At 43.7% G+C, this 247,299-nt stretch overlaps 1 protein-coding gene across 1 annotated transcript; it reads right to left on the minus strand.

The window, feature by feature from the left end:
- Positions 1-684: 684 nt before the first annotated feature.
- Positions 685-139,099, minus strand: lrp1bb (low density lipoprotein receptor-related protein 1Bb). Its single transcript, XM_078091226.1, has 91 exons — positions 138,983-139,099; positions 126,271-126,408; positions 113,337-113,456; positions 112,179-112,307; positions 108,805-109,062; positions 108,158-108,320; positions 104,519-104,741; positions 103,224-103,416; positions 102,946-103,089; positions 101,502-101,738; positions 101,058-101,238; positions 97,227-97,446; positions 96,751-96,940; positions 95,612-95,734; positions 95,149-95,292; positions 93,806-93,931; positions 92,929-93,042; positions 89,565-89,645; positions 89,302-89,472; positions 87,532-87,714; positions 84,050-84,250; positions 82,169-82,414; positions 80,024-80,221; positions 79,194-79,398; positions 76,404-76,568; positions 70,582-70,826; positions 67,234-67,365; positions 66,812-67,039; positions 66,386-66,560; positions 66,028-66,122; positions 63,136-63,285; positions 58,929-59,069; positions 58,706-58,831; positions 58,260-58,391; positions 56,698-56,832; positions 56,279-56,408; positions 55,561-55,687; positions 55,287-55,438; positions 54,552-54,676; positions 54,089-54,460; positions 52,247-52,436; positions 50,263-50,467; positions 48,300-48,492; positions 46,217-46,342; positions 45,241-45,369; positions 44,963-45,082; positions 44,204-44,317; positions 43,935-44,084; positions 43,592-43,714; positions 40,714-40,833; positions 39,711-39,839; positions 39,386-39,508; positions 38,607-38,747; positions 38,234-38,421; positions 36,917-37,100; positions 36,735-36,820; positions 34,795-34,917; positions 32,573-32,754; positions 32,171-32,370; positions 31,882-32,070; positions 31,617-31,765; positions 31,391-31,484; positions 31,028-31,144; positions 30,433-30,552; positions 29,579-29,698; positions 27,437-27,553; positions 26,156-26,262; positions 24,450-24,582; positions 23,971-24,077; positions 23,698-23,830; positions 23,289-23,411; positions 23,010-23,132; positions 21,371-21,511; positions 20,956-21,090; positions 20,327-20,446; positions 19,914-20,155; positions 19,493-19,716; positions 18,873-18,979; positions 16,524-16,640; positions 16,220-16,393; positions 14,361-14,486; positions 13,988-14,152; positions 9,934-10,095; positions 9,191-9,365; positions 8,719-8,823; positions 6,545-6,658; positions 4,759-4,835; positions 4,086-4,176; positions 3,638-3,788; positions 2,552-2,626; positions 685-1,816 (listed from the first exon to the last, which is right to left on the minus strand). Exons 3-91 carry the CDS (start codon positions 113,407-113,409, stop codon positions 1,676-1,678), a joined length of 13,533 nt encoding a protein of 4,510 aa, XP_077947352.1. The 5' UTR covers positions 113,410-113,456; positions 126,271-126,408; positions 138,983-139,099; the 3' UTR covers positions 685-1,675.
- Positions 139,100-247,299: the final 108,200 nt, after the last annotated feature.

Raw genomic sequence — 247,299 nt, forward strand, 5'->3', positions numbered from 1 at the left:
TGTTTATGCAGGAGAATGGTGATGCTTGCTAAGTGGAAAAGAGACAATAAATCAATAGGCGAGGGGAGGGGAGGGGAGGGGAGAGCAAGGCATCGTGTAGAGCAGGACCAGTTTTTAAATTTCAGTTTTGTCTCCTTTTAAATACACCTTTAGGGGCTGAGTGAGAGGACAGCAGCCCGAGTTCTATCACTGCTGAGCTGCTTGTTAGTAGAAGAATGTGGCCCGGGATGAAATATAACGACACTAAGTGATGTCACGTCTCATCACAGTGGACATCGCTGGCGTGGCCTTGAATGTTTACTGGTGGGAGGACAGGTAGGGAAACAGTTGCATCTATTTCGACACGCGCTTTGCTGCCTCCTCTGGTTGCCATGGTGACGTGTGTGCGCAGAGACGGACATTGTAAGTGGAGTGAAAGGAGACGGAATTATCATTCAGCGGGAGGCCGTGACGCCGTGTCACCACCGCCAGGTAATGAATTGCGTTGGCCTTCTTGCTCACGCAGGGGGGGCAATAATGTCCCATCAGCCACCTTCCTCTGCGCATCAAGTGAAAGACTTCACACTGTTGGTCAGTGGCCACGTGTGCCACACAAATACAACAACCGGCAGCTTGATCGCGGGTTGAATAGGCGGATACTGGCATCTGGCCTCAGCAAGGGACACAGCATGTAAATAAGCCCCCTTTATTCAATATCGATTTACATTTTATTATATAAAAATTACTTACATTTAATACATTTCTTCAAAATACAAGCAGCCAAACAACATACAAATCAAATACAAAATTATAAAATTTCTTATATTCATCATCTTCCTTCTCTGTAGTATCAGATGCGTTGATAATGACTCTTAATAACCTTTCGTAGACGCGTTAAATCTCTTCCTTGTCTAAATCTGTTGATATATGTGAGACCTAGAAAAATATGGTATTCAGTATCTGTCTTTTCATTGTACAGTACAGGATCTGGGAATCTGATTCGAGAACATTCAAGGGCGGCTTCAATCTCTTTCACCAAAAGATAAGTTCATGTGGCGCAGTATGTTAGAAACAGGGCAGATGGAGCTGGGAATCCACAGAAATGGACAAGACGGGATAACATAGCGTGTGAGAAGAGGATGCTGATAGTACGGCCCTTTCAGTAAATCCAGTAAGAAGATCCATCAGGTACCGAGGACGGACACAAAAGCTCCAAAGTATCGAGTTCCGGCGTTTGGTGGAGAAGCTTTGCGGTCTAAACGTCATATGACATGTAAAGAAGGAAAATCATATCGCCGTGGAAACATCCCACTTAACTCTCCTCGACGCTTACTTACCTTTGTTCAGAAAAATTGAGCCAACCTGCTTTCTTTGCCTTAAACTAGAAACAGTCATGGATACAAACTTATAGCACTGAGTTTTTTAAGGTTTTTAACTGTGCACAAGTGTGGCTTATGGTGTTAATAACGTTTTTTGCAAATCAGCAGCTTAACTTCAGTGTCATAATTTATGTTTGACAAACATTAGGACATTAAATGGAAAATAAATCTCTTCAGCACACCAACAAGGACACTCTGCTGATGCTAAACCAGAAAACCTAAGAGCCTCGTAGGAAAGAGAGAAATCCTTGTTTCCTCCTTTTATATTACACATTGTACAATGTGGTAAAAAAAGAAGTACAAAGTGTAAAGTTAGGCTATGCGGCGGTTTCGTGAATTGTCCCCTCTAGTTTCTTTGGGAGTAGCTCTCTCCTCTCATCAATGCTGATGACTGGTTTCCGGCAGTTTTGCCCGTCGATGTAGATCTTTGCGTACACCGGGTTGGAGTAGTTTATGGGCTGTAGACGAAGGAAAGAAAATGGAGAAAAAAATGTAGTTATGGAAATCCCTTTAGAACAGCGAGATTCTTTAAGCTGCATTAATACATTTTGTTTGTTTGTTTTGTCTTGGAACAAGCTGACGGCACAGCATCTGACGGATCCTCTTATCGTCAACTTGTTGCAAGAAAAACATCAGCAAACATCGTAATTAAAGCCAGTTGGTGTGAAACCGTGTCAACAGTCTCTTTTAGCTCCGTTTTGCTTTGAACCGGCGGGTGAGAAAGACATCGGGTTCACTACGTTGGCGAGTTGCTAACTCGTCAGTGTGAGGGTTTGTGCTCGAGCACGTCTAATAAATGCGAGTTGATACGAAAAAAAAAATATAGCAAAGACTCAATGCAGCTAATTGCGTGCGGCTCCATCACAAACAACTGTGTTGTTCACAGTGCGATCATCGAGGTTAAAAAGTAAGCAAAGCAAAAGGAAAAGGACAAGACGGGACTCATAGAAGCCATTAGCGGATTGTCCTTTAGCATGCAATAGTACAGCAACAGACAGAAACATGCAGGAGGAAGCCCACTGTCTACTTTGGGATGTTGGGAAATGAAATGCAGATCTCACAAATGATGAAGGGAAACAGATACAAGGGACTGTGGGTGTCACCGGGTAACACTGCACACTGCTCGCCGACAATGAGGGTGAAACTTGTTTCCTGGAGGGGCAAAAACAAAAAGTAAAGCTAGGAAAATTCACCTGTCCGGGGATTACCTCCTTGGGCACAGAATTGATGCCCAAGGTGTGAGAGTCACTGGATTTTACACACCAGCCCTGCAACACAACAGGCACCACCGCTGTTTACAGTGCAGAGCGGAATTCACTGAAACTTTTCATGAAGAGTAAAACTGAGTCAAAGACGTAGGGATTCGTCGGGGGGTAAAGTGAGATCCAGAGTCAGGTTCAGAGTCGAATTCGTCGAGCAGACAGGACTGAGAATGGCAGAAGTCAAGAGTCGGCAGGGCGAGAGGCAATAGGCATTAGGCTTGAAGCTCTAGCAGGTATAAGCTAGGTGACGGCATCAGCGAAGGGGATTCATTTGACATGCTGAGTATCAGTGTGGGGTTGAGAGAGGCAGCGTGTTCAGATGAAATGCCCTCCCCCCCCTTTCTTCACGGCACCTGGGACCTCGCTGCACATTACAGTGTCTGCAGAAAACCTCATGAGTGCAACGTGGGCCGCAATGAGTGGAAGCCAGGAACGACGTACGCTGTGGATCGGTATCAATCAAAGCAGCTCATCTCATCTCCCCTTTCAAGTGCTGAGCTAGTTATCTACCATGTGGAAGAAGACATGGCTGAAAGTGGCTCACCAAGATGAACAGCGCTATTCCTGAATGAATATGCTGATGTGTGGAATTCCTGTAACACTGAGTGCTGAGAATTCTGTCTAAAGTAAACGGCTATATTTGTCTAGTAAATTTGTAATGTTCTCGAGCAACATGTTGTATCATAGGAACCCAAAAAAAGGTTTTCCCACTAGAACGGGAACATTTCTTGTTTTAGATCTGGTGAAAAAGTAACCGTGATATGGCATAATTTAAGTATCCAATAGTGTGAATCAAGTAATGATAGAAGGAAAAGGATTCAATGTCAGAGAAGTAGTCCGAGCTACACAATATAACACCATCAAATAACATGTTTTCTCTCGTCATTAGTGATAATTAAAAAAAACATTGAAAATATAATCTGAATTTCCCCTTTTTTTTTGTTTTTAGCTCAAATGACCAACGGAGCACGTTTATTCTTTGTGTAGTTAGTTTGGTATCGAGCTCATGAATCCAACCTTGTGAGGGTCCAGCGTGAAGTTGGGTCGCAGCAGGCTGCCAGCATCCGCGTGGTTGTCATGGTCCACTTCATACATGTTGTACGACGGGTTCCCGATCTCCACATTTATGCCCCCGTTTGTCATCGGCTGCCTCTGGACGCGTTTCCCCCTGAAGTGTGTCGCAGCCAGGGATCGTTAACAGGATACGCAACGTGCAGGTCGACATGCCGTTCGGCTTCGCACAACGAATCACACCACGCTACTTGGCACGCTTAACTACTGCACAACTTTTCTGGGCAGACCTAAAAGCTGATTGTAATCAGAAGCAGGTGTTCTACTGAACATCTTGAAACAAACCACAAATGTTTCATTTATGAAAGCAAAGGTGTCCATTCATCTACAAAAAGTGTCCAATCGCTCATCATCTGTTGTTGCTCAGAAGTCGTTCACTTATTCATTCACTTACCTTTGCCTCCGTCTGCAGATGAAAACACCTGCTACCACCATCACGATCAAGATTACCAGCAGGACCAGAGGCACAATGATAGCTATGCTCCCTAAGAGACGGACAGAGGAGAGACGGCGTGGACGGATTGAAAGGAGCTCAGATGGGCTCAGATAGTGACACGTTGTGCCTGACCGCGGCGTAGAAAAAGCCCCCCTTCTTCCCCTTCGTCTCGGTAGACGGCACATTTTACTCCATTTCCCGACACAGCCGTGCAGTAAATACGGGCGGTGCAGCAATATTTATGTAAATCAATAGATTATATTGAAATGAAAATAGGGGAACGAGGACTAGCAGAAGCCCCCGAAGGAGGCATGCTATGTCAAACTTTTCCTGAAGCGCTTTAAATGTTTGACTTAAGAACATTCACATAACTCAACTCTGATCTCCAATTCATTCAGGGTAAACCTGCTCAGTGAAAGCTTTTCTTTTCACATACGGCAAACGGGAGAAAGGTGGAGCGGATTTGAGGAATTATTTAGTTAGGTCAGGAGATCAAGTCCAATTGTGTGGTAGGGGTTGGGTGAGTATTAACCTCCCTCTACAAATGTGATGATGCCTTAAAAAAAATAATTAAGCTGAATTCAGATGTACAAAAATAGAATAGGAGGATCGTTTCAATTTCTTTTCTCACCTCCTCTGGCATTGTCCGACCTGCTGCTTTTAGGGGCGGGTCTCTCACACTGCGTTCCTGCCCAATTGGCTGAACATCTGAAGGAGGTGAAAAGAGAAAAAAATCATTAGAATATGGTTTCCTAGCAGACTGCTGCTGTGAAATAAAACGAACAACAATATGACGTGACTGTGGTTTACAAACACATTATGATTCAGTGCATTGAGCCAAAACAAACACAAACACCACCTGGAGAGAGAGAGAGAGAGAGAGCGCGCTGTGCGTATACATGTTGTGTCCATAAACAGTGTATGTGTGTGTTGAACATGTTGAATATTCAGTGTGGAAAATATCAAAGGATGACAGTGGGACAACAAGTCGTCATCTCATTTGTGTTCCAATGGGATCCGATGGGCGTGATGTATGACCCTTGTTAGAGGAGGTGAGATCTAATTTCACACAGCGGACGCAGATGGGTCTGTAAAGCATGAGTGATCCGGCTGGATGATGGCAGAAAGAAATTACTCTGAATTACATGCACTCCCAGAATCAGACCATCAGGCGATCATGAACGCAGCCCCCGTACGTACGTCGGGGGGGGGGGGGAATGGATCACAGCCTCGTTGAAGGAAATGTCCCGGCGTGAGAAGTCATTCTTTAAGACATTCTGAAATGATCTTAAAAGACAACCGCTGATCTCTGATTGAGATGTTATGCATTTGGCAGTTCATAACTGCTCAACGGCGTCTTTAAACCGGCCACCATGCAACCCGGCTGCAGACGGCACACAGCGATGGACCACAGCACACGGACGAGTGGCGGGTTTTGGTTCAATCGCTCCCGATTCCTGAGTGCTGGGAGACGACTGCATGAGATGGGTGGAAGTGAGGGGCGGCAAAGGCACGGAGTCGTGCAGCAACCGATAATGTTACAAGTGCCACATCAGGTAAAATACGTACTGAAAAGGGAATACGTTTAGTTTATTTTGAGAGGAAAACTGCTGGGGTTAGTATTGATGTAATGGTAATAAAAGAAAAAATCCTAATGATATCGACAAAAGACTGATACATAATATGAACAGTTTCACATTTTGGGACGTGTGCTTAAATGGATAAAAGGTTTGACACAATTCTTTATAGTTCTTACCATGAACATTAAACTATTAAATATATTTAACCTAAAACAATGATAATAACTATGTAAGTAAAAATTGGGTTAATAAAAAAATATATATATACATATATGCTACTAAATGTGAGTTAATAAAGTTATCGTAGGTCAATGAGTAATTTAAAATAAGGAAGTGGGAAATATTTTCATTGCTGTTCAATTGGAAAGCTGTGAGTGCCGATAAAAGGGGCAAACAGTGTTTGACAACAACTTTACAAAGGTTCTGGTTACAGTTAATTAGATAACGTGTCTTACTTTGAACCTGGGCAGTGTGACAAAACGCATTTTAATCCAAATAGAAAGTCACAGAGTCATAATCTACAAAGAAAAACTCCACATCACACACAAGGGCTGTGAGTTCAGTGAAGACAAAGAGCTTTCCAAAACAAACTAAATCTTATCATATGCAAGTAAAATAATAATATCATATTTCCAGGCCCATTTTAGCTTGCTTTTTGAAAGCCTGTTACCTTATTACACTTATTACATGATAAATTGCTACAAGACGGTCCTTTGACAACGAGCCCGAATACGGGATTGAGGCTGAAATGAAGCCGGATGGAGTTGAGGTGTGGGTGTGGACGGGAAAGGGGGTGAGTGGGCTCTGAATACGGCTGGAGAGGTGAGAAGGACCTACTTGCAGCGTGGTTTGTTAAGAGCTGTTAATGTGCACATCCCCTCATTCTGACAGAAGTAATCGCAGGGGTTGGCCAGCTCATCACAACGTTGGTTCTTGAACCCTGACGTGCAGCTGCAAAACATTGTGTTGGTGATAAAAGGGCCCAGAGAATGCATATCGCTGCCTGATGAATGGAGACTGCCGCTGTATTCCCTATCAGCAGCTTCAGTCGTTAAAAAGGGTCAATGTGGTGTCTGCATCAAGGAAAACTAGCCAAGTAAACAATAACGAACACAAGTCAACTTTACTCCTCACCAAGTTAAGGGAACATCTGCAAGAGAAGTGTTTATTACATTGGTTTAGACTAAAACATGTGGCTACACCCAAAAAAAAATTTGTTTTTAAATAATCATTTAAAAAAATGGAACAATGCATTAACAGAACGTTATTTTCACAAAATTTCAGCCGAGGAAGAAAAAGAAAATGTAAGAAGTGGAATATACACAATATACTATATTGTGAGTATCAAATCCTACCAGATGCACTCGACGTTGAGTCAACTTTCTATTTCTATGTACACACAATAATCTTTTATCATAACGGAGGACACGTTGAATGAGCCAATGCACTCAAGGGAGGAGTGAACCAGAGGACACGATTTCAGCTCTCTATAACTTTTCATATTTCAGGAACAATTGAAAGTTGCTGAATAAATTTGACCCTTTGTAAACATTTCTATGAAATGTTGGGAGAAAAGAAAGTGCGACCGGAATTGTTCAAAGACCCTTTTAAACTGCGCTCTCCTTAAACATCCTTAACAAGTTCTTTCATCGAAGGTCTGGAAAGACTTATGCAGAAATAGAATGAGAAGTCAAAGTGACACATTGTGCCACATCAAGTTCATCTCGGTATCGTAAAGAAAGAATATTGCCCACACAAATTCCAAAGGGAGCTTCTGAACTACATCCTCGGAGATGAGTTATAACTCAGAGGAAAATACTGTTGTGGTTCTCTTCTGACTGACAACACCATTGTTAAAGTAAGTGGGATTTTCTGCATGTTGGGATAAAAAAAGCTTTTGTATACAGCTGAAATGCTTGGCAAGAAAAATGTAGGAATACATCCTAGTAAATAACCATTTCCCAGAGCTTTGATGTTTACCAACGGCTGTATTGAACCATACATTCTGAACTCTATTCAATATTTTTTCAGTCTTTAATGCCAGAATCATCTTTGCAAATGATGCGGTTCGGCCCTGCAAGGTTTCTTGCTTTGGAAAGGCTCGTTCAAATATGCATTTAATCAGAGTATTAAGGGCAAATATTATGACACAGACATATCCATCATCTCACATAATCCCTGTTCTGTGCAGCAAATAATAAACCGCATTATCAAGATCGATTAACCTCCTCGAATAAGATCATTTGCATAGAAATTGATTCTATCTCCCGGAATTCGTGAGTGATGACCGCAAATTTCAATTTAACTACGGTGGACAATGGGCAGTTAAATAGAAAGAGTTTGGCTTTTGAAAAGGATTTCCAATTTCCTCCTTGGAGAGATTTTTAACCCAGCACTGCATTCCATTATAGTTGAGGTGCAGTTAATCTACGGGCAGCGCTTTGAGTAGTCTTTCACAATAATTCCCTCGTGTCTGCCAGTCAAGCTTGCGTCTGTTATTAGTTTTTGCCATTGGATTTCATGGCGTGTCCCGACCGCCAACACATACCTCAGCTTCTTTTTTTAGAACTTCTAAACCCGACTACTGAAGAGAGTCACCGAGGCCTGACATCAGCTCTTAACGGCAAGCAGGAACAGTGTGATATGTTTAGAACGGCGAGCTTTGGAGGGGCTTTGAAAACCTTTTTTTTTTTTTTCTTTTTTTATCTGCCTAAAAACCTTAAGCTCCAGTGAGGTGTCACATGGCATAAGATCCCCACCACCCCCACCCCGCTGTGCCGTGGCCTCCACATAGTGACATCAAACCTTCCCTCAACTTAAGGATTTCTTTCCGGAGGAAGACATCTATCTTGTTCTCCGAGCAGGGAAACGGCACCCCTCGGTGATTTTCAGTGTCGCTTCTAAGGCCGGTGCTTTCTGCGGCACAGAGCCAGCATTTGAATGGAAACAGACAGGGTTTGAATAATAGCGGAGAACATTCACTTTCCTTCACCCATTAAGCAGCGACTTACTGACAGAAAGGCAGGTTGGTGTCGGGGTCCAGGTGACAGGTGCCTCCATTGTAGCAATATCCGTCACACAGCTGACAGCTCGGCGCTATTCTGCCATTTGTGCAACTGGGGGGAGGGGGATGAAGAAATAATGGATGCTAGCAACAAGCAGAAAACTAGACTTTTACCAGAAAGAAAATGAGTCAGTGGAGGGTTTTGTCAAAGAAATATCAATTATTCATATGAAGCGGGAGAGTTCACCTCGCTTCTAATTCATCGATGACACCGCAGCCTTAATTGCTGTAGGCTGTTCGGCCATCTGCATGTTTTTTTTTTTTTCTCAGATTTAATCAAATCAATTAATTCACCCTGCGGATGCAGCAACTGGACCCTGCAGATCGGGATGCGGCATAGAACTGATGCGTCGCCATAAACGGAGGGCACCGTGCCGCATTTATAGCAAAAGGAGGACGAGGAGAGGCCGAGCACTCACTTGCAAACCACATCTCCCGTCTCGTCGTTAATGAGGCAGGGAGCTCCGTGGCATCGGAGACACTTGTCCACCTCGCACTTGTTTCCCTCGAACCTCGCCGGACACACACACTCCACATAGCCGCTGCTGGATAGCGTGCAGGCCTTGGAGTTCACGCAGTAGTGATGACAGATGTCTGTCGGACAGACAGAGATAAAAACAAAAGAGCGGGAGGGTGGTGTGTAATGACAATCTTGGAACATAGTTTAGGCTGGACAGATTGGAATGGTACAGGGTTTTAATGGGACTCAATTACCCACATCAAATTACATCTTAGCAACAGATGAAAACATATCACCCCCTGGGCAGCCGACGTCGGGCAAATACTAATGACGTGCGGTTGAAATAGTTTTCCCGCAACCCATCATGACAAAGCAATGAAAAGTACATCAATTATCACATCAGCACAGAAACACCCGCAGGTTTTTTTTCCCTTCGATGGTTTTGATTTTGTTTATGTGCAGATAGAGGCAAATGTGGCGTTTGTGGGAAGCAAAATGCTGAAGGGGGGTTGCTTTTATTCCTGGCTATGTGTGTGAACTTTGGAGCCGTTCTATAGATTTTACGCAGCATAACTGAATTCTAATCAATGCTTTGTTGTGGCGTCTCCTGCGGTTAGACCAGGACGGCTGGTGTCAATCATTTGAGGAGAAGTTCATGACCTGCATAATCTGGCTCCACCGTGCAGTAGGTGCGGGACTCACGGTAAAGACAGCGCTCCCCGGTGTATTCTGCCATGCAGCGGCACACCGGCTGGTTCCCCTGAGTGATGTCACATGTTCCCCCATTTAAACAGTAGTTGTCACAAATCCTCCTCTCACAGAAAGGTCCTGAGAAACCAACAGGACAGCGGCATGTAGGCTTACCTGGACGAGGAAGGAAAGGAAGATTAGGAGACATGTTAAGAAACCAACCATGACTCAAGAATTGCATCTTAATCCTGCTACAACCACCAATGCTGTCGCACTGGATAACGGGATCTATTTTTCTATCCCACATACACTGTCCTGCTGCTGTAAGTACGATCCAGTTCCTTCTGTGTGAAAATAGTTTCCCAACAAATGCTTTTGAAATAAATCAACCTCGACGGTCAATCTGTCAATAAAAGTTACATGTTGTATGATGACACTCCCAAGGTCACCGTGCCAGGTGTTAAATAGAAGCAGTACAACGCATACTTTGCTGAGAGAAAAGGCGAAGATACATCCTTCCATCCATCATTTTTAGACACGTAGTCATTTCTGGGTCAAGGTGAGCACAAGTTGGCACCTATGGAAAGAAGCAAGGGTGCCCTTTCTCTCAGGCGTGTCCTCCGGGTCTAACTAGGGGATCCCAAATCACCCAAAGGCCAGACATAATACGCATTTAATTCCTCCAGTCGGTTCTGGCTCTGCACGGTTTTCCTCCTTGTCAAACACGTCTGGAATATCTCTAGCAGGGACGCAGGGAGCATCTTAATCAGATGTCCAAAGGCCCTCAAGTGGCGTCAACATGAGGGACCGCTGTTCTACTTGGAGTTTTAAAAAAAATATTTATTTAACACCTAAATTTTAAAAGCCTTTTTTGATCCCACATAGTTTTCTCCTCCACACCTAAAATATGGAAAGCCATCGCTTTACCACTTTTGGAAACTACCTCCCCATAAATAAGGCTTGTGGATCAGACATCCAAACCAGTAACACCCTTCAAGCGATTACTGGAAAATTGATTTGTTTAAAACCACTTGGTTTTTTGATGCAATAATAAGAGTGTTTGACGTAGGATTGACAGCTGTGGACACCCTACCGTCCACAGCGCACACTGCGGCTGCAGTGGCTAGGCTCGTAGTGGCCTGGGGGATTTATCGGAATCTCTTTTACTGAAAACAGCTGCGCGCTGCAGCTGGAAATGGTGCTTGACGGACGCAGGGATTCTGAACCAGAACAATGAGAAGAAAGATGCTGGAAAGACGGGAAAGGAAAGGAACATCAGAATCCGATGAAAATAGTGTTTATTATTGTGTCGCGTAACCAGAAGTTTTAATGTACTAGAGCTCATATATACTCTATGAAAGCATATCCACTACAATGGCTCTCTCCTTCTTCTTCTTCTGCTCCATTTTGTTTCGAACATGCCTTTTGAGATGTTAGTAAAAATATACACCCCAGGTTCATGCCAGAGGCACAAGTGCCTCCCCTTTTTGTTGGCAGTTTGGATGACTCCAGTAATGGGCACCAAAACAAAACCGGTTCCATATATGCTTCATGCTGCACCCCGCTGCACTGCTAAAGTGGAATGAGTGCGATGTATTTTTACTAGGAGCAACACATTATCCGCAGGTGGAAATGTTCCAGTAACGTCAGTTCTTCATATTCCCTCCAAAAACAGAGCACTCACCACCATTTACACACACTTTCATAATGGAAAGGGCAGAAGTATCGAGGCTGTTTTTTCACACTGCGCTACTTGGTAATTTCACACTCCACAACTCTCTAGCTGGGATAATCTGGGTTAGAAATGTCAAAGTGACTATCATTCTGCCTCCAGTGACGTCCCTCAATGGCTGTTGGGGTCTAAGCTCCCTAACCAGGCCCTACTTTTAAGCTAAAAAGAAATGAAGCTGTAGGAACAGATGACGATTCATGCACCTGATTCGGATAATGTTTCATCACTGCTTTTCTTCACTGGGTCATTTTTAGATTTCATTCATACTAAAAGTCCCACCCGATTAGCCGGGATCGCTCGTAATGATAAGCAGCCAATACGGCCTCTACTGCATCGTCAATGAAATGGTGGTAACATGTTTTGATCCTTTGAGAGATTTTGCATTGAGTTAACACACATCAACCACTGAAAATCAACCATTTGGAACATGCATTTATTATCTTTGAAAAAGTAAATCAAACAGTGTCTCAAAAGGTGGGAATCATTATTTGGGCTGTAGGATTAATACATTTATGTCTCAGTTGGTTATTTGGGTTTCTAAAGGATTCTGCCTGTTTTACAAAACTAAAGGTTTTATAGGCAGCAATCAACAGCAACGAGTGATGTTGTGTCACAAACACTGTTGCTTTTCATAATCCTCTGAATACATAGTAGAAAGACATTTATTTTCACCTAATAATAAAAGTCATCAAATAAAAATAAAAATGAGAACAGTTTGTGTGTCCTGAGTTGAAATGTGTGTTGTGTTGCCAAAAGTTCCATTAGCTTGTAGGTAAACCAGTTAAATGAATCGCAGGAATCCAATAACACCTGTTTTTATGGACACAACTGGAAGCGGTCCAGCTCCTAATTGATTGTTCCCTTCAGTACCTTGTTTTATCACCAAAGCAGGGACTTTAGGAGAGGATTTGACTCCATTTGTTCAGTCAGTCATCTTCTACACCACTTATCCTTGCAGTCGATCCCAGCCGGGGCGGGCGGGCGACACTCTGGACTGGTCACCAGTCAGTCGAAGGGCCGACACACAGAAACAACCGTTCACTCTCACGTTCGCACACCTGCGAGTGCAGTTTAGACCAACCAACCCAAAACCCAGAGCCCGCCTTTGGACTGCGGGAGGGAACCATCGCAGACACGGGGGAGAACATGGCTGACCACCACTCGCCGCCCTGATATCATTCACTTCCTTGTGAATCTCCACACAGATAATGGTTTGCCTCCAAGACACGTGGCAGCAAAACGCGTGCCTCCTAGAGCACAAAACATTCGGTATCAAAGCGCTTTCATTTCCCTCCGAGTCGTCCGCCATCATACATATGAATGAAATTCATCATTGAGTGTAGTAAGCCAGAGTTTACCTACTTAGTTTGTGACTGAAGAACATAAAAGGAGTAATTGTGGCCAATAGGTGGTGGTCTGGTGGTCAACTCCACGTGATAGAATTGAATCTTATGCTGCTGATAGATCATTAAAAACAAACGGTTTACTTCCTGTTTGGTGGTAAACGGATTTAATTCTTTCTTCAACGAGGCCTGTAGAAATTGAAACATACTAACATAACGAACATGAATGTTTATTAAAAATGGATCCAATCAATTGCCTGGTTTCTCATTCTATTTACTGGATGCTGCGTTCAATGAAAACATCTTTCATAATTTCAAACCAATTGGACAAGGCTCTGCAGTTATAAAACATTCATGTTCCAAACACAAACCACGCGTTCGGTTTCAGAGCCAATGCTCTGCTCTTTTTTTAATGACAAATGAGAATTGGAGATGTTGTGGGATGATTGGATGATGATGTACAGGCTTGTAAATCAGTGATAGCATTTTTATTAGGGCTGTACATCATGATTCAATTCCACCGCTGACGTCTCAGCATATTTATATACATTCGCTAAATTGTGGGGTAGAACTGGAAACCAGGGAAGCATAAAGAAGACCTTGACGTGGGAGAAGGAAGATATTTGAGGCTCATTCGACAGTCGCATCAATGAACAGAAGAAAAAAACTGCTCAACCGGCAGATGTAATGTGTAAAATGTGAACTGAAGTGAGGAAGAGCGTAGAAGTTTAAAAGAAGACAAATGCGGTGGAATCTCTGGGTCAAGCCGCTCCGAATTGAAAAGGCCTGTCCGTGACAGCAACAGGTTTTCTGAATATAAAAGGCGACACATAAACCCTCAACTCACTGACGCTGGATGCTTAGATTGTAGTGAGGATAATAACACAAATGATATATATACAATATATAAACATAGGAATCAAGCCCCATGAGGTGGACACACACACACACACAGCGAAATGTAATGTTGCATTTGCCGAAGTAGACTCACCCAGGGGCGAGCCCCCGCAGGTGCCTCCATTGAGGCAGTAGTCCGTGCAGTGGTTGACCTCACAGCGCTCCCCTGAAAAGTCAGGCCAGCAGTAGCACCTCCAGTCTCCCTTCTCGTTGGCTAAGCATCGGCCTCCATTCTCGCAGGGCGGGCGGCACAGTTCACCTTCACAACGGCAAAAAAAAACAACACCGTAATAACAGTGTGCTGCAGTGCGACGCGGCCATCACATCACACCAGCGCTATCGTGCTATAACGTCAGTCAGGCACGACCACGGCGGTGAGGAGGTTTTTTTTAACCACGACGGGTGTCTGTCTGTACTGTGTTTTGATTCTTGATTTCTACGGCGTAAAGATGCAAGCGCGCGCCTACCTGAGATCACGGCATCACTACAGGTGCCGTTGACCAGTACCTTCCCCTCCGGACAGGTACATCTGGCGCCAGATGGGTTGAGCAGACACATGAAATCACACGACATTCTCAGGCACGGATTTGATCCTGTGGAGAAAAATAATAAAAAAGAGCTAAAAGGATAATCTCTCCGTCTGGCCTGAGGTTGGGGGGGGGGGGAAGAGGCTTGTTTGTGAGAAGTGTGTTTGTTCTGTCTCAGAGTAAAGCTATTTATTTCAAGTGTTTTAATTCCACAGTTATTTTTCTTGAAGCCCAGAGAGGCATGCAGGCTAGCGCATATGAATACAATCACGCAGGCCTCTTCACCAGATTGAATAATCAACGATTGCCAAACGTGTCAAGAATTTTCCATTGTCTAATTGATTGTCGGCACTCTGAAGGGCTCCTCCCGCTGCCACTTACAACTGAAAACAACGCAAACACGTCGGCAAAAAGTCATTTGAATTGATCATAATTACACACACTGCAACAAAGGTGGGGTGGGTTAGATTAAATGCTAATACCCACCAGGTGTAAACTGTGAAAGATCCCGACTTTACAATTAATGTTTGTGTCTAAAACAAACGCGAGACATCTGTCCCGACTGCAGGTGCGACTTCAAAAAAACGGAATTGTGAAAAATCCGCATTGCCAAAACAGATTTAACACGTCATTTAGTCACGTGATTAGATTGTATGATTATATCCTCCTCACTTAATGTCTCCTGACTATTCGTTAACGGCGGCACAGCGCGCCGTGTAGACTAAAAGATAGTCGGCGGTCAGATTTCAAGGATGAAAGCTCGGAACAAATGGTTAGAGCTCAGCTGAAGATATCGGTCCTCCGTGTCATTTCTTTTTCCGCAGACTTCGCACAACACGGCCGGCCTAATGAGTCCATGGAGGGCGGAACAGCTGCCCTTTGAGTGAAAAACCAAACAAGACGGAGCTGTCTGATGTTCCATGACCATTAACACCAGAGATGTAACAAATAACTCAAGTGGGTCTGGTACATGAAGGAAGTGAGAGGATGTGGTTGTATTGATTAACCGAGTCTCGGGTAACAGATGGTTTCTTTTTAGGTCGCACACCTGAAACAGTGGCACAGCTCAAAGACAGCTTTGATCAACCGCAAGAGTTTGTTAATGTAATTAGGTATCATGTATCATTTAATTATGATACATTTGTATTCATTTAATGCCTTTAAGTAATTAAGTTTACAATTTTTACCATCTACTTATTAATTTTTTCTGAAAATGCATCCATACTAAACGGGAAGCCATTTCATAATGAATCATGAAGATAATGAAGCTTAACTGTGCCTTTGCGAGCTATACTTGGCATGTACGCAGCTCCAGTTCCCCTCGTGTGTTTTTTATCTGGATGAACTTGTTCTTTCTCACATCATGTCCTTCCCCACATCCCCAACCACATGTTTGAACAACAAAATAAGACTTAAAAGACTTTTTATATAATTGGACGTAAGTGTTGGTTGACATTTACATTTTTCCTGTGTACTATATTTTCTATTTTGCGTTGTTAATATTTCACTCAGGTCGAGACATCCACAATCAATCACTTACATCCACACACAAACAAGCCAATTGGTCGTCTCTCAGTCCATAAATCGTGTACAAAATGTAAAAGAAAAGTCACGTAAATAAACCCGGAGCCCAGTAATTAATTACGACGGCCTTCTACAAACCCTCTCCACCTGTATCTTGTAGAAGTGCACCTTCATTAGAAGGTACTGAGGTGAACGGCCGTTAATACGATTACTTACCAGGGAGCTTTATGAAATATAGAATAATCATTTGTGAGCTGATTGTCAGAACAACCTACCATCCGGTTGTTTGTAGCGATGGGAGACCAAAGCATTGGTTGGCTTCTCCATCCCTAAATGGAGAAACTCCACCGACTCTTTGCCGTACTTGTGAATCTTGAAGACCTCGTGTTTTAGTCCAGTTCCGTAAATGTAGTCTTCAAATATATCAATTCTGTATGGTTGGGAAATCCCTGTAAATGCAGCGGACGAACGCAGTTAAATCAACAAACGCCTCCAGAATGAAAAGTCAATGAAAGTGCAGCACAGAATAGCGCGTGTTGAAAAGGAGAAGTTGTGCTCTGTTTGGGCGGTTGTGTTTACCTTGTCTGTCACTGATTGTCACCAAAGGATCCGAGCCGTCCAATCTCATGCTCCCTATCTGTGAGAGCTCGGGGTCGGCCCAGTATAATCGCTGGTTGAAATAATCGATGGCCAGTCCTGCGGGAGGATGGAGAGAAGGAGACGTATTTACCTGGTTATTACACAGGCCTCATCATGGAGTCCCTCCCAGCAGGAGACCTTCAGGTCAAGATATATGTATGCAGCAGATGAACAGGACGCGGAGACAGAATGTCTCCTGTCTCCATCTCCCTGTGGCTGTTTGCATTCAACGCTCGTTTTGCCGGTGTCAAAACAGCATCTCGGAATGATCACGTTCAAATATCAAATCAGCGACTCTCTCTCTCTCTCTCTCTCTCTCTCTGTCTCTCTCTCTCTCTCTCTCTGTCTGACTCTATAATGCAGCGCCTGGCTGAAGCGTTTAAACAGGTCTGCGTTTTTCTCCAGATGATGAATTCCTCTTCCTGTGAAGACAGAGCATTGGGTCCCTCGAATTAAAGGAGGCCAAAGCGGCCCTTCAAAACTAGATCAGGCCTAAGTGTCTCCCTGTAGACAAAGCAACACACTCTGACTTAGAGTAGTCCTTCCTTATACAATTTAAAGCTTTGACAAAGCTTTTGACTTTAGCCTCGCTAAAAAATATATATTTATAATGAACTGCGCTCATGTGGTGGATCTAATCATGTGGATATTGTTTAACGGGGGTCGGCAGTCCGCGGCTGCCGAGCCGCATTCGGCTCTCCCGCCCATCTGTTGCAGTTTTTTGAGAAGTCAAAAAGGAAAATCAGTGCGTTCTGCATGGAGGTGTCAAGTCAGAACCTCCCACTCAGGCATAGGAAGCTGGGATGATTGACAGGATTATCCGATTCACGACACAAGACCTTCACTGACCTCCTAAAGCCAGTAAATGCAGTAACAGTGATTCTTTTCTCCAACAATTTATTACAGACTGACATACTACGTCACTCGGTCCATTACAATACTTTCACAAAGTGCATCAAGTTTACTGCCGCTGGTTTTATGGCAGCTCGTGAGATTGAACGGCGTGGAAAGCTGCTCACAGATGGAGAAAACATTAAAGAATTGTTCATTACAATATCTCAGCATCTGTCCTCAGACTTGTATATTATGTTTACTATTTTCAAGATATTAGGCTGCAGCTACATGTTATTTTTATTTCAGTTGTTTTATTTATTTTCACCAGATATAAGTCCTGCATATGTTTGAATGAACTCGATGCATGTACAAATGTCATTGTATTATTTTCTCTTTTTTAGTGTTTAATATTGTATTGTTATCCTGAATCATTTATGTATTTAAATATATACAACATATAAGCTGTGATATCTTAGCTTTAGGGGCTACAGACAAATTACATTTGGTGGAAAATAGGCAAATTGGCTCTTTGGATAACAAAAGGTTGCCGACCCCCCCGTTCTATACAGTTACACAACAGCATAAAGGTCCTAACCTTCTCCAAACTGCTGGACTTGACAACCCTTGTTCCAATGCTTAGTCATCCAGCACTACGACCAAAGCATCTACAGTAATGTCACTTAGTGAGACATCCAATTACAAAGCAGGTTACATCCTTCTGTTGCATTTCTCTGGTTGAAAGTGTGAATTTGCTCTTGAGCTAATGAGCTTGTCGGCCGAGTCCATATCTTACAGTGTATTATACGTATTATATTCACTGGCTGGTTATGGACTACGGAGACATGCAGTGCTTTAAACCTTGGTTGTGTGATGTGCTTGTGATGGAATAATGTCCGTATGTGTACATTTACAAGTAATTATCCTTTTTTTTCCTTCATGTCTTTCTCCATCAACTGTATATTTAAGAATGATGTCTTATCTTTTCTTACTCGCAAACTCTTGCTATTCCTAATGTTGAGACGATCTTTAGCTCAATGATTGCATGTAGGATCCTGTACAATAACTTAACTGACCTCAAATTGTCCCCTGAAAGCAGAAATATTCCTTCAAATGCACAAGGGTCTCATCTCAGTGTTTATCTTGATATTTAATGGACAGGTGATTAAACGTATGTGTGAATACATAGAGTTGAATGCGTGTCAAAGGAGCACATTCAACTGCAACAACTTATTAATACTTAAAATGAATTGAAGACCAGCAGTACTATCTAACAGTGGTTAAGTGTGCGTCTCCCTGTGCTAGTATTAAAGCATTATTTCATGAGTATTCTGCCTTAAGCAGCAATGAACTGAACGTGAATATGAAACTGTTTTCACGAAAGACAATTCCATAGTTATTAGTTAGAGAAATGAGATATATAAATAACTGACAGACAATAGATAAAAAAAGACCTACCTGTGGGTCTCCTGAGATTTTTCTCCAAGAGCACTCTGCGTAAGGAGCCATCCATGGCTGATTCCTCTATATGAGAGTGATCCCCTATTACACTCCAGTACATCATACTGTAACAGACACAAGAGAAACCCGTTTCCTCCCATTTTTACCATCTTCTTTTAAAATAGTGCAGACATTGGTCTAAAATAACTCGTAGCCCGATGACGCGTCCCTGCTATCTGTTGTTTCTCAGCACAGATTGTTAGGAATCTTTCTATCCATCTTTATTTACCAGCTAATTAAGTATCATACAGAGATGTGACAGATGAGAACATCTGGAGAGCCTCAGGATTTACTGTGGGAGTGATGTACCACAACCAAAAGTGGGTGTGGTAGCATTGTAAATGTTGGATGGCACCTTTGATGGAACGGCTGTGAACACATAACAGATATCTGGTCGTGCTACTTCCACCGTAGCTGAGTAACTAACAGGATGTTTACATTTCCAAGAAAAAGTGAATGCATGATATTTTCCAAGTACCTCTCACGCTACGTGGACGGGGAGTGTTGGCCACGACAAGTTGCCTAATTGTTGAATGGGGTGATAAACCCAGCCCCTCCCACCCAGGTGCACAACTCACCCTCTGGCGGGGTTCACAGCGATGGCGTACGGCTCTCCCGCGATGTCCGTAATCAAGCGGGTGCAGTTTGGTCCCTTAAGTTGCCCCACGTTTATGGAATATCGTAACTTGGTCCAGTGGGCTGTGTAATAGCTGAACCAGTGCATCCGAGAGTGATCGGTCCAGTAGACGTTGCCTGTTATCCAGTCGGCCGAGATGTCTCTGGGTCGACGGAAGTCTGGACACTGCAACCAATAATGTTAGCGCTGAGTCGGGTGCTCTATTCGACACGCTGTGCACATTCATCAACAAAGACACAGTAGTGACACATTTTGTGTGGTGCAGTGTCTACTTAATGAAACGACTTGTTTCACTCCACCCAGACTTTCCCAGGTGAGAAAATGTGCTACAGGCAAAGAATGAAGGTTGACAAAAAACGTACCATGTTTCCAACATTTGTTTTGGTTTGACTTCTCTCTAGATTTTCTTTGTAAAAAATTCCACCAGGGTTAAATTGGGTGGCCCAGATAAAGTTTTGGTGGTGAAACAGAACGTCCATCCCTATAATGCGGGCATTGTCCTCAATGTGAGTGAGCAGTTTGTGTCCGTGGCTCTGGTTAAATGGATACACAAAACTTCGGATTTCAGTGTCGTTAGCAATGTAGAGCACCCGATCCTCTGGTCCTATATATGTGAAAAGAGAAAAGAAAGGAAAATTGGCTAAATCTTGTCTTTGGAATTAGACAACAGTGAAAACATTGCTTATGCATATCGTATTCAACTTTACTCATCAGCACAATAGTAGGTATGCAGAGTACACCAAAGATAATTAGATATTCGACTTTAAGATCATACCTTTTGCTATGCAATTCCCATTGATATCCTTATAGTTGCGGTCACATGTGCACTTAAATGATCCTTTAGTGTTTGTGCAGTAATGGGGACACGCGTCAAACTGCAGGCATTCATTTATCTCTGTAAAAAAAGACGCATTTAATTGGGAATCGGTTCATTATTGATTAGACACATATTCAGTGATGATGGGGAATAAATGACAAATACTTTCCAGCACAGAAGAGTCATAATATGTAGCAACGTACATTCTTTTGTAGATTATTTAAAATGGAATGATATTTTTGATTGTAGCTTAATGCTAATGGTACTGTCGGTTTTTGTAACACATAATGTCCGTCGTGTTAAGTTTGATTTTCTGTTACAGGAGTTCCTCTCAAATCACGACATCAACCGAGTCCATTTTTATCGTTTTCATTGTTAGAACTAGAATGTCTTGCTCTCTGCAGACGCATTTTATTTTTGTAGTATTTGCTTATAGCAAGAAAAACCCTCAACAAATACATTTCCATCGGTGACAGCTGACAATACATTTTTTTAAGCCAAATGTTCAGTGGAAAAAGTTGACAACTGCTGAACCATTAAATGTTACAACGGAGGAAAATAGATAAATAAAAAGGATCAAACATTACCTTCACATTGGCCTGTCTGTTGGTTCCTTTTAAAGCCGAGCTTGCACTGGCATACGGCATTAGCATTTGTTTGGTTGCAAATCGCATCCTCTCCACATGGATTTGTTTTCTTTTCACATACGTCACCACTGGAAGCTACAAATGAAGGCAGGACTTTGATTACACCCGTCCTCTGCTTCCGAGATACCTGCTGTGCGCGCTCCGTTTGATGTGCAGAGGCAGAAAGGGCAGCGGCGTCTCTCACATTAAACACGGCACGCGTCAAACACGGGCACCATGCAGCGCATTAACATAAATAACCAAACATCACATTTCCCGATAAAGTCAGTAAAGTGGTTGAAGATCGGAGCAATTATCTCATATAAACTCCCCCGTTGATGTGTTCGTCCTCGAGTCGGCGCGCGGCCGTACTCACAGGCCTTGCAGTCTCGCTCGTCCGATCCGCCGTCGCCGCAGTCGCTGAAGAGGTCGCACTGGAGCTGCGCCGGGATGCAGCGTTGGTTACTGCAGGTGAACTCGGTCTTCCCACAAGGCCGAGGTCTTCCGGCCGCCACCTCTGCTTTGGCACACAGGGTTTTGGGTCGATTAGACTGCTTTCAGTTTTCGAAAATTCAGAAATGTGCACCAATGGGGACTGAGCTTACTGATAATTCTTTTCCTATATTGCCGTCCCTTTTACTTAACTGCATATGGAAAATGAATATGATCATTCATGCAAAAACCTGTGTTGTATAAGGGTCAGTTTTGTTTCAGTTTTCAAAATAAAGGTTGAACACTATCATAGATAAAGCTGTTAGCAGCTCATTTTTAATTAATGAGTTACCTTGCACATTTAGTTTTTGATCAATGTTTCCTTGAATTAACTGTTGAGATTTTCTCCATCCTAACAAACATATACCAAAAAAGAATGAGAGTTGGTAGGAAGTGAAAGAACAAAATACTGTGCCACAGAGGTGGAAGGAGGGAACGGTGGGATTAAGGTGGGATTGAAAGGATGGATGGAGGGAAGAAGCACACAATGGTGTGAGGTAATGGAGTGAGGTAAGAGATGGATGGACGTATCAACGGAATCAGAGAGGAAGATGAATTGAGGAGAGGAGGAAGGAAAGAGTGAAGGATGAGGGAAGTGATTTGTCCCTTCCCTTCCCCGTCTGCTCGGCGTGATCGTCACACCGGGCTCGTGTTGGGGAAACATGTCAGGGGACTAAAAGAAGGTCGGCAGCTGCTATGCCGTTGGGCATACTAGAGAAGATGAAAGCCATTTTCAACATCAGAAAACTAACAACAATGTTAAGTACACCAAATATTTCACAATGCGCCTGTGAGATGACAAATTAGGGTTCAAAATATTGGAATAAAATTAAATGTTAAATCTTTTGCATTATGTAAAACTGTGCCGGAGTGTATAATTGCATGAATTTCTAATAGATAGTAAACAAAGTTCATTTAGAAGTCAGTTCAGAGCCAAAAACCCTCTTATGCCTTTTAAATTAACGTTTGACCCCATTTAATAAGTCATCAGTAAGAACGCTCGGCATGCTCACATTTATCGACCTGGTCAGTGTTTTTATTGCAGTAAGAAGTGAGTGATAAGTAAATCAGAAAAGAATAATGTATTTCATGTAAGTTGAACAAGTTGAGATAGAATAATCGCTCTCTTGCTCTAAATTTCAGTTCATGGGGGATGTGATGAGGCGTCGCCAGCGAGCACAGATTCTTCTCAGGGTTCATAAGCTAACAACACAAGCCGCGGATTTGGAAGACAGTTCGGAGTTCACTATCAAGATTTGTATTTAATTCCCTTTCTCCATTAAAAACCAACAGTGGTCACGGGTTGCCAAGTTCCCACCCAGACCTAATTAATATTTTGAGTTGGACTCTTTGCACCTCTGTGGGTCAAGGAGAAGTGCAACAGGGGAGCAAGACTATCAGATAATGGAAGCAGACTTCTACCCCCTTTCAAAAGTGACAATTCAAAAGTGACAATAACTTGAACAGTATTTCTGCATAAAGCTCGCTCGGTGCAGATTTATAAATCCGATCTCTTTGCTCACCACACTTGTCTTCATCCGAGTTGTCACCACAGTCGTCCACTTTGTTGCAGACTTGGTCCGTGCGCAGACACACGTGATCATTCCTGCAACGGAAAGGCCTTGTGGGAGGGCAGGGAAGCTTCGCTGGAGATGAAACGAACAACAATAGATGTGCCTTTCAACACTGCGTTCGCTCTTGTACGAAAATGACATTTTCCCTCTCGGAGAATAGTAGTGGTTTATAAAACATGCATCAACTGTCTTCAAAGGAAAGGCTTGTGAGCGACACTTTCAACCCACCACACATGTCTAAGTCCTCGTCAGAGTTGTCTCCGCAATCGTCCTTGCCGTCACACACCCACGTGTGGAGTTTGCATAAGGTGTTGTTGCAAATGAACTCATCAGCCCGGCAGAAGAAAGCACCTGAAATGACACAAATTAGCCTTTCAACACTCAGTGAATTCAGGGTTGTGAAACAATAGGCCTGAAAAACGCTGCATGACAGAAGCGAAACGACTTGTCATTTAACATAAATGATCCACAGAGCCCTGAAATAAAAATGGATTTATCTCATCTCAAAATCTTGCCTTTGCCTCTGTTAATACGAGCAATATAAATACACTTGCCTTGCCTATATGCAGTATTAAGATTTGAGCTTTTTCCTTCCTTAATGATGAAAAATACGTGCACAGGTCCCACTCATACCGACCCTGGCTGCAGTTCTCCTCGTCGCTGTGGTCCATGCAGTCCAACACGTCATCGCAGCGCCAGCGCCGAGGGATGCAGTGGGCCCGGTTCAGGCAGAGAAACTCGTCTTCCCTGCACTCCTTTACACAGCCGGTCTGTCAGCAAAGAAACACAGCGAATCATGGCAGACGTCCGTCCTTGGGGGGTTTGTCAGCCGCGGTCGGAGGAAAAACAAAACAAAACGCGGCATCTTTCGGTTGCCTTTTTGAAAAATTTCTCGTGAAGCTGCGCTGACCTCATCTGAGCCATCCAGACAGTTGTCGTGCCCATCGCACCTCAGGCTGGCCGACACGCACCCTCCGCTGGCGCACACGTACTCGTTCACGGAGCACGAAGGGGCTGCTGGAGAAGGACAACGTACAGCAGTCAACACCGCTGAAGGATCCGTCAGCGCGAGACCTTTCAGTTTACTGTCGTATGGACAAGTGGAAAACTCCACATGAAAGTAAGGCTGAATTACTGCGACGTGTCCCACTGTGATGATGTCCAAAAGAAGCCTAAAAGTCTTCTGTATCCGGGAGGGACGGGACGTGGAAATCTCTTCGGGCCGTCCAAGTTTTGGTACGATAATAAGGCCAACGTTTTTAACATTATGGATTCAAGCCAGCACAATAATTTTCTGATTAACATTTTTGTCACCAAGTGGTACGTAAAAGAACATTTCTTGAAACTAAATGCAATTCCTTTTAAAAGCTGCAGACAATCAGAGTTCACCTGTTTCTTGGCAGTTTTTCTCATCTTCCCCCATCTTGCAGTCTTCTTGACCGTCACACAGCCACTTGAGAGAGATGCAGAGGTTGTTGTGGCATTGAAACTGGTCCTCCTCACAGCGCTCCTCACAGCCTTTCTGTAAACGCGCACAAACAGGGAGAGACGTGACCACGTGAGGTTATTACACCGCGCTACATTTAATGAAAGGAAAACCTTTCTATGTGGAAAACATCCCTGAAAGCACCACTGACAAGGTAATTGTTCTGTCCTCAAGGCGGGGTTTGCTGTTCGCTGCCTTCGGACTCCGAGCCTCGAAAAAAGGTTGAGTGTGCGAACGGGCCCCTGTGCTCTCAGTCAGGTACTCTAATCCTATTTTTAAAGTTGAATTGCTTGAGGACCTGGCAGGCACTTTCTCACAGAACATTTAATTCATTATTCCCTTTCCTATTCACTCGCAAAATACCAAGGACACATCATGTTGGATTCAGACTAAATACCAACAGCGTATGTGACGTTTGGCTTCCTACAATGGAAATGAATGAAAATAGAGAAAATGGTTGGTTTTGGTATTAAAATTATTATTGGGATTTTTGGTAAATGAACCAAACATGTTCCGAATATATAAACTTGAGAGTATCTTTAAAAGCTGAGGGAACAATATGGACTGTTTTCTAATAATGTCTGTTTGTGATGACAGAATAGAGGTCAAGATGATTCTGCTTCAGTACAGGACAAAACAATCATGTATTTCAGTAATATTCCATCCTCAGTAAATATGAGCAGTTCAAACTATAAAAAAAGTATACAAACTACCTAATCATGGCCAATATGAATAACTACATTTAATAATCACTGGGTGTTATAATGCTTATTTATTTCCTTGAACAGGGGAAGACAAATAATAAAAGCTTAATAAGGGCTTAACACAGCTTTGAATTGAGTACGTGTAATAAAGCTTTTGTCCTTGAATTGTACATTGCACAGAATCATTTTTCGAGGAATCCTGCAAAAACGTTTTACAGCATGCAATCCTTTGATAAAGGCCCATTCAAGTCAATTTCTTCACATATTACTAGAGCGTTAAGTTACAATGGCAATTGACAGGTAAGTAAATTAAGACATTCAAGCCTATTATCAACAAACAAGTGCTCTTTGTTTTGCTGAGACTTGGGGGATTTTCAGAGGCAAAGAAACAAGGTATTTTACGTACTGGATGATACAATAAATTCCCATACAATCACAGTGATATTTTCCATCCTGCATTGTTGGAATATAGAGACCTTAATGAGTGGATTTGGAGCAACACAATGATGGAGAATAATCCAGTACTCCAATGCTCCCTTTCCGATTGGGATATTTAGTCTGTGCTCGAGTTGCTAGCTCTCATACTGCCACACGAGATCAATTAAAGATTGATCTCTTGAAAACACAAGGATTAATAGATTGATGTTGCAGTTATTTTGAGATGTATACTGTAGAATGATTCGCACATCTTTTTAATGAACGCTTTAAATGAGCTTGGAATTATTCCTTCTTGCATTGTTTAAAAGAAAAGAGCTCATTTTTTCCCGAGCTATTTTCAAGTGCACAGTAACTCGTTCTTAATATGGCGTCTTGATTATAACTGTGGCTCATTAGCAGCACTCGTGTTGGTTTACCTTTCTCTTTGATTTATAAGAAAGTGGTACACATGTCTCTGAAACACTCGCCTCATCGGAATTGTCCAGGCAGTCATAGTCTCCATCACAGCGGAATCGGGAGGAGATACAGTCTCCGTTAGCGCAGGCAAAGTCCTTGTGGTTGCAGGTGACTGGCTCTGAAAAACAGATAGAAAATCCTGCCAGACTGCATCTTTTTCCAACTCTATACGTAACAAACGTACACCCCCCTGATGCAGTAGTCGGCCAAATGTTCGAGCTAATTAGAGTCATTTTGTTTTAGAAGTGGGGAAACTGGCAAAGCTCATATGTGTCAAGATTGTGAAAATGCATCCATTGCAGCTCTTGCAACGGAGGGGCGACATACTTCCTGGAGCCAAAGCGCTCGTATCTGCCATTTAGTGCCAGTGTGTCCCCAAGGACAATATTAGGACGCAGCTAAACAGCTGCATCAGATCCAATGTCTGGGCCCTCCCCTTGTTATCAGGGACGGTTCGTTAAGGCGTTGTGTGCGTGTGTGTGTGTGTGTGTGTGTGTGTGTGTGTGTGTGTGGGGGGGTGTGGGTGTGTGTGTGTGTGTGTGTGTTACGAGGTGTGCTGCATCAGAATCCCATGAGGCATTGCAGCAAAATCGGATTTGCAGCCTCTCCACTGTCTGCTGGTCCACCTGCTTAATTCTTTGCCATCCAACACTTGACTGGCTTTTTATTTGCATTTTAAGTGACATTAATTGGTATGGCTAATAAGGATCTTACAAACCATGTCAATTATGCATACTCAGCAAAAACACACAAAAAGCCTGCACGTAGTCACGTACCGTACAGGCAAACAAATTCTCTCTCCCACACACATATACACACACACACACACACACACACACACACCAATGCAACATGGACTCCGATGTGTGGGTCACCACTGTCACTGCCTGAATAAATCAAAGTTTTGTTGGAGAAGAGATGATGAATTACCCAACAAAGGGAAATATCCGCTCGGAACATTACAGACAAAAGATAATATTAAGAACCCGGGAGCCCGAGCCTCACATTATTCCCTGAGAAACAGCACGGATAATAAAAGACTGCTTTAAAAGAAAAGCGTCGAGCCGGGCCGAGTCGATAGTGGGAAGAATCACCCGTGGTGTACAGCTACAAGGGCGTGCGTGTGTGTGTGTCAGAGAGAGAGAGGTGGAGCGAGGGAGGGAGGGAGGGAGGGACACTCGGGTGTCTTCAGAGAAGTCCATTTCTTCACTGCCTAAGTGCGTGTAAAAACATCAACGGTGTCTATAAACGAAGCCGCTGAGCTGCCAGAGAGTGAGGAGTCAGGTACTCACTGCAGTTCCCCTCGTCTGAGTTGTCTCCGCAGTCATTCTGGCTGTCACACCTCCAGTGGTCCGGGATGCAGTTGTTATTCTCGCAGCGGAATTCATGAGGTCCACAGGTCTTTTCATCTTTTTCATCAGGAGCAAACAAACATGAAGATGAAAAAACGGCTTCAAAGGGCATGAATATTAATAGTGTGCTAGCTATCACATTTTCTACGTGTAGTAATCATCGTTTCCTCAGGGTTCGCCTAAGCAAGTCTGACACCGAGTTCAAAACACAGTATGCCCCCCCCGGAGGCTATCGCACCGCAAGATGGAATACCTGACTCTGCTACCAATCGTCCTCCACAGAATTGGAGACAGGAAGTCGGCAAAATTGAACTTTCTTCAAGAAAATATCCGAGAAAATCAGAGAAAACAACAGATGCTGAAGCGTTTGATTCTGATTTTGATGTCCTCACGCAAACTGTGGTTCTGGTTCAGTGTCCTGTGAGAGGCAACAAGTAGGTAGTAAGGAGCCTTAAATGTGATTGATGTTAGTAATAAGTATTATTTAAAATGGACACTGAACAGCTCATGAAACTTTTTAATAAACAAAACGGGTAAACATTTAACATTTAAGCTTAAAAGTAAGTTGGTCACTTGAGTTGAAGATAATGTTTCACCCGATAATCATCCTGGATGATTTTGGACAAGGTCTGAATTCAGGCTGCAACGACTCGCATGATTCAACAAACGGCACTTCGGAATCACTACTGCTTCTGAGTTCTGGAGTTCCCAGTTTTAAATGTTGATCACCGAGATTCTCCGTCCTATTTGCATTCGCAGAAAAACAGACGCTTTGATATTTGCTCCAGCAACACTTCCTCAGAAAGTCAAACGGAGAGCCTCCTTTAGAAAAAGTCATTTTAGCGCAGACACCATCGGGGATAATGGCCAAGGTAACGCTGTTATCAGGAGGGTAAGAGCTGCTTCAAAAGAGGAGGGTGGAAGATTCCGCCTGGATCTCTTTCCAAAGTGACAGCAGGAGGAGAGAATCCGGAGGGAAAGCGTCAGCGAGCAGCAGCGGAAAACACAAGGCAGCGATTCATTAGGCAGCAGCTCAGTCAGTCACTAACAGCTTATAAAAGATGTGAGGACGGGAAGAAAAAAAAACCCCACAATACTTCACTTCTAAGTCAGAACTCATTACGGTGCTAACAAGGAAAACTTCCTTTACCAGTCTGAGCTAATACAAAGTAAAAAAAAAAGAAGACAGCTACAGAGCGGCAGCATCTCCTTTGAGATTAAGTGGTGAGAACTTTGTAGGTGTTGAAAAATCAGATGACGTAAACACTGCTGCTGATTCGGTTTGAAGGGCTGAAGTCAAAAAGTCAGTAAATTACACGATAGCGGCAGCGAAACCTCCGCATGAAGCCACAAAGGAATCTATCGAGAAGAGGTTTGAATCATCAAAGGCTGAAGCATGAATATTCTTTTCAAAGGTGTAGGATGACACACCAACGGCGAAAGAACCCCCCCCAATAAAGGTTATTCTTCTTCAAACTATAAATAGAAAACCCCTGGCCCCCGCCAGCTAGGGGATGATCCGTCCTATGCCTTTGAGATAATGTACCAATAAAATATGATGCTGTACATTCTGAATGAGTCCATGACTGCAGATACTTTATCTTCCATCTATTCGACAGAAACAACCGTACAGATCTTTGCATTACAGTGGAGTCGTCCAGGTCCCAGAACTCACTCAAAGGCCTGTCTAGCAGATGTAATCCTGGTGCACAGGGCTGGAGTTCACCAGGTTCCCTGCCCTACTGATGATGCCCTTTTGTGTTGTTTGTGAGGTCAGCGTTTGAGATTGACTGTTAAAAATGGCAGGCGAGCTGAGATCATAATGCTGAGCTCCTTCTGATGAAAGGGACGGCCGTCCTTCAGGACATCCTCCATCATCCCATCGCCAGATAGACAACAAGAACACACAGAAGTACCAGAGGGAAGCTGAGTGTGAAATTAATTCAGATTAAATCGGATTCTTCTCCTCTTCAAATGAAAAATAAGTGAAGCCGTGTGTGTGTGTGTGTGTGTGTGTGTGTGTGTGTGTGTGTGTGTGTGTGTGTGTGTGATTCATGGCCGAGTGGGGTTTCAACAACTCACCGCAATTAGCCTCGTCAGATCCATCTGCACAGTCCGGGTCCTCATCACAAACCCAGAGTTTGGAGATGCAGTGCATGGAGGCCTTGCACTGGAACTGGTCTGGGGAGCAGGTGCTTTCAGCTGCAGGCAGAGAGACAGCCAGTGTGTTTTGGGATGGTGGAAATGACCCGAGTGGCCCAAGTCCAATTAAAGACCACCGTGACACAAGATATATAAGAAGCGAGAATCGATGCCGCCATTCAGTCCTCAAAAAGCTTTGCAAACCTTCACGGCTATTATAGCAAGGAGCTGATTGTTATAAAAGCTCACATTGTTTCAGATTGCATTTTAATTTCGGTGGTGCAGTGCTCATTAAAAATGTGCATTCAAAATCACGTCCAATCACTGTGGAAGCCTGAGAAGGAGTGAAGTGATTAGCTTCACTTTAATTAAAGCCTTTTTTCTGAGTCTCTTTCTCCCCCTTAGTTTCTCGCATTGTCTGCCGCCGCTCTGATCCCTCTTGCAATTACATGCAAGACAAATGCAGTAGTAAAAAAGACCGGGAGTGATACGGGGAATGATATTCTGGTCATTTACATCGCGGCAAAGAGAATATGTGTGATTAATATTGGATCGCTTTTCACAGGAACAGCCAATAACAAGGACTACTTTTGGGACTTACTAACTTCTTAGTATTTGTCAGTATATAGTCAGTCCTACAGATGACATGTCAAAACAAAACAATTCAACTCATTTCAAAAGATTGCATCTTTTAGACAACACTATCGAAATAAAAACACAAATGTTGTCTTTTATCGACTGATCAAGACCCCAGTGAAGACAACGATCGTTAAAATGATAACACAGTGCCTTACGGCAGTCCGTCTCATCCTCTCCGTCTCCACAGTCATCCTGACCGTTGCAGCGTAGGATAACAGGGATGCATTTCTGTTTCCTGGTGCACTTGAACTGGCCTGACAGACAGATGTATGTCTCTGGAAAACAACACAAGGGAATAAGAAGCGGGAGGGGGCATCAATAAGCGATGTTAGGAGTCTAGACAAAGCCAAGCGTTTACACACACACAGCGTTTATGAACACTCCTCCATCTACTGGTTAACGTTTTGTAAAAACATGCAGTCTGCTAATCAAGCATTTTAGCTGTTTTTATTGAGAAAAACAAGTGAATGCAAATAAAAAATATTTGTAATAATTGAAATGAAATGTTTTTCTTTTTAATGGTAAAAATGTGATATTCATACTGTAGCAATATGTGATGACATTTAAAAATTGCCAGGTTGAATTCACGTGATTTGCATGATGCTTTTTTGCATCAGGTTGATTGAAAATGAATTACTAAAAATGATTTTGATTCATTTTCTGCTGACGAACATGATGAATTTACTGATTGTTTTAGCACTAAATAGTAGCTACCAACGACGCACGATTATCAGCATCCAGTATCCTCACCACAGTTCGCTTCATCGGAGTTGTCGCCACAGTCGTTCTCGCCATCACAGATGAATGGAGGAAGAGCACAAAGGCCGGTTCCACACTGAAAACGTCCGGGTTGACATTTGAATTCAGCTGTTGGGGGAAAAAACAAATCATAACTACATCTCGGGGTTTGTGCTCTGAAGATCTGAGCAGAAAGAAGATATAAATCTCTGCCGAGCTTTGTGTGGATGCTGTTAAATGCTAAACATACAAAACAAGAAGCAAGCAGACATCCAATTGAAAGTAGACATGACTCAAATCAAATGTAATGTTCCCCAATGCTCAGCGAAAAAGGGAGTTGGTTTTAAAGCCAGCCCTAAATAATATGGCACTCACGGCAGTCAGTGGGCTCATCCGATCCGTCCCCACAGTCGTCCACCGTGTCACACTTCCACCAGAAAGGGATACACTCATCCGTCCCGCAGCGAAACTATTAGTAACACAGACAAATATACAAATGAAAAATGAAATATCTGACTCGCCTATTAAGATTCAACTTGGCCAAGCATTTGCCAATACCTACAGTACAGGCAAGAATAGGACAGAAGGAGAGATGGCTGACCTGACTAGAAGTGCAGTTAGAGAGGCAGGTCTTATTGTCAGCAGCCAGGTAGAAATTTGTGGGACAGGCACATTTGTGTTCTCCGCCGGGGGACAGAAGACACAAGTGGCTGCATCCCCCGTTTGCGATCTGACACTGGTGCTTGGGTACTGTACAGAAGGACAGAAGTACACGGCCGAGTTCAAACCGTGCAACGGAAATCATTTCCCTCTTAAAACTGTAACGGCAGGATAGAATGAGCACGAGCGCCAGGTGGAGTTCGCACCTTCAGGCTGCCGGAGGGAGTGGTAGACCTTGATGGATTTGATGGCCTGCCAGGAGTTGAGGAGCTCCATCCCTTGAGCGCCAGTAGTCTTATGAGCACGTCGGAGCGACTTGGACTTTCCGTCCGTCCAATAGATAAAGTCCTCAAACAAAGTCAGAGCCATTACCCCTTGGATGTGGTCGTAAGACACTGGAGAGGGTGAAGAGACAGCCACGTTAAGCCTCCAATGAAGTTACTTTCCCCGACATGTTAACGTCTTCTTTGAACCCGGAAGACACTTTCTTCCCACCTTTCCGCCTTTGGGTGCCGTCCATGTTGGCGAGCAGGATGTGGTTGTCGTCCGCCCAGTAGAGCCTCTTGCTGGTGTAATCGATAGTGAGAGCAGTCGGGCTGTAGATCTCCGTGTCAATGATGACCGTCTGCCCTCGGCCATCCATGCCAATGCGCCCAATGTGAGGGGGTTCACAGCAGTCAACCCAGAACACGTACCTGGCCAGAAGTACAGCAACGTTCAGCGCAAGAGTCATATTGTGTGGGGGATAAAGAATCAGTACCGACACAAAAGGAAATGGATCCAACGGTTTCTAAGATAGTAAACTGAAAGGAGCATCTCCATCCCTGATCTCCACCAAGTTGTGAAATCAATCCTTGTGAAGAACAGATTGGTTTACAATAACGGTGACATACTGACCCGGTCTGGGGGTCCAAAGCTAGATCCGTAGGGTTCTTGAGGCTCGAAGTGATCAGGGCGGTAGGGTAGAGGCCGTTGGCTTTGGACACTTCCAACGTTTTCCTTTCCGCATCACACCAGTACAGATTCTTTCCTATCCAATCCACTGCTAAGGCGCTGGGCACTGCGGTTCTGTGGACGATCTAGCGACACAGGGAGAGGAAGAATTGTCTATTGCTCTAAATTCGTCCATGGATGAATGTAAAGCACTATTTAAAAATAAATCTGATATAAATGACTAATATAAATAAATATTGTCAAAATTGTATTTCATTAGTTTACTACTGTTAAAGAAGGTTGCTAGTGGGTTGAAAAAAGGGGAATGCTATCAATCGGATGTGATTAAATATGATTCATTTATATATGTGAAATAGTGTGAGAAAAGGATATCTTTAGCATTCCCATAAAACGCCTACTCTGCGTACTTACCACTTATCATCTTAAGGTATGTTTATTTGTGGACAACATTTCTCAGGCATGTTTTGACACATGTTCTAACATTTTGTTGAATGCAATTACCAACTCCTTGCATGTTGCATTAATTCACAGCTCAAAGTTTTGTTTAATCTGAAATCTGATAAAGAAAGACGTAGGTGTAATATTTTGCCCGATCAACTATCTCCAGACATCACCAATTAATTAAGGGCCCAATGATGCTGGACCTATGCATATTTAAGCTCAACACAATTCAATTAATTTCTGCTGCTGTAGCTATGGTAGTTACGTTATCAAGAATAAAAAAACAATTAACCATGCTCCGTGAAAACCTTTTCTGACCCCAAATCACATAAAAAATATATATTTTCATTTGAATTCAAAGCTCTAGTAGCTGCTGGTACAGATACTGTGAAAACACAACGTCAATGTGCAAAAAGGGTCAGAGTAAGGCATTGCAGAGGAACCTGTACTGGCTAAAGCCTTTTAATAATCTCTTGAATATATAACGTGGTTTGACCTGGTGAATACGAATTAACAAAAACAATACATGGTTTGCTGAAAAGTGTTAACTCGGTAAATGAAAAGTCTGTGGTTAAATCAGGCAGGGTGGAGGGCAGCAGAGGTACATCAATGATCTTGTTCATTTCACTCCACTAATCAATGTGAGCCATTTAGTTAAAATATAAGTGAAGAATTTTATCTGATGAAACAAAATTGGAGAACTATCTAACTCCATCAATATTCCCGAATGAGTCTGACCTTTGAGTAATTAAAAAGCAGTTGTTTAGAATAAACAGTCTATGTGCCAGCTGGCAGATACAGACAATGCCTTTAAAGCCCCCTTTTACAAAAACATAAAATAAAAAGGCCAGCCGTGCAATCTGTCATTAAGGAACACGGAATGCTTTGAGGCATTTTCTGTCACCGATTGCAAGAAAATATATGGCGTTGGCCAAAGACTACAGCCGTCCCCAAAGCAGTAACTTGGACAAAACTGAGCTCAGAACAGTAGTAAAGTCTCACATGTGGCGCAGTACTTTTCATCACAAGTTGATACTCATTACATAAAGTCCTTCTGGCTGACTTCATTCATAATATCTCACTATGGATCAAAAGGATTGTTTCATGTTGCACTGACGGTTAACTGAACCTTTGGATGAGGCTCATGAATCCAGAGAGAAACCAGTCAGTGAATGCTGTGTCACAAACCTACAGTATAAGCCATATAAAGTTAAAGACTCGTCATCAGTCATTTGGTCTATTATTTAATGAGTGAAGATATTTAGAAAAAAGAGCTTTCCAAGCAATGTCTCTTTTAAAAATGACTGCATCTCACTTAATGGTATCACGTATAAAACCAAATATTAAAATGACACTTGTTTCCTTTCCGCTTCAATCATAACTACCTGCTGACACTGTGCTGATGGGACGGAAGAGGAAAAAACAGCAAAATCCTTTTAAAGTTTCAACCCACATGGACAATGTAACGGAAGTGTCCTCTAACAAAATGTGGTGATATGAGAAAAAAAAGAAACGAGGAGCACACGAGCGGCTCCTTTAATCGATGTGAAACATCTGACGGCGCCACTGTGTCCTGAGGCTTGTTACATTCATCTCAAGCCCGCTGACACTATTCCTAATATCACAAGCACACACCAACAGAGCAAATCCATTGCGTGGATGATTTAAAAAAAGGCACAAGGGACCGTGTGGTGGGAAATCACAGCAACTACATCCTGCGGTACCTTGAGGTCACTCCCGTTGAGGCGCATCCTGTTGATCTTTCGACCACTCGGCCTGGTCGAGTCGACCCAATAGATGAATTCCTTCTTGTAGTCAAAGTCTATGTGGATGATGTTGTTGAGGCCCTGAGGATACAGAGGAGAGAGCACAGGGATATAAAAAGGGTCATTTTTTATTTCTGTGGCAATCAAACAACGAGGGATCAGGAACCATTGTGATGGCACGAGACACTTTCATTGTCAACAACATTTAACAGAGTATTCTTTTATGAGGAAATCCGTCACCGTATTAATAATAATGTCATTTTGATACGCAGGTCCATATATTATTCGTTACAGCATGTCTCATGCATTTTAAAAGCAGAAGTTGGTTATTTATATATATGCGTACGTCAAAAACATAACCATATAAATGCAATAAAGAAATATTAAAGCGGCTGTAACATTTAATATTGTAAGTTCGGTCTAAAATTAAAAAACAAATAAATGTTTATGGCAAACAGTATTGTGTTCAGTCCAGAAAAACACCAATGCTCAACATTATAACATTATAAATATACAGATTTTCCTCTGTAAAAAAAGCAAATCCATTCCACACCAGTGGGGTTAACTTTTATTTGTTATTTCAAATACCAACAGGATGAGAAACATAGCAAAGCAAGCCAAACCTTTACAGTATCCGTGTGTGATTTATTATTAACCGTAGAGACAACATTGATTGAGGAGGTTTATCCCTTTGGTCTCAATGCTTGCGGCTGTTTACTCAAATGCTCTGTGAAGTTTGACTCTTGTAAAAAGCGTAAGATTGAGGTAATTCCCGACTCCCGTCACGCTCCCACGACCCCACTGTCAGTCAGACAGAGCCGCTCGCCACACAAGGGCCCCCCACCCTGTTGTCTCACACCGTGGGTGCTGACAAAAGGTGTCAGATAATGTGACAGGAGAAACGAGACATCTTCATCAGATCATCAGCACCCTCACAGACAGGCGCCAACGTTTCCTGGGGGAGCATTTCTCCACTGTAACATCAGTTGTAGAGATAAAACCCGCGTGGCCCTTTCATCATTTTCCCTTTAGGCCGAATATAAAGGCACCAACTGCAGAATTAATCACAAGCTCAGAAAAATAGTTTCTGAAAATAGGTTTGAATTTTCTTTTTATTGTAAAACATGTGAGCAAATGATTTCATGTTTCAAAAATTAAACTGATATTATTTGAAAAACGACTTATCTCAACCGATAACACCTATCAATACTGGACTTCATGTAGAACTCAGTCACTCTGTAATTTCTCAACATTACAGTTGCGTATTTGCAAACAGGAACTTTCCATGAGCAGCTCACGGAACGTCTGACTTACTTAAAACAAAATGTCCTCCCCGGGAATCGCATCCACCGCTGTATGAGAGCCACAGCCGGCCCTAATTACAAATACAGTACAGAGCTACGTAGGAGACCAGGAGGATTGCAGCTCTCAACACATTTAATGGCTTAAACGACGTGTTGCATTGGTACCATTACATTTAGAGGAACCTTACATGTACGTGTAATGATCGGCTCATTGGAAATGTACATAATATCATCAACAGATGATCTGAACAGGGCAAGTAACGGTGTGGTGAAATGATTTCGCGTCGCTCCAGTGTCCACCACCACTTCCATCCGCGGCCTCTGTTAAAGTGAGTTGTGGCTGATGATAAACCGCCGATGCAGAGTCAAAAGGTGATTATGACAATGGGAGGAGGCCCGACGCTTCGCCACAGGTTGATTTGCGGTAATTCACAGCCAACCGCTCGGCAGTCCGATTTTAAGCGTTGCCCCGGAGCAGCTGAGGTGAAAGCTATTTCATTGAAAATATGTTGATGCAGTACAGCATGCCGATCTCATAATTTGACATAAACTTCCCGACCGGCACAGTGGGGGAGACGCATGTGTAACGCTTACCTGTTTCAGGATGGTGTAATTTGAACCATCCACACTCAGCTTCCGGATCTCCCGGTGGTCGGCCATTATGAGAAAAGGCTCCTCGGCTGGAAGAAGGACAATACAGCGTTACCGCACCGGTAGGACCGGCAGTTACTCGCCGATATCCTGCGCGATGAGAGATTAAAAAAATGCGTCCCGACCTGACAGCGCCCTGCACGTGTCGGGGTTGCGCTCCAAGGCTTCGTAGCCGTCCACACACAGGCACTTGTAGGAGCCGTAGGTGTTGATGCAGCGCTGGCTGCAGGGAAGTGTGGTGGAGCATTCGTTGACATCCACGCACGTCTTCCCGTCATCCTTCAGATGGAAACCAGGCCAGCATTTACACTGAAAACGGCAAACAGGAATAGAAAAATGGTTTGGATTAAAGTCTTGCGTTTGCCGCTATACGATTTCAAATTAACTACAAAACAAATCATTCAAATCAATCAATGTTTAGTTCCGATGGAGTTAAGCTTGTCCGAAACAATAACAACTTCATTGTGGTTCTGTTATGGAAAACACTAAAACAGCTTTTGCTTTTAGTACGTAAGCAAGTCAGTAAGTAAGGTGTATTTATATAGCACTTAACAAATGAGAGGATGCAAATAAGAAATGTGGCCATACAGGAGAAAATGGAACAAAACCATGAAATACACAACAAAAAACCGACTAAAGTAGTCTTTTGGATATAAATCACACCTTCTAAAAGCAATTCAGGCACTCAATGAAAATGTATGAAAATGTAGCATCCATTTATATGATATAATCAAAGTTGTGATGTGCAGCATGGCCCCCTTTGAAAGGACTGCAGTGCTTGTATCAGCCGCTGTGGACCCACAGCAAATCCTTCCTCCTCCACAGTTACAACCTCGAGGGCCTGAGTGCTGATTTCCCTGTCCAGGCCACAAATGGATGAGCCGAGGGTCTGCATCGATGTGCTCTTTGTCCAGCTCTGCCCCTGTCATGACAGCTAAGAGAGGTTTTCTGTGCCTCTTATCCGGTTTTCGGATGCAGTTGGCAACATTTCACGGGAGGAGATGAAGAAGGGGGGGCAGGGGGGCAGGGGGGGGATCCTGGGACGAAGGCACGACCTGCAGCAGTCTGACGACAGCGACGACCGCCCGGGTATTCCAGCGGACGTGGCCTTGAACCCTGATATCACACGCCAGCGTTGGAGCGCGGACAGTTCTAGAAGCTCTCCTCACAGCGTCCAAGGCCGTACAGTCTAATTTGTGGTCATTAATCATTAATGGACACATTAATATACAAATGGAGCCGTTGCATTTCTACTGCTGCTAATGATGGTGGAGCTTAGAACTGTAACATCGCGCGCGGTTTTGGAGTAAAATAATGACAAATACTGCAAAAAAATCAGTTTTGAGGTGTTACCGGATGAGATGGGCTTTACGAGCGAACTGTAGCCAGCGGCGGCGCACATGCGAGCTACCGAGCCGTGAGCTTGTCCGCTGTTCACCCACCTTGAAGCCCACAGGAAGATCGCGGCAGTCCTGTGTGCACCCGCTGACTCTGCGGTTCAAGCATTCGTTCACGTTACAGTTCCTCTCGTCCGACTGGTCTCCGCAGTCGTCTCTGCCGTCACACAGGCTCCCCTCGGAGATGCAGCGTCCGTTTGAGCACATGAAGAAGGAGCCGTTGCACAAGCTTCCTGAAAAGGAGGAGGAAGACATGGCGGTCACTGGCACAACGCTCCAATTTGGGGACACGCTTTGACCTAACAATGGATCTAGGAAAAAATTCCTTTCAAGGCATCCCCTCCTCCGGTTTAAAGCTCTTTGCTTGCTGCCATATGTGCCCGCCGGTTCCCTGTGTGAGCCGGGGCAGCGGACTCACCTGCGGCCAGACATTTGAGGTTCAGCGGCAGTTCGTCCGAGTGGTCGGGACAGTCAGCGTAGCCGTCACACTCCCACTGAGAGCTGAGGAGGCAGCGGCCGTCCCCGCAGCGGAATTCCTCTGATCCGCAGGAGGGGTAGGCTGGAGGAAGAGGGACACCTTTTCATGGAGGAATCCTGGGGCTCGGCTGTGACACAGCTTCAGCTTGAGTTCTAACAGAACTATGTGGAAATAGCGAAGAGAGAGCATTCTGCGGACCGTTGTTCGTATTAAAAAGAATCAGCCTCATTGTTAAGAGTTTTTCTGTAATCATTCCTCATTAAAAATCAGGCCATCTGGAGTCTTAATGGCGGGCACAGCTGTATTGGCCAATAATTCAATAATGAATGTGTAATCGGCACCAGGCATCACAAATCAAGGCTTCCTCCATAAAGACACGGAAAATTGGTATGAATCAAATAACAAGCTGTCCTTATGTTTATAGGTATCATAGTCTTGAAAAAGATAACGTGGCGTAATCTGAAGTACTCACCTGCAAAAGACCTAATGATGCAAAGTTCAAAAGCTTAAAGGAACAAGAATTTGTATGAAAAATGGAAAATATTTTAATATATTTAATATATATCTATATTATTTATCTATAAATAAGAGGCTACGGTCCAGTGAAAGTGCGGCTACGTTAAAACACAGAGCGGCTTTCGATACATGCATATCCATACAACAAAACGCAAATACTTCGGTGAACATTGAGGGACAGAGAGCCAAATAAATGGACTTGCCACATTCCACCGACTCATCGGAGCCATCTCCGCAGTCGTCGTCGTGGTCGCAGGCGAATCGCCGGGGGATGCATGCGTCGTTGCGGCAGCGAAACGAGCTGTCGTCACACGAGTTGTTGGGTGCTGATGGGGTGAAATAAACGATCCGTTCAACGGCTAAGCTGTGTTTCCCGTCCATTTTACACTACTTACTTCAGTGGGCTTCACGCTCTACGGCCATCGTTTCGTACAGTTAAAGTGTAAACAAGCAATGATTTCGTTTCATTTCTCGGTGTGAGTTGCGGAAGCCGTCCAATGGGAAAAAGAAAAAAAAAAAGGTGTTTACCACAGCCGGCTGCAGAAAGCTCGTCACTCCCATCCGGGCAGTCCCTCTCGCCGTCGCAGAGCCAGCGCTTGGGAACGCAGGCGTACGACCCCGGGCAGCTGAACAGGCCCGGAGCACATGTCACCGAGCCTGAGAGGAAAACAGGACCACGTGTTCCATTTTCACAAGCCAAAGAACACGCTGCACCGCAGAGGAGAACGAGGGCAAGGGACACTGCACTGAAGCGCTGTGTTTCTTTGGGATCGCACCTTCTGTCCTCAGGGAACAATCGCTAGGAATCCCAATGAATGACAGCGGGTTTTCTCCTCTTTCGGGGAAATATTGGACAGTATAACAGCTCACAGAAGTAGGTTTTTGTTACGGTTTTGATCCGATACCCCTCTGTGCCCTGAACGAGCTCTTAATTCATTTCGGGAAACAGTTCTCCTGTGCAAGCTAATTTAGATGACAGCGGTATTGTGAGAAAACAATTATTTGCTTCTGTGGCTTCTTTAACTCAGCAATACTCTCCTTTATCTACCCTTCAAGACATAAGGCAGGGAGTGAAATACATTCCTCCGATGAGAAACAAAGGTAAATACAAGTATATCTAAAATGCTTATCTTGTTTTCCACGAGCTTCTGCGTCATTGTGACACTTTGTCCTCCGGGCCATTTCATTAATATTTCTTTGACACTCCATTACAATCCAATTACACAACCAAAGTTCAGAAGCCATTCTTGTCTCTTTATTGCATTTGGATTCTTTTAATTTCATTCTACAATGCACTACGCACACTCTGCCCATTGCATAAAGTCGTGCCTCTCGGGCATCAGTGATGAAAACATCTATTCGCCCCACTGGAATCATCAGAAAGGCCCGCGGTCTCATTTGTTGTCTCATTAAGAATGTTCAACTCAGTCCACTGGTTCCCAGCCCTGCTCAGGGGAACACGTAAACACGCAGAGGAATACGGCGGATGTGACCTCGTGCACCAGCGGCAGATTGTGAAAATGGCACTGACCACAGATCTGCGCGCTCTCGTCGAGGCCGTCCTCGCAGTCGTTCTCCCCGTCACACAGCCACTGCTTGGCGATGCACTTGTTCTTGGAGCAGGCGAACTGGTTCCACAAGCACGACGAGTCTGCGGGGAGGGAGTTTCAATGCCATGAATCAAACAAAGTGAGGAGGAGACGACGACAACAACAACAAGAAGAAACGCGGCAGACCCGATAGAATGGGCAGTTTGTTTTGTTGGCTTTTATTCGCCCCACGGTACGTTTGTTTGTCTCTCAAGTTGCGGTACTTAGCAGTAAACACAAGTGCTCTCACTCCACTGTGAATCAATAATTTCCTTTTCTCTCACAGAAAGAAAGATACTTTGATGAACGCGTCTGGTTTCTGTGCAGGGAAATAAAAACACTCAGGAAATCCAACCCAAGTATCTGGAACGGACATCTCATCGAAGCACTTAAGTGTTCATTATTGACCTTCACTTATTAACCGGGCTAGGGTTAGAAGAAAACAGGTGGGTGTCAACTAAGAGAGCACTCCGCTGATCACTACATGAAAGCTATTGTTTGAAATGTGGATCTCCTCATAATCTGTGATGACTGTGCGTCGCTGAGCCACCCGCTCTCCCCGGGGAGCCGGTCTCTTCCCCTCAGATCTCCGCCCCGACAAACTCTGCCGGGGCTTTGATGAGATGATGAGAGAAGAAGGACGAGGGCCGTGCTCCAGGTCGTCCCACGGTACAAGGAATTGGGGTGTGGGGGGGGGGGGGGGGAGGAGGGATTTTCACACTGTCTCTGTCCTTCCTGTCAGACTTTGTAGATCACAGCGGATCCACAATCTGGAAATCACGTTCATCCGGACTTTCTGCAGGTGATTCTGGATCTGCACTTCAAATGCGCCCACAGCTGTTTCATGCGTGTGTAACGCAGTAGCGGGTCTGCGGCAATTTAAATGTATCAAAGAAAGTCTTTAAAGTCTTTCAATAGTGTTGCACACAGCTGGGAGAGCGCATTATGCATTGTGAAGTGACACACGACTATTTCATCTAATCAGCTGTGGAATTTCAAATTTCTCGAACTTAATGACGTTTTCCTCAAACCACTTTGAGTCCGCAGTCAGATTATCAGTGGCTGGAGCTTTTTATATGGTAATTAACTGAGCGGAATGGGAATATTGTCTATTTGTCCCGAAAAGCTATTCAGAACTTCTCAAAGAACCGTGGCATAATTCATGCCAGCTCTGATATCGGCGCATTTGAAAGAATGAGATATTATCCTTTCACACAGGCATTAATACGGAGGAGATTTTATTTGAAGGAATGTAAATACTTTTCACATGTTCTGCATCTCTCTAAGAAAATTCATGGCCGAGTTACAAAATAAACCAGATAACTCAAAAAGCATTAAATATGTAAACTGGATCGCACTGAACTTCCTTTCTCTATCTGCTGCAGTGGAATTGAGCACAATGGTTCTGGTTTATCATCCAGAAAGAACAACGCAGACGAGGAGGAGATCAGCAGCATTCAGTCAAACACTCTTAAAGGCAAAGGAATCAAAGTTATACGATCACATTTTATGTGCGTTGCTCTTCTTGAACCTCGTCCCCGATGGAAAATCCGTCCCAAACAACGCGAGTCTGGATGGTTTTAGGGCCGGATGACGGCACTGCTGAGAGCTTCATGACTTCTTACACTTTATTAGGAAAGGTCGCTAGAGATATTATTAGAGCTGCTCAGATAATTTGTCCTTATATATAATATATGTATATATATATATATATATATATATATATATATATATATATATATATATATATATATATATACATATAGAATAGTCGCAGTCTACTTGTATCACTGAATATGTCAGGCTAGCATATGCTTTATCTCTTTACTGGTGAGAGGAAATGAAAGTGTTTTACAAAAATTGGTAATAACACATACATAACATGACGTTGCGATTCATCAAACATTTGTTAATGGCTGGTTTACCTGCTCAGTATAATTTAAGGTGATGTGGAAATGCACAAATTCGCTCTTCTCCCGACTTATACGCGAGACCCGTTGTGAATTGGGTTGATTTGTTTGTATATTTTTTTTTTTAAATCGTTCCCCCGGAATAACAATGTGCTGTTTATGCACTAGAGAAACATCACAAAAGGCTGACAACTCCAATACAGCCAGCGAGGGCATTGACGTTGTATTTGTGGACTACTCAATCAGATTAAATCACCTTGTGTGACGGTGATGAATCTTAACAGCTACCTATAACCAATAAAGCTCCCAGCGCGTGGTGCAAAAAGTAATAAAATGTGATGGTTTTGTGTGCGAGCTATTGGTTTTGAATGCAAAATATATTAATCCATACCATGACTTAATTATGCTCCCCCGTTTAATTGGACAGATCTTGCCTGTCCCAGTTATCTCTGCATATATTTGCACGGATCAAAGCAAAGGTAAGAAGGCTCCTGCTCCTCCTGGTGAGGGGAAGTGGAGGAGTTGTATTGTAATGTGTATTCCCTTCATGCGTCCCTGTTTTTCCATTGAACCCATCTCCCGTCTTTAGTACAGCAGATTCACTGACTGATGCCGCAATCATTTAACTGAACCGCAGGAAGTGTGCTACATCTTTATTTAAAGAGAGAAGGGGAAACAAAACATTGTGTCCTCAAAAGCCTCTTTCTCAATGTAGGTGGAGAAAGGGAGGGAGGGAGGGAGGGGGGGTGATGCATCGGATCTATTCAAAAGGACAAAGGCAAAACAACAAATAGCCTCTCCTCAATGCAAAATGAATACCCATTCTAACAGCCGACAGCGAGAGAACGGAGCACCGTCAGACCGGGAAGCCGGCGGCTCGCCCGTGAGATGTAAGGCGTGTTGGGTTTACCGCACTGGAATTCATCCGCTCCGTCTTCGCAGTCTTTTTGGCCGTCGCACAGCCACACGCTGGAGATGCAGTTCCCACTCGGACAAGCGAAGTGGCCCTCCTCGCACTTCTGCCCGTGGGAGACTGGGGGACAAACAACGAGACCACGAGTCAGTGCCCGCCGCGTCGCCGACGAGCGAGGCCGTTAACTCTCCCTAAGCTCTCCGGGAATACTTCATACCAGCCGTCACCATCGCCGCTGGAAGTGAGATCCGTCCTAAATCTTTTCTAATTGAAGCTGGCTTCCTTAATCTGACTGTGTGTGTGTGTGTGTGTGTGTGGGAGGGGGTGAGGGGGGCCTCACCCTGGCAGCCGGTCTCGTCGGCGTAGTCTCCGCAGTCGTTGGCCCCGTCGCAGATCCACGTGCGGTGGACGCACAGCGAGGTGGAGTTGCAGCTGATGAAATCCTTCTCCGTCACCCCCAGCTTGTAAAAGTGAGAGCAGTCGCTGTGGTCTGGGGTCAAAACACATACGAAGCAGATGGGGGGAAAGTTACTGGATCCGTCCGGCTCACAGGCAGAGCGGCGTGTTTTTTTTTTTTTTTTCAACATCATCACGGGTTGGAGGACTCACTGCAGCCTTTTTCATCCGAGGCGTCGGCACAGTCGATGACCTGGTTACACCAGGCGGAGCTGGGTACGCAGCTTCCATCCTTGCACGAGGATTCGGAGGAGGCGCACGTGACATCTGGCGGGGGGGAGGAGGGCGTGTGTGTGGAGAATTAGCATTTCAAAAAAGGTAATGGAAACAGCACTCAGAGGCAATTACAGGTAGAGCTGACAACAATACGGGGGGGGGGGAGGGGGTTGAAAAATATCCCAGTTGAAAACTGGATCGGATGATGATACAATAATCACATATTATAATGGCATTGGAGAAGTTTATTCTTGATGTCAAATTCACGAGGCAGTGGAACAAACTCCTTCCTGAAATCTAAGACCGCTAAATTGGAAGGTCCACGTTAATTAAGAGAACACCTTGTGGGCTCAACCCGCCTGCTGCTTCAGTATTGCGAGAGCACACACTGCAGTCATCAGACTTGGGTCCAATTACAGCGAGGGGACGCACACAACTATATTTCGTTTGACCGCACGTATTCCAACCACAAAGGCCGAAAAAACAAAGTCAGCCTGGACCTGTTGACAAGAGAGCGGCGGCTCAGAGCCTCTCGGTAATTCGTGCACTTTTATGATCTCGGGGCTCATTAGACAGTGAAGGCTCAACGCGGCACGAGGACCTCGCGCGGCGTATTAATAAAAGCATTAGCGCGACCGGATCGCGCCCTCGGAGGCACGGGCGGATTGAGCGGGAGATCAAACGGCTGCGACTCACTGCCGCAGAAAGCTTCGTCGGAGTTGTCCCCACAGTCATCGATCCTGTCACAGAAGCGGCTGCTGGCCACGCACCGTTGGTTGTAGCAGGGTCGGAAGCCCTTTCGACAGCTCCTGTTGTCTGGGCAGATTCAGAAAAAATGAGATATGACTAAATGCTCGCCACGCATGTTAATGACATCACATGTCAGCTATTTCTCCCGGGAATACTAAATCAAAGAACACTTTTTTTTTTGATCAAATACTTTGCACTCTTAACCGAATCTTCTGTTTTCTTACCACAGTACTGCATCTTCTCATCCGATTTATCTTTGCAGTGGGCTACTCCATCACATGTTAGCTGGTAGTTTACGCACTCGCCATTGCCACACTCAAATTCAGTGTGAATGTTGCAGGAGGAGTTTTCTGCTGCAGGGGAAGACAATGACGGTGACGCACTGTGACTGCCGACATCTCAACACACATAACTCCCTACTTGTATAGGCTACCTCAGCTTTAGGGAAATATGCCTTTGAAATCCTGGCATGAAGCACATCATCCATCGAATTTAGTAGACTGATTTAATTATGCATGTCAATATTTTACATTCAGTTGTTTCCAACATCGGTTAATTAAGTTTAATTAATTTAAATTGCACCAATAAATACGTCCACATCATTTGATCAATCATTCTTCTCAGCCTCACAAACTAAAAAGGTAACTTTCTTGCTCCAGCAGGGAGCAGAACTGGGGTGTGGAATAAAGAAACACTCGTTACATCCGGGCCACCGTCCCTCTCTGGTGGTCCCTTGCCGTGTTCACTGTGGTCACACCTCCATGGTCTGAACATCTCCCCTCGCCGGCTCCTCTATCCTCACATCACATTTCAAACTAAGCTATTCAAATACAAAACCTTAGAGTTTGCTGCCTGCTATCTGCTGGCACATAACATTATGAGTGTTATTTTCCAGAGCGGTGTTAAGCACGAGTACTGGAACCATTGCAAACGTTGTGCTTTAGCAAAGAGGGAGCGAGAGACGACTTTCTGTTCTTGACAGTTCATGCTTGACTGAACCGATTAAAAAAAAAAACATCAAAGGTTTGTGTAAACGCCACAAACAAGAGCGCAACCCGAGTGGGGAAGCAAGGTTATACAACTACACATGTAAATGCATCCACAAAGATTACCTGTCGATATCTATTCACGGGGATGTTCAAAGAGTTACTATTTGTAGTATTTGTGCCACGATTGAATTTTGAAGCCGTCCCGACTTACACACGCATCTGTTGTCCTCCAGCAGCACACGTTCCCCACGGCACGAGCAGTTGACCCTGCCGTCCGGGGTCAGGAGACAAAGGTCGCCGCAGCCTCCGTTCATGTGCCGGCACTGGGATAGCTCACCTTTAACACAGTCGAAAAGAATCGATGAGCGGTCAGAGGCGATCAAAGGGGAAGACCTCCCCTCGTGCAAAGTCTGTTAGATGTCATCACTTCCTTCATGGAGTTATTGTTTGAGCCGTCCCCGTCGCCTGTGTTATTAATGAGTCATATTTCAAACGAACCTTGAAAATCGTTGGATTGTCTGGACTTCCCATTGGAGAGAAGTACTGCCGAAATGGTTGTTAAAAACTGTGAGGCTCTGACACGAAACATTAAATCATTAATGTTAATGCAGGAGATAATGGATGTTGATTTTTTTTCCTCTAAATTTCCATTGCAGCTGAGAAACGTCCTGACGCGATATGCTCTGGAATGCAGTTGTTTGTAATCGCATATCCCAGTAAAACTCCAAAACCACACCACTAAACCAAAAAGAGGCAGCTGAGTCATTGTTATTCAATAAAAAAAAAATCATCGGCCATGTATTTCTATTTATTTGATTTTCATATCAAGCATTGGTCTGATTTAAGTGTGAAAAGCTGCCCTTATTGTTTGTTGTCATTTAAAGTCTCACAATGGAACAACATATGAATAGAAGGGGCTGTTCTGTTGCTAGAGGCTGCCACTATCCTCAGTGATTGGTGGCAAATGTATTACGATTTTTGGTTCTTCTCTGCCTGCGGCACTTTATGAACAAGCTTTGTGTAGCTCGGTGGGAATCATGTATCGCTTTATATTGCACGAACCAAACTGCAGACATAAAATAAATATTCATTGCTCGACTAGTCCTGAGAAAACAGGCCTAGCAACAAGAGACATAATATCAAGAGCAAGTATTCAGAGACATGGGTGTCCGTTGGAGACCCTGTGTTATTACCTGCCCTCCAGCCACGAGTATTTTATTCATGAGCAAAGAAACCGTTCCCCTCCGCTGCAACTCAAGTAAACCATTTGCATCATTATTTGCATTCAAGATATTCATGGCGAAAGGTTAACGGTAATGTACGGACCGGAAAAGTAGAAACTGATTATCGGATCGACCATTGTTGTTCACAACGTGAAGCTGTGCCCTTGAAGGACTCGGGATTCCATCTCAGGACGAGAAATAAACGAGTAACAGTGCGGCTCCGGGGGTCCGGGTGCAACCAGGGGGACACACTGAAGCCCATTTCCCTCATGTCCCTCTTGGAAACAAATTTATACAACACTTTAGAGACCCCCTTTACAACGCAAGCTACTTTTCCTTTTATTAATTACCTTTAAAACTTAAGTTTACTACCATTCGAATTAGGACATTTGCCACACCTGCTTTACACCATAATGGGAATAATAAAAAAATAGTTCCCAATTGTTGTTTACCTTTACTCATGTTTAACAGGTAATATGTTGTTCAATGTGTAAATGAATATTATATAAATATTCCTGTCAGAAAGATGATGAACGATGAAACTTTTTTTAAAGTTTAAAAACTAAATTCAGCTAAACCTTGTTTTTCTAGATTTCATTATTTGAAGGTATTGTACTATAAATCACACCTTTCTATCTGTAATCCCTGGACTTATTGTAAGTCGCTTTGGATAAAAGCGCCAGCTTATGTAAAACATTACTTAAATAAATTAAAACATTTACTTAACGCTTAGATGTTGAGGTTGGCCACGAGTAACCAGAATCAGTCCGGCTTTCTTACTCTCCCCCCCCAATGAAACAATGTCACACAGGCTAGTGTGGAAGGAAACTGTGTTCATGCATTAAAGTACAGTTTGCTGTAATATTCTCGCGTTGCTTAAGTGAAAAGCACACTCAGCAACGCATTTTGGTCTATTCCTAAACTAAAATAAGCTAATGGATTTACACGTGCTTTCAGTAAACTCCTGCCAATTAAATACACACTATCACCCAGGCACACACACACCTCACGCAAACATTTGCAGACACAACGCTGCATCCGTTTGACATCTTTGGCTGTCCAAGTACTCACAGTTGTTGGTGTCTCTGGCCACGGCTATGATCCCCATTGGTTGATGAGGTATGTCTGCTCGCAGCACCTTGGTGTCACCGCCCGTGTACTTGTTTGAACGCAGCACCGACCGGCGGGCCCAGTCCGACCAGTAGATGAAATCTGCGTAGATGGCGAGCCCGTAGAAGTTCCCGGGTCCCGATTTAACTATGACCTGAACGTTGTAGCGCAAAAGGACTCGTGTTAGAACTGCTTTGCACATTCAACGTTCCTCTTGTCTAAACACATGTGAGTGATTCTATATGCCAGAGGAGATAATAAAGCAATAACCTGAGAATACATATATTTCCCAGAGTCAATATTTGCACTTCAGATCTGACTAGAAAAAAAGCATTGGCTGAATTCTGAGTGAGATTCTAAAAATTGATGCGGGAGACGACATTTTGACTCGTTAGTCAACACATCAGACCCGCTGCCCACCTGACTGCTTAACCCAGATGTTGGGGGGAGCAAATGACAGTGTCATTGGCAGGGAGGCAGGAATCCATCAGAAGCCTCCTGGGGGCCCTCTCCAGGTTGTGTGTGTGTGTGTGTGTGTGTGAGTCTGCGGGGGCGATACGGGTCTGCGGCAGTTCTATGGTCTCAGACATTAGTGGGACAGGCTTGTAAGCAGCATCACATTAGCCCCGTGCCATAGCGGGATTAACAGGACAGGTGTTGATTAAAGAAGCCCAGCGTGTGGAAGCGACAACTGGCCATCGGGGCAAGTGAGAGACAGGAAAAGAGGCAGAGCGAGAAAGAGAGTGGGAGGTGGAACACCAGATGGGATTGGACGGAACATATTGATGGGTAAATGAGATTTGGGAAACGTTAAGTTTACAGCCAGCAGCGTATTATTTTCACGCTGAACCCATGTTTAGGATAAATGGGAACATATTTCATACCTCCTCAGGTCTGTCTCGTGACTCTTCAGCAATTCGGAAAAAACGTATTTCAATTGTGATCTCCAGCAAACTCTTTGTGTCTTGGTTTGACGTGGAGACATTCAAATTTAAAACATAAAAACTGACACTAATCATTCCCAGACAGTTTGAAATTTACTAATAATGTATCCATGGTATGAACATGCTGATATCTAACGATGTTCACAAAAGCAGTTTCAATAAGTGCTGAAGTTGCCAATCAGCTACCTCACGTTTTAATTGGAACGGTGAATTTGCGCCCACAGCGGTCTTACGGGCCAAGCCTTCATTAGCAGAACCGCACTGCAGCGAGGGCAGGAGGGGACTCAAAGGTGGGGACTTTCTGAGCCGTTTGACCCTGCTCAGCAAGCACATGGCTGACTAATTAAGATGGGCCAAAGTGCTGAGGTTACGTAAAGAGAACACTGAAATCCACAGCAATGTATTGGAATCTGTTATATTCTGTCAACTCATTTGTGTTATTATATTCACCCAGCTGTGGTTTTGTCGCATATTCATGCTTCTTTTTTGATGGACAAAAAAACCCCCTCCCTTTGCTCAGCTCCTTTACTTTAGAAGTAAATGGCTTCTTTGATTAAGGAAACCATCTGTCTCCTCAGAGCTGAAATATCAGAGAAAAACATCAAGAGGTTTTTCTGATCCTATCTGCTGTACAAAGGATCAGGCTTTACAACTCTAAAGGATTGGGAGATTAAGTGGAAGGAACCAAAAAAAAAAAAGGCAGATGAAACCGACACCTTTGTTCCTCCTGTGTTGTCTAATGAAACATCTCAATCACTGAGAGTCCGGAAAGCATTATCAAAGTATGAAGCCACCGCTCATTCATCGAGTTCAATTCTGGCCTCGGCACCGTTCTTGTATGGCACGCACCCTCTACGCGTGCACATCGGATTCATGGTATTCCAAATGGGGGCACAGAAAAGGCAGATGTAAATAATGACGGAGATAAACAAATCCACCGCAACCCCGATGAATCTCCTTTACCTCGCTTTCATACTCACGTATCTGCTGGAACCGTCGTAGTCACATCTCTCAATCTTGCCCAGGCTCCCATCGGAAAAGTAGAGCTTCTCTGCTTTGTGGTCGATAGTCAGCCCGTTGGGGGTCAGGATGTCGGAACCAATGATGACCCTCATGTTCTTGCCTGCTAAGGTGGATCTCATGACGCTGGGTCTTTGCTCATTCCAGTTGGTCCAGAACATCAGGCTAACGTGAGGAGGGACAACCAAAGCAACCACGTAGTTACTATTCAGCAGTATTTTCATATGGCAGAAGTCCACAGTCTCTGGTGAAATTGAATGAGGGTCCGAGGCCTTTTCAACACCCCCAGAATTAAATCGATGCAGTCGTGTCAGTCAGTTATCCACATGTTGCCGAGACGTCCGTGGCCCGTCATCGCATTCCCCTTTTTTTGCCCCGAAGGGGCTCATAGCCGATAAAGCAAAGCTTCTATTTGATCAAACGGATTAGCAGCACACATTGGGAGATGGAGGTCATTTATTCATATTCTCCTGGGTGAGGAGTCAGAATAGGGAAAACACAGATGATAACAACCGAGTAAATAAATACAAGATTTATATCTCATGTTATATTGGTCCGCAAAACGGATGGTTTTAAATCCACAGCAATGCAGATAGACCACGAAAGAAAAAAGGGGGATATGTTTGAACATGGACAAACGAAACCTTTTCTGCTCCTGGGGACTCACTTCTATGATGAAGTCGTGGAAGTTCTCTCTAGTGTGATAATATGCGTTCGGGTCAGAAGTCACAACCAGGGAGTGCTAATTAATCACTTGAGTTTGAATTCTAATTATCAGGCGGTTCTTCTGGATTGGGATGGATATAGTGCCAAATTGCCAACCAAGGATATAGTCGGAGGTCAAGAAGTTAATTTAGTGAGTAAGACGAGGGGGAGCAAGGTACTACTCAGTCTTTTAAGACCACTCACAGAAACATTTTTAGATTCATGAATTTGCAAGTGTTAAATGTGAACGAGATGTTACAGGAAGACGGAGGTGTTTTTTTTTTTTTGAACAACAGCCATCACCTTTTTCTATTTTTACTGGCACACTAAATGAACTGTTAAATCTTTTGGTTTTCCAAAAGCTATGAGTACAGCTCAGAACAGATAAAAACACTTACACCTGAAATGTGAAAATGCAAACCTGAACAAATTCTATGGCTCAGACATATTGAAGAGTTGCAATGCTTGGCCCTGATTTAGGTTGCTACATTTTTAAAAGCAAATATGAATCACATTCACAGCAAATACTATGGGAGCTGTGAATGTTAACATGTTATAAAAAGGCATGCCCACAAATATGGTTCATTTTAGTCACATGATTACATATGATTCATGTTAGACATATGGTATATTTTAGTAGGCTGGCAGCAACTTACCGTATCCAGTATAATCCATCAATACTTCATGGAAACCATTACCAGAGCAACATTTAAAAAATAAACATAGATATATTGTCACGTCGGTCATGTGGGTCATGCGAGTCACTGTTAACTTGATTTGTCACTCTCAGCTCACGTCATGAATCAGTGGCCATGGGAGATTTTATTCAAGGTAACATAAACAACGCTCTCTTCCCGTGACCAAGCGCGGCCTCTTGACAAAGGGAGAGGGGGGGTGTTAACATCCATGTCTGTCAAAAACGTCATGAATTCGGAAGTTTATTCTAGTGGACATTTCTGAGAAATTGTCATGATTAGCATGTAAATGTTTGAGGTAACAGTCATTTCCGACCACTAACTTTGAAATTGACCAACCCTGAGCGTGTGTGACCTTGTTGACGTTTATGCAACATTGCAGACACGAGACTGAAAAAGACACAGTGACCTTAACCAGCCACAATCTAGTTCCTCTGAGGCTCTGAGGGATAACAACTCACTTACTTACTGTTAGTGACAGTAAAGGAACTTGGCTTTTGGACCTTTTAGAGAGAGAGTTCATTGACTTAGTACGACTGCTGACCTTTGACACTCATCCAGGGCCAGGGCATGCGGATGGTCGTCCTCCGAGAGAGTGACCACGGCCTGTCGACTCAAGGCCCCGACTTGTTCCTGGTCCACAGTTTGTCTGGTGATGGTGGAGGTGGTGGAGCTCGTCCAGTACAGCGTGTCCCAGGCTTGGTGGTAGGCCAGGCCCTCGACTGAACCCACATCTAAAAAAGGGAGACACGTAAGACCTCTGCTCGAGTCCAAAACAAAGTCAATTAACACACACCGCATCTCATCACTTATCTTTAACTTATCTAGTAGTTATACGGGGCCGTTACACCTTGCAGATTTAGGGATAATATCAAATAAGAGGCTGGTAACAGATGGCAGGTTCCAATTGTGTTAGAATTGGTGTTATGTTTCCTTGATGATTGACGGGGAAATGAATTCCCGTGTTGATGTAACAGTCACTGAGACACTGAATACATTTTCAGTGTGAGCCAATTTCCTAAACAGAGACCGTGATAACGTCCTCCCAGCCTGCCAGGTCGGGTGCAACGATGTGACTGACAGGGAGGAAACCTTCGGAGAGAGACAATCACTGACAGAAAACCCGGCCATATCGTTTCATCATGTAGAGCAGATTCCCTTGTGTGTGCCTATGGGTTCATAAATAACCTATTGAATGTGACCGCTTGCGCGATATGAAAAACAATATTGCACATGCGTCAGTTTATATGTGATATACCATATACCATGAGATCAGAATAACAGCAGTGATACTGTGTCAATGGGTTTTTATGTACTTATGTACATGCAATTGACTGTTGCATTATACTCTGGGAGACTAGCATTACATTAAATGTTTTTTGGGGGAAAAAACTGTAAGGACTACAAATACATATGTATATGTAATGCTGAGTACAATAGAATAAATAGAATAGAATAAATCATTTTTCTAATGCCAATGCCAAAATTTCTGTACGTGTCTCCTTGTCTAAAACCCATAAACTGCACTGAAGAATACTTTTCTATTACCTATCAGTAATTAATGGTTTGCAATAAAAAGCATCTGGCATTTTGGACTTTCTCACAAATCGTTGGCCGTGCAAGGGAGTAATTAATGGGGGACATGGGGTTTAATTAGGGAAATATGGATGATTAACATCTTCACCTTCAAAGACGTGAAGCAGGAAGAATCTTTTAGAGGAAAATAGATGAGATCTTGCTTTTAGATGCAGTGCAGGAGAAGTTGCATAACATCAAAGATTGAGCGTCATATGATATCATAACAGTTTTCTGCAATTTAACTGTTACCACATATGTTTGTTCCACCAAGTCTTTAAATTGCAAAAATGAAAATACTCAAATGAATTAATGCGCCACTTTAATTTAGCATTTTGCAAATGCCAAAGTATGTTATGGTATCTTATGGAAGATAAACATATGAAAAGAAAGCTCCCCTCGGCAGGGGGGTTAGAACACTGGCAGTTTGAGGGGGGCGGGAAGGTGCTGAGCTCTGCTCCCTGTGGAAACTTCACAGAATGGCAGAGAGGACGCCAGCCGAGCAGAACAGAGGGTTTTGCTGTTCATCTGACTCCAGTCAAGCTTATCAACAAAGGCCTGACTGGGATTTAGTGAAAGAATAGAGAAGGATTGGATCCATCATTCAATCTGTGACAGTCAGTAAGCAGAGACCTTTCAAACACAGGTACCATGCACTGCTGATTTAGCATGAAACGCTTTTTTTCAGGGGAGTGCAGGGGGAAAAAGTAGAAGGGAGAAGTGGGCACGTCGAGGTGGAAGCTGCAACGATGATAATGCTGTGCTACTTGTGCGCATGCTACGAATGATTTGTGAATTGGGAACTACTCACTTTCTGCAATAACAGATCTCCCTGTCCAGTCGTCGCTAATCATCTGGATGTTTCCGAAATGGACGTCACTGAAGAAGATGCGGTTGCTGCGAGACGTCTTCTGGCTGTAGTCGAAGGCCAGGGCCACGACGTTCTTGAAGAAGGCCGGGTTCTCAAAAGGCTGGACGGGCGAGTTGAGGTCATTCTCGTCGGAGAGGTGGATGCTCTTCAGGATGGTCCTCTCTGAGAAGAGCAGGTAACCTTCGTAGCGCTCGCAGGCGAAGCCGTCCTCTGCCAAGCGGCCGTGGGCGCAGGAGCACGTCCGGCGACCGCTGCCCAGGTGGAAGCACAGCTGCTGGCAGCCTCCGTTACTCCTGGCACACGGGTTTGTGCCTGCAGGACAGAAAAAAACAAAACCTCAATCATTGATTTGTTCTCACTTTCTGCGCCCTCGCAATCACGTTTGCCGGAGGAGAATCCGTACCTTTTTCTCTGCCTCTATTGAAGATGGTCACATCCTTCAAATTGACTCCGAGACCGCTCCTCAGAGTCACAGCGTCGCTGGTGTCGGCCTTGAAAGCACGCCGGATGGAGCCGTTGGAGTAAGCCCTGTAAGTGCAAGTCGGCGACAAAGTCAGCTAGATAGATAAAGACTGATTGTTTGTTTGACACCATTAAAGCAAAATCAAAGACTGCAGGCACCCAGTAATGACATACAATTAAACTTGTTGATAATCAAAACACATTAAAACTAACAGCTTCTTTCCATTGTGAGTCTGTGGTGGTGGTGCGGGGCGAGAAGGGAGAAAGATAATTGATCTTCAAGTCAGTGCAAGACAGCCTTAAAACACAACAAACAAACAAATAAGCCTTGCAATTAATTATTCAACACTCATTTCTTAACCGACCAATAGCTTACAACGGGTCTCAGTCAGGTCTCCAAAGAACTGCGGGTGTGTGAAAAGGTTTCAAGCGACCAGTTCCATGAAAGGAAACGAGGCTTCATCAAATTTACAAAAGGGAGAGGAAGGATTCACCCTTGAAGAGGACAGTGAATTCTACCTCGAGCATTTAAGAAAATACGCAGCGATCGCCACTGCGAGGAACTGCTGATCTTAATATCTCCTGGAACCTTTGAAGCAAAGGGGTTTTGTCAGGTTCGTATTGTGGGCTTTGCAGGGCACTGCAAGTGTGCGCGTTTATGAAAGTAATAAATTACCTGTCAGACCAGTAGATGTAAGCCCCAAACACTGCGACTGAGAACAGGTCTACGTTGGCCACTGACAGCACAACCTCTCGGCTCTCCCCTGTCTCAAGGTTGATCCTCTCGATCTTATCGGTGCGAGCGTCGCACCAGTATAATGTATTTTCCTGGAAGGTCATTTAAAAATGCATATCACAAAACCGAAACCTCTTAGTCAAAGTCACAGTTTAGCGGCAAAAAGAGATGAGGCAGTACAGCGCGGTGTCTGTGCATCTGCGAACAGTTGTACCTCGTAGTCGATGGAGATTCCGTTGGGCCACATGATGCCCGAGTTAACCAAGGTAACCTGGTCTGAACCGTCCAGGCGGGAGCGGCCTATGCAGGCGTTCTGGCCCCATTCGGTCCAGAAGAGATACCTGGCGAGCAGAGTGGCGTCACACACGGATTCATGGACATTAGAAAGAGGAATGCAGCGTTGAAATATCTGATTCTAAATCAGAAAATTAAGTATCAGAAATTAATTCTGTTGCTCCGTAGCGTGACAAACATTTCTCATGGGGTAGATTATTTAAAACTTTATATGACAGTAGCTGTAAATGCCGTTTATAACAGTAAAAGATGTGCAATTTAAATATGAAAAATAACTAATATGAACCCAAATATGACACAATATGTAAAACATAAGAAAGGCCAAAATTCATTAAATATCATGTCCATTAGGGCCTCTTTAATCAAAACCATTATTGTTAAACGGTCTGTCGAGACATCGGTTTGGACTTTAATCATGAGACAAGAAGTTTGACAGCCGCATCAATTTTCCAGTTATATTTGCCATTAGAGAGCTTCATGACATCAATAACCAGTGTCTGTAGTCATTAACTGGTTTGGTTTCCAAGTCGAGTTTAAGGCAAATAAAAGCATTATCTCTGACTTCAATAAAAGAAAAATGTAAAGCTTGCACCGGTGCTAATAAGGCAAAGGAAATGATGTACAAAGACATGGCCTACCCCTTCTGCGGATGCACAGCGATGGCCCTCGGCTGATCGAGTCCCTCAGATATGACCACTGAGCGGTAGGCACCGTTCAGACGAGAGATTTCTATGAGGTTGAAACCATGGTCCGTCCAGTACAGGTTTCCTGTGTAGAAAAATAGCAGGTGTAATTGTTAATTGATCCTAATGGACACGACGTACATGGGACGGTCCCGTCATGAAATTACTCATTCTATAATAACTACTCCTGCGCCTTATTTGCCTAGTGAATTAAGACCCCAGTGTCACTTAGTGTGTTTTAGCGTTTCGCATCAAAGTGAATGTACTTGACGTGTTAAACATAAAGTACATAAAGCGAGACTCTTCGCCAATCGATACGAGCTTCACGGCCTACAGTGATAAAGTCCTCGTGTCCGGGGGGTGGCGACACTAACCGGCGATCCAGTCAACGGCGATGCCTTCCACCCGGCTGATGCCGGTGGTAATGATGTCTTCCCTCCAGGTCTGATCCCGTTTGGCCCGGGATATCCTGTTGAGGCCCATGTCTGTCCAGTACACAGTGTCATTTCCTGCCAAACACACAACAGAGTTAATGCCGAGAGAAAATGCGATGATGAATGCGCTCGCCAAGAAAGTATTTATGTTCTCAAACAAAGCAGCTCATGAAACAGCATTTTATTGCAGCACGGGCAATTTCACCAAATGCTGTGTGGGACTATAAAGCACCACGGAAAAAGTACCCGCACAGTTCACCCAGAGCTCTTTGTAGACACACACGCTGCCTGAACAGCAATTGCCGGCCAAAACTTTACAGGGCAGTTTATAGCATCATGCAAAACATGGTGATGGTGGAACTCTAATCGACCTTCTCTGATACTACGGCCTCATCGCAGAGGCACATGAAACAGCATGTCATTTACTTATGATGCGCGCTCCCACCATGCGTGTCTGTTGGCTCAGCTCTGCGCAGATTGTTGGGAGGTTTGGTTGTTTAACATGTTTATTTGCACTTTCTTGTTCCCGGTGCGTTGGAACGCTGTTAACACATCACACGCGTGGTGCGGAATACAGCTGTGGGGCTTTCATCTGTTCTGCTCACACAGCCTGGCTGCTGCAATGACAAGTCAGCGATGTACGCCGGCTATCAGCTGCTGCTCTTAGGTGGGGCTTTGTGATCCATGGCAGAGATTACACAAGTTTATATATTTAATGAAGGTGGATATTTATATTTTTTGAGGTTCAGATCCTGAATCAACGTTCGACAGGTCAATTGCATTTATTTTGTGCTCATTGCATTAAAGAAACTTTTGTAGCCAGAGCAATGCATCAAAAACACGTGGAATCACCCGAGCATGCAGTTTTATATCCTGTGTTGATTCACTAAAAATAATTGTTGAACCCTTGTGTTTGTGCAGCCTGTTTATGTTTTTGTTTGTGTCTATGCAATTTCCTTTACACAGTTTTGTTATCATGCTCCAGTGGCAACCAATTATAAATATGGAATTCTACCGGGCTATAGTATATTCATAGCATCTGTTGGTATAATAAATCTATCATATCTATCATATATAAAATGTGAAAGGAAGCAGGTGTAACAAATGAGATTACAAGCTACTGGCTGCATGTTTTTCAAAATGCACGTTATGGAACCTTCATTTGATACAATATCTTGGGAATTGCTTTGTATTAGGATTGTGAGTAAATAGTAATTCACACGTAGGTTCCTAAGTAATGTGTATGTTTTGCTCTTTTATCTACGCTGCACTTTCACGAGCCAGTAGAACATTATTCATAAGGTATACAACAAAATCCTTTTCCTTCCTCCTTATTTTAGGATTAAAAATGAAAGGGTTTTTACCGACAGAAGGGTAGAGCGACAAACACTATAATGTATTTTTGCAAATTCAGTTACTTAAGTCCTGCTATATGTACACATATACATATTTCTGTCATTTCTCTGATACGTCTGCTGCCATGTGTTTGCGTTATACCGTACCTGCATGGAAGTCAACTCCCACAGCAAACAGTGTCCCTGTAATGGGCATGAGAGCTTCGGTGTTGTCGTTTGGGTCCAGAGCGATGCCCCGGATTCCCTCGTGGATGGAATACATCAGAAAAGAGTCAACACCTAAAGAATGACAATTGACCTGTTATACTCCAAAGAATGGTTTTTAAAGCACTGCAAATAATACGCAATTGTAGCAATCCATCACATTCACTGATCTGATATTTATATTCTCCTTTCTTCATTTATTTTTTGTATATTCTCATGTACATACTGTGTAAAGTCAAATATTTGCATAAGGAGACATGGCGGATAAAGCTGATTCTGATTCATCATCATTTGTGTATTCAATGCAAAATGTTCTTGAGGATGTACGGAAAGGAATTGCTGACAGGAGGGTATTGGCGGCTCCTCAGCACATCATCTGGGGAACGTACCCCCGCATGACATGCGGTCGCTGCGCAGGTTGTAGCCAACAGTGCAGGAGCAGCTACGGGTGTTCTCGGAAGTGGGGAAGCAGAGCTGTGAGCACCCTCCGTTGTTTATCTGGCACTGGTTTCTTCCTGAATGTTAAGCACAACCATCACAAGGCCAGAGTGTAGGGCATCATAACTAGGTATTCATGGATAATGTGTGTGTTTTTAACGTGGGTATGCTTACCTTTCTGACCCTCTCTGTCGTACACTTTCATGTGCACCACCCCACTGGTCTTGTTTCTCAGGATCACTGGGTTCTGTCCGTCCCTCTTTGTCACCAGTCCTAGCTGTGCCGATTCCTCATCTGCCCACCAGAGCTTGCTGCCTGAAATCATCAAAGTCATTTGCTGTTATGGATAGCTGTATGTATATATATATACACCGTTAGTAAATCATGTTAAAATTCAAACCAAATATTCAAACACAGCTATTGTATTCAGCTAAATGCACTTTGTCAATTTGGCTTCGTGACCGACATGGCAAAACAGTCATTTCTAAGTGGGACAGATTTACACTTATGTCTATGAAATGCACATCAAGTTCCGCATCAATGCTATTCAGCAGATTCCCCGCAGGTTAACCGCAGTAATAACCTTCAATCTATTCTGGTAATTCTGGTCGCAGAGGGAACATGGCCCCATCTATCTGTTTCACAAGACCACATTCATGAAAAATGAATGGCAACATGTGCTGTAGTTGTTGAGTGTCATGGCGTTTCAGCGTCTACGCCCTGACGGCGCGGCTTGCCGTTCCGCTTCTGTGCGACGGCGAAGCTCCCGGCTGCAGCGATGCTGCCGCCGCGAGCATAAGTGATGAGTGTGTCTTTGTAAAGAGGCACACGCACAATAAGCTCCTGGCACGGCCAGCCACCGGCACACTATCCTCCAACCCCCCCCCATCCCCCCCACAGCCCATTTCTGTCCTCAGTAGAAATCAGCGATGCACAGTCCAGGCACTTTGCCACAGACTCCACGGACGTGACAGGAACTCTCAATTTCTAAAATCTCACTGAAGTGCAAAGAGGAGCAGAGTCAGGTGGCTCTCCTCGCTTCAAACTACACACCGTTTATGGGGTGAGGATGGACTTTGAAAGGGCCACGGATGCAAAAAAAAAAACATTATGTGGCTGTCAAATAGGCAGCGTCTTGGAAGGAAAATTGATATTCATAAAGCAACATAAAGACATCATAATTGAAAAGAATCATCCATCACAAAGATCAACAGCAGTAAATACACAATATCATTCTATTTAGCGGCATATTTGTATCTTCAAAAAATAACCCAAAAGTGTGCCCTTTGGGTTTCAATCTACAAATCCCGTGAAGGTAAATTACATTTTTGTTATCTCACCGTTTTTGATTTATGGAGAGTAAGGAACACAAAGAGAAACCATTCCCACTTGCATTAATAGCTTTGGGCTTATTGTCCTCCCTGAGGCAAACGCAAACTCGTTTTCACAAATCACACAAATTCCCATGAGTGAGAATGACAGTCTACATGCAGTTTACAAAACATTTGACCCCGGAGGGCATGCTAGCCTAGATTAGCTTTGCACTCTGTGTTAATTTGATGCCGCTGGGACCGCTGGCTAGCTGTGATTGCTCGCTTGTGGCGCATCATATTCAATTTCCACCACAACCGCAAGTTTGATTCCAGGCAAGTCAAGGCTGATGGATCACCTGCACCGCCTAAGTAGAAGCCCTCACCTTTCCCGCAAGCCAATCCAATTATTACAGAGCCCTAAGAACCGAGGGGATCGACCTTGTGTCACTAACGGTGCCTTCATTACATCTTTTCACGACCAGCTTGAAGACGCACAGAAGGTAAAAGTCAAGAAGAAACGCCTGCACCACGGCGTGTTTGATTGTCAGCTTGATCAATTGCAGTCATTTCGATCTCTGGATTTAATTTAGCCGCTCGTTACAGATCCTGATGCTCAACTCAAGCTTTCCTCATTCACACACGATGTTGTTGAGTAACCTTAACCACCTTAAAGGCAACTAACGGATCCGTCTCGTTATCACAGACCAGGAGAGACTGGAAACGATTGCTGGATTGGTGCTAATTAATGGCAGTCGACTCAATCAAAACAAAAGCAATTAATCACCCTTAATTACTTATCAATACCTAACATGTTATTTGCACTGGAGTATGTGTGTATGACATTTGTATTCATTAGAATGGGTCTGTTCTATTCCATTAGAAAATCTCCTCAGTTTGCTGAGCAATTAATAGAAAGAAAAAGAGGAGATAAAGGAAACATTGGGGTAAACAAGGTGTACGGTCAGTTAATTCAATTAATTGCATCTTTCACCGTGGAGACCAAAACAACAGCATCTGCAGGCGGGACATTTCTCTGTAATGGGCATCGCCAAAAGACAATTTGCTTGTCAACAAAGGATGCTCAGGATTGGAAAATGATGGTTGCTGTCCTGCTGTCTTCCGCTAGCCTCATTTTCCGCTGACCGAGCACGTTTTACAAGCAGCTCAATGGAGCGAGGCCTCTCGGTTAAGGATGGAGAACTGGATTCGTCACAAACATCGAGGGAACATTATATCAGATGCAAAATGCAAAAAAAACAAATCGCAGGCCAAGAGAACATTCAAACGTGCTCTTTGCTTGGCAGCAGTGTTTCTATTCAACATTAACGTTGCAGTGTTGAGTTGGTAGAGTTAGTTTTAAATGCTTATGGACACATACAAGTGAGCTTTGCGGCACTAAATGAGACATATCTGCCAGATCATTTAAAAAAATCACTGTATCATTGCTGCCGTGTAATCTGGTAACGGTGAAATTAATGAGTTATTTTATGCGTTATTGAACACTAAACTTAACGGTACAAAATGAATATTAATAGCTTCACCTAACAGTGGGATAAGCCAATCAGCTCATGCCTAGATTCTAAACAAAGGATGTCATATCTCATTAAAGGAAGTCTTATGAGTATAAAATATACTTTCATGCTCAAATGAATCCAAATGTAAGTGTTCAAAGCCACTAGATTGCTATGCTCTATATATAGAGATTCATTCCAATCCAACAAATCTGCTGTCAAACCATTGGGAAATTTCTGTTTTTAACAAAGTATAATAGCTATACTATACGGTGGTGTGCATTCTACCATTCAAAACAATTTCCTCAACATAAGAAAATGTCATTAATTGTGATTGATGAAGACTTGCGAACAGCATTTCACTGTTTTGCTGTACCTGCTACTGCGCAGGAACCAAGCCATTAGTCTATGTCACCTCCAGTTTTATCTCGTGCAGTAATGCAGTAATGAAGTCTCCATCTTCCAAATGAGAAACAGTCCTCCGTACTCAGAGTCTCAACTGTGAGAAACGCCTATAAAAATGAAGCAAAAATATGTAGCTTGGGGTTGGAGAATGCTAAAAGCTAGCACAGCGCTCACTGCTGTGTATTTTTTAGTGTGTGTTAAAAAGTGTGTTTATGCCCCAAGCACATAGTGACAGATATCCACCAAGTATAAAACAAAGCGTACATTCCAATTTCTTTGGTAACCTTTGACATCCCGTAAACTGTAAATCTTATGTGACACACACAGATATACAGCCCGCACACAGCAATTGATTTGTTGTAAATGTCATTACGTTGGAGTGTTTCAACTGTTCACTTAACAATGATTAAAAAGTAGGGCTGTTCGTAGATAAAAAATTAACTGGTTAACCAAATTAACTAATAAATCGCACATTTTGAAATTCCGTAATCTCGATTAAGGGTGATTAATAAATGTTGTGGTTGTTTTTACAATGTTGTTTTTAATGAACGTGTTTTAAAAAAATAGTAATCACTTTGGAAACCGTGTATTTTAGATTATGCTGTTATTTTAATTACAAAACTACAAACATTTGATCATGTTGGAGGCAGGACAAGAAACTGCTTATCCTAGCAGCATAGATTAATGCATTTATGTTGACAGCCCTAATACAAAGTTATTCTTCATCCTTTGATAAATGGCTTACATATATTAAATATTGTGTGTCTGATTTCATCTTTGCTTCTACAAAAGTTTCCCCGTGTTTTTTTAGAAGATTGCAGTTAGCTTTCGGCAGATTTCTAAATTAACCTATGAGTTGATGGATTATGTGACACATTGGATTCAACACTGATACCAAAAATCAACACATAATGAACATCCTCCTCCCTTTTCATTACAAAGGGGTTGAGAAAATCCATCATCAATCACTGCTGCAGTGCGTTTTAATTATCCATGCCCCTGCTCCTTTGCACCAAGTGACGCACAACTCTTGCAAAGCTGACTAAATAGCTCCATTCTGCAGCCACTTAACCGGTTAAACATGTAATCCCTCCACACTCTCTGACTAATCCCCGACGGCAATTTGATGCACTCGTGACAAGCTCCACTCACCCATCACCGCCAGAGCCGTGCCTTTGGCTAACTCCCTCTTTAGGGTCTCCAGCACTTCCAGCCCATTGCCATCCAGATTGCACCTGTTGATAGTGCCATTGGTTGAGCTTATCCAGTAAAGCTTGTTGGCCGTGTAGTCGATCGAGAGACCTGAGGATACAAAGTGAAGCGGGGGACACCAGGTGAGCAATCACTTAGTCAGCATTCGCTCAGACACAAGCAGGAAGTTCATCACCAGGCCATCGGAATCAGTAACAAATGCAAAACAGAATCAGAAAATACTTATATAATAATCAGTGGAGTAGACATGCTGCAGGTGACATTTTCTAGATTTTCATTAAATCTGAGCGAGTGCAGCAACAAAGAATCTACTTCTAATACTACAAATGAATTAATATTCCTTTGTGCTGTTGAGTTCAGTTACAGATTGTGACTACTTGCAATTCGCAGCAATTAGAGGTGCAGAAGAGATATACGTTTGTTGGACTATCCTTCAATATTATTACAACAGTACCTGCATTACCTTATCATTTGCATGTATTGTAGCCTCTAAGCATTTTGCCGGGTTAGCACATATGTAAAGGTTTATGGGTTAATTGCCACATATATGTGGGGGAAGTCTTCACGAGATATTCAGCTGGTGAAAACGAGTATGACGGGTGGCTTTTAAGTCCATTCCTTGACGTTTCCAAATGTGTTCTCTCACACCCCGTGTTGGACTATCTGGCAGAGTCGCGGCCATTATGCGTCATTCATTTACGCTTGTCCCCAGGGGTACACCATAATCATAAATGAAGCCAGTGAAATATGGGTGCACCCTGCTATCTGTAATGCTGGCAGGCAGAGGAGAACGGAGAAATAAAGCGAACACAGGAGGCTGCTTGTGTGACAAAGTGGGAGTTTGACTTTGAGCTGTGTGAAAACGGTTACTCAAAAACTTTTTGCAAAATCAAGCTACAATTGCTCACCTAAGCATGCACGTGGGGAGAGTTCATTTAAGTAAGATATTACATTACATTACGGTATGTATTAAATATTAGTCGGATAAATGTAGAACGTTAAATATTGTTCAGCTGTAACTTCATGGTGTGCCCAATGCATCGAAAGGATTATGCTCAGATTGAATCGGCGCTGTGCCTGCTAGGCAAGATGTAAACAAATCCTATCATTGGAAACCAAGGCGCTACATACCTGTAGCTTTAATCTAGGATTATGTACAGTTACTCTATTTACTCTGAATATTGTCCGATATGGATAATGGAGATAATTCAGGTGCCCAAGTTGCAATGATTCCTCAGCAGAAAAATCTTACTTCCTTATCTTACTTTTAGTGCATCACTGCAGAGGTCATCCACAACCATTTTCCAATGATTCCTGCACCTGTCTATATTTCAGGCAGATAGCTAGACACCAAAAAGCTGGTCCTACTCTAGTGCTACGTGGATGAATTTAGGTCTTTAGGACAGTCATTCTCATCAGAGGATTTTACAAAGGCATTTTTTCTTCTTGCTCCATTTGAATTTGTCAACAATTTGATTTCTTATTCCAGCAACAGTTCATTGGAAATGGTGTTTCGAATAAACTCACAATACAACGACGGGATACAGGCACAGGTAATATAGACAACGGATGTAACAAGACTCAAAGTATTGCTAGAACAAAATGGACACTGCAGATCTACATTTGTTCCTTCTCTTGCTCTTCATCTCACCTAACTGTCCTCTTTTAAACAACCACATCTTCATCAAAAAGGTCTCATGTGCATGCAGGGAGTAGGTGTAGTGTCAGAAAGCCTCCCCTTTCATAGGAATGAACCTTCAGTTTCGATTTGCTCATTTATGCCACTGCAAAAAACAAAAGGCCCCTGTTACGGTTGGTTATATGCTGATTAAAACACACTCGTGAATAGTATGCACCCTATGTGCCAATGAACTCCACAACAAAAACATGGTCCCTTTAAAAGATGATCCAACAGCCAGGGAGAGTCAACATTCTAGGAGCCAGGACGGACAAGTCGAGCTTTGCTGTAGATTTGTTCAGCTTTTCAAAACGATGTAGAGTAGGTGAACCAGAACCCAGAAAGAGGAAGGTCGAAGGCCGCCATTGGCAGATTGAAAAGAGGCACCGTGGGATTGAGTAATGCAAACGTTACATAAGTTAACTTAAAAACCTATTTTGGCTTCACGTGGGATGTGAACAGTGGGCTCTTGGTTCACAGTCCTGCGTTTGACCTTTTGGGCCGTTCTCTGGGGGGGGCGAACCAGGTCCATCCATTCACAGCTATCAAGTGGATATTTACTTTCTAGATGGAAGTGTTCACAGGAAGCATTTTTCCACCATTGCCACCTGTTAGTGTTTGTTAAGGGCTCAAAGAAATTGCCACTTCGACAGCTTTGACCAAGAAGTTCTTTGACGTTGTCGGCTGAGATACAGAGGCGGATTCTCGTTGAAATGGAGAAAATCTCAGGTACAAACACCACTGAATCCATTTGTAACCGTCAGGGCACGTAAAAGCATTGAAATAGATTGATGCAAACTTAACTTTTACTATTGCAATAACTTTACAACACATTTACCATGTACTCTTTCTCACATGGAGGTTCAAATACGTCAATACTGACGCAAACTCAATTTCCGTCTTGTTCTGTTGGATGTTAGCAGTGAGCTAACACACATTCTCCCAGAAAGCGCAGTTATCAAACAAATCAAGCGTTTCTGAAGACATGCAATTGTTTGAATCGGGTCATTCATATTCTGATCAAATCAAATACATGCTCAGTTTGTGTATACTGAACAGAATCCTTTGAAAATAAATGTGATTTGATGTGAGTAGGAAATACTCTTTTCTTTTGGTTTGAGCACAGGAGGTCTGACTCGGTCTCTCTTACTGACCTACAGGATCCTTTTGGTTCTGGTGGAGCACCTTGCTGTTACTGCCGTCCATGTTTGCCATGTTGATGGTGTTGCCGTCCGTCCAATAGATTTTTCTGTGTGGGAAGGTGTGAGGTGAGAACTTATTATCCAGTTAGGAGGTTTAAAACAGAGTCAATGCACGTTTTCCTTCCTTTTTTTAAACTGACAATATTGAAAAAGACGTGCGCAAATATTTCAAGCTCATGCAAGGTGTCGTCTTCACAACAACGCGGCGTTGATTGCTCGTGCAGGGGACGTCTGTGGGCACGTCTGCCGGCCCCAATGCGTTGGAGGTGAAGTACTGGTGAGGAGCACACGCTGGCTCTAATCTACTTACCCCTTGGCGGGGTGCACTACAAGGCACCTTGGTTTATCAATGCCGTGGATGATGGAGGTCTTCAGGGAGCCATCAAAGCGAGCCGCATTGATCTGCGACTCGTCATTTTCGGAGCTGAGCCAGTATAAGTTCCTGGAAAGCCAGTCGAGAGCCAGACCGCGGCAGTTCACTACGTCTGTAAAGGAAAGGGGATCACGCCTTTGTAAATAAATAATCTGTGGCTTGAATATACTCTAAATTATATAGTTGCTGTACCATGCAATCCTGTCAAAGAGCAAAAAGCAACAATGACATAATAAAGTTAGTTATTAGTTGATTGAAATGGATTAATGACTAGTATTCCGTGACCAAGGGAACGGCAGTTGGTGCACACATGCATTGTAACCTTTGTATCATATGTCTATGATATGTCTATGATGCACCCACCTGCAGAAATGATGGTCTCCAGCTGGGTTCCATTGATGAAGGCCCGTTTCATGGTCTGGGTTTTGATGTCGGCCCAGTAGATCCTCTCCTCCTTGGCATCGTAGTCCACCACTGTGACATCGTCGATGTCCGGCACCGTTAGCGCCGTCATGACGTTCATGTAAGGGTTGTCAATGTCCACGCCCCGGATTTCAGACCGCCTCACGTACAGGAGGAACCTCTTCAACCCTGGTGAGACGGTTGAGACATCAATCATTCCGTTCTGTCACACCCGGGGGGGGGAGCGCCATGAGAACAGCCTGCTTTGAATGCCGACTCAGAAGAGTCCACGCTAAACAAAACACCTCTTCCTGTAGGTCGTGGCATCCCACAGCTTCACGGCAATATAAGAAAGAGCACGAAAAAAAGGTGGCGTCACTAACCGAAACAGGATTGTTTGTTGGCCGACAGCTTCATAAGGTGTGGACAGGTGCAGGACGAAGTGCGGTTGTAATTGATGAGGCACAGATGTGAGCAGGGACCACGTCCATCATTGTCTCCACACGGGTTGGGGGCTGATGGGAAGGAATAAGAACACATCAGAACACTGGGTATGAGAAGAGAATCAAAGAGATAGGAGACAGGATAAGTACCAGATGTGAAGTTCCTTTGCAGGGGAGACAATTGTCTGATTTGAAACCAACAAGAAAAAAATTGAAAGCTTCGCTGACAAACTTAATTTCTGATTATTTGCTTGGTGCATAATAGCTAGATGAGACACAACTCGAATGCCTGGCAAGGCTGAAAATAAATACAATTTGAAAACCATGACACTCACGAACATCTGAATAAGACTCCACACAAAGACACGTTGAATGTATAAATTTGGAACATTCACGCTGAGTTGAATATGTTTAGGTTGGTCTCTTGTCGTATTTGGACATACGTAAGAGACTGATGGAAATATGTTAGGAAACACAAAGGATTGCTTTGTTTACTCTGTCACTTCTCAGGAACAAAGGGTGACATTATCTCAGCTAACCTGTTACTGCAGCTTAGCAGAATATTCCACCTTAAGACAGTAAGACAGTTCCTGGTAGACAAGCACAGCTGTCTTCTCAGTCTAAATCACGCCAACAGAACAAAGGAAAGAAACCCAGAGTTCAATTACTTTCCATCATAGCGCAATCACATTTGACGCACATCCCCTTTCTCCGCCCACTCGGGGTGATTTGCGTCAAACAAGCTCGATCAAAGTTCATTTCCTGGACTCCTTCGGCAGCACATCGGAGAGACCCATTGTGTTGCAAATGTGGCTTATTTAAGACGAACAAAAACATAATTCAACTATGCGTCTGCGAGCTGGAAACAGCACCCAGCTGACTCGGTGTGCTAATAGGGAGACATCTCAACGCCGCTGCATTCACCTGAATGATGGATAATAGGCAGCGAAAACAGTGCCAAGGTGCTTGTTTGCTCTAAACTGACGGATGTATTTGCAACAAATCAATGGAGAAATGAGCCCACTTGCGATGCCATGGCAGTGAAAATGGTGGTACTCCTTAAAAATATAGAAAAATGAAGGGAAGTCATACTCAAGGATGGGTCCCATGTAGTGATGAGACAATTTAGTATGCTGGTGCTTCTTTGGACTGAGAGGTCCATATTTGTTGTGCTTATTTGTTTCTAAGCCTATCTTATTTGTCATGATAATACCGTTGAAACAATTACAGTCTGCTTTGTCTGCCAGCAAATAATAACAGTGTGTTCTAAATGGTATGAATAATATATTGCTTATGCAAAGCTTTGCGCAAATTGAGAATAGCAACTGTAAGAATATGCAACTGAATTAACCTCAGAGGAGCCTCTCTTCCTGAACTCACTTTAGCGAAAAGGATACCAAGGGAATGATAAAGTGTGCAGAAAGTGCTAGTACTCTGCAATACTACTACTAGTATCCACAGTCGTCATGTGATCTTAGAAGTGTAATACCAATACTAATTGCAGGCGTAATACTAATTACAGGCTACGCAGTGTACACTCTGCATCCAACCCAAAAGCTGGGAAGAGGAGTGGAGCCATTAATGATTATGGGAGCATCTGGGAAAAAAAGCAATTTCCACATTCCGCTGTGTATTGTGTTGCAATGGACATGCGTGTATGTTGTGTATGTGAGTTGAATCCAAAATATAACTCTTATACCTGTGAGGTCTTTGGGACTGCCTCCTAATTAAAAGCAATGCTTGCTACCCACCTCGGTTCAAAAACACAGTCTTGGCTTTTGAATTGACACGTCATGTTTTTTGAAAGGCTGTTCGTGCCTCCGGTGGAGCTGTGGCACCTGCTGAACAGATCTGCATATTGGTGTTCAGTGGTCCCTTCTTCTTCCGTCCCCTCTTTTCTCTCTTCTCTCTGGTCCAGATGTTTGTGGTCTAGTGGAGCATCACATCCCTAGGCCTCGGTTTTGGCTACAGTAGATAATACCCCCCCCACCAACACACACACACTCCTCCCTGTTGAGCTTTTCTGAAATAGGATTAGGCTCGCTTTCTGTCTTCTTTGCAAAAGCAGTCCCATTTGCTCACACTTATCTACGGCGAACAGTCATGAGAATGCAGATGCAGGAAGGAAACAAGCAAATTAACTCGTGACACCTCGGAGAAGCAGAGGAATCACTGAATAGATGCAAACCCGATTACCACAGTAATAATCCCCATTTAAGGACGGTGGCTTATCAAGACAGCTGAGGCAGACACATTTGAAGATTTGCATTGCTGAAGAGGGCCATTGCAATAGCAACGGATGTATCAATGAGGAGGTCTTGGCATACTTGGTCCAACATGTTCCTTAAACCAGGGTTGCGCTATTGGTTCTGCTTTTCAAAATGTATCAACAATCTAATTTAAAATAACCTATCCAGCAAAATATATGCTACTGAATACATACAATTCCGTGAATTGAAAACACAATTTATATGATTGTAGCTTGTGCCACTGTGATACACTATAGATAAAGAAATGCAGGCTATATCAATTTGGTTTCAAAAACCTTTTTTTACATTTCCTGTCTTCACATTGAGTAACTAAATCATTTGATAGTTGGCTGTGTCACAATTATTCACTGGCAGATGTGGCTCCCATTCTGTAGCCCCCCCCCCCTTTATTCACATTCAGCTGAAAAAATAAAAGGTCTTGATAAAGTGGTATGAACCAATTAGAATGGAATCATTTGTATGGTGAGAAAAACCCATTCAAGGGTACTATTAATTCTAGCTAGTTAACACTACGCATGAATAACGTTTTTATTCAGACACATCCTCATTGATTGACGGGATAAATTAATTTCCTCTTTGCAACGAGGGAATAAATAGTTTAAAAGATAATGTGTCCCCTGTCAATGCCCTGTATTACAGGATGATTATAGATTATTTCAATATGGATCTTGATTTTAGAAAGTGAAGGGCTTGTGCTTTAAACCCCTTAACAGGCGCTCCCTTTTTGTCCAGGAGCTTGAATACGACAGCCCAAATGGAGAATTGTGACAGCTCTTAAACCTACTTAACCGTTTTAACGGCAACTATGGTCCGATTTACTCTGAACAGAGAACAGATTTCACCTTTATGGTTTGCTTTGACTGGCTTCAAATGCCGCACAGCGCATAATCCAGCAAAGCAAACTTGATACATTATATATAAAACTGGTTTTAGCCCACACTATAAAATGACCCTGTCCAACAGTAAAGCTGGAATGAAATAAAAAATAAAAAAAACATAAAAATTAAACTCTTCTCACCTTGTGGTTGCCTGCTAGGGTGGAAAATCTGCAAGTCAAAAGGCTGAGCGCTTGTCTTCTGGATGACGGTGACATTTTGTCCGGTCCACTTGTTGGCCCTCGCTAAAGTGTTCGTCCTCCAGTCTGTCCAGTACACATTGCCTCCAAAGAGAGACACCGCAAAAGGATGGGACAGGTATTCGTGGCCCCTGAGGATCTCGATTACCCCACTTCCGTCATAGAGTGCGGAGTAAATGGCGTCAGAGCTGTTTAAGAAAAGAGAGACCGACACAAACAGCAATATTAAAAGGGAGGGGAGGAAAGACGCAGCTGAAGCTCAACTCAAAACTGTAACACCCAGACTGGGGATTTTGGCCACAAAGTGATTCCTGTGTATCTTCTGTCAATCACCCTTCTCTCTCATTTCAGACACCGCCTACCTGTATGCCGCCGCCCCCGTGATTACAAAGCCCCACCCTTATTGATTACACCTGTGTCTCATTCCCCTGTGTATTTAGCCCTTGCCGACACATGGCTCTGTGCCAGTTTGTCTCTTGTCTCCCATGAGCTTACCAGCGATATCCTCCAGTGTGCCTTCCCGTGTTTTGAACCTTTTCTGTCCACCCGTAACCCTTTGCCTGCCGACTTGGATTTATCTGCCTCCTCTGCCTGATTACCCGTGTACCGAACCTCCGCCTGGATTAAAGACAAGAATTGCTTCTAACTACCTCGTGTCAAGTCTGCTTTTGATTCCAGGTCCTTGTGGCCCTAGCCTCCCTGACAGTACAAACTGGCCAACATGGAATCAGCGGACCCAGATTCCCTCCGTCAGGCTGTCGCCTCACAGGGTACCCTCGTGGGGCACCACGACCAACTTCTCCGAGGGATGATGGAGTCTCTTCGAGCTCTTTCTGCGGAGGTGAACCAGCTGGGACAGCAGCTTCGTCAAGCCGCCCCGCAGCCACCCCCCCCAGCCCCAGAGGCGGCTACTCCTCCTTTGCAATCTGCCCGACCCACCTTTTGCTCCCAGGAGCCAAATGTGCCTGCACCGGAGCGCTACGCCGGAGACCTGGGAACATGCAAGTCTTTTTTGATGCAGTGCTCATTAATCTTTGACCAACAGCCTTCGAGATATGTCACTGATAGAGCTAAGGTTGCCTTCATGATGGGCTCCATGACTGGGAGGGCGTTGGCCTGGGCTACCAGCATATGGGAGAGCCAGTCTCCTATACTCTCTTCATATCAGTGCTTCTCAGATGAAATGCGTAGAGTTTTTGATCACCCAGTTAGAGGCAAAGACGTTGCTTCACGCCTACTCACTCTAAGACAGGGGTCCCGCAGCGTGGCAGAGTTCGCAATCGACTTCAGAACCATAGCGCAAGGGTCCGGGTGGTCCGATGCGTCACTCCAGGGGGTTTTTCTCAGAGGACTTAACAACCCAGTGAGGGAGGAGTTAGCATTGAGGGATGATTCCGAGAGTCTTGAGGCCTTAACCGCCCTTGCTGTAAGGTTAGAGAGCCGCCTAGGTGAGTTCAAGAGAGAGAGACCTAGCCGCCTGTTTATCTCGCCAGCCTCCCGCTCACCCCCTCCCCCACCCCCTAGGAGACATGGCACAGGTCTCAACTGGAACTCGCTCCACAGCGATCCCACTACTGACTCACATGCTCGACACCAGACTTCTCCCGATCGCCCCGCACTCCACCACCCAGCCGAGGAACCCATGCAACTCGGGAGGACCAGGTTGACCCCCGAGGAGCGGCAGCGTCGCCTGCGGGACGGTAGATGCATCTACTGTGGCCAGAGGGGCCACCTCATCGCCTCCTGTCCACTAAAAGATCAGGCTCACCAGTGAGGAGGACGTCACTGGTGAGCCGTACCACACTGTCCGTAGGTCCGCCTCGGGTTCTTCCCAGAGTTTCCATCTCCTCTCAAACCGCCTTTCTCAGTCAGAGAGTGCTGGTGGATTCAGGTTCGGACGCCAACCTGATGGACAGCGGATTGGTGCGCAGACTGGGATTAGAGAGGCATCCTCTCCCGAAGCCCCTGGAAGCTAGTGCCCTCGATGGGCGCCTACTCTGTAGAGTCACTCACCACACATCCCCTGTGCAGTTAACCTTCCCGGACCACCACACAGAGACTATTTGCTTCCACGTGTTCCAGTCCTCGCAACACCCCCTCATTCTGGGCTTTCCCTGGCTGTCCCAACACAACCCCCATATGGACTGGTCTTCGGGGACAGTGATTGCATGGAGGAGGGAGTGTTCGACGCGATGCTTTTCCACGACACCGTCTCAAACCACCCCACTATCTGCGCCGCAACAGCTGCCGCCATTGGACTCAGACTACCCGGACCTTTCCAGGGTACCGGCATGTTACCACGACCTTAAGGAGGTATTTAATAAGGCCCGAGCCACTTCTCTGCCTCCACATCGGGAGTATGATTGCGCCATTGATCTGCTCCCAGGATCATCTCCTCCTAGAGGGAGAATTTATTCCCTGTCTGCACCTGAGACACAGGCTATGAAGGATTACGTAACCTCCTCGTTGGCGGCGGGCTTAATCAGACCTTCATCATCCCCAGCGGGTGCAGGGTTTTTTTTTGTCAGCAAGAAGGACAAGACACTGCGCCCCTGTATCGATTACAGGGGATTAAACAACATCACAGTCAAGAACAGGTACCCTCTGCCCCTTATTTCGTCAGCATTCGATTTGCTACAAGGGGCCAAGATCTTTACTAAGCTCGACTTGAGAAATGCCTATCATTTGGTCAGGATTAGGGAGGGAGACGAATGGAAGACTGCTTTCAACACTCCCAGGGGGCATTACGAGTATCTGGTGATGCCTTTCGGACTAACTAATGCTCCAGCTGTTTTTCAGGCTCTGGCGAATGACGTCCTCCGAGACCTGCTCAACATTTCTGTGTTCGTATATCTGGATGACATTCTGATCTTCTCCCCCGACGAAGAGACCCACCGGATGCATGTTAGGCAGGTTCTCCAGCGGCTCCTTGACCATCAGCTATTTGTGAAGGCGGAGAAATGTGAGTTTCACGTATCTACCGTTTCGTTCCTGGGGTTCATTGTGTCGGAGGGCAAAGTGCAGATGGAGCCAGGGAAGGTGGCGGCAGTCACAGGCTGGCCCACTCCCAGCGATCGCAAGGCGGTCCAACGATTTTTGGGTTTCGCCAATTTTTATAGGAGGTTCATTAGGAACTTTAGTTCAGTAGCTGCCCCGCTGCATGCACTAACATCTTCTGTGGTCAAGTTCCAGTGGAACCCTGACGCCGACGCTGCCTTCGAACACCTCAAGAAGGCATTCACCTCGGCCCCGATACTTATCCTCCCCAACCCTAATCAGCAGTTTGTGGTGGAGGTTGACGCCTCAGACGTGGGAGTGGGAGCAATACTTTCCCAAAGATCAGAGAAGGATGACAAGCTGCATCCTTGCGCCTTCCTCTCCCGGAGCCTTTCTCCTGCTGAGAGGAACTACGACATTGGGGACCGGGAACTGCTAGCAGTCAAGGTAGCCCTGGAGGAGTGGCGGCACTGGCTGGAGGGCGCTGAACACCCATTCCTGGTCTGGACCGACCATAAAAACCTGGAGTATCTGAGGACGGCCAAAAGACTAAACCCTCGTCAAGCCAGGTGGGCGCTTTTCTTTAATAGGTTCAACTTTTCCCTGTCTTATCGCCCAGGCTCAAAGAACGCGAAGCCAGACTCTCTTTCCCGGCTTTTTGACCCTGTCTCCCCACCCAACCCACCCTCCTGCATTCTGCCCTCGTCTTGCCTAGTTGGCGCCGTCACCTGGGACATTGAGGAGAAGGTGAGACAGGCTGCCGCAAGCATCTCTGTTCCTAACGGTTGTCCCCCCAGCAGGCTGTTTGTTCCCCCTTCTCTCCGCTCGCAGGTCATCCATTGGGCCCACTGCGCCCGAATCTCCTGCCATCCCGGAGTTCGGAGGACAATGTTTGTTATAAGACAGCGGTTCTGGTGGCCCGCGATGGAGAGGGAGGTAGGAGAGTACGTGTCGGCTTGTCAGGTGTGTGCAAGCTGTAAGGTCCCTCGACGCTCCCCGGTCGGGCTCCTTCGCCCCCTGCCGGTTCCACATCGCCCCTGGTCCAACATCTCGCTGGATTTCGTCACAGGGCTTCCCCGGTCCGAGGGCAACACCACCGTCCTCACGGTGGTCGACCGGTTCTCTAAGATGGTCCATTTCATTCCCCTGCCTAAGCTGCCCTCCGCCAAGGGAACCGCGGAGGCGGTGCTCTCTCACGTTTTTCGTCTCCATGGTTTCCCTGCAGATGTGGTGTCTGATCGGGGCCCCCAGTTCGTGTCCAAGTTTTGGAAAGAGTTCTGCAGCCTCTTAGGAGCAACGGTCAGTCTATCTTCTGGCTATCACCCGGAATCCAATGGGCAGACTGAGCGTCTGAACCAGGAGCTGGAGACGGGCCTTCGCTGTTTGGTTTCCAAAGACCCAACCTCCTGGTGCAAGAACCTCATCTGGATTGAGTATGCGCACAACACACTCCCTTCTTCGTCTTCGGGCCTCTCCCCGTTCCAGTGTGCCTATGGCTATCAGCCACCCCTGTTTCCTGCCCTAGAGAGGGAGTCCAGGGTGCCCTCGGCGCTGGCCATGGTCCGGCGTTGCCGCCGCACCTGGGACCGAGCCCGCCAGGCCCTCCTCAAGAGCGCTGCACGGTCGAAGAGGATGGCGGATCGACGACGGACCCCAGCCCCTAACTATCGGGTCGGCCAGAGAGTGTGGTTATCTACGCGCGACCTGCCCATTCGTGTGGAGTCCCGCAAGTTGGCGCCAAGGTTCGTTGGCCCCTTCCCCATCGCTAAGGTGATCAACCCTGCGGCCATGAGGCTTAAAATCCCTAGACCTATGAGAGTGCATCCCACTTTTCATGTAGCCCGGTTAAAGCCAGCCATGGAGAGCCACTTGGTCCCTGCCACCAAAGCCCCACCACCCCCCAGACTCATTGATGGCGGACCAACCTACACCGTCAAGCGGCTCTTGGCAGTCCGACGCCGCGGTCGGGGCCTCCAGTATCTGGTAGATTGGGAGGGATACGGGCCAGAGGAGAGGTCGTGGGAGCCAGCTCGCAACATCTTGGGGCCTAACCTCGTCAGGGACTTCCACCTCAAGTTCCCTGATGAGCCTGGGCCGTCTGGTGCCGGCCTTAGGAGGGGGGGGTACTGTAACACCCAGACTGGGGATTTTGGCCACAAAGTGATTCCTGTGTATCTTCTGTCAATCACCCTTCTCTCTCATTTCAGACACCGCCTACCTGTATGCCGCCGCCCCCGTGATTACAAAGCCCCACCCTTATTGATTACACCTGTGTCTCATTCCCCTGTGTATTTAGCCCTTGCCGACACATGGCTCTGTGCCAGTTTGTCTCTTGTCTCCCATGAGCTTACCAGCGATATCCTCCAGTGTGCCTTCCCGTGTTTTGAACCTTTTCTGTCCACCCGTAACCCTTTGCCTGCCGACTTGGATTTATCTGCCTCCTCTGCCTGATTACCCGTGTACCGAACCTCCGCCTGGATTAAAGACAAGAATTGCTTCTAACTACCTCGTGTCAAGTCTGCTTTTGATTCCAGGTCCTTGTGGCCCTAGCCTCCCTGACAAAAACTAAATGTGGACATTCTACATTGTAGATCTGTAAAGATTACACATCCTCCATTATCTAATACACACTGGGAGAATGGCGCTTCGAGTTACATCTTTACTCCGGGGGGTTGACACACGTTCCGAGTGTATAATGTTGTGCACTTATCGAAAGGTGAAAAAGGGTTTGAATGCTTCTCCGCAGTGTGTGAACTCTAATGGTATACCGTGCGTCTGTCCAAACAATCCTCTTTTCCAAATGATCCAGAGTCAGCCCATTAGGCCAGGCGCCGATTTCCATATCCTTGAACACGATGTGTCGACCTCCTCCGCTCATTGACGCAGCCTCGATTCGGGGGTAAGTGGCGTCCCAGTCCGTCCAGAAGAGGATCCTTGGAGCAGGAAACCAAAAGCAACACTTACTATTATTTACTGACTGTTTGTTTTTTACTGAGGTAAAGCAACAGTATGCGCAGTGCAAGACGTATATTCTTTCATCCACTAAAAAAGGGACCTTGAAATCATGGAAGAATAATTCCTCAGCCACATTCAGTTCTTAAACTGAGGGAGGAAAAACACAGTCAACGCATATACAAAGCTATTGAAACTGAAATGTGTTATATAGAAAACGGGAGTAAGAGCTGTCATTGATGTGTCCATTGGGTGATACTCCCAACTCAGCAGACAACGCCGATGCCCAGCCCTGTTCGGAAAAAGTCAGCTGGAATGAAGGAGCACACGGGTGCTTCAATTTAAATCGCATACTGACGACAAGGAAACGGTGTTAGGAAGAAATATTCTTGTCCGGATCAATAGGCGCGTTCACTTGATAAGGCCTCCCTGATCGATGGCCCACTCCTTTGAGTGGATTCAAGTAATTAGATTAGAATTATTGCCCTGGAATGGAAATGCGCCTTTAGGCACCAAAAGCACTCATTAATCCTAGTGTGCACAACCATGAAATGTAGTCATCTTCACAAATGTGAAAGAGTGCTACAGGGGAGAGTGCATGGGCAGATTACTCATTTCTTAGTGGTGTTAAATTGATTTTAGGAATGTCCGGATTTCGCTTTAATCCGAAATATACTCGCCAAAGTAAAGGACTGTTGCCGTTTTCTCGGACTGAGTATCAGATTAAATAAAAACGCACCAACAACAGGGGGATATTACATTTCATTACATTCTCATATTATATTTGTTAGACAGGGAAACACACGGGATACAATCTTGACAACTGTGTTAACAGCACTCAGAAATCTGGATGGACCAAAATGTAGCCGCTAAGTGATTTTAATCAACCACTGTAGTCAATTATCATAGTTTTACAAAAGGCCACATATGAGGCAGCACATTTGAGGGTGGGGGGCATCCACAGTGCAGCTGTTGTTGTGAATTAAGTATGGATCATTTTCAACTGCAATGCACAGCTAATGTAATCATTCCCATATTTCTGTATTCTTTGTTATTTAGCAAATAAACCATAAAAAAGGACATGGCTGCAGCAAAAAAAACACAAACATCCCAGGATTTAGTTTAATGGTGGACCTTCTGCCCAGTTATTAAAATCTACTTCTGGAAAGATATAATTAGATTCAAAGAACAATATTTAAATTAGCACGATGCATGGATGTTTTTCTTGTTAGCTGACACATCCATGAGAATGATCGTCTGTAGGTTCAAACCTCCAACAAGCTAAACCCATTGGTGAAAAATAAACACTAAAAACCGCCTGCTAGTAAGAGCAGACTTTGTGACGTTCTATTTATGCTGTTATTGGTGCACTATATTCCAAACATTGTCAGAGCTATCCATCCTGGCCATTGTATCTATCTGCAAATCAGTTAGTGCTTTTACTGCAAATGTGTTTAATCAGTGTCTTGCACAAATGGATAGTGGATCGATGGCTTCTTGTTCTCATATAAAGAATAACGGTTCAGTTGACGAAGTTAACTCAACCAGGATTTCCAAGAAAAAAAGTGTGAGACAGTATAGAGAAAAACGTGATCCGAGAAAATGTCCTAAATGGAGTCATTATGTTTGCTGCTGCAGGTAGTCTGCATGCACTTTTTTCTTTTTTAATTTAATAGATGACTACAACAGAAAATAACAAGCAGCAAAAATTAGGTTTGACCAAATCATGTCATCAGTCATTTCCACAACCCTCAACCCTCTGTCCCAGGGTCTTTGATCCTATCACTGGATAAAAGAACCTTCAGGTCTGATCCATGAACGAAAAAACAAAAAAAGATCTTACATGCTGCTGTGGAAATTACTAATACGCAAATAAAATGATATCCTGACACAACCCACCGTGAAACTTTAACAGACTTAAGACCTTGCCAACAGTGAAACAGTCGGTTTATTATTTTAAAAAAAGCTCAACAATTAAGATGCACTAAAACCTTTTCTTGCTCAGTAGATCTAATTTCCAGATTAAAAGTTTTAAAAAAAGTAGAAAAAAACGTATTTTGAAAATGAAGATGCGAACATGCAGCGCTTGTACTATACAATTGTATTGTAAGGAAACTTGAAACTAATGACATCATGTGTTGTCCCTCCTGATTTTTTTTGTTAAGTCTTTGCTTGCTTGTATAGGAAAGGCCGTCATATCAGAGCCACAGATCAGTCTACACACAATGAGGGGAATAATGTACGAATAAAAAAACATTTTTTGGTATTTTTACATGACGGTCTGGCTTAAATTGTTTGAAGGAAAACCTTTGCTGTGAAACAAAAATTGAAGAGGCGGTGAGGCGAGTGAAGTGGGAGGAACGGTTGGGGCGGTATTAGCTACATCAGTTGTCCTTATTGGATTGAGTGTGCTGCTCTGTTATTGATGTACAATACATCTGCCGCCTTAATGGACCTTAACACAGCACACATCTTCATACATCAAGGCAGATGCGGACGTGAGAAACACAAGGAGGCTTCAATTTTACTTTACTCCAATAATCGCCCTCCCTGATGGGACAGCACAACTAGGAGGGGGGAGGGGTGGGCGGCAGCGCGAAACGTACCCCTGCCCCGGGTCGAGAGCGATGGCCCGCGGGTGCTCCATGCCTCCGGCGATCAGCGTGGTGCGCATGTCTCCGTTGAGCTTGGCCACCTCGATTTGGTCCAGATTGCTGTCGATCCAGTAGAGTTTCCCCGTGATCCAGTCCACGGCCAGGCCCTCGGGGGTGGCCAGGCCGTGCTGCACGACCACCTCGATCCCCGTCACCCCTGAAACCACAATGACAACCACATCACCAGCATGCCCGCGTGGCGCCGACGGGACGGCCCCCCCACGGTGCTCAAGGGAAAGACAATTGGAAGGCTCATGCTGTATGAAGAAGATTAGTTTCTGCCGGGTTACATTGAGAATTGTCAAAGATGTTTCCAAGAATATTTACAATCGAGCTGTTTGCAATGATTCTCAGATGCTGCGGAGTTTGTGCTCCTCACAAGAGGGGATTTCTGCGGCTCCACAGAGTAAACGAAGGCAATCGAACGCGATGAATGTGCCGCCACCGGAAACAGCACACGCCAACGGAGAAGTTCTAATTCATCATTTTATGACACACCGGAGCAGCTCAGGACTTGTCTGGTCGTGTGGTGTTTTTCAACTATGGACTACTAGCCGTGAAAAACTCGCAGGGAGAGACAAACGGACAATATCAACTCACGGCATCCGACCTGAGTGTGCGTAACAGCGGGGGGGGTTGGGGTGGTGTAAACCTGGAGTGTCATCGCCGCCGGTGTCTCAGACCTCCATTACAGCGACTCTCTTTGGTTGGGAAACGCTGGTGTGGGTTTACCTGTCTGTGTGTGTGTGTGTGTGTGTGTGTGTGTGTGTGTGTGTGCGTACCGCCCGACTCGGCGAGCCTTCCTCTGTAGATCTTATCCTCCACCACATCTGTCCAGTAAAGGAGGCTGTGATTAAAGTGGAAGTCTAGCGCGATGGTGTTCCTGAGTCCCGGCACCAGCAGGCTGTAGTCGCGCTTGTGAAGGTCTATCCGTCTTATCTCGTGCCGGATGGAGAAAATGATGAAAGCCTCAAAGGGATCTGGCAAAGAAAGGAGAGAGAACAACCTTTAGGAGGGCCACCGGGGGAGGGGTGGTGTTTTTGGAGTAAACAGTGAATCAACAATGCATGACATCATCTATATTGGACATTGTGGGAGAGTGTTAGCTAATGAGCAGAGAGGGGGCTCTTTTTCTTTTACAAGAGTGCCACCAGAATGCATCCTTTCGAAAGAGAACTGCTTATTTTTCAAGAATATCCTTAATGTGTGTCTTGTCGATGCATTGATTCAAGGCTGGGCTGAAAAGGGAAGGGATCAAAGACAAGCTTGTATTATTAAAATGGATCAGCGTATTAACCTAGCAGCCATCAAAGATCAAGGTTTTGTTTTGTTACATTAGCCGAAGAAATCCAACTTAGCTGTTTTTTGCATTTCTATTGCATTGACCATCAGGTAAAAAGGGACATAATTACATTCATATCTTCTAATAAGAATTAATGTTGACATATAATAAACTGGTGGCTCGGTCCTGGTTTTTGCGGCTTCATTAGACGGAGAGAGGAGAACGCAGCCATCGTTCGTGTTGTCAGTATGAACTTTGCTTCTCCCATTGCGCCAAAAGGAGTAAAAAAAGAAATCCCTTTAGTCTATTTGCATTTGACACTCTATAACTGTGTTGAAACATCCGCTGGTAGACTTGCAACACGACTGATGTTCCACTCGCTACAGCTGTGTTCCACGGAATGGCCGTCACTGCGACGCAATCAATTCCCCATTAACACGTGTTAGACATTTATTGCAACAAATGTTTGAATACAGTAAATTCTGCGAGGCAATTTAAACAATTGACCTCAATTTAGGGATGAGGATATGCAAATTCTCTCTCTCTCTCTCTCATTGGTTTGCAATGTTCATGCATCACTCGCAGCCAAATCAATTTGTTGCCGAACACTCTGGGAATCAACACATTACAGTTTTCCATTTCTTGAAAGTGCTCTCTTTTGAGAAATACATTTCGCAGGGTCTTTTAAGAAGTTGCTAAATCAAGCCGCAAATCCTGAAGCCGGAACAACACAGCTCGTATACTGAACTTCTCCGGCCTCGTCCACTGAGGTTTAGTTCAATCAGTGGAGATTATTTCTGCCTCCGAGAAATGTTTGCACAACTAAAACTCTGCTCAAAACATTCCAGACTAAACCATCCTGTAGGGAACGGAACTGTAAAAATGCAATTAAAATGGTGTCCTTGCCTCAATGACACTTTTCTGTGTTGCCAGCTACGATGTTACTGGAGTGAAGATCTGTACTTGCAAATCTTTTATTCCTGGGATGTGCAAAGAAAGGAGGAGTGTATGTGGGCTTGGGACTTTGCAAATCCAATCTAATAACCCTTCTTTTTTTTTTTTTTTTTTTTCAAATCGGAATGTTTGTGTTTGTGTCCGGAATGTGATTTATGATGAAGCTTTAGAATTCTGATCTGCTCCCCGCAAAGAAATGTGTGCGCTTGTGCTGCGTTAGTGTAACGTTAAAGCTGCAACCGCCATCAATCTTGGAGTGAAATAGAGAAGCAAGCAATCAAAAGGAGGTCCATAAATCTGAATGTGACAACAACAATAAGGGCATGAGCGCGCGTGTGTTTGTGTGTGTAACTATTGGATTTCAACAATGCTCTCATCAAATACATCATTCAATAGCATAAACAAAAAAAGAACATAGCTTGAATTTGAGATGTGAGGCTACATGGCGGAAACTTTTTATCAAGTCTCCTTCCCAGGTTCTTTAACCTATGGTGTGAATCGTGCATTAATAATTGATAATTAAAAGCAATTTTTCATTACCAACCGCCCATAAACACAGTCAAGATTTCAAACTTAAAATCAAAGATGCGAGCGTTAGTGAATCAGTGCCAACACAGACCACCATCACATGTCGCCTTCATGTCGTTTCACTGAAAGCAAACATTACAAAAAAAAGGCCAGGGTCTGTTACCTGTGCTGTGGCAGCTGTCGCCGTCCGGGTCCAGCGTCCACCCGGGATAACAGGAGCACTTCACCGTGGTCTTGTACTGCTCGCACACCTGGCTGCACTTGAGGTGACTGCTGCAGTAGTCCACCGCTTCGCATGTCTTGTTGCTGGAGTCCAGGTGGAGCCCCGGGGGACAAAAACACACGACCCCTTTTCCCGGTGCCACGGTGCACTGGTGGCTGCAGCCGCCTCTGGCTGCCAGGCACATATCTGGGGTGAGGAAAGGCCAAATGTTCTTATGAGTTAGAGGACGGGTTGAGACTTGGAAGAGCACCTACAGAAGACTGTGTGCCAGTCGCTTTGTCACAGGGATTACAGATGTTTGACTCTGAACACGGGTGGTGTGTTCACAGTCTACTGAAGATAAAGGCAGTTTTTAATCCTTCATTAGGCAGATTCTGTAAGGGGGGGGGGGGGGGGGTTGTGCACGGTTCCTTTTAAAAGATGGACCAGATTTAACTCTTTTTTTCTATTATCTTGTTTTTTCTCAGTAGCTGAGAGGTCAATATAGTACGCAAAATTGGTGAGAATGAAAACGGGGGGGGGGGGGATTGAGGACGGTTGTTAAGGGCGGATGTGAGTCCTGTTGAGCTCGTTCAAATCAATGGGACTCTCAAGGTCTCTCTGAACACATAATTGCTCATGAGCAGGCGGAAGCGCTCTTTTCAGTAGCGGTAACACGGACACTCAGAGGTCCCGGCGCGGCCCCCACGAGGCCTGGTTAGTGACGCTCCAGAAAATGGACCTCTGCGTCTCCTCACTGGTCACTTTGAGAGATTAGATCGCCGGGGTTATTTCTTCTCTCTTTATGCCACTTCCACATTTGCCGGCGTAGAGAAGTCAGAGTGTTGGTTCACGTTTTTCCTCTGGGGGGGATGTTCTTCACCGTCTCGTGATATAACATCAGATGAGAAATGAGAGTTAGACTTTAGTTAGCATAGAGTGCTGTGAGGTTCCTCAGCAGGCGACGTGTCCTGAACCTCCACGGCGGAAATTAGAGGCTGAGAAAGCGCTTCAACTCTTCCAATTAATTTTTCGGAAACTCTGCACGGCTGACAAAAAAAGTCAATTGTGAAAAATAAAGAACTATATTTGAAAGGAGAACAAGAATGTGCTGCAGAATGTGATGCAGAATTAATCTACGGAGTAAATGTGATTTGTTGGGGGTCGTCGTGGCGTCGTGGTTAGAGAAGGTGTGCTGGGAAGCACAGGGTTGATGGTTCGAGTCCAGGCTGCCCCATGTTCCATGTCGAAGTGCCCCTGAGCAAGACACCTAATCCCTAATTGCTCCCCAGGCAAAAATGTGAAAAAGCCATGGGTTTAAAGTGTAATGTAAGTCGCTTTGGATAAAAGCGTCTGCTAAATGACCTGTAATTTGTTCATTTTTAATTGTTTTCTTTACTTCATGTAAACACAAATAAATAAATGCCAATAAAAGAGCCACCAAACACAGTGGGAGCATTGCAACATGCAAAGTGTCTGAGACTCATTATGTTTGACTGTGGCTGCTTGTCTTTTCACTTTTAAACTGATTCTTCAGCTGAAATATATCTTTTGAGTATCAAACACTGACCCCCCCGTAGCCTGGAAGCGTGGCTGTAAAAAGCTCCTCGGGAAAAACAGTGACAACTTATGGCCACTTGAAGTGATCAATCAATACAAACTTTGTCAGTCAGTCACCATCCATCAGAGGTTCAGGAAGAATTACGTTATTGGAATCTATTGTGATATATATATATATATATATATATATATATCTTTGGGATGAACTGGATTTTCAGCATCTTGCAAAAAAAACAAATAGAAAAAGCCTAAAATCGACGTGATGAGTCGTAACAAACATACCGCAGATGGGTCCTTCATCCGAGCGGTCGGCACAGTCCACTTTGCCGTTGCAGATCTTATCAGGTGTGAGGCAGGCGGAGGTATCGTTGGCACACGGGTACTTGGGAGGCTTACAGACGGCAGACTCACAGGATTCTTCGTCTGAGCGGTCCTCACAGTCGATGTCCCCGTCACACACCCAGCTCTTTGTGATACACTTGCCTGTGGAGAATGAAGTGTAACAGTCATTGAAGCTAACGGTTTCACAGTCTTTACATCTTAAATGTAACTTGTGCTGCTTTTAGTGTCGGCATTTTCCAATTCTGGAGTAGACAAATGTTTCCTTATTCGTTTTATCAAATATGTGGTTGAAAAATCGTATGAGAATAATTTCATGCTTTTTTTTTTCTATGTCCTGTGCTAAATGTTGATGATGCATAGTGGCTTACACAGGCTCAATATTCCATATGCTAATACATACAGTATCATTTGCAACTCCCGCATTGTGCAGGTGGGAGGAACCACTGAGGGATAATTCATACACCGGCATGTATCACTGTTGCACGCTCCCAGGTAAAGCTCGTATACCAGCATATTCAAGTCAACATGCTCTCCCATCAACCAACACTACAGGTGTTTGGGGTGGTAACCGGTTTGTGCTCGGTGCCGGATCAATGCGAAATGACACGGAAGGCTCAAGCGGCGTCTGTGGGTGTGTGGATTTATTGTGGGATGATGCTCCGGTTGTCCGCCACAAAAACATTCAAATGATACTTTTGATTCAGCGATTCCTTTTCAGAATGCCTAATATGATGCCAGAGCGTGTGAAGAGGCGAGCGTATGTGTTATTCAAGTACACGAGGTTTTCATGCGTGAAATATGGATGACGTTGGGGCACAGAAGTGGTCCGTTTTTAAATGTCATCAAAATGGGAGAGTAATTTACATGGACAATAAAGTTAAGCATTTGTGCAACTGAGTCCCGATTCTGGCGATTTCACCTCAAACGACACAGAAAACCTCACAGGTTCAAGTTGAGCAGTTTAATGAGTGTATGTGTTTATCGAACGCAAAAGTGGGGACAACAATGTGGCTGATTAAACGGGAGGTAGAGAAATATCTCATTTAGAGAGAGAGGGAACCTCTTTGAGCGAGTCTCAAATATAATAGAAATGCAACATATCAACAGAATCCCTGCACATATAATAACCTAATTTATTTATGTTGGTCCCTCCTCTACAGCAGGCTGAAGATTGTTTTTAAATTATGCATAATAATTATGCAATGTATGGTCGTTGTGGAAGATTTTTTGTTTTACTTTGGTCATTATTAGGGTTTCTGATATAAATACTGTATTAACATTCATTTGCTTCACATATTTTGAATGTTTTTGTATTGTGAATAAGACGATTTGGTATTACAGAATATGCTGTGCTTTCACTGTTGTTCATTTTGCGACATTTCAATGTTTATAAAAAACTATTGTGGGAGTAAATTGACCAAATGGGCTGGAGAAACTCACTAGTCAAGTTCTAACATCTTGCATACAGTTCTATTTACCAGAGACAGGTTACACATTGACTGGAGGCCTAATAAATGTGGTACCACTAGTAAATTATCCAATACAAACAGAACATACAGCCACAGTTTCCTTTCATCTTTAGCAAACGACAATATCTCCTGACCCACCACAGAGACGGGTCAAATCCAATATTATTGATACCAGGTACTGCGTTTCATATCCGTGGAACTCATTTGTACGTGAGCAAGAACAAAATATTCTAACGCTTGTGAATGACTCAAACTAATTACCACCCCAATTGACACTTGACATTAACACATCCCTTCTTTAACAAAACATTGTGTACACCGCTGAACTACAAAAATCACCCTAAGTTCCTCATTCGGCCTTTGAGCCCCCAATTTAAAAAAGTAATTAACTATGTTTACAGAAGCCACTTCTCTAATAATCTACTTTTACTACAGACGCTTTCTCAATCGAAATTCATAAGAGGAGAGATTGGTTAGTCCATTTCTATCATTTTTTCAGCTTACTTGCTCAACTATATATTTATGCATTATTTTTTAAATAGACATTTAAACAACTAGTATTTTTGTGGGTGGCTAAGCCGAGTTTATTCAGTTGTGTGGTCGCATTGAGCGGTGCATTCCCACGTCCACATTGAAAAGTCCTATGTGGCTCCCAATGAAAGGCCTCCATCCCAAAGGTAGAATGATCAAGATAAAACACCAATATCCCCGGCATTTAAACTGGGCAGAGGTCTGGAATGAGTCTCACATCTTGGTTTTATCTGAGAAGTTGAGAAAAAGAAAAAAAAAAAAAAAGAAAGAAAGACATACAGCCCATCCTTTCCCTTAATCCATCAGAACTCTTGGCCCCTTCCAGGAAGCCTTTTGAATAATACTGGAGAGGGCACTCTGTTCCTCACAGGAGGACAGAATGAGCCGTACCAGTGCACCGGGGTGTGACACCGCAGAATCACAGCGAATAATAATTGTGTGGTCTAACCAACCTTTCACCACGCAGCAGTGCCTCCGTTCTTGATAATACTGTCAAGGGATGAGCGGAACGCTGCAGAGCTTAAAGGTAAGAGAGCATCTGAATATCTATCTTTTTTTTTTTTGACCTTCTCCTTTCAGCTGCGGAGGAGAAGGTGGATGCTGGGTTTGGGTACATGCCGGGTTTATAAAGGCCAGTTAAATGGTCTGTCCTAATTGGTTAAAGGAGTCCATCCAAACTTCACCGCCCCAATGAGAATGTTTAATGCCGTCGAGGCCGTCAGAGGTGGAAGCTTTTATGGAGAGCAAGAGAGGCATTTGGCAACTTAAATTATGACTGAGAAAAAGTTCATGACTGATATATTTTCTTCCCTTTTTTAAGACCCAAACAAAAGACTGCTGTGAAAATGTTAATAGGATATTGTTCATTACAGTTCGGACTGTGTTCAAACTCCACAACATTGTGCTTCATTTAGAATAGAAAATCACATTGTTTTTGATGATTTTCACTAACAAAAAAATGAAAATAGATCGTAAAATCCACTTCTCTCCATATATTTTTCCGTACCACAATACTGCATAGGGAACAATAAATTTAGCTGATTTGATTTGCTCACTGCTGCTGTTAGCCAAGTCAGTTAAGGCAGACTGCCATGCGGTGCTTAAATCTAAACATCTGTGCCAGGCAAACGATGCAAAATGTACTCACTGAACTCAAACGCACTCATGTTATGCCCCATGATCCGTTTTTTACCGCACAAGAACCAAATGACTGATTAGATAAAGCAGCGTTTGCACCTGTCAGACTTTGTTGAACACTTCTGCAAGCTATTTCAAAGTCTCGCACTACTTCTTAGCCAAAATAAAAAACAATTTCCAGATGCAGTGAAAAGGAAGCACCACCGCCAGCATAGTTTGGGATACAATTGGCTGCTGTTACGTATCTTCCGCTTCTGTAGTTTGACAGAGCGCGGCGTTCTTTACCTGTGTCTTTGCAGGTGAACTTGGCCTTGGGGTCGCACATCCTCTTGGTGCCCTCGCAGCCTTTCTCGTCAGTCCCGTCCTCACAGTCCTTGTCTCCGTCGCACCTCCAGCGTTCTGGGATGCAGGTTCCATCTGTGACGCAGTGAAATTCCTCTCCACTGCACTCGATGACCGACGGCAGCACTGAAAAGGAAGCCGTTCGAGGATTACTGTTCCACAGATCCGCTGCACATTGTTACGGGCAAAGGCGACGCGTTGACCCCTCATTCCACGAGACAGCTTTTGCCTTTTAAAAATATTTATTGTTGTAAGCAAAGTACTTGACAGCATTAGCAGGTCAGTAAGTTCCAAAGAGGGAAGTGATTTTGCGTTCAACCTTCAACATCGGCATTTTTGAGGAGCCATGATGGACTACAACAAAGTCATTTGTGGTGTTACATCGAGGGAACTGATATCTGGTTAAAAATCCTGCTCCGTCGCGAGGAAGCGATGCTAAGATGATTATTCTTAGGGCAGATTTGAGAAACGCTCAATCAAGTACTGAGAACTCAAACTGATCTTAACTTTCTTATAAAAAACTTCCCATTGTGGCCAAACATGTTTGGCCTCCACACCACATCCACGTCGTGTTATGAAACCTCAGGCTTTTATAGCCAGGGGCTTTTCAATTTCTTACCAAAAGCCCAAAGTGATCTGATTAAGATCATAAATTGCGCTGAAACACGTAAGGTAATAGTAATATATAAATATATATCTATATATATAGATATATATTTCCTGTATCTGCGGTAACTTCAATTTGGAGTGAAAGGATGTAATATTGGGACGGCATATGAAGAGGCATCTTAACGCTGATTGGCCAAGGCTAGTTATGTCACATCCCAGATGTTTTATTGCGGAGATCAGCAGATACACTTGGATGACATATTTTTTCGTTTTTAAAAATGTCAGTTATTGGAGTGACTGGACATATGAGAGCTCATTTATCAGAACAATGTCAATCACCGGAAGATGTTCTGCTAAATAACACTGAATAAAAGTACAGTCCAACGCAAAACCAGTTTTGTGATGAATTCTAACATTTTTTTTTAGCAGCAATATGCACGCATTTGAATCAGACAGTGTACACTGAGAATAGATTATTTGGCTGACACTTAAAAGTCAATCCCGAGAACAACATTTCCCTAGCAGCTGAGGCAAAGCTAAAGCGGATTCAATCCCCTGGGGTAAAGGCAGAAGCAGACACGCGGGAGAGGGGGGGGGGGGGGGGGGGGGGGGCGGCAGTTCCCATCAGGAAACGGTTTGATGAATAGTCTACACATGATAGTGACAAGGGAGCTGCGAGCTTCTAGGAGCTCGCAGGAGCTTTCCGTGGTAATTATATTAAATGATTCAACCCCTGATGGTGAAGCTTCCCCAGAACAGAGCCCCGATAACTTTAGGCACATGTGAGTCTGAAAAAAAAAAAAAGTTATTGGACTCAAGTTGATTACCTGCTGAACTTTCTAAATTAAAACATGATTTGGATCGTAAATGCTGTTATTAGAACACTAAAATATAGACTGCTGCCTTCTGCAAGTGGCTACAAGACAACTTTGACACGAGGCTGATCTTTCCTTCTAGTCCAGCTTATCAGTGCATGTATAATGGATTTATTGTAAATAATTGTCTTCCTACTACTTTGATGCAAGACAAAACCAACCGTCCTACTTCTTTTCATCCCACTTGACACTTTCTAAGCACCTAGCAAATACACGCAGGCCTCCTTACGTGCTGATCCACCTCTGCAGGTCACGTTCTCGTCACTGAAGTCTCCGCAGTCGTTGTCGCCATCACAGGCCCAGTGGTCCGGGATACAGCGCCCGCTGGTGCACTGGAACTGGGTGTTGGCGCAGGACCGGCTGCAGCCCACTTCGTCGCTGCCGTCCCCGCAGTCGTCATCTTGACACGCACGAACCAAGACGCTCGGTTAAGAACAACCTTGAAATTCTATGTCGAGTAGCTTCAAGAAAGGCTTTTTTTTTTTCCCTCACCCGAGTCGCAGCGCCACATCGCACTGATGCATCGGCCGTTGGAGCAGCTGAACTGGACGAGAGGCTCGCAGGTGGGGAAGGCTGGAAGGGTTTCAGTGCAGGCACACATTCAGTACGTTGCTAAATTGCATATTAACATAACTAACATGCACTCATGACTCTTGTCTTGTTTTCTTTATAAGGGTCACAAAGCTTTGTCCTGCAGCAATGGGACCAATATGCCCGTGTGAGCTATTAATTAACACGTGAGCAACGGTTATCTCATTTAGCAATGCCTCCACGTTATTTCATGCTTATAAAATGAATTATCAGGAACAGTGGTTAAAATAAGGTGGAGGATGAATTCCTAGATCAAACATGGTGACCTGTAAGCATTTTAATTGGAGAAGAGAACAGGTGCAACTGCTCTTTTGGCCAGAAAACATCTATGCATCATTTCAGGTAACGGTAAATTCAGCTCGTTCTCTCAGTACAAGACTCGCGTTGGATGAATATCGTCTTCAAACGAGCAGCGATGAATAAGAATAAAAGGAGAAGCAGAGTCTACGTCCATGCCGCTGACTCACGCCGGCCTTCGCGTCGGCGCAGCAGTCTGTCTGCACCAAATGCCACGGCGATCCACACAGCAGTTATTGAGACGTTGCACTTAAAAACTAAAGACTACATTCCGCTGTGGGAAAAATGAGAGGATCAGCAAAGTCGTGGAGAATGAATCGCCGGGGAACCATGAATGCCAGTAGCAAACAACGTGCCAAGTAGTTGTTGAGCTATTTCACAGAACACGACTGCGACCTGCTCGTAGCCCTTGTGTAAGTCTTCAGAAAATACTTTTCAGAGTGCGAGTTATCGGTGGCCCTGGGTGGGAGAGGAAATTCAAGTCGAGAACAAATCGGAAAATTCCTCTTTTGATTAATGCTTTTTTTTGCTAAGGGGAGCCTTGCGCAGCCATGTTTTATTTACGACCGGTTTGTTTTCGCTCTCTTGATCATTGCTTCCAAACGCGATCGCTTTGTGAAACATGCCGCGCCCGGACCAAACGAATGCAAACACCATCTCGCTACGTTGGCTTGCACAAACAGCCACAAAAGTGGAGTCGACGTTGTGTATGAGGAGAGGACACCGCCTCTTGAACTGAGGGCTGAGCACACAGTTGGGAAAGGACAGACTTACACTCACCGTGCAGCGGACGGACACATTTTAGTTTTAAATAACTGCTCGCCTATATAAATCAAAAAGTTAGCACCAATTCTGCAGTCAGCTGATCCAAGAGCCAGCGCTGCAGTCAGGGAGATTTATTGAACTAAATTGCTCCACGTTGAGGCATCAATATCCCCCGACAGTGCGGCTGCATGCAAAGTATTTTATATTATAGCTTTTTTAGGGCTGGCGACATTGTCAGGACTGTATTCCCATCATGTTCCATTCTTGTAACTAATTTTGAGATACTGTATATACAGCACATTTCAAGTATCCTTACACGATGGCTCAAAACTTGATTGACTTCAACACGGAACGCGAGACTACATTTAAATTGATTTGATGGCATCGGCTTCTGCTGCCTGGAATACCTGAGGCGCTGTCGAGAAGAGACACTGTATCTTCTTCAGACGAGCGTCTTCTATGTTTCCCACAAATGTGTTGGGTCTCACTGACGCGGCGCATGACTGGTTGGAATTTAACATTCATTAAAAATGAAGCACGAACCTCCATGAATAATGAAGGTTTCACAAGTAAACACCGAGCCCGGCGAAAAGAGAAGAAAAAAAAAATGGCACCGGCATCCATAAATGATGACGGCTTCAAGTGAACAGAGAGCACAATATGAGACACTGTGTGACAACTACTAAACTACTGACAAACAAAATCCAAATTAGCATCAATCTCTAAAGCGGCCACCACTGAGTTTCAGGTGTTCCAAAACCAACAGTGGTTCCACTGGAGCTAAGTGAGCTGCCAGAGCTGCACAGTGGAGCGCCTATAGAGAAGGGACGCCTGGTGGATCTCAGACAACGGCGAGGAAGAGAGCATGTCTCTTTCTGCACAGCTTGATTATGATTGAATGAAGCCAAGCATGAACTTTAATTACTGCTTTACACCCTGGCTGTTTGTGACTGCGTATTGAATCAGCTTAAAACACTCAAAGGGAGGCTGAGGCAATGCATCACAGAGCCATACATTTATAAAGCCAGTTTTAATACAAAGTGATTGAAGAGTGGTGTCTTGGAAGCTTTTAATGTGTGCTGCTAGTTTATCCAGTTCAACTACGCAGCTTTAAACATATTGCACAGCCTAAAGTGCTTTCTCTTACAAAGAGAACGCTTGAATATATCTGAAAAGCTCTGACCATCGCGCTGTGCCATGTATTTTATTCCCAGTTCTGTTTTGCAACATTACTTCAAAACACAGGCCGACACTTTTACAAACTGAAGCTGACATTTTGTGTGGTACCTCTGAGAGACAAAAAAAAGCGAAGTTCTGCACAACAGTGCGCAGTTACACCAGCACCACCCTGCTACGTCGATGCCATCGGTGAGGGCCACAGAACAGAGCATCAATAATTAAAAACCCCAAAACTCGCTCAACTTAATGAAGTAATGCAGGATAAAAAATTAAAAAAAAGATGAGCAGCTGAGAGCAGCATTCAATGTTTGCACCAAGGTGGCACCAACTTGGAGTACCATAGCAATCCCAACCAAAACCATGTGAGATATTTAGTCTGGAAGCGATGGACGGACTGAAGACACAGAAGCTGGCAGACATTTCCATCCCTACAGACCTGCTGCTCGATGGCGTAGACCAACATCCTACATCCTGACTCCACTTAACGTATCAGGACACTTACATGGTTTGGACATACCACTAAAAGGTAGAAAACGGCAATATTCATGTTAAATGAGAGGGAAAAAAGAAGGGATTTCAATTAATCAGTTTAGCCTGAAACCTTTTGGTGTGCTTTTAAGGACATTATGTGAAAAAACGCATAATGCACAAATTACATCAAATCATCCAGTGCGAGTGCTGCTCTGCACATATGTTCTGTAGTCCATTAGAGGTGAAACACTAAATGTTGACAGGTTTCTGGCCGAGTCGCCTACATAAATCATATGGTCACATTTTAAGAGAGTAAGTGTAGAATGGAAATGGAATTTGGCAACATCACTGCCTGGTGATGCAATCATTGAGTCACTAACGTGCATTGACCACCCAATTCCCCTTTAGAGATATCATGTAAGACAGGAGAAAAACGTGGTACTCATTGAAGCTTTAAATATACACTGATTATGCCTTGAATGGTCTGAGCCTGCCGAGCAACGCAAACAGAATGGAGAGAAAGACACGTGGTAAATAACCGCACGTGACTCACTGCATGATATTTCATCAGACTTATCCCCGCAGTCCTCCTCCCGGTCACAGTTCCAGGCTCGAGGTATACATCGTCCGTTCTGGCACGAGAACTGGTCGGCCTGACAGGGCCGGGCTGAGAGCGCGACAGGGAGAGAGAGAGAAGAAAGAAGCCACGTAATTCAATCACACGTGCATAAGTCAATGCGGGATGTGCACAACAACCCTAATGATCACTACATCACCAGGATGTCAATGCCCGCCCAGTGCAAACTTTTTAACACTCAATCACACGGCGGAGCAGCGAGCGTCTGCGAGCCAAAGGGGGGAAATGTGCTGCTGCTTGACAGGCTGTCAAGACACTCGCTGCACGGCCACGGCGAGCGGACCAGGGACGTCTTACCGGTGTGTGGCGCGCATGTCAATCTGACACTGGGGGGAACATTCGTCATCCTCGGGCTAATGTTCCTAGATTGATCCTCCGAGGATAAAAAGATTCTGAGAAGCACTATTGAGGGCGTGGGAGGGATGTGATATACTGTAAGTGGTCCGGACCCACAGTTGCCTCTCGTAGGTGCTTACAACTGTATGATACTCGATAGTGCCCTCGCACGTTGAGATTGATCGCGGCGTACTGAGGCTGCCGGCGAGCCGCAAGGCCCGGAGACCATCGGACCTCGTTGCTCCATCATTGGATGAATACAGCAGGATTTTATTAAAATAGCACACATTATATAATTCTCAATAGATGAAATAACGCGTTTAGATGAGCTTTGTAGAAATATGTTACTGAAAAAGTATCAATGAACTGAGCCAAAGTCGATGCTGGAACGACAATATATTACACGTCAGTGTTTATGAAAGAAAACGGACTCTAAGAGCAGCACATAAGTGCACACCTGAGCACGTAGCGTTGGCCTCATCCTCGTTGTTACCGCAGTCATTTGTTCCATCGCAGAGCCACCGTTTGGGAATACAGCGGTTGTTGCTGCATTTGAACTGATCAACAGGGCAGGTGTGATTGTCTGCAAAGAGTCCAAACAGCAAGATAAGTCACTTTGCAACACTCACACATTCAATACAATATAGCAGGAAAAAAATAATTAAAAAAACAAATAATTAATTTAGAGGTTTTATCCGTTCTGCAGCCGTGATCTCTCTACGTCCTAAAGGGGGAAACACTTCCATGTTCATATCAATTGTATTCGCAGCTTCTTAGTGGGATTTCTTTGTCTTCTGCTGAACTAATCTTGCACGGATAGACGAGCGAGCCGTGTAAGGAACCATAAAAGGGAGGGATGTTGAAGAGGAGAATCTCATTCATGTTCTTCCTTGGAGGTTTGTCCTTTAATTGAGAGCAATGGCTCCATAACTCCATAACATTTTTGCAGTGGTTTGGAGTATATTTGCTATGCTGCTTTGATTTAAGTTCTATTTTAAGCGACGGTCACATGATAACTTCAGTGGAGCTACCAAACAGGCCGTGTTTTTTTTCAATCATGCCACTTGCCTTTAATTACACATCTGAGCATTCAAATGAATTTATCCATTAAACAAACTAAATGTGAGCATCTCTTTCTGTATAGATATTGCAACACTGTTGTGTGTAGATGATAAATTACTATTAATTTTGACACCACTTGGTCGTTGGAAATGCCAGATATGTGTTAGTAATCATAGTTAGTAATCGTGACTCATTACAAGTGAAATCTCCACCGTCTGAATTAAATTTTAGTCATGTCCGAGCATTAAATGAGAAGTTGTGAGTGGCTGGCTCATAAATAAGTGGGATACCGACCAAGATGCCGTCGAGCATTCGCAGCATTCTTTTAGTAAAGGTTTGGCAGCTTTTTAAGGGATCCTCCACACCCACGAAAACAAGCCAAGCCAGTTGTTTATAAAGTACCATACATCCCAGGAAAAACGATAATTGATTTTTCAATTATAATAGTTCTGGTGGCAGATTGGATGATGGTGATTTGCCTCCAGAACAAATTGTCCCATTTTCCGTAGCTTTTAGCATGGTGTTTATCCGACTGATTTTGTTAAAGAGCAACGGGGGAGACGGCAGTGTGGAGAATTAACACCTGTCGGCCTTACTTCCGTGACATTACGAACTTAGAAGTTGCCTGGGAGTCATCCTGTGGCTTTCTTGCTTGGTGCGTGGATGTGCATGTATCAGCAGTATCAATCTGTGATTGCATGTTAGCACGGTGGGACAAAAAGAATGTAAAATCCTCACAGCAGCCGTGGCTCTCCTCATCACTTCCATCCAGACAGTCGTCATCTCCATCACACTTCCACAGGGCCCGTATGCACCGTTGATTGTGGCACAGGAACTCGTCGCTTTTACATCTCTGCGGCTCCGAGGCACCGCTGGAGGCCTCTGGGAGGAACATTGGTGAGGCAAAAAAAATAATAAAAAATCAACCACAGACTTCCTATGAAGTATGTGCTGAGGGGTAATCATTGGCATCGCTATAATCGCACATAAAAGGTGTTAATAATGTCTCGTGACCCCACGAGTATCAACTGGGAGTTGGCTTACATTTACCGAAACCCACTGGGGTAGTTTCCCTGTGCATTTCTGTTTTTTAATTCCTTCATTAGCTGATTCGCATTTACAAAGATACGGTAATTATTGGATATTTGTCCTGCGGCCAGGATTACAGTATACTGATCCAGGATTCATTTTGTCATCCTACCTGCACAGGTGACATTGTTCTTCTGCAGAAGCTGGTTGTCAGCGCAGGCACATACTCTGCCCCCGGGGATGGCGAGGCAGAGGGTACCGCAGCCCCCATAATTCACATTGCAGGCGTTGTCACCTGGAGAAATAGATTGCAAATGAGGTGTCCTTCTCATTTAAAGCTTCGTTTTCTCAAGCGCGTCTCCAGTGGAACATATTTCTGTTGCTGTTTTGCCTTTGTTAACTTTGCACAGTGAACAACAGGGTCAGGGGTCACTTTAAATACTGCAAAAATAAATAATCTCATTGATCAAAAAAAAGTAATATGTTGTCAGAAGGACATGTGTGGTGTTTGAAACGTGTTGCCATGTGACATACTGCCATTAGGGATTTCTATCTTTGTCTGAGGAATAGTGTATCTTTCTGGACGTGAGGGGGAGTTGTGGGGGGGTGGAAAGGCTGTCACATATAAAGTTAAGTCGTAAGACACCTTAGTCACTTTCGTTTAACACGAGGCGCCGCCTGAGCCAATGAGATAAAGCATTTGGTTTTATAAGAGCCAATAACTAATAGTTAGAACACTGGACAGCCAGTTATCTATTCGGTGACATGAACAATGGAGAAATGTCCGGCAAAAGAATATCTGTATAATGTGAGCGGGTCTGTGCATCACAAGCCGACCATTCATGCTCATTATCCACTTGATATTACACTTTCCTACTTCCATCGCTTTACAGCTTTTAAATGAAAATCTGTTCAAAACTAACTCATGCCATTAGTTTAAACCCACTTCCTTTGAAATGATTAAAACTGCATGTGTATTATCATGTCTACAGCAATTGCATCAACCTCTCCTGGTCATAGATGTCCGAGAACTGACTTTACATGCCTACTTTACGACTTTCGTTCAGCTTTCTAACAGCATGAATCCATCATAATTTGCTACGGGATTGAGGAGACCCCTTCAAACCTCGGCCGTAGAGAAGATCCCCAAGTGATTCTAAGACAGTCACTGTTGATGAAAGCAGCACAATGAAATGTGTAGTGTGTGTTTCACTCAACCATGCGCTATGAAACTGCGTGGACAAACAGTACAGAGCAGGAAAACTCTCTCCGTCAGTGGGTCAGCAGGTGAACGAAGGAAAAGCCGCCAACCTTGCTGACTCAGCGCATCGTAGACGCGTAGGCCGAACAGCGGTGGTCTCTCGCTCCGCAGCAGAGTGACATCGCCCGTGGTCAAGTCCAGCTGGAAGACCGAGGCGTTCATGTACTCCGTCCAAAAGATGAAATTACGATAATGAGAGATTCCGAACGGATGGTTGAGCTCTTTTCCATTGTACACCACCTGCAACATGAAGCCAACACGTATGTTAATCAAGAGATTAGGAGGGCTAAGGAAATGTGCCATGAGCACCAAAGGGATCCATTATCTCCAACAAGGTTCCAGCTGCCTGAGAAATGATGTGATCACAGCACACGATTTCATTTCTCAGCACAAATTAATTCAACACACCGCTTTGTACTTAGAGTGACGTTTGCTAGACATTTGGCATGGATTAAATAGAATTTGCTAATAATTAAAATGCGGGATGCAGGGCTTGTCGTTGTGATCTTTACATAATGAAACTCACCATTCGCCCGGTCCCATTGAGTTGAATCTTCTCGATGTGGTCATAGTAGGCGTCACACCAGTACATGGTACCAGTGCTGTGGTCCAGAGTCAGACCATTAGGCCACAGCATGTTGGAGGTGACGAAAATGCGACGGTTGGACCCATCCATCCAGGCTTTCTCTATCCGCCCGATGCTGTCATTGACCTCGTCCTCCTCCCAGTCCGTCCAGTACATCCAGCTATCGTACACACACACACACACACACACACACACACACAATCACCGCACAGTGAATCTGATGAAATAAAGCATTGCTAACGTTCGGGGCATCATGTACAAGTCTGCCTCAGATCCGTCCAAACGCTGATCACATTGCACATTTAATCCAGGGCACTTTATTTCAGCTGTCTCCTCATTCATCCCTGGCCTTGACACATTGATGTTGGATGGTTGCGCTCCACGCTCCGTTCATCAGCTTCCTCCTGCTCTGATTTCTTATCAATCAGCATACACTTGACGGCACGTTTCTGCGGGCTTCTCTGGAAATGATGTATTCGGTATCACAGTTTGAAACGGGTTCGCTTCTGTGCACCCATGGGAAGGTGACTGAGACTGTGCTCCCCAGTGAATATTACAGAGACCGGTACAACACAACCGGTACTACTGAATTACTGTTTTTTTTAGAAAACTAATATCATGACAAGAGTATTCCCACTGAAATTGAAATAAACTGATATCCAGAGTTCCCATGTGTAAAAACCAAATAATCAAAGCTCCCAGACATTTAAAAGAGAGTGCATCGTAGCTGAAGAAGTTATTCAGGCTTATCAAGTTAAAGTGCTGCTTGACTGCACATCAAGGCAAAGTTAGAAGTCTCATATCAGCCCCCCCCCCGCACCCACCCACCACACCAAAAAAAAAAGAGGAAAAGACCATATCAATGTATCCTGTGTACGCAGACACGGCAACCCTCAGTGGGCTCGTGGTATTTGAAACGTGATTGGGTCAACGACTTGACATGATCTGTTCTGTAGTAACCATGCCCAGGGGATGTGCTCTGTTTGACTGTTGCTGACGGCGCCACGTGACTCCCGCCCAACCCCCCCGCCGTTTCTCATCAGTGACGGAGGGCTGGCTAAGGGCAGATGAAACAGAATGGGATATGGAGGTAAATGAAGACTCTCTGTCTTGAAGCCATCTTTACGATTCCATGAATTATTAAGTAATGCTGCTCACTTCCAAGCAGACACACACACACACACACACACACACACACACACACACACACAGACATACGTGCACTGAGACCCGTATCGACACCGGGTGGGATGGACTGATGAAGAGATTGTGTACTTGCATCGTCATGAAAAGGAGAAAGTAGATACATCTTCCATTCTTTTGAATATAACAAACATGTGGATACTATTTATTCCATGTGTGTAGAGCTGCAATAACTACGGTAAATGAATTAACTAAAGTTAACGCCTTAATGCTTGTAGCATTTCAAATGGGGACATTTAGGGGATATTTGTGTTACTTCTCTCTAACAGTAATACAAATATCTTTGGATTTAGGGAAACGTTGTCCTTGAATTGTAGTTACCTGTTTTTTCGCATTTTCATATTCAATGTATTAATACATAAAAACACACTTTTTTCATTAAACGCCATCTGCTATTCTGTGTTTTACGAAACACGCGTGTCGTTTACATGATGTGTGACTACATGTATGACATTCATAATGTGGCAAAGAGAGAGAGAGAGAGTCGTGACACTGCTAAGTTGACACCAGGAGTCCTTATCTTGTCAACACAGACTAGAGGCGACAAACAGAGCAGAAAATAAGGTGGCGAGAACGCAGCCGAGAGATCAGTCGGAGAGGTGCATCTCTTTTACCTGAAGAGACTCTCTCAGCGGAGCAGATAGAGATCAAAGGCCTGTCGGGTTTAGGCTGAACGCTCCCTCGGAGGCCCAAAACTAGCTTCGCTAATCAGTTTTGCCGTCGGCAGGAGGGTCGGAGCAAATGTTATTAATCCTTTTACAACCAAAAAAAAAATGACGTAATATTCTCCACCCAGAACGCCGTCTTCTCAGGGCTGAAATTTTGACACCACACCAGCATGTTGTTTTCTCATTAGTGTCAGTTTATGGTATGTGTGGTGTATGGTTGTTTTCTCCTCAAAGTTGTTTCTATTGGATTCCTCCTTAAAACGAGATCACGGTGTGGATTTCATGTTTCAAAATCAATGTCTTTTATTTCCTTCAATGTGCAGTCTGCAACACTGTGACTTGTATTTGGCTGTTTGAATCAGTGTGGTCGGGGGAGGAGATGAAGGCAAAGAGTGAACAACTTTGTTGTGGACTTGCATAGTTAGGTACGGACAAATGTCAGGGGAACGAGGCGAATATGCAAATCGGGTATGGATCATTTTGGGTTTAGGTTTGGTGTATTTACCTACAGCAGTGAAACAGCTGTGTACGGCGGAATGTTTGGAACAACCCTCTCGAGGCTCTAAAACTAATCTCTGACTGCTATGGATTCGGTTCGTGTTAATACGATTTAAGCCTTAGAGTGTTAATCCTTAAGATCCTTAAGACGCTCAATGAATTTGAGCTTTGCAGCATCTCCTCAATATGTTAAATACCATCTCTGCTGGTTATTTCCTACATATATAAATTCACACAGGAGTGGGGAGGAGATGATCCAGGAAAAAAGGAGGAGAAACAACCATGAAAATGGTTAATTGGTCAACGAGCTGCTAGCTTTGGTTTAAGTTCCAGCGTGTACTATTTTAGAACAGCAGATGTTCTCTAACTTTAACCATGCTGGTTTACATTTACACATGATGAGATCATCAGTGCAAGCAGATGTGTGCTAAAACGATGATCTCCAGGATTAACATTTGAGGCAAAGTGATATTTATATCTTCAAAAAGAGTCAGAAGAGAAAACTGATGTTATGTGTTTGCCACTTCAGAACCCAAAGAAGTTATAAAAAACAGCCTCGAAAAGTGCAGCTGCATATTTGATTTCGGTTGTCAATTATATTTCCCTTTTTGTAAAGCACATAAACACAGACAAATACAGTTTTCCAAACACACGCTACAACCAAAAAAATTCTGCGGGATCACTACTGATTAATTTCTATACCCGATAAACCGTCTTTGAGCTGCTTGCTTGTATTAGCAGTGTAAACATATTCTAACCACTGCAGCAAACGATGCAGCTCGGTCAGTTGTCCTAAAGCTCGAAACTAAGGCGCTTTAGGTCGGTCCTTCTTATCAATTCAATAAAAGCAATTGTCAACCAGTAGCTAGCTGATAGCATTAGCTGACGCTAAGCTGATATGAAGAACAGAGTCGGACTGAGGGGCGGAGCCTTGGCAGGATACTGCTGGGTAAGCGGTGCAAAGCTCTGCCGGAGACTCCACGAAACCTTGCTCCCCCAACTCCCTGGTCTGGACCCTCAGCACTGGGCCCGCTAGAGCCCACTGGGCTCCTACAGGATTCCAGAGACACATTATGCACACACACAAGATTCGTTCCCTTCCCCACAGTGATAAAATAGATGGAAAGATACAGTGCCAGTCAAAGGTTATGAGGCGTGTTCTCATTCAATGAAAGAGTGTGTCCCAACTTTTGTACTGTAAATATTTTACTTCCTCAATCAAGAAGAGACAAGGTAGACAATCAGTGAAAACCAGGATGACGCACTGGGTTGCTTTTCATCCTTCTTGATCATTGAAGCGCGGATCGACCGCTGACCTTTTTTTCTAGCTACTGGCTATTGGATGTTTTGGAAGTGTCGCTTTGATAAAAATCCCCCACTGTGATTTCGGTTTTCTCCTGACCTGTTAAGAGGGTCAACAACGATGGCCCGGGGATGTGACATATTCCCTTCCAGCAGCGTCTTCCTGGTCTGGGAGGCTCTCTCCAATCTGGCAACACTGATAGTCTTCCTGTAGCCGTCGTTGGTCCAATACAAATTATTCCCGATCCAGTCGACTGAGATTCCTTCAACATTATCAAGTTCTACAACAGAAAAGAATTCAACAGAATCACAGAATATACATCACATTCTCTTCATGCGGTACTGACACTTTTATTGAGTACTTGTTGTTTAAAAAAAATGCAGTACAACACAGCTATGTTGTGAGTAGTAAGTGTATGTGAAAAGGCTCCAACATTACATTAATGCCAGCAAAGAATTATTCATTTAAAATAATGCACAATTTCAGTTTAATTCATTCTAGAAAAATGCTGCAAATAAGCATGAAGAATACATTTGGACCCACCATCTTTGAGTATAGTCTCTCTGCTATTTCCATCTATTTTTTGTCGGCCAATCAGGAAACTGGTGGTGTCAGCAAAGTAGATGTGACCCGTTTCTGCATAGTAGTCGATTGCTCGAGGGTTGACCAGGTCCTCGATGGGCACGATGTGCTCATCGCTTGACTTTATATTCATATCCAGACCTCGGATGACCCCGGGACGCCCCTTACCGTAGAACAGGAACAGATCGTTTTTGGGCTCTGCAAAGCAAGAGAGGACGGACCCATTTTTACTGTTATTGTCAATTAATTGGTCTAATTCCTCAATGCTGATCCCAGCATTAAACCCTCTTACCGGCCACGTTGTTCTTATATGTGAGCTGGAGCCAGGGCCATCCATTCACATTAATGGAGGCAGTAATCTGTGCCAATGACTTTACTCCCCCCCTTCAATCACGCTCCTGCTACAAAGCTGGAGGCTTGACAGTGGGACAGGGATAACGCTTGAGACTACAGACAATGGCAATACTTACCTTGGCTGTGAGCACAGCTTCTCATCTAAAATAGCACGCCGTCTGTGTGGAAAGGCAAACAGAGAGACCCAGAAAGCTGAGGCAGCTCCTCTGTGGCCCGTCAGCCGCTCAGGGGGTTGTGTGTTCTCGAACCCTTTTGGGATCCGCCGAAGAGGCGGGAGGAGAAATGAAGGAGGGCTTCCAGTGAGAGAAGCAGACCTCTCCTCGCTCTCAGCCCCTACCCGAGAGACTGGGATGCTGGGGGTGAGGACCACACATGCCTCACTTCAATTTATCATTTTGCGAGAGTGAGAGAGAGAGAGAGAGAGAGAGACCAACTACCCAGGAAACAATTAAGCGCTGCAAGAGACCCAGATATCAAACCCCACAGTGACTGCTGTATGAAGAAGCACCACCATTTAGCACCGAATCTCATTATGCTTAGGGAGACGGAAAGCGCGACCAAAAGAAAGATAGCTGGTGTCATCAGAACATCTTTGAGGGGGGAATAAATCAAATATGTCACGGCAAGCTCCCCAACGCTTTGTTACCCCGATCGAACAGTAGTGGGCCCTCAGATTGTGTCATCAATTTGATCCTCTGCTTTTATTGTCAAGTTCACAATGTCCAGCAATTGATCAGACCAGCCAAAAAAATACAGACAAACTTAAATCCTCATTATGATTATAATCAATCAGGCTTGCAACAGGTCGATAGCGGAGCGTCCACCGGCGGCCATCTTTATCACTGTCAGTCTATGGCCGAGGTATGTGCGGCACTATCGCCTCTGATATGACACATTACCTTTACAGGCACATGCCAGTGTGAAAAAGGCCACCCATGCATACCGTTTTATTTCAGGCGTAAGTTGAGATTCTTGTTAATCACCAACAGGAAATACTAGCAATAAAATATGTGCATTTTTATGAGATATGTAGTAAGAGATATGTACTGACTTTTGCAGGACTGTCCATCGGAGCCTAGGCTGTAGCCGGTGCGACAGCGGCAGGTTCTGGACTTGTAGCTGCCACTCAGAAGGCAGATATGGGAACATCCGCCCGGCTTTCCGTATGAATCTATTTCACATGCTTGACTCCTCGCTGTGGACATAATCATAAACGACAGATAAATCATTACAAGCCAACGAAGCATCCTTTTTCTGCACTCACACAGACTCCGGCTTCTGAGAAGACATACACTTGCTCATGTTTTCTACAAAAAAAGTGTCCTTTACCTTTCGGCTGGGTGAGTTTGTGGTAAACACGGAGTCCTCTGGTATTCCCCAGGCTTGCTAATGTCCTGCTCTCCGCTGTGATGTTGAACCTGTGGATCCGTAGAAGCTCCACAGGGTAACTCCCTTTGGAGGGGTCAGATTGGGTAGCGTAAAGGTAGTCCTCAAACACAGCTAATGCATAAATGTATGTTACCTGCAAAACAAGAAGACCCCCCGGTGTTTGTTTTGTGTTTTTCACATCACAAAGCCTGAAGTAAAAAAATAAGTCAAATCACAGGAGACAACCACAATAAAAATAGCTTTCATTAACTTCATCATGCGGCAAGCGCCGGGGTTCTGGGAAAGGGCTGTCTGTATATTTGGCCGCCCACACGGCATCAAAGCGGGACTCCGTAGGGAGACCACTGGCCACGACAGCACGGCCTGCGTGCTACATTTAGCAGGCCGATGCTAACGCGACACGCCATGCCTGGATGAGCTGTGTTCACAGGAAGGAACACCTGAACTCACCGCGTCACACTTTTACTCCAGGGGGGGCGCGATAAACATGCGTCAGAATAAATAAAGGAACAAAATATTTCAATTTGGCCACTCTAAAATTAAAAAGAATTGGGGCAAAGTTTGTGGGACTGAGAAAAGAAATAAGGATTAAAAGTCTGAAGTCTAAAAAAAAAATTATGAAAAAGATCATAACGATGAGGAGCGACAATCCGTACATCAATGTCGTGGAAATTCACATTGTTTGGGAAATGACATGACACCATAGGCTATGACGGGGGAAAAATACGCACTTGCCATGCACATGCAAGGAGGCCATATTATGCAAATAACACCTGCCTGAAAAATTTGGTATTTAAATGCACATTTTTCTTTCCTCATAAAGGGAAAGCATCTAAGTACCAAGTTGCTTGAAAAGGCCTTTTAATGAATAGTCATCATCTATGATGAAAGGCTTCCAGAGTGTACTACAGGAAAGGGACTCTTGATATGCTCATTTAGAGCCCAGCACCACATGTGCCTTCAATTCATTAACCATCCCTATTCAAAAGACCTTTTTAATGAAAATGAGGAGGAAATTATAACAACAAGCCGTGAATATACCACCTGTCTTTCAATGATAATGCATGGTGCCCTGAATCAGAAAATTACAAAGCCTCCCTCACAAAACAATTTGCAGTCTCTTAAACGAAGAACACAGCACCGATAAGAGAAGCAAACTGTCTATTCAGATTCCCACCCAAGTTGGTCCTCAACGAATCCCGCGAGAGAAAAGAAAAGTGAAATGTGACACTCACTTGGCTCCCGTGGACAACGGTGTGCCTGTTCTTGCCGTGGTAATCCACCACGTCGATGTAATCCAGGTAGGCGTCTGCCCAGTACACCAGCTTCTTGACCACGTCCAATGCCACAGCGGTGGGCTGCTCGATGTTATAATCCACCAGCCGGGTCCGATTAGTGCCGTCCATGTTGCAGCGCTCCACCTTGGCAACGTTCCCATAGTCAGTGAAGAAGAGCATTCTGCGGGCAGCGGGGGTGTTGGAGTGTTTAGCGGAGAGTCAAAACCTCAGTACTCCACCATTTGATTTCCCCATATTAAATTCTTCTGATAAAGCAAGTGTTTATTTGAAACAGTATTTTGCTGACAATCATGGATAAAATTGGAGTCAATATGTTCTACCTGCCCAGAAGGATATGGAATTAAATTCAATGAGGACCAAAACAGATGACAAATTAAGTTTGTGGTTGACGATTCAAACCAAAATTAAAAGAGAATACACTCCAGTAGTGCTCAGTTTTTGTTCAACGGGGACAATTTATGGTTCTAACAGGCACCGGTGGAGAAGGTATGCTGGACTGAAGCTCCAGGTGGTGCTACGTCACATTTATTTACATTGAACAAGATTAAAACTGAATCCGCCAAGTACAGTGTCAAGAAGTAACTGCTGTTGGAGTAAATAGAGTATGCTTACTTTTTATTTATTTCCAACAGCTGTGAACAGATAGCCATACCATCATTATGATAGAGAATATCATGGGTTGGTTTTGAAAGTTTGTCTTTTTATTCCCAATAGTAATCATGAATTGAGTTTTATAGCAACAAAAAGACAAAGCAGTAAGAGAAAAGCAATGTTATTAGTTGTGTGATGTGTTTTAAACTTTATTTAAACAACACATAAAATGAGTGTATGCTAGATAAAAGAAAGATTTAGTGCTAAAATAACTGCATCAGGATGTATCGAAATGCCTTTTGAAAAGTATTCAGAGAGGTTTCCTCTGATAAACAGGGACACAAGAACCTGGAGGCAGACGCAGTAAAAGCAGCATTTCTACATTTCTTTTGTGGTAATTCTGGGGCCAGTTAGAAGGCACGCTGTGGAGCACCTCAGGGTGTGTAGGTAGACGTGAAATGATTGAAAATGTGTGACGCACGGAGCAGCAAAACAATTCAGTACCCCAGAAACTCTGAGGAAGGGTGGCCAATCAATTGTTAAAGAAGCAGGCCGCGAGTGGAGGACTAGCCCTAAAATCCACGGCCTGTTACTAAGCACAAAAAACCCGCTCGGCTCTGCACGCAACTCAAATGCAAAAGTGTTTCCCGCGCTGTCTCGCTTTGGCTGCGACAGGACGGAGCTCCAACGACCTCCAGCGATAACGAGCTAGCGAGTCGCAGAGCGGCGGGATGCCGACTTAATCTCCACGAGTCAAGTCCGGGGAGAGATGGGCTGCCCTTTGAACCCGAGACCAGGATGCGCTGAAAAACTGTCGGCGTCAGCAAGGAAGCCAGCTCCACAAACAGGTGCACCACCATGTGGCATACGAACGACGGGATTAAGGTGGTGCTGATGCTGTATTTGTGCATTCTGCAGCTCCAATGGGATCGGGGTTGGATTTGTGGAATTGCGCACACCTGATATAATAAGAGGCATGGGACCAGTAAAATGAGTATGGGTCTAACAGCAAAACAGAAGACTGAATGGACACCAACAATGAAATGCATACTCAAAATTGTTTCTTGAAATGTCTTACTTGCTGCATCTATTTTATACTCTGGTGGTAAGTACATAATTTCCTTCAGCTGCTTTCTTTAGATTGCCAGTTTTCAGTGTGCAATGTACCGTTAAAATACCCCCAAACAAACAGCAACAGCAACTAAAAGTATCTGCTGTACAATTTATCTGCAATGCAATTTGCATTTTAACCAAAATAAGGGTCACCTGTAAAAGATCGGGGCAGCGTTTTTTCGATCTCAAAGAACATGAAACCCTTTTCTCTGAATTAAAAGGTTGCTTTTTATATTTGTGTTTTCAAATACCATTCTGTAAAAAATGTACAGAGGCTTTACTTTGACGGGATCTACAGATCAGACGATGTTGGTTATGGTAATTTGCACATTCATCATTCAAAGGCAATGAATCAATATCACTGTGGCAGCTATAAACAGATCCCACGCGTTTTACTCTAGCACGACAATACTGCCTTGCAAAATGCTTTGTACAGAGAAGCGGAAAGGTTTGTTAATCAAAAGGCTTCCCTAATACAAAGTAAAAAATGTATTATCTGATAAGCACAAAGAGACAATCAAAAAGAGGAGTGCCAAAACGAGAGCATGTTCTATAAACACTGTTTCTCACACTGTGCAGCAGCTTTCGAACACCTCCCTGACTTATTGTGTTTTCACTCCAATGCTTCAGCCTGACAGACCTTTCTCAGACAGGCTTCTTCAGAAACAGTCGTACATCTCTCACCAATTAGAGCCAGAAGGAGGCCTTGGCCAGCTTCTGTGTCTTACACAGTGAATCTCCAGCCAGCAGCCTGCATACGGAGTGGGCCCTTGCATGAATGTGTCTGAGTCATGTGTGATTATGAAAAATCCACACCAAAAAAAAAGCCTTACAACTCGCTTAAATAGAAACTATAGAGTGAGGGAGGCACTGCTGTATAATGAACGGCATTTAATGAGAATCAGGAGACGATGCCAACCAGATATAAACCGTCTACGTCATCAAGAAAACAGCAGCTAATTATTTTGGTGGCATTTTTTTTTGCAGTTTAAATAGACAGCCACAGATGAGCAGTAGTGATGAAATGTAGTTCTGCTTCAAACTAATAGGTTGAGATTCAATGTTTGGGTGCGACCTTTGTAGAATTGGTACAAAGCATGTCATTCATTGTTATTAGAGGCGGTCACAAATACTGCAACGAAAAGACACATCACCAGAATTAGTGCATCAAGGTTTCTAAAATAACGCTCAAATGCGCTCCATCCTTTATATGTGTCCTTTCATGAATGTGATATAATGGCCCAGCTATTGTCTGGCTGACTGGAAAGAAGAGGGTAGAAAAGGCTGTGAGCTACTGAACGTGGTTTCACACTCTGCTACAGCTGCCGGATGCAATTTATTTAATTTTTTTGTTTTGTTTTCTTTTGTTTTTCTGCATGATGACACACAGAACCCCTATAATAGGCTCTGTGTGCCTGTCAACCACATGGTGTAGATGTTTCAGTTCTCACTGTGAGAGGTGTGGGGATATTTTTCCCTCCGCAGTTGTTCAGCTTTTTTCTATGATCTCCACAGAGACAAAAATCACGTAATGGAAAGTCCTGAAGGGGCCTTTTTTCACTGAGTGATGTGGGGTGAAATCAGTGAATACAAATTAATGTCTCGACAGTAGAAGATGTCTGAAGCATCACCAGCTATCCACCAAATTACACAGCTCAGAGGGAGGAGGGCTGAGTCGAAAGACAGGGAATCATTTAAATCCCTTCATGGAAACTCACTCTCATTCATCCAAACCGCTCAATTGCTATGCAGCGATTTTTTTTTTCTCTTCTTCCGTGAATGTTTTATTTTTTAACACAAGATGCATGATGATAAATGAGCCGTGTCGTACTTTTGGAGAAGGCATATCACATGGGGCTCCTGAGCACTCACCCCATTAGAGGATCCAGAGCTATTCCTTTAGGGTTTAGCAGGTCTAGTTGTAGGATAGTAACACACGTGTCCCCACCGTGGTTACAAACAAATATCTTGTCCGTGATGCGGTCCAAAAAATAGAAGTTGCCCGTCAGCCAGTCGATAGCCATGTTCTCCACATCTGCAACAGGCAAGTTGGGTTAGGTGTATTTAAATGTGCTATGAAACGCTTGAAAACATTTCTTCACCTGCATGTCTACCAAGCAAAGACATTCAAGAAAGAAGAATCAATATCTCAGAACGTAACTCTAACATAATGCAATTTAAAAAATGCCTTTTAAAAGTGACACGATTGCAAGTACAGACCTTACACATTTAACAAATGGTTTGCTATTTGTGAGAATCTTGACCAGCTCAACTTTGTGAGCATCACAGCAGGCGAAACCTGCAGGTTCAAAGGGCCGCTGTGGGGGGGAAAACGTTTTGGCCCAAACCGCTGAGGCTAACCCGCCTTCAACCACACAGATAATAAAGCGATATCGAGTCAGCTCACAGGTAAGAGGGTGAGAGGAAATACGGGGGGGAGATGGAAGGCGGATGACTATCCGGTTAGGGGGAAGCGTTCATGATTTGAGGGTGCTGTAAGAGATGGGATCTATACGTACGCTGCAAACTTTGCTGTGTTATTATTTCTCGTTCCCTCGTGAAGCCGCGCAGGTTCCTCGTTTCGGCGCAGCGGAGGTGCCCAGCCGACCCTGTGGACAGAGCCCAGCATACGCTTTCCTGGTGGTGCTGGAAATCCAACGCCAGTGTTCCATTTACACTCAGGGACCTCAGGGGCTGGAGGCCTGTTCCATTGAGATGGGTGATGACAATACGATCCGAGCCACCGATGAGTAGCATTGGACGGCTGTCACCGAGATCTGGCGAGAAAGGGAAAATGTGTTTGTTGACCAAGGACAAGGAAAGAGTTTGGATGGCAGACCAATTTCTCAATACTCAAGAAAAACGAGACAATAAAAGACACCGAGAAGTCATGAAACCGTCTGTTTGAAAGCCTGTTCGGAAGCTTAACAGAGTTAACTGTTACTGCTGTTTCATAGAAAATACTTCTTACTGCTCCTCCTTTGCAACTTAACTATTAGTTGACGATTACATTTACTCACTAAAATGACCACATTACAGATTTTGATCGCACTAACAAATCCTGAAATAATTGAAATAAAATTCATTAAACTTTTCTGCATGGTCAATTATACAGTAAGTCCCATCCTTGAACAGACATCAGGTATTTGTAGGGACATCGTGCTGGTATTAAGTTTCTTTCATTGTGGCGCTTTTACTTTATTTTTTTCAAAGTTAAGAGTTTTAAATCAGATCATATATATATATATATATATATATATAAGGCAATATGTATGAGACATGAGAGCGGGTAGCAGAGGCCAGCTCGTTGCATCCCTAATCTCAATGGTGTCATATTGACTACAGCAAAACCTTTATGAGAAGAAAAAAATTAGCAGCAGTCACTGCTTCGGCTGATGTGCGCCAGCTGCAGAAGACACGCCATGAAGCTCCGTTGTTTCATATTGAAAGTGGTGCACGTTTGGATTACACTTAAATCGGAAAAAAAAAGAGAAAAAAAACTCCATGGGAACCCAAAAATACCCCCAACCAAGGCGATCAGAAGAGCGCTTCTCGAGATATGCGGAGAACGGACAGACGGACGGAGAAACCGATATTCCTCGCTTTATAGTTGAATAAGTCAAGTCAGGGAAAGACGGTCTGTAGCGGCAACAGCGAGATAAGCGGCTTTATCAGCTTCACCCGCTAAAAAGGGCCCTTACTTATCCCAACCTTCCACACACGGTCCAAGTCAAGGGCCGGCCTGCTAATATAGGCGGCGCATCAGAACGCCGGCTCCCATAACGGCTTCCGCTCATCCCTCTGAATCAACCCTGAGTAGCCACACATATTTCTCCCACACTCGTGGGCGCACGGGGGATCCGACCGGGCTCTTTCGTCTAGCCTGTCGAGCATGAGAAATGTTAGGGTGTGCGGAGAGAATAGCAAAGCTAACCTAGAACACACTTATCGTGAGGCACCTTTAGTTTCTAAAAATGACCGATGACACGCGGCTGTGTTTGGGTTTGTGTTTGCGTGGTGGATTTTTTTGGCTCACGTGTTTAACAGAGAAAAGTTCTGGGCCGCAGACCTTCCTAGAAAGTCGCCTACACGCAGATTTCAAACAGAGGCCTGTTCATGTAGTAGCCTGCGACCACTGTTGCGTTTGACGAGTTGCCAGATATTTTTGTATTGTGATAACTTATAATGCCGCTGCGGTGTTTGCGAGATCTGAGCACATTCTAATTAGATCGACAAAAAACATTATCACTGCACGATCGGATCCATAGTGCTCCATTATCTCACTCGTTCAGTGTTTGGAGAATAACTCTCCCGCCGCTTTGTCTTTACGGCATTATTCGCCTCTGCTTGAGAAGCTATTAAGCCTCTTAAAACAAGTTTTTTTTTTTGAGGGCTCAGATCCTTTGAGAAGAACTTGGATGCTAACTAGGATCTAGTCTTAACCTCTAAGGGGGAGTCCTTAGAAGACCCCATTATTCAAAGAACGTTTTTTAGAATTTTTGTTCCTAGGAGTAAATCTTTGTAAAAAAGAACTTTTATTTTTACAACAGTCCTGTGTAATTTGCTATTTAGTGATGTTAGCAGCTTTGTGACCGCTTTATGCAAATATGATTTAAAAATGAAATGGCTTTGTGTGGAGCAGAATTGTTCATCTACATCATCACAAAGAGCTTGTGATCTTTCATCCAACATGTGCTGTGCAGTGCGGGAACCAGGTCTACTGGGTGTATGAACTGTTTTTGGTGCCAAACAAGTTTCCCCAATAGGGTTTAAAAAAGCTTTCTAATGTAACTTAACTAACCTAATACATGCAAAGATAGAGGGAATCATTAAAATTAGCAGAGATTGGTCTGCTTAGATTCTTGGCATATTATTGTATAGGATTGTACAGATATTTCTTGCAACATGAAATAAACCCACACTTCACTGACTGAACTACCTACTGTAAGTTCATCAGCAAGCAGACGTTAAAATCCTCGGCATGCTTTAGAGGTATTATTATGCAAGGAATACAAGAAGCATAACAAAATACAAAATCTTGAAACTTTAATTTAAACCCCTTCAATATTAAGACCTCAAAAATAACATCTGTGCTGCTGAGCTCCATCTTACGCTCAACACATTGATATGTTTTTTCATTCCCTGCTACTCCTCATCTTCTAGCCACAGAGAGCTCTATCCGACATTTATATTCATGAGCTGCTACAACTAATGGTAACCCCGTAGTTATCCCTGTACCACTATCGCTCTCTGCGGAATTAATATTAATGCATGTGAGCATTGGGTTCAGTTAAGTTTATGGGTAATCATATTCACTTTATTCCTGGTAGGATTTAAGTCACATTGATTAAAAGCGGCAACAGTAGTGTTCTCCCCAGCTAGGTGTGTTGGGCCTCCGGCTATTTTCAACCCATATATAGTGACAACACCCTTACAAAAAAAATCCGCTTCACTTCGTGGTTCAATGCGCAACACAAAAATACACAGCACAAGGTTAACGCGTTTACGCAGAGAAGAACGAAGGACCACCAAAACACAAGAAGCTCTTTGGGTTGTTTTATTTCTAAGTAGGCCGTTTTACTCATTCGGATAGATCTGTTAACATAAATCAGTCTGACGCTGGGCATTGTCTGCGCACAAAATACTCCAGACTGCTCCCACTTAAAATCACATGCTCATTAATTTTATCATTATCCTGGCCTGACCACGTCTACCCATTCTCATGTGGGTGATAGATGTGGTCACCGCTAAACCACATTCATCTTACCCCAGAGAAGCTATTGAACGTCGAGGCGATGCCAAGCTCCAACGACCCCGCCAAGCTTATTATTAGAAGTGAAACATCCATACTGTGCAAAATTAAATTGTTTCACAATGCAAGAGTGCCGCTCACCTTGTTTGGCTTTGCAAGATCTCCTGTCGGGCTGCAGGATGAATCCTTCTGTGCAGCTGCATCCGTATGACCCGTAGGTGTTCGTGCAGGTTTGGCTGCATGCGCCATACATGGCACATTCATCATGATCTTATAGAAAACGGAAGAGAGTCATTTGTAACAAATTAGGTGTGCTCAAACATGACCCAAATACATAAAGTATACTAAATGTGGCCTCACTGTGGCACCTCAGGCATAATTACTTTTAGAACCGATGAGCCTTTTTTGGAACTGCGGTACCCTATAAACCCCTCCTTCTCTCTTCTTTCTCTCTCTCGCTCTCACGTCTTCCCCTAACACGATCAAATTCAAGAAGCCACGTTGTTACACCCCTTCCTACAGGTACAAGTATGCACCTGTGTGCCATGTTGCTGGTATGATGTATGTGCAGAGTCCAAGGAAGACACCACAACTCTTACTTTGTGGCATGCTCGCTGGCAGTCTGAGACCAGGCCCGTGGCACGTATGCAGGGTGAGACCAGGCCTGTGGCACGTATGTAGGGGGAGACCAAGCCCGTGGCACGTATGTAGGGGGAGACCAGGCCTGTGGATCGTATGTAGGGGGAGACCAGGCCCGTGGCACGTATGTAGGGGGAGACCAGGCCTGTGGCACGTATGTAGGGGGAGACCAGGCCTGTGGCACGTATGTAGGGGGAGACCAGGCCTGTGGATCGTATGTAGGGGGAGACCAGGCCTGTGGCACGTATGTAGGGGGAGACCAGGCCCGTGGCACGTATGTAAGGTGAGACCAGGCCCGTGGCACGTATGTAGGGGGAGACCAGGCCCGTGGCACCTATGTAGGGGGAGACCAGGCCCGTGGCACGTATGTAGGGGGAGACCAGGCCCGTGGCTCGTATGTAGGGGGAGACCTCCCAGGGGGAGGGATAGCGACAGAGAAAATGTGTGCTATATGTAAACTACGAGTGCGTATGCACGTGTGTTGGGGTGTATTGCACTGTACGCGACGCCGTGCCTACAGACGAATGGTTCTCATATACCAAGCACCTCCTGCTTATTCATCTGAGAGAAGTTTGGACGAGGGCGAAAGGAGGCAGGGAAATAAGGGAATGGCTCCGCGGCAAGAGCCCCACCCCCCCCACCAGCGCAGCTGAATCCTACCTCTGCAGCTCGTACCGTCCTCGCCGACCTCAAAGCCATCAGCGCAGAAACAGAAGGTGCCGTTTCTCGTCATGACGCAGCCGTAGCGGCACCGGAGCTCGTGGCAGGCTGACAGGAGCTCTGCAGGAAGGGAAAGGGGGGGGGGGGGGGCGGAAGGAAAGCGAGCGAGGAAGTGAGGATTGGAGAAAAAGGCGTTGAAAGAAACGTGCAATGGAAAATGACTTTTGATTTTCTAAGTCGTAGCCTTTTCAGTCACTATTTCTCCCCCTCCCCCGTCATTTAGCGAAGAAAAATAAACTAAGTTCTGTTCACTCCATACGAATCGGAAACACGGATTTAATTGAACCTGACTGATATGCCACCGCTGAACATTAATTATTGTCAAGTTACGGAGCAAAAGATAAAAGCTTGCATTGACTGTCATCACTCTTTTCTGTGCTGAGACATCATGAAATGCTGCGGCAAAGGAACAAAGCATTTGTAGACAGGGTGTATTTACATTCAACAGTGTAGTGAGGACTGAGCGCCAATCAAAGCCGCAATTAGCATTACTTTCTTAACGACTAAACAGTCTCTGATTTGGAATCCTGTCAGTGGATCAGACCTTTTTTAACACTTACTGAGCTATCGGAAGTTCATTTTTTCATCACAGTGTCTAACTGTCTTCTACGTTTGTCGAGATGAATGGTGTCATTGTATCGTTTGCAGCAGAATGGTATGAATCTCCGCTAGGGCTTTTTTCAGAAGACCAATTTGTCAACTGATGATAATAAAATAAAATGTAGACTGAGGGAAATCTAGTAATGAGAAATGACGACAAGTTATTGAGTAACAAGCCGGAGGCATGGACACACACGTTACACACTTCCTCATTAAATCCCACATAGTGAGCACGGAAGTGTGCTCAAAATAATGGCATTGATATTAAACAGCAGGTTGAGATGGAACTACAGCGGTGAACTTTTTGTGTATTTGTTCTGTTCTTTTTATATTATTATTTCCCTCAGTGGAAGTTTGACTGACAGGAGGTTGAGTGGGAAATAACTGAATTTTCATTTAGGGGCAAACTATTTCTTGAGGTGATAAGAGAGCAAGCAAACACTGAAGTATTAAAATGGTAAATGCCCAGTAGCCTTTGGTCTTCAATGACCACAGAGAGACAGATTTTTTTTTTTTTTTTATACTCACTCGCTCATAGAGATGACATTATTGAAAGGGCTGTACCTCAAAAAACTATGAAGATAATCTGGAAACAAACTCCCTGCTGAGAGGCATGGTATTGCTTTTCTGTGTTTAATAGATATGTTGTTGACATTAATCATTCCGTGACACGGCTTTCCTCGATTTATTCAGACAGTGGAAAAGTGTGACTTTCAGGCACACTTTTCTGTGTTTTCGACATACATAAAATGAGCTATAAATGTGCAAGCATGCACTCAAATGAAGTTTTAACACTTGAGGACAAATAACAACTCTGCACAGGACAAAAAGTGAAATTATGAGTCCAAGTATATGAGCCAACATCACACTGGGATTCATCTTAACTAAGAATGCACCATCATATTTACTGTAGATGAGCTTGGAAGAAATGTTTTTATTTAATTAATGAACATTTTGGGGCTAGGAAGGGCATAAACATATCACGTACTTTACGTTAGCAAGATCATCAGAATGCCAAGACATACTGCACACATTTAGGATTTCTTCATTTTCTCTGTACTTCCAATTAAGGAGAGATGTTTAAATTCCAAGACATAAAATAAGAAAAAATCATTTGTAGACATGCAAATGAAAGCAGCAAGCACATATACACATATACATATTTATGGATAAAAAAATAAACTAACAACTGTAACACCCACGATTTCCTGATCGTATTTCCAGCTCAATTATACAAGAGACCATTAAAATGTTCCCCTCGGTCAGCGCTGTTACAACATGTTCTAGTGTGGCCGGCAGTGACATAATGTGACACTGATAAGGAGATTTAAGTTAACTAAGTTATTGCATGTATCCTGCTTTAATAAGCTCCGTATTGTGCATGTTTGACTAGTCAGTACCAATCAGACTATGCACACTGCATTAGAAACATGCAGCAAACAAGAAACACATAGAAAGTCTGAGTTTGAAGAGCTGAACTATAAAGACAATAATATTTTTCAACCTTGGCCACAGTTTAATTATTATTTTTATATGAAATTCTTTTAAAGTCTTTTCTTTTCTTGACTGTTGAGCTCAAAATGAGAGTGGGCCAGAAATCCTGTTATCAAGGCCAAACTGGAGTCACAGCTAAAAGGTAGTTAAACACATGTATGGAAGCGATTAAGTGCGGGCAAAATGTCATGTGAAGCTCCATAATGAAACGGAAAAACATTGAAGACAATCAGCCGGTACGATGGCGACGGTTCGGGGGGAAAATAGCAGGTTGAAAGTTACACACACCAAATGAGAGCCACATGTCTGCTCTGATGGGTACATAGTGATCTGCCCTGTTTTTTTCCGGAGACATTAGCATTTGAATGGCTGGGTGTAAACACACTTTCTACCCCTCCTTCCCCGTCTGACTGCTGTGCACTTTGAATAAGTCAATCAAAAGACTTCCAACCGTTACAAAGTCGTCACTTCCCATGTGCACCTCAACAAAACCCCATTCATACCCAAATAAAATAATGTGATGAAACACCCAGCACTATGTAAAGCATATAAAAAATAATGCCCGGTGAAATGACGTCAACCGTGGTAGGAACTCAGAATAAAGTTCCTTCCTACGACAGTTGGGTCAAAAACTCAAGCTGCCTCCAACGTCTCTGTTTACTCGCTCTCAAGCTCGTGCGTGGACCCCATGTGACCTGTGCCTTATTATGCGTCACGTGGCACGGCAACTGGCACGCTTCCCCGTCGCGAGGCAGCGTGCAAGACGACTACACCACGGCGGACTGGAGATATTCAAAGGTAATCCTCGTATCTGCTCAAAGACGCCGGATCATCAGCTTTCCCTTTTGGGCAAACAGTGAGAGCATGAGGGATTGCATACCTGCCACTGAGCCTGCTTGATGCTTCTCCTATATCTCTGACTACGCAGTGCTACATCTGACAACAGGAGTCAATGGTGAAGAACATACGGTAGCCTCCACACTATGTTTCACAAATATACTTTGTATGGAAGAAATACACTCAACAGATTTAAATTCCCTGTGATCTGTGGTCTCTTTGTGACACGATCATATGTGGCTTTAAGAAAAAGATGCATGTGCATTCAAAACGGCAAGCCCAGTATAATCAGATGTACTGCATCAGCAGAACAATTCTGGCAATTGAAAAAAACCAATAATTTCATCGGTTCTTCACATCGGTACATAAGAAACGGTTGACAATGTGAAGCCAAGAGGAGGCTTTTTGCGTTATTATATCTTTGGAGTTGTGATTTGATTTACTCGGACCCGTGATGTGGAAATTGCAATATCATTACGTCTCCTGCAGACTGCGATGTCCATTCTCCACAGTCGGTGGAGAGACCAGCGTAGACAGACATCGTTCAATGGTAGCATGTTCAGCAGGGGTATCAAACATGCGGCCCGAGGGGGGCGGCCGGCTCTCCGATGGGCCCAATTACTTGCATTCTGTCAATAAAATGCACAGCTTTTCCTCTTGGTAGACCGGCGCTGTTGTTACTAATACGTTATTATGCAATGACCTGACTAGGCCATCAGTCAGCATCTATTTGATCTGTACGGATCGGTCATTTTACGCATGTGCTTTGTGTTACGAGATGATACAAAATGCGATGTAGGAACGCTCAAATCAAACTGAAATGTAAGGTTTGCTTAAAAAACGGCTTGGGAAGACAGTGCTAACAAGCTCACAGAGCGCTGAGCTGTGCGGGAGCCGCCACACACTAAACAGGTGTTGATGTAACATGACCTTGAGGTACAGTCTATTAAGAATCAGGGTACATTTTATCAGGCTGCTCTAACTCTCTCTGACAGGAGGCTTGTTAGTCTACCTTCAAGGATTTCCACTTTCCCTGCGGAATACCAACTCGACCGTAAAACGGGTCCTTCTAAATGCTGTAAAGCAAATCACCACCAGGACACCAGCCACCCAGCGACGCCCAGTATCACCCCGTGTAGGCAGTAAAGACCCAACGTCACACGCACATGCACAGCAGAATGGATGTGATTTCTTTAGAAATAATACGCACGATAGTCGCAGCATCACCGCGGTTAAACTTTTGGGTATTCGTGTCGTTTGCAGAGCTACAGTGGCACTCTGCTTGTTTCGCGGGGGACATTTCCCTCCGCAGCATCGGGCAAACAAACACAAAATCCCAAATCAAATCAAGAAAACTCAAGTAGATCATTCTCAGCCATCCCACATTCAGCAGCGCAGATGGCGCTGCTGAACGTACGAACGCGGACTGTGGCACTGCAAAGACTAACCAAAGGCTAACAGTCAGATTGCCCCATCTGGCCCAATTACGCCTTCCATTCGGGGACGGGCCGCGGCCTAAGTCTCCGAATAGCGAGAATTCCTCAAAACTCTGGTGCCAGTTGAGGCCTGTAATTAATGTGGGACCAAATTAAGATGCTAACCCGACTCGGAGGTGCGCGCCCGTCGCTGGCTCAAGGACCTTTAATGAGAGGATTTCTCACCCATATATTAGCAGCTTAATCCATTCTGTAGGTCTGTAGCGGTGGTTGGTGTGCCCGAGGTGGCACGGGTGACAAGATTGATTCCGCTAATGCGGAATTGGGTCATAAATTCCCAGCGGTTCGATCATTCAGCGGTTCCCAGAAGTGTGTGAAGGGAAATGTCATTTGTATAAGATGAGCAATTATTTGCGGTGACACAATTTATTGACAAGACTTTAGAAAGTTATCGGAGAAGCTTAAGTGTGTCAGCTTTGATGTGAAATGGAGCTGTCCGGATGGTCTAGGAGGTATAATTCTCCCTCAAAATTGAGAGATACATGCATGTGTTCATGTTGCTTTCAAGAAATGTAATCCCGTAGCTCAAACCGGGGCTCAAATGTGACAGTAAACGTTGTTAATCCCTCAAAGCACAATTCGTGGAGGGATTTTGGAACCCGGTGCACTGGCAGGCATCTGACATGCCCTTAAATATTGGAAGACACACCGCGGGGGTGCGGGTGTCGAAATCTTCCGGCGAACAATGAAATTTTAATTCTAACCACTCCTGAGGAAGAAAATTCGCAGTAATAGGATTTGATGACAGCAGATTGTTTCCTCATATTACGCCCAGTACAGATATGAGAGACAATATCTTGCCAGATTGTGGAACGGCAAAGTAAGATGCATGAATCATTGATTGTCTGTGTCTGCTGGTATTCGTATAGTGTGTACTGGGGCACGGCAGCTCCCTAACCAGTGCTACGCAGATAATAACAAGACCTGGAACCTCAACTCAAGATAAGTTTAATATCCAACACGTTGAGAAAGGATTTGGAAAAGGCGATTGGAATCACACGATGCGACTGTATCGAGAGCAGAAGGAATTAAAACACCATTGAAAATGACATCCGTCTAAAAGGTAAACACAGAGAGGTAACACTTTAAAAATGAACCCCACACCGCAGAGGACAGCTATCACTTTGCCTACTCACTGTAAATGTTTCATCCATTAGAGGGGCTGAGATTAAATAAAAATGCTAATACGTTAGTCCAAGAGGCTGCGTGGCAGCATATTTCCGACCTACTGAGAAACACTAAAAAGATGATTGAGCTGAATTGCCTGTTTTGTTTTTTTTCATAACAAGAGCATCACTTATCAAAGGCTCCTTCGCTCCGGAGAAGAGCGTTTGTTTGAGTTGTCCTACTGGAAAGTTAATCAAGTGAGATAATTGAATGTTGTTCAGAGACGGAGGGTTGGAGGGAAAGTGCATGATTGACATTGTTTAGTTTCCAGAAGCTTTAACCATTATAAAAGAAAGATTGTGTGCAAACTTCTATTGAGGTTTTCCTGCTGTTTTTTTTTCTTTCTTTTTTTTGGTGTCACCATCTTGCAGTCAGAGACGATTAGAAAAAACAATTAAGGTGCGTGTTTGCCGAAGAGGACGAAATGAGGAGACGGCGTTTTCTCGCTGCCACGTAAGTAATGAGATTTTTTTTTTTCCGGTTGTTTTTCAGCCTGTGTGTACTCCGCCCGTGGACAATAATTCAAATCCACAAATAGCTTAAATCAGCGTGTTATCCGCTGAGGGTAAACACAGCGCCTTTGACAAGTTGTGCAGTGATACGGAAACCTTCATTGCATGAAAGTCCACATTACCCTGACGTAGCAAAAAAAAGATCCATGTATTTTGGAAACCAGCGGATTTATAGACGACGTGAAAGCGACGCGCAGGGAGAGGCACCTCGTCGCAAACATTCAGGGGACTATTTTTTGTTGGCACAAGTCTAATCTTACATTCATCCACAATCCATTTACTCTTGAGGAAGCAAATTAGTGGCTTGAATCTAATCAATTTTAGTTAATTTTTCTTTTTATCTCAGAGCTAATATGTATCATGCATTTACATAACATCTGATTCCTCAATGAGGAAACAACGAGCTTTAAATAGTGACTTAACTTTGAATTATTTCAGTGTCAGGATGCACTCACACTAACAAAATAAAGTAAAAGTATCCTATGACAGTGAATCTGTGTTTGACAACACATATTTCAGGAGGGGGCAAAGTTGTCTTGCATCAGTCCACAGTTCAAACATGAATGTATTGCATATTTCCTTTTTCAGGCAAACAAGGAAAAAAGGAAAATAAGGGGAAAAAAACATTCAATGATGTTAAGATGTTTGACTTCTTTGGTTTCTGCATAGTTAAACAATAAGGACCATTACCAATGTAATCAGATTTGAGAGTGCAGTTACTTGTTGATAGTCACACGCTTGACTTAAAAAAATGCACCTGGGTTTCTGTAAAAGTCGACCGTTTTAGCTCACATCAATGAATACACAATAGTGATCCTACTCAAACCTAATTGTGACATTTAAACGTGGCGTCACTTTTGTTTTTGACAGATCCATAGTGGGTGAGTCCAGAAAAAGTGATGGTAAATCATCCCTGGCAATATATTGATGTCAGACTGACAACGCCTAGTGATCATGTTGAATGCTTACGCTCACGCTGATGTGGATGTCAGCTTCACAAACTGACAGGACGAGCTTCAAGTTTCAACACCCTGACTCCCGGATGTCTCAATCAAGAGCTTTTCACGTGATAAGCTTCAACAGATGATTTAATGTGCTTGGAAGTTTACACTGAGATCCTAATAACACACAAAGCACAAAAGCTGTTGGGCAGCCTGCTAGCCGCCTCCCCGAAGGGATCACTGGGCATCATCTACATCGCACATGGGGAAAAAACACCGCTCTGTTGGTTTATTCATATCTAAGCTTTAAACTTCACTATGCTCACAATACCACAACCCGGTCTCACAGCAAAACAACGTGTAACAGCTACGTTGTGGAACGTGGTATTGTCGAGAATACAACGTTTCAGCAACTAGTTCATGTGACTATCAACTTCTCCTCAGCTAAAAAAAAAGAAAATGGCGGCCTATCCATCCATCCATTGTCAAACCGCTTATCCTGCACACAGGGTATCTATTATCTGTGAAAAACACAATATTATAAGGAAGCATCATCATTTGCATGCATTTCGATAGCATTTCTAGCGGGAAGTATGCATTATATTTTCAATAATCTTCTATCAAGAGAACGTAGAAGACCTTCCGTTTATTAGTTTCTAGTGACATAGTTGCAAGGCAATGTAAATGATGAATGGGTAAATAAATGAATGGGCCGAAATAAAACATAGTATTGTCACGATTTTGTGGATAAAGCGTGAGATTACCACGTTCCACAACGTAGCTGTTACACGTTTTGCTGTGAGACTGGGTTGGATAACGACATACTGACGTGGCTGTCGATGAGGCGGTTGTTTTCGAGACGGACTTGACGGACGGACTGATTCTTAATAGAGAAAAACGTGAATTTATAACCCTCGTAGATCCACACACAGATAATTGAAGTTAATTCAGATGACTAATGCAGCGTAAGCGGTGATGCAGCTCTTTCGTCGGCGGTGGGAAGGTGAGCGCTCCTTCAAACACTGAACGGTGGGTTTTTCACAGCACGACTCCGGCTCTGAGCGCTCGGGCCTCAATCCTTTTAGTCCGGAACTCTAACCAAGCATCAATCACACCTATTATTGGCTATTTGTGGTATTCGAATTGCCCATTTTTGATCGTGAGAAGGATTTATGCTGGTTTGCTCCACACCTGCCCGACCTAATCACACCTACTGATTCCGCCATAGATGCCAGGTTCCCATTAGTCAATAGATGAAGATGAATGGAATGCTTCAGGGTCGAGCTCTGTCGGGGATAAAAATACCAGAAAACGTACAAAGGTGTAAACGCCATTGGAGGTGAAAGGCGTTGGGAACTGCGTGTGGCACTTTTTATTGCTGCTCCCCCAATTCTGTGCTATTTGAACAGAACTAGGATCTACAGCAAGTAGTTGGATAAGTATGTTTCAGAAGACGAGGAGGACATTCCGGCAGCGTCAACAGACAAACAAAATCAAAAAGTACAGTATTGCGTTCCTGACAAAAGAAAAAAAACACACAAAAACAACAGCTGAAAAAAACTATTTCGTTAATTATTGGTTGTTGCGGTACAATTAGCATGCAACTCCCTTCTAATTGCATGTTCTCCTTCCACACCGTGTGTGCGGAGAAGGACGCGGCTCGCGAAGGGGCGACACGCTGTATAGCAAGGTCGTGCCTCCAATCTCACATCCGCGCTTAAGCCAATATCCACACTGCCATGAAAACTGAGCCCAGATTATGATGCTTTTTATCAGCGGTTACTGACTCATAAAACTTAATGCTCATGATCTTTTCCGGGCATTCACACAAAAAGACGACTGCATTGGTTTCCCAGGATGATGCAATATGCACACAAGGTGTCGATTACAACAGACTATTGTCAGTGATTAAGGCCAACGCGTAGACTCGTTAACGGGAACGCAGCATATTCATGGGACCCTGAATAGCTGTACGTAATGTGTCGGATGGTACTTTGACTATTCTCAGTTGAATCTGCTGCAGTGTGAACACCATCACCACCACCGTGATATTACGACTGGGAGTGACCAAAGTCAGAAGAAGTAATAGGAGGATGAAATGCAATATGAGGAGCCCAGATATTATACGGTCGCATATTATGCTCGCTTCAAGGTCATACATATCTGGATCTTTGCATACTGAAAGGTTCATAAACACTTTACACACACACACATTTTCTGCATTCCCCCTCTGGGAGATTCAGTGGTAACATGTCGGCGTGTTGCTGTGATTGCAATGTAAATAAAGTAATTATCAGTGTGGTGGTGGAAAATAGAAGACGTGAAACAGCAGTCGACTAATCATTTCTGGCGAAACGACATCTGATAAACCTATAAAAGCCTATTAATGGTGTATTGATTATTGTAGTAGCACGTCCCTGTGTCATCTTCACTGCACACAATTCCCGACCACTTACACTTAACGCTTAGTGAGGATGTCAACAGAACTGAGGGTGGAATGACTGATCCAATAAACGTATCGCACAGTTATTGCTATATCGATGTTGTGAAATGTTGGTCAAAGCTGCAGACCAACACTTGTCTACGCAAATAATGTTTGTCTGAGAGGGAGATTAATGTTTTCTGGGGCTCACTTAGTATTTACAGTTAGTAAAGGATTACATTTACTTACTTCAAATTCACATTTTTAAATATATGTAAGTTGGGTAAACATAATGCAAAAAAGCAAATGTAAACTGCGCAGATTGTTTGTACTACAAACGTGTACCACAAACTCAGCAGGGAGGATCCTGTGAATCACAACGATTGTAATGAAACTGAAAAGGTGTTGACCTCACAATCGCTCTGCGCGCTCCGGAAGCACAGAGAAGAGGTTTAAAAGACTTTACTAATAATTTCTCCTCTGCGCTCTCTCTGCCGGCTTATTCACTTTTATAGCACAGACGAAGGAATTTGTCTTGTTGATTTGGTGCGTAACAATAAACATTGGAAAACTCTAAAGACGCAAGATGGATCACGTTGCATTAGGCTCTGTCTAATTCACGGGAGTAGATCTTTCCCGTCCCGCCGGCCTGTGCAAGACCGTGACCGGGTGCCAACGAATGACAGATAAAACAAGGAAGCAACTGTACAGTTTAACCCTTTGTTTTTACTACAGCAGTCAATATTCACATGCCGTCACTGCTGTAATTGAGCCACGATGATACAGTCTTTAGTCTTTAGCCTCAGCTGTTTCAAATAAGAAGAATACTAATGAGTTCTGCCACCGTTTCTATCCCGACAACAATAACTGCTGCTTTTTTTAGTTGCAGAGTTGAAATGTTGACTGTGTAAAGGTCAAAACAAACGTTTAAATACCATGTACATTTAAAAGATATCTCTTTTTACGATCACTTTCTGGGACTGACCTTAAAAGATAACAAATGAAGTCTGACGTTGTGTTTATTAAAGTCTGACATTTGTCTCCCCCTTTGCAAGCAGTAGAGCCTTCAGAGATCCCGCCGCACAGCCACAAGCATGTGATTAAGAATGAGCAAGTTTCCTGAAGGTGAACGAAAAGAGTTTGCTGGTTTTCCATCTGGGCACCTTCATATCAAGGCCTCCCGGGATGTTCAGCATGTATATTCATAAGAAGTGGGCAGGAACGGGAGCGGGGGGGAAAGTTTTGTGAGAGACCCAGCTGGTCGCCTAAAACTTCTCTTGAAAATTGACCTCAATTTCTCCTGCTTGCCGACGAGTGCGGTCTGCCCATGTGGGAGTGAGCGTACGACACGCGCCGTGTCCCTGAGTGAAGGAGCAGAAGGTTGGGAGCCACACAGTGTTTGTCTGTGACACGACATTTAAAAAAGGTGTGTGAGAAAGACCACTTATTCATATTTTCTGCAAAACACAATCAATTTTGCCTCATGTCAAAGAGGTGTACTGAGTATTTGCATTATGATGTAGACTAGTAGAACTTGGGTCAAATTTTCGTTCACTAAACACATTTATAACCCAGCGGTGGCATACCTATTTCACGATGAGGGATAGTGTGAAACTACACTATTATGCTGACATGAAATGTGCATGTGTGCGATTCACAAGGTTACGGCTGTGTGGAACTCCGCAGCATCGCAAAGGGACGACCCTGCAAGATTAGACAAGATACGGTCGATAAATCTGTGAAAAGCAAGGTATGTTTCGGGTGTACACAAGGCTGTAGTGTAACCAATAGTGTACGCAAGAAGGGTATTGCCTGGTTGTATTATACGTATAAAGAAAACATACATTTAAAAAAGAACTTTCTGCAATTAACTCTAGTAGCTTGTCTATTTCAAGAAGTAAATAACACAGTATTAAAAGGTTTTTTAGCTGGGAGATTATGAGATACATCTCTTATTAAAGGAAATGCATATTTCATTTGTATTGTTATTATTTGTACATATTGCAATTCACAAAATCCAGAACATTGGATTCCCGAGGCTTAAAATATCTAAATATGAATGGCATGTAAGTCAACAAGAAAATACAAGAAAGATATGGATGTGTGCAAATGGAAGGTTTAGCATTTGTACTCTTTCTTTCCCGTTGAGTTGCAAGTTGCACTGAATTACAGTTGGGAGGTTTAGTGAATTATTTGTGCTGTCGCTTTGTCTCCAAAGAGAAAACACTCACAGGAACAGAATTCCATTAAAACATCGTTGTTTGACCTTCTCCATTCACATTGTACTTTCTATAAAAGCTGTGGGTCCCGCAGTGACGCCTCCAACGAGATAAAGAAAGACGGCGCTCTGTGCTATCGTTTTAAAATGGTGGGATAGAACTATATTAGAGTAGTGTCTAATTGGGTACCATTTGGTGGATCTGTAATAGAGAGTCATTTGCAAGCAGAGTAAATGTATTATCACCCCGGTTTAAAAGGACTTCTTCCCACAAACGTACACACGAGTTGAATGAGGTGGCCGACGTAGCCGCCGATAGCGTAGATCTCCATCGCCTTGTCCTTCCTGGCTCGGTGGGTGAATTGACATTGTGATGACACACCTTTGCAGCGTGGCACCTGGCAACCAGAGACATCCGGAGCCAATAAAAACCGCCCGCGCCTTCTCCCTTGGACTGAATTAAGCAATTCGTGTAGGCGTTAAGATATGGGACGACGTCGTGGGACTTCTCAATTCTTTGAATCAGAGTCAATATCGTCGCAGAAAGCTCTCACGCAGAGACGTACGGGGCAAAAAAAAAGGTTGTGGTCTCTGCCAGGTGGGGGGGGGGGGGGGGGCTTCTGTTGTTGTGCGATCGTTAAGCCGACGCAGCCTCATCAGAGAGGCCAGGCGTCCGTAGCAGCTCGGTATGACCGCTATGAACGGGAGCAACGGCCAAACCTGGTGTACAACACAACGCCGTGCTACCGTCGCTCGCGGGAAGGATGGCGACAATTATCCTTGGCAAGCGAAAGTTAGAAAGTGCCACCATTTCATGCCTCAGCAGGTCATTGACCATCATGCATGGAGCGTTGAATCTGTTGCAATTGATAGACGGGTTAAGCGGTGCATGTCTAAGTGGATGAGAAAAGAATCCCTTAATTCCTTAATCAAAGAGAAAAAAAAAACTTTACTTGATTTAGGTTTAGAATAAATTCCTCTATTAAACAAATAAAGTAAAGCGTTTTCCACAGATACATTTTACAAATGTAATACAGATTCGATGAGTTAAATAAATTACACAATCTTAACCCAAATGAAATGAGCGAGATGTGGTTAATTAACATGATAATGGGAAAGAGTATTAACTTATTCATTCTAAACCCAAAGGCAAAATGGAAGGTTGTGGAAGCATCGTTAAGGCTTACCGCGACAGTGAACTCCTTCGTCGTAGCCATCCTCACAGTCTCTCGCCCCGTTGCAGAGTTTATTGAAATGAATACATTTTTTGGTGCCGACGCACTGTATGTGATTGAGGGGGCATCGGATCACAACCTCCTGCGCACCTAAAAAAGACAAACAAGAAATTGTAAAAAAAAAATATATATATATATATATATATATATATATATATATATCTCCTTTTGTTTCAACATGAATCATTAATGAGCGCTAACGGTTTTATGCAAAGCCAAACGTGCATTAACAAAGTTTATTTTGCAGCATATGGAGAAGCAGTTACAGGAGGCGACCATATGTGGAAAAACATTTGCATATTTCATTGTCATTATCGTTTGAGAAGGCAGTCGAGAAAAAGGCTGGAGGAAATTTGTTCGCCAGCAAAAAAAATACAATGTGCTGATACTTCAAGACGCCTCTTAAGGAAGCAGGCAAACCCATGCCTATGCAAATGGATTTATATTCTACACGCCATTGTACTTTACACACAACAGATGTTTGCAGCAGCTGTGTGAGGATTCATGGGGCACGTAGGTGACCCTCGTTCGCGTGGCGGCCCACGCAGCTCCTGTGAGCACATGAAACGCGGCTGACCGGCGCGCAGTCGCCGTAGACGTGTCGCGGCTCCAGCGTAAGTACATTGACATCAATTACCAACGTGACGCTGCAGCCACTTAATGAAAAGATTTATGCCCCATGTGATGGGAGTTCGTCCCGATCCCCAGAGACCCCCCACCCCACCCATCCCCACCCCTTCGGAAACACACATCCAGGAGTACTGTGACCATCCTGTCCGGGCAGTTACTTATTCACAGCATCCGCTTCCACTCTGTAAGGCGAGAGATGCTGCAATTAATGTCGACGTTACAAAGAGGGCCGTCATCCCATCGGGATTTATAGAAGGGATACGCAGAAGTAGTTGTGAGTGCATATCGACACACTAATGACTCATATTAGTTTCCCCTCCAAAGCATTTTTATTACTTTGAGAGAGGCTTCGTCTTTATTGACTTCTTCTTGGCCATCTCTTGGAGAGCCGGTGATTCACACTATTTCAATGCCATATTTAGGGACGTCAAATACCAGTGACCTTGTCTGAGGGCTCATATTTCATGTATGAGCAGCCTCATCCGCTGTAATCTACAATGTCTTTGAAGCACTTCTTTCAGTTGATAATTGCTCCTTTTGGCCATTTTGTACAAAACAAATGTAGTTTCAAATAGTACAGTTTCTAAGTAAAGGAAAAGTGTTTATGCATATCAAACACACATCAAATGTGTGTGGTTTTGTGTTTAAAATAACATTAACAACGAACAACAGTGTTATCTAATGTGAATACTCATTACTTGTCTTTGGAAGAAAAACAACATTGTAGCAACAACAAGATTCATTTTTTGCCATTAATCAAGATTGATTAATTTTAAAATGTGCGATTAATTAGTTAATTTTTTTGATCGATTGACACCCCTGATATATATATAGAGATAGATAGATAGATAGATAGATACATAGATAGATAGATAGACAGGCAGAGAGATGGCTGGATAGATATAGACAGATTTTAATGTAACTACCTAAAATAGAAAAAGTAGCTTTAAGTAGGGTTAACTTCCTTTCTATGTTATTGTAACTATTTTCTGAAAGAAAATGTAAGAAAAACACGTTGTCAGCAGCCGTGAAAATGTGTGCGACGTATTCATTAACACACAGGACTTGTTTGGTGTTGATTTTATGATACTAAAAAGTGAAAAAAGAAACTGCTGTCACAACTCATGTCCCACATCTGACATCATTTGAATCAAGTGACATACATGGGAGGTAGCTGTTTAACCACATACATTACAAAACGCACTCTTACGCACTGCACTAAAAGAAAAACACGTGGTGTTACAGCCCCAGAATAGTCAACGTGCATCTTGCAAATGTGCTATTTAACACGAAGCTGTAAGGGTCCCTGACAAAGTACCAGCGTTGTCAGCCTCTCCCCTCGCTATCTCGCCCCATGAGCGCTAATCTAATGTGATAAGGGGAGGGATGTTGCATGAATATTCAGTGGCTCTGGTCTGTCATGCAGGGGTACACAGATGGTCTCCCAACAGCTGAGGTGTTCCGAATCCCTTCCCAGGCTACCGTGACACGTTGGATGAGTTGTGCAAACGGGACCGTGCACCACGCCATCCTCCGACGGCTACAGCGGCTGCAGCTTCTCTCCTCTTAGATTACCACGTTTACAGTCTAAACATCCGGCGTGCAAACCCACAGGAGGATTTCGCTTTTGACGTTTGCTGATTGGACCGGCAGAGATAGAGATGACCAAACATCATCGTCCGAATAGCACAACGCCTGGCCGCGGTGGAGGCAAGCGCAGGCCCGTGTATCGCTCAGCGTCATCGCCCTCGCGTGCTCCCAGCGGGGAGGAGAGCTGGGATGAGAACCCGCTGTGGCGGGAGCTGAACCCGCTAACTGAAAACCCTTCACAACGGACCTCAATCCCAAATAATCGCAGGTGATAATTGCAGGCGAGTGCGTCTGGCTCTTATGTTGTCCGGGCGGGCTTCACGACCACCTTACCCGTTATGTTCAACACGAGGCGATCTGCAGCCGCAGGATGGAACTTCTTCGTCATTTCTGCAGTTGCACAGTTGCACTAATCTTTTTTTTCGTAGTTGCGTAGTTCGCTCCCTGTGAAGGCCGATGGGGCTGAAGGTCTACCGTGGATGTGTAGAGGTTTCAGATAACATGCTGCCCAATGCACAGTTTAATTAAGAGGAAGCATGACGGCTAAGCAAGTTAATCATGAGTCACGATATCACAGGTAAACTAATGTACTGAGTTGAGGAATCTGTGCCATCTGCGAATCTGTGGCATGTCAGCTGTGTTTGCTTTACATGAGAGTATGACTGTGCAAAGGTAAAAAACAAAGAGCAAGACATTTTTATATATAGATAGATATGATAAAATATATATACTTTAGGTCCCTGTTTAGGCAATTTGCAATTCACAAATAAAGTATGTATTTTTTTTAAATAATGAATAAAAGTAAAATGTGTATATATATATTTTTTATTTCCAATAACTCACAGCTCCAGTACTGGTTTGATAAGCACATCATGTTCAGAGATGAAATGGGAAAGCAAGCTTTAATTTATATTTAATACCAATATCTAGGTATGTCAAGTTCTTCATCAATATGTATTACCACATTATTACATTTCCATCTCTGAATACCACACATATATTAGAGGCACTGTGACTAGCACACATATTTCTGTAATTGTTACGATTATGTGTTTCGTAACTAAAACATCGCTTTGAGCAAAGAATTCGAAGAAATCATTTAGATTTTAGATTGTCGGATGTAATTAGATAATAATTCTGCTATATATCTACTCTTAGGATTTAATGAGGAGGAATCAGCTGGACAAATGTAATACCTCTATTAATCATGTCTCTCTCTAAAGAGAGACTTTTAGAGTGGAATTTCAGCAGCTTTGCTTATTATGATAATCATGTTAATCTACACCATTGCCAGTTTGTGCAGAATAATGACTTTCTAAAAGAAACTTTAAGAGGAAACGGGATGTATCCTATAATAAATAACATTCATTTCATTTATGGTTTAAATTAATAATCAAAGTTGCACCCTGATGGCACCGGTAACGGTAAAAAAAGAACAAAGATAATCGCATATTTCAGCAATAATTTACGAATCTTTACTAGATATTATATGTATTTGTGCAATACATGAAGCAAAAATATATATTTTTCTTTATATTAAAAGACACCTGGTTGGTGAGGACAGCCAGTCAGCATCAATGCAGACTTGCTTTTGGAGGGTTGTGGGATGGAACTTGATATGTTGCAGCCTCCAGGCGGCTGTACGAACAAACCGGGTGAAAGATGTGGTGGGACAGGGTGTGTGTCTGTGCGGCTTCCAACAAGCTCATCACTCTACCGCTTATCAACCTTTGTCCTTCTGTTGTTGCAACCAAAAGGGGCAGTTTGTCGTTCTTGGGAGCAATCAGTTACTTCTTCTTGCGGTTGAGGTTTACTTGTGACTCCTCTCCCAGCGAGTCTGCCTTGTCACCCTGACCTCCACTCTCATTAGCCTGCGTGGCGGCGGCTACGCTCGACCGCTCACCATCCTCATCACATTTGGTTGCTATGCTGAATCTGTTATCTACTCTCAGCCTCGGTCGGCTTTTGTCTCCTCCACTTACTGATTGTAACTGGAAGGTACAAAAGAGTCTTGTTTATTTCTTCAGCTTTCACACCAGTTTAGACATTTTTACACAGTGAACACCTCCAATAATTAGCGGGTTGACGCATCAAGAACTCAGTGAACAGTGAACTCTTCCTGTGTCTGTCTGTGGCGAAGTCTTTGTTGTTTTCAGGATTAAAGCTCGAGGGTGTTGAGGTTATAAAATGTCTGCAACCATGTGGCTTAATTTGAATAACTAATGCTAAATTCAGAAGTTTCCTGCTACAGCAGTGCCGTCGAACCATCTTCTGGTATCTGAGCATTATTTGAGTACCCGGCTGTTTGCACCTGACACCGTTCCTATCTCAAAGGCAAACCGTCCTTTGGCAAATTCCAGATATGTGGCGCTGCACTACTTATCTTGCTGCTGTCATGAACAGAGAGCATCCGTGGAAATATGTGGAGTTGAGTTCTACAGCGAAAAAAGTCATCCACGTTTTCAACGATTGCAAACTAAAACTCTATCCAGTTTGTAAAGCTAAATGTACTGTATGGCACTGTATGTGCATTCCATATTAAAGACAGCATTTAAGGTTACTTACCGATACTGAAGACACCATATAAAAACATAATATTCACGGATTCCCCTCACATGAAACATCACATCATTCAAAGCCGATCGTCCACTTTAGGAATGCGAATGAATAGCATGTGATGCATGTCATACACGCTGTTTGCAGTAAGTGAGAGCTAAACTGAGAAACACACTAGCCACGGAGCCCGAGCAACCCCTAATTTCTTGTGTGCAGTAGCTTATTATTTCCTGTAAATTATGCAGTGTATTCAATCAAGTCTATCTGAAAGAGAGGAGGAATCTGGCAACTACTCAGCGGAATGATGCCGAGCTGTTGGCATCCATGACATCCCGGCTGTACTGTTGTAATAAAGAATCAATATATCAGTCCACAGAGACAAATTACAATGTCTGGGACAATGTGGTGAAGCGCTACTTCACAAACAAGAACCCAAAACGCAGGCAAAAAGAACAACGTATCAGTATTTGGAAAACAACTACATAATTACTCAATAGAGATACTTTTGTGACCAACCATTATGCAAATGTTCAAATCTAATTGTTCTGGGGCCAGCTTCATATGAATAATACATAGAATACACTGTAGTCAGAGAAGCTAAAACCAATATTCACAGAGAAGAATGATCTCATTACGAGGATAATTTACGGTGTTGTGTTCAATGTTGGCAATCTTTTATCAAACACACAATTAAATAGAGAGTTGTCATGAAGTCATCGAAATGAAAGTAGCCGGTAAAACATAATATTGACACATTATTGCACACTACTTCCCATTCACCTCAAAGGTTAACTTGTCTTTTAGCTTCGCTCGCTAACACCTCCTGCAGGAAGTAGTTGGCTCTTTAAACCGGTAAAAACGCCACTCTATTCAATCTCTCTGCTGTCGGGGGGTTTAGACGAAGCGTGCGGCAGGGGCAGGGGGGGGGCGCTGACACTTATATACGGATATTTTCGTGCCCAAACAAAAGGCTTGGACCAGTCAAAATAAGACCAGACCAAATCTTAACCAATACACTGAAAACAGTACTTTCTGTTCAACAAGAGTTAATGCACATTTTTAAGACAGTATTGTTCCTATGATCTATTATTATGAATACCAAGGTTTTTTTTTGTTATCATAAACGTCACCATTTCCAGACATTGTCAGCCATCTTTTGGGCTTGGGGGCATCTTTAATGAGGACCGCGGTTAGAGTGAACTACAAGCAAGTGGGAGGGCATTTATTTTTCTCTAAATGTCTTCTGGCACCAACCCAGCTCCCTTCGAAATAATCATTGGTCTATGACCATGTTTACAGAGACTACCCATTAGTTATGATTTATAAATAAATAATGAAAGCCCAATGTCACGGATTCCTCCTCATTAAGAGTCGAGTACATGTGAGACAAACAGCACTGCCTGAGTGATGCTGCGATGATTGTCGTTGCGTGCCTCGAGTTAATGCCCACGTCGCTGCGATGCTTTATATTTCTGCTACAGCGGGAGGGAGATGATGCAAACTTCCGTGCATCAATGTCACGCACGGGGTCTGTGAAGGCAACCATGTCAAGTTCTGAAACATACACTTTTTTTGCCCCCCCCCTCGGTTCTTCAGGTGACACGCTGGCACTCTGTCCTTTACGCTACGCTTACTAAGAGGATGTACAAGAGGGAAAACGTGTCAGTGCAGTTTAAACTGTTGAGACGAGGAGGGGGGGGGGGGATAAGACAAAGCCGTGATGTGCTCCTCCCAGCGCATCACTTCTGACATGGACGCGACATGCGCCGCGCTTGCCTTGATTGTCACCAGGCAACGGGGAAATAATTCTCGAAACAAGGTTTCCCCAAAGACGGATGTTCAAACATTCTGCAATATGCTAAACTGCAGAAGCAGAGCGGTGCAGCAGGTAGATGTTATAAAGAGGAGTAGCTTACTCGCTAAGGTTAAGGCTCTTTTATAAAACGATCACATCTTCACAGAAAACGCAATCAAAGCAATTAGAAGCACACACTGCCTTCATGGTAAGGAATCCTCCCAAGCACACACAATATTTGTTCTGTCTGTTCCCCCGCCTACTGATACGACTGTAAGACAGATGGCACACGCCCGGGGAAGTGTACATATGTTCTGTTCCAAATGTAGAGAGGAGGAGGGAGAGAAACGGTAAATTAAAAGTCTTATTCCAAAGCCTGATAGTGTTTCCTGCGATCCAGAGACACGTGAGGCAGGTTAAACAGGTCTGATAGCAAAGGACAATGTGGTGCGTTTGATCTTAAATCCGACGTCAGACTAAACACGACATCCAATTACTTTACACGTGAGATGCTCGATGGCAGCGCGGCCCGCAGCCTCTCCAATAACTCTGACAGAAGACAGCCACGTGAAATCGTAATCATGCTAATGTAATGGATTCATAGACTTTCAAAGATTCCCACTTTCAGTTAATGACTCCCCCCTCCTCCATCCCCCCCATACGTAGATGTGACGGCGGACTGTATACAAGCTGCATCAGCGATAATGGAATGTTGTAGGTTTCCTTTTTTATTTTGATGAATCAACAGGGGTAGGGGGGAGGGGATGGAGAAGAGCGAGAATAAACGTTACATAATGCAAAAGGTTCTGTCCTTCAGCTCAATAACAAGGTGCTACGCTACATTACCCCCTAAACCTCCATCCTACCGGCGCCAATTCTCACGGGAACCCGGCACATTTGTGATACATTTATTTCAATATGGGGCTTGCCAGATAAAATACCCCGCAGGATTTTGATTTACAGTCTGAAATAGACCAACAATAGTCACTTCAGCTTCATCACACACTCACAGAACAAACATTTATCTGCACTCCTGAAGCAGTGTTTCCAAGGAGAGCTTTGTCATCTCCCTCCGAATGTTTGAATGGCAATGTGAGTTTAACTGCATTTCACAGTCGGGATCGGGTTTAGTTAGTATATTTAATCTGGCTGTCATTGTAAACGGGTTTTAAGGTATTTACATCCAGGACCCAAAAATACAAACATGTGACATACCAACCTCAGTTAGACATTAAAATCAATATTAGACAATTAGTTAAAAGGTTGTTTTTTTCATATTGGCTACTTTGTTTCACTTTAAGGCTGCAATTCCAAATTGTTTTAAGCAATTTTGGTGCCGAATCAGCAAAAACAGAGAAAAGAAGCCTTCAGAGACGGGACAACTCATCTAGAATACAATAGAATTCAGACACTGCAAACACATGATATGTGTAAAACAAGTCCCGAGACAAAACAGTGAACTAAAACATATTGATTGGCATGAGATCAACACACGCGCCCCTGTGTTTGGCCTCAATGCCTATTTTCAAACTCCCTGGAGGATACCGATGGACGTGAGCGTTGTAGGGAATGTGAGGATTTGCGAGGAAGACATGCGGAGACATGTCCACAAAGGGGAATAAGTGCAAGGACCCCAGGGAGAGAGAGCCCCGTTTGCACAGTTCTCATCCCCCCCAATGCCTGGAGGACACAGAGATCAACATCGGTGTTGATTGGGTCGAGTCGCGCTACGGCCATAAAACACAGCTTCTGTGGCCGTGTTTTTTTTGAAGTTGTCCACTGACCCCTTTTTATTGCCTTTTCCTCCGGTAGTGACAATTCAATCAAAGGATTCACTGGTCTCCGCGTCCACCGGGTTCACAAAGCTCCTCATGGCAGCACTACTGAGAGGAGCCAGAAGTCCATGAAATCCCTTCCTGTAGGACTGGTGAAGGATTTAAGTCCTAAGACAGTATTTGCAAGCGTGTGGCATTGATGCAGGAGGAGAGCAGCATGCCGGAAAAAAAAATGTTAGCACCAACAGTTTTTGTTTTGTTTTTTAAAATAATTGAACCAGAGAAGGAATTATGGCTGTCCCACTTTATCTGAAACGCACAGCAAAGCGCAGATCTGTGTGTCGCCGTTGCAGCCCTGACATTCAGGCGTCCTTATAGACATGATGCACAAACTGAGAATATGATTCCAGGCAATCTCTCCACTTTAACCGTCACCACAGAATATGCTGTCTGGCCCCATAACACAACAACGGTCCCGACTCTTTTTATTTATTTATTTTTTTTGCTGTGAGAATGTGTTTGTTTTGAACTGCGCACGTTTGGAGCACTGCCATTATCGCCGGGTTTTCTTTGGATGTCCCTGAATAAGAGTTGTCAGCTGTCCAGTCCCGTGTGGCCCGCGGCAGAACGGATCAACCGGTGCCTCCCTCTCGTCCCCGGGCAATCCGAGGCCATTTTCCCCTTCCCACCTTCCCACAAGGCTGTGAGAATGCAGTGATTAAATCTCCCTCAGCGAGCCAGTGCAAGGAATGGGGGAGGCCATCAGAGGGACCAACCTTTTCTTTATGTTATTAGACAGAAGTGTTTTGTATTACTTTTTCTTGAAATAAGACGTTTCTCTGAAATCAAAGTACTTCACACCGTTATTTTCCTTCTGCTTTTTCTCTCATCATCTTTTTCGTGCACATCATCCTATACAGAGGATCTTTTTCACAGCTTATTGCAGCCCTTGCTATCACTCAAGAAGGCAGACTACATTCAAATCTCATTTTCTGTTTGCAGGGCAAAGCTGATCTAATTCCCCTTTCTATCAATATATAATCCACGATAATGAGCTGTGCCAAATTCCTTTGATGGATATGCAGGGTCTTCTTTCTGCAGGCATTGTAAATAAAATGCAGCCAACATTTTCGAAGAGAAAATGAAGGGCCTGTTGGAGATTATAGGACTCGTTCCACAGCAACCGTGCAGAGTTAATATATTATATCTTTATATTTAAAGCATGCATTACTGAGGAAGCGTGACGGAACAAAGGTGACAGAGAAACCAATCAGGGAGTATTTCACAAATGTGGAGAATCTGAAAGCCGGGCGCCCCCGTAGAACCAGTTTCAAATATAGTAAAACTAAGGACCTTAATGAGGTATTAACTAACCTTGAACTTAACTTACACCTGCATATTTGGCCCTGGTCTTTCAGGTTGAAACAAGCATATATATTGCTAATGTTTGGCACACCCGAGGGAATTTTAAGGGCGTACTCCATCGATTTATTTAGTTTAATTTAATGAAGTCGGGGGAACTTGAGAGCCAAGTTAAAAAAAAGAAAAGAAAATGGGGCAGCAAAGTCTGATACATCTTGGATCTCACTCCCCAACATGGGTACTCCGGAAACACATCATATTTCATTCATATTTCTTGTAATACAACTGGATAGTGCTTTTCATCATACCTCCAAAATTCCCACTTCTTTCCAAGCTCATACCTTCAGTTTATAATGCAGACACAAGCCCAGGCTATAAGAATACCTAGATGATATCGTCAAGTAGTTTCCATAGACTGATTAGAACTTCCGACGACAAACAACAGAGGAATGTTTAAAATTGAAAAAAAGAATTGAAAAAAAGAAGCATTTGCTCCTCTAAAAACTATCTGGCTCACTTCACAGGAATAGGGAAAAAAGAAACATCCAATAAGAAATATAACAATACATGTTTAAGCCGGTCTGATTGTCTTCCTGCAGGTTTGACAGGCATGCCTAAGATCTTATGGAAAAATGTGCAGCAGACGTGGGCAAAAAGTCGTTTGATTATATGAAATAATGCTGTTACTTTGCAAATTTCATCTAAAAAATTGTGTGGATTTGTATATATATTACATACACATTTACATATATACATGTATATGTTTTTGGTGGAACTAAAAGACTTTGCATAATCATTCAGCATTAATGTATAGATTGTAGAACACACATTTTGCAAATGGTTGTTATTGAGTTCGCATCATGTTAGATTTTAGACAGAAATGTGTATCAAAGATAAAATCAAGAATAAACCCCTCTGCCCAGTTTTGGCCGCAGAGCGTCGATGGCTCATCTGAACATGAACTGAGTCTGAAAAAGTCTCTTAGCAAGCCACTCGTTTATATTCTTAAGAGAATGCAAGCAGCTGTGAACACTTAAACAGACGGTGAGTGTCATTTTATGATTGTGAAGTGAGCAGTGAGTCTCCCATCTTTTTCTGCACCAAGCAATGCTTACTTAATAAAAGCAATGGGAATTAATAATTATTGTGCAATGGGTTCATTATGTGCCCAGATGTTACTACCTGAACTATAAAGTCGTAATTAAAGCCAATAACACACATCAATGAGGAACCTGACGTGAATGTTAATATCTGGTTTTGTAGTCCTCTTTTGTCTACGATAGACTGTGCGACAGTGAAAGTCTCACTGGGATTTACAAAGGCTAATCCATCTCATAATAACACAAAATCACTGCTTTATTTATCCATTGAAGAAAATCCATGTCCCGGATGTGTGGAAATAATACCCAGGAGCATCTATCTATGTGCCTATTCTGATGTGAAGGACGAATGAAGGTTTGCAGTAAGACCTGCCAAGCACATTTTTCACAGTTTAATTCATCACGTCCATTTCTTCGCTGTATAATATGCCAATAAAAACAGGATTTTAACCAGACTTAGTAGTTAAATCAAAAATCAAACGAGTCGAGAAAAGGCCAGTACAAATCGCCATTGGCAACACGCACTTAATGCCAAAATACCCATCTTTTACTTTTAACTGTAACACGAGTTTCTGATTGCTGGACCAATTGGAAAGAAGGCACATCTCAGTCTGCTGCACTGAATAATGTGCCACTGGTGGCAGTAAGAAAGTAAGCACGTCAATGATTATACAGTATATATATATATATATATATATATATATATATATATATATATCCTATATTTATCTTATAAATGAGAACCCTGCGTGGTTTTTGACGCCACGTCACACCAAAAAGTTGTGAACTGCTAAAAAACAGACTTGATGGGACGCACCTGTGTGCAAACTCGCAAACAAATGTTCACGCACATTCTGGATTCAGGGGAAATTGAGTTGGTGAATTGAAGCCAGATTGTATAAATTCAATGTGGACAAAAAGGACTCATTATTATTGTCCCTCCCTCATTGCAATCAAAACAGCATTGTTACTTCTGATTGAGTTAGAGGGACGTACTTATTACTTGAGCACCATTCAAAAGTAAAATATACAAACGTACTCAAATATACTCAAACTGGGCTTAACATTCCATCAGCATGGTCTCACCAGTCCATTCACCTTAACAAAACAAAGCCTGAAACAGAATTGTGTAAATGACAGCTACCCCTCCATTAATTACACTCCAGAGTACAAGTACTAATCATATGGCCGACCAAGTAACAAAAAACAACTTGAATAAGTGGATTGTGTTAACCCATCAAAGCCCCATTTTCAAATAATATCACGGGTGGCTGATCCACTAATACAAATCATTTCGGCAAGTTGCGAAGCAATCAGTCTGATTGATGCAAACATATAAATACTGCGCTGACACCACGGTGTAATGCTGCATGATGGATGCACTGGCGTTGTGACAACTTTGTGAATGGAAGACAGAGGAATGATCAAGTGTACAGGGACAAGTGTACATCATCAACAGGCGCATCGATTCCCGAGACAAAGAAACCCTTTTCTTGGTTGATCAGCAACTGCAAATATTCACGCCGGCCTTTGAATTGAACCATTTAATGAATCTCAATATATATTTTTATACCTCTATTTCCCCAATTGAACATGAACAACAATTGAGTGTGAATCATATAGCCTGGTTGTCAAATAAGCCCTCTGGTGATTGTATGAGGTGCTTTTGGAACAAAACATTTGGGTAAAAACACGAGTGACTTTATCATTAATGACGGGGTGGTTCGCCACTCAAAGCCTGTTCACACAAGTGCTCGTAAACGTGGAGGAAAGGAGGACGTCGCTGACGAATGGTGCAATGTGGCAGGATTCCATATGTTTGCATTGGAGAGGAATGGATGGAATGAGTGACTTACAAGTGGTGTCAGTTTCGTCTGAGTCGTCGGGGCAGTCGGGCTCGCCGTCGCAGAGCCAGGCCTCGGGGATGCAGGTTTCCCGGTCGCGACAGTGAAACTCCCCAACGTCACACAAGATGGCCTCTGGGCGGCGTGAGGAAAGAGTGGAGGAGGAGGAGGAGACAGAGAAGATGCAGCATGAGGTTGATGACGGTGAACAGGTCGAATGCATGTTTCACCAGGAAAACATTGAACATGAGCGTGAGTGTAGAAGAAGTGACTTTTTCTATGGAGCCGGCGAGCAGTGAATGGATCAGGTGAGGGGGCGTTGATGTGAGGAAAATTACCTCTATCGTATCATCAACGGCAAGCGTGGAGCTGAATGAGACATGCCAACGGGGCGTATGTTCATTCTTAAAAGCTGACGATCAAATAGAGCAGCGTTTGTCCCTTTTTCTCAGCGGGGTCCATTTGCAGAGCAGAGTTCTTTGTCAGAACGGGAAGCCGCGCATTTTCATCCCCGCAAACGTTAAAACGGCACCCGAATAGGCAGTCGTGGACGCTGCCCGGACATTGTGATTGTGACAGCCACTCTACCCTAACAAAGACGTGACGTCCTTTGCGCCTCGGCAAACTATTACAAAGAGGTTTGGCAAGTTTCTTCTTATCTTTTTGCCTCCTTGGTGTTTTCATTGACGGCAGGACTGGGGGAGTTCAGTGAAAGCCCAGTCGACTAAAAAGTCATCATAGCCCGTGGCAAGCATCCGTCAAAGTGTTGACATCCTTCCTGCCAGTAGCTGTCAGAGACTCGGCTCAATCATTCTGCAAAAATGACACCAGCTTTTGCAAGAGATTTGACGCCGCAATGTGACCCGCCACATGCTTCTCCTCGGTGACGAGCAAAAACTCTATTTTATTTTTCCAGCTTAACCCACGGACAAAATCAGCCGGGGCTCTAAATCCCCCCTCGGTACTCGCTGTCTCCCTCTTTTTCCCAGTGTGTTTCTAAGCCATTAGTGGTGGGAGTGGAGCAAGTGGGAGATCAGGTCTGCAGCGTTTAAACAGTGGGAGTGATAATTCAACGCACCGCTGCTCCCTGCCCAGGCGCCCTCAAGCAAATTCACCACCCAGGGACAAATCCGAAAAGGTCAAACATCTCATCCATTCTGCCTGCCCTATTCCCACTGATGCAATATATCTGAAATCTTACAATTTAAATCAAGGTCTCTTTTGAAATATTCAAAGCCCTCTGTTTTTTTTTCTGGTTTTGAAGGAGGGGATGCGGGTGGGGTGGGGGGGGGGAGGCATTCTTAAAATTGCATAACAAAGGCCTGAACCCTTTAGAGAGAAAAATAATAATCAAATGCATGTGGTGCTGAGCAGGGAAAGGGTATTTCAAGGTAGCCCAACAACGCATGAGGAATAGGCTCCGGATTGTCATTTTGCAGCTAAACAGTGACGCAGACCCATTCTAATGAACGGATTAGTTTTCAAAACACACAAGATACTCTGCTGCGGACAAATGTGGTTCATTTAACATAATCAAGCGATACGTATTCCCCCAAAAAAACTGACGTCTTACAAAGAACTTCACACGAGCTGAATATGTTAACTGCTCTATTTGCAGTTCCTCTCTTAAAAATAGCAAAAGCACCAACAAATACACGCTGGGCTCCAGGTTGGCCCAGGCCTGCTCAGCTTGCTGGAGTCTCTAAAGGGTTATCTCCCGGGCCTTTAAAGCTGAATTGATTTCCATTCACAAGCAGAGGGTTGGTGGCAGGAGGGCCATTTCCTCAGCGAGCAGTGGAAGCCATGAAAGAAACTGCCCCTGGTCCTCGGCGCAGCCAGTCACCCATTGATGTTCTACCTCCTTTCATGCCACTTCACCTTGAAAGCTAAAAGGGCCAAATATGAAGCAACCAAATGACCTCTTATGTCAATTCATCTTTCCGCGCGGCTCCTCCGAAAAACCCGCTGTACTCCGCGTCACGGGCCGCTTCGACGGGGGGGGGGGGGGGGCGGCTGTGCGAGGACAAAAACAGGGACAAACACATAACGGAGGGAAAGTGACAGCTGAGTTGCGCTTTTGTCTCTCTTCCGTATGCCGCTGTGTTTGCATAAAAAAGAAACGTCGGGGTGCAGTATCGCACAGCGTTGTGTAACTTATTGATAATCCTAGACAAACATCGACGGCGATGGCGGGAATAGCAAAGAGGAAAAAGGGCAGCAGCTTCTGTAAGTGGGGAGGAGGAAAGACAATAAATAAGAAACCGGTGGTATCATTACCATAACAGTGGGAAATACAGTGGCACTCAGCCGGGCACATTATCGGGAGCTTTATTCCTGACACCCAACAGCCACCGCTGGCACAACATTGTGGCTCATTAAAGCCGTTGAGCCTTTGAAATGTGCCACATTTTGTAGAAGAACAAAGAGGTATTTCGAAGGCGAGGGAACGGGGAGGACGGTTTGCAAACCTGCCGAAGGACGACCGGCCAGCAATTCATGCGGCACATATTTTGATCAATTTTTTTGTTTTTAGCTGGAGCTGAGCTATGCATTTGGTGTTAACCCAATTACCCAAGACATCCGTTATACAGCAACACGAGCACCTCGACAGCGCAGCAGTTCTCTTCATCCTGCATCCCGCTGTAGAGCAACCACTCTTATTTGCTCAGTCCTATTAAAACTCTGAATTACATGAGCTTAGGTCTTCATTTATCTTTCTAAACAATGTTATATTGCAGTGAGGTAAGCTACAAACCGCCAATCCCTCGCATTGCATCAGACCAACAGTTCACAATACGGTACTGTGGATAAGTGGTAAGCCCGAGGCCTTTTCAAACAAAAACCCGTGTTATAAAAGCAGCAATGTGCAGCTCAAAGTGGCGAATTCAACCGCGTTGAAGAGCTGAGAAGATCTGAGAACATTCCTAACGCAGAGAGGCCTATCTTACAGCCGCAGGTCGAGAAGGAGCCGCTGCGTGAAGAAGCTATTTAGCTCATCTAACTGCAAAGCTGCGTGTGCACTTGTCAGGGCGATAGTCCATTAGATCCGTGTTCACAGCCAGCATTCAGGGAGGTAAAGGTCACCCAACAATCAGTGTGGGAGAAAAGAGGCAATTAGAGTGGAATATATCAGAAAAAAACACATAAAAATGCACAAGCATGAACTGACATATAAACTCTCACGCGCATGATTTAACTCTTAAAAAGGAGTCAAAATTTCCAAAAGCAGTTACAGTCCAGTTACAATAGTGCGTGATGGCCAGAGAGGTTTTCACAATTCCAGGCGAAAACGGGTAATAGAGTTTTGTAAATTATATAATAATAAAGGAAGGGATGTGTTGGAAGGAGGAATGAAGGCCCGCCCCTAATCCAGGTCGGGGGGGTAGGGGTGGGGGGGGTACAGGGTGGTCTTCTGGTGCGTATTATGTCCATTTTGGAAAATACACTTATTTACTCTCTTGGCAAAACGAAAAGATCGATATCATTCCCTCCCGCGCACACACACACGCCAAATGAAAACCCCCCCGGCAGCAGATTAGGTTACTGTAGACTGGAAGGTGGGGAAAACAATCCGGATACGCTCTTCATGAAGCACAATTCATGAAGAGCGCAATTCACCTACCAAAAGTACTACTATGGCATTATTATATATAATCAAATCATTAACATATCGTGATCACACTCTCGTCACACACAGTAAGTAGCTCCTCCGGTCACCCCGATACGTACATACGTACATTCTAAGAACTAAGTCAAACTATTACCTTACAGAGAGAAATATGAGATTATTTCATTGACCTGTTTAGTTAACAAGTTCCCCTTCTTACTCTAAGGTCTTGTTTCAAAGATATTTTGGTGAAATGCGTGAAATGACATCTGCAGTACACTGGCTGCGTAGAGAGAAACTGGTTGCTCCAAAAAAGTAAATAAAAAAAACGGTTTCATAAAAAAATAACGTAAGCGAAAAGCACCGATGTCAGACTGAATGTATTAGTTGGAGTACGTGAGAGTGGAACATTCCGCTCAAAGATACATGGATTGGGTAATATACACCAAACATACAGGTAAAAATACATCGCAGGGCAGAGAAATTTAAATGCACTTGGAGAGGCCGCCATGCATGTGGGCGCACACACACACAAGAAGCCCACTACAATCCATGTACATGCACATAGATTAGTGGTTTTGTCCCGGTGTACACTATCGGAGCAGATGTAGTGTGCTGGCCAGCTGCAGGTCATGTATGCATTATGGATGAGCGCAGGGCTGCGAGCCAAACTAAGCAGGTTATTATGTATAACAACAGTATAATGCGGTCGCTCCCTTAATCATCATAAATCTTATCCGCTATAAGACGCGTTGCAGTGCCATGCATCACAATGACGCCTGATACCTGGATAATTAATCTTTATTACAACCGTATCTCTGGAAGTGACTGGTGCCGTGTGGTATTTAGACTTAAATGCCATCCACGTCTGGTCTGATCAGAATATGAAGACTAGAGAGAGAGAGAGAGAGAGAGAGAGAGAGAGAGAGAGAGAGAGAGAGAGAACCGCAAGTCTGCTGACTGATGAACGATTTGAGAATGTCACAGCCCTCCTGGACGCATGCCCACACAGATCCACGTGCACGTCTCCTCCCTGAAGATCCTAGAAAAACTTTAAAAAAAACACAATTCTTAGAAGATTTTGCACGATAACAAGCAGCGTTAGAAATAATGATGTGCTAAGATGTGCCTCCGGGAAATGCCAGTTCCTACCCGGGACCGAACCCCCATGGCAACGCCTAACAACTCTGCATTCAAGCCATGAAATGGGTAAGAAATCAATGCCCGAAGACGTTGGGGCCTTCATTAGTTGCTGCCCGACCTGCACCACAGAGCGAGGTCACATTTGTTTTCCTTACAACCAGCAGGGGCATGCCAACAAAGAATGAAAAGGGGCGCGCCGTACGAGGACTTTCTGGAGACAAAAGTAGAACGGCCTCCTGCTCCTTGGCATAAATCTCTGCCCCGGCAAACAATGAATGATTAATAAAACTGATCTTAAGCCGCTTGCTCTTTCCTGCCCTTTAAACAATACGCCTCATGCAAGGATTGTAAAAACCCTTTAGTGTGCTCATGAGCCAAGCTTGTCCACACCTGATCTGATTAAGGCGTCAGGTTAATGTGGAGCTCTTAATTGGATCATATGAAGAGGCCTGCAGCAAAAGCATGCAGGACAAACAGGTCTTGAGGGCCGGGCTAATAGACAGTGCTGTTTAGGATGTTTCAGAAATAATTAGCAGGATAACAAGGATTAGCACTTTTGGCTGCACAAAAGGCGGTCAGAAGTAATCCTCGAAAACATTATAACTTAAAAGGATAATTTGAGTTTCTTTTTCTTATTTTCTTAGCATTTGCGATTAGCACTGCTCACAGTCGTAACACTTTAAACCGTGTGCAGCTGCACGTACACCGGAAAGCCCACGTTGCAATCAAAGCCCATCTCGAAACACTCACACTGCTGCTAAACGCTTAAATAGCAACGTTACTCAGACCGTTACTTTAAATGCTTCTTACTCAAAACCACCTTGGTCTACGCTGCTGGCTGCCGTCACCCTGCGGTTTTGAGTGACAGCATTTTATCTGGTCTGCTTGTTGGTGCACTACGGCAATATCGGAAGTTGTGTAGCTGTATAAATGTATACATTTAAGATGTGCTGCTATGACTCTTGAAGGTGTGCCAATTCAAGATTTTGGGAGATTAAAGTGTGTGAGGGCATCCGTAAATGTTCATGATTCATCACAGTTAGCGAGAAAATTGCACATAAAGGGACCGTAGGTAAATAGGACGGACCTACGGTATCTCCGCTTGTGCAAATCCATTATGATGGAGGCCGATAAGAGCATCCGGGTGAGTAGTCATCGATAGTGTAAGACGTCATTCAATGAATTTTGAAGGGTTCTGAGCTGCTCTCCGGTTTTGAATGTCGCCTACATGTGTGAATGTAATTTGCATGAGAATGTGTCATTACACTGTCAGTGATAGGAAAGTAAATCCCCCACAGCCTCCCCTCTGCCGGCCCCCTTCACATGTTCCCTCCAAGGTCACCTAATCACTGTATTTCTTGAAAGACCTCCATCTTAACCAGCAGCAGTGTGAGGGATTTATGCCTCACTCCATGTCATGATTACCAATCAGGTAGAGTAATAGCTGCTTAAGCAGATGGGGGTTTTGTCATCACTGAGGGGTGAAGTGCCAGTCAAGGTTTCCACCGGGTTTGGTCCAATGCCGGCTGATACTGATGCGGGTCATGTCAGTGCCTTGGGTGTAGCTTCCACAACGCACGGCATTGTCTGAGTGTGCGGGGGGGCGGTTGTTAGGATGAGGGATCACATCCTCCACTGTACCGCTGCAGACACACCAAGGGAGCCGTCCGTCATCCGACAAAGCCACATCCGGCGCGGTGGGACTTTGAAATGAATCGCCTCGTTCCAATCGTACAAATGGGTTTGAATCAAAGTTCTTTCCCAGAAACAGACAGACAGAATATATATACTATTTACTAAATCAATCAAAATCAAAATCATTGACATGGGGCACTGTATGTACACTGAAAGGTAATAAATAAAGGGTGATATAATACAGAAAATAACACATATGACTTGTATACGACGAGTGTTAATAGTGAATTTATCATGCTGCAGGAGGGCTCGTTTACATCTTCATGAGCCTCTTCACTAGGAGTAATTAAGGAGCTAAAACATACGAGATAAAAAGCTGGATTTTATTTAACTTGAGTGTGTATTTTTTTAAATGCACGCTGTCTTGGATATAAAATGTAAGGAGTGGAGTGAAGTGGAGTTTAAGATTTAATGTAATTTACTGGCCAAAATGCAATGCTCAAAAATCAGCAAACAGCAATTGGACTCAACGGTTTATTCGGTATAATAAACCACTTGGCATTGCTAATGTGACATTTCTGTGTCATTGCCTGCCACCAAACCATGGAAGCATGTGATCCAAGATGGACTTGCCCTTTATTTAGGTTTTTTTCACGTTACTCCTCAGTGAATTCTGCAAAGTTGCACAGCTGGGAGTCAATTCGCGCAGATCTGATTAGCTTCGTTCCATTAGAAGAGGGGACACATGTCTCTTCCAATATGCGTCACGACGCAAAGCAGCCTAAGCTTGAAGAGCAGCGTGAGTGTTTAAACCGCGTTATCAACCGAGGAACTGAAGTAAACAACGCTTAGGAGCAGCGTCTTGTTCCTTTCACCCGTCAGTGGGAAAAGGTGAAACAAGCTGAATCGGATGTGACGTCTGAAAAACGCTGTTACCCCGGTATGAGCGTGGTTAAGAGCCGTGGCGATCGACCAGTGGAGCACATGCAATGACTGTTTGAACTCCAATTTCATCTTTACACGGCAACTGGTTGTTTCCAACTAGCCTAGTGCTTTGCGCCTTACTGCCTGTGGGTCGGTTTTGCATGATTCAGTAAACACAAAATAGTTGGCGCTTACTTTTAGAAGTTTCAATGGAGCTTAAGCGGTAGTTCAAGAAGAAAGACTCCTTTTATGCCACAAGTAATTTAGATATGCTTCAGCTGGTCTCCCAGAATGATCCAATCAGCGGAGATTGGCTGCGTCCAATCACATAGTTGCTGTTTTTAAGGGGTTCTCTCTGTGTCATTTCAGTGCAAAACCGGATGCGGCCCTCCTGCACCCCCAGCAGCTATCAGGCATTCTTCACTCCTCCTGGGTTTTCATCAGCTCCCATCTTCACCGCCACCACCAGTGTCTGGACTCCAGAGGGGGATTCTGCCCAGCAGAACTCTGCATCCCGGCCCCTTGATTATCACGGTTTAGGATGGAGTCCAATCGCCAATGATTCTGCACTATTTCAGTAATATACTGTGCAATAAATGTTTGTCCTGATTGAACCCCTTATGGTCTACGCTGTTCTGTTCAACAACAAAAAAGGAATTGATTTGGAAAACAATGTACAGATCTCATTTCAGTACTATTGAATTCCTGGAGCTCACAATGTTTTTGTAAAAAAAAAAAACGGAAGAAAAGTCTGTAATTCAGTCTGAGCGAATAACTTCCACACAGCACGTGTAGTAACTATCCACTGAATGTATTAAATGTGCTCTTCGGAGTTTACCCTAGAAAACAAATTTGTTTGATTCCTCATCGAATCCATTCAACGTAAACAGCATTTCACAGCAGTGGTTTTCCCTCACAGCTGCTGTATTCAATGCCTCTAATACTCCCACGTACACATGCCTTGCATTAAAATGAATTACCTATTGCTTCCCAGCAGGTGTTGCATATTATAGCAGTGCGCCATTTGAAAACACGCAGGGTGTGTTGACTCCACAAGAGGAATGCAATCTAAAACGAAACGACTGGATTCTTTTAGTCCAGACCTCCAAACTCTACAACTGTTGTTCCTTTTTGTCTTTGTGCTCCTGTTAGACTTTTTCTGAGGTTCTGCCTTCACAAAAAGTGTCAAATAATGTCGACCTAAAGATGGAGCACTATTCTATTCCTGAATGATCATTGGAAGATTAAATGGAGGCGTTTACAAGATGGCAACGTATGCTTCTCTCCCTCACATGGTATTCAATGATAACCGTTTATATTCAGTGTAATGTCTCACACAAATTAACATGGTGGTTGTGTTTCAGCTCCAACCACATATAATATGTATTAACATGGCAGCCCACCTATATGTTAAGTACACGCTGCAGGTCTCAAGGCTTGTGAAAGTAAGGAAATACTAAGCAACACATACTACATGTTAAACAAAGAACAAGACCGAGTTAACCGCACATCGGCCTGCGGCAAAGATTAATATGGCTGCATTAATGCTTCCTAAGAGAGAAGATATCTACATTTCTGTCCATAGCTGCAAGACAGGAAGAGCAGCCTTTTTTTGCCCTGCAGATATATAAAGTAATTTGTATCAAAGGCTTACACGAGCAAACACTTGTAGAATTCTGAATGAATCTAGAATGTAAAAGCAAATCCCGACATTTTAGGGTTTTAGTCACGATCTTCTAACTGCTCTTTAGTGGCTCATATTTTTTCTGACTTTGACAAAGCCACCATAAAAATTCTGAAAACAATGGAAATATATTGAAATAGACCTAAATCTGAATCTATTGTAAGGATTCACAGAGCTTTGTGCGTTGGCTGTATCACTAATGCACATTATATTGGGCAATGCTCAGGTTAGGAAAACATTTCAAAGGGGAGCTTTAAATCCTAAATGCGATAAAATGACGGACTTGGAGGCTGCATCTGCCCTTTATCTTTGCATAAAAGGTCACATTTTAAAATGGAAATCATTTCTACCAAGAGGGAGTCAGCATTCCGCAGCTACGCAGATTCACTGTCAGTTTCTCTATTCAAGTTTTCTGAAGCCTAATTCTGTCCCTTTGTGCTTTTGTATAACAGAGAGATGATTGGTGGCGCTATTTGCACTGCTGAAAAGACGCAGGGCTTTTCTTTGGATTTGGCATACAAAGTTAAAATTATGCCTAACTGATGCAAATGTGTAATATGCGACGCTGAAAAAGAAGATATTTTACCATTATTTTTACGAAACACTGTTGAATGTTTTATTACAGTAACAGTTTTTTGTGAATAAAACTATCTTGCCCTTGTCCTGACCAGCAAAAGTAGGCAGACACATAATTTTAGTGTCTCCTTGCTGCTAATGAATGTATTTACCCAAACTCCCACAGCTTAGGGACACAGGAATTAAACGATCAAAGTATTTAATAAATAAACTGTCCAAACCTCACAGCAAAGACCAATACAGCATCAGTCTTCTGTGAATGTGATTATTATGATAGAGATTGTCCGTATTGAACAGGCCTACGGGCGGTTATGAGTGAAATCCATCAGGAAAGTCGATCGGGTCGGCCTCTTTGGGGCATGAAAGTGAGTCAACAGCGGGAGGATCAGATATAGTTTATTGCCTGATTAAAATCAATTTGGTGTGTCCAATGCTGAAGGTGGAGGGATGGAATGAGAAATGGGAGATTGTGAAGTTTCTCCTCCTCTCTCACTACTGGCCGAGTGCCGCGTGAGGGCGAGAGAGCTGACTGGGACGGCTGCATGACGCTGGGATTCATGACACATGGCGCTGGGGGAAACGCCCCCCCCCCCCCCCCCCCCTCCCCGAAAGGTCATCTGATGTGCACTGTCATGCAAAACCGACGGGTATGATTCACGGATTATGAGACAACTGTTTTGACGGCAGGGTAATGATCACTCCCAATGGAAAAGAAATAACCCCTCATGTGATTCACTTAATCCAATTTTGTCTTTTCACTCATTGTGAAGATGATTGAATTCGGTGGTGAATGTTACTCGGCTTACCAACCAGACGTACAGCGGTACCGAGAGTGTGCAGAGCGCCACGCATGGAATCAACGCAAACACGACCGTGAAGTGTCCCGCAGAGCAAAGCAGCAACAATGGCATGTAAGAATCTCATTTTGCTGTTTCGTAGAAAACCAAACAGCGAAAAACAAACAACAGCAGTGAGCAGAGTGAGCTCACAAGCCATATGGAGAAGCAAGGAGGCAGTATGCAGAGCGAGGAAATAAAGTGTGTGCAGAAAGGCCTGAGGCAAACTGAGCAGATTTGAAGTCAAGCTTAATGTTTGTCTAGATATTTTCGAAAGAACAAAAAAAAAAAGAACCAGACCAATGATGTCAAAGCATAGCAGCTCGTAGCTATAACAAATTAACAGTTCAGTCCCCCTCGTATTCATTATTTTACTTTCATTATATCTTCTAACAGTGTCTGGGTGGGAAGCATGTTTTTTTTTTGACGTAGCTGTAATAAATTGCCATGGCAACATAGGGCACAGATCTGAAAGAGCGGTTCAACCAAAAGAGCGGAATGATCCATCACACCAAGATTTAGGCTATTTCTGTGAATGTCAGAAGCAATACAAAAATAAAAACACACACACACACTGTAAACTGATCTGAGATTGTGACTTCATTAACATTATGTAAGATCACTCAATGTGTATAACTATTATATACATGTACTATATTCCCATATAGTTCCCATTTTATTCATACATTTCCTTGGAATTCAGGGATACTTAATAATAATACTACAATAATAAGCGACAATCAAATTTCAAATAATCCCATTGACATTAAACACCAAAGATGTATTTGTATGTATTATATGTACAAATATAAAAAGACGTAGAGATCAGACAATATTACATATTGCGGTCTCAGCAGGATAAACGATAAGATGACTGTGCTGATTTTCCATTATCGCGAACATTAAAGGCCGTTGTAAGTTATGGTTCATTTAAATGTGACTGGTGAGTCCATCTAAGGTTCTGTACATTTGTTCTCCCTCCTGTACCTTTCACTGATGTATTTTACCTCTACACGTTTTGCTTCCTTGTTCTTCAATGACTAATAGCAGTCCCGTCTTGCAAGAAAGATCTGAAAGCTTTCAAGCTTCAAGACAAACGATAGCAATTCCTTCCATGGAAAACATGAGAGGCTTTCAAGCTTTCATATTTGACAGGTAAAGACGGGATTTTATTAACTGAGTGACAAGTAGAAAAAGACACTATGCAGAGTTTGGAGGAGAGTGTAATGGGGGCGAGGGGGGACGGGGGGGGGTCTCTTTCTGAACTTTCTCGAAATAGTTCCCTGTTTTACGTCAGAAAACCAGTTATTCAGATTTGGCTCCACTTCCTGATGTCACATCAGAATATACTGAAATATATCCGAGTACTTCCAGAAGGTGCACCATATTTCTATCACAGGCCAATCAGAGCAGACGTGCCTTTTTGTTAATGGGGCTTAGAGAGACAGGCCACGTGTTTTAGAATAAAGGTACATTCGGCCAGCCAGTATAATAAGATATCTTTTTCACATTGAAGCATATAAAAATAAAAGGTATGATCATGCAAGGTTTGTATAAGGATGGATGGTTTGCTGTTCTTTCTGGAAAAAGTTGTGATGTCAAAGCAGTGCAACCACAGTGACATGACACGGTCTTTCAAAAATTGAAGTTTTTCCAAAAAGAATGTGATTAATGAAAAAAGGGCTGTGGCAACTGTGCTACTGTGAGCACAGATGTATCTTCATTGTGGGGACATTGCCTGGCCGAGACAGTGACGTAATATGTAGAGATTCAAAAGAAAAACCGTTTAATATTATTTGCCTCAGAGAAAAAAAAACCCATTCTTCACTGAATTCTCAAGGCAACTTTACGTCAACCCCCTGATTTTAAGCTTATACATATTTAGTAAAAAAAGCCATTGGACTGTTGCTGTTGACGAAGACCTAATTAGGTACAAGACGTAAAATGCATGTTGCAGCTTGTACAATGACAGTCTAAATGCTTTTTGGCAAATGAGCCATCTCACTTACATCCTATAGAGCAATACAGTTGATGCATACCCGTGTTCAGTGGGCATTACAGCTATGACTCATTTTCACCAAGCGCCTGCACAGGAAACAGGTGTGGTGCCACCAGACTCAACAGATGACCTCGTTCAACGAATAACTTTGGGTTCAACCACTTTCCGAACTGTGAGCCAATGACGTTTCAGTGAGTGCTTTCCTGCAGAAACCTTTGATGAAGCAATTCTGGACTAAATGAGAACATTGTATGGAGAATGGGAATGATTTAAACTGCAGTTCCATGTTACTTTTACCCCATGGATTGAATATGCAGCAAGGCGTGTTGCTTTACTTCGTCCAGACAGCATAGACAACATTTTCATTTGGAGAAGCATGAATTACTGTAAGACGACATTACATAAGCCTCAGTCCTCAAGACAACTGCTGAGGTTTGTGAGACATACAAAATAAGGTTGTACTGACTAAAAGAAACAAAACTAGGTTGTTCCAAGGGATTAAAGCAGATTTTAAGATGACGTTACACAAAGTGCTAGCCATGCCTTGCTCAGAGGTTTAGTTTTTTTTTTTTTGTGTGTTTACCCAGGCACAACCAGCCTGTCAGAATAACTCCTTGGTTTGGAGGGGTGTATTTAATGAACCATGTGACTTTGCAATTATTATGGGCCATACTGTCATCTTAGTGTATCAAACCCTTGAGAGAAAACGTCTGCTCAGTGTGAGTCATTTTTTTGTTTGCAGCAGAAGAAAAATGGAAAGACAAAGTATAAACAATTGGTCATGCTAATTAGTTGAATAACTGATGGATGAAGGGCTCTATATGTCTTTGACCTCCTCTTAAGGGGATGTCACTCCGCACCAGAGGAAGGAAAACCCCTTTGGAGCAGATATTCAGTCTGAATGTTTGCCTGCACATCTGAGACTTCTGACGGAGATGTCAGCGCCGTCACTCTGATCTCGCATGCCTGGTTAACAATGCAGCTTAGGGCCTCTCCGTGTTTGATATTTAGAGGTGTAAAAACAAAGACATCACACGGACAGACTCACAGTACAAGACTTACAATCAACAGTTTGGTCCATTCGATGGAGTCTCACTCACGCCCGAAGCAATCAAACAGAGCCAACTGTTTTCTCCTCACCGTGTCCAGCTCGCAGCCCCCGACCAGCCTGACAAGGAAAGGTGAGCCAGGCGACCACAAGAGGTCCTTGACAGACTCAGAGATGTAAACACTCACTCAGACACTCGGCTGATTTAATTGCGTAATTATCTAATCCACCAGAAAAAGAGGGTGGGTCGCGTCCCTCACAAGCCACGATGAGGTAGTCAGCACTTAACAAGGGGACATGGAAAGAACCTGCTGCTTAACGGCTGCTGCTGGTGACCAACCGTTTGCATTGAGAGGGGGGCATTCATGAGCAAAGTGAAGTAACACTGTTACCGGAAAAAAAACATTTAACCCTACAACTACATAACTCAAATGTGACATTTATTTTGGGGCCCAAACTTTTCACATTGAAGCTTTGAGTTTGGTATAAACAGTTATTTGAAACTTGAATCCATATTGTCCATAATTCCTGTTACAGCTGTAACTACAAATGTGCAAAGACAGGGAGAAAAATACATGTCTGACACCCGATTGGATTTGTCCCCCGTGCACATGACCATAGGCAGAAACATGTTGCAGTAATTTAACACCAAAGCATGGCTTGCGCTGTGGCACTTTGTCACTTTGCTGACGGTAGGGGAGATGTCCAGTTCAGCAGGACCGACCCTGCTTACGATGGCCAAATCAGCCCTATTTTCTCTTGTCTAGCTGCACTGACCTCACATGATGAACGTTCCCCGAGAGAGAGAGAGAGAGAGAGAGAGAGAGAGAGAGAGAGAGAAACATGGCCTGTAGTTATTGATGTTCTCAATTAATAACCCCACACACCACCAAGGACACACACATGCTCTGTTCAGCTCACTCAACAAACCGCTATCGGACATTGTGTTGGATTTCCCTCAAACACACATCTGAAAGGAAAAGGAAGGAACAACTCCATTTCACGCCGGAACAGCCAGGTAAATAGAAAATAATTATTAGTCAATATACATATTTGGGATCTCAAGTCAATGGTAATCAATCTTTTTCGTGGTGTAAAAGACCACTTGCATATTGCAGAAGGTTAATGTTGTTCTTTTGTCCATTTTTTTTTTTAGTTCGACGCCAGAATGCCATCTGCAAAATACTATTACAACTGGCATCTTACATCTCCAACACCTACTGTATATGTCATTTTGACGTAGGGTCAAAATATTCTGATAAGATTTCCATGTTCATTAAAGACTAATAGCCTAAAAAAAGATGTTGGCAGCCCGATGCTGCCACCTGGTCTGTGCACGAGGCCGAAACTCGTCCCTCCACCATCGGGCAAATGGCCATCAGAAGGTGATAGACTCCCGTGGCCTCCGGCCAGCATGACTCACTGGCTCTGTGTCCTAAGCACAAAAATCAAGTTACTGCAGAAACTGCCCCTCCACCCTCCCCCACCCCAGGCAAGGTGACTTCAGTCTCCATTCTACCTGCTCAAAATGTTTCCCCACTTGACACCTTGACCTCTTTCACCCGCACGCCACACCCAGAGGAGCCGAGGCCGAGATGTGGCAGCACGCGACCTGAATAATACTTGACAGTGACCATCGGGCGGAAAGGTATGAACCTTTGTGAAGTTTGTGGACTTTGTCGTCAAAGCTGAAAACTAAACGCGAAACAGCTTTCGCTGAAATTACCTTCACGAGGAAGGTGGATTTTGGAGCACTAATAACCGCAAACAACCATTTTCTTTGTAAAGATGTAGTGTAACAATGCCGGCTCAGTGCTTTCAGCGGGTTTTCCTATAATTGCAGGCTTGGCGCTTTGATGCACAGCTTACTTGCTGTCTTCCTGTCAAAGTGTCCTTAAGCTTGACGTGTTTCTCCTCTGTTGCTTTACAGCGAGCCTCAAGCTCTGAGAGGGTTAACTGCAGAGGTCAAACTCCATGTCCACACTACGTACGTGGTGATTAAAACTAAGGTTTGAAAAGCTTTGTGTTTTCCTTTATTATTATAGCTTGGTTGTCTATTGGATTTGGTTTTCTACAGATGTTGTTATCGTTAAAAAATAAAATCTTCGCTCCCTCTGTCAGCATTATTTACTTGCGCGTTATCCTTCCAACAGTTAAAGGTAACTCCTGAAAGCACTTCATAGAGAAACCATTTAATAATCATTTGCTACAAAACTCAAGCAGAATGTCTCTGATGTTTCTCTACCTGACGGCAGATGTTGGCCAAACATTGCAGGCAATCCAAGGAATACAAAAGAATGCTTTTCTGGCGTTATAATAAGACACTCTATCCAATTTCCTCACAGTTTAAAGCTCCATTTGGCCTTTAACTGCATATACATTACATACTTGAAATATACAGAGGAGGCTGAGATGAAAGAAAAGCCCTCCAGTCTTAAGAGGAAAAAAATGTAACTTCAAGGGCGAATTAGCTACGAGCATCCTCAGAGGGATGGATGGAAATGGAACGATAGAGGTCGCGACTTAATCTATTCTGCATGTTTTAGTTAATCTATAACTGCCCTAGTCCTGCGAAAAGCTCGAAGAGCTGAGACTAAAGTGACACCGTGGGAGTAATTGTTTTGGTGCCGAACGAGGAAATTAGTTTGAATGTTTGTCATGAGCTAAAGGGACTCCAAAGCATTGTTAAATGACTCAGTTTTGCAGGACATGAGCGATGGGGTAGACCACGGCTGTCAAATGTGAAGATGAAATGAATGTTTGAGACGAAACACACGGCCCGGTCTGGTAATCACCCCCATCCACTCCACCCAGACTTGATGAATGGTTCTAATCAAGTGACATCCTCCACTGAAACAGCCCCACACAGACCCGACCCAACAACACTGAGAGCAAACCACTCCAAATCCAATATTTATACACCAAATGGAATACTGAAATATACGGATTGTCTTTTTAAGGCCAAAAAGTTCATGTATTCAAAAACTGACTATAGCAACTTGCTACACTTCACTTGTTTTAGTGTAGAAATACGCATCACATTGCTTTATTTTATTGTTCTTGCAAATAGCCTTTCTTGGTCAGCTACTTGTCTCGTCTCACGGCGACCGCCTGCCAGATGTTTTCATAAATTGCTGCTTTTACCGGCTTCACTTTTGAGGCCGTTTTTGCATTCGTGCCTACGAGAGACCTCAGCATCTACTCGAGTGAAATGTAGCCGCACTTAGGGTCCTTTTGTTCCGTCTGGCGGTATGTGTGTCTCACTCTGCAGCGAGCGGCCGTCGGTGTGTGTCGGAGTAGAGCAGAGTCGGAGACAGAGGGAGCTTTGTGACTCTGCTACTTTTCGCAAAGATCTCACGCCTCAACGCCTCAGTCAGTCCGTGTGTGCAGGAGTGAATCAAGGAAAAACACGGATCCGCCCCGCGTGCAATGACACGCATAGAGGCAAGAGACCTGTGACGCTGCTTTTTTCTAACTGGGTATCTTCTCTAAAGTAGCGACAGCAGCACCGTTTACTCGTTAACTTATCGATACGATTAACAGATAGCTTGTGGGTGTCTTTGCTAGGTTTAGGCAACTGAGAGAAAGATTTGTTTTCTAGAAGGTGAGAATATTTAGTGGTTGTTTATTTGAACAGCAGTATTCTTTATCGAATCCTCTTCTATGTATTGCTGCATTTGTTATAATGTACGAGGCTGCAGGTATTTCTGCGGATGTGTCCGATGAGCTGCATACAGTAATGTGCTGCACATCAGAGATTGGAAGGGGATATGCATTTAGTCAGATGTAAATTATAAACATTATCAGTTTTGAAAGAACTCCATTGAGGCACGCTGACAGCTCCAGAGGCCCGTGTGTGTTTAGAAAACCTAACCAGCGCGGATTACCAACGGAGGCGTCGTTATAATGCAACCAATGGGCGACAACGCCATCATTTATTAGTCCTATCTAACTAATTACAGCTTCCCGCTTGTCTGCGATGATTAATGTTTATTGTACAGAACCCGACATTGTTTACTCAGGTAGACCAGTAATTAGCTGCAGATGATTAGTATCACCTGGAGGTCAGTTTAGCTTGCGAGAACACCAAAAGGGATATAATGAGAACCCTGTTTGTACACTATTTATTTTTGTGTGTTCTTGTGTTTGTTTGTTCGCAGATCAGCTTTTTTAACGCCAGTATGTGTTAATAAGCGGTGCCGGTGAGCGACGCACCATTTAGGGTGTGAACATGCAGTTATATAATGGGACGCATTTCCACGACGGTAATAGGAAGCGTCTGTTGATTTGCGCTCTGCCCACAGATCCAGGGACAGCCAGCGGCGGAGCGTGACAGGGCCCGCCAACCCGCTGCAGTCGCCTGGCACGTGCTTAACCCCGCGTGGAGGATAAACTGATCGGATGTGGGCAGAATTCACGTCCGGTCTAAGTGAGTTACCTCAAACGGCGGCTCTTTACACGAACACACACACACACACACACACACCCCTGGAGTGAGGAGCTGGACAAATGATGTTGCCTCAGGCACTGCGGGATGTCGCCTTTACAATTATCTTCCGCAGAAATCCAGTGCTCCCTGTTTGCAATCGCCTTTGATGACACTCACCCTTTAGAGCTGATGTAACAGCACATCATTAAAGTACGTTCTTAAAAGCCAGTAGTCACTTGCATGCAAGATGATAATTGGTCGTTCAGTCCTAAAATAGCATTGAGTAGACGAAGTATCGCTTGTCGTGAAGATCTTGAAATGTGATGTGGAATCCTTACTGTGAACTGAGATTACTGTGTCGTAATCTATCAACAACCAAATATTAGTATTATTTTTAAATAAAAAGCTATTGAAATTGAATATCAACACAATACCACCCTAGTGTTTGCGTTTAGCATCCATCAGGCAACATTTACCATTTAGGGCGTCAGGCAATGAGCCATGACTAACATCAAGAGCTGCACCCCAAATCCTGCACGAGATGCAGGTTATTTTCTGCTGCTAGAGAAGTATGTGATTTAGTCCGTGGTAATTCTGCCTTCGGTCTCAGTTGGCACATTAAGAATGCACCCCACGTCAAAAGGCATTTGCACAGCCCAGTGGGTCCAGAGGAATCAGAACAGCAGCAATCAATCGTTGCAACGGGGTTTTACTGTGACAAAAATTTACCTGTGATGTTTCGGACAACGACAACATGTGTGCTCTGGGACACACGGTTTTAACGTTGAAATCTTTGAAAGCTCGTATGAAAGAAGGTAGAGTTGTTGATGAAATACAAAAATCCCCAAATTACAAAACTGTTATGGGAAAGGAGGAGGGTCAAGGCGGTTAATCCTCACACATTTTGCACAGATATACTGTATATTGTTTCCAGTGATTTGAGAAGAAACACTAAAAATAACCTACAGTTTCTGATCTTAATAGCTCCAATATCAGAAGTATAATACAAGACATTAGGTAGTTATATCGTAACACATTTCTCTTACTGCACTTGGCGTTGACGTGTCGTATGATTGATGTGCAGACAGAAACAGTCGTTATCCTGATATCCTTCCATTAACGGATTGGATCATTTCCTTTTGAAGACCAGTGGTGGTACTCAAAGTCACTTTGTAGCAGCATGTACCGTAAGAAGAATAAAGTTGTCGCACCTCTGAGCGAGTCCCCCGGGTATATCGAAAAGGAGTGCAGCGGTGCCTGGCGGGCGTGGCTGCAGGCTAACCGGGTCTCGGGGGCTGCTTCGGGCATAAACGTTTCTTCCTAGCCTCCCCCTCTGTGCATCAGCACTAATCACTGCTCCACACAGACACAAACAAGCACCCGCACGCTCGGTTCGCTGATAATCTGATTGCACTTTGTCTACAGAATTGCTACAACGCAATCTTGATTTTTGCTGCATTAAGAATATCAATCTTTTTGATCTGAGAGCACAGCAGCAAAACATATTTTCCTCGTTATCCCACAAGCCAGCTGAACAAATGACACACTGAAATATGTGAAATATGTTGCCATTTTTAGGACAGTGCTGGACAAACATCTCAATGTTACAGTGGCCTCAAAAAAAGTACTTTCTTCCATACAACTTCTGTCCCTCTCGTTTCTGTGCTAGAACATCAGATGGCCTTCCCATCATGCATTGCTTCAAATGAGAGAGGGGAACCTGTGTCACTAGCAGGGGGGGAAGCAAGCACCTTGGCACCAGGGTTTAATCATGTACACTGTTTATGCAGCAGTCGCCTAGGCGGACGGGACAGGCGTCGGCTTTCAAGAGACTCATTAGTGCTGAAAACATTGACGGAAATGAGGTTCAAAGCCATTACTTCAAAACAACATGCAGGCAAACCTGTAAATAACAAGGTTCAGTGAAATGACACTCGTGTTCGCTGTAGCGTGTGCAGACGTTTTCAGAAAAAAAGTAAACGCAACTTTAAAATTGTCATCCATGGGACTGTGAGTGAAGATAATTCCAAAAAGCAATTTGAGTTGAAAAGTAGAAATGATTTGATCTCATGAAAGCCTTACAAGGCAAGGTGGGAAAAGAATCATCAGCTTAACCTGCTGGGAAAACGTAACTCACCCAAACAATGTAGTCAATTGTTGGATGAGTTGAACTTTATTTCAAGAAATAAATCATGTAGAAGAGCTGCTGCCACAGAAAGCATTTGGCTGCTTACGGTCCTAGGCTTCAGCACCACGGACAGCGCCTCCGTCGAAGCAGCTAACAGCTGAAAAAGCGTTGTTCTTTCTGTAGCTACTCATCTCATCTGATTTCTACTAACATGCAAGCAACAACCTTGTTATGGAAAAACTTCATTCACTCTGCCTTTAATGTCCATGACAACAGGATGTATTAAAACAGCGACACAGAACAAGCAGCCCTCAACTTAACTAAAGAAGAGAAATGTGTCGGTGAGTAATCGCGATGCATTTTTAACTTGACATTTGTCTCTACATGCTCACAGATAATCAAATCACAATGTGATTAATGCAGTGATGTGAGTAAGAAGAAGACCATGTAAACCTCAGTCCCTGATTATGTTAATGTAATTATACTTCTAGTTGGATTAATCTTCAAGATGTGTGTACTCAAATCACAGACGTGGTACTGGAGGGCATTTTAACTGTGTAAATCACTCAAGCACGAATCCATCGCAGTTTGACGCATGCCAAACATCTTCTTCCAAGACAAAAAAAAATATCCAACTTTCTCCCGTATCAAAAACTAGTGTTTTAAATAAATCTGAAGAGGCCTAAATGGACAGTCACAATTATTACATAACAGACAAAAAGACTGTACCACCACTGGAGTCTAGCTGTGCAGAGGAGGCACGTTTATTTAGCGGACTGCAGCGTGGAGGCAGGGACCATTTAAACAAAGCTAACCATTACTTCTCTAATAGCTCTATTGATGCAAAAGCAGGCCGTTTTAAAAAAAAAGTAGAGGACTACCAGTATTTCGGAGTTTTCCAGTAAAGGCTTTTTTCATGGCATGGACAGCTCAGTTGAGTTTTTGCATGGCTCTGCTAGCGCAGATGTTGCAATTGATGTTCCCTAATTGTCTCATTTAAAAAACATCACAGATATGTCTGAAAAAAAAAGAAAAAAAAATCTATTTAAGATCTAAACCATTAATCTCTGCCGTTGGAATCTGGGCTTAAACGTGCTCACATGATCTACGTAGACTATTTAAAAAGTTTTTTTTTTTCTCCTTGATAAACGCGTTATGATTGCATTTTTAACGAGAAATCAATGTTAAATTGTAAGAATACAATACTAACCCTAACCCCCTCAAAAAATCCAACATGGCGGAGAGACGTTCACTCAAGAATCCAACATGGTCCGCCATGTTGTTCACTCAAGGGGCGTGGTTAACCACCGCCAGTTCGTAGGTACTGTTACGAATTTGTATGTTCAAGATTTTCGTATACATTTTTACGAACAGGTTTTGGAGATCACGTTGAAAAATCATGAACATTTAACACAGACTTCAGGTGTTGACACAATTTGCTGACCATTTTCAATCTGCGGTTCCAGATTCCTGAATTAGCGGTGTTGATTTTCATTTCAAAAGCTCTGGTGATTGCGACACATTACATTTTAATGTTTGTAAACTATTTCACAGTAGTTTGTCGTGACTTGAATATATGCAAGGCAGATTCTATAAAATAGGCTTCTCTGCTAGATTACTAATGCTCCTAAAATCATTGGATTCACTACTAAATACCAAAGCATGGCATTTAGGCCAGTATTTAATAACTAATATATTAAATGCCCACCCTTGTTAGAGTAACAGAGGAAACGGTGAGGGAAGACACATTTGGGACAGTTAAGTCTGACTAGTTTGATCGAGTAAAGCTTGTCTCTGTGTCTTTGTCCAGTCGACTCTCAGAACAACTTCGTCTCTACAGGACGTCCCCGGTTGCTCCCGCTGTTTTGTGATTGAAATTCATGACAGCGTTTCAGTATCTATTTTTAGACCCAACTGTACTTTCAACGCAGAATAAATCAACAAATTCCTCACCTTTGGACGCAAACGGCCCACATGGCTGAGCCTTTTCCAGGAAAGTATATGAAAACCAATTGAGGTCAAAGGCATGTCCTTCTTCTCCTTTTTCAAACACCTTCACTGTAAGGAGGGCATTTATATTAAGACTGTTTATACAGAATGAGAGTCAGAGCTGCATGTCCATGTGGTAAATGTCACTTTTAATGGCCTGAGGGTAAACGGGCTGCTATTAAGAGGCAGTGCAGGTGGGTGGGGGGGTGTCGGGGTTGGGGGGGGGCAGGTTCGAAGGGGAGAGGCGGCACAGCGTGAAGCCGGCTCCCTACTGTTCAGCTATGTGACCTCTGGAAAGCATCCAGCGCTGCTTCTGCAAGAAACAACACCTCACCCTTCACATCACACATTCTCAGAGAAATCCCACCACCACCCTCCCACAAGCAATTAAAACTTTATGCATAATTTATGGAGTAATTTGCCAGCACATTTCAATTGACTATGATTTGCTGTTGGAACTTGAGACTTTTTATTTCTGCAGGAAAGGACGGGGGGAGGAATTTGTAGCCCCGATTCTGTTGTTCACCCTAAAAAATACCCTACGTCTACCGCAAAAAAAAAATCACATACGGCCGGACTCCACTTTTGCTGATACGGTGAATGCAACCCCTCCAGAAATATGATGGGAATTTTTAAATACAGGGCCGTTAATGACAAAGCTGAAAAATCTCACATCCCCATTGTGCAAGGCCAGCACAAAAGATGCATCACGCCTGTGAAATGAAAGTAACCTCGATGGGAGAGCTATCCCTGACTAGTAAAATCATGTCCTGGGGGTGAAATCATATTACAGAGGCAGCTAGAAACTCTTATTCTTTTTTTTTCCTCCACTATTCACTTCAAGCTGACGGCAGGTAAAACAAACGTCCTCCACCGTTGCTAAAAGAAAAAGTGACTCCCGAGTTCCTCCAATTAAGTGATAGCCGTAAAATACAGCAGACGGGCGGCTGCGATAACGTAATTGCCCACTACAGTCGGCGCGGGTTCGGGCCCAAGCTTCTCCGTCTAAAGCCCGGAGGGTCAGAGCCGACAAAAGGCGGGAGTGACACACACAGGGACGTCTCCCATGATTCAAATCCTCTCTTTTGCTTAACGGCCACAGTTTAATTGTCACCAGCTCTGCCAATCATTCAGAGGCCGTGCGCGTGCTCGTGTTCCTTCTTGTCCTCGCCGTCCAGGAGAAATGTGCGGGACGAAAGCCAGACGTCTCAATGACTAATGTACCTGCGGATGTGCGCCTGCTGCTTGTCTCCCCCCCCCGGGCAAAGATGATCTGGCGCACAAAAAAACAGCAACACGTGTGTCAAACTCTACACCATTGCACAAATAGTTTGTCAATTTCGTTCTGCGACTTTTATTGGATTTTCTTTGTTTTGTTAGGGGGGACATTAGCAAAAGGCAATTAACAAGTCTGGGGATGAAGTTGTTTGTTAAGGGCTAAGAATAGCATTACTCTTTTAAATCTCTGAAGGCAGACATTAAATCATATCGGATCACACAGCGGGAGTTTCACTCACTCAAGAGTCAATTTGATTAAGTCCGGCCTGGTGGGGTGAAGGCAGTGTTTTTAAGGCTGTTCAAATCGAATGCCCAGAACCACCCACTGCTTAATGATCACTTAATGATCTCACAGGAAATCAGTTAACGATGGGTCTGCAACCTTTTAATCTCCACTGCAATAAAAGGTAGGGAACGTTTTGCTGCGGTTTTGGGTTATTCAGCCAATAGAATTGTCCTTTATTGTTGCGATCACACCCAAGATTGAGATTGACGTCTACTCTGCCTCGCTCGGTAACCTGCATGTCGGCCACGTCTTCTTAGATATTTAAAATTGAGCAAAGAAAAATTGAGCTGCCTTTGTGTCCCTCACTCATAAGTGCGGCTGTGCCAAATTTAAAGCAATTTTCTCTGCTTTGGTGGAACACTGTCTTCCATTCTTTCTGCCTTTGTCGGAATCCTCAGTTGTGTAGTCATACAAGTTTGCCCTTAAAAAAGGACATACAGTCATCACTATATCCTCATTTTCAATTACAAACCTAAACTGAAAATTACAGCCGAAAAGATATTGACATTTAACTTGTGAATTCAATCAGCCAGTCTTTTCCACTGTCATACTGGATTATATCCATTCAGAATGTAATTGTTCAGAGAGTAAGGGAGTCGTTTAATTTCATCAGCCATGATGTTCTCCGTGATTGAGGCACATCAAGGTCCATCGCGATTGTCAGCCTTTGTGTATCCCATCATTATTATGTGGTCATTGTGAGGAAAAAGCCCATGCCTTAATTTATACATCTACATTTCCTAAAATCATTTCTGATTGTTGGAAAGCTTTCCTGCTGGAAACATTAAAATATAATTCCAGTTATTGAAATGGTGTGTTTATCATCTTTAAAATGGATGATTGTGAAAACAAAAGAAATATAGTAGAAACAAAGGCATTTGATGAATTGTGTTCAGCAGATTTCTCCAGTGACCATAAATGAGAGCATAATGAGCATATGTTGTTCCCCTGGTAACGGGTACTGGGAGAGACGCAAAGCCAGACAGCATTTGAGCGGCCAATTGACCAGTGCTTCTCACACTGAACTGCCTGCAGCCAAATAGGATTCAGCATGGGTTTTAGAAATGTGTTTGGAAAAGTGCAGAAAGAGAATGAAGAGTCTAACCAAGGTCTTGAGAACAAAAGCCCGTCACAAAAAAAAGAGGAAAAGGATCGAGCACAGCATTGACATTGACGGTCAAAAGCAAGGTCAGAAGATCCATTTCCCCCGGGGTCGTTGTATATATTACCTCAAAACACCAGCTGGCGTGTGGCATGTTGTGAGAGCGTTGCACCCAAACCCCACAACCATCAAACGTTCCCTGGTGCCATGAACAGCGAAAGCAGAGTAAGCTGCAGGTAGCCGCCCAGACAAAAAAACGCTGTGAACTTTTGGAGCGAAGAGAAGAGAGGAGACGAAGCGGGAGACGTCGGAAAAGATTATCACAAATTACAGTTCTATATCATCCTATTAAAATAATCCTGTTAAATTTACACTGACAAAAGGAGAAGCCTCCATTCAACAACATGTTTGCGGTTATATGTGCAGTAAAATCATTTAGCCATTTCCAATGATGCAATTTGCCCTCCCACACACACACACACGCATGGTTCAGCAGTTATTAGCTATTGAGATTTCCAATTATTGAAATACTACGTCACTGTAGTGGGACTCAATCTGCTGCTGCTGTCAGGTGGCCGACAATAAAAGAGTGTGGTTTTATTGGAAAGTGTGCGACTGGGTGTGATGGCTTTAATTGAACAGGAGGAAGAAAGCAAGCAAAAATCGACAGGATTCCAAATGTGCCACCACACGGAAGCAAAACATGAGCACCAACTCTGAAACAGACAGCCGAAGATTAAAGTGCTTCGTTCCCAACGCGTCCGACGGCACGCCGGGACCCTCCGACAACCACGTGATGTGAAAGCGACGTCAGCTTCTCCCTTGGTCAAAGAGATGACTTGCTGAAATATTTTTTGGGGGACGATGAAAAAAAAAAAGAGCTGCCTTTCTCTCCCGCTGTCAGTTATAGTTCTTAGAAAGAAAATTGGAATCAGCAAAAATCCTTATCAGCGGGAAATACTTTTCAAAAGTCGGCCAAGGATATTGAAGCCAATGCAACCGTATGTATGGTAATAGCTTTAGAAGATGATCTGAAGTAAAGTCTTGAGTATAGATATAACTTTAATTATGTCTGATCTACGATACATTCACATTGTAATTTACGCGCGATACAATCCAAAAGCAAATACAGTTATGGAATCATGCTGGAAATGTGGATAGTGTTGCATTCATGATTACAAGAGATGTTGGATTAATAGACATCTATTTTACATAGAATATTTTGGATCAATATGCACTTTCACTGATGAACTGATGATCATTGGAACGTCACTCTGTTGAGTTGGTGGAAAAATAGCTAACTTTCCATTGATTCAATCAACCGGTCCCAGCTGTTAGTCATAGTCAGTTAGTCATGGTGTCCCGAGCTAAAAGTGAGCATTCTTCAAACAAACATCACTTAAAAAAGAGACAAAATACATGTGACATTTCCATCTGCTGGTAACATAAAGATGTCAGGTTTCAGCTGGAAAAACAATTCATAAGGTACAAAGTGACTTTTGGTCATGCTGAGGGAGAGAAGCTTTTGCTTATTTGAAAGAAATATGAATAAAAATAGAAGGGCCTTGGAATTACATCTACATTGAAGGTAAACAGATGTGACTTCCACATATTATTTATATAAATTTCCCCATGTCAATTCAGTTCCCAGCTACTGACTTAGTACAAAATACTTGTTGAAATAACAGTTTGATGGAAATTCTTTTTCAAATGTGGAAAAGGCTTTTTGACTGGTTATCTAAATAGAAAACATAGTCGGTGGCGTCTGGAGTGTGTCAATTATGGAGAATTTGTAGGATCTCTTGGCCGGGCTGCATAAGGAAGGAAAGCGCCTCCGACAAAAAATAAATCCGTCTGTTGGATCCAATCCCAAAAATAATTAAGCCTCTTCAAAAGGGTCTGCGAGCGATTGCGCCTCCAATCGTCCAGCTCCCTCTAATAAGGGTCTGGGGTCGACCCACAGCTGGATCCACATCATTCACATGTGGAAACACAATGACGTAACGTAAGTAAACGGTGAAAACACGACCGGGCAAACGTGACCCGGCTGACGCGCCCCGGAGTCCCTTGATGGTACCCCGATCAATGATGTGTATTGGCAGGTACAGATCCCTTTGTTGTTGGGAGTACAGCAGCTGGTCCACAAAGCCGCAGGCATCTTTGGCACCTCGCCAAACATCCTATCAACGACTGAAGTCGGTGTAAACCGTCCATTTACTTTGTTAAAGTCAATAATCTGGGTTTTTTCATGAAGGTACACAATTACAAATAATTAGGAAATTCAATATTGTATTCTCCTTTATTAAAACAAATGTTGAGTTGCTTTAATGGACTATAATGAGCCGCTTAGAGGTGGTGTAAACAGGTAACAGTTCCCTGTCGAATATATACCTATGTTGCTGTGAAACGTGTCCTTGAAACAACTTGATTTAATCATCATACAAAATTACGTTTAATGACAATGATAAAGTTATAATTTCCCATCATCTGATATTAAATACCACCAAACAGAGCCTAACCGCGTTACGATGTAACTGAAACATTAGCAATTTCACCCGCCTTCCTGCGGTCATTTGCAACACGGATCGGTCGTTCACAATTGAACATTATCAGAGATCAGCGACTCGAAAAGCATGAATGCACATATCCTCGCTGCATATTTTACCAAACATTGGCAGATAATGATTTACAGTAAAACTTTATTTCACGCCGGGATGGTTAACATTAAACTGTGTAATTAATCAGCGGTTCACGTGTGTGCCGACCCGTGAGGGGTGATCTGTACGGATCACGGACCGACCACAATCCGTCACACAACCACTGTTTGCATAAGAAGGTCGCAGTGCTGCACACTCTTCAGAAACATATTTCTAATTTTGTGTTTTAATGCGGCCATCCAATAACTACTGACTCCTCAGCTCCTCACTATTTTTAAATTGTGGGGGCCACGAGTGATCCACACCTGCTTCCGATTGGAATATTACGTTGATGGTTTTCTCTCCCGAGTGTACTGTTAATGTTTTCTCTTGCAATAAAAGGATCAAATGCATAAAACAGCTGTCTGATATAGGGGATTATGCACAAAGGCTTATACTCTGTTTGAGGATAACCTTTTGTTTCCCCGAAAAACAGAACTGCTCTGCTGGTACATTGAAATATGCAACATTTTCACTGTGTGTTTACTGAATATGTTTCTCTGCAGAATAAATTGTTAACGAGACGGATGGGAAATTGGCAATGTTGATGTCAGGCCTACCTGATTTTCTATCCCACCAGCAGCACACTCTTTCACACCAGCGGCCCTGCTAATGATCTCTGACAGATTGACAAGGCTTCTCCTCTGAGAATTCTCGGAAAAATATGCAGTGTATTGATCAGCGGGTCTCCAAATCGCATCCAGCTGATGCATATTTTATTAGTGGGCAGAAAACAGAACAAACGCAAAACAATCTCATTTCCGAGCGTTTACACACACCGGAATTGAAATGTCTCTCAGCAGAAATGGCAGAATGCTTGGACTATGAGTGCATGGGGGTGGGGGGAAGAAAGGCTAAAGAGTAAAATAAAGTGTAAAAGGGAACAGAGAGAACACAGAGGCCACTTGCTTTTGGACATGAATTTAAATTATCTTGAAATCAGCAGTGATGAAACGTTATATTCACATTGTAATGAGGTAAAAATCTGGAGGATTTCCCTCCGAAACTCAATACCTGAGCAAAGTCACTTCAAGGTGATTCCTGGGAGAATAGGATCCAGAGACCTATTGACTTTCTTCATTATTAATTCAGTTTCAAGCTTACAGCAGCGGCCGCATCATTTCAAAAGCACAGATGAGAAATTGGAACAGCTGGAGGTGTAATACTGTGGCTTTCCTCTCTGGCACGCCTGTCAATGCCCACATAGAACTATGGCGGTTGTGGACCACATGTCGTGCCACTGGAAACCCTCCAAAAATATTCTGTGTACAGTATTCTTCACTAATAACACATCTTGTGATTTACCCCACCTCACACACAAGAAAGGCCTTGCAATGTAATCTGGCTTCAGGAGTCAACGACTGAGATTCATATTATCGTCATGCAATTAAGATATTTTCTCTTTTTTTAGGAAGAGACCTTTTTTTCTACTGCCAGAGAGAACGATGCCAAAGCATCGCCAAGCGCCGTGGTCAACAGTTGACACCACAGATTGAAATGTCTCATGCAAAAGCCGTAGCTGTGATGTCCGGAATGGTAATCTTCCACTGGCAGCATTGATTTAACGCGTCATCGGGGGAGAAAACACATCAATGGGAATAGCAAGACACTGACTCGCCACAACCTGCGGCCGTAATGCCCACGGAACAGAAAGCAAACATCAACACAAATTTTAGCCTGCAGTGATAAGAGAGGAGCCGTGTGTAATGACTGCTTTGGACAGTCCATCAACAGATCCATAAAATGTTATTACTGCTGATAAAGTACCGTCACTGGAAGGGGACAGCCGTGCTGCTATAGGTATTTGTCAGCTTTGTTTCCGAACCCCCCCCACCGTTTGTCTGACAGGCCTAACCTTTCACTGGAACACACCTGACAGACTAAATCTGCTTATCCTGATGTTGCTTTTCTCCCACAAGAGACAGTAAATCACTAACAAGCTCGGCACTCGGAAGAATCTGGAGAAACCGCCGAACCCTTTTGGGTAACAGTTCACTGTAAGCCCCCCTGTGTTCGGCATTCATGCATTTTATAATTGGGGTACGAGTCTTTAATACAGTTGCAGTGTAGTAAAGTAAAAAAAAAGGATAGTTATTGAAGGCTCTGCTGCAGAGGACAGCAGAAGTCGGCAGTGATATGAAGATTACGGTCCTGGGAAAAAGGATGACACTTTTTGACAACTCAGAAGTGAGGCTTTTGTCAAAACACATCTCAGAAATGTTCACTAAATAGCTAATCTCTTTTTGAGAACTACACAGCTATGGAGGTAAAAAGTCAAACAAGGAAAAATGTTATGGACATATAACAAATGGATATTAAAGAAACAAGATGGCGTAAAAAGAGATTTGATGAGGTGATATTTCTGGTACGCGCTGTTTTAATAAAGTCAATCAGTAATGACCAATTCAAACAGTTGATAATGCTTTTGTAAAAAAAAAAAATATGTAAATCTTTCATTTTTTTCTCCACAAATTGTTGAAATGCTCCTGCTTACTAGTTCATACAGCATGACTGCTTCCATATAAGCAATACCCAAATACTAATAAAATGTTTAACAGACTGTTATCAACATTTTTTCATGACAAAAAAACAACTCAAATTAAATAAAAAAGCTAAATGTAAGTAGATAAAAGTGAACTATTTTACTGTGTTGAATGCATATACATTCCCTACCAATACTTACACAATAAGTGACAATAATACAGGTTGTGACTAAATGTTCCCAGTCATTCATTTAATGGTGTTAATATTGTGAGGAATGTCAATGACTCAGCAGCGACATCCTCTTTCAAACAACTGAATCAAAGCTGAATTTCATCCGAACCACCGAGTTCACGCGACCTCTGTGCCATCTAGAAAACGGTGCGACCAGAGCACAATGCAACCCCAGAGAGGTACTCCATCACAATACGTCTGCAGATTAATGGCTGCAAATGTCACAGGGAATAAAGGTCACGCGCCAAGAGACCTGGCTATGAAGAGACATCTGAGCACTTCCAAGTCTGAGTTGCAGCTCCATGGTCCACTGAGAAGCCAAATGTGCTGCTGTCAAGACCCGTCTTGCAAACACACACGCACGCACACACACTTAACACCGGCGTTAGCGCGGCATCCGTGATGAGGGAGGACAGAGACAGGGTAGACTCTTACATGGAACATTAGACATGATTAGAAACCATTCACCGAAATGTCTCTGTCCCTCCGATGACACAGCATTACAGCCCAGGTGACGGCGGCTGCGTTTTTCAACACGTGACATAAAACAGTTGAAAACAACTTTGCCAATGTCAAACTCCAGTAGTCTGTATTGTTTTTACACCTGGCCTTTCCTCATCTTGAAAAACATGAACAGTATTCTGCAGGAATTAAATCATTCCTCAGGTCAATTCAACAATGCGGTAAGACAACTGCATACGATGCAGCCGGTGGAAACCTTCCCAACCCATTTGCAGTGGAATCGCAAATTGCCTTGGACTTATGTTAAAGGCTTGCATTTACTGGATGATGACCTTATTATCTTCTTACATCATGTGCCAGCCAGTGGAGTGGATGAACATTATCCTCTGGTCCATCAAATAAATAAATAAGAATTCTGCCCATAATTAAGGCCTGGGGAATGTCCCATTACGATACTCATGAGTCACGTAAACTAATATGAAATATATAAAAATCCTGATGATGGTTCTTTCTCGTCTTTCGACAATTTCCCAGATCTAATGTTGCCAAAGCTGCAAATTGACCAAATACTCGTCAGATAATAATCCAAAGGGCTCTTGTGTACTCCAAGATGTAAGTCCAGGTTGGGAAAAAGGAGAGAAACAATTTCAGACTAGTGTAAAAGATTGAAAGTCATTCTGAACTATTGCACAGCGATTAATATGCACTTTCCCCCGAGTCAATGTTGAAGAGTCCTTGCCGCCTGTCTCTCCCCTTATGGAACGCCACCTGGGGCACTTTACAACAGGCTTTAGTGTCATCTGCTACTGGGTCTTCTTCAAGACCGTCATGATGGACGGGAACGGTGATTATTTAGAGGTGGGTCAATACCAGCAGTCAGTTTAGTCACATTTTCTTAAAGAATTCCTTTCCTTTACACATAATCTTATGAAGGTATTGTTTGTATTGATGCCGTTTATGAATCAAGTGATACACTGAAGCCCAGTGGCTTAAAAGAAACATCATATCCAATAGGATGGTCAGACTGAGATATGCTGACTGTGAGGAAAACACTCCAATGTTCTATACTAAGAGCCGGAGAAAGAGCTTCATTAATAGTTCCTCTTTGATTGAATTCCAGCCTAAACAACCTGCAACAAATCAGCATGTGCCGACACCCGGCAACAACATAATCATGTTTGGCATGAGAAAATCTAATTCTCAGTCAATTATCTTGGCCTCAATGGAACTGATAATGGTTGCTCTTAAGCAGTAAATTGGCACCGTTTAAATGTAAACACAATGTTTCACCCTGACTGTGTTGGCTCGGTGCGTCACGTTTCCATTTTCTGCTCCGGGGCCGCTTGTTCCCTGGTGGGGGTGGTTGACAGGCCGCTGGCGTACAGAGGGGCTCTTGGACTACATTAACATTATCAGTAAATCCCATCATAGCCACAGAGCAGGAAGCCGGATGCCGGGGCGACGCTCCAGGTTCCCGCCGGCTTACTGCGCAGCCCGAAATGATGTCACGAAGTCGGCTTCGCTGCACAGATTGAGGTGCTGCGTTTTCTTCCAGACCATTCGGGAGGACAATAGTATACAGTTTGACACCCAGACGGTCTTAAAATACAGTTGGAGGTGCAGCAAAGTGGAATCATTCCATGTCAGGTTCTCAAACCTGAAAAAAAAAACATCTGGCACCGCTGCACATGAAATAAATCCCCAACTGGAATGTCACCTCGCTAGAATGGTTCCAGTGTTTCCCCTAGGTTAACTGCTTGGGGATCGGGGGGTGGGGGAGGGGTCTGTCCGCTGGTGGGAGTTTGCTCACCTGTCTGTGTGTGTGTGTGTGTGTGTGTGTGTGTGTGTGTGTGTCCGGCGGGCCGAAACTGAGAGCAGAGAGGAGAACTTTATGTGAAATGTGTCTAGCCATAAGCCAACAATGAGCTGCGCATTTCATCAAAAAATAGTTCAGAATTGTTTGCTAAATTTAAAGTTGGACTGACTCATTAATATAAGCTGAGTCTAAATGCTCTCTCTCTCTCTTTGGCCATTTGATTGAAGTCTTTTGCTGTTTTTTCTCTAGAATTAAAAAAAACAAAACTCATATTTTCCTTTTCCTGGAGCAGTAAATAGCCCAAAGCTACAAACCACCATCTTTGACCTTCTTGCTGTCAGTTTTCACAAGAAATAATGAGGCTTATGTCAGCCATTTGACTCGTATGTCAATTATACAGCCTGAGGAGGATCTAGATGTTTGTTTTCTCCATGCTACTCTGTATACAAGCCTGTTGTTTTTCTCAGAAGACCTACATCTCAACATATGACCTGACCAAGCTCAATACCCTGAACATGAATGCAATAAAATATGCAACAATACACACAAACACAAAGCTGTTTGGTATTCCGGTCACTTCTCAGCATGGGTGTTTGGTGCTTTTCATAGAAGCCTACGTAGGTATTGCTCATGTTGACAGCACTATTCTTATTCAAACACATGGGAAAACTTGGTACTTTTCATGCCAGCAGCAGGTTTTGATGCATGACGTGTGCGTTTGTTGTGATCACTGCTGCGCATATTGCGACGACCCGTGACCGCGTTGAATGCGTAAGTCGCGGCCTCCTGCTGCTCTCGGCTGATTGAATCCGTTCAATATTGTGTCAGTGAGAGATTCTTCGCCCTTTACTTTCCCATTTTACAGTTTGATTCCAGCTGTTCTAATGCCTCTCGCTCGTAGTCCTCCCAGTCACGTGGTGAGATTAACAGCTGTGCTTCCGTTGGAAGTGATGATACCGTAAAGGGAGCGTCGGACTCTCCTGAGTTAAGTACATTACGCACTCCTTTTACAATCTAAAAAAAATTATAGCGCGCATTGCAAACACAAAAATATAAAAGAAAATGCGCAAACCTCTAATGGAGTATTAGCTACTAATAGGTGGGTGAGGTTATACCCATAAACACAGAGTGCAAAACACGACAGCAAATAGGAAAACACAACAGCTCTGTAAGCAGTTGTCGTTGTGTTTTACTGTTTGCTGTTGTGTTGTCCTATTTGCTTTTGTGCGTTCCTATTTGCCGTTGTGTTTTCCTATTTGCTGATGTGTTTTCCTATTTGCCGTTGTGCGTTCCTATTTGCCGTTGTGTTTTGCACTTCAGGGCCACCGTGTATATATATATATATATATATATATATATATATATATATATATATATATATATATATATATATATATATATATATATATATATATATATACACTCACATCATGACGAAACAAACATTGTGACAGGCAAAGTAAAAATTTGAATTCTCTCATCAAATGACTGCTGTTCATGATCAGTGCGGTTACCAGCCGGGTGAAGACCATGTGCAGAATTCAACCAGCTATTAACATGAAACGTGAAATAGTGCCTTATAACTATAACGCAACACTCTTTCTACTTTAATGATAATTTAAAATGCAGCTGGGCGAGGACTGCAGCTCGGCTTCCTTTCTCCAGGTAAGAACAGCTTCCATATTTCCATGAACGACAGCAGTGAGATGAACCGTTTGCAGGGCCTGCCGCTGGCGTAATGGTGACCTTAAAAATGATATTTTAACTAACTCACTTATCACACACCCACACACACTCTGTCACTTAGCAAGTTGACAATGCATATCAAACTGTTATATATTGCTATATATTGCTACTGCATATTGCTACTGCAATATATAGCTAAATGATAATAGTTCACTAACACGTCAACCTATGACATCATAAGTAAGGTTATTTAGGAAAAACGGGTACCAGCGATGCACCTCCAGCGTCGCTGCTGTGAAGGACCACCGTTAGCGACAGTGTGGCAAAGCGCAGTCCTCCCACTAACGTTGCAGGAGTGCGGCTGCGAGCCGAGTTTGCTTTAGAAGAGCAGATGTTTCCACTTAGCCCAAAGCACACGGGTTGATTGGACCAGAGCTTTGATTAAAAGAAGTCCATAATGGTACGGCAACACTCGGAATGATAGTGATGTATGTTGCCACAGCCTAACAGGTGCAACTGCAGAGTGAGGGAAATGTCAACTATTTTTTTACCACTTCCCAAGCACTGATGGTACTGAAGCGCTGAAAAAACATCATACCTCGATGTGTTTTAACTCCAGCAAAGGTGAGAGTCGTGTCACATTTGACTTACATTTAGACGATACATTTTCCATAAGACTCTTGGGTAAAGAAAAAGAGTAGGATGTCATAGGTGGCTGCAGGTGACTGTAAAACATGGAAAGTATATTGCAGACATAAAATAAATGAACATGGCCTGAGGCACCTTCCAAGGACGTGGCAGCAGGCTTTAGAGTAAAAGCTTGAAAATTGCTTCATACACTCTTGATTTCATACAGTCAATGAAATATTCCCGAGCAAAACAGTGTAACATGCACTGAAAGCCTGTGCATTAATCTGGATAATTACTTTTTTTTTCTCAAAATACCAATGTAGTGTCTGTGTAAAGCAAACGCAGTACACAAACACAAGCTGGACCATTTATAGACTAATAATGCATCCATCCGAGAATGTTTTAAACAATAAAATAACCCAATGACAATATTCGTAAACGTTCGTTCCCGAATATTCATCCAAATACAGCCACACTCTACAGTGTTTTAGTACAACGTCTGATTCTCTGCAATGCTCTGTGCAGAAGGGTTAAATTAAAGTTAGCTGTGGACTTTTGTTTTTTAATAAATCAATCTGCAACCTATTATTTAAACACCCGGGTCTGGGAAATACAATAGTAGCCATTGAGACAAAGGCTGGTGCCATTTTGCCTGAAACAACAAACAAACAAGAAATATAACACCATAATTTTCAAAGCAATGTGATATAACTAAAGGACATCTTGCTTTAAATAGTTGCGGCTATCATTGGTTAGTTATACATATGAATTAGACCTGAGTAAAAGATATTACTTGAATATTGTATACATTTAGTATGCTGGTAAGACTGATGTCATGGGGAAACTCAAAAGAGGATTTTTTTTTTTAACGATTGCTCGGAAAATTCATATTTGACATTTTTGAAAAAAATTAAATTCATTTACTGAAGCACCAATCATCCTCAGACGGCTTTATAATTATTTATTATTATCTGAAATTTCTGTGCAGCGGGTTTCCTCAGTCGACCATCCGCAATTGCTAGTAAATTGGTGCGGAATTACAAGCAGAAATGTAATGCAGACATGCACCATTACACAGGGAGAGTCGTTAAAGAGGAAAATGACATGCTTTGCTTTTGAGATTGATTGTTGGGGAGTACGCGAGCTGGGGAGTGCGCGAGCTTCCAATTAAGGCTGATATGAAAGGTGATGGCTATGTAATGTGTTGCATTGCAATGAACACGACACAAAACTAAACATTCTTGGGCTTGAACGTTTAAAATAAAAAACGCATTCATGTAAAATGTTACACTGTGTGACGAGAAAGAGACTACATTTGAAACTGTTTGCATTGCTCAAAATTATTGGACAACGGAAAGTACTTTATATTCAGAGAAGGATACGATAGATGTTTCATCTTCCATTTAAAATAAGACTTCCATTCAACAATTAAATTAGATAAGTTATAAAAAAAAATGTAGAAAACACACGTCTGCTTTTCATTCAAGTTAATTCTCTACTGTGTTCTATCAATATACTGTATGTCAAAAAGAGGCATTTTTCTTTTCCTCCCACAACAAGGATGCTGGGCTTTGGCCGGCGTTCCGGAAGAAGACAGCGAAGGAGAGGAAAAAAAAAAAAAAAGCGGCTCGGCTCTCCAGAAAGTCATTAGGTCAGAGAAGTGTGGAAGATGGTCGGCGAGGGGGCTTTAATAATGAAGAGCACATGTTCCACAGGGAAACACCGCCTGGAGCAGACATTTGCACTCAGGCTGCTATGGAAATGAAAGATGAGTTGCTGAAAGGTCCCCACGTAGCTGTGAAAGAAACTGGCTGGCTAACACTCCGCCAAGTGAGCGCTGTTTGATTCCTTCGACAGCATTTTAATATCCGTCCGGATCACAGCTTAAATGATGTTTCTCGTCACGCTAATCGAATGTCCAGGCGGTGGCTGGGATTGTGTATCGAAGGCTGTTGAACTTTGCAACAAACCAAATGAATTATTGTGAAACAAACAAGCCGCATGACAAAAAGTTAAACGCGCAGACTAATCCAACGGTGAGGAAATGACACACACACGGCGGAGTGCCGGTCAGATGCAAATCCCCTCCGAGACTCGCAGGCTTTGAATGAACATCCAAATGTAAGCCGCCGTAGCAATTTAAAGGGGAAATTGTGTATTGTGTGTTGTCACACAGCTCCGGAGCAGGACTCAATCCAGGTGAGCGACTGTCAGATGACACATTCGTGAGCTCCGATCATACAGCTGACCTGCGCAACATGCTTCTTTGGAGCAATAAGGAAGCGACATCGTTCTTCTTCCATCCCCTCACACCTCCTAGCTTTTCTGAGCCCTGAACCCCAAGCTACTTATTTTTAATCTGTATATCCCACCATATTGAATTACTCGGGATTGTGTAATTTGAACATTTGTGCACCCATTTAAAACTAATTACATCATTCAAATGAATAGTTCCTTTTGGGAAATACACGTATTCTTGCTGTGAGTTAGATGAGAACATTGATGCAACTCGCTTTTCTGTTAAATATGAAGATAGCGCCAGCTAACATGGTTAGTTTAGCAATAAAAATGATGGCTACATTCATTTGGGAACAAAATAGTGATAAAGATAAACAAGTTTTCCTGGAGTGACATCTCAACTTTATATTTATCTCCGAACACATGGAACTTTTTACTTTTTTAATGATGTTCCTTTATATCTGCGCGATGCACGGTTAATTTAATAAAGGTTATTAAAAACGATATTAAGTAATAATGATGCAGTATATTACATTCATGACCCCACAATTAAAACATGTCAAGTCTTTATTTAGCTATTGTCAGGTTCAATTCCCCATGAGACCTCCTCAGCCATCTTGTAACCAAGGAGACAAGCGACACGTCTTGTGTGAGGAGAGTCGTGGGCAGACAGATGCTGTCGCCTGACCTACGATAACTTTGGCAGGCAGCTTGGAGTGATGGCAGACAAATCCAAAAAAAATAGTACATTCATTTTTTTAAAATACGGATGCCTGCAAATATCTGCAGAATGTATTTCTGCATCTACTGCACCAAAGACATCAGGGCGCTGATGTGCCTCGTCATGACTGCTGTTCTGAATGATGAATCAGGGCGGTGAAGTAAGTTTGAGTCAGACATGAACATGTTGGTTAGAGGAACAAGACTGAGGTCAAAAAGAGAGTATCTAAAAATGAGAACCGTCATGTCAGGCTTGCCAAAACCGATGAAGACAACCCTTGAAGGCACTCTCCTTGCAAGTCCGTTTATTTTTAGCCGTTTTTTTTGTTTTTTTAAATGTACTGTTGTCCCTTTTAAAAAAGGAGCTTTGCAAAAAAAAAACCACTCCTGACAAGACGTCGTACGTGTCAACACAGTTTACGGGCTGCTTTGTGCGAGCTGTGTCTCAGGAGGGGTCGCTCAGTCATAAGCCACTTGTCAGGTAATTTCTACCTCTGCATAAGAGATTAGGGGGACGAGTCACAGAGCCAATTACCGTCATTACAATGTCTCAAGACATTAGAGCGCATTTCGACGGATTCATTTTGATTGTTGTGCCACCTAAGAGGTTAATAACAGGAGGCCAAATTAAATTGCTCTGCGTTTGATGGAGCCAAGATGAGGCCCTTTAAGAACACCCACCCCCCCCTCTCCCCCCCACACACACACACACACACTAAATCAACACTCTGTCACATAAGTCGACTTCATCGTTAGGCGAAGGCTTTCGATTTAGTGCTCTGAAGCTGTGGGGTTATTTATATCTGCTACTAACGCAAGATATTGATTAGAAGGATACACTTTGTTTTGTTTTTTACACGTTGAAAACAATTAGCCTGTTAATCAATTCATCATCAGGGAACTAATTGTGATCAATCATTCTTGCGAGAAACGAAGGCCAAACATCCAGTCGCAGCTTCTCAGTTAAGAAGATTTGCTGCTTTTCTCCATCGTGTGGGATCCGAAACGCTTTCCTTGAGTTTGGACTGTTAAATTTCCCTGGGTCATGTCCAAAATTCTTCATTTTATAGATCGATCCATTTTATCGATTGACAGAGAAAACACTAGATTACTCAGCAAATAATATAGAGTAAACAAGCTGTATAAAAACAGTCATTTAACATATTGTAGTCTTTCGTAGAAGCGTTTAATAAAGTGTCCGAGAGGCAGCAGAATACCACGAAGCGCGCGTTACGCTCACTTTTCATAATGCACGTCGTAGAGAGGATGCTGACGGAATGAAAGATGTGTGTTTGCAACCTCGCGTCACGTATGTTGCTCATCAATCCTGTGCTGCAATGTTTTATTCATACCAACACATTGCTTCTGACCGGATGAAGAGCGTTCCCGCCCATGTTTAACATGAGCCTGAACATCAGCGATCCGAGGTTCACGCGTCAAGTTCACACAAGGCCACGGCGCCGCACGCGCATCACAGATGTGAGTCGTCTGCGGCTCTGACTCAGGGTTCTTCGGCTGCGCTGTGAATCCCAATTTGGTGAAAACAAAACAATATTTAACTGAGGTTTACGATTGCTTTTTTGATTAGTTTTCTTATAGCCTTTTTTCCTTTGTTTGACGCTCAACGGAAAAAAGCGCCGGAAAGCACAAAAGCCACAAATGAAACCGACACGGTTTTGTTGACCTTGAGAGTCTAATTGGGATGCTACTCCCTTTGCTTCGCGGTTCAGCGCTCCCTTTTTTTCTATATTGGCATTTCCTGCTTAATGAGGATGAAGTGGTTCCGTAATGATCGCGACAGATGCGACGTCTCTTTCGGGGACGCGGCCTTTTGGCTTCAAAGGGGCTTGAACAATCACAACCGACAGCGACTCGTCCAACATCACGCTTGCGTTTCCGACGGCGAGAATCCACAAAGGCAAACGGCTCGCCGTTTCTATAATGAGCACGGGCCGTTTCAGACTGTTGCTCGAACGTGAAGCCCAACCACTCCGACAACACCTCTGGCACTAAAAGAACCTCGAGCAATCTGTTGCCTCGACGGAGCGCATGCACGTGAGCGTCACGCCGGCGTGAAGCGATGTGCAGGCTCTTATTTTTTTTTTTCTCCACTTGACAGTGATTAAACATTTCCAAGCACTTTTTGGCCACTTTTCTTCCCGACCCTGAAGTACTGTTACTGGTGCTGTCTGTGCTGCCGTCTGTTCAGCTGGCCCCACCAAACTGGAAGATTTGCTTTCGCTCGAATTATGCCTTTGATTTGAATCCACTGAAGGGTATTAATGCCTTGAACAAAGATGAAAAGAGGAGCAGAATATGAGAGGGAGAGAGAGAGAGAGGGGAGAAAAAAGGAAAAGGCAGTTAGAAATAGATAGCGTATTAAAACAATAGCAAAAGCTATGGAAGTGTGATGAGACAATATCTGTCAGACAATCGGTCGCGCGGTATTAACCTCACAAGTGCCTCGGCTAAACACAAACCAGCGAACACGTACGCTGGGTTACAGAAAATGAGGATTAATTTAAATTGTGTTTGGAAACTCTGCGCACGTGTTGTTGCTGGAACAAAAGAAGTGTTTCATTTGAAAAGAACAACTCTGGGGCATAACGGTTGCTGTGGGATCTCTCGCACAAAAAGGCCGTCACAAGTTATGTTGATAATTGCCGTGATAATCAGAAACTCTTCCTTTGAAAATGCTAACAGAAATATGAAAAACATTGCGAGGAACAGTTTGTTCCGCAGCCAAAAAAACTAAATGACGAATAATTGAATAGGATTTATTCGATGCTCAACGGTGAGTAACAAACTGGTCTCACATGTCCCCGAGATAAAAACCTGCTTTTTTTTAATAAACAAACAGGACTTGATGTCATCACCTTGGGTATTAAATTAAACTTTAAAGCCATTTCTCACGATGTCTGTGAGCTAATGCGTTTCCAATAGTTGAACACTATCCTGGTTTGACCTTTGCTTGTTCATTTTCTGCCATTGATTGGCCACCTACAACTGCATGAAGTTTAATTTACACTTAATTACTGCTGCACACCTTAAACGTGCAGTTCTGCCACACATATCTGCCAAATCAAGCATCCCTGCATTAAGCACACAGCACACAGATGGTTGCAGAGCACATTCATTTTGAAGCTCTTGGATGAAGCTTTTTTTATTTGACTTTTACTTTACTCAATGCACTCTAAATATCTTTCAATATGTGCTTTGCGGCTAATTGGCTGCACAAAAAAAAACAAGCCCTGGTCTCGTTTCTGTTTCTGTATAAATGCTTTTCATATTTACAAAGTCGTTGGAGTTTCCTGTCAAGACCCAAATAAATGCAAATCTGGTTATGTGGAGACCCCAAATTGCCCCTAGGTGTGAATCAGTGTGTGTGTGTGTGTTACTAGTCCAGAGTTGTTGCTATTCATTTCTCTAAAGTCTTCTTCTTGGGAGGGGCTGTTTCAGGAACGAGAGTGGCCCTTATCAGCCACGGAGCAGTGAGAGATCCCCGTGACAGCTGACATGTTTGAGGCCCCCGGGTGCTTAATCTGTGGTCGCCGCCACGGAGCAGTGAGGCGAATCACCTGAAGAAAGGAGGGCAGCAACGGCACGCGTCAGGAGGAAACCACGGAGCGCCGATTGCCGGAGCGCTGCTCTAATCGTATCAAAGAGTACAAACAAACATGGGTGAACTGTGATTGATGGGAACGCAGTTAATAGGAGTCCCGATCCAACGCACTGGGAGAAGAGGGGGGAAGGATGGGGGGGGGGGCAGCTCGGAAGCATGCGAGGGAATCAGATTGATGACAGCCGGTGATGATGTATTCTACAATCTAATTTTAAAACAAAGTAACTCAGTGATAGTGCTTCCAGCAGACCGAGCTCGATCCCCGTGGGCCGACGGCATCACAGCTGTTGGGAGTGAATTTTGTGCCTGCGAACACGCAGGTGGAAGCAGGGGGGCGGCAGCGCGGTTTCATCTTTGATTTTCAATTCATGCACTATTCCATGAAAGTGCATTAAATTATTCAAGCTTAGTGGCAATCTCACAAATATTTTAGACCCCCAAAAACCTCTTTTACTGCACTGTCAGGCATGGCCGTGGAATCGAAAGAATCGGGCTGGTAGATATTCTTGGAGCAGCCCAGAGCAATTGACAATAAACTGGCTGCACATTTGATGTAGCCACTCGTTGCTTTGCACGCAGGCATGAAAATGATGCCAATGATTTCACTTTCAGTCCTCCATCTAACTGGACTGGGCTACGGTGAGCTCTGCCAGGGAAGCCAGCCACGACACAAACAGGCCGCACACACATTTGGGATTTTCTAGTTTGTGTATATGTGTATTGTCGTTGTGGTTTTTAATGTGCGTTCACACGTTTGTGGACGTGGTCCATGCTCCAACACACTGTGTGAGAGAAGGTTTTCCTTTGGCCAGCCTAACCGAGAACCCTTAATGAGCAATGCCTCTGTTAAATACTGCACACCACGCACTGCCCTGCATCTTTACTAAAGATCATTACATCTTCTGTAATAAATATTTGACTGGTCGTTAATTAAAAGCAACGGCTTGTGAGAGTGACTGAAAAACAAAAAGAGAAAAATACCTTCCATTCTGTCGTTAACTGTATTTTTCATGTTTTAATCCATAAAAGGAAAACGATGGGCTAGTACAAAGGTGCACATTCAAATTAAAAACCTTGATGTCTCAATATTTTGGAATTGCAGAGCGTGCCAATTTCTCTTTTAAGAAGGCCGCAGCGAAGCATCACCAACTGGCCTTAGGATTTGTCTCCGGAACGAGGCTCGTTGGGGGATGGATGAATCCCTCCCCTGTTCTGGCTTTGGGGGCCAAGTCTGCATGATGGAGCTCTGAGCCTTCGGTCGGTGCCAGGTGGCAGCTGGGAGAGAGAGAGTTCCCGGCCAGGCTTCGGCAGCCTTCGCGCTGGTCCTCTGGCCACCCCCGTTGCCATTCGACACCAGCACATGTGACCCGCAGATCGGTCACGGTCTGCCCGCGGGAGCCGTTTTTCCGGAGAATTCCGACCTTGGTGGCTTAGGGTCGGCCGAACGGCGTCAGGTGTGTCCCGGCATTCGCTTTAAAAAAAAAAAAAAGTATATGCTGGGCAAGTTTTTTCCCCTCTCTGCGGAAACTTTAATGACAAAGTAGGGCCGCACGCAACAGAGCATCCATCTCCAGACTGTTCGCCTAAATTAAATTCCGCTGTGGCTTGTTTGGACACTCGATGGGAAATGTTCCGCCAGTACCAAGTGATGAATCAAATCCTAAGGCCTGTTGTTGCGGCTGGGCCATAGGCTCAGTGCACACAACCGCATGCATTAACCAGGGGATCTCCATATTGCCAATTTAATATTTGGAGGCGAGTGTGCCAAGAAATAAAACAGCTTCTTGAAACAACAATGAGAAAACTGTCCATGCAGGGTGAGCTGCTCCGACCGGAGATGGCTGCATCTTTACCACTTCTCGGGAAAGGGAGATCTGTAACTACTTTGTAATAAACAATCAGGACTAATATAACAGGTTCTGTGTCTAAACCAAAACCGTTTCTGTCTGGAGACTTCAGAAACAGAAAAACATCTACAACAAAATGACTTAGGTCAGCAAACTGCATGCCAACCAGTCTGCTTAACACCAAAAGTAACTTTCCTTTTTCCAAGGATGGACGACAGTGATAAGAAAAGCCAGTCAGCTGTGAGGTTAAACTAAGAAAAATCGCTGAACAGTGCTCGACGCGACCTCTGCAGGAATATCTGGTGTACACCACGGTGCATATGTTAACCAACTGGTCAGGAGCTAAATAAACAAATCGAAGGCTACGCTTGCAGTTCCTCTGAGCCACTTGATGCACAACAGCGGAAGAAGGTGGGAGCCAAGGCACAATGTGCAAGGATCCACCGCCATCGCATTGGACGTCCATGTTTGCAGAGCACACAACATTATGCAGGGGCCATCTCTTCGGGGAACTCACCCTTTCACCCTCCCGATTCCAAGAATATGCTGAATGCACTTACTGCCTTACCTTTCAAGCCCAACTTCAACCTCCAGGCAGTCCATGGTGATATTCACCTCTGATTCATAAAATGTATATACCATGAAATGCCGCGTAATAGTTTGAATTTATGTTAAAGCAGACGGTTTGGCTTTCTCCCCCCATTTACCAGGCACATAACATCACCCTTACATTTCATTTTATGATGCATTATATCTTATCCATCACCCACTAATAACCACATGCTCATCTCGACTTGTGAAGGGAGCCACTGGCCTTATGAGTCCCATTTTCATTAGCATATTTAGTAATAAAACAGTTATGCCTTCCTACATTAATAATTTATCTCCACTTTTTATTATCGGGCAGCCATCTCGGTATATAGCTGAGCCCCGCTCTTGGATTCAACTCCGGCAAGATGGGGCTACTCTATAGAATCAACTTATTGATTATTTTTATCATTTTAAATCGTGTAGCTTTTCGTAAAAATCGAATACGAAAGCTCCTGCCGCCCACATAATTAGGTCTGCCCAGAACATCAACAAAAAATCTTTCATATGGGTCAAAATTGTAACTCCTTCTGCTATGTAATCGATGACACAATCAATTTACAGCCAATGGTTTTCACAGCCCAAGCAAATCCATTCCACATTCGATTGTAATCCATTAGAGAGGTGATATTTAAAAGGTGACACTGTCAAAATCAAACGGCTCCAGTCAATAACTTTGTTCCCCAGGAGCCGAGCTCCGCCATCGCCCCGCGATGAAACGAGCGGGGGGGTGGGGGGAGGGGGGCTTTGTCGCCCCTTGTAGCTGGAGGCCAAACTTCACCTCTGCCCTGAGATCGATGTAAGAGCTCCGTAACAGCAACACTTAGCTGACATCACCACATTGGGTGTGCCAGCTGTTCTAATGTCCTTTCACAGCTCGCAGAAGACCGAATGCATTCTCGTAGAACTACTGAGTGGGCACAGAAAGCTCAGTTCACCGGGGACGACTAGTACGCTGCTTGAAGCACTACTTGGGAAAGACAAATGAACGCTGACGCACGACGTAAGCGCTCACCTACAAACTCAAGCTGACCTTCTCAGCGCGTTAGACCCGAAGACAGGCTGCTCTGACGACTCGTCTGGTTTTTTCCAGACGAGTCAAACTTGTAGAGTAATGAAAAGCACCTCAGGTAGAGAAAATAAAACGTGAATGCCAATAGTAACACTATTAAGTGCCCTGCACTGACATCACCTCCCTCGCCGACCAAAGCTCCCCTTCATCCCGTCCTCAAGGGTTCGCTTGGTTTACTCTGCCCAAGCCGCCTTCGACTGGAATCTACATGTTGTTTCTCCAATCAATGGGTCAAGAGAGCAAAGTCGGGTGGCTACCTTCCGTCCCGTCACCTATCGCTGAGGTCGGCACTTTCACAACAGGATGCGGAGAGGGGGAATGGAGCTGCAAAAAGGAGGCCTCGCAGCTGGCAGGCTCGTTTTGTGTTAAATACTTTCCAGAAAAAGCTGTATGAACAGCTATGAAAACAGAAATCAGTCCAACCTTTGAAGGTCACCCGCTAGTTACCGTGCAGCAGTTCCCTTTTAAAGATAATATCCTGAATCTCATATAACACCAACTCAGTGTCGGCTGAATATCACAGGAAGGGCTCAGCGTCGTTAAGCGCAGAATGCAGTTTGGGTTTAGTGTTGCCAAAGACAAGTGATTTACACAAACATCATTTGGTTGCAATCTATCACGTCCATGTGCAATTTAGTGACCAATTTCTTGCTTCCGAGCCATCTACTAAATGAGTACGGATAAAATGGTGACATTAACATTTATTTAACTCAGCGGCGCTAAAGAAGCAGAGTTATAGATAGCCATTGTACAGATGTCGGAGATTATTAATGCCCAACTCACCAGATTGTGGCATGGTGCCAGGCCTGCTAACACGTTGCCTTCAGAGACACAGGGATGCAGGGGAATTGCAGCAGTAGTTAACCCTTAAACAACAAGGACCGAATAGGCGCCCCTATGCAGTCCTTATTGTTTATGGGTTCAAGTCAAAAGTCAAAAGCAGGATCTGTGATTTTCAAAGTATTTCTTTTCCCCATCCCGTCTACTTGTGCGCAGCTGAGGGGTGAAACTACAGGTCGCGGGATGCAGAAGATTTAGAGACTGCACTTAAAATTGATTGTGTGTCTGCATAGCTGTGTACTGTAAAGCATACGGCCGCCTAGGGGGACATCGTGTGGCATTCAGGTGCACCTCGTAATTTTGAGAAACTCGAAAAGAAATAAAATGCCCTCATGTCATCTGGTGGAGGTTGTTTTTGATGTTTAAAATCGGTTGAAATACGGTATTTGATTATATATTGTACATGCTTTTTAGTAAAATGAGGTACATAAGATAAAATATCATGTTTAACATGTTGCTTCCATTAAAAAGAAGAACTTATAAATCGTCAAGGCAGGAAACCAATAATCTGATGATCCTGATTGGTTTACATCTAAAAATCCTTCATAGGTCTGTTACTTTTATTTACATTTAATTTATCTGCAGTATTTTCCAAATGTTGTACACACTACATAGAAGTGAAAGCAAAAAAGCAAAAGCTTGAGGTATTTGTCCTCAACTCCTCGGCCGACTTTAAACGGTACAGTGATGCACTTTCATAAGGTTAGAGGACTGACAAGAGACAGATTTTTAAAAAAGAATGAAAAAAATTGAAGCAGCACAGACTGAAGTACCTGCTCTACAGGGAGTGGGAACTATATACAATGACAATAGTGGGATCAACTTTTCCTTTTCTAAAAGTATAGCAGATACAGTTTGGTGAGCAGAAGTCGTACAATCCTAACAATTTATTGCTTGTTAACATAATGTCTGCAGCCTGTAGATAACAAAAAATAAAATCCAATACACCAGCTGATGGAGTAATGTACCCAGCATACTTTAAAGGCAGGGGTCACCAACAAAGTACTTAAAGGGCAAAGCTGCCAGAAAATCCAACAAACAAACAACAACAACAGACACAGAACCCTACAATGATGAACCAGAAGTGGAGACAGTTAAATGGGCGGGTTCTTTTAAATTCACGAGGTAGATTATGTACTTGTACCGCTACCAAAGCAAATAGAACATATGGGGCTGAGTCTTTTGTGAAGACTAAAAACATTTTCAACATGAATTAATTAATTTGGGGCTGTCCGACGTGTCTGGAAAACCTAAAAACTCCTTTTGATATTTCTTATTGAAGGTACTGCATATCATCATCTCTCCATCAACTACATTCTCCAGTGGCCTTTTGCACGCAAACAGAAAAAGCACGCAAGTCTGCGACGCTATCTCACTATTTAACTTAATCTACTTCCAAAGGCCAGCTAAGTGAATGGACCAATCTGTGTCTTCCACTATCATCATTTTAAATGGGGTATACGTACACTCAAGCCACCTTGAGCTGTGTGTGCTATGTGATGATTATCCGTTGGTGAGGTCACTTAGATCATTGGTATTTTGATTTCTTTTGAATAAATACTTCTATACGTGGGCTGCCATGGCTCGCTCGGCCTGCTCAGTGTTAGATGTACAGCGGTGATTGGGAGTTGGACACAGTGGAGGAATTTTTCGAAAAGACAGTCTGTGAATGAATTGAACTGGAAATGCTTTAAATTCACACAGAGACGGGGCTCACGCCTTGGCATCCAATCCAACAACGCTACCACAAAGCAAATTAATTTTGGACTAATTAGGCTAACAACCAGCTTTGGTGTTGGAAGAAATAAGAAATGCTATTATCATTAGTGGCCACTTAGACACAGCCACAAGAGCGTTCATTTATTCTCAATGCAAATGCAGGGGAGCAGAACAGTCTCGGCCTATACGGACAAAGATGCGAGTCCCAACCCCGTACTCTCAGATCTGTGTCTGAATGAATCTCATCTCAACAGTTCTTGGTCAAAATATCGTTGAACCAGCAGGCAGGACACAATCCAATGACACGAAATTCTCCACTTTGATTTGAGCTATATTAATAAAGCTCAGTGCTGCAGTGCTGACAAACACACAGTCCAACAATTTTTAAAGAAATGCAGGTGGGTGTTTTCTCCCCCCCGTCCGCCCCCTCCCAACACCTTTTTCAGAGCGGACCAGAGGCCAGGAGACAGGGAGACAAATTCAGCTTTTCATATCATGCAGAGAGAGCGTTGCAGAGTTTTTTTTTATTGCATGCAGCGATTGCCGTGCAGAGTCCAAGTCCCTGTTTTTGATGACATTTGGGACGGTGTGACAAACAGCCAAGCGGGTCATTGCTATGCTGGGGAATGACGAAGTGAGGGCCTCGAGGCCAGCAATCGTAGGTTAAACTATGTTTCACTGTTTCATTTTTCTTTTTTATTGCTTCATGGAACCGACACTAAACGATACGACCGGATCCAAAAATGCATCATGTGTAAATTCAAATGGCAACCGGGTCAACGTTGAAAGCCAGTTCAGAATAAGTGAAAGCTGAAGCATAATGATAACTATTTATGCAAGAAATTACATTGGTTATGAAACTTGCCGATACTTTCACTAAGTAGAATTCTGTAGATGTGGGAGATGTAGACCACAATCTTTGCAAATGGATTATTCCGAATAGGTGGAGTCAGATGGTCCTGCATGCCATGTGGCACCCATTCAGGTAAAAAAAATAAAAAGACAGCAATCTTCATGTTCCTGTCATGTTTAAGGACAACAAATTTGACTTGAACATAGTCGATATGTTTCTCAATAATGACTTTCCCACATCCCCATAGCACACGGCACAGGACGGCGTCCCGTCAGCCGCGTCACGGTCCGATGTCGTGATCGCCAGAGACACGGAGCTACGGCTCGAGGGTGGAGGGTGGAGGCGGTGGGTCTCGGGTGGAGTGGGGGTCTGAAACACACTTTGGCTCGGGGATATTTTCACCTGCTGCACCGGAGGATGAAGCGCTGCTACGCGCCTGCGTTCACAATCTATCGAACCCTTCAGAAAGGGTCCTGAAAACGCAAAAGGAAATTGCGCAAGCGCTGCTGGATGTGCCGGGCAAGTTCCATGTGTTCCACTAAGAGGTGATGTGGTATAATAATGCTATAATGCAACATTTTCACATCCCGGATGACAATGGGCAATGCAGACGTCCAGTGTGCATCAGCCAAGAGAAGAAAAAAAAGATGAACTAGCAATTTGAGAGGATCAACTCTTCATCATTCATGAATTGGGGCTTGAAACCCAATGTGATCTCCAGCAGCTGCATAACATTAACCGGACCGCACTGAGGCGGCCCCGCGTTGCCAAGTTTCCCCCGGACTGCGCATCCCCGACGGCCCGGTTCGTTCTTACCTCTCTCCTCATCCGACGGCTCGGCGCACGGAAATAATCCCGAGAATAGGGCTAGAAAAACGACCAGAAAAAACTCGGACATCTTCTCAGGAGAGCGGGCTATAAAGAGCCACGGCGATGCTCCCGGTCCGGGTCCAGTCTCCCCCCTCCTCCGCCACCACCCGGGTTGTCGAGCGCCGTTACTCGGTGATGTCCAGCGGAACCGGTGCGCGGAACTGTGCAGCGCTCCCTCCGCTCCGCGACGCATGCACACTGCCGCTCGTCAACGGCGGACACACGCACCGGAGACGGGCAGTGAGATCGGAGTCAGAGGCACACGGAGGAGGAGGAGGAGGAGGCGGGGGGGGGAGGCAGGGAGGCGGGAGGTGGGGAGTGCAGGGGGATAAAGAACGAGTACGTTCCCCCCTTTCTTTCCTCACTGATTAAAAGCCGTCAAGGTGGCGCGGCTCCGTCTGAAATGCATTATTCTCTACTGGTTAGCTGTGCCGTCGGTGCAGCGGCTGTCAGTCTGAGGTGGGGTGGGTTGAAGTGTGGGTTGGATGGTTGGGGGGGGGGTCCTAATTACAGAAGAAAAAGTCAGAGAAGGAAGGAGGAGACATGAGTATCTTGGATCCCACTATCAGCTTGTGTCCTGTAGGCCGATATGTTATTAAAAGACAAAGTGTTTAAATAGACTGAGCTGTAAATGGACTGTACTTGTACAGCGCTTTTATAGTCCTCCGAACACTACATGACATCATTCGCCCATTCACACCCATTCATACACTGCACACTATTCACATACTGGGAGCGAACCGCCAACCCTCTGGTTGGAGGACGACCGTGCTCCCCACTCTCCCACAGACACACCAATCTGTCCCCCATTGGACCAAACAGAACACTGCAAAATTGTGTCATTTAACATTGATCTGAAAAGAAGGCAGGAACACTTGAGGATCATTTAAGACCACGTGAGATGCTGTGCTATAACGCACCGGCATTTCATGGAGAAACAATAGCTGCTTTTTTTTAGTCCTCTATCCTTGCGATGTCACGAAGAATCACAAAAAACACACATTCGGGTTGTTGCCTTGTAAGGGTGGTTATTTTTGACAGGGGGAAACAACAGAAGCTCAGTGAGAAAAAATAAGTTGCGACTACTGGGGTAAAGGTCTCTTTGGTCCACCGTTGCAATCGAATTCAGCAACAGAAATACGATACAGGTTACCGGCAGGTTAATGACGAAAATAGATTAGGAAGTATGCATTGAGTATTGAGGTGCAAAATGTGTCTTGCTTATGCTCTGGCAGATTGAGAAGCAGAACATATGTGATTTTTGGCTCAGCAGTCTTACACATCTTTACAAGGAAGAGTCAAGGATCAGCAACACTGGCTGAAAGAAGCGTGGAATATTTTCATCTCAAAACCTCTAAAATGCAAAAATAAGGGTATTTGACAGACCAAAGCATTGAATAATTGCATCTTTTAAAAAAGGTCAAATCTATTTTGGGTCTGTTGGACTAGATAAGGCTAGATAATAAGGTTAGTAAGCTGCTCTATCAGCAGAAATATGTGTTACCAGAAACTCATTTTTGGTTTGACTTCCTCGATTGGCTTGAATGATTGCATAAAAATGAATTGAACCATATCATTTGAACGTGTATAGTTTAATCCTCCACCTGGAAGGTATGCAGCAGTTGTGCATATACCATCAGGTAGTGGTCATCTGTAGCAACTCCACAATCCGGCCCTGTTGTCTGATCCCAGACCTCATGGACTCCCCGCCGGATCAGCAGACTTTCTCTTGCTGTTGTTGCACAGGTTAACGATGTCGCTTGCAGCCACCCAGCTCGCCTGACCCCCCCCCGACCCCAGCACTGCTGATCCTGTCCGGGTGCAGGGCCGCTGCCTGAAGGGCCGTTTCTGGAGCATCCAATATGGTTGGATGTTCCAAGCAAATCGGAACAGTATTGCCAGTCATTGACATTTACTTCAATCTTGAGGTGAACTTACTCACCTATTAGCTATTTCTTAAAAGGTGTTGGGACAACCAGGTTTTTTGGGGGGTTTTTTTGTTTTTTTTACCAGCGTGAGCATTCATGTTTTCACACTGCATTGACAACATTCCAGTTTCCAAATTGAGTTATGCACTTGTTTACAGAGGCTGACCAAACAAACTTTCCTCGAGGTCTGTTGAGTTGTTCTGAAGGTCGTGATCATCGTGAGAGGAGCCCATGTAAGAGGTGAGATTGCTTTGTCAACTCAAATGTTTAAGGTAAAGTGAAGAAAGTTGTCGAGTGCTTCAGAACACGTTCGGGCGGTTTTGGTGAGAGAATGTCCAGGATAGCGTTCGTATCTACCTGAAATTAGCTCTGCAGAAAGACCTGTACAACCCAATAATACAAGCCACAACAATCAATAACAGTTGCTTTCAACATCAGTGTTGGCACCAAAGCATCATGAAAACAGTCTATCCGACGTAAAAAGTAAGGAATTGTGCAGATTATCCTCCCTGCAGGCCACCCACAGTCTTGCCACGGCAAACCATAATGCATAAGCCACCTGTCCTCTGTAAAACCTCTGAACCGTTAGAAGGTGGTTATCTACATTTCATTTGGGGCTTTTAGCTATAAGAATAGACTCTTTGCAAGTAATAGATCTTAAATAAATAGGTCAGGACTGTGCTAATGAAGTCACTCAGTACAGTTCTTGTTAATAACTGTCATGACCTAACGGCATGCAGAAATTACAGCACTAGCATTAAAGCACTAAGCAAAAAAATTCTTCTCTTCAAACAGTTCTCCTAAATGCACGTGATACAACACAATTTCTATACTCGCTGATGAACCAAGCTATTAGTGGTACTCCAATACAAGCAGCCATGTCCTGTCACACCGCCATTAATTCATTAGGCGAAACATTGTTTACGGTGACAAAGAAATGGATCTCAGACGAGATGGCAAAATGCCTGACTTTCATGCGGAACGAACCGTCGTGTTTTATTATAGAGTTGTCACAAGGAATGAGGCAGTCCACGTCTTCAAGGACATATCACATCAAGTTGCTGATATTTCTCGCTGCCGGGATTGCGCTGTTTTCTGCTTTTGAAAAAAATGAATAATTTCGTCTATTTTTTCTTCTTTTACCTTGAATGCTGAGAGCAGACAGAATTGTTCCATTGCAATCACAGGGCCTTCACTTTGATTGTACCGCCTCAACCTTTTTCCGACCATTATAAAGTGCCCCACTTATGCTGTGAATGAGTCGCTAAAGCGGTGTTATCTATGGAAGTGGTGTACTTATCTGCCTCCTATTCTCACCTTTGGCCTTGATTTTAGCAAAAGTCCTCCACCAGTACACAATCGCATCAGCTCACATTTGACTCCTTTTTGATAAATGTCATAAAGGAGGTACGCGCCTGTCAATAAGGGTAATGCTCAACGTGGTCCTGCGGGGTTTGGGTTCAGTGCGGATGTGTCAGAGGGAATCAAGGTTCCGGCGGCGGTCGTGCCGCTGAACGGCATAGAGGGCAGGCTAATAACCGGCCCTGACTTGCGTGTCACTCACTTGCAGTACAGATCCTGACGTACAGGACTGGATGGGGCCCTTGCACCTGTCACCAGTGCACACTCGCGTGCAATAAACACCTCAGGTGACCCCCGGGGGGGGGGTCACACATCTGTGTGGAGTGGCGCTCTGGGGGTCCATTCCCAACGCCGAGGTCCCCTCACTGACTAACATGAGTGATGGCCGAGCCAGCAATCGGCGCCGGGCAGCTCTTTGAATGACGACGTCGTCCTCCAATCCTCCGGCGGAGGAGTGATGCGGATCCACCGCTGCCCCCCCAGGGTCTTTGCGCTTGTTAATCAAGCCGTGGGACAACGGGCCGTTTCCTGCGTTGAATCGCTGCGCGCTCATCATGCTGAAAATGACTTGGGTTTCTTTGGAAAGGCGAGCGTAAAGTGTACCTTTGAGGGTAGAGCTGTCTGGCATGTGTGTGTGATTCATCCTGTTATACCGCCATCAGACTGATTTATGGGTCTTCACTCGCACGCCGCTTGGCCATAACAAAAACAATGGCGTGTTTTTTTGTAACAAATAACGCCGTTTTATTCGGGATGAATCGTACTCTTTTGTGTCCCACAGAAGTAATCAACAGCAGTGTCCGTGTGAACAAACATATGCCATTTGTGCAAGAGTTGATAATGCGCCGGCTCCTCGTTGCAATGGCGCGCACATTTCGGAGGAAATGAACACTGTGCATTTAATTCGCACAGATACAGAGCAGGATGCCGTCTCCTGCGCTTGTACTAAGCTGTTTGACGAGCAATTTCAACAAAGCAATTTCAAGTTAATTGCCGTCGTGTGAAAGCTGGAGAAAAAAAAAATGGATACCGCAATCTCTATTTATTCATGAGTGAAGGAGAAACCCTGGACCTGTAAGTGAGGAACAGCATGGCACCAAGAATATTTTGAAAATCTATTTTCTTTTATCATAACTTGCTTCTTAAATTTATTTTGGAAATTATACCAACCCGCTTTATCAACCTTAAGGGAAAACAAACAAGCAGACACATGATCACACACGTTCAAAGTCACACTCTCATCTATGGCGGCAAAGCGCTGACTTACTACTGCCATCTAGGGATACATAAGAATTCTGGTTAAGTGCTGCTCCTGTGTACATCATATTGACATTGGGGACACTACATTTTCATAATACATCGAGCTAATAAAATTAAAGCCCAAATAGGGCAGCGTAAGTCAAATAAAATATAGACATAGGGTCTTCTAATGTCCCAAAATAAAACCCTCCCAGAGTAAACAGAGCCAGCCTTCATTATTACCCCAAAAACCCAAATGCTATCCATCCATTGTGTGCGACAGTGAAAGTCTCCTCTGCAATATTTTCTGCTGGTCCCCAGTGGACGGCAGGGATGGAGGAGCCACAACACAGCCTGAGCAGCTCACCGCGTCTCTCCTCCCACCGCTGGAACCTGCTCCTCCTGAATAATGAACTCAATCTCAGCTCTGCCTCGGGGGGGATGGGGGGGAGACCTCGGAGCCGCCCTGAGCTTGGGCTTTGTTGCCCGCGTGAGCGAGCCCGCACCACACGAACACGTGCCCACACAATCCGGCTCGCTGTCACTCGTTCCTTCCACAAAGAACTCGCCGAGAAATGCTCCGCTGATTGGCAGAACAGGAGGGGAAGAAAGAAAGAAAAAGCAGACAGAGCCAGGAGACATTGAAAGATCGTGATGGTTCCAACATGGAGGAGGGTGATGGAGGCAGCAGGGGGGGACAGGACGGGTGTTTGCGTGAGCTGCAGGGGTTCAATTGCAGCTTCCCAGCAGTTTGACCCCCCCCCTCCTCACTTCCACGGGTCTACGGAATGGGTTTCGGCTGAGGCCGGGGGAAGAAACATGCACAGCAGTTGCTTGGTGTTGGGTATTTCTGCGGTGAGACGAAAGAGACAGCCCGCCGAATGCCAAGCTAATGAACGGCCTCACGCCGCATCCCTGATTGAGATTTAAAAGGTGTTGGGTGGGTGGAGCTTATGGGGGGGGGTAAGCAGCAGGGGTGAGGAAGCTGACCTTGCAGAAAGCCCTTCACCTCAGCAGCTTCCACGTGGAGCCCATTAACCGCAGAAATATGAGAGCTAACGATTAAATCCAGGTATTACACCAATGAAATGTGTTGGATGCCGTGTAGAAAGTCCAGAAAACAGCAACCGTAACATTGAAAAAAAAAAAAAGAAGAAGAGTCTCTTTGCAGAGCATGACTGTACGCAATCTGTTTTTGAGGCTTTAATGGTTCGGTTAAGTGTCTTGTGCTTTCTTTTTCCCCTTGGTGGCCAGCCATCCTGAGTCTCTAACTCATAGTGACAGATCCACTTCATGGTGCTTCTCTTTTACAAGGAGTGGCCGCAGGCCAACACGCGCGCCGGCAGGAACACACATACGCACGCACAAATCTCCTCAGCAACTTCTAAATAGGTAATTATCGGACTTCTAAAAGTGGGGAGGTGGCATCCGGCATGCGCCACGTCATCAGCCTAATGGGAAAGCCTCCACTCAGCAGTGGAATATTAATTGCCCCTTTTCGAAAGTCGACAGGCGGCGAGGGGAAAGAGAAAGTTGGCCATCAACAAGCTGCGGCTACCATCTTCCCAGCGATGTCGCCGAACGGCCCCGTCGTGGCTTGTTGCCTCGTAGGAGTTACGTCTGCTTCAACATACCTGGGAGAGAAAGTACGACTGGAGGGCTCGAGAGAACAGCAGGGGGGGGGGGGAGAGGGAGGAAGAGAGGTGGAGGTGACCGTAGAAGAGGAAATGTTTTATCGTGCCTTTTGTCGATAGTCAGAAATCTGATCAGAGGGGGAAATCTAATATAATGGGGATGTGAAAATGTCCACCTACAGATCTCCAAGGGGCTGATGTAAAAAAACATCTTCACAATGTATGATATCAGCAATGTGTCACAGATTTTTCTTTTTACTATGTTTCCTCTTTCTTTGGATGGTTTTGACTGATAATTTCCCGCTGGGCTCACGATGAATTTTATAATTCGCTATTAAAACTCCATAATATCATTTGTGTTCAAGTAAAAAAAAAAAAAGGCCACAAGGGAGAAGGTAAAAATCAAGTCTTTTTTCACTTAGTATATTACCTTATTTACTGCGTGGGCAGTTCGGGGTTTTCACTGTTATACAAACACTAGAGTCACAAAGGCTCTAGAGACAGAAATAATGCACAGGCTGAGAGGCTTTCCTCACACACCCGGCTGAAGCCTGATGGGTCTAAACATAATGTGCAGGATCCCTCAGGTCATAATAGGTGTATGCTTGGTTGGAGGTTGGTTATTTTTAAACGTAATTAATTTAGATTGGTAGTTTTTTTTCACTCTCGTACTCTCCTTCTCTGCATCCATATGTGCCAGTCTGAGGCAAAAGGCCCAGCGGGACAGGAGAGCGAACTGCAGCTTCACATTATCCCCACAGGCAAACAGGCACGTGAACAAAATGGGTCCTGAATGGATTGTGTGATGAACGAGATAAACATTTGCTAAAAGGAGAAATTATGAATGGATTCTTTCAGAAGTGTGCTTTGTCTTACGTCCCCCATCCCTTTTTCCTTTGAGGTTCGGGTTCTTATGGGCTAAATTGGACACAGTCCGCCAGTAGCCATGACGTTTTCTGTTATTGATCTTTCTTATAATCTCGAAAAAGGATCCCACGAGTTCCAGGATTTTTCTGGTGAGGTCACCTGTTTGACCGTCGCCTACTCGGACGCAACCTCCTTTACTGAAAAATTAAACCGATGGGGAAGTTCCTTGGCAGTTTTTGAAGTGGCAATGGGGTTATTCTTTTAGAAGCCCATGAGACGATTACCTTATTTCTCTCTCTTAGACATTAAACACATATCCATGTTCACACTTTGCAATATTCTATTTGTAAATTAAGGGCCAATTTAGAACAAAATGATTGCTAAACAAGCAAACGTGTTCCATGTACTCTACATATTATGCTCATACATGACTTTAATTGAACTATTTCCAAAGAGCATTTGAAGTGAGACATTCAGAAGCTAAGATTAATAACATTGGAAAAAAGTTCCTTGTTTCATTTTAACAAGAAGGTGGTGTCGGTTTATTGAAGTAAACCCACATCCAGGATGAATCCACAGACAAGAGCCTTCTGCTTATTGACATACATGCCAGACTTGAAAGTCAGTGGAAAGGAACCCTTGAGGTAAGGAGCGGGATCTTCGTGTTGCGTCAGCTGCGGCAGACACAACCGATCATTCGTAGGGTTTTTTATCTCTAGATGACCATTTCAGATCCAGCTCAGCCATGAAGACCCTGTCCTGTCGCCCTCTTTGTGGTTTATCATGACTTGTGTTGAGAGCATTTATAAGCTGACAGTATTCAGTTGTGGGTTGCTGCCTTGCCCAATGGCCTATATCTATGAGATTGATGGAAAGGTAGGAAAGAAGAAAAACATATTTTCAGGTTTCCTCTATTCACCCGCAATTTAGGGTTAAAAAAATTGTGTAGTCGCAATTGCCGACCACAATACTTCACAAGGTATTTTCACAGCACAGCTTTCAATATGCAAAGATCCGACGAGCCCTTATTTTAAAAAAGGTAAAACTACAGAGATATAAAGATTTATAGCGGAGCTCTAACTAGAACTGGCACCAAGGCAAAATAAGAATGCTCTCCCGCTCACATAATGACCTTTCCTTCTTTTTACAGGAATACAGTGAAACGGGGGCTTGATCCTGGAATAGTGCCGTTCTACCGCAGCTCTTCTTCCACACAGCAATACAGAACACATGACTCAAAGAGGCATTATGCCGGATAATGTTACCGCTCAAATTGACTGTCTGGCTTTCTCTTCATTGTAATTGCGATGTCACCATATTGTATTCATAGGGAAAATAAACTAATCGATTCAACGAACATGTCTATTACTATTACATTTACATTTTTGTTTTATAGCTTAGCACAAACTGGAAACCAGGAGCCACAAGACCACAGGTGTCATGTTATCTTCTTTACACATGGAAGCATAAAGCCTTCAATTTTACAACATGTGCACTCTAGTGTTTAACAGGACTTCATGAATGTCAGAACAAAAAGTCCCGACGTGCACTACAATGCACATTAATGAATTACTTGTTTTTTTTCCAGTAACAAACAAATAAACTGAGCTCCGAAAACTCACTTAGATGCTTACTCACTAAACGCAATATAAACATAACATGTGTAAGCATTTAAATATAACTATCAAGCTCACCTTTCTTTCTTCCATGAAATGTGCTTATTTTGATGGCTGCTATTATGAAAAGACCCAAGTTGGCAAGGCCCTTCCCCTCCCAGAAGTATGGGGGGGGGGGGTCGTCAGGTGTCGTGACAGAGACCTCATCCATGTTTGAAGCAGTCCACGGACACGCCCAGAGGAAGAGAAGAGTTGGCCTGTCCGAAGCACCTTCCTTCCCCTCAATACATTTCTCCTCTTGTCTTTTAGACGCAGGTCAGACCACAAGTGCAGCTGAGAGCATAACGACTGCTTTGGAGGAAATGCTCATGGCGCTGTCACGGAGGACTGTGCGCACAAGACGACAAGGGCAAGTCAAAGAGGAAGGTCACAAAGGACCCTTCGTCACACTATAACACTCTCCCGTCCGCAGAGAGCAGGCGTCGCTTGCGAGGGGAAACAGTGAGAAACAATTTGCCGCCGCGTTCATTTCTTGTCATTTATCATTTTCATATGCAGAAAGATCCAGATACATTTTAAGGACATAGCACCATCTTGTGTGAATTATTATCCTCTATCACTTCGCTCTGCAATTCGGCCGAGTCTTTAATGTGTTTGATTAATAAATCTTTGCGATAATTACTGACAACGTTTTGTGGGATTGTGACTTTTGGATTTATGAAGAAGCCGTAGCCATAAGGCGGCAGCGTGAATGATGCCCACTCGGCCTGTTTGCAAAACAGTCAACTGCTGCAGCAGCATCGGTAGTGACAAGGCGCTCATGGAAGCAATTAAACTACTTTAACTTCATCTCAGAGTCCTTCAGGGTTACTTACAATCTGGGAAGTCAATCACACATACATGGACACGAATCAAATCATTGAAAAAGATATGCTAGGTTTACCCCTTAAAGTTTTTTTTCAGCATAAAAGTATTCCAGTGATAATTGACTGAAAACTTGTATTGTTGAGATCTTAGCAAAGTAATTGTTTAGCGGCAAAACAACCAGAGTTCAGCTGTCACGTTCACGTAATTTCATCCAGAGCCAGAGCCGCTTTCTCTGAAATGCATCAGTAAATAATGTGTGTGGCCACGCATGAATACTGTTACCATGAGTTGATTTTTGTGCCTTCTTTATTTTATTAATTTTAACTCACTCTTGCAGAGGCAATGAATAAAATGACAGGCCTTAGTGTTTATTGAGCTTTAAAGACTTACACTAATACTGAATAAAATACTCATAGATCTTTCATAAAGTTATTTCTTTTACGTCCACATTTTATTGCGGCAGTAGTTCCGAGAGAGCAATCCAAGTAACTCATCTCCCTTTCACAGAAATAATGATAAAAAATAATGACTTCCAGGCCAAACCACAACAATTTATGGAGAAAATTAGTTTCAATTCGTCCAGATGCCGAGCCAACGGCGACAAGGAAACATTCCCAGTGACAGGAGAAGAGAAGACAAACCCGTCCCCCTGCGGGCTCGTGGGGGGGGGGGGACCTTCTTTCTTCTTGACACGGCACGAGCTGGTAGTCCATCTTGAAAGAAAACATTTATCTTCACCGCCGGGGAAAGAAACACGCTTCCCTGCGGAGTCCCTGCGGAGTCCCTGCGGAGTCTCTGCGGCCCCTCACCTCCCACCTGGGCTGCATCCTCTGCCATTCATCCTTCCCCACCACCACCAGACTCCGCTGCATCCGAGTAAAGACATCAGAATCAGTTTGGCTTCAGGATGTGCGACCGTTGTCGGATCTAAGTAGTTCAAATCTGCTCACGGAAAGAGGCGCCGGTTTTCTTTGCGACTGCTGAGTCATCATGAATGAGCCGGAGGTCATCGTGGTGCGCCTCGTCACTCGTGTTGACACAAGGGGGGGGGGAAATCTGTCGGTGTCCAAACATGTAGAGGAAACCAGACTTGGAATGGATATAAAATACAATAGTGATTCAGAAAAATATCAACATTCATATTGTACAGCCTTCTTCTTTTCCAAGAAATCAACCTCTCTTATCCAACTCTTTGTATTGACTCATTCCTTCTGCTGATCCCTGTGGTTGTTCAGTTTCCCAGGTGTAAATGAAAGAATGAGGCAAAAACCCTCCGGATGTAACGTTAGCACCCTGTAAACACGGCATCAAAGGAAGAAGAAAGAAAGACAGCAGGTTGATGGAAATCGTTGGTGTTCCTGCTCAATACATCAACAACACACAGCCAATTCAAAAAGGTTTATTACAATTTGATTACCGGAACGTTGATTTTTGTCAGCACTACGTTCCCAGTGTGCGTTGGCCGTGTTCGCAGATGTGCGGAATCCGGATAGTCTTTGTCTTAAAGGTTCCAAGATAGAATTGCACATTAATACTCTAAACCACTGACTGCCTGAAACTGTATTCCGTAAAAATAAAATCTAAAAATGTCCAGCAAATGACCGTTGGCCGTCGGTAGGGTAACAGCTGGACGTCGGACGCGTGTCACTCATCTGGGCGCGGTGACAAAGGCGGGCCGCTGACGGGATCGGTTGGCCCCGTGGTACCACCTGAGGTCCAGCTCCGTCTCCTGCAGAGCGGCACGCAGACAACACGCTGTCAGTTATTTACTGTGTCGGGTAACACGGCAACAGCAGCATACAAACAGAGACAGTCCGTGTGTGTGTGTGTGTGTGTGTGTGTGTGTGTGTGTGTGTGTGTGTGTGAGGAAGTGTTTTGCTGTCGGCCTTTGTGCGCAACATGGTGTGAAATGAGTGTTGGACGAGGAGACTTAAGACGCGCGTCATATTACAAAGGAAAATCAGCAGCTTGGTTTTCTCATGTGTGTTATGCACATTTAATCGACCGAGCCGCTCTGCCCGCTGACCTCTCTGGCAGCTAATGATATGCATGACCTTGCTGTGACGGACACGCCGCCCTTTGCCACTACGGATGGGCAGCAACACACACTTATGCTCAATAAACATGGAGGCTGCAAAGGACAGTGCTTGAACCGGTAAAAAAGAACATAAATTATAAAGAAATAATACCGAAATATGATTCGCTTTCAGTATTCAGGCCTGTTGTGTTTGTGGATTTGAATAAGAACAAAAAAATAAATAAAAACAAAGCGGTGGCCAGAAGCTGACGCGTTGGGCCGGTTTCTGGCACACTGCCTGGACCGGAGAGGCAGTTCATTCTTCTTCTTCTTCTCCTTCTTCTTGTCCGCTCCCTTCTTCGCAGCTTCCTCCTCGTCTTCAGCGGGAGATTAGGACGCCGCCACTTCATCAACCTCCTCGGCAGTCCCATCTGGAGCTCTGGCAGGACTACGGCTCGGAGGGAGATAACAGCAATTCTATAGTTGATTTTTATTTACTGTGGACTTGTTTTCTTCCTGATAAACACTCAGTGACGTGAAATGAGATGTTGTCAGCTCCTGTGAGCTTTGACGGGTTCTCTGCTCTCACTGGTTACACACAGCTAAGGGGACGCCGCTGTCAATGTTGAATATGAAGTGAATTAACCAGCTCGTAAGAGGCGGGAGTTGGATAAGTAGGTATTGTGAAAGTAATAAGAAAACCTAACTCAGTTGATGGAAAGAAGCTTACACAGGGAATAGAGAGCCGGGTGGAACCATCTCAAGCGTTTAGCACCTGCTGTTCCCACGAAGTTATATTCATAGAGGAAATAACCCTCCTGGGAATAGGAAATGAAGTCATAAAAAGGTAGATGTGTCTTCATTATGCAAAACTAAAAAAAACATTGAAAGCAAATTTTTAACAAATAATGTATTGTCAGTTGATATAGTTTTACTTACAAACTCAGACACAAATCTACCTTCATAAAATCGTGCTCATGATGGCACAATGAGAGCCTGACTGGATAAGAGGGAGGAGCTTAGATAATATTTATATACCCATACTGTGTAAACCAAGATTGGCCTTTTTCTCCCCCTTCTAGACCTTTGACTTCAGAGGCACAGCGGCTTCAGCTCAACTTAAACCTTGGTTTAACGCAGGTATTTAGAGGGAACTGCTTTTAATCGTTGTATCTCCAAAAAGGGAGAATTAGACCCAACGTCATTGTATAATGTGGTTTTGTAGCCCGACATTTTCTGTGGAATAAAAGTACCTCTGACCATATAGTCTGTGGGAAACTAAAGTCCTCTCCGTTCCCTCTTGAACGTACTCAGAGCCGCCATCTGGAAGTCCCACTCAGAGGAAAGCCGAGTCCAGGGCTTCATATGGGGAACACGGGGTCCTTCAGAGAGGCTGGACACTCGGTCGGGGACGCCCTCGCAAACGCAACGGGGGTTTAACGGGAAGCCCTGAAGTTGGATGTGAAACCTTCTGTGCTGCGAGTCTCCAGCTGTTGCTGCTGGAACGTCTGAGGGGCCGATGCTGTGGACAAAAACAAACACTTGTGCTTATTATGCTGCTACCTTAGTTTCCACTCTGTGGATAAAGCTCCTGAAGGGTTCATTTCAAAAGTTTGACTCCATACGTAATATGCAACATAACAACGCAAGTCTACCTAGTAATATCCCAAATAATCAGTATGATTGATGGTAATGTCAAGTCAGTCTGTGTCACAAAAGGTGTCGTCTCATACATTTGTTTTCAGAGGTTTGGCAACTCTGTGGGACTGTGGCCCCACTTCAGTAAAAGGGATTGATTGAAGGGATACATTTCCCTCTATAGTGAATACAGGATGTTAGCAACACTGTAGTGCTTACATCGCTGGTCAGCTAATTCATTTGTCAACAGCGCAAAAGAATTTCAGTGAATATAGAATAAACATATAAGCTCCTCTTAGCAGAACATAGTAGAGTTTTAAAGCACTAGCTGGCCAAAACGAGACATTTAGACATTTTAAGATCGTGGGCTGTGGGGAATTGTGTCTGGCATTGTCTGTGATTTTTCTTTTCTTTTCATAAAACACACACACCTTAAGTAAAACACACATACCATTTAGTAAAGAGGACCTGGGGGGATTTGATTTGTGTTTGGTTTGTAATAAAATGTGATGAATAATTTCTGTAATGCTTGGAATGTAGTTTTGCAACCGGTAGAATTACTTTGTGGGACCAGTTTGCAGGTTGTTTTCTTAGAATTATTCAATCACATGCAAGATCGCAGTTTGATGAACTAAAAAAAGAGAATTCAACTGAAAGCAAATCCATTTGTTTGTAGGGGAAATAAAATCTGCATGTCACCTCTATATTCACAATGCAGACTGGTGCCTTTGACACGTAATCGACCATCGACCAGTGAAAACAAAGCGCATGCACTAAATTCAGGAGCAGCTTCTGCCTCTGCCAGGTGCCTCTATGTTTCTGAACAGAACCATGAGGAACCAAACACAATGTAAATATAGGATCATTCCTAGTTCCTTAAAAGTATTGTCACGTTGTTGTTGTCTTTCAACTCCGTCTCCCATGACAAGGGCCTCTCATATCATTCGCTCTGAGAGGGTGATTGGTCGTGATCTGCCCCCCCCTCCACCCCCGAGGACCTGTACACCTCCAGGACCCTCTGGGCGGAAAAGAAAGATTGAAGGAGACCCCCTGCTGCCCTGCAAACAAAGTCTTTGAATCCCTCCCCTGCCGTGGTGAAGAAAGAAGTCGCCCAGCACAAAACATTTCTGCCCATCTGCAGCGAACAACAAGGCATTGGATCCCCGCGGTGACACAGACCCCTGGGCAAGGCAGTGCTTCATCATGAAATGGATGTATGAAGACAAGAGTTGAACCGTGAGGATCCGAGCGGAGAGCCCTTGAAAAGACATTTAGTACAGAACATTTCTGTAATTCGTGAATGCACCTTTCTTTAATCCAAGTTATCAAGTAATCATCATCCAAGATACAGAAAGCATCTGCCTCCACACTAAATCATCCATTTATCCATCCCTGTATCCTTCAACCACAAAGCACGGTGAAAAGTCCTTTGTGCTGAATAAAGCATCTGAGGTTTTGTTTGTAAGAAGAAATATACACTTAAAAAAAGGCTTTAGATCAGGTTTGCGCTTCCATCACGTTGCAATTGATCAGTTATTTAACTGAACAACAGGCTGCTGTGCATTAGATCCAACGGCACACAACCAACGTAAGGACATAACACACACAAACACACGCACAATCGGGTTATAAAATAGTTTGCGTGGACTTTTTAATTCCTACCATGACGCTATCCAAAGCCCTTGCTGACAATCCGTTAATCATCTGAAAGGTTATTGCCTTTAATGTGTTCATCATCATCAACAGTTCTGGAACTAGTAATTCTCTGTATGAGAAATTGTATTTTTGCAGTTGCAAACTACAGACTGAAAAAAATGCTACTATCATAGTTTATTTTCATCTTCACTGCATGTTATCTAACTCTCCTGTCATTTCAGATCCTCCCACATCATCAGCTCATTACCCTCACCTGGTTCTCCTCGCCCTCGCCTGAAGCACATCCCCTCATCAGCCACTCGCTATTTAAGTCACATTCTGTTGTTCCCTGCCCAGGTTGTCTTGCGTGTTTTGCCGAGTTTTCCAGTGTTTTCCCCGGTTACCCCGATTTACCTCTGTTTTGACCCTGCCTGCCCTTTGACCCCAGATTCTCTGCCTGCTCCTTTTTTGTTCGCCTCCCTGATTGCTACCCTGGTTCTGACCCCTGCCTGTTCCCGTCTACAGATTCCCTGCCTGGCTCTCTCGGATTTGTTTGCCTACTGACGGATCTCCCGGTTAGGACCCTATCTGCCCTGTTGATTAAATCTACACCAGTCCCTCCGATCTTGGTCTGAGTCGGGCTTTTGGGTTCCATCGTGCACCGGCACCAGTAACTGACACTACTTAAATGTGGACTCACGGTCCAATGTCCCCGATGTGATGACCCAGTCTTTTGAGGATCCCGAGTATTCGTCCACCACCAGAAACAAGTTCTTCCTTGGAGAACTTAAGCTGGACCTTAAACCTTCCATCAGTTATGTCTGCGGATTGGGTGGATGAGCCGCTGTAGAGTGACAACTTGTTGGATAGTATGAGCCTTCTGTGGTAGCTGCCACCACTGAGACCACGTTAAAGAGAAGAACGCAACGCTGCCATTCTCAACCAAAAATGGAAATTTGTCCAGACAAGCAAATTTGCTTGCACCATTAGAATCTAAAAACCTGTGAAATTACGGCCCCGAAAAAAATAGTTGGCAATCTGTTTCTTTTTGCTGACTTTATCGGGACCAGGGCCCTTTCCCATCTTTGTTTGATGACATTTAGAGAAACACTGGAGTGAAGAATAAGAAAATCTGAGAGCAGAGATTAAACTCCTTTCAGGCAGCCAATTTATTTGAAATAAAAAAATGATTAATTTGGCACAGTAACCAGTCAACATCTCTCCACATCATCTCGGCCGAGTGAGCCTGCGGCACTGTGGGAACAGAGAGGAGAGAGAGCAGCCCAATGAGCCCATTGTGTTCATATCATACATTATAATGATTGTCATGATATTTTACTAGAATACAAATGTATAAAATGACTCATCCAGGATGAGGACAGTGCACATGCAGCGTGCCGTTGGGCTGGTGTGGGCCACTTACAGCCTGCCTCCTCCAAAGGGCAACTCCTTTTTGCTCTGTTTTACATATATTTTTTACCACTTTTATTGTTAGGAATATTTTTCAGTAGTCTTGCTAACATAAATTGTGCCATGTGTTGCGTGGGTGGTGGTTTTTCACTTCAGGGTTTTTGGTGGGTCGAGTCAAAAAGTCCAGGGCTGTTTCTCATTTCCAGTCCATTTCTGGCCGGCCCCACAAAAAAGACTAGATACAAGGTTGATATGTTTACTTTTTCATTCATTACAGAAACAGACACCTTGAAATGATGCACATTTAAATGCACTTTGATTAACAAAAACATTGTGTTTGTCATATTGACCTTTTTAAATTCAACTTGCATTCCTTAAAACCTGAACATATGCAGACGAGAGAACCAGGACTCACCAAAGAATGTTCTGACTTGCTTCAATGTCATCAAGATCACACAACCTAACCCTCCCAAACGGAGACAATAGCGGGGCTGTGATCGTTGACCTGGTGGATAGAGGACGAGGAGGACATCAAACATTTGCCTTACTGTTCTCCCTCTGAAGTATCTGTGAGGAAAGAGCTTTGTGCATTCAGCTGAATTATAGGTGTCTGTCATTAAATACATTAGGACATATCCACATCTCGGTTATTTCTCACACACGTTTTGTCCTTCAATGTCATAAGCACAGAATAAAAATGCAATTTTGCAATTTTCCCACCAGCAAGATCACAGCTTTATTAATGGATGGAAAAAGGCCACGTTGCGGCTTCAAATTTGTCTGATTATATTTATTGTATTACAATGATGGCCAAGCAAATAACCCTCTGAGGCCTTTGATATGCTCCTAAGAACACTGCTGGTTGAAGTACCTCAGTATCTTCATGTTATCTGTATCATTCGCCTCACAACCAAAGAAAGGCCTGCAGGGATTTCTTCACCTGTTAATTATAGTTCCACAGCGCCTCCATTCAACTGCAAATTCCATTTGATCTTTTTCTATTCTTTGCTTTTGAAACCGCGGGCCCCCAGTTCTCCGCACGTGTCGCGACTTTCCCACCGGCCGTCGCCCTCCCGCGGTGCTGCCGCCCACGAGAGAGTGATCTGCCGGCGAATGCTAAGGAACCACCTCCCCGGACCCTACATGAGGCATCGCAAGTCAGACGTCCATCCTTGTATGTGTTCTGTGCTCGCACCACCGGAACGTTTAAACCCCGGTATTATTCAGCCACAGCAGCACGAAGGACTAAAAAGTCTCAGACTACCCTGAAAGAACACTCATGACTGCTTTCACCTTTCTTTGTGCCGCTCCATTAAAAGCTTCCTGTACATTATGCACAGTGCCTCTCGGACACGTGATGAAGAGCCTCCTTCTAGGCGGCTGGGTTTGTGCGAAACTGAAGAAGAAAGGTTTAAACATCTCCTGCTCTCAGATGAATCACCTGTGCATTGCTTCATAATTAATTAGCCCATAAAGAGACGGAACAAAAGAAAAGGAAGAGGCAGCATCTTGTGAATCCACCGAGGTAATTAACATCCCTCCCTCAACCTGTAACAGTGCAGCTTTCTCCAAATAATTGCCTCCCGCACCCACGGGGGCTCAGTGGTCCTGTGTTTGCCTGTTTACACACAGAGAGGTAAGACTGAGCGGGTTATATTTAGACCAGGACTTGATTTCAAAGGCTCGCCTGTAAAAGAAAACACCTTTTGAAAAAGGGGGATTTTTTTGCTTTTTTTTGTTTTGCAAATCCTCGTTTCTTTGTCTTTTTCCAAGTCATTTTGCGAATGAGAAAAAAAGTTTTACGGATGGAATCACAGCGACTTTATTGTCCAATACGTTCATGGATGCAACTATCCAGCCTCTAAAATCTTGTATTTGTCAGCAGCCAAGGGAGAGTTGTCAGATTGAAATGGTTCACTGCAAAATAGATGCATCCCCTTTGGTTTGTTTTAAATAGCAACAACCGCGCAGGATTCAGCCGTGGAGCCGAGCGAGGCAAAGATCAAGGGAGTTAGCAAGTTATCGGCCCTGTGCCGCGTCCTCCATTGGATGCACACGAGGCGCCGTCCAACGAAAGATGGCATAACAAATTCAGTCTAAAAATATGTGCTCCAAAGGCAAATTTCATGTAGACAAATAAAAAATTGATGGGTCATTGAAAGAGCTGCGCTTTCATATTTCTGAGTTGAACGTCTTAGGGTGTGATTTCTGTTTGACTGATGGAACACAAAAGGGATAAATAATGAATTTACTTACTTTTTGATGGGGTGCTTCATGAATATTAAAAGCTTGGAAGAAAAAAAAACACTTGCAATTGAAAGAACTTTTACATCTTTGGAGTCAATAGATATCGAAGAAAAGAGATAAAGCTTTACTGCCAGACACAGAGAGACTATTGAGCTCAATCGTAAGGAAATAGTTTTTGGTAAACACATCCCTTGTTTTTCTTGGCTTGTCTTAGACATGTCATGTCCATATAGATATATATATATATGAAGCTACTGCCAGTAAAGACAGCTGACCTGTCAAGTTGTGACAAAACATGTCTACCAGAACCCACGAGTTCCCTAATTAACACGTTGTTTTTCATTTTTTTAATCATCGTCAAATGTATCGCTCTGTGTGTGTGTATGGGCAAAGCTGACTTATTCAGCTGCTGATTGTTCATTTACATTATATTTCCCAAAAGCTACTCCTCTAATATAGCAGAAAAAAACATCTAAATCTAATTGAATTTAGTTTCATGCATATCCAGCTGGTACACGCACAGACCCGACGGAGCCTCAATCGGACACGTAATGGGCATCCGTGTTTCTAAAAGCTGATCCCCTGCCGTGCACAAGTGAGAGTGAGCCGTCAAGGTCAATAGCTGATAACACTCTTAACCTGAGCGTGACCTCACGGCAGCTTGTTTCACTTGAGGGAACGCGCCGCGGTGGAGGCAATTTGTCACGTTCGCAGTGTAACTGGCAATTACCCGGCATCCTTATAGGCATCATGTATCATTGACTCTCAGGAAGTATCTGTGGACCCCACAAATCCCAGCTGATCCAAAATGGGCCAAACATAGCCAGCGCATTAGAGTTTGACCTCAAATATGGAGTTTTATTTCTATGAATAGAACATCAAGTTCTAGAATAAATAAATTAACAGCACGTCACACTGGAGAAGTGGACTGAATCCAGCAGCATGCAATACCGCAAAAAGTCACACTGAGATTAAAAAATCTAAAAGTCTTATATTGGGTCTTTATTTGGGTCCACAGGGCTCAGTATTTGGTCAATAATTCATTGCCCCAAGTCATTACTTTTTAAATATTTTAGTCCCATCGTTAAACCACATTTTTCTTGATGTGCTTTACTCCCAAGAAGACCAACCATCCGTTTATTTAGCTGCCGTTGATTATGAAAGAAACATGATAAAGTACCCGTCGTGCTGACTATCCGCTGGCAATAAACTCGAGCACTAAAATTTTGTAGGTAAATCCGGACAGCCATATTCTCTTACACACCTTCACACAAGCGCCTCGGTCCTTCCTCCATACATCACCTTCAAACGGGTCTAAAGTGGGTCAACCCATGCGTTCCGTGTTCAGTGGGAAAGACTATCCACATTCATCACCGCGCTGTAAACTCTTTGTTTTCAGACACAGTTATTCCTAAACAATGGCACTTGCAGGTTGATGTATGTTGCTGTGGAGCGTTTAGGATTTACAGGGTATGTGGATGCCCGGCTCAGAGGGAGGTAGTGCAGATTCAGACGTCCCCTTTTCATGAGATTTGAAATCCAGGTGTCTTAATTTAATTGTGGTTGTGTTAGCGAAACCATGAACTGATGATGTAATAAAATTAGATTCAGAACTACAACACAGATCCCGCATTGAGAAATGACCAGAGTGTTTATGTCAGGGGTGCGTGGGGAGGCAGGACTCAAATGCAGAGTTCTAACAAAAAAATACTTTAATAGTCCACAAGGCAACAAAACAAAAGGCCACAGGTGCAAAAACACAGGAACAGGGGGGGGGGGGGGGGGCAAAAAGGCAGGCAGGAACTTTGAACATCCAGGACGATAGACAATGACGTGACAAGTGACAAGAGACACACACTGCTTAAATACACAAGGGAGGTGCAGGTGATTGGACACAGGTGGAAACAATCAGACGATCACAGGGGACGACAGGACAAGGCAGGAAGTGAAGTTACCCGGGGACACGAGTGGCAGAAAACTACAAAATAAGACAGGAAGTGAACCACACCGTGACAGTTTAAATTGACGCCCTAGATTCAGATTTCCAACTCAAACATTTAGAACTTCCTCAAGTAGTAAGTAGTATCCGTCCATTATTTATCCCCTTATTTGTAGTTGCCTTGTTTCATTTGAGATGACTATTCCCTTCTAAAACAAACATGCCGAATGATGCCCATCGCCAATATATCCAATAGTATCCCTGCAGTTTTAAGGTGGAAACATAATTTGGAAGCTGATTGCCAAGCGTGACTCGGCTCGTAAAAGTCCAGTCTGTTTCTGCGAAATAAAGTGAAATGTTTGCTGAGCGGGGCACTAAAGATCAACTTTACAGTCCAGACTGACGTAATATACGATGCCAAACAAAAGTCCTGATCTGACCCAGATTTAGTCCAAGAGATTATCATAATGTATAAATAACAAAAGGAAACACCTGTCGTCATACGGTGCAGGGAGGGTCACAAAAAAAATGATGCAACCAAGGTCTGAGTATCTTTGTTCAGTTATCCAACATATTTGCCAGAGAAAGTTCTGAACATAAACGCATGAAAATGGAGACATTCTGACAGCTTTCACTTGTGACCTTCATGCCGCCCCTCTAATTAATGACATTCAGTCAACATTAACCTTTCTGAATAAAGACGTGACATAGTTCTGAGTTTTTCAAGTCAATTATTCAGTACGGATGGGATTTTGAGGTTTTTTCTATACCTGCCAGCGAGAATAGTCCACTCTACTTTATTTATTTATGTTTTACATCGATCGACAGTCTCTATATGTATTTCAATGTTTTCGGCATTTTAGTTGGAGCCAATTTCTAAGTCCCAAGCTGCAGCATGTGGCCATGTGGATTTTTCATACGTGTAGAATCCGTGCTTGGTGTTCGCATTGCACCTAATTATTATTATTGATGGCAACAAAGAGGAAGCAAAGAATAACAAATTATATACAGTAGTCAATTTCCTTTTTCATATAATTGCTCAGAAGTTACTAATACAAAGGTATATTGAGTTAAAGTGTTCAAACAATCTGTTCTTTTTTCTCCGCCGGAGATAAAGACACGATTTAAGCTCATTAAAAATACAATAAAACCAGACAATAAAAGAGGCGGACAGCCCCATAATAACATCCAATCTTAATTGCTTGAAAAAGTATAGGCACCTCAAGGCCTTTTAATGCAAACTGGGTCAAGTAATGCGCCCCGACAGTTATTCAGAGTAACTAATTTGTTCAGAACCATAAAAAGTTATGAAGAGCATCATTTAAAGGAGCCCATATAACTATTCAGACTATTTGCACAAGGTTGCATCATACACCTTAGACTTCCAGAAACATGCCTTCCATTTATTCCAAGAAGTCATCCATTTAAATAGACAAGGCGGGACGGGATTTATTTTCTGTTTTTTTCACTCCAGGTTGAGTGACACCTCATCCAGACTGTACAACGACGCGCACGGCTTGCATGCAGGATCAAAACTGCTTAAAAACCTTGAAAAGTGGAGAAAAAAAAACGCGCTAGAGCCATACCTAATTGAGAATGACACCCGTTCCTAAAGAGCCGCGCACACCTACGATGAAATGCGTTCAAACGGTCCCATTCAGCGCGCCTCCATTTGATGCAACATCGCGCCGACCGTTGCTCATTGACATTCAGACGGCTTCACGTTTCCGTCTCCAGCATCATCGGCTCTGACAGTGGAGGCCTATTCCTGTAACAAACGACACACATGACTTAACTCCACCAGCGCGGGAGGGGGGGAACGCTGATGAGCTAATGTGCTAGCACAATCCCCCCCCCCGCCAACAATTTCTTATTACGTCCATTTATTCCCACTGCAAGCGGGTAAGTGAAAGTCTGTCCTGATGGGGTTTTATAGCTTGTCAGTCTGAGATTGACACAGCAGCAGAGCCTCACGGGAGCTAAATGTGTTAATATAAATGATTTAAGTTGTCATCAGTGCTGGCCGTGGAAGGCAGCTACGCCGTGAAATAAAATTACAGCGTTATTGAAACTATTTATCACCGTTTCACTGTGTAAGAAAAGCATCAATACACTTTCCATTGCTAAACCTCAATCAAGATTTGCGCAAATATTTTTCTAGTTTTATATCAACGTAATGCTCGATTTATGTGTAATCATCTTTGGCATTAAAAGCATCGGTTGTTGATCGGCTTATAAGGTGCTTGAGTCACTAATGTGCTTGGGCAAAATAACGTTACGTTGAAGTTGTGGAGAGAACAAGTCACATCTGGCTTTGTGTTCATTGGAGTTGTTCTGTGTCGACTTCAGGAGACTGGAAGGAAGAATAACCAGAACATGCCTAACAGACAACAGGCAGCTCACCACAGAACCCCAACTCACAAGAGAGGCTAACAGAGGATTCGATCAGACAGAAGGAGAAAGAAAAAGACTCGTTACGAGTTAACTGGTTGCGATGATTGCCGTGCCACAGAGAGTAGGACCCCCGACGTTTGTTGAAGGGAACATTGCAGTTATGCATGGTCATCATTTTAAGTGAATCAAATCAGCAGAGGGACAGAGCGCCAACACTTTGTGTGTGCGGTGATCACAGCGGTTGGACTTGCGGGTTAGAAGTAACAAACGCCTCCCGTGGCCTCTAGACGGACGTTGTTTTCATTGCGTTGTGGTTGATTTACAAGCGCTGCAATTAAAAAGATTGTGAGAAGGGAGATGCGAGGACAGTCAATCAGCGGGTTCGATTTCTCCAAAGAGCGGAGCGCAACCACGTGTGTTTGGAGGTGTAAGTCCGCACGAGGGGGGGCCTCTTCTGCCGGGTCCCTGCTGTCGGGAATATGAACACCTTGCAGGATTTGGAAGAACAATCACTGTGAGGTGGAAGGAGAAAGAGAGCCTCCACTGTGAGGGAAATCACCATGCAGGGGTTCAGCACAGGATCCTGTGGAGGAAGCGGAAGTGAAGCAGATCAGGGATTGTCCAACCGGGAAGCTGCCGAAGGAAAGGAAAAAAACAAAGCTGAACAAAATAAGTGAAAAAGGTTGGTTGGAATATACTGTGTTGTAAATCCTGAGGTTGTGTATTTGCATCATAGAGAAGACAATGTGGGGAATCCTGATGGATCACATTTGGTGGTCACTGCATAATGGAATAATGTTGGTGGTGCACGTCATGGATCGCAACCGCTGGAAAAACTCAGTAGCCCCAAAACACACGGTGAGAAAGAAAGAAAATAAAGATTTGTCCAAAGAACAAGTTAATTACCATTTTTCTTTTTTATTCCAACCACAAATAGCAACAATATATCAAGTGGTAATGTGGTTAATTCATCTCAATACACATAATATACTTTTTGATATACTACTGCATATGCTGTTATTTAAACTGAAATATTATTTAATATGGGAATTTGAAAATAAGATTCCAAGTGGAAGTTATCTTTTGAAAAAGGTGAAAAACGTGTTACCAGATGAATTAATAAAAGTGTCTCTGAAATGATGTATATGATGTAGTTTAATTAATAAGCAGTAACCATATCAATTGAGGAGACCTGCAGGAGGAAGCTCAACGCATTCTGGTAAAACATCAAGATGTCACACAAGAAAGCTGATCATTGAGTATTTTTTTCTACCCCGCAGAGAAATCACAGAATTTAATTAAAAGGCAGAGGCATGTGTTAGGTGCATATTGAACAGGAGGGGAGCTTTTCAAGGGGCTTCCTCTGCTCCCGCGCCAGAGATCTATGAACACCGGGGACTTTAATCTTTATTATCATACCCCCTCAGGTAAACTCTGCAGGTTATCTGGATAACCTTCATGGCTTCTCTCCTTCTTGATAACATACCGAATAGAAATTGGATAATCAAGAGCCTGGTCAACACCCACATATTATTTATTTTTAGCCAGACTATAGGGCCACATGTCATATCTGATGGCACTACTGACACCATGCAGAGAGAGATCAGGGAATCTGTACCACGTGTCACTGAGAACCACGCTGGGCGAGATTCAGTTTATTGAAGATCGTATACAGTACACGGAAGAATACAAAAGAAGATCATTGTAAATGTAAATTTCATAGTATTGCATAGACAGAACCTGATTAGGATGCCGTTAAACAACAGTTCTTGTTCTCACTGATTCACTTGGCTCCGAAACCAAAAGCCGGAGCATTTTAGCTGTGATGTATAAGAAAAATGACGCAATGGTCTCCTCTTCGTTGCTGCAGGTTATTTATTTAATGGCTGATCGTTGTGGTGTCGAGTTATTTTTCTATTTTTCTATTTGGCTGTGTGTTTGGCCGTCTGAATTAGAAAGCGTATTCTGCTTCTTATACTCACTCACTCAAGTCCATGAAGACCTCCGTGGGTCCCCTCTTTCTACGTGAGAAGCTTCAATGGACAGTTACAATTAAGGCAATTTTTGATACAAACTAATTATGTTTTTGAAAAAAAAAATTTTATAAGCAATTGTCTCCTGAAACTAAAAGTTTAAATTAGTCATAGTTGAACATGGACCGTGGCCCCGGAAGAAATTCAATAATTTGTATTAATGTGTTTAAATTGATGTCACGGTGTGGTTCACTTCCTGTCTTATTTTGTAGTTTTCTGCCACCTGTGTCTCCGGGTAACTTCACTTCCTGCTTTGTCCCGTCATCCCCTGTGATCGTCTAATAGTTTCCACCTGTGTCCAATCACCTGCACCTCCCTTGTGTATTTAAGCCGTGTGTCTCTTGTGTCACTTGTCGCGTCATTGTCTATCGTCCTGGATGTTGTGTCCCGTCTGCCGGTTTTCCCCCTGTTTCCTGTGTGTTTTTGCCTTTTTGACAATTAAAGTCTTTTGTTTTCTGAGAAGTCTGCGTTTGAGTCCTGCCTCCCCACGCATCCCTGACAAAATAGACACAAACTCCATCGACACAAACACACACGCCTAATGCACAACCGTCACAGACACCTTTAATATTTAACCTTTGCATTTGTCTCTGTCAAAGGGCTATTTTGTAAATTAGTACACATTACGTAATGTAACTACATTACAATTACAATGTACCTTAAAATCACATAAGAAAATACATTGCATTGGGTGTTCATTACATGGTCGAGGGTTTTTAATTGAAGCTATGGATGTTGTTGGGGAGAGCGAAGGAAAGCACTGCTTGGGACCAGATGTGCGAGAGAGAGGAGGTGGAGGCACGGCCGCTCACTAATAGTTCTCTCCAGGCGAGCCGTGGATATAGAAAACTAATTGCAGGGAAAAGTTATGTAAATAGCAGTAACGTGAGTGGAATGATGAGCTGTGACGGGAGACCATAGTCTGTTCTGCCACAGGGAGAACTGACATGTGTAATGTAATGTAAAATAAAGAAAAAACACCAAACTGTCATTTTAAGTTGCTAATGAATACAGAAAAAGTAGATAATCACAAAAACAAGGTTGCCATGAATGAATATGTAATTGTCCAAAAATATGCATGTATTGAGTTATATGGCATGTTGTTTTTGTATACAGAGCTTCAGAGAATTATTATTTCACTAAGAATAATTTGAATAAAATTCGCTTTAAGCGGATAAATTGCGCTGCATGTGTTTTAGCCGCTGCTTAATCCCTGGTTTCACAGAATGAATAAATATTGATTGTACACACGACCCCCCCCACAAAAAAGTATACATATAGACCCTAATTAGTGATTACATATGGCTTATTTCCATAAAACCTCGATGTGAGTCGACTGGGATATCCCACATAATTACCACCCAACTAATAAATTAGTGTATTAAAAATTCAACACCCCTAAAGGAAACATGTTTTTTGTACGGCCTCCAAGCACACAACACTTACATTTAAACAGCACTTCAAGGCTTGGTTTTAAGGAAATGGGGAATATTTCAAACATAAATGTCTTGCTGGTACTTTCACCCACCAGAGGCTTCCCCAGAGAAATCTGTCCATAACCTAATAAGACAGGGAGCAAGTTTGATATTAAATAATGAATATTTGATATCAGAGGAGCCTTCAGTATAATGGCATATTAAAGCCATTTTAGGTAAAAGAATATAAAAAAGAAAAAATACAGAGACCGGTGGAGGATGGGTAATATTGACAAATACGTTTCAAATCTAAAGTGGTAAAAGTACAAGACAAAACTTGAATATACTCCGACATTATTAAATGGAAACAATTGAAAACCATCCGACAGTTTACTGAAAAACACAAACTGGGCGCGATTCTGAAAAACAAGCAGACAGTCTCCTCCACGCAACAGCCCCTTTACATCCGGTGCACGAGAAGCACAAACAGAATCGGCGTGAAGGGAAAGGCCGGCCGGGGGCTTCGGACCACGGCTCTGACTTTGCTTCAGTAAGGACCAGGCGGCTCGCTGCAACCACTGCATGGACTCCCAGAGGACGCAGTTGTAGCCATTCCTGCAAGTTCACCAAATACATGCAGAGTGTCCAGGAGTGTCCACGGTGTCCAGGGTCTTACTGACCTTTGAACACTTCCCTCTGCGTAAACACTGTTGGGCTTAGAACTGATAAAGACTGTAAAGCACTGGTAGGCAGTAGACGCAGAGTAAACAGGGGTAAATAGTGTATTCTGAAGGGGCCAATGTGCCAATCATAGAACGTAATGGTGGCTCCACGCTGAACCTTTTGCAGAGGTCGTCTGTCAATCAAACAGTTTTCTCAGAAAGCCTTCTTGACTCCATGACGGTGTAACCCACCTGCACCATCATACAGATTCATCATGAGACGTAATGAACAGAAATAGGAAAACCACGATGTTTGAGCAGAGCACAGAGGGACGGTTTGAGGAAAGCAAATTAAATTGAATCCAGGATTTGGTCAGAAATCTGGAATCCAGAAGTTCCCATAAATAGAGAGTGTATGACATGAAATGGCTTGCATAACATATGCAAATGTATTTAAACCCGTCTAACTGTTCGGTTTTACTTTTGTCAAAATCCAACATATACAGACTTCAATGCTTAACGCATGAATGTAGGATTCACAAACTAAACCATAATTACTCACCAAATTGAACTGATGCTGAGATCATTTTCTGTGCCCAAACTACTTTCAAATTACAATTCCAGTCTCCGTTCACTCAATTTAACAAACACACACTCATAAGAATATCACACCAACATGTTCCTTTTCCTGGAAATGCCACATTGTATTTACTTTGAGCTTACGACTAGGGCTACGCTAATTAGCACAGCTTGTAGCAAATTGCTAATGGTCAGCAGTTTGCTACTCACAGAGAAGCAAAAAGACATTTAATAGTTCAACTGTTACTGACTCAAATAGATTTAATATCAAGTGCACAAACAGTCTGCAGCATGTAAGATCGATGCGTGATGTCTTCAGTTCTGCCTCCGTTACTCCACTCGCCTTCACATCTGACTGCGGCTTTACCAGAATAAATGAAAAACCTTTCACCAATGAACCCAAGGATCACTACACATTTATACTTTAACTTAAGTAGGATTGGAGATTTTTCTATACATATTTGTTCAACAGGAGGATTGCTGATAGAAGCGGAAGCATTCTAAGCTATCAAAAGTTATTTCTTCACCTGAAATATGATCTATTTCAACTGAGCACATTCCAATATATATATATATATATATATATATATATATATATATATCCGCCCCCCACTTTGTGTCCTGTCCTCCCCTGCTGTCACTGTGCTGTCCGTCTTACAGCGCCTCCTGGCCACTCATCCCTGTCGTAATGACCTCCTTGGGGACCTGGAGGCACGGTCTGCAATCCCCGTGCTGTTTGGTGAAGGTCTTTGCCACTTCATGTGAAACAATAAAGGGCGAGGACAAAGCGCCGCGCCGACTGTCCTCTTGTTAAAGGTACGACGGCTGAGTGCATAGAAAACCTTCACACCAAGATGAAAAGGACAGTAACTCACGGGGTAAAGCCCTCTCTCTTGATACAATTATTGAGTGGGATGTGCAGCAAAAAGTCTCTTTGATATTGACACCTTGACAGGTATTTATGTTAGCTTGTGAAATATATATATATATATATATATATATTTCACAAGCTAACATAAATACCTGCTTGATATTTTGATTCAGGGAATATATACAGTGTATATATATATATATATATATATATATATATATATATATATATATATATATATATATATATACTGTATATATTCCCTGAATCAAAATATCAAGCAAATTATCTGAAATAGGGGAAAGCGATGTAGTATTCAAAGTGAGGTTTTGAGGTTTTGTGGTTCTATTTTTTATAATGCGTTTACAGAGAGGCATGTTTTTTTTGTTTAATGGAGGACAGAGGGAAATAATTGATGATTTCATTCATTTAACTGTACTTCAAGGTATTAATATCACACCCTTTAAATTGATATGTTTTGTTGATTTTGAAAGTTGAGAAAAGGAATCTAAGGGATTCAAAGAAGGGTGGCAGAATCTGCTGTTTTGGGCCATGATAAAAAAAGATAAAGTCCTTAAAGGTAGGCACTATTTTGTTCTAAAACTAATGTTAAGTGCTGCAGGTCTTGCACTCAGTCAGGAACACTCGAACGTTGCATGTCTGCTCAGGTAGAGCTATGGTTTCCTTAATTCATGATGTGTAACCCCAACACTGGTGCACTTACTGCAGACAGCCACTTTGGGATGTGCAGATATTTCCCCAAGCTTGAGTCTTTGTCCCAAACGCCCCGGCGTTTCCAAGAAAACACCCGTTCATTTCCCTCTCCCCGGTGCACTTCTGTGACGATTCAAATCCAACAGAATCATTGAAAACAATCACAATCACGTCCGAGCTGTCATGTGCTTGACATGCGCTCCAGATCGACTGGTTTCTCTTATGGCAATTAAACTATTTTGGGATACAGTTGTGACAGCAGCAACCTAATGCGACTCCGCCGTCGGTCTGCTGGTTTGGCATTGAACGTTTTGTGGCTCTTCGGGTGTCTTTTATGAATTATCTCTGCGGGCAGCTCACCTTATGGATAAGCTTGTGTTTGTATTTGACATATTTCAAGGTGATTTATTGGGACAGTGGAGACTTTGTTTGTGTTTGACGCAAAGAATATCTAATCAGCAGTGGAACACATTCTCTTAACTTTAACTGGAAAAGTTATAATTGAGCGAAATGATTTATCTGAAAAGTGTCATTCGTCAGTAAGTAGCATTTTACTGCTAACGCTGAGCAAGGTCCTCTACATGTTGGGAATAGCTTGTTTAATCATGAGCGATGTGCTTCATTTGGTAAGTTTTATGTAGAGGAATAATAGCGATAAGACGAATGCATTGGAGAAAAAACTTCCCTTTCCTATTTAATGGAAATAACCCAAATACCTGAAGATGGCACATTTGGTCAGCTGCGGATTCTTGCACCTCTACGGGACCGGCTTCAACAACAACCAATCTCCCAGAGCTGTGATCCGGATGATCTTTTTCGGTCCTTTGAACAAAACAGCAATCCTGACTACGCAGAAGGAGGAGGAGAGCGGCCCCCCCCAGGCCCCGTAAAAAGCGCCATTAAGCTTCCCTAATTAAACTGAACTCGCCCCTTCTGAAGAGCGAAGCATGACTTTGGGGACTTCATAGAGCCTCCTCGTGTCCCCTCTGCCTCACATTGGCCGCAACAATCAGTGAAGAGCGACTTCATGAGTAGAACACATCTTCTCCAAAGTTACAATTACGCCCCTGTTTGAATCCTCCTCCTGTGTAATAGCCTGAAGAGAAGAGCATGCACATACTGATTAAATAAATTACATAAACAGCCCAGGACATCAAAATAAGAACCAGGTATTCATTTCAGTGGCATTTCACATTAATATTTACTGTGTTCCCGACAATGCTGCTTGTTCTCCGTTCCTCTTAGAGGCCACTGTTTCCCTACGAGGAAGAAATCCAGCCACATCAGGTATGAGGTAACACATTTGAAAATGAAAACGTGAAAGCCAAAGTGCACGAAGGCTCCGTTGGGAGCGCCGGAACACGCTGAAATCTACATTTTGACATTTCAATTAATTGACATGAACAGACACAGTGTGATGAATAACGAGTGCTCTATCAGGTCATGGTGAGTTATTGTCATTGTCGGGAAAACAAAAAAAATGCTAATAGCTTTTAATATACCATAAGCTTTTATGCATGACCTTTAGGTTCATTATTGCTTATATTCAGCACCAGGTCATCTGATGCTTGATATATATACGCGCTTAGTTAAAAGAGGCTGATGCCATGCACCGACAAGCACTAAAATAATGGCTATGACATAAAAGCACAGCGACGCTCTGGCGCCGTCGCACAGAGAGGACGAGGGATTTCACCCTCTGCTCAGGAAAACATCATTCCACTCTATCTTTACACAGCAGATAGTTGTTTGTGGCTGTATCAAAGCTCCGCATCCAGTACATTGCGCAGTCAGACAGTGGAATAACAACAATGAGCCGCCCATCTGGGCTGGAATGTGGACAGATAAGAACAAACACTGGACAAACGTCGCGAGTCAAAGGGACGGTGCCTGTCCGTCTTGTCCGTCTCCACTTGCCGCTGCGGCATTAACAATGGCCGCTGTGAAGCACAAAGATAAATCACTCCATTCGGTCCACATGCGCCAACTCTGCCGCCCATGAATGTTGTTGGTTGCGTTCAGATTTGCATCCAGATAACCCGAGCATCGTCGCTTGCTGCTGTTACGCTCCATGGGGTAGTCGACCAAATGCCCACAATTTACACACTGCTCCCAAATACGCTTTGTGTTGCTTCATGTTATGATGACCTGCACCGCCATTATGTCTTTAACAAGGTGCCCGTTGACAACGCCAGGTCTCGCAGTCGTGTTTGACAGTCATGTCTTAACACAGCGGGACCAGCACGGCAGGATAATAACTCTTTATCCCCAGCTGGCGCTCTTGCCATATTTCAAATGGCATCCATCATGTCCATTACAGATCCTGTTTGTCGCTTTTATGTGCAGCACTCTGCACGATGTAACCTTGCATAAAGAGTGCTATAAATAAAGGAAGTAGGGCCGGTTGCCATCTGGTCGGTTGGTCGATGCGCTCTTGTTTGACCAAATTTGCGGCTTCTTTTAAAAGGAAAAGAAATAAACAAAACACTTGAATTATTACTTTCAGCGGGGACGAGGGAAAGAGAGAGCCCAAGTTCTTTGATAAAGGGTTACATGTTTTTCTTCTATTCAACAGTGAGGAGAAACCTTTTAGACACATTTTTGTTATTCCGTTCGAGCACATCTTCCTGATACTGTGGACAGAGGGACAAAGATTGGATTGTGCCAGTGTTGTCTCTGTCCCAGTCTCAGTACTCAGTCCCGAGCGTTGTGCTTTAACAACACATTGATTAAAGAATGTTTACATAGGTTGAGCAGTGGGGAAAGTCTCGGCCCGCCCCGTGCGAAACCGGATCCGTGCACCACTTCTTGATTCAGGCTTTGAGTGTCAAAATTGGCATATTTCAACACGTCTGGTCGAATTAACTTCCATTGTTTGAGATGTAACTGCAGGCGCGTGAGCAGCGGGGAAGAACCCGCCGTAGCTTCTGCTTCTCCTCTCGTGTCTGCAGGAGCTGCTTGTCCTGCTGAGTTTTTTTTTCCGACGCTTCCTAACGAGTTGCTCTCAGTGAATCAAATCAATTTGCCCGTACTGTTCCTCGTAATGTGCTCGCGCCGCCCGTGAATAGCTTGTTTCAATCCCGAGCTGTTTACAGTAAGTGCTGAATGATCGTGGCTAAGTTAGTGATTAACCAATAAAACACACCACTACCTGCATGCAGGGTTAACGGCGGGAGGGGACACAAAGACTCATGCAGGACAACATTAATGTCTCGATGTGGTCGTCTGAAATGATCGACTAAGTTCCTTTTTTAATTTACCACTACTCCCCGTGCTTTTCTCCACCTCACCCAGACTGCGCTTGAACTCCAAAATGATCCGCCCAAAACAGTCCGTGCGCCGCCTTGCTGACTACATCCATCTACCTCGTTAAGGGCCCTTAATGAGGAAGCGCGCAGCAGGTAAACGGGCCGGTCGACGATCCGATCGTTTAAATGCGAGCCAAATGAAGCAAGGACCAAACTGAATTCTTTTTCTTCTTCCCTTTTCCGTCCCATTTGATTTATGTAACGCTGTCGGGATGTGAAATGCCTACCTTGGCTTTTAACACGAGAATAATATGACACGATGCTCGCCTGAGTGTTGAACACGGTGTCACCAGGCAACATCTGATTAACCAAAGCTCCAAAGGTGCAAGAGACGTAAAAAATATTGTAAATTAAAGCATGAAGCTGTCGCTTTTTTTTCTTTTTTGCAATTATGCCACAAGTTGAATTTGCATAGTTTTCCATTCTGACCTTCACTCAAACTAATGACATCCAATATCTGGTAACAATATAAGAGGTCTGTTTCCGTAGACGTCGGTTGGGAGTCCAGGAAACCCGAAGACTATCTGTGAAAAGAGAAATCCACAATGTGTTTCATTTACATACCAAGTAACACAACTCCCTGTCCCTCTGACAGAAGGGACATCCACTGGTCCACTGCACTGACGTGTGCCTCACACCTCTAAGCACGACGCGAGACGCAAAGCCACCCAAATCTACCGCTGAGACAAATACTCCACTCAGGCGTTTGTTTGACTGCCTTTTTGTGCCGTCAGAGGGTCTGCATTTGAGCGCCGGGAACCAAAGGTTAGTTTAGCTGTTGGTTTTTTATTTCATTTTATTTGATCTAAGTATTCCCTCGGAGGAATAATAGAAAAAAGAACCCGGACCAGAATCATCGGATTAAGTAGCATCACTGTAAGAATTTGCTTTAAAGTACTCTTTAATGCTTAAGTAACCTAAAATAGCACCACCCTCTCTGGATTATTTTACACCTGCACTCGAGTGACCCGAAGTTAAATTGCACACGAAGGGCCGGTTCATCAGCTATTCCTCTGATCGTGCTTATCTTACCCTGTGGCCCTGCATCAGCTGCCAGCATCACTCCACTGTAAAAAGGGATTATAAACTATTCCCATTGCTAATTATATTACCAGAAGTGTATCCACCAAAATGTGATTATTTTCGAAGAGTGATGCATAAAGTAGTTATAAATTCTCACCTAGACATTTTTCTATGTGTGGAACAAGGTTCCCCTCTAATTAGTGCAGAATAATTACTTTGAAAAGTTATTTGAGTGTTGATGCTGGATCCAGCTTGTGTGCTCAGGCTTCATTAAGTCTAGTTGTGTGAAAATACAATGATAGCGTCATGTAATCAAACTTCAGAAACTCTGTCAGCAGTCTAACTTTCTTACACTTTCACTGACCTACACAGACACTGTAAGTTTGCCGTCGTCCAAAATAAGTCTGGTTTACAGGAAGCTGCTGTCAGCCAAACAAAAGTTCTGTAAACAAAAACTGTTCTCAACCTGTGCAGTGCGAACAAGGCAGACACACAAGTGGCTGATCGTATGTAGGCTGTGTTCTTGCGTTCTTTGCTTCTTTTTGGGAGGACTGGTATAGAACAAAACAGAGCTTGAATGCTTAAATATAGAACTTGCATCCACCAGGTGGCCAGAAACATGAATCAATCAAAAGCACAAAGAAAACCAACAAACTGTATATGATCTGATACCATATTCCTCCATAAATTACAGCTGATTAGCGATAAATAATAAAAAGCTCAACATGTTGAAATGTCTTACTGATGAAACAGAGCGCAGGGATCAGCTGTGTTTTGGTTCAGAGGTTTCTTTTAATACAATGAATAGGTTTTCTTTTTCAATCAAGGCAATATGTCCCTCTGAACGTCCACTAGCAACACAACCCCGTCTTCCTCGCAGGGCACTTTTGCAGCAGCTCACCTGCTTCGGTAAACGCTTACTACGGGTTGAAAGCAAAGGGCAAACATGTACGTACCTTCAGTGATAAAGTTCTCGGTCAGCAGCACTTTTACCGTTTGAGAAGATTCATTCTGAACTACAAGGCTCAGCTCTTAAATAGGTTTTTCTTTTCCTTTCTGTCGTTCATTGTGTCTGAAGGCCGGTATCTGCGGTGTAAGTGATGTGCACTACCAGGGCTGCCCTCACATACACCTCCTTTGTTCACACGTAACTTCCCCATAACCTTCCAACTTTGAATTTGAACAATTTATTTATTAGTAAAGTGTGAATAAATTCACTTCATTCATGCCATACTTTTGGGTTTGGAATGGCAGGAGATGGCCCCGAAGCAAAAGATGAGTGGCCAGCAGGAACAGAACAACGTCCTCATGGAAATGGAGGTTCAATTCAGCACAAAGGTCCACCTGTATGTGAATGTCTGAGGGGTTAGTGCTTTGCAAACCCTTTTTCCAGGGAGGTTTGGAGAAAAGCTTTGCTTAAGTAACACGCCTTTTAATATTCCATCTTGTTATAGGCATCAGCGCGCGCGCTCGACACTGAAGAGGGCCGTGTTACTAATTAAATCTGTGCATGTTTTGATGCTAAGCTTCCAGTTTATTTTACCAATGCCTGGTTATTTATTCTACTCTTATTCAACTATCCAGAGGATTTTCTTTCTCTCTCTCGGTTCATTTTATTGTCAATCTCGTTGAACCCTTTGAACAGCGAGCTCTTCGTGTACTAAACGTGGACTCGTTGTGTCTTTTTTGCAAAGAGGACTTTCCGCGACCTAGAAAGCATGAAAGACAAATCAGAAATATAGATTTATCCTCTCGGCCATCACACTGCAACGAATCAAGCTCGTGGCAGGTGGCCCAAGAAAGACCAACAGCCATGTACAATGTGACGGTCATTTTCTAGTCTATGGGCTTAGAATATTTGACACAGACAAATCTGAGGGCTGATTTATGGTCACGTTGTCGAGCACAAATTCATAATGCATGCAGCGCATGCTTTGTAAGAGCACAGTATGTACTACAAGTCAGAAGATGTGGTGTGCATTTTGGAACAGCGTGGCATCGTCTCGTCACAATACAGACTTCACATTCAAACGTCTGTATTACTCCTGTTTTCCCCACAAAGGCAACTGTATTGTCTTCTTGAAACCTGCAAGAAATGCAGACGTATAATCAGAAAGGTTGAAAGTTTTTTTTAGTCAGGATCTGCAAGTGTCTTTCTCTACTGTGGTACAAGTACTCACTCAGAAAAAAACCTTCAGGCCTGAAAATGTCTGCAGTGTTGCTAATTGCACTAATATCAAAAGAATCTGAATTATAGGTCCAGCTTTTCCTGACAGTCTGTTGCATAATCAATGTGTCCGAAAAAGAGACCAATAATTTGATTCAGAAGTGGTGTGTTATTATTGTTATACTTCCTCCAGCCGAGGACTATAATCAAAATAAAGTCATATTAATATGAAGACATAATACCAATATTTAGCCCAGGTAGAATGCTCTCACTTCCTCTTGATTTGATGACGGAAAAGGAGATTGTTAGCCTTTGCCAGGATGTAATCACGCGCCTTGATTTAATCGAAATTACAATATACCGATATTTTCCCAGACCTGTTCAGGTCAGGAGTCCAGATATGCAGCCCCCCTGTGCACAGTGCACTCTAAGCTGAAAACATGGTTCATGGTTCAATCACGCAGGAAAACTCAACATTGATTAAAGCTTTTACTGCGTATTTATTCTAAAATGTACAAAATGTACTGCACGTACTATACTATACCATTTATGTTGCGCTAATGGGTAACTGTAATTACACTGCTTTAACGAGGATAACTTGATTAATGCATTACACACCTACGCAGACATTCACCAGAGGTGAACATCTCTTAAATATTCATCATCTTCTGTAAACTAATAGTGAGAGTGTCACAAAGAAACAGTGGTTTCTCAGTCTTATATTTAAAAACGAGACATTGCTCCGGTAACCTCAGAGGCAACTCTATGGAGTAGTAAGAAATGGAACGCAAACTTCAACGCACGTGCAGAATTGAAATTGTAACGCTCATAAATGTGATATTAATTGAGCTGTTTGGAGATAGCTGCTTTGTCACTTGAAGTCCTGAAGTGAGCATCAGTCCACCATGCTGCTTCACCCTGCTGGTGGATCCGTGCGCACATGACCTCCTTTTCCTCTGGTGATCTGCGCACGTTGGGATCTCCACGTCTGCTTTAAATGTAAAGCTCCAATGGACTCTTTTATAAACCCCTCTATCTGCAGAAATGTCATGCCGTGGTAGCTGCTGTGCTTTGGATTCAGGACACTTAAGTTTTCTCGTGGAAAATAAATGCCACGTCTAGTCCCCGGAAGACGGGGGGGGGGCTCGCCTTTGATGTGGAAGTACAACTCTAAATCCCACCGCTAATCCAACTTAATTCCACATTATAATCAATACTTTGCAACTGGTTGTTTCCATGCAAATTCATTCCCATTGTATGATAATCTTTTAATACGGTCTTAAAATCTCACCAGTGTACCTGCTTTGTTCCCTGTCATGTTGACAAAGTGAGTCGTGGACTTTTGAATTTGTACTTTATGAATTATAACCGACACTACGTTTCCTTTACGGTGTAAGGAACAGTCTAAAGCTTATTCTAATCACATCCTCTGAACACGAAAACGGGCCACCTTAATCTGTTCTTAGTTGTCGAACTAAAAGAGACACCTCAAAGATGACGTGAATCCAGAGCACTACAGCGAGGACACAGGTGTCTCCCCCTGGGGCGGTTGTCCCTGTATGAAGACCCCAATACAGGTCCATTAACTGACTAATCGACAAATGATATTAGTGAAGAAGAGAAAAAGCCAATTGTGAAAAGTTTATTACCTGAGGCATGCAGGTAATTGCAAATCAACACATTTAAATGTACGTTGATGCTGAGGCAGTATATGACACGTTAGATTATATCTACTTTTATCACACGTGCATCTTGCGTGAGACGTTTCAGCAAAGGTCACATCAAATTATCCATGTTCATGTTTATTCTGACAAACGACCACAATGGCTTTATTATTTTTAACGGCATGTCGACGCAGGAGATGCCTCAACTGTGTTCTTCAGTCTTACATTTCCTTACACGTGTAACAACACCGTAAGCCGATTATTGCCAAAACGTGTCCCACTGTTCAGACTGTGTCTTTGTGTGTCCTTTACAGACAAAGACACGGAAGGTGCCGCTCACACAACATCAGCCGCGGCCACAGCGTTAACACCCCGTCTTCACACGCGCTGCAGAGCTAAAGCAACACCTCAGCAGCAGGTTCAGTCCGCTGCCCGTGTCCACGCAGGACGCATCACACCACTGCTTGGGCTGCGACCATGAACTGTCACTCTACAAAGTGCGTGACTTCGACCCCCCCCCCCCCCCCGGAGACTATTATTTGCATTTCATCCTGTGCCGCAAGTCAAGATCGGTTCCCATCACCATATATATCAGCTACAGCATCTAGCTGGACTTCTCCAATGCCGCTAAAGGGATGAAGCGATATTGGGTTTTAACCCCAAATGACTGTCAAAGCTGCGGATGTTTGAATAGGGCCTCTGTTTTGCACATATTAATTAGCTGTTTTAGGTGGAACTATATATATAATCTCATAATCTCCTGTATTTAACAGGCGGTCTGTCAATCATGCATTGTCAGACGGGTTTATATTTGGAAATGGACTTTTGAATTGAGGGGCTGGAAAAGCCAAACAGAATCGGCATCATTAAAAAAAAAAACACACAGATTTAGACAGTAATTTATGAGTCAAGCAGTTTCCAGTGTGCATTGTGTTGCAGACCTCAGCACTTGGGTATGCAGGGTGGCTGTTGACAAATGGCTTACATGCACTGAGTAGTGGGGCCCCTCCGGCTAAAATATTACCAAGGGCCCTAGAGAGTCTTTCATCACTGCCTTAGTTCCAATGTCTAAAATGATACACGTGTTCACATCCCTTTTGTGGGCCGAACTCCTTTTAATTAGAAAACAAGGGGCGATATCAGAGCACAGCTCAGGAGCGGGGCCGCATGCTAAAGGTGGAGGCCGCAGGGCGCCGGGACTCGTACCAGCGCGCCAGCTTCGGGTTCCGTTCCGCTCATCCCACTTCATTATGCATTCACAGCGGCGCCGCCCTCATCTCGCCAGGCAGCTCGCACAGCGAGGCCAAGGTCGGGTACCGTCTCGCTGCTCGCGCGCATCACACCTCCCAGGTACAAACACCCCCTCGCGAGCCGGCTGCCTCCACGGCTAAACGTCTTTTGAACAAAGGCGTTGCGGTGGCCTGGAGAGGTCAACAAGTGTCACAAACCTTATAAGAGCAAGAGGAAAGCCAGTCGAGTCACCAATCAAAAGGAAGGAGTGGAAACGGAAATGGGCTTTTACGAAGCCTGCTTGCAGCAAAAACTCCAGAAAATGACACAACTTCTGCATAAATGACTTTACAATCAGAGCCTTTATTGTTGATCTCAACAAACGCCAGTTTGTCAGTTGGCCGGGGACGGCGATCTAACGCCATCGTGTCTTTGCGAGTAGCTGCTAAAATATCAAATGCTTTTTGACAAGAAAGGCAACAATCCATGATTGTTCTTTGTCTTTTGTCTTCTGTCAACACTTTAACGAACTAATACCCATAAAAGTTTCTAATAGTGTCGGAGAAACTTCCGAATGACCTTTGCGCAAAGCTTTACAAGGCGTATTTTGTCAGGTAAGCTTTCCGTGGCATATAAATGACACATTTCGAGTGAATTAACGTCTTGAGCTGTTTTTAATGTCACACTTGCTTCGCTGTGACCTTGCATGAAACATTTCCTTCTCATCGCACGTTGATGATAGACTGCTGCATTTTGGTTTATGAGGATTTCACGCTCATCTCCTACCTCGTGTGTTATACCAGGTGGCAATCTGACAATTCGACGATTCCGTCTACATTTTTCAAGAACGCTGTCGCCACAGCTCTGAGTTGCCGACACATTTTCCCCTCCTCAATAAAATTAGAATTGTTTGACTTTCCAATTTTCAGACCTTCAGTGACCAGCGTGTGAAGACAGAGCCTTTGATGCAGAGAAATGCAATAATGTGTCAACGTATGAATGTTTCCGTGGTATTTTGCATAAATTATAATGTCCTTTGTGCTTGCATATGCCACCTATCTTTAACGAAATGAGCAAGTGATCCACATGACTTACAAAGGAAAATGGGAAGAAAGGGATTGTCAGAGACTGGGATGCATACAATTCTGAATGCAACATGCCTCTCACTTGAATCATACGCCATCTGGAATCATTCGCAAATGCTGCAAGGCACGTGTTTTCTAAGCAATAAGTGAAAATGACAATTGTGTGTGTCTGTCCCAATCTTTTGCATTCGTACTGTGTGTAGCTCATAGAATACAGAGTCATAGAGAACCCAACTAGTCTGGTGGGCCTCATACTGCATTATCGAGGAAATGCATGTGAGTAGTGTGCAACACACTTTAAATCTGCACATGAACTCCTCCTGCCTCTTTGTGAGATTGTTGATACTTGCAATGCAACTGTTATTGATATAAATACAATACAAATACAAAGGTTCATATACGACGTACACTTAAAATGACATTATCACTCAACATCTGTGGTTGAGCGTCGTAACGGTCACAAGCCGTAAATACGGCAGAGACGGAATGAACAGTGTCCTTTACTAACTGACAAAAACCACATTGGGAACCCTCGAACATGGCGCTGGTCAACATTTAAACCATAAACCAGTTGATGGAAGTTAACGTGAGGCAACAATAGCAACAACACAAACGGTCCCTCAAGCTTGGGACACATCTGTAAAAAAATGGAGCATTTGTTATTGAATCATGTGACCGAAAAGTCTACTGAAGTCATTACTCAGCAGCTTCCGCTTGCTGAAGAAGACCGTGAGATTCAGTTAAAGGGTCTGGTAACTGAACTTTGAGCTTTAAATATTTTACCATGAACAATACGTCTGCTTCAGGCAACAACGACCGTGCGTGAAATAGAAGTCTCCATAAATTTGGAAGAACTTGGTCTGCTAACTTGCCTTCATGTAATGTAACCAATGTTTGCCAAGCTTCACCTTCGTATCGCGTCCCTCTTTAACTCTTCTAGGACTGCATACAGATACAACGGATGTTCTACTCCCTGCTATGCAATGCATGGAATATCTTTGCTATTAATGAACACCTGATTACACTGTGAGAAAATTCAAATCACCTGCCGGCCCTCTGAAATACTCCATCCACTTAATGCAATGGCTGACCCACATCTTAATAATTCTTCAAGCTATACTCCATGTTTGATATACTGAACCCGTGTTTGACAGCCTGAATTTTTTTTAAATGCAACCCGCCCACAAGGCGGTTGGGTTCCTACACGGTTGCCCGGTTGGAAACGACTTTGTGTTTTATTATTCAGGTGCCTCGCGGATTTCTCACAACACGCTATTGTGCATTCGCGATCGCGCTCGTACCTCAGTAATATTTCCGGCTACATTTTTACTACAATATTCAGTTATGCCCTTTGGGCGGCAGCCTTTGGAGCAGGAGTGATCCCCGTTGTGGAGAGAACACAGACCCCCAATGCGGCCTAGGGGCACTTAAACACAGAATGTTTGCCTTTGCCGCGGCGAGTTGTTACACAGAACGGCCACATTCAATTGAAAAGTTGACGCACTTGAACGCGAATGACTGATTTGCACTCACAAGCCACAAAGCCGATCCATTGACTGAAAAGCGTGTCTCGTGGGCCAAGGCCGACGGCGTAATGAAGGCATGATGAAATGGATACAAGTGACAGGGGTATTCAAAAAATATCACGTCAGAAATATTGCTGGTTGACCTTTCGGTCAGTGCATGTGGGAGGATAATCCCTGTTAAGAATCAAGCCAAGAGAAAACCATGGCCTTTCCTTCATTTAAGGGTATAAACAAGAAGTATACTAAACAATCTGTACCTGTGCAACAAACTAAATGTACTGCCACAGGGACTGGACGATGTGATGTGCAGTTTGCTTTAATTAAGGACTAATTGCTGTTTGTCTCAAGGGCTTTGACATTCTTCTCTTTAAGAGCACGAGAAGATAAAAAAAGGAGAGCATGATAAAAGGTCAGCATGTCTGGAGCTGGAGTTTTCTCCCTGCATGGCTTAAGGCCTTTATTAAAATGAGCGGCGTGCACAACCTTGGTAACCGCGCTCGCAATGAGAATCCTTGCATTTCAAAATGTAGAAGAGTTCATGTTTGGATTCCATCGTTGAGAAAAGTCGAAATTCAACATGGAAGTACTATTATATATTTATATATACGTATATACTAACACATTGGGAACAGGTTGGGGAACAGTTTAGTTTAGCTGCAATGATTCAGATCATTCAAATAATAAAATATTCTGCACTTTCCAACATTCATATGAAGTGAAATAAAATATGTTCTTCCACATTGGAGTGCGTGTATGAAGTTGACTTTTTGAGAGGCTGTAATCGCTGCACGTGTCAGAGGCGCTCTACTTTCTTTCTCCACAAATGAAACTGAACAATGATAACAAGGATCAGATCAGATCAAAAACCGAGATGAGCGCTCAGAATTCTCATGCATTCTCCCTGCAGTGTCTCCCCTCCGCTGTAGCCGCCTGGCATCGCCGCCAGAGGGGAAATTCATCACTAATTAACATGTCAGAGCTGGCTGCTGCCGCTGCTGCTATATGAGCTGCAGATTGACTCATGGCCTCCAGCCCCTGGCATGAACTATTCAACGTGCACTCCAACACGTCTTCAGGCAAAGACAACAACGCCACGAGGGATTATCACCGGCGTATACCACTGTGTCATAGGCGACACTGCCCTCTTTGTTGAGGTGCAAGATCAAACAAGGGGATTAGATGAAGAAAAGGAGGGAGGTACATAAGCAATAAGGTGATCCCAAGTGAAAACCCAAACGGCTCATGTGCATCCAATCCTCCGCCGGCTGATTTGCTTGCACTGCTCATCTGCAGGTCATTTCCATTTAAATGGGCATAGTTTTTTGGTGTGAACTTTCCAAAGCAGAAAAAAAAAAATGAGTGGATTAGATCCTCACGCGGTGTTCCACGCTGTCACTCAAGTGTGCCAACGCGAAGGGCGCGTGCGATGAGTGTCGTCAATCCGCGACCTCCCCCGGCGCGATACTCCATCGGCAGTCGCTCAACACGGCTCTGATTAACCCTGCGTGTAAGAAGTTGACACCATCGCTGCTTGCACATTCAGCGCCACGGTTAAGTGAGCAAGCAAGGTCCCCCCCCCCCCCGAGTGGCAGGCAAGCAAATTAACACCGGGCATAAATTCAGCTGCAAGATTTCAGTGTGATATAGAGAACAGTGATGCCATGAGAGAAGCCCAATGCAAATGAATATTGTAATGCTTATTCCAATTTAAAGTATGGCGGGAATTCTGCTCACAGAGCCCAAATGCTCCATTCATACTGAGCCCTGTCGCTTTTTTTTTTGTCTATTTATAAATATGCACACGAGTTACTGTAATTTGTATCACAAATTACTAAATGTACCATCAAATTAGTATTTCTTGAGAATGATTCATGCTCTCAGACCCTGCGTGTTGTCGACACGGTGTGCAGGCTGCTGCTGTTCAGTACCGGCTACTTGCTATTCCACCGACTTGCTGTAATCGCTGTGGCTTTCCTGCAAACCAATTATAATAAGGAGAAATTGTAAGAGCAAGATGAATATGGTGCATAAATTACCCTGTGCAAAAGACCCTGTTTTTGCAATGAGCTAGTAAGAAAAACCCCAATCAACAATTTGGGAAAATATGTCTGCCCGTAAAACAAGTATTCATATTTCGTTAACTCATTATCAACATAAACAACCAACAAATTTAGATCAGCTGCATCACCAAAGTAATTTGCAATCAATAGCATGGATATGCAACCACATAAATTCAGCGGCATTGCAAATTTGCCACCCAGCAGCACTCGACATCTAGCACGCGAGACAGTGATAAAACCCAAACGATTGATGCTGTAATGAATCGAATCAGAGGAACAAGCACAGCATAAAGATGCTGCAACGGAGCATTCAGGCTCCTCCTCCCAAACGGCAAAGACCTACAGCACGCCGACTATGTGTCACAGTTCACAAGTAAAACACCATGTGGATGAATCCTTTCAAGTTGAATCACACGCTTTCAATAAGGCAAAGCTTGCAATGCATGAAAGCATAAGCATTGTCTTAATCCTGTATAATCCTGTATAATCCACCAACTGATCACAGTCAAGACAATCGCTATTACTGTGTTAATAGGTATATCTGATCTGAGCCCATAATTAGGTTAGATGAATGCTTTTCGGGGAGGTTCCCGTGTCGCCGCTCATCACACTAAACGATTATGAAAAGCTTTTTACTCCAAAGTGCCCAAAGATGTGGATATTTGACAGCTAATTGCAGCTTTAATTGTTTTATCCTGTCACCTAGTCATTGGTCAGTAATAATCCAGAAATAAAAGGATTCCCCAAAAAAAAGAATTTGCAAAAAATTAAGGAAGAAAAATATATATTATCTAAAATTTCAGAAATGAACTGCTTTATTAACTACAGCTTGACTAAGTCCATGGTTTATTGTTACGCCTGTAACTACATTGATTAACTGAAAAAGAATCATAAATTCAATAAATCCCAGACATCTTTTCTTCAGTTGCAGTGCTGCAAATTCATCTCAGGCCCTCATCCCTTTTCAACTTTATTTGCTAATTGGATTTGCAAATAAAGTTCTTCTCGTAGTTTTGTTCACATGTCCAGTTCAAAGCTTTGCAAACGGAGCAGCACCAATAGTGACGGTGAAGGTCACTCCGGGCCGCAGTACACATATTAATGAGCTGCACAGTCGTTGCTAATGGAGATACAGTAATAAATATTGACACTATTGAATAATCACCATGGATCCCGGCTCTCACGGCGTCTGTGTACTTGGTCAAGATCATTTTTCCTCATCTGTTACTTTTCATCTTCCCCACTTTCACACTCCATTAGTGCGTGTGTATGTGTGTGTGTGTGTGTGTGTGTGTGTGTGTGTGTGTGTGTGTGTGTGTGTGTGTGTGTCTGGCACACTTGCAGTTGGAGATCAATGTGGATACTGTGTCTGCGCCTCCCCGCTGTTGCTCTTCATCCTTCACACCCCTGCATTCAATCAACCAGGGATCCGTGTTGGCTATCAATAAACAGACTATCAGTTAAAAGTTTAGAAGGCACTTACAGGGGGAAAGAAATGTGAAGAACATTTCTTTATAATGCGGCGAGTTGAATTGACACACGCACAACGGCAATCTGCGCTGCATTTCGGTCCAACCTCATCAATAACTGTTTTGCAATAAAAAAAATAAACATGAACTCACATTTAGATAAGCTTCTAAATTATAGTATTTGTAGGATTAAAAAGAATAAATGTTCTCTCTACTATTCATTTGCGAAATGCTCTTTTTCAACAGCCGTCTCCTTGTGGCTGACCCAAATACTGTCATGGCATTTACAGCTCATAACATCTGCGGAGGGACGTCTTTGATTAAGCCTGGGTAATGGACAAGACAGAAATGCCTGGTAAAGCACTATCGTACTGGCTCCTAATTGCCTGATGGCTTAAATTAGACTTGAGGCTCTTATTCTTGACTAATCGCACCGTCCTCACGGTTCCCAACCCTCCCTCAAACGACACCCGGGTGACTTTTTGCTCGTGTCAGCGTTCCGCTGAAAGAAAGTCAGCTCACAAAGTGGCACTTTACCCCCCCCCCCCACCCTGACTGACGGACTGTACGCGGACGCAGCCCGAGCGCAGTCGAGTGAGCCCACGTGTCAGTGCCGCCATTAGGATTTGTCCCCGGGCGGTTAGCATGAGGCATGAATCAATACGCTCTTTAAACAGCCACCAATTGTATTTAATATCTTACATTAAGTATCCATCCTTTGTACATCACTGCCACTCAGTAAAACCCAACTAACATGCGCAGAAGCAGTAAAAGCCTTCTGTTACGTGGGGCCCAAACAGGGGGGGGGGGGGGCAACTACCACTGAGCTTTTATAACAGTCTGTGTGCATTCCTTACATTCTTCTACTTTGATGATTCGGATGCAAACTGCTCCTTGCAGTAACGGAAGAGAAGTTTTCTTCTTTCCAGGAGTTACTTCCAACCTTTAGGATGATGCCAGCTTGGCCACAAACTTGCACACAAATGCATCTGCTCCGCCTGCAACCTTTAGAAAATTGCAGACCGTGGGCTGAAAGAAAAATCTAATTACCCATTAAGTACAGTATGGATATTATGATGAGATTAGAACTGGCCAAAAATACACAAGGTGGATCACATTTTATAGTATTAGTGTTTTGAAAATAGCATTTTCTTTTTTAGAAATGTATAAATATTTGCCTATTGTATGTCCAGGTTTTGTCCCACGTGGATTCAGTGATTCACAGGAAATGCAAACAAATACAAAAAGTATTTTCACTGAAATGAATTAACAGACTATATTCAAATACACCAGCAGTTGCCATCAATAACTTGCAATCAGTAGGGTTCTGCTCACTGTCAGTCAAAGGACGCAGGATGATCAGAAGTAATGAAATGTATGCAGAAAAAAAAAAGTGCTTTGGTTTGGAAAGGATGAACGTTTACTGATCAGAAGGCCGTGCCTTTGGCTCCCATTTGTAATTTCATTGGCGATCCAAACATTTTTGTAAACACGATTGCTCTGGCACCGTTATAGGTGGTCACCTGACACCGTATCTGGTTTCGTTAGCTCACACTGGATTAATACGACTGTTTATTGTGAATCTGGAAAAAAACAGATGCTTTGATAGAAAAGACACCCCAGGAGTCCAGGTGCTGGCGTATAGGTGAAGAGAGAGAGATTTGGAGGAAAAAAAGCTTCTCACAGCTGGAAACATCCAGCAAACGATCGGTTTAGGCAAAATGTGGGTTTGCTCAACGCTCAAGCTCAAAAACAAAATGACATGGCTTTGATATTTAAAGATCAATACCGGCCGACTCTTTGTTTCACTGCACACAGGCGGGATGTTTACAAATGATAATGAGCTTCCAAAAATGGTGGAAGGAGATAACAGGCACCCGCCAACAGATGAAAAGAAGATGATAACGTCTCGCACGTTTCCCCAAACGTGCGAGAAACCACCTCCTTTGTTGATGAGTTGCTGTAACCGTCTCCACGGAAGAAGCGTGTTGTATCAAAAGGGAGATATTAGAGATAGTGTGCGGTATCTACCTGAGGGGCGGACTGCAACAGATCTATTTCGGTGCCGCTTTATCTCAACGTCTACATTCAGACTGCATGAATCCCAACGTGTAACAGCCTCCTGCAGTAGCCAGAGAAGAAATATATGGAGAGAGAATAAAGGCATTTTATTGATTCAACAATAGCAACCCTACGTCGACCGTCTTACTTGTTTTAGAGGTTCGGAGGGACATTTTGTTGGAAGCATGCTGCATAATCCTTTGGAAAATCCATTCAGCGTTTCTATCTCTTCTTCCATACCTTCCAACCGTTCTCCTTTTCTCTTCAAAAAGAAAGTAGGAGGCGTTTGAGATTCTCTCTAAAACCCCTTTTGCGTGTATAAACATAATGACTTGGAAACAGGTTGCAGGTGCAGTGCTGCTTTCACCAGTGCAGGATCATCATCACTGTCTATGATGTCGCTCCTGGATAGACTCCCCGTGTGCTGATGAATGCACGTTCTCCTGTTACCGACAGGTCAAGGGTTTTATACTGTCGTAGATTTAATTATCTATGTCAGCGTTTTTCAATTTTGCTTTGAGCTAAAAAAGAATACGTAGCATTCTATCAGATCTTCGTGGATATAGGCACTGCCGTCGAGGCGTGTGATTAATGAAGCGCTCTTTTGAAAGTCAGGTTCAAAATGATGCAAAGTGAGACCTTTCAACTCAGACCAGTGGAAGACACATGAGCGCACATCAGTGTGGAAGGTGAAAATGAGCATCTTCCAAAGCTGTGCGATTATTCTTGGCCGGCCGGTAATCACGGGAAAGGAGGAGGAAGCTCATCCATTGTTGGTTCCGCTGCACAGATCTAAACGTCTTGGAGCGACACATCGCATATACCTCACAGCCTGCATGGCACACTCATGCAGACTGCACACACACACACACACACATTGCGAAGTCATTTATCATTTGGAATCTGACAGACAGCTCAGGTTATTGATTTTACGAGTGAGGCTTGCTGGGAGATTTCTGCGGGTGCCATAAGAGACCAAAGAAGCTCCCACTGCTTAACATTTATAGGTTGACTAACTCTCTGAAACTTCCTCTGTTTTTACCCCTGTTCAGACCCTAGTGAAGTGTACAAAAGAAAACGCACCAGCTTTGAGCTCATTAACAAACAGTTTGACAAAGAATTTTAATCTGATTCGTGGCGGTCATTGCATAATTGGGCCTCTTTTAATATTTAAAAAAAAAATGAATAAAGCATTGACATCCTCAGCAGCAATCAATCCCAGTCCTTGACAATGTTGACTATTCATGGCACCGTTGAAAAAAGCTTCCATTATACAGCAGACGTATTCCCAAAATGATCAAACCCATTATCATGGTCACAGTTAACATGTCGTTCCTTGTAAACGATGTTTGTGAGCACCTTACCTCAGGCTGCTTGTGTCCATCCAAATGAAGACCATAAATAAGCAGGAGGCCATCGTCTGCGTCTGCTGTCACGCTCCGTAACGTGGATGTGTGGTCTGCGTTCATTTCCACTTCCAGGGGGAATTTGCAGGATTCCAGCATGCCTTTGGGCTGTATGCATGCATACTGCGCACACCAGTGTACAGTAATTCAATACTCTGAGTCTGTTGTATTCACACGTTTGGTAACAATGGTTTTAATTATGACGGGAAGGAGACCGTTGCGCTGCGGACCAAAATGCAAGTCACAAATATCAATAATTAAAGCCATGAAAGCAACCTAAGGCTGCCTCAAAATGTTTAATGAGCCTGCACCGTCAGTGATGTGTGGTGTTGCATGGATATGAATAAAACACACACACACACTGTTACGGTTAATTATTTGACCGGGCAGACATTTCTCATCCGTTGTCGAGTGAACAATGAGCTGTAGCATAGTGGGTCTCACAGGCCGCCTATCAATCAAGACAGAGGGATTACAGTGGACTTAGGTTAAGCTTTGATTTCCATACACCACTGGTGGACGTACTCTGTGGACGCAGCGCTCTTATTTCTTTAACACTCACAGAAAAGAGAAAATGTCATCACATCTATTTTCACAATGTGATCATGTTTCTGCAGGCCCACCCCGAAACAAAGAGACTACCGGCTGGCTTGATGGCGGTCAGCTCGCGGGCTTGATGTCACTGGCTTGTGTGGCAAACAATGAAATGTTTGGCTGCACGCCGCGGCGCCTCTTCAGCCGGAGCGCCAGAATGCGTTCCTAAAGTAGAGACCGAGGGGTAGTCCGGGAACACAGGAACAGGACTTCTGACAGTTTGCTGAATTTGTAAGCCAGAGCTTTTAGCGGCGGGGTGCTGGCGGATATCAAGCTGCTCACAGTATTTGTGAGGTTTAATGAAAATAATTTTTTTTTTAAATGTAAAAATGTCAACTCCAGTGCTGTCGGCTATCATGGGGATGCAGAGGACAGAATGTCCAATTATTGGTTTTTATTAATCACACTCGCATCATAGTTTAAAGTGTCAACTGTCCCACATTACACGTAAAAGTCCAAACCGAACACGACTTTTATAGAAGGTTATTTATCTACTTCAAAGTTTGATGTGCATTGTTTTCATAGAAGTGTTTCCAGCAGCAGATGGTTGTTAAAAAAAGGCATGTTTTTGATGTATTTTCATTCCTTCCTAAAAAAAAATTCAATGTTAAATTCAATGTCAAGACGGATTATTTTCACTAAATTCCAAAACATACGTATTAGGAGGTGTTCAATCATGTGTGTGGGTTTCCACGTCACCGTTGAAGGACACAAGCCGGCCCCTGGGTGCGGTTGAACACTTAGAAGGAGGGTAAGCGCAACACCACGTCACCAGTCACAAGCCGCTCTCGTCGTCTTCTTCTACCAGTCAAACACAAGCGGATCCTCTCCCAAAACAGTTCGGTACACGGGGGGGACGGGGATGGGGAGTGGGTAGTCAGCCAGTTCAGGTCCATCCAGTTAATCTTATACTCAGGATCTGGACAGGAGCGTTTTGAGCCAAAAGTAGCACATTGGGTTCCTTTTTTCAGTCATACATACAACTAAAAGAGGGCCCGGATCGAGCCTAATTTTGTGGATTATATTTCATAATCTATAGCCAGGCAAGTCCAGTTCCTTAAACAGGGAAATATCCCCAACGATGCCAGTTTTGTTTAATATTATATTCTTATTGTCATCCAAGCCTCCACGTTTTAGACTGCAATACGTAAAAAAAGGGGGCTTTTTATGTCACTTAATTTCTCCAAGTGATGACACCAAAAGAACAGAAGATTTTAGTGCAACGCTTTCAGCCACCATGCATGATGCAAAATATAGGCAACAGGAATCACGCACTTTGAGTAACACACTGGATGTCTTTGTTGTCTGTCGCACCCGGGAGACGCTTAACAGTTGCATCACCATGGCAACCATCAGTTGCAGGTGCGGGACCCACAGCACACACGCTGGAATTGTCTGATTAGACTATTTTTCTCAGTTGCTTTTACTTCAGAAAAGCAAACACAATTGCTATTTGAACTCTGTGCACACTCACAACATAACATTTAGAGGCCGCTGCTTATACATCGGCCCTGCACATACACATGCGCGCGTACACACATGCGTTCAACACGGTTCCTTCTAATACGAGGCAGCGCTTATCGGGCTCAGTCCCCGGCTAACGGCTCACGCCAATCAAACGAGGACACTTAAATGAAAGATCAGCTTCCTTAAGCTCGTTGAAGACTTAACTCAACAGTTCTCAGCATCCGCTTGTCGGCAGTGAGCTTTCCCAACGCATTTCCTTGAGGAATTTTATTAACATGTGTGGTGACGATCCGCCAGTTATTTTTGGAGGAAATAGAATAGTTCATTTCAGTATTTCTGTTCTCGCTGGTTAAATTCTGCTGTAAAAACCTCCCATTTCTAGAAACAGGAAACCTTTTTTCTTCTTATATGAGAAAGTTAACATTTTGTTAAATTACCATATTTACTATTTTTCACAGTAACATCCATGAGTCTGCTTTATAGATGCATGCAAACTGCTTGCAGTCTTTATAAAAAGCTAAACATTTTGTTTCATATAGACTAATTCAACGCATATACAGTTATATTTTAAAATCTTCTGAGCTGGTGCAAGCGACCACAGCTAATGGTTCGGTGCACACTGAGGATTCCTTCACATAATGGACATTTACACATCGAGCTATATAAGAAGGTGAGCCTGTGTATCCACTCAAACCTGCTCCTTCTCTGTTTCTTGCACTAATTGTTCCACCGAAAGGCTAAAAATGCACTTCTCCCGTCTCCTGGAGATCAGGATTCCACAGTGGAGTGCCGGGTGTATACATTTGAAAACCTTTTGGCCAAGACTAATGCATTCATTGATGCTGGTCCAAGCACACACTTTGGAAAGAGAATGTTTTATTCAAAGAGAAGGGAGTCTCACCTTGATAGTCATGAAGGCTGGTGTGATGTGGGAATGCACTACATACATCTTTAATATCCCCATCTCATTCTTCATCTCATGGCATGGTATTCTCTCCCCATATTCATATTGTGCAGCTTCCAGGCTTCCAGGAAATAGACAGCCTTTCTGCAGGGCCGGTAATGACATCATTACCGACAGGGTGTTATCTTTGTGCTTCATTCCTGAGCGAGCGAAGTGAAGATTCGCAGCACAGTGAAACATATTTTGGCAGCGTATAAATTACATTTTGAAGAGAAATCCGATGCAGGCAAAAGAAAATAATTGGTTGGGGCAAACAATAACTACTCTGTGCTCAGTAAATTACTTTGCATGTTTTGATTTGATCCATAATAAGGTTAAACAATAACCCCTCTCACTCAGTTTTACACACAAACTCTTCCTCGGCGCACCGGGAGCTCAGGCTCGCTGGGTCAGAGGGTTATTATTGCATTTTGATATTGATAATACAGCAGCAAAAACACTCATTCATTTATTGAGCAAAGAATAGATTTTTTTGTTTCCTCAAAGGAAATATTTGTTTTTGCTCGCATATTGCTTCTCCTCAAAATGATATATTTGTATAATCTATCAATTACTGGGCTCCAAATATCCCATATTTTGCTCGCGAGTGAGGCGCCACAATTAACCATACTTTTAATTACGGACTCACGGTAAAAAGCAGAGTTCACTTTTGAATCCACTTCCTCTCCAACCTTGCTAAACTCATTGGAGTGACGCATGCAGTTGTTTGAAAAGGTATTTTAATCTTATCAGCCAACAATGCATTCAAATAAAACCTTGGAGACGTAGTCGTCCCAATTCAAAGCAATGGAAAGGTTGCACACTTGAGAAAATGTGTATTGGAAAGCTTATTTTCGTCAGCACACAGCGATTCACAACAGTCAGGTTCCTGTGTACTTCTTTTGGAAGAGCTTAAATCTGACAAATGTTTGCTTTACGGAAAACATTTCCTCATAAAATGCTTGTTGTTTTGTTGACTCTGAAAACGAAGGACTTTGCTCCTTTGCTGTTGAGCGTGTTCGGGCTTGCACATCAATGCGTTTCTATGTGTGCGTGTGTGTGTTTGTGTTGACAATCCTGCTGTTTTAATACTCACCGCTCGCATGACTAAGTCCCACTGTCTCCTATCAGCCAGCAGAGATGAATCAAGGTTTGCCGGATGCTTGCTGAGGCACCAACTGTGCCAGTTATTCCGATACTCAGCTTACAAGCAGCAACAGTTATTCTAATTCAAATCCCTCATCCTTTGAATGAAGACATTGGTTTTTTTGACATCTTTGTTCGGCTGAGTCAGGCCCTCTGTGGTGCAACTGATGTGGCTGCCTACTATATTTAGGCACTCCAGGGAATGAAGGATGATTGTGAGGAACACATCAAGAATGTCTCTTAAAAAAAGGCATTGAAAAGCAAATAATGGCGGCGGACTCTAAAATCACAGCTATACACTTATTTAAATAAGTGTTACATTTTAAGTCCTTCGTTTTCATCTGAATCTTTCCAAAATGTCAGTGAATCTCAATGCAAAATATTAAGAACATTATGTTTTCTAATAGCAAACATTTTTGAAACAGTAGCATAGGTTTGAAGCTTCATCACACCCTTAATCGATGTTATCTCAACTGCTGCTGATATTTCAATGTTAAAAGGACTTCCTAATCCACTAAAGTACCATTTTCATAATCATTTCCTGACTCCGTTTTACCGTTAACTCGTGAAGAACACCTAGTTTTTCTCCATCACCAACAGAGAATCCCAGTAAAGCTTTTATGAATAAAAGAAAATGGTATCCAGGTTTGATGACAGTAAAATGAAATAATCAGTTTAACAACTTTCCCATCACTCGTTCAGTATCATCAAAGTCTCCTTTCTCAAATCCTACACACGCTGCTTCCAAAACACAGCATTCATTGGTTAATTATTACATCTAAGACACTGCTGTTTTAAACTTGGCCTGGGAGTAGTGCGCCTGCACGAGCTTGTGCGACTCGATTGACCTCAGTTCATCAAGCATTTACCCGAGTTCCATCCGCCGGGGGAGCGTGCAACGCCGAAACGTTTTCATCAAGAATTCAAGACAACATGCAGCGAATCACTGAAACAACAACGGCCATTTTGTGGGGCAAAGCGTTCCTGTAAAACACGCACACGTCTCCACTCGGATTAGACGCCTGCTCGCTTGGTCGCTTGTTCGAGACCCCGAAGCCTTTCATTTTGCGGCGCTTCACCTTTCGCCAAATGACTTGGATCAAACAGCGGATGGAGCAGAGCAACAATTTGATTTTCTGATGTGGCCGAGTGGACGGTGTCCCACAGAAAGCTGATGGCTGCGTGTGAATGCACGCTCCATTTCACCGATAAACACACGCTCGTGCTCTCAGAACAGCACCTCGGCGTCAGTTACACTTGCAAGATGGCCGGGGCGGAGTCACACCGGGGACCTTCTGCTCCTCAGACGCGATTCCCCGCTGACATTTTTCAATTTCAAACGACAACAAAAGAAATTAAAACGATGGCCCGCGACGGTCCGCGTTGGCTCCGCCGTGTCTTCAGCAACGTTCGAGCCCCACAGCCATGTCGCAAAGAGCCCTGCGTTTAAACCGGGCCGCGGAAAAACAGGCAGAGCTTCTGAAGGCTTTCTACGCGCTCGGCAGGGAGAGGCTCGCTCCTCTGTGTCTGTGAGTACCTTGTGAAGCCTGAGGGTCACCAACAGTTGAAACTGTGTCCTACGGCATCTTCAATGGGCCTTGGAGCCCATTATCATCGCCCCTTTGACTCCGATAACCCTGTGATAAACAAATATAGCACCGTTAGTCCAAGATCCACTCACCAGACACTGTTTCTTCTCTGGTTCCTCTGTGCAATTCAAATAATCCGAAGCTGCGATGCAGGAATGCTAACACGGTTCCATGTTACAGTAGATTTTACTGCAGGATTAATTACCTCTTGTTCACAGAAGCATGTCTACAGAGCCGCACTGGGTGTCAGCGTGGAGCGGCTTTAATTGGGGGGCGCTTTTGACCTGCCTTCCCGGTGGTGGGCGATGATGCACGGAGGGGAACTTGTGTACTTTGTCCGCACGGCCCCGGGAACACTTTACCAAGAGCTACGACCGCGTTCTCCTTCAATCGAAAATGAAACAAAGGCCCCGCGCGATTCAGTTTGACGCAGTAGTGCAGGTCACGCTACTGAGGAAGTTTTGAAAAGTGTGCACCTTTATTCACTTTCGACTCTGGCTTCATCTCAATAAGGTTCACGCTGAATGTTGTGTTCTGCAGAAAAGCGAATGTGATCAAATAGACCACAGGTATAATCGGCCATGATCCTGCTATCGAGCTGCACTCCCACAATATCACCTGTCTCTTAAAAATCTTTCGCCGCCTGGTTTATTCCTCTTCATTTCCTGCTTTGAAAGGCAAAATCAATACGCCGTGATGGCTTTCGCATCTCTTTCATCTCATCAGGGACGGGACAAAGACAAAATCTCCTTATTCTGTGGAATACATGACAAAATGGTGGGGCATAACATGAAAGCAAGTCTCAGCAGAAGGATGGAGATGATTATGTACGTCTGTCAATTTCAAACACTTCTCTGCCATCAGGCAAATTGTTGTGGTTTTTTGATGTTTTCCTCTTCCATGCCTTTTTTAATTTTCTTTTCTTGTTTTTAAAGTAGGGTTGCCTGGCAATTTATAATTTGCATTTGTGTAATGAAAGCAGCATCGCAAATATAAGGGAATACCCACAGGAGAATAAACATTGGGATTATCAACTGCCCATGAATTTTGCTCAGCGTATAACTTGGTGACGCTGGGTAAGATAAAACAAGGGTATACGCAACGCAGAAGGACCAGCAAGAAATAATATTGAACTCTGTGTACCTGCACATACACTACGTTGTTGTTCCAATATATTGATTGAAAAGCATTACGGATTCCAGTAGGAACGTTGTGCAGCAGAAGCACACTAAACAATCCCTCGACATCACATGTCCGATTTGCAGATGAAGGCCATGTGCTTCTATTTAGGTACAGGAGACCGATGGCCTAAAAGAGGCGTGAAGGAATCCATTACTGTCAGGCTGCGACAAAAACATCCCTCACAAGGCGGCGAAAACTGTGACTCCCACCCCCCCGCCCCTTTTTCTTTTTAAAGCTGTGTAATAATATCTCTCCCCAACAATTTCACAGTAATTCCTACACTTACTCAAGCAACACTTACACAAGGGTGTGACCACAGTTTGAATGCTGGATGATTCCTCTTTTCGGGCGGAACTGATCCCGCCTTTCCGATGGACTCTAAAATATTGGCCTTTGGCCGCGAGGGAGAAGGCCCTCCGCTAACGTTTTGGACGGAGATGATCCGGCGCGTTGGAGAGCGATTTGAATTATGACCTTGAATTGATGGCTGAGTTTGAAAGAAAGAAACTGGCACCACTTTGCCATGGTGCCATTTGTAGCTATCCTGTAAGAAGGAAAACCCATCTTCTTCAAACACTAACTATGCACACAGTATGTAAATATATACCGGTATACAATATTGTTTAAAGAATAAATGAATAATACCTCCTTTACTTTACTTTCATGGTGTGTATATGCTCTTTATTAGTAGTAACAAGCGTGTTCTATGCCGTTGCCTAATAAGCAAAAGCAACTGGGCGCGTATATTTTGTCCACATTGGCTTGAGAGAGCTCTTTAGATCAAGCCCTGTTTCAAATTTTAAATAATTATTTCAACGTTTCCTCAATATGGAAATCAAATCAAGGCCTTCGCGGTTCTCTCAGCAAAGGAAACAGGATCAAACCAAAGTTCATGTCCTTAATTCCCACAATACACTGATCCACATCTACCTAATTCCATCAACTGTCATTGATTCCTCCGTGCGCTGGTTGGTAAGTGATGATGAAGAACTCTTTCGTACTTTGGAACAGGAGTCTTTAAAAAGAGTAATTAACCTTGATGTCTGATGTGTGAGATATTCTCCATTACGGGCAGCAATGTCCTCATTCATTTTCTATTCAAAGAATTAAAAAGGTAAAAAAGACAATATTGACAAACAAAAATATGAATTCATGCATTTGTTATGTAGGATTTTATATACAGGATGCACGAGTGTATAAGAGCAAGTAAGTAAAAGCTTTCCTGCTGCTCACCTAATCTGTCTTTAGGGAGATTTTGCTAATTGCTTTTGGAAGAATGTCAATTGTTTTTATGTTTGAATGTGTTTTATTGAATATTTGCAATAATTTCTTCCTTTCTAAAGGAGTCATTCAATATTAAGTGCATTCCTCCTCCCTGCTCTACCATTCTTTACGAAAACAAACAGCTTTTTGTCGAGGCTTTTTCATGTCTTTCCACAGCCTGTCTGAATCCCTGGAGCCGCCGGCGCATAAACGGGCAAAAGAAAGCTGAGCGCTGCATGCAGACCAAACACTCTCTCCCTCCCTCCCCATCTCGCTCTCTCCTCCAGCTCCACAGTCATTATACCACACTCCGGGGAGACTCGTTAAAAACATTCTGGAGATGCAAACTTTCATTCCATTTGCAAGTTATCAGAGCACTTTGTCACAGCCAAAGTGTTGTGATGTAGCCCTGGTGTTCCCACGGGGGCTGTCAGAGTGCCCACCCCTTCCCTTTCTCTCCGTGCACAGCCCCGGCTCAATGCACTCCTTGTAGCGTCTGCGGCGTCTGCAGCCCTGATGACAGTGATCAGAAGCATCAGTGAAAGCTCTTAACAAGCAACATAGGCCGGAGCAGATGGGGGGGTGGGGGGGGGTCGAGTTGGTGGTTGAGTCGCGCTGTGGGCAAAGGGCAGGGGATGAGGGTGTACCCAATAAAAAGCAACCCTTGAGTCATTCGTCATCAAAGTAGGCCATCCATCCCTTTCGCTGCGGCCGACCACTGAGGAGGACGTTGGGGGGGGGGGGGACCAGCCAAGAAAGTAATGATGTTTGTGATGAGCCTCAGTGTTGACTGCAGTCGAGCTGCTAAATCCCCGGACTCTCACAGCCAGGCCATTACACACTCAGTGTGGTCCCTGGGACCTGGCAGAGGGGCTTTCAGGGGGGAAAAGATGCCCTTATTTAAGGCGGCGGCGGGGACGACCAGAATCCACGAACCCAGTCTGCACGTCGTCTCATCCTTTCAATTATATCTGTAGCGCTCACCTTTATGATTCAGTCTTGCTTTTTCTCGCCATGTCTGTTCCTTAAATCCCCCCCCCCCCCCTCGCCCGACGTGTTGGTGACCTTTGAAAGAGCACAATAGCCCCGCCTTGGTCATTTTGAGAGGATCAGAATCCACTTCATTTTTTCTTTTCTAATAAAGAAACATTACCGGCAGCGAGGCTGTCGAAGAGGGAAAAGTGAAATAAAAGTGGACGATAATGTCGGCGGCGCACAAAGACTTTTCAGGACGGGCAGCAGGCACGGTGCGAAAGGTTCAAACCCGACGCCGCCATCTTCAATTATACTGCGTATTACGCGGCATCACTAACCTCGAGGACTGCGGTTCCAGGCGACGGCGTTGAAATAGGCAGCAGGGCGATAGCTGCCTCCAGGAGACAGTGGCAGCGTGGCCTCCGGGGACAGAGACCAGCAGAGTGGGGACAGCTGATAGACAACAGTGGCTGTTTGCCATTACCCCCCCCCCCCCCCCAAAAAAAAAACAGAAAATACTCCACAGGCCCCTTGGTTTTAATTAAGAGCTTAGCAGAGCTTTCCTGTCAAAGGTGCTCAGTTGTCCATGATGAGACTCGACGTGGAGGCCGGGAGGCTCCGTTGCTGTTGGATGTTTGGCAGCATTCGGTGAGCCGACACGTTGCTCCTTTCCACATCACACCTGGGCGCCAAGCCCGGCGTTACAGCGCTCTGCCATGAATATAAAAAGCACTGGAGCAACAAATAAATAAATAAAAAAAGTGTCCTGTGACTAAATGGTGCTTGAAATGCAAAGCAAACATATCGCTCACAATTTACCCCCCAAAAACAAAAACAGAGCATTCATTGTGTCCGGCACATCACGGCGGGGTCGAGTTTTTTTTGGCGCCCGTAGAAATACCAGTGATTATCTCAAGTCTCTCTCTGCCCGTTGAAAGGAACCATCGGCCGGCCTCCCTCTGTTTTCTGACACCATTATTCAGATGAGTTGTGCATTGCAGTCAGAGTGGTGTTTACCGACCGAAGCAGCACTGTGAAATCCAGAATAATTGCTCTCCGTGACTCCCCCGGCAGAGAAGCCCAACTGGGACGGAGTTCATGCTCTTTTCCATCCATTTTTCTCTCTTGACAAAACAAACCAAACTAAAATACAAACATTTTTATTGTGGATTGCGTAGGCTAATAAGACACGGCCTGCATGTCATTAGGAAGACAAGTTGGTCTCACTCAGGGTGTTCAGCCCCCCCCCACCTGCTCACAGCTGGAGATCCAACCCTCTACTGTACACCAGGCAGCATATGTCACGGTTTCAAAATGGGTGCGAATCAAACAGATGTGCCGACGGCGCGGGGCTCATTAGAGGCAGCCGTGCGCGGCGCCCGAGCGCAACAGACAACGGGAGCAGCACACGCACATCCCAAAAACAGCGACAGTGTCCCATCCCCACCCTCCCTCCCCTGCAAGAGTCTCACTCCAAAATTGTTTTATGTTTTGGAGAGTGACTAAAATAAAAACCAAACATCCTGCTGGGCCAGAGATCCGGCGTCGGATACTTTGTGCCTCTGCCCGTGTCGAACACTTCCCCCTCAAAATGGCTTTTCCCTACTGGAGCTGTGTGGAAGGCTTTAATGGAAGAGAAGAGCATCTTTTAAAGGATTTACTGCCATCTGTTGGTGCCGGGTGAAATTAGTAATCCAAGTCAACGATGGCCCTCGGCCCTCTGCTGTACGGAGGGACGGGATCAGTTGTCCAGCCGCCCAAGCAGGGCCATTGTTACCAACATCTAGACAACTCTTGTCTGCTGGGCCTTTACTTGCAGCCACTAGCACTCCCTACCAGGGGAGCCGGCGGCTGGTTGCTGAAGAGAAGATCCATTCAGAGGCTCCAGCGCACATGAATGGAGCCTCTGCAGAGGACGAGATAATGGCCGCGGCTAAACACCAGCATGTGTAGAATGCGTCGGGGACAGAATTTGGGGTTTGCTTTGGGAAATTCAGTTTCCTGACACTTAAACATCACCTGCCGTGCAGGTGCTTAACTATGCACTCAAAAGACCATTTGTTTTG

The sequence above is a fragment of the Gasterosteus aculeatus genome, chromosome 16 (genome assembly GCF_964276395.1).
Source record: "Gasterosteus aculeatus chromosome 16, fGasAcu3.hap1.1, whole genome shotgun sequence".
Taxonomy (NCBI): Eukaryota; Metazoa; Chordata; class Actinopteri; order Perciformes; family Gasterosteidae; genus Gasterosteus; species Gasterosteus aculeatus.

Excerpts from the sequence above, each read along its gene's own strand:
- lrp1bb (XM_078091226.1), bottom strand. The coding sequence starts at position 113,409 with ATGACGAGAAACGGCACCTTCTGTTTCTGCGCTGATGGCTTTGAGGTC. Across the intron at positions 89,646-92,928 it reads GTCTGATGAAATATCATGCA|CCTTCCCCACCTGCGAGCCT; the intron begins GTGAGTCACGTG and ends AAACCCTTCCAG. Across the intron at positions 27,554-29,578 it reads ATCTGACGAGGCTAATTGCG|ATGAAAAGACCTGTGGACCT; the intron begins GTGAGTTGTTGA and ends CTGATGAAAAAG.